Here is a 259,451-nt window from a genome sequence, read left to right as displayed (position 1 = left end):
AAGGGCACTGCTTCCCCTGACCTGCAGTCCTTTCAAAAGGATGCAGTTTTTTCTCTTATACTGTGTACCTCTGGGCTTGAAGATGAGAGATAAGGGCAATATCCTCCTTGCTTCCTATTCCAGCTTCATAAATTGTTCTCCTTCCTCTTCAAAACTTAGCTCTTTTGGAGTTCATGCTGTCAGCTATCAGCTATCATGCTATCACCAAACCCCAAATATTGCTATCCCATTGACCTCCAAGTCTCCCCTCATTCGTTAAAGATTTTAGCACCTGGCTGTCTATCTTCGTCTTCATCCCTACTCCTGTTGCCATTCTTGATGTCTGACCAAACCAATGATGAGGCCTCTTAGCTCCTTGTACTCCTCACCTCTGATGATTTTTTTTCCTTATCTCACTTCGGCTGCCAACTCCTGTGGTCAAATTCTTGCCCAACAATTACAATTACAAGCACCTCACTCTGACCATCATCTCTACCTTTCAAGTGTTCTCTTTATCAAATTTTTAAAATTCTCTTTATTCAATTTTTAAAAATTCATTATAATTTCCAATTCACTGAGTCTATCATTTTTTCATTATCCATCACCCCTGTAGACACACTTCCCATTTATCCCCTTAGGTTTAATGGTCCATCATCATAGTCGCTCACTGAGGTCCAAGGTAAGTTGTTTCCTCTTTAGGAAGATGCTCCATGAGTTGCACACATCACATCTCATGTCCATGACGTCAAACTTATTCACAGGGTGACACTTAGCTGCAAAGGAGGCTCAAAAATGTAATCCCTTGCTGGGCAAGACCAGCTAAAATTCAGGGCACTCTATTACTGAAAGGAAAGGTGAATCTGGATATTTGGAGACAGTTAGTGATCTTTGTCACATTAGTTAAGCCTACTGTCTATCTGTTCTGTGCCTTAACACAAGTAGCTGATGGAGACTAGAGAAAAGCACACAGCCATATTGATTCTCATCCTAAATCTCAAGAGAGCAACAGATTCTATATAACAACCTTATACACTTTTTTAACACATTGGATCTTCTGCCCACAAAATGACTATTTCATATCTTCTCCTCTTTTCTCAAACCTTGAACAATCTCTTCCCACTCTTTATCCTTGTATTTTATTGAAAAATTTAAAACAATCGCAAGAACTTCCTTTTTTTCCCACTACCAAATCTATCAACCTAGCTACATATTTCCACCTTCAATTCTAATTTTCTTTGCTCTCATCCCTCTCTCCTTTTACAGTATATGGAAGCTCCCTTTTCCTAGCAAAGGTGAACGCCTCCCCTGGTGCTCTGGAGCCTATCTTCTCTGACCTTTCTTAGGGACTGACACCTGCAATAATATGCAATTTCTCTTGTATCATTGTTTTCCTTTTCTGTTGGATATTCCCAGCATCTTGGAAATAGTCTCTAACAAATCCCATGTTCAAAAAATCATTTGAGGAGAGAATTCTGGGAAGTTGGTGTGTAGGAAGCACCAGGAATCTGTCTCCCCACCTAGACATCAACTGCATTGGCAGAATCTGTCTGATGTAACTATTTTGGAACTTTGGAGTCTACTGAAGGCTTGCAACTTCCAGGCAAAGGCTTGGACAGTAAATTGCGGTTAGTGGCAGTCAATACCAGCTCTTAGAACAGTAGCATCTACCCATCCCCCACCTCTCAGCCCTGTGGCAGAAAACCCCCTCTATGTTCCAGAAGCAGCTTGCATGCAGCTTGCAGGAGCCAAGACAGGCACAAAGGACCCTGTCCTTCAAATATCAGGGACCTATGCTCTGATCTTGATTGCTGCTTCTGATCACAGATGTACAAAGAAGCAAGCAGCCATTATGTACCTCTCCCCATTGTTGTAAGCCTCTCCCCCTCCTGCAGAAGTGACTTCCAGGGAATTTAAAGGATTGGCATCTTTTTGTTCTGCCTTTCATTTTTCTTCTTTTCCCCTTTTGGGAGCCAGACATTAAAGACTAGGACATTTGAAAGCAATTGCATACATGGGAGAAATTAGAAAGTCACCACACATGCTTAAGGGAAGGTTCAGAAAAGACCTGAGAAAACCTTAAGTTTATGCCTCAAGCTAATCCTTGGCACAGAGACAGCCTACAACAATAAAACACAAACACCAAAACAAAAAACAGCAAACCCTAGAGAAGAAAGAGAAATGGATTTCCAGAGTTACCGCATTTTTAGATTTTTAAGAGTCCAGTATTCAAGAAAAAAATCACAAAGCGTACAAAGAAAAGGGGAAAATATGGCCCATTCAAAGGAAAATAAATTAACCAATACAAACAGTCCCAGAAAAAGACCCGATAGTGGATTTACTAGTCAAAGACTTTAAAACACTCCTTAAAGATGCTCAAAGAACTAAAGGATGATGTGGAGAAAGTAAATAAAAGCATGTATGAACAAAATGGAAAGATCAATAAAGAGATAGAAAACTTAAAAATAAACCAAAAAGAAATCATGAAGCTGAAAAGTACAATAACTGAAAAATCCACTAGAGGGATTCAAAGGCAGATTTGAGCAGGCAGAAGAAAATCAGTGAACCTGAAGATAGACTAATGGAAATTACCAAGGATGAAGAACAGAGAGAAAAAATAGTGAAGAAAAGTGATTTAGAAGATGGAAGCAAATGATCAAAGATAAGGAACAGAGAGAAAAAAGATTGAAGACAAGAACCTAAGGGACCTGTGGGACTCCATCAAACAGACCCACCTAAGCACAGTGGGAGTCACAGAAGGAAAAGAGAGAGAAAAAGGGGCAGAGAGAAAATTTGAAAAAAATAATGCCTAAAATCTTCTCATATTTGATGAAAGATGTGAATATAAATATCCAAGAAGCTCAATGAATTCCAAGTAAGATGAATTCAAAGAGACCCACACTGAGACAGATTATACCGTCACTCATCACTTAACGACAGGGCTACATTCTGAGAAATGTGTCATTAGGCAATTTCATCATTGTACAAACATCATGGAGTGTACTTACACAAACCTAGATGGTATAGCCTACTACACACCTAGGCTATATGGTATAGCCTATTGCTACTAGGCTACAAACCTGTATAGCTTGTTACTGTACTGAATACTGTCAGCAATTGTAACACAATAGTAAGTATTTGTGTATCTAAACATAGAAAAGATACAGACAAAATACAGTATAAAAGATAAAAAATGCTATACCTTCATGGCACTTACCAGGAATGGAGCTTGCAGTACTGGAAGCTGCTCTGGGTGAGTCAGTGAGTAAGTGGTGAGTGAATGTGAAGGCCTAGGACATGACTGTACACTACTGTAGACTTTATACACAGCGTACACTTAGGCTACTTTAAATTTATAAAAAAATATTTTTCTTTCTTCAATAATAAACTAACCTTAGCTTACTGTAACTTTTTTACTTTATAAACTTTTTAATTTTTTAACTTTTTGGCTGTTTTGTAATAACATTTAGCTTAAAACACAAACACATAGTGCAACTCTACAAAAATATTTTCTTTCTTTATATCCTTATTCTATAAGCTTTTTTCTATTTTTAAAAATTTTTATTTTTTTTTACTTTTAAAATTTTTCTGTTAAAAATGAAGACACAATCACATATATTAGCCTAGGCCTACACAGGGTCAGAATCAGCAATATCACTGTCTTCCACCTCCACATCTTGTCCCACTGGAACGTCTTCAGGGGCAATAACATGCATGGAGCTGTCATCTCCTATGATAACAATGCCTTCTTCTGGAATATCTCCAGAAGGACCTTAGGCTCGTCTTGAGGAGGTGTCACTCTTTTCAGAAACAAGAATTTTTCAGCTCCGTTACAATTTTATGGGACCATCGTTGTACAGGAGGTCCACAGTTGACTGAAATGTCATTATGCAGTGCATGAATATAATCAAACTGTCAAAATACAAAGAGAGAATTGTGAAAGCAGCAAGAGAGAAGCAATTTATCACATACAAGGGATACCTAATAAGACCATCAGATTTCCCATCAGAAACTTTGGAGGCCAGAAAGCAGTGGGATGCCATATTCACAGTGCTGAAAGAAAAAACAAACCTGCCAGCCAAGAATCCTATATCCAGCAAAATTTCTTCAAATGTGGGGGAAAATTAAGACATTCCCAGTTAAACAAAGGCTGAGGGAGTTTGTTACCATTAGACTTGCCCTGCGAGAAATGCTAAAGGGAGTCTTGCCGATTGAAATGGAAGGACACAAGACAGTAATTGAAGCTGTATGAAGAAATAAAGATCTCAGTAAAGGTAAATACATGGGAAATTATAAAAGCTGGTATTATTGTGACAATGGTTTGTAACTCCACTTTTGCTTCTACGTGATTTAGGAGACTAATACATTTTAAAAAACAATTATTATCTAAAATCTAGTATTATTGTAACTTTGATTTGTAAATCCACATTTTGTTTTCTACATAATCTAAGAGACTAATGTATTACAAATAATTATTAGTTTATGTCTCTGGACACCAATGCATAAAGATATAATTTTGTGACATCAACAACTGAAAGAGGTAGGGACAGAGCTGTAAAGGAGCAGAGTTTTGTATGTTACTGAAGTTAAGCTGGTACAAATTCATATTAGAGTATTATAACTTAATATGTTAAAAGTAATCCCCGTGATAACCACAAAGAAAATAGCTATAGAATATACATAAAAGGAAATGAGAAAGGAATTTAAACATTTCACTCTTAAAAATCAACTAAACACAAAAGAAAACAGTAATGCAGGAAATGAGGGACAAAAAATGCTATAAGGTATGTAGAAAATAAATAGTAAAATGACAGAAGTAAATCTCTCCTTATCAGTAATTACTTTAAATGTAAATAGATTAAACTCTAATAAAACACAGAGATTGGCAGAATGGATAAAAAACATGATCCAACTATATGCTGTCTACAAGAGACTCACTTTAGATCCAAAGACATAAATAGGTTGAAAATAAAAGGATAGAAAAAGAAATTCCATGCAAATGGCAACCAATAGAGAATAGGGTGACTATAGTAATATCAGACAAAATAGACTTTATCATAAAGGGTTATAAGAGATAAAGAAGGATATTAAATAGTCATAAAAAGTTCAAAACAGAAAGAAGATATAACAAGTATAAACATTTACCACCTAATAATAAAACATCAAAATATATGAAGCAAAAACTGACAGAATTGAAGGAAGAAATAGACATTTCACAATAATAGTTGGAGACCTCAATATCCCTCTCTTAATAATGGACAGAACAGCCAGACAGAAGATAAAAAAGGAAATAGAGAACTTGAACAACACAGTAAACCAACTAGATCTAACAAATATATACAAAACACTCTACCAATAACAACAGAAGAAATATTCTTCTCAAGTGCACATGGGACATTTTCCAAGATAGATTATACATTAGGCAACAAATTAAGTCTCAATAGATTTAAAAAGATAGATATCATACAAAATATCTTTTCCAACTACAATGGGATGAAGTTAGAAATCAGTAACAGAAAGAAAACTGGAAAATTCACCAATTTGTGAAAATTAAACACACACTATTGAACAACCAATAGATCAAAGAAGAAATCAAAAGATAAATTAGAAAATATTTAAAGACAAATGAAAATGAAAATACAACATATCAAAACTTATGAGATATAGCAAAAGCAGAGCTAAGAGGGAAGTTTGTAGCTATAAACGCTTACATTAAAAAGAAAATAGATCTCAAATCAACAACCTAATTTTACAACTTATGGAACTAGAAAAAAAGAACAAACTAAACCCAAAGCTAGCAGAAGGAAGGGAAAATAAAGAATAGATCAGATATAAATAAAATAGAGAAGAGAAAAACAATAGAGAAAATCAACAAAACCGAAAGTAAGTTGTTGAAAAGATCAACAAAATTGGCAAACTTTTAGCTAGATGGACTAAGAAAAAAAAGGAGACAAGACTCAAATTACTAGAATCAGAAAGGAAAGTGGGGATATGGCTGCTGATTCTACAGAAATAAAAAGGATTATAAGGATTATAAGAAAGAATTATTATATGAATGCTTGTACACCAACAAACTGGATAACCTAGATGAAATGGACAAATTCCTAGAAACACAAAACCTACAAAGACTAAATCATGAAGAAATAGAAAATCTGAATAGAACTATAACTACTCAAAAGATTGAATCAGTACTCAAAAATCTCTCAACAAAGAAAAACCCTGGACCTGATGGCTCTACTGGTGAATTCTACCAAACATTTAAAGAAGAACTAACACCAATACTTCTCAAACTTTTCCAAAAAATTGAAGAGGGAGGGAACAATCCTAACTCATTCTATGATGCTATCATTACCCTCATACCAAAGCCAGAGAAAGACACTTCAAGAAAAGAAAACTACAGACCAATATCCTTTATGAACATTAATGCAAAAATCCTCCACAAAATACTAGAAAACAAAATTCAGCAGTATATTAAAAGGATTATATACCATGACCAAATGGGATTTATTCCTGGAATCCAAGGATGTTTCAACATAAGAAAATCAATGTAATACACTACATTAATGGAACGAAGAAAAAAAAAATGCCCATCTCGATGCATAAAAAGCATTTGACAAAATTCAACACCCTTCATGATAAAAACACTCAACAAACTAGGAATAGAAGGAAACTACCTCAATATAATAGAAGCCATATATGAAAAACCCACAATGAACATCACACTCAATGGCAAAATACTGTGAAAGCTTTTTCTCTAAGATCAGTAAGGGCAAGGATACTCACTTTTGCCACTTTGATTCAACATGGTTATGGAAGTTCTAGTCACAGAAATTAGGCAAGAAAAAGAAATAAAAAGCAATCAAGTTGGAAAGGAAGAAGTCAAATTACCTGTTTGCAGATGATATAATCCTATATGCATAAAACCCTAAAAATTCCACAAAAAAATTGTTAGAACTAACGCTTAAATTCAGCAAAGTAGCAGGATACAAAGTCAACACACAAAAATCATTTGCATTTCTATATACTAACAATGAACAATCTGAAAAGGAAGTTAAGAAAACAATTCCATTTACAATAGCATCAAAAAGAACAAAATATTTAGAAATTAACTTAGCTAAGGAGATGAAAGACTTGTACAATAAAAACTACAAAACATTGTTAAAAGAAATTAAAGAAGACATAAATAAATGGAAAGACATCCCATGTTCATGGATTGGAAGATTTAATATCGTTAAGATGTTAACACTACCCAAAGAGACCTACAGATTCAATTCAATCCCTATCAAAGTCCCAATGACGTTTTTTGCAGAAATAGAACAACCTATTCTAAAATTCATATGGAATCTCAAGGGATCCCAAATAGCCAAAACAATCTTGAAAAAGAAGAACAAAGCTGGAAGACTCATACTTCCACATTCAAAACTTACTATAAATCTACAGTAATAAGAAGTGTGGTACTGGCATAAAGACAGATATATAGACCAATGGAGTAGAATAGAGAGCCCAGAAATAAACCCTCACATATATGGTCAAATTATTTTTAACTAGGGTGCCAAGACCATTCGATGGGGGAAAGGACAGTCTCTTCAACAAACGGTGCTCAGAAAACTAGATATCCACATGCAAAAGAATGAAGTTAGACCCTAACTTAACACTATACACAAAAATTAACTTAAAATGGATCAAAGACCTAAGTGTAAGACCTAAAATTATAAAACTTAGAAGAAAACATAAGGCAAAAGCCTCATGACATTGGATTTGGCAATCATTTCTTGGATATGATATCCAAGGTACAGGCAATGAAAGAAAAAGACAAATTGGACTTCAATAAAATTTTAAAAATTGGTGCATCAAAAGACAATATCAACGGAGTAAAAAGGCAATCTGCAGAAAGGGAGAAAATATTTGGAAATGATATATCTGATAAAGATTAATATCCAGAATATAAAGAGAATTCCTAAAACTCAACAACAACAACAGAAACCTGACTCAGAAATTGGCAAAGAATCTGAATAGATATTTCTCCAAAGAAAATATACTAATGGCCAATAAGCACATGTCAACATCACTAATCATTAGGAAAATGCAAATCAAAACTATAATGAGATACTACCTCACACCCATTAGGATGCCTACTATCAAAAAAACAGAAAGTGTTGGCAAGGATGTGGAGAAATTGGAGCCCTTGTGTTGGTGGTTCCTCAAAAAAATTAAAAACAATTACCATATGATCCAGCAATTTCACTTCTGGATATGTACCCAAAAGAATTGGAAGCAGGGTCTTGAAGAGATATTTGTACACCCATGTTCATAGCTGCATTAGTCACAATAGCTAAAACATAGAAGCAACCCAACGGTCCACTGATGGATGAATGGATAAGCAAAATTTGGTATATACATACAATGGAATACATACAATGGAATATTATTCTGCTTTAAAAAGGAAGGAAATTCTAACACATACTGCAACACCATGAACCTTGAGGACATTATGCTAAGTGAAATGTCAGTCACAAAAGGGCAAATACTGTATGATTCCATTTATATGAGGTACTTAGTGTAGTCAAAATCACAGAGACAGAAATTTAAATGGTGGTTGCCAGGGGCAACCAGGGTTAGGGGGGAATGGGGATTTATTGTCTAATGTGCACAGTTTCAGTTTTGCCAAATGAAAAGAGTTCTGGTGATGGATGGTGGTGATAGTTGCACAACAATATGAATGTATTTAATACCACTGAACTGTACACTTAAAAATGGTTAATATGGTAAATTTTACATAATGTGTATTTTACCACAATAAAAATAATTGGAAAAAAATCATTTGACACTATTTCCCCCACCAAATACAATCCCATTACTATGCTCTCTTTCACAACAAAGCTCCTGAAAAAGTTGTCTGTATTTGCTCTCACCATTTTCTCACTTGTTATTTTCTTCTCAATCCACTCCAATTTATCTTCCATCTCCATCACTACACTATAACGGCTTTTGCCAATGTCCTGCAACTTGACAAATCCCAGATCTTTTCTATCATTATCTTATGTGCTTTTCAGCAGCATTTGACAGCATTAACCACTCTCTTCTTGAAACATTCTTTTCCCTTGGTGTCTGTACTGACTCCCCATTCTGACTCCCATTCTCCTGGTTTATAGGCTACCTCATTGCCTGCTCCTTCCCAGTCCTGTCTTTTGGTCTTTCTCCTTGGTCCATTCTCTAAATATCAGAATACTTCTACTTTCTCTCCTTATGCTGCTCACATGATCTCATACATTCCCGTGGCTATAAATACCTACATATGCTAAATGATTCCCAAGTCTTTATCTCCAGGTTGGCTTGCTGAGCTCTAAACTTGTATTCAACTGTTTATTGACATCTCTACTTGAATGTTCAACAGACATATAAACCTAACAAAAACAGAACTTTTCCCACCCAAACGTGTCTTTCCTTCAATTTTCCCCAACCTTAGTAAAGGGCGCCAACATCCTCCCAGTTACTTAACAGAAACCCATGAGGCACCTTTGATTGCTCATTTTTCTAAAACCTCATGTTCTATCCTAACCAAGCCTTATTGGAACTCTTTTCAAAACATATGATGAATCTTTCTTTCTATCGCCACTCTTCTCACCTGGACTTCTACAATTACCTAACATATTATATAATATTTTACTTATTTATCTTGTCTATTGTTTGTTTTACCAGCCTCAGGAGCTTCATAAGTGAAAGGAATTTTGTCTGTTTTGTTCTGTGCTGTACCCTTAGGGCCTAGAATAGGGCCTGATGTGCCATAAATATTTGTTGAACGAATGGAAGAAAAGTCTGGTGGGAATCAGACATGCAAAAAAATTATTATAATACATCTCTTGAATGGAAATGTGTGCAAAATTTAGAAAAGAGAATATTTCCAGCCCTTGGTAATTATGGACAGCTTTAGTTTTTTCTCTTTGTATGAAAGAAAAATAAGTACAAGAAAAAAGAAAATTGTGAAAATGTTTGTCCTAATTTTCCCTTTAAAATGTATGTTTAAACAAAATACACAAGTAATTATATCAAATATTATTACTTTCCAAATAATTAAAAAATAAAGAGAAATAATGTTGGGGGAAATGATGGAAGGAATTAAGGGTTTCAAGAGCTGGATTTCTCCAGAAAGCAAGAAACAATAAAGGTGAGTGGAGAAAGACATTATAAGTGTGTAGTGTGAATAAAGATACAGAAAAAAATTTTAAAAGACCAAGAATGCCTAGTTCTGGAGGAATGAGAAAGGAGGTTGGTCTCAACTTTATAGGACAGCTATGTGGGACCTTTATAAAGTCAGAGAGATAGCGGAGACAACCTATTGGGTGGGTAACTTGCAACTATTGATTAGTATTTAACATGTACAAATTCTAAGACCCATCAACTCCATTTCTAAGAATCTATCCTACAAACATAACAAAAGTATACAAAGGGGTATAAACAAGAATATTGTTGCAGAAATGTTTAAAATGGCAAAAAAGGAAACAGCCTAACTGCACCTACAGGGGAACAATTAAATAAATTATTGTATAGCCATACTATGAAATTCCATGCAGCCATTAAAAAGACCTGAGACAGCTTGAAATTTACTAGTCTAGAAAGAAGTCTGTGATATACTGGGTCTATGAAAAAAGCAAGTTGTGTATAAAATTTAAGGCATGATTCTATTTTTGTAAAAAACAAAACATACTTGTATTTACCTACATATGTATACCTAGAAATGTCTTGCAAGAATAGGAAGAACACAGGTGTGATTGAGAGGTGTGAGTGGAGAGACGGGAATACAGGTGTTTCATCTTTTATTTTATATAATTTTTATTTGATGGCTTTGGTAATTTAACTTTTCTTTTTTTGTTGTTTCCCACCCCAATAAAATATTTTTAAAATGTCATGATTGGTTAAGGATAAAATTAAGAGGGACAAATATGGAGACTAAGAACATACTGAGATTTTGAAAATGGTCTGTAATTGATAATCATGATCCATGCACATTTTTAAAAAATCAGACAGAAATTCTGATTTGATTTTTTAAGCCAATATTGGAAGAATGAAAATATATTAAAGTCATTGCAAAGAGGTTATGTTTGGTATTCTGTAACTATTGTATTAAAAAGGAAAAATAAAAGCAAAAGCAAAAGCAAAAGAAGAAAGGGCTACGATGAGAAGAAGAGGGAGGGAGAAAGAAAAGGAAGTTTAGGGAAAAGAGGACAGAGTTAGAAAGTAGGCGTTTGGACTTGTTTGTGTTGTCATTTGCTAAAATTGGAATTAAGAAGCAAACGTGATGAATTTATCCTAGAAAATAAAACCATTGTTAGTGATAAATATCATTAAGGAGGCTACAAAATATACGAAAAAGAAATGAAACACCACTGTAGGGCTTGTGGCTTCCTAGCCCTGTGTTCTATCTGAGCTCAGGTTTATTTTGCCATCCTGTGGCCAGATAATAGTATTGATTTTTATCACACACTACAATATATCTGAAGGGAAGGCTGAAAATGTATCATTTCAATTTAAGATTTATTGAGGAATGGTAATGCATTCTATACTTGACAAATGAGCAATTATATTTCTTGACTAGAGATTTATACAAAGACTTTAGTTTTAAACAATGAGTCATTTCAGGAAACTGATGATTTTCATCTGATATAGAAACAGAGAAATCAGTTATTCAAATGATTTAGCCTCAAAGAAACTGGTAAAAAATTTACTAATCTAGAGTGTAGTACGTGTTTTATCTCAAATTTGGAATTGCTTTCTTCTTTGATTCAAATTTTACAGATAGAAAAAACTTGCAAGTCCAAAAGATAGACATGGGTTTGCTTAATTGGTGAACTTAGTTCAGAAGTGTGTTCTGATTCTTAACGTTTGCTCCACTCAACCACACAACATGATTGAGACCAAGACAAAACAGAGCCCACTTAATTTTCTGTACCATCAATATTATTGTTGTTGTTTACTGAGGACCTACTTTGTGCCAGTCACTGTGCTAAGAGGCTTTACATGGATTATCTCTTAATTCTTAACGCAAATCTATAACGTAGGTAATATTACTAACTGCCATTTTACAGATGAGGTAACTTGCCCATGGTCTGAGCAAGGACAAGCATCTTGGTCTATTGACTCCAAAGCTCTCGCTCTTGGGTACTTGCTATACCACTATGCCTGTCAACATACACTGCCTCTTTTAATTTATTGTGCAATCACATTGGCACAGGCCCAATTTATTTTTCTATCTAAACAACGGGAGTGATACCACTGGCCCATTAGATAAAATAGAAAGAATTCCCCTTCCCGATGTTCTACCACTAAAAATGGTCACCTTCATTTTCTTCTTTTACAAAAGCGTTTAAAATCTAATTATAAAGCTAGACAGAAATGTTTTGATTAGAGAGAATCTTGCTAGAAAATAACCATTCTCGCCAAATTCAATAATTGAGTAAGTGCTATTTGGAATAGGAAATAGATGATTTTCAACTTATGTAGAAACAGAGAAATTAGTTATTTAAATGATTTAATAAATGCTTTTTGATGATACTTTTATGAGGGCAATTATATTTAACTGGGGCAAAGTCTGTTTCAAGTCTCAATTTTGTATAGAGTTTTTCTTCTTCTCCCAAATGAAGTTTAACACATTATATAATTAACATATATTTGAGAACTTAAGGAGCAACATAATCTGATTCAAAACTTTCACATTCTCCTAGATTGATAGCTTCTTCTTTCTAAGACAAGTGGAAAGAGCCTTGAACTTGTACCTCTAAAATCTCACAAGTAAATAGCAATATGACCTTGGGCAAGTCACTGCTTAATCTGAGTCTCAGTTTCCCATACATAATAAAGGGATAATATTACTTATCTCATTGGACTGTTACAAGCTTTCAAGGAGGCTCCAAAAAGTGTGACTAAAGCTTTTAAAGTAAATCCATTAATATTATTATTGCTTCTCAACTTGGCAGAGAACACAGTATGGCAAATTCCTCATCTTTTTTTTATCTCCATTTTTCCTCTTTAAACATCCATTGTTTTTGCCTACTGGCTATCTCATTACTTTGAAGAACCTCCTACAACATTAATCCAGAGCCTTATTCTCAAGAAGGTACTAAACTGCACCCCTTGATTTCTCACAGAAACCCATGTTAAAAGAAAGACCAGTCCTTGGTATTTATGCAGGTTCCTTACTTCCATTCTAGTTGGAAATCTATAATAATCTTTCTGCCACCTCCTCTTTTATAATCTCTACTACCTCTACTACTAGAGGATGGTAGTTTCTGGAGAACTGAAATTGGCCCATCTAGTTCCAGTGTCAGTAATAATTCTTTAAGATATAGTTTGTAGATTAATTACAGATTTAATTTACCTGCTATGATGTATTTTATTAGAAAGTTTCTGTGTAGAATTATATGTCATATCAGAAACCTCTATCAAGTTGAAGGTACATTAGTAAGAAGATAAAGTTGGTAGGCAAAGGTAATTTGGCCGCTAGAAGAATATTTTTATAAAATTATCTGAGCAAGCACCTTATTTTTCACCATTTTTAACTGTCCCACATCACAGCTGTTCAATTTGTGAATCAAAATAAGACACATGTAGCTGAGATCCAAGAATCAGAGAAAGAGGAAACCCATGTAATTAAACAGCATTTAATATTAATTACATTTATAACACAATACCAGGCATTCTGGGGCATACCAATTGTCTTTCGACTGGAAGACAAGCTGTGTGGATAAAGAACCATTACTGGTTATAAAATAAGGCTTTGATGAGCTTATTTTTAATGGAAAATTTCATTTAATTCAATAACGCTTTAATTGCGTCAAGTATCCATAAGAGTCCAAATTTCCAATTATCTTCCAATTATTAATTGTCATCTTTTACAGTTTATTTGAAATAGAATCAAAATGAGTTCCACACATTGTGATTGATATGTCTGTTAAGTGTCTTTTAGTCTGTAGGTTCCTCTCTCTCTCTCTCCATGAATTTATTTGTTGAAGAATTTGGATCATTTTTCGTATAGCTTCCCAGGGTCTGGATTTTGCTGATTGCATTACTGATATGTAGCTTAACGTGCGCCTGCAACCTCTGTATTTTTTGTAAGTTGTTGGTTGGATCTAGAAGTTTGATCACATTCTGGGTTTATAATTTTGGAGGGTGGGGGTGGGGTAAGATTATCTTATAGGTGGTAGCAGGTTCTTCATCGGGAAATCCATAATATCTGGTTGCTTGCCTTTTTGTGATGTTTGGCAGATAGTACTTAATGCCTCCATCTCTTAATTCATTAGAGGTTGCAAAATGGTGATATTCTAGCATTCCTTATTCACTTATTAGCTGCAATACTTCTTTAAAGAGAAACTTTTCCTCATCTGCTGTATTAGTTTCCTGAGGCTGTTGTAATAAATAACCACAAACTTGATTGCTTAAAAACAACAACAGAAATTTATTCTTTCACAATTCTGGAGGCCAAAAGTCCAAAATAAAGGTGTCAGCAGGGCAGCACTCCCTCCAGAGGCTCTAGAAGAGAATCTGTTCTTTGCCTCTTCCAACTTCTGGTGGCTACTGGCATTCCTTGTGGCTGCATTGCTCCAATTTCCACCACAGTGGTTACATTTCCTCTCCCTCTTCTGTTTGTTCACTTGTGTGTCCCTTATAAGGACACTTGTCATTGCATTTAGGGCCAACCAGGGTAATCCAGGATGATCTCACCACAAAACCCTTAATTTAATTATACCTGCAAAGACCCTTTTTCCAAATAAGGTAACATTCAGTTTCTGAGGATTAGGACATGGGCATATCATTTTGGGGGCCACCACTCAACCCACTACATCTGCTATTTCGTACTCGATGGTACAGTTCATGCAGGAAAGGCTGGATAAATGTTTATTTATCTTTATTTACCAATCTTCAAAATGATGAGTTGTCTTCCTAGCATTTTCCAATGGTGGCAAATTGGAATTTTCATATCTTGTTTTTTAGCAGCATTTTAAATTAATGGACTTAATATTTGATGTACTTCAACTTGCTGCGAGTATTATCCTATTGATACTCAAAGTGTCTCATCTTTGGCCAGTGGCGGCCTCTTCATTTTGGTTCCTAAATTCTTTTGACCTGACGCTAGTGGTCTTTGATATCTTCTGTTATGGGTTGAATTGTGTCCTCCCAAAAAGATATGTTGAAATCCTAACTCCAGTACATCAGAAAGAGACTTTATTTGGCAATAAGGTCTTTATAGAGGCAATCAAGTTAAAATGAGGTAATTAGGGTAAGTCTTAATCCAATACAACTGTTATCCTTATAAAAAGGGAAAATTTGGACACAGAGGCAGACATGCACAAATGGAATAACATAAAGACAAAGGGAGACTGTCATGTAAAGATGGAGGCAGAGATTGGAGTGAGGCAACTGCAAGCCAAGGATTGCTGGCCACCACCACAAGCTGGGAAGAGGCAAGGAAGGATTCTACCCAGAGTGTCAGAGCATGGCCCTGCTGACACCTTGATTTCAGATCTCTAGCTTCCAGAACTGTGAGACAAAAACTTTCTGTTGGTTTAAGTCACCAAGTTTGTGGTACTTCGTTACAATAGCCCTAGAAAACTAACATACTTTCCTTGCTATCCGTATGAAGAGATATTCTAGACTCATTTTGTATGAGGTTGGGCAATCGCTGGCAATGTCATTTGTTTTAAACTAATATTTTTCTTGGCCAAATCCTGGACTCAGCAATATCCCCAAAGAACCCTGATTCCTTTTAGTGGAAAATGGTATTTCAAGATTATAATCTGGGAGCTAGAGATGCTCATGGATACTGGGTTGGTCACTATGGTTAGGCTTTTTCACAGCTGTGTATATTTTATAAGCTAAAACATATTGAGTTTTTGTTGTTTTAAGAAAAAAGACATTTCCTGCTCTTGACCTGGAATCAGAATAAGACATTTCTCCAAGGAACATTGGCCTTGAAGTACCATAATTTAGGTACTACGTGTACTCATTGCTACTGGGTTGGTTATTGTTTCTAGGCCTTTTCAGAGCTGGGGGAAAAAAATTTAAAGCAAAATGCATCATGATACTTCTAATTGAAATTCAGGATTATAGAACTTTTACTTATCGTCTTCTACCTGATATCTTTATTTCCTTTCTCCTATGTTGTGATCATGCTTCTTAAGAACGATTGAGATGATATGCAGTCACACATCGGTTAACGACAGGGCTACATTCTCAACAATGCGTCATTAGGCAATTTGGTCATTGTGTGAACATCGTAGAGTTTACTTACATGAACCTAGATGGTATAGCCTACTACACACCTAGGCTATATGGTATAGCCTATTGCTACGAGGCTACAAACCTGTATAGTATGTTACTGTACTGAATAATGTAGGCAATTGTAACACAATGGTAAGTATTTGTGTATCTAAACATAGAAAAGGACAGTAAAAATACAGTATAAAAGACAAAAAATGTTACACCTGTATAGGGCACTTACGGTGAAAGGAGGTTGTAGGACTTGAAGTTGCTCTGGGTGAGTCAGTGAGTGAGTGGTGAGCGAGTGTGAAGGCCTAGGACATTACTACATACTACCGTAGCCTTTATAAACACTGTACACTTAGGCCAAACTAAATTTATATAAAGAATTTTTCTTTCTTCAATAATAAATTAACCTTAGTTTATTATAACTTTTTTACTTTATAAACTTTTTCATTTTTCAAAACTTTTTGACTTTTATAACATTTAGCTTAAAACACATTGTACAACTGTAGAAAAATATTTTATGTCCTTATTCTATGAGCTTTTCTCTATTTTTAAAATTTTTAATTTTCTTTAACTTTTTAAACCTTTTTGTTAAAAAGTAAGACACAAACACACACATTAGCCTAGGCCTACACGGGGTCAGGATCATCAATATCACTGTCATCCACCTCCACATCTTGTCCCACTGGAAGGTCTTCAGGGGCAATAACATGCATGGAGCTGTCATCTCCTGTGGTGACAATGCCTTCCTCTTGAATGCTTCTTAAAGGACCAGCCTGAGGCTCTTCTCAAGGAGGTGCTACTCTTTTCAGAAATATGTCCATGGTGGTTTGCTTGGTTTCTTTCTTTTTTCATCATAGATTTGCTTATAAGCAGATAATGCACCATGAACATTCCTATTAATGAAAAACTTTGGTGTTGGGGTCCATGTTTTCAAACTTTTTAAGGAGCTTCTTGAGGTTTGCAAAAGCTGCTAAACCCTTCACTGTGAATTTTCTTCTGGGTTCTTCTTTTTCTTATCTTGCAGTTTCCTTTTTCTTGTCTCTTTCTTCAGCTGTGTCTTCCTGTTCTACTTCCAACAACTCATTAGCCAATTCCTCAGGAACCACCTCTGGGAGCTCCTCAACATCATCCCCATCCACACCCAGGTTGAAGTTGTTTGCTATCTCAACCATAGCCTGTTGATTTTTGCAATTTCTCATCCTTGTCAAATCCTTTGAAGTCATAAACGAACCTCCTAAGTGTCTTCTTCCGGACGCCATTCATACACTCCTTGCTGACATCACCCCAAGCCTTAGCAAAGTTCTTGATGCAGTCATAGATGTTGTAATCTTTCTAGAATTGCATCAGTGTCTTCTTCAGTTGCAGCAATAGCCTGAGCAAGGGTCCTCCTAAGGTAGCAGGCCTTACAACTGCTATAACTCCTTGATCTGTTGATTGGATCAAAGAGGTGGTGTTTGGAGGGAGAAACAACACTTTGATATTGGAATGAAGATCACCAATAAAAGAAGGATGTCTGGAAACATTAGAAACAATAAGCAAAACCTCTAAAAGTATGTTATTCTCCAAATAGTACTTCTCCATTTCATATTAAAAACCCCAAATGCATATAAAATATTACCATCACTATAAATATTAACATTAAAAATTTTTTTTTGATATTTCCTTTTGTTCTTAGAGAATATCCCACTACAAATATATAATCAAATTACTGTGTTTTACAGGCACTTGAAAAAGTTCCTCTCTGTGTGTTATGGAATATACTGATAGGTAGATATGCTTCATTTTATTTTCAGTTTTGGGATTTCTTTTCAACAGTTAATTTTGTCTTTGGGTGGTGAACATGATGTCATCTATACAGAAAGTGAAATGTAATGATGTACACCTGAAATTTATATGTTATAAACAAATGTTACCGCAATAAAAAAGGGTTAATCTTGTTTTTAATTTAACAAAATTAAACTTTTAAATTTACTTAAATTTTATTAATTTATCTTCTATTTATTATTTATTTGTTATTTATTTAAATTATTTTTAGATTTGAATCTAAAAATCTAAGCTATAAATCTAAAAAGTAAAACTATGTTTAAATAAGTCTAGCTTCTATTCCCGTCTTCTTCACACTGTTTTCTCATTGTCCTTAAAAATAACCCTTTTGAAAAAAAAAATTGTTTTATTTTTCCTTTTTTTTTAATGGAAGCAAGTGTTTACACATTTTTATAGTTCCCATTTTCTTAAACAGTAGCATACAAAGAAAACTTTTCTCTACTTTGCTTTTGTCACGTAACACTACATTTTGAAGATCCTTCCATAGTGGTATATAGAGATAGTCCTCATTCCTTGTTACAGCTGCATTGTATTCCATGTACATAAGCACCATAATTTATCTAACCAATCTCCTTATACGCACATGTGGGGGTATTTCCATTCTTTTAGTGTTACAAGAAGTCCCATAATGAATAGTCCTGAGCATACATCTTTTCATATTTTTGCCACTACAGTCATGTGCCGCATAAGGTCGGTTTGATGAAAAATGGGCCGCATATATATGGTGGTCCCATAAGGTTAGTCCCATATAGCCTAGGTGTGTAGTAGGCTATGTCATCTAGGTGTGTGTAAGCACACCCTATGCTGTTTGCACAACAAAATTGCCCAACTAGGCATTTCTCAGAATGTATCCTCATTGTTAAGCAACACATGAGTGTTCTAGGCACAGAGTCCTAGAACTGGTATTGCTGGGTCAATGGCAAATTCATATGTAATTTTGCTAGATATAATCAGGCACATGTGTAACTAAGCAACTTGATGAACTGCAACCGATAAATCAGCATTCAGCTAAGGTGTCTGTATCTCATGATAGCATATAATTACTGTATTTACATACAAAAAGTGGTATACTCATCACTTGAGGTATCAAAATTTGGCCAAAGTTCTTATGGATAAACTAATCATCAATGATTAACAGCATTATTAAAATCTAATGGTAGTGTTCTACAAAGTGAGTTAAAAAGACCTTTCCCCCATTTTGATGTTGTTGATGTAGCTGTTATACACTTACCATAAATAATAAAAACATCCACCAAATACTTATTAAAGCATTTTCTAGTAGCTTTGATCTTCCCAACAATCATATGCAGTGGTTTTTATTCCATCTTATCAACACAGAGAGATTTAGTTACTGCAGAAGGTCACACAGTAAAGTAATGGCAGAGTCAAGCCTGATTCCACAAAGACTGCACTCTGTACACACTAAGTTAATTTGTTTTTGCTAACAAACTCGCTTTTATTTTGGTATACAGAAAATAATTGCAAGTTAGTTGCTGTTTTAAGACATGCAGTAGCAATTTCAAACTATAAGTTAGAAGAGAGGAAGAGAACATTAAAGATTTTTAAAAATCTCCTCCTCATATATATAGAGGTAATTTGTGTGATCAGCAATTTCTTCCTACATATTGCATCAAAAATTACTGCGTGTGGAAATCAACAGTTTTTTTGTAAAGGCCTAAAAATTAACTGAAATCTGAATAGAGCATAATTTTTTTGGTAGGACTGAAATACATCAGTGCTTTTATTATCTTGAATGAATGCTGTAATTATGCACCACTTTACAATAGAAACCTTCATTAGGATTAGTAAGCTTGAGATATAAGATCTTTCCTCTTTACTTTTGTATCCTCCTAAAGTGTCCAATACTATTGAGCATATAAGGGCTGCAAGATCCTTAAATATGCCAGATAATTTGCCTGATTTATTCATTTTACTATTTAAGAACATGGAGGCTGAAGGGAAGTCATATGAGAGTTTAGTTTAAGCTAATTTCCAGAGCAGTCAGTCTTTTTAGATTTTCTTTTTTCTTGGCATTGTTGCTTAAATAGTCATTTGGACAATAAAACATTTAAATGTTTGGACATATAAGGTTTGATGTCATTTTGTTTATGGTAATATTAAAATTTATCCATTGAATTTTTCCTTTTCTTCTTTTGCTTGGCAATTATCCAGTGTTTTGGCAGAATATTAATATTAAAAGAAAGAAGTAACTCTTATTCTCCAATATAAAACATTTTGAAGTAAAAAAAAAAAGATTCATCACAAAGAGAACACTATTATGTATCTGTCTAAGTATACGGCTGTTACAAAGTATGAGTTCACAAACTAAAATTCCAGTATAAACGTTTCCTATATGGTATAAAGAGCCGCTAAAATTAGAAAAGTTCTTTAAGCTTTAGGGCACAAAGAAGAAAAAGTTCAGATAAAAACAATTTAAATATGTTGCTAAATTCAGTCTTACATGGGAGGAGTTTTCTGTTCACAAATTTTCACTTTTGTGAACCAAAGAGCTGTAGCCTCCAAACTATTCAGACCCACTCTTCTGGTGCAAGATCAGAGAATATCTCTTTCTGAAACTAAACTGGTTGGCACACGTATATTGTGATTGACAGCATATTATAGCTAACTGAAGGTTGGAAAACAATAAATTGGAATGGAATCCATGATACTTAGATGCCAGGCATACGGGGGGGGGGGGGGGGGGGGATCTGGGTAAATATTAACCAAGTGTTTAGGCATTGTTGCAATTTAGTGTGTAAAGAGAGAAGTGGACTCAGAGGAGCCTCCTGGGAGTCCGAAGGTCTTAAGGAGCCAGGACTGGGTTTTCTGCCTTTTTAATGCAGTAACTATATCCTATTGTTTCAAAGGTCAGACCCAATCAGGGCATATCTGTCATCAACCCCCTTAGGAATAATTGTGTGGAGAACAAATCTCATAGATTCTTTGCCATGTCCTGTCTGCAGTAGTCTTAATTTTAACGGATAGCAAAACATTTGATCATTTAGTTAAGAATACCCAGTGGTAAGGAAGAAAATAAGGTGGAAGGTGAGGGATTCCACGTGCACACAGTACATACAGGAGGTAACAAGAAGTCTTCTTAAAATAACAAGCAGTGAAATTTACCAGGAATGGTATTGTTTAGTAAAATTTTTCAGGCTCATAGTCACCTGAATATTAAATGAATTACAAATGTGGATGGAATCATAATGTTATATATCAAGAACACTATGATTTCCTGCGAATTTTTTTTTTCTTAAGTGCCCCCAAACAGGCAGCTGTGCAGGGAACTAAGAAGCGAGTGTTAAGAGGATGTTGTTCGATCAGATGGTGTTAAAAGAAATCTCAAGATTAACAGATATTTTCTATACCCATTCACAAACTATCCACAACTTCCCATTTTCTGAGTATTAACGGCCTGCTTTCATTAATCTCTTCCTTCAAGTCCTGGCGGATTGCACCTTTTCCTCTCTCTGGTAGGACGCCTTTGATATTCTTCACATCTGGTTTCAGTGGCATAGAACTTTTGACGTTTTGTTTTGCTTTGCCTTTTAGGATAAACTCCCTCACTTGTCCAGACCACCCATTCCATGTCTCTTGAAATTCCTAGGGACAAGAAAATTAGGTACTGTGACTTCTGCCTTCTAAACAGAGCATTCTCTGTTCTGCGTGAAATGTTGATATAAAGGCGGGATTTGGTGGAGCAGAGCAGGTCAAACGCCTATAGAATTGCACTCCAAGACCTGGACAGTTTCTGCCCGCTCTCTGGCAGCGAGGAGCCGTGTGAGTTGGTTGGCCAAGGTCAAGTATTTCAGATGTTAGTCACTACATGCTGGCTATGTGGAGACACAGAATTTTGGCAGTAGGTTAAAAAAACAGGGAAGGTTATCATGCTGTCATAACCCTGTGGTCGGTGTTTCGTTTTGCTTTTTTTGGCATTTCCACTACTATCAGAAATCATTTAAGTACGTGGGCTGGTAGGGGCCGAACCTTTGGGGAACTTAAATCCAAAGACTTTGTAGCTGTACTTGAGACAAACAACTCAGCCGGTTTTAGGGGTTATTAATTCTGGAATGTGTTAACAGTAGGCCCAAATCAGCATTCATCCCCTTTAGGAACACGTACACAACTTTGCAAGCGAAAGGCCAACCCTCGGCGGAAGGCGCGAACGCCTCAAAGCTCTCAGTCTAAGCCGAGATCACGCTCTGACGTGACTCCGCGTTTAAAACTCTGCCCTGAGTCCAAGCGCGCCAGGGGCCGGAAGCTGGTCCACGTGACTGGTCCTCCTCCGCGGCCATTCCTAACGAGGCAGCCCCCACCGCCCCTTCCACATTTCCTAGCTCCTCCAGCGTGGGACGGCGCAACAACGCCTGAGAGGAGGCGGTCCCAGCAAGCTTTGGACTCGAGTATCACCAAAACTCACGCCTTTCCCGGCAGTGGTTTGCAAGCTCCTCACCCCAAACGAGCCGCCGAACTTCCGCCTGCGTGCCAACCACGTGATCACGCGAGACTTGGGGAGGCAGCGGTCCGACTTCAGTACACCAGACCCCGGGCTCCGCCTGCCCAGCACCCTCCACGGCGCGTGACGACGCGACTCGCGGCGGCCACCGCCCCGGCGCGCCTGCGCACGCGGCTCTCGCGGTGTCTCGCGCTGAGCCCCGCCCACCTGTGCCCCCGCCCTTTCCGCCCCTCCCTCCCCCTCCGCCCTGTCTCTCGGCGGCAGCGGCGGCGGCGGTGGCTCGCGCAGCTCGTTGGCTCGCTATATAAAGGGGAGAAGCGGGCGGACCGGACGGCTGGAGCTGCAGCCGGTGGCGGCAGCGGCGGCGCGGGGAGCGGCGACCGGTGGTGGTTCCCTCCTGGGCGCGGGGTGGGGAGCGGGCAACGCCCCCCGGACCCCCCAAAGGGTCGTGGTTTTTTTTTTTTAAGGGCGATTCTCGAGGTTTTTAGCTCCGGGAGGACTGCCCCCCTCCTCCACCTCCCCCTCTCCTCTCACCGCTCCCCTCTACTCCTTCAGGATCCGATTTTGTTGAAAAATTTTTCCCCCCCATCTTGCGGTGGCTTGGGTCACCCTCTGGGTGTTTCGGTTTTTTCTTTTTCTTTTTTTTGGTTTTGTTTTTCTCTTGTTTTCTCGGGGTTGCTCCCCTCTTGTTTGTGTTGTGTGTGGAAATGGCGAACTCGGCAAATACAAACACCGTGGTAAGGACGTGGTGCGGTGGCCGGCGGGGGCTTCGTCCAGGCGGCAGCAACGGCCGGACCGGGCGGGGGCGGGGACGGCGGCGACTCCCGGCCTCGACTCTCCTCAGCCGCCCGCGCGGCCACCGCCGCCGCCGCTTCCCGCCTCGGGCGGAGCGGGCCGGGGCGCCGGGCGGCGGGCGCGGGGGGGCGCCGAGGGCTCGCGGCGGCGGCGGCGGCGGCGGCGGGAGGGCGGGGGTGCCGGCGGGGCCTGGGGCCGCGGAGGCGGTTGGGCCGGGGCGAGTGCGCGGCCCCGGCCCCAGACCCCGGCCGCCGGGGGGGAGGGCGGGAGGGGAGCCGCCGCTGCCCCCGAAGTGGGCCCGGCCGCGCCGGCTCGAGAAGGGCTCCCCGAGCCGCCTCCAAACAAAAACCGGGTCTGGGGAATTGGGCGAATCCCCAAGACCCACCGCGATCCACTTTCCTGCAGTGGAACGTTGATGGCTACTTCGGGGGGGAACTTGGGGTGTTTCTGGCTGTTGTGCTTAGGGAGCCTTCGCTGGGGCCATTTTATGTTTTTTTTTTTTTTAAAAAAGGACGAAGGTTGAAAAGCACTTATCTCGGTTCCTTCCGAATCGGTAAAATGGCGAAGGGGAAGCAAAACCCCCATCGTATCTTCGACTAGCAAAAGCACCAAAACAAACAAAAAAAAGCCTACAGTGGTCAAAGTGCCCCCGCTTTCGCCTTGCAATTTGCCTACTTCTCCCCGTTCGTCCCTTTTTGGTTACTTGCGATCACGTAGGTTTGCAAAAAGCAGTCACATAAAGAACCTTTTCAGTCACCAACGCAATGTGATCACTCGTCCACCCCACTCTCTTATTTTTATTGTGACAATAAAACACGTTTTTGCCCGGTCCCAAATGCCGCAGACCTGCCCGCGGCCGCCCGACTCCGTACCGTTGGCGACTCGGGTCGATCCATCATGGCTGCGGCCGCTTACCCGGCTTTTCAGTCCCTGAGCCTTGTGGTCCTCCTCCCTTTGGCTGCCCTGTTTATATAGAGCCATTGCCGCTCTCTAATATAGACTCTGCCAGGATGGGAAGGTGCTTTTCAGGCCTACGTCACCGCCTCTCCATTTAAACACCAGATCCGGCTTTAAATAGTGAGAGCTGCTGAGAGCGGGGCTGGGAGGTGCGTGCTCCCGACGCGAGAGGCAGGCGCGTGCAGAGCTCGATTTATTTCTAGGTCCTTTCCTTAGCCTGTCATGTTCGCACCCAACGGGGGCTGCTTTCAGAGCCCCAAGTTTTTGTTGTGGTGCAGCCGCTGGGATTTGCCGTCTTTGTTAGGGGAAAAGAGAATTGCTTTCCTTTTTAGTTTTATTTTTGTTTTTAGAGATAATTTTAGGTCAGATGTCTAATCGTTCTTGTATTACAAGATGCCTACATTATTGTCGGGAATGGAAAAAAAGTGCTTTCTACGTTAACTGTTAGCTGCAAAGGACTTGACTTTGGTAGTATTGTGTTCATCAAGTATTCAGGAAATGTGTTAGAATCTAGCTCCTAATATTTCATTATGTTTTCTTATAATAAATAGCGGAGACACGAAGCTGTTCAAAGAAGTAGATAAGTGCCTGAAGCTTCAACGTAGCACCTATATCCACAGTACATTTCTGTGTAGGGGAATTGTGAGTAATGAAAGTGAGGAGGCTTTAACTGCAAACTGGATTTTAAAAAATTAAAATTCTGAGCAGACAAGGTTTTTATTGAATTGGATATTAGTGTGATATCCAATAGAGAAATTAATCCAGTTTGTTTTCCAGTATTGCATGGGGGACTAACACTTTTGAAAGGAACCTTCTAATGAATCATTAGATAATGCTACTAATGGCCCTTGAAATTACCAGTTTTTAGGTTTGAAATATGTGTTTTTTGAAAACCATGACAAACCTCTTAAATGACTTTTTATTTCGTAAAAGGTAAAAACTTTGGCTCAAGGCAAGTTTAGCATTTTAAATAATAATTTGGAAATTGCGTATTTCAAATAGTGCCTGTGTACCCACATACTTCTAAAAACATCAGGATTTTAAGGGCTTTTCAACTTATGAACAATTCTCTTAAATTATTCTTTTTTTTTTTTTTTTTTTTTTTTGTGAGGCGATCAGCCCTGAGCTAACATCCGCCAATCCTCCTCTTTTTTTGCTGAGGAAGACGGCCCTGGGCTAACATCGGTGCCTATCTTCCTCCACTTTATATGGGACGCCGCCACAGCATGGCTTACCAAGCAGTGCGTCGGTGCGCGCCCGGGATCCGAACCAGCGAACCCCGGGCCGCCGCAGCGGAGCGCGCGCACTTAACCGCTTGCGCCACCGGGCCAGCCCCTTAAATTATTCTTTATGTGTATACTTCATGAAGAATACACATTTCCCTTCTTTCAACTGTAGTGCTTATGAATCCATGAAGTGCTCAAGTTTTGGGTTAATTAAGGCACAAAAGCAAAATCTTATTAAAGCAAGGTTGATACATTAAATAGGGAGTGCCAGAAGGAAAGCACATTTGTTACCTATAAATGTCTAGACCTCCAAGCAGAAGATTTTTAGGGGTGACTAATTTCAGAAACCCAAAGCAACATCTAGTTTGCTGAAAAAATAATTTATATCATCAATTTAAGTTTTATACTACCAATTAAAAGTTACACTGCCTCTTTTTAATGTCATTATTGGTTTTAAACAAAGCACTTTATAAATGTGTTTTGTAATTCAGTAGTTAAATTGCCATAGATAAGGTGATACCCATAGGCAGACTTTCCTCTTATATAGAATCAGAATATTAAAATAGAGACACTGTAGAGATGCACGTTTTACACACGAATAATTTTAAAGTTCACAGAAGCTGATTTGGCAAACTAAAAAAGCAAGTTAGTGAGTGGAGCAGCAGAGGTGAGAACCTAGATACATGAATTGTTTTTCTGGTTGTAATGAAAAAGAGCAAATAGTTTTTAATGGTTGAGGTACATTTTATGGAAGAATTCATTATTTGTATTTTTAACTAGGCAAGGACACATTTTCTTAGAGGGTTCCCTTGTGATAACAGTTTTGCTGATAGAGATGCTAATGAAACATTTATTTCTGTTTGAGGTTTGCCTATGAGAGCAAACCCTTAGTTTTATTGGATAACCAGTAACTTTTACCTTAAACAAGATAGAACACAAATAGTGACAAAGCTTATTAAAAGAAAAAGGCTGTTAACCTTAACTCTGTGATAATGGATAGGATTTATAGTGAGGCAACTCTAGTTTTATTATTCTAACATGTAAACTTCCGTTTGTCTGATGTGTTAAAAATAGGATGTGGGGTTGGGCAAATTGTTCTCTATCCCACCTTTTGCTTTTTAAAAAATACTTTATACTTTTGAAAGTGCTTTCACATGTATTTTCATTTTATCCTTCTGGCAACCTTCTAGAAGCAAGCTTCCCCTCACCCCCAAGTAATACCAACAATAATAGTAATAATAATAATAATTTAAAAAATAAACATTGAGGGGCTGGCCCGGTGGTGCAAACGGTTAAGTGCGCGCGCTCTGCTGCGGCGGCCCGGGGTTCGCTGGTTCGGATCCTGGGCGCACACTGACGCCCCGCTTGGCGAGCCGTGCTGTGGTGGCGTCCCATATAAAGTGGAGGAAGATGGGCATGGATGTTAGCCCAGGGCCAGTCTTCCTCAGCAAAAAAAAGAGGATTGGCAGATGTTAGCTCAGGGCTGATCTTCCTCACACACACACACAAAAAACATCGAGGCTGCTCAAGATTCTATTCCATAGCATCATTTGGGCAGTGGTAGAAGGAGAGAAATCCTGAGAGAGACATCAGTATGCCTTGTTCCTCTGGGACTTGAGGATCTGTTATTGTGAATATATGAACAGTTTTGTGGTATAGCTTAAGGATACAGACTGAGTAACAAAAACAAAAATGAGGTGATTTTTAGATTTGGATACTCATTAGGTTGCAGATTATTACCAGGCAGATGACTGCAGGACATAAGGTTCTCTAAAGTCTGAGACTTAGTGACGAGGTTATGAGATAGAATAGGATCAGACTAAGCAAGGAGTAATAGGAACTAGGCATAGCAACCCATAAAGCTATTACTGGATCACATTACAACATAGGAAATTATAACTGGAAATTGTATGGGCCTTGTATGTGTAAGGACCTTCTGCATATGAACTGCATTAAATAGTCTTAAAACTTCTGTTAAAATAGTCATCCAATAATCCATTTTAACTAAGGCAAATGAGGTTTATTAGGATGGCCATATTTTTAAAGTTATGTCTTCTAGAATAAGATTTAGATAACTTGGAAAAATGACTATTGTATTACATTTAATTTCTTTTGAATTTGTGAAAATGTGTTTTTTAATATGTGAAAAATGATCATTTTCAACAGTCTTATTTTTCCTTTAAAGCCTAAATTATACAGATCTGTGATTGAAGATGTTATTAATGATGTAAGAGACATCTTTTTGGATGATGGAGTTGATGAACAAGTTCTGATGGAACTAAAAACTGTGAGTTTGCCTTTTTTTTTTCTTTTTGTCATATTTTTTTTTTTTTAAACATTCTCTTCAGCCAGAGACTAATTCATAACTTTTCCATAGTTTGAACATTTGACTTTGTGGCACGAGGCACTATAGTTAAGTGAAGGCTGCTGGTTTTAAATCCCACCTCTACCATCTGTTCTTCCTCTTACCTTAGACAAACTACTTAATATTTCAGTTTCCTTATATGTGAGATGGGAATTAGTAGTACTTACCTTATAGGTTTGTTTTGAGGATTACTGTAATAACTGTATAAAGTACTTAGTATAGTGCCTGGTAATAGCATTAGCTGTTGTTAATGGAGAGTTAACATTTTACATTTATGGTCAATTACTTGACATACCTGTACTTTTTTTTCCTTTTTCTTTTTTATGGTCTTAATGTAACTCTATTCTAAAAGGTGTTTATGTTGTGGAGATTGAATAAGTGCTTGATAAAAGAATTTCATGTTCTTGAATCCAGTTCTTTATGTGGGCCACTGTTGGGTTTATAATGTATTTTACTTTGGGAGCTGATTTTCTGTCTCTTGGATTGCTTTGGATTTGAGCAGAAATATTTAGCTATTTTTATTTAGCATTTATGTTTTCTTGGTGGTGTGATGACTCATGAAATCATGGAATATTTTTGCCTTATTGCTCAAAACAGTGGTTCTCAAAGTATGGTCCTTGGACTCCTGGGGTTTCCCTACAGCCGCTTTCAGGGGGTCCATGAGGTTGGCCAAATGCCCAAGTCTGAATAATCATGGTTTCAGTATGTCATATTTCCAGTAAAAGTTGTGTTTCATGGAAAAGCTGACCAGTTAAACTCGCAACTTAAATGCACAAGTGCTTTTCCTTGAGATAACTGTTCCATATGCCGCAGAAGTACTTTATGCATGCTTCCCGTTTTGATGCCCTTAATATTAAAAAAATGTTTACTTAAAGGTCAAGATGCGATCAGTGTTGATGTTAAGATATGCGATTGTTTGATATTCTGTAATGAAATGTGTTAACATTTGGAATATTTTCCAAATGACCAATACGTAATGTTGCAAAATTCCTTCAAAGTGAAAGATAAATTAATGGATTTTAATCTAAGAGTATGAAAAGTTCGTTGGAATAGGGTTTCAGATTCTATCTACATTGCAGCTTACTTTTAAGAAACTGTTACTTAAAATACTTTTTCCTTTCCCAACTACTTAGCTCCCAACTCTTCATATACTTCTTCCAAAACAACGAAGTGAATATAAAAGCAGATATGAGAATCCAGCTGTTTTCTTTTATGCCATTTCTCACTTAATTTTATTTGGAAAATAGGGTTATTTTCATTAAAGATTTTTATGTCAATATGTAATGGATATGTTGTTTTTTTGTAATGAATTAGTAAACATTTTTTAAAAATCTTAGTTAAAATTTCAAAAAAAGTCTCTGAGGTCATCAATAATTTCTGAAAGTGGCAAAGGATCCTAAGACCCAAAAGTTTTAGAACTGCTGGCTTAGCAATGGGGTATTGAGCTCCTTTAGAGCTATGTACAAATTAAGTAATCATAGTTAGCGAATGCTAAGGAACATTTGTTGTATTCTTATTTATCGATTCAGTGGAGGTGGGAGGCTGCCACTTAGCAACTTATTATTTTAAATAAAGCAAATCACACCTTTATTGTGGTGATAAAATATATCTTAGAGTGTTCAGGCATCTGTGGGCAACTTCTGTAGAGTTTTCATAAGAATCTGCCTTTGTGAAGAAGCAAAAATATATAGGTGTAAGTGAGATGAGGAAATATTTATTTACTTGAGAGACATATAATGGTTGCTAAAAGTAAAGAGTAAGTATCTAAAAATACAAGTGAAAGAATGCCAACTCTGAGACATGAGTTGGAAGAACAGCAATATAAAATGCTCAAACAGCATGAAGTATCTCAGGGATATGGGTAAGAAGAGAATAAGCTTCTTTTGATTCCTTAGTGTTACGTGAAGTGAATATTTTACAATTTATGTTACACTCTTATAATATCCTTGTAGTTCTGTGACCCTGTGTGAAATACCACATTTTTAGGTATAGAAAATTAGTCCCAAAGATTTTAATTTACCTTAGGTCAAACTAGTAGTCATTCCCGGTTGTTTGTTATCTACTCTTGTTTTTCACAAAAGTCTGGGGAATTGATTTTTCCTACTGGTCCCAGTGGAATCAAGGTGTTCTCTCCAAAGAGAATGAGCTGTCTTTGAGACCAAATAACTCCACCTGCATTTTTAGTACATTTGACTTTTTGAATATATATATTAGTATAATATATGTAATATAACATAAATTGTATATATGCTTTATAGGTTATGCACTAATTTTTTGTTTAATAGTTAATTTTTAATGACAAAAATTGTGACTTATTCAACTTTGAATCCCCAGCCCCTACCTCAATGCTTGGCATATGTGGTTGGCATTAAGTAAATATTTAAATAAAGTAGTTTAATAATAAATGTGGCTCCAGAATCTAACTGAACAAAGTAGTTTAATATTTTTGTTTTTTTAAATGGAGCATACTCTTCTATTTTGGGTTGGCTTTAAAAATAAAACCATTAGACTAAAATGAGTTTATGTTATTTTAATTCTCTGCACTAAATTTCTTCAGAATCTCCTTAGAATTTTCAGAATGTGCCCTAGTTTTAACAGTTTGACAGCAAGCCAGCACTATCCAACAGAACTTTTTGTGGTGATGAAAATGTTCTATATCTGTATTCTCCAGTATGGTAGTCACTAGCCACATTTGGCTACTAAGCATTTGAAATGTGGTTAGTGGAATTGAAGAACTGAATTTTTATTTATTTATTTATTTATTTATTTATTTATTTATTTTTTTAAGATTTTATTTATTTATTTTCCCCCCAAAGCCCCAGTAGATTGTTGTATGTCATAGCTGCACATCCTTCTAGTTGCTGTATGTGGGAGGCGGCCCCAGCATGGCCCGAGAAGCGGCGCGTCAGTGCATGCCCGGGATCCGAACCCGGGCCGCCAGCAGCGGAGCGCGCGCACTTAACCACTAAGCCATGGGGCCGGTCCTGAATTTTTATTTAAATATAATTAATTTCAATTTAAATCACCATGTGTGGTTAGTGGCTACTATATTGTATACCACAGGTTTAGACATTCTTGCTAATGAAAACTAACATTAACTTCATATTTTATGGTTTATAAAGGACTTTGCCATTAGCTCTTGCCCCTTCCTCCCCCTTTTTTGGCCATTTCACAAACTTTTATCAAAAGCTTCCATATGGCTGTGAAGGATACAATAGTAAATTAGATTATGAATTAAGATGACTAATGAGAGTACATGTAATTTGAAGTTTAACTAGATAATGCACGAAGGGAAGTGATTAAAAAAAAAATTCAACCTAATTCTCAAGGTTATCTCTTGAAATACAATGGGCCCATTTTAGTGTATGAACTACAGGAGATAGAAAAGACATATAAAACATAGTCTTGATTTTCATTAAATCTATATTTGAATGTAAATTGTGTTTTGAATTGGTGAGTAACTATGGGTGCGAATGCCAGTTTAGAAATCCTCTTCAAAATGAATGATAGAATTATCCTGATTTCTAAACTGTCAGAGCTACCCATATCCAAACAGCAAGAACTATGGAAGATATAAAACCTGGCCTCTCTTCTCAGTAAAACAAAGTGAGAAGAATTTCCTCATTTGGAGACAAATCTGAAACTCAGTTTATCTGCCTCTAGATGAGGTTTCTCAGTCTTGGCACTACTGACACTTTGGACCCATTAATTATTTATTTTAGAGGGCTGTCCTGTTCATTGTAGGATGTTAGCAGCATAACTGGCCTCTGCCCACTAGATGCCAGTAGCACCCCTCAGTTCTGACAATCAAAAATGTCTACAGACATTGTCAAATGTCCCTGGGGGGCAAAACCCATCCCCTGATTAAGAACCACTGTTTTAAATATACTCTAGTTTTATATAAGTACTCGGACCATAAATTGAACAGTAATCTCTTCTACTTCATTTGCCCTTTGGGAAAGTTCTACTCCTCAACATCAGTTCTAGGGAGCCCAGAAATGCAGTTGTCTTATGTTTTACCCAGGAGCTAGAGATTTTGTGAAAGTAGGAAAATCATTTAGAATTTCTAGTCCAGCATACTGCTAGGAAGCAGTAGATCTAATCACATTTTATAGGTTGGAAAATAGACTCAGAGGGAATATGCTTTGACAAGGTCATTTAGCAAGTGGTAGAGATTTGAATCTAAGCCTTTTGTCTCCAGATGATATGTATAATATTTACCGGTAAAAAGGAAAGTCCCAGAGTTGTGACTAGACCTGCTCTGATAGCAGCAGCACAGTTTAGAGATTAGAAATTTGGACCAGAGCTAGGCTTAGGGTGAGGCAAGAGAGGTGCCTAGGGTGTAAAATTTAAAGGACATTCACTCTTCACTCAGGGTCAAGCCCTCACTGGGAACCCTAGAGTCAGACTGCCTGGATTGTATCTGGGTTTTGCCTGCTATTAGTTAGTGACATTGGGTAAGTTACCCAGCTTCTTGTTCCTCGGGTTCTTTTTCTGTAAAAAGGAGATAATAATGTCTGTCTTATAGGATTTTTGTGCAAAACAAGTCTGTACATTTAAAGTACTTACAAAGTGCACAGTAAGAATTCATTATTAGTCTAGTAAACATGATGTTCAGATTTACATCTGAATCATTTGGGGAATAGAAAATGAGTTTTCTCCATGTCTAATTTCAGAGATTCAAAGATTGCTGAAGTAGGACTGCCAGAAATAATAGCTACTGTGTTGGGGGAAAAAGAGTGTACTATAAAAATGAGGAGGAAAAACAGTTCTTATTTTCTAAGCAAAATAAATAGATAACAATTCAGTATTCTTGGTTGTCTTCAGTAGTATTAATATGATTACTGTTGCCAAAACAGTATTACATTGTCTATTTTAAACAGTTGATATTTAAAAAATAGAATATTTTGATAAATAAAATTTTATAAAGAATGAAATTGGAGAAAAACAAAACACTCAACTAATATGAACTTGACGTTATTTGATATTAGAAGCTTAATGCTAAATATTTGTATGGTACTATTTTTGTATTTTTTATATTACCTAGAACAGTATTTGGTACTTAGTAAATATGGATTCTCAATGGACTACTACTCCAATACCCCCCTCCCACCCCCCCCACCCCCATAAAGCAATAGGAAATATATGGGCCATGTTTACCTGTCGTAATGACTAGCGGGCACCTTTAGCAATTAGTAGGCTAGAGCCAGGAATGTTGCATTTCCTGTACTCTTCCTATGGTACTACTGTACCATAAAGAATTGTCCTGCCCAAAATGTTGGTAGCGTCCTTATAGAGCGATACTACGCTAGAAAACAACAGTTTGTTTTCCCTTCTCTTCTTTGAAATTAATATTAAATGTCTGGTAAGTTCTTAGTCATTTTGTTAGCTCCTGAATAAGACATCATCTCTGTCCCAAAGGAGTTCATACTTTAACAGATAGGGTACACTTAGTGTGAAAAGTATAACAATAGAAATATCTCTTAAGATATGGAGGCAGTGAGTAATTTATTTGAGGCTATGTGACTTTGACATTTGCATTCTTCTGGAAATTGTAAGGCAAGCCTGCCATATAAGGAGTAGTTTACTAAGGTTCAGATAGGAGATATGTATGCTCTATTCAGGGAACTGCAGGTGGTTTGGCATCTTTAAAAAATAGAGTGCAAGTTATAGTAAAAGTTGAAGTAACACATACTGAGTTAAGGAGCTTGGTCTTTAGAGTGACGAAGATTTTCTGGGGTGCTAGTTAAAATGCAGAATTTTAGACTTCTGCTCCAGAGAGTCTGACTTGATAGGGATACAGTCTGACATTTTCTTTTTAATTCAGTTGCATTTACAAAAAAAAAATCCAAATTGGCTTTTAACAACCCACTAATGGGTTGTAGTCTGCAGTTTGAAAAGCGTTGGTTTAGACTTGAAAGCAGTGCTTCTCACTTTAGCGTGCTTCACAGTAACCTGGACAGGTTAGTAAAACAGATTCCTGGCTCCACCCCCAGAGTTGCTGATTCAGTATGTCTGGGGTAGGGCCTGAGAATTAATATGTCTAACAAGTTCCTATGAAATGCTGATGCTTTTCGCCCTGGGACCACATTTTGAGGACCACTGATTTATAGAAGATAGATTGGAAGGACAAGTCTCCACTAGAATGTAGGCTGTGTAAGGACGGGGATTTTTCGTCAGATTTCTTCACTATGTGTTCTCAATGCCTCTAACAATGTCTAGCATGTAGGAGATACTCAATAATTATTTGTGGGCTGTATGACTTGATGCAGGGAGCTCAATGAGCTCAGTCATTACACTTTGCAGTAGTACTAGTGGGAGGAAAGGATTTGTACTGGGGCCATAATAGTAGGAATAGATTGGTACAATGCTTCAGAAGGGAAATTGACAATAATGATGGGGTGTTGGGATGGATTCTGACTTATAGGTCATTGGCTTGGGATGCTAGGTGAGTAGTGGTAACCAGCACTTGGCAGCACATAATATATGTTCGTTAATATTTGCCATTACCGTGGAAGCTTCGTTGAAGTGGTGGGTCACATTGCAATGGGTAGACCAATTGGAGGTGATAAAACTAAAGCATTAAATGTAGGAAATTATGGTTTAAAGAACTTTTTTAAAGTATTTAATATTACTTTTTTTTGTTGATTTTTGGCTCACAGGAAGCTAGGTTTTACTTTTTTGGGACAGGAAAAAGAAGTTTAGAAAGTTCAGGTGATAGCAGACTGTTTGGGAGCCTTACTATATAATACAGTAGTCAGAATGTGTTTTATTCAACATGTAAGTGTTTATTTTGTACTGTGTGCTATGCTAGGTGCCCACTTTACAGAGATGAACCAGACACAACTTGGGCTCTGAAAAAGTAGTCCTTTGTTACCCTAGGAAGAACTCTAGCTGTTTTTAGTCTGGGATTTGCAGAGACTTAGATTTATTAGCTGGAAGTGAGTTTAGAAGTAATGTAATTCAACTTGTTCCCTTTTTAGTTGAGGAGAATGCCCAAGAAGGATAAATGATTTGTCCACAAAGCTGATTAGTGGCCAAACCAAGACTAACTGGGTTCCTGACTTCTGGTGTAAGGCTCTATTAAGCAGTTAATACCACCACCACCATAATAATAATAACTAACATTTATTGATCACTGACTTTATGTTAGACTCTGATAAATGTTTTACATGGATTTCTTGTTTAGTCCTCAGAACAACCCATGAGATGCATATTGTTACTCTGTCTGTAAGAACAGTCTTCAGGCAATTCTAAATACAGAAACTGCTAGGGCATTGGCTACTCTGGGAAATTGACCTTTAGTTTATTTTTACAGTAAGCCATTTGTTATGTGCTGGAATTGTTATTAGTATGGAGATATAGTACAAATCTAGAATTTCTGGAACAGTTGGAAGTGTCAGTAGGTTGTAAAAATCCCTGTGTTTATAGCAAAGGGAGCTTTTTGAAGGATCTGATAGAAACCCCAGGTGAGTTAGGTAGTGTCCCAAGAGTATATCCTAGGGGAGAAAACAAAGTATAGGTCCTTGGGTACAAAATGACTGAATTAAATTTCATTTGTATGTTTAAGGAACGGTTTGTTACTTTCCTGGGTATTTCTTATAAGGGTTGAGGCTCTCTAGATTGAACACTAAGCCTCGTGGAGAGGAAATTTGTTAGGAAGAAGGATGGAAGAGTTGTAAATGTTTTCTTTCCTTCTTCCTTTTGCCCACTTCTCATTTGTTTTCTCACTATCACAGAAGCTGTCCTAGGGTGAGATGAGAAAATAGAAGTGGCTAAGCAGAAAAGGGCTATCAATCTTTGTCATAATGGAAGAGGGAGGGGAATTTCAAGAAGTATAGAGAGTTGAGAATACCTCTAAAAGCATTGAGCATTGCTTTCTTTTTCCTTATGTAGGAGTAAACAGATGGAGTGTTGGGCTTTTCTAACTTGAGCACTGCCTCCTCTATAATGTTTCTCAGTGTTCAAATCAGGGAAAGATGAATTTATGTTTTTTATGTTATTTAAAAGTTAGAAAATATTGTATTAAGGAAAGATTTCCATAAAAATAGTTAATAATGGATTTGATATTAAATAGGATAACCTTTGATTACCAAAACATTTCTTGTATGAAACTCTGCCTGGTAACCAAGGAATTACTGTAGAAAGTTTGTTGAAGATATAAAAAAAAAAGAAATTCTTCATTACTCTTAAGGTAGCAACAGTGAGATTTGATATTTTAAAAATTAGTTGTCATTATTGCATACACTTGGGTAAGAATTAGAGATGGTTGATTTTTGTGGTTTTAACAGTTTTGAAAATGTAAGAATTTTATAAGCAGACTAATAAACAAAATACGTTTTGTCCATGTGTCCAGAGTTATCTGTCCTGACTTTCACTTAGAAATCTTTAATGTTCTTTGCCTTAGTTATGGGAGAATAAACTAATGCAATCTAGGGCAGTAGATGGATTTCATTCAGAAGAGCAGCAGCTTTTATTGCAAGTTCAACAGCAGCATCAACCCCAGCAGCAGCAGCACCACCACCACCACCACCAGCAAGCTCAACCGCAGCAGACAGTGCCTCAGCAAGCACAGACCCAGCAGGTCCTTATTCCTGCCTCACAGCAAGGTGAGACTGGAGGTTTTTTCCTACTTACGACTTGGAAATGAAATTTGTCATTTTCAAAGAAAAGAAATACCCTGGGTTTCTCCTTTCTGTTGGCTGAGGGGGGGTATGTGTGTGTGTATTTATATATAAATTTGTATAGTAGTGATAAATAAGTCACTAATTGAAAGTCTAAGATGATATTCAGATAAGTAGATTAATACTTTCTTTTGAGAAGGCTATATTATGGTGGATTTCCTAAAATAAGTCAAATCTATAAAGGTTTATTTACTAAGGGTTTCATTATTTTCTGTGATAAAATTATCTCATTTCTTTATGAAATTGATTTGTTCCTTCAAAGGCATATTTGAGTTTAGTTTTTATAAATATATCTTAAACGCTAGAGGATTTTTATAACTATACCTTGGCAATCTGAAATTTTAGTTCCCTAGTAATTTATTAAATTGACTGAATTAGATTTCTTTTAAGTGAAGAGTGGATATATAACATATCTTAATTTATATTACTGGCTTAAAGATAAGAAAAAACAAGCATTTGTATACTCTGTCCATAGTGCTTTGTGCTGTGCAAGTCCTTTTTTAATTTTGTTTCATTGAAACTTTACAAAGGCTTTGTGAAGTAGCTCTTAGAGCATTTCACAGCTGACGAAAATCTGGGCCCTGAAAAGGCTAAGATGCTTGATCTATTACATGTAGTTTTTTCTGTCGTGACAAACGTCTGTTCAGTTACAAATCTTCCTGGGCATTCAAGTTTTGTAAATCTTGTTATCGGAGAGGAGAATATAGGTAAATGAAAAGTTTATTTTAAGGTAACTGTTGACCCATTTGCCTCATCTGAGAGTATTATATAAGACTTGATAGTGATGCGCAGTAGAAATGTCTATTCAGGTTATTTTACTGTTTATATTCAATAAGACTTTTAATTGATTTTATTCTATACCTTGCATCAAATAATTTTATCCTTTTAGTCTGTTTTGATGACTGTTCCTCCTATTGCCTTCAGGCCTGGCACTAGGGTTTTAGGTCATCATAAATTAAAATTTGATTTTCTTCACTCAGAGAATATTAGGATAATGGGATTATCTGTTTATTCTCTGAAGTTTGCGGAATCAAACACCTAGTTCCTTTTACACTTAAGTAACATTGCTGTTATTTCTGTTGTGTATTTTTTAAAAAGTTGTTGGAAGTAACTTAAGATTCTGGCAGTTGTCAATTGAGAGCAAAGGGGTATGTAGGTTAAAAAAAACTATAACTCGTTTAGCTCACTCTTAATGGGTTAATAACTGGTTCCAACAGTAGTATCATTATATCAATAAAACAGTTAATGCTTAATTAGCAAGACAAGACTAAATTACATTTGAAATTTTCCAGTTTAAGAATGCACAGAAATGTATATGTTTAGGTGTTATGCATCTCACTGCTTTGTGTTCCCAAGTTCCCTTGTGTCCTTGTATTGTTACTCAAATCTTTTTTTTAATTTTAATTTTAATTTATTTATTTATTTATTTTGAGGAAGATTGGCCCTGAGCTAACATCTGTTGCCAGTCTTCCTCCTTTTTTCCCTTTTTCTCCCCAAAGCCCCAGTAGATAGTTGTGTGTTATATTTGTAGGTCCTTCCACTTGCTCTCTGGGGGATGCCGCCCCAGCATGGCTTCATGAGCCATGTGTAGGTCCACGCCCAGGATCCGAACTGGCGAACCCCAGGCTGCCGAAGCGGAGCATGGGAACTAAACCGCTACACCACTGGGCCAGCCTCAATCTTTTTTTTTTTAATTGATGTTTTCTGGTATAAGGTGGGTTATCATAGCTGTTACTTACCACAGAAGTGTATAACATTCTGAGATATCAAATGATTGAGTGCATTTGAATGCAGAAAATGTGGAAAATATGAAAAAGGTTTTGGCATTGTATAGTAGCCTTATGGTTATTAAATAGCCTTATGGTTCCTTGTTTGCATGTTTGCTTGTGTTTTTTTTATAGCTGCAGCACCTCAAGTTATTGTTCCTGATTCTAAGCTGATACAACATATGAATGCATCAAACATGGTGAGACTCAGAACATGGCACTTTGGCTCTACTTATTCTAACCTAAATTGTGATTATGCCTAGACATATTGTATATTAACAACTTGAAGTTTATTCAAGACTTGAGCAAATGGCTATTTTATTTGGTTTCCTAAATATTGGATTTAGCAGCAGATTTAAAGTTTAGCTTGATACTTAGACATTGAGCTTCATAAAATTATGCAATTTTATGTTGAAAATACCAAAAGAATGATACTTTGTGGGAGCTATGTTACCCCCTGCTATTTTTGGAAAACAGGTTTAGAGGACCTACCAAATATATTATGCCAAGTATAATTCTGTTTTGGAAGATCCATTAATTGCAAGAAGTCAGGAAGGCTAAGAATTATGAGCTTTTTAAAAATAAAAAATGAACTGTTTGGATAGTTCAAGATAACTGTTTTTAAGATCAAACATTTAAAAATTTTTGCTCTGATTTAACCATAGCATAGCCTAATAAGTTTTATTGCAGTATGTAAATTGCTACTTTAAAATGCATTTTAACGAGTTTTAATTCATTATATATTAGACTTTTGATAGCCACTGATGTCAAATAGATATGATATATATGATATGATATGACAGATATGATACCAAACTGATATGATACACTAAGGGATATCCACTGAACTTCCTAAGTCCTCAAATTTTCAAATTTCACTTAGGGCATATAATATTTCCCATCAAACATAGTGTAGTATAGCTGTAAAATTGAAAGAACCCCTTCAGACCCTTAGAAAATATTTACCTATATCCTTACAGTTTTTTTTTTTTTTATAAAACATTAAAACGAAGTCTGATTAGAATGGCTTTTCTTTGTTCTGTTTAAAATATGTAGACTGTTAGTGGTGTCTCAGCTGTGCCATTTCATTCTTAAATTCAGCTAAATCTTTTATTTAAAGGTAAGAATCATTATTTTTAAAATGATCTCTTAGCCTAAAGATCTCTTAGCAATCTCTCTTAGCAATGAGATTTTTTTTCAGATTTATATTTTTTCTTAATCAAAAAGCAATATTTTAAAAAATTACTTCTGTTTGGTGAGTAATGAGTAGTGAACCTCAAAGCTCATTTGTGATTTATAAGCGAGGTAGGAAGCAGGACTCACGTACTAGACAAATGACTTCTTTATATATACCAGCCTTACAAATTCATAACTTGACAAAATTGCAAATTTCTACGTGGTAGTAGAATTGGCACTTTTTAAATTCACAAAATATCAAGGATCTCTATTTGTACTTCCAGTTCAAGTTACTGGAATTGGTTCCTTTGTGTGAAAATCACAAAATTCCATGCCTATCATTTCTCATGAAGATTTTTGTTATTCAAAAAAATTCCATTTCAAGTTTAAGGCCCCAAATTTCTTTTTAACCTCCACCCTTAAAAATATAAAAGTCTCACTGTAGAATCCATATTGCAGTTGGTACTGTTGAGACTGTTTCCTAGGGAATAACTTGGTGTCATTTTAAAACAGAAAGTTTAGCAGAATAACTTGCAGTAGGCCCATCTAATTTCAAAGAATTTTAAGTATTGTGGGAGAGAATTTTGAATTAAAAATGTATTTAAAGATGGGCAAAATTGATGGCCCATTTGTTACTGATTTGGTACGTCTTCTTGAGTCTAAGGAACATGTATATTTAAACAGATCATAGGTCAGAAACTTCAATCAATAAAATGAAGTAGTATTTATGTGTATTTCAGCATTTTACTTGATGTTTTCACTCAGTGTTTGCTCCATGTATTTTATATGTTTTGAAACATAATCAGTATAGGCTCTTTACAAATAAAAGTTTTTTGGGTTTTTGTTTGCATTATCATTGCTCATTCAAAGATAACCATTAAAAACAGTTTTGATTTTTTTAGTAGCTCTGTATGCTTTGGAAATGAACATATTGAAAAATTGTGTGATTTCATAAGAATGTGGGATAGTGATAATATGTTAGGTAGAAGGCTATTTCAGGGCACTTATAAAACAGGACCTTATATCAAACCAGTTTTGCAGGTTCTCTTTACAATTGCTCTAGTGCATTATTCATGTTAGGGCTATTTCATAAAATACAAGAAGTAATTTTCAGTAGACATTAATAAAAGATGGTTTGTATGTGGTATATCACTTAACAAATATTTATTGATAGCAACTTGAATGTGCACAGGTGTGCAAGTGGTTGTTATGTCTTGTATGCTATATATATAGAAGCCACTATGTCAGTTTTCCAATAGAGGGAGATGTATTAATCTTATAAAATATGAATTATAGGCACTTAATAGTCCTAAATAATATAGTAAGTGGCTGTCAATATGTTCCTTAAACTTAGATTATCTTTCATTTGCCTATATAGACAAGATAAGATTTATTTTAAATTGGGTAGTTGAGGACCCAACTACCCAATTTAAAATAAAGAGAACCTGGTGGGCTGTAGCTGGATTCTGGGGACATATTGGAAATTTCAGGCTTAAGATGTAGAAATTTCTTAGGCCTGTTGAGTGGCAATAACAAATATCTTTTCTTGGAAAGCTATACCTAGAGCCTAGACTAGGTAGTAGTTGTATTTCATTAATCCACCTGAGTATAATTCTCCAAGTTTTGTTGACTTCTCTGGCATTAGCATCTGCAAAACATAGATATGTTTATCTCTCGATGCTTATTCAAATAGAGGTGTTTCTAAAAATGTATAGGTTAGATTGAGTATATGAAGGCTTGGTACCTTAAAAAAGATGGAAGGCGGGGGGCGGGAACTACCTATATATAGTTATAGTGAGATACAAGGAAATACTTGGAGCACAGGATTAAAAAACAGAATATGGTGTAATTCTTTTGGAGGAAAAGGAAGAAGTCTCCAGAAGCAGTAAATCAAGAATTTACCCTGGATTTAAAGAAATTCAGAGTATAATCTCATGTATATTTTTGCAACTAAAATGACAGACACTAACTCTATTTTAAAATCTAGAAGTTACAGTTTGTGACTTAAGATTTTGAGATTTTTTTTGTGTGTAAATAAAACTTTATTAATTGTGTTTCACCTAGATATAATGCCAGTATTATCACCTTATAGCATCTTAGAAGAAGTGCCAGCTATACTCCAAATACAATCTTCTGATAAAAGCTTTTCTACAGAGACCTTTTGATTCTAGTATAAATTTAAAATATTAAGATTTCTAAAATGGAGATACTTACACTTTTGCCTCAAGTATATTAATTGACAGCAAGGAATTGGGAGTAAGGAAACAGTGTATGAAAGGAAAGAATGGAATGGATATTTCATATATTGTACGGCATTGTTAATGTGGGTGAGATTTCATTAGAGCACATTCTCCAGGACAAAAAAACCTAACCTATTTAATTGCTTGAAATAATTAGGTAGGGCGATTAGCCTAGGTGATCTTAATTGTACCATTTTATAAAATGGGATTTAGTCTTCTTGTTAGAACTTTTCATTTTAGTATAGACTAAACGATAAACTTCAAATACTGTTAAAATATGCCAGAGATAAACTGAGGTGCTGTTATGCACATATGTGGTTTTGATTTTTTTCTTTGTTTTTTCAGAGTGCCGCTGCTACAGCTGCTACCTTGGCTCTCCCTGCAGGTGTGACTCCTGTTCAGCAGATATTAACAAATTCAGGTAGTTAGGAATAATAGAACCACTATTTATATAACTTCGAAAATTGTACCATCTAGCCTTTGTTATGTCTTCATTGAAAAATAGAAAATCTTCATATTTCTTTTACTGTTTGGCATAGGTTATTAAAATAAGATTATTTGAGGACTATAGCACGTTAAAATGTAATCATCATTGAGGATGCAGTAGAGAAGATGAGAATTTTACTTGAGCTTTTGATCTGTGAATGAGAATTCTCTTATTGAATTAAGTATGATTATATAGAAATGCTTATTTACTGAGTTTTTTCTAAATGCATTTAACCTGCCAAATAAACTGAATTTGCACTAATTTGTGATGTTGAACTAAACTCTATAGTATCTTAAGAGCAAGTTGATTGCATTCTATTTTACACAGTATCTCTGCATAGACTGACAAAATTTACTCATGATTTTGGCATATTAATGTTTGAAGAGTTTATTTACATGGATTTTAAGTATTTTTTCTGTAATCTTAATTATATAATTCCTTGTTATTTTGTTAATTTCTAAATTTGCAAAGAACAAACTAGGGGCTTATCTTGCTACATATTTTAATAAGATATAATTTTTTACTTTTTAAGTAATTGAAGATTCTGGGTCATTTAGAATAACATATTAGAGGAATTCAGTTCTGTGTGTATAAGCCAGTCATACAATTAGTGTTAAGTGGCAATGATGATTGGTTCAGCAAACTTTTATTATTTTTAAGCAGTTTTGAAGCCAAGTTCTGTGGTACTTTGGTTCAAGATATTAATGAACTACTGTACTTTCATTTCTTTAAAGCTTTAAAAACGAACAGTCCCTGAAACATTTGATTTTACTTATTGCTCTCTCATGACTCCTAACGTGTAAGCAATGATAATTTAAGCTTTTAATCAACTCTCATAATCTATTGTTAAAACTTTATTGAAAAACAGCTTTATAAGAATGGTAAATAAGGAAAATAAAACATTTTAGGCAATATGGTTGAACATGGAGGGAAGTCAGAGAAGGTAAGGATTACAGCTTACTGTGTATGGATGACATGCCTTAATAAAATTGTTAAACTTATTTGATAATTTGTAGGGCTTTCATTGGTTTGACATTCACTGTGAATTCATTTATTTTGAGATGGTCACTGCTAAAATGGTGACTTGGATTACATACATTTTGCTTTAGGCCAGCTTCTTCAAGTGGTCAGAGCAGCCAATGGTGCCCAGTATATCTTTCAGCCTCAGCAGTCAGTGGTTCTACAGCAACAGGTTATACCACAAATGCAGCCTGGTGGAGTACAAGCTCCTGTTATACAACAGGTAAAAGAATCATAAGTTGTGATCACTAGGGGGGTTCTTTTTTATTCTTCTATATGAATTCTCTGAGTGGTTCCCTTCTCTTTTCCCATGGCTTTATCTATGCAAATTCTTAGACTCTTCTCCAGTACGACACAACTTGTCATTCAAAATGCCTCGTGTAAACCTCACAGCGTAACTTACATTTAATATGTTTAAGACTAAATTGTTGTTATCCCTACTCATCCTTTATCATCCCCCTGGATGTGCTTTTCTATCCGTGGTACCACTCTCCATCCAGTCTCCTAAGCTAGTTATTTGGCATTCATTCAACAAGCATTTACTGTGTGACTGCAGATCAGGGTCTTTGCAGGGGACTGGAGATTTAGGAGGAGTGAACAACGCAGGCATGAACCTAGTTTCGTGATGCTTATGTATTTTCTGGAAGAGAGTGTGTGGAATCCTCCCCTTCCCTTCCCTTCAATATCCAAGGTATGAAGTCCTACCAGTTCTTCTTAATAGTTCCTTTTTTTCAGACTGCAATTTTAACATTTGCAGTCCCTTAATATGTTTGAAACTAGTTTTCGTTTCTCAGACTCTCGTCACTTCCTTAGTTCATGCTCTCATAATTTCTCACTTAAAATAGTGTTTTATCCTCTTAATCGATTTCCCTGCCTCCAGTCTTATGCCGTCCTAACCTGACTGCCACTGTAGTCATTTTTCTAAAAATCTTCAAATCTTTTGATGACTTCCCATTGCCTATTGGTAAAAGTCTAAACTCCTCAGCATGGTTTATAAGATCTTTTTTGGGATCTTGTTTTTTTGATCTCTCCAGGTTTATTTCTTGCCACACTTCCAGTTGTTATTTGCTTCAGCTGTTGTTTAGATCAAAGTTAACAAATATTTGCATCTTCTTGTGTGCCAGGTGTTAAACTGTTGTACTCTGAGGACAAAAATGAAAGAGAAATGGTTATTTTCTTGAGGAATTTAGGTACTTGAAAAAAGAGACGGACACATAAACACATAATATCAATATAGTAGTATGAATGTAGAGATAAGGTCAGAGGAAGAGCATTAATCTAGCCTACTTACGCCTTTCCAAATTTTGTCCTGCTGTTACTTCTAGGTTTTGCTTGATGTTATTCTTCTATTGAGGAATGCAGCCTTTGGCTTTCTTCTAGCAACTTTCTCCACTCTCCCCCAAACAAACCAAACAGAAAAGCTTGGCTAATCTCCTGAAGCACAAACAGGCTAATCTCGTGAAGCACAAACAGAAACTCAAGTATTACCTCCTAGGAAGGCCTCCCTGACCATGCCTTGTCCCCTAAGCTGAATTTACTGCTCTCTCCTGTGTTCTCATATCATGTCATACTTTACCTCTTCTATCTTTTTGAGTTGTTATTGCTTTGTGTATTGCACCATTAATCTGTAAACCTCCTAAGGGAAATACCGTCTTAGTATTTTTGCATTCCTTGAACCTAATGGCAAATAATTGCCATTCACTGTTTATTTATTTATCACAAGGCATTCTCTGCTTTTTATTTATTAATAACATTATAAATATGTTCATTATAACAGATATAATTAATGTTTGTTAATATGTCCTTTTTGAGTTGTGGTTCCCTTTAGAATCCTAGAATACAGAAGCTGGAAGGAACTTTAGAAATCATCTGATATGCTGGTTCTTAGCTGTGGTTGCATGATTAGAATCATCTGGGGAGCTTTAAATAAAAAGAATAGATTTCATCTCACACGAATTAAATCAGAATATTAGGAGTGGGGCCTAGGTATCAATAATTTTAAGCTACCGGGTGGTTGTAACTTGCAGCCAGAGTTGAGAACCATTGATCCTAGTCTAACAGTGAAGTGGCTAAAGCCAAGAGAGGTTAAACGACTTGCCCCTGCTACATCTGTATCTGAACTAGAACCCAGGGCTTCAGATTTTCAGTACAGTGGTCTTGATAGGGAGGCAGTGTAGCATCATAATAAGAGCAAAACCAGAAAGCCTAGGTTCAAATTTTGCCTCTTAGTGATAGCAAGCTTTGCAAGTTACTGAACCTCTCCATACCTCAAGCAAATAAACTAATAACATGTGTAACTCTTGGCCTGGAATCTGGCATATACATAGCAAGTGCTCAATAAATGAAACAAATACCTTCAGAAAATCTTTTTTCCTTCAGAAATTTGAGTGGTAAAGTGGAAATTTAGTGGTTTAGTACACTCATTAAGCATTCCTTTTGTGCTTTGGTAATTTTAACTGTGTATGCAATATGGCCATTTTTGGTGATTCTTCAGCATTTAGGCCTATTTCTGTGTACTAAAGTAATTAAACTGAGTTACTTGATCCTCTAACTAGTTCCTAATAAGTGGTTTTCTTTTGCCTTAGGTACTAGCCCCTCTTCCGGGAGGGATTTCACCACAGACAGGTGTCATCATCCAGCCTCAGCAAATCTTATTTACAGGAAATAAGACTCAAGTTATACCCACAACAGTGGCAGCTCCTACACCAGCACAAGCACAGATAACTGCAACGGGCCAACAGCAGCCGCAGCCCCAGCCTGCTCAACAACAAGCTCCATTGGTGTTACAAGTTGATGGAACTGGGGATACATCATCTGAAGAAGATGAAGATGAAGAGGAAGACTATGATGATGATGAGGAGGAAGACAAAGAGAAAGATGGAGCTGAAGATGGGCAGGTAGAAGAAGTAAGTTTCTAGTAAAAGATTTAAAATGAGAAGCTACTCAGTCATTTCTTTTACTTGGTACCAAACTGAAGAATTATATCCTATTTTTTCAGAGGTTGTTCGGGTGCTATACAACATAGGATTTTAAATATAAAGTTAGATTGTTCTAACTTAATAAGGTTTTTAGATTGTTATGGTTGTAGTTATCTTAATAAAACACTGTTTCGTATAGCTAGTAATAAAAAATGAATTTATGCCTAATTAAGTTGTATTTATAAAGATGACAGAGACAGTGAAAGTAATACTAATTCTTTGACCTATGCATTCATGATGTGGCTTAAACATAAGACATTAATAGAACAGATAGATGTGGTTAATCTTTTGCTTCATTAGTTGTTAAAAAGGTACAGCAGCATTTGGGAGGAGAGGAAACTTGAGAAAAAAGGTAAATGTGATTCATTCGGAACCTCCCTTTAGTGCATATTCCATACCAGTTTCTTAGATAACTTTATCTACTTTTGGTGTCTGTCTTCAGTTTAACAAACTATCCTTTCTTTTTTTTTTTTTTTTTTTTGTGAGGAAGATCAGCCCTGAGCTATCATCCGTGCTAATCCTCCTCTTTTTCCTGAGGAAGGCCGGCTCTGAGCTAACATCTATTGCCAATCCTCCTCCTTTTTTTCCCCCCAAAGCCCCAGTAGATAGTTGTATGTCACAGCTGCACATCCTTCTAGTTGCTGTATGTGGGACGCGGCCTCAGCATGGCCGGAGAAGCGGTGCGTCGGTGCGCGCCCGGGATCCGAACCCGGGCTGCCAGTAGCGGAGTGCGGGCACTTAACTGCTAAGCCACGGGGCCAGCCCACAAACTATCCTTTCTTATTCATCTTTAGTTATCTTTCCTAGACATATATAAATATATCTTTGTTTTCCAGCTTAGTTACTTGTATTCAAGATAATATTTGTCTTACCACAATTTTCGTTGTTAATTGCCTTTTGCAGCCTGAGATGTAATCTTTTTGTTTATCTTGGTACAAGGTTCTTTTAAATTATGTAAGTAATGTTTTTTTTAAAAAATACTGTTTTTATTAAATATTGAATAGATACAAATGAATAAAAAATATTTTAAGATATAAACACCCTAGTGTCCACATCTAGTTAAAAAAAATCCCATTACTTAATTGAAGTCCCCTGGGTGCCTGTCCCTGATCCTTGTCCTCTTTCTTCTGCCATCAGGGTAACTGTGCTCATGAATTTTGTGTTTATCATTAACTTGCCTTTATATTTTACCATATGTATTTATATTCCTAAAGAGCATATTTTTAGTTTTGCATGCCCATTTGTAATATAAATGGAATAATTATGTATTCTTCCGCAAGTTGGTTTTTTTTCTCAAGATGGTATTCTTGAGGTTCATCTAAGTTGTTGCATATACTTATAATTATTTTCACTGTTGAGTATACCATAATTTATTTATCCATTTTTCTAATGTGATAGGCATTAAGGTTGTTTCTACTTGTGTACTGTTATAGACAGTTATAAAGTATTCTGATGTGTGTCTTCTGGGGACACATATGCAAGAGTTTCTCTAAGTGTTATACTTAAACATTGAATTGCTGGATCCTAAGGCATGTACATCTTTACCAAAAAAATCCAAATTATTATACTAATTACATTTCTGCCATTCAGTATATAGTTGTGTAGATGTCTACATGTCTTCACTAATACTTGGTATTGTCAGGTTTCTTAATTTTTGCCAGCCTGTTAGGTAGAAAATGGTATTTCATTTTGGTTTTAATTTGCATTTCTTTGATTACTGACGAGGTGTAGCCTCTGATTCTTTCATGTTTTTTCTGTAGACAATCAAATCAAATATGAAAAATGGAATTTTTTCTTGCCTTGTTGGCTAAGCCCTCAAGAACAACATTGACTAGAAATGGTGATAGCAGGCACCCTTATCTTTGTCCTTAATCTTAAAAGGAATCCTTTCTCTGTGGTTTACTATTAAGTATACTGTTTACTCTAGGCTTTTATGGATACCCTTTATCTGGTTAAGGAAAGTTCCCTTCTATTCAAATTAACCAAGATCTTTGCTTTGTTTTTTTAAACTATAAACAAATATTGAATTTTATTAAACATTTTTTCTGCAGCTATTAGATAATCATATGATTTCTTATCCTTAATCTATTATTTATGATGAATTGTAATAATTGGTTTTCTCTTTGTAAACCAATTTCGTATTCCTACAAAGCACAACTTGATCATTATGTATTACCCTTTTTATGAATTGCTGAATTCACTTCGCTTAGGACTTTTGCATGTATATTCATGAAAGATATCGTGTGTGATATTCTGTTCTCATACTCTTAGCAGGTTCAGGTTTATGGTAGCCTTATAAAATGAATTGGGGAGAGTGTTCACTCTACCTTGGATTTTTTTTTTTTTAGATTATACTTAATTCTTCTGTGAAAATACTTCACACCATATGCAAAAATTAACTCAAAATGGATCAAAGACCTAAATGTAAGACCTAAAACTATAAAACTCTTAGAGGAAAACATAGGGCAAAACCTTCACGACATTGGATTTGGCAGTTGTTTCTTAGATATAACACCAAAAGCACAAGGAATCAAAGAAAAAATAAAGTGGAATTACTAAATTGAAGACTTTTTTGCATCAAAGGAAAATATCAAAAAAGTGAAAAGACAGCTTACAAAATAGGAGAAAATGTTTGCAGATAATATATCTAGTAAGGGGTTAATATCCAGACTATATAGAGAACTCATAAAACTCACCAACAAATAACAACTCGGTTCAACAATGGGCAAAGGACTTAAATAGATATTTCTCCAGAAAAGATACGCAAATGGCCACAAGCATGTGAAAAAATGCTCAATGTCATTAGTCGTTAGAGAAATGTGAATCAAAACCACAAAGATATACTACTTCACATCTACTAGGCTATAATCAAAGAAGAAATAAAGAGAAAAGATAACAAATGTCAGTGAGGATGTGGAGAAATTGGAACTTGTGCGTTGCTGGTGGGAATGTAGAATGGTGTAGCTGCTGTGGAAAATGGTTTGGTGGTTCCTCAAAAAGTTAACCATAAAATTAGTGTATGACCCAGCAGTTCTACTCCTAAGTATATGTACAAGAGAATTGAAAATAGGCATTCAAACAAAAGCTGGTATGTGAATGTTCGTAACAGCACTGTTCACAAAATCCAAAAGATGTAAACAACCCAAATGTCCATCAACTGATGGAGGGACAAATAAAATGTGGTATATCCATACAGTGAAATATTATTTAGCTGTGAAAAGGAACTAAGGATTGGTGTATGTTACAACGTGGATGAACCTCAAACATCATGCTAAGTTGAAGAAGCCAGACCACATATCATATGTGTATATTGTATGATTCCATTTATATGAAATATCCAGAATAGGTAAATCTAGAGACAGCAGATTAGTGGTGGCCAGGGGCCGAGGAGAGGTGGGAATGGGGAGTGACTGCTTAATGGTAAAGGTGATGAAATTGTTCTGGAATTAGATAGTGGTGGTTACACACATTATGAATGTATTAAGTGTGACTGAATTGTACACTTTAAAATGGTGACTTTTATGTTATGTGAATTTTACTTCAATAAGGTTTCTTTTTTACATTTAAATTGGTGATAATCTATTTTAAGTTAAAGAATATATGTACATACATGTGTGTGAATCGGTATAGGCCTAATATCATCTTGATTATTTTCCATTCCACTTTTATTTTATCCTTTCTTCTCTTTCTCTATTAATTAGAAATCTGAGTTATATCTTTTTTTTTTTTTTGGTGAGGAAGATCGGCCCTGAGCTAACATCTGCCAATCCTCCTCTTTTTGCTGAGGAATTAGCCCATTGGCCCTGGGCTAATATCCGTGCCCATCTTCCTCCACTTTATATGGGATGCCTGCCACAGCATGGCCTGACAAGCAGTGCGTCCGTGCGCGCCCCAGATCCAAACCGGCGAATCCCATGCTGCTACAGCAGAGCGCTCGCACTTAACCGCTTGCACCACCAGGCTGGCCCCCTAGAAATCTGAGTTATATCTTTAATCTTTTGCCACAACTGAGGTCAAGTTTAACATAGTTGATCATTTTATATTCTAGTTAGATCTTGGCCTTTAATTCTCTTTAGTACTGAGACTGAGATCTGCCCCCCTCCCACATACACCCTTTTAATCTGAATTCCTTAGTTAATTATGCTCTAAGCCTCCACCATCACCATCACAATGGTAGACATGCTGATTTGTATTCAGAGTCCTAGTCCTTAGTATAAAGACAAGCCAGACTGCTAGCCTCTTATAGCCCTTTTTTCCTCCTCCAGTTTCACCACTGTTTTTCCTTTTACACGGCTGCTTCTGGTGGTACATAGTGCCATTATCTCATTAAACCTTCATGTCTTCTTAGGTCAACTTCTAGGCATCTTAAACAGTTATTGGAGAGAATTATCTTGTGCTATTCTGAAAGAATGAAGGAAATAAAGCTAAACATCTTTTCAGACTGAGGAGTTATGTAGCTTAACTATTTTAATTGTTGTATTTATTTTCTTGCTGGAATTTTGGGAACATTGGCTAAGTCTTAGCACAGCCGATTAACAATATATTCATGGTATATATTTGCACATATCTTGCCCTTGGTTCTCAAAGAACATCAAGGTCATTGTGTTTCTTTTCATTGAATATTAGAAGGGCCTTTTTCTAGTAATACATGACGTATAAATAAATAAACTCTCCCTTTTTATTTGTAGGAGCCCCTCAATAGTGAAGATGATGTGAGTGATGAAGAAGGACAGGAACTCTTTGATACAGAAAATGTTGTTGTATGCCAGTATGATAAGGTAAGGATTTCATCATCAGATTACTGACATTTTTTCTGCTGTAATTTCTTCCCTAAACCATCCTTTCTGACTTGTTCCAACATTTGGGCAGCCAATTGATGCCTCTTATATTCAGTGTAAACTCTGAATGAAAACATTGTTAATGGTTTAGTAGATTATTTTAATAGAATGAGAAGTTAATTTGTGTAGCTTTATATTTGAAAATTAAGTTATGAATGAAATCCTGAGGAGAGGTATGCTTTTTTCGATTTAGACTATGTCTCCCAACTTGTTAACAAAGTAAGTAACGCCACACCTTGAACGTCAGTGGAAACTCAGTGGGATAACCCTGTTTTCCCCTTAGCCTCAACTACCTCAAAACTAAAAGGCTTTAATTGACTCTCTGTAACTTTTTTTATTACTAAGGAGAGAACTAGGGCAATAAATAGGACTGATAACTAACAAACAAATACATTTTTACAATAATCATTTAAAAAATTTTTTAGCTTTGCTGTATTTTGGTAACATTAGGAATTTTTAAACTTGGTTCTGTGAGAATTAGCTAATCACTCCTTGTTTTCTTAATTCTTAAAAATGGTGGTAATTTCCAAGAATCTTTGTTACAGTTACTGGTGTCGTTGTTTAGATTGCTGTTATTTATCAAAACATTTAATTTGGAATAAATTTGTTTTCTGATTAAAGGCATTAAATTTATAATAAATTCACAAATTATATTGGATTTATAATTTAATTTCAATAGAAGTCTTTACCAAATGCTAAAAACTCTAACAGAAGCAATGGGGTTTTGTTTGTAAGCACTATTCATTCACTAAACAAATAGTTATTAAGTGCCTAAATGTCTCAGGCATTGGAGCTATAGTCATGATCATGCAAAATTTGTGCTTTGCATGAATTTTTGTTGCATGATGTAAATCCTAAATTTGTGTGCTGTTATAGAAATGAACGTTATAAATAATAATAATAAGTAAGCCATACTTATTGCAAACAGACCTGTAGGGAAAATGTTGAGACAATGGATCTTATTTCCTAATGAAAAGGTAAAGTCAAGCCAGTTATATACCTGTGAAATTATAGGATAAAGTCAGTGAAGTCATTGAGTTATTAGAGCATCCACCTTTGTACGTTATGACTTCTGTGTGAGTGTTCTTAATAACCTACACCAGACACATTATAATAAATATAATTTCTTGTTCCATGTTCCATTCATGTAGAGGAAGAGTATTGAGGTTAAAACAGGAGATACCAATAAACCTTTATTGTCAGGAAGTTTCAAGGGAACCTCCTGCAACCAAATTATCTAGAACACAATTTCATGAAAGATGTCGGATTTATCAGGCAAGAGAGGACCTTTACCTTAGCTTAACTGAAGAATATGCTTCTAAGTATTTTCATATCATAAGAGAATAGTTGTATTCTCCTTCGGTACCAGTTGTACACATAATATTTTAAATGTTAAAATTGGTTTGCTTTGCTCCCAGAGACGTAATTTTAATGTTTTAAACTAAGAAATTAAAAATAGCTTTAAAAGTAGCTTTAAATAATGTGTTAAACAATAAACAATTTTAAAGTTTGCAGAGATCTAATATTTAGAATCAAATGAGTTCTGGAGATTAGAGGGTTGGGGGCTTGATGTTTTAGCCAGCAGTAAGGAATGGTGGTGTTGAGTCTATGACTGATTCAAATGGGGTTGAATATAGTTTGACTTAACTTGAATTTTAGGAGTTTATTTTTGAAGCTTAAAACTTTACAATTTTAACGAGTCAATTTAGAAGTGATCGTAGAAAGAATAATGAAGTTTGTATTGCCAGTCAAATCAGAATCTTAGTTAAACTTAATAATGAGGCAGAGTTCTCCCTTGAGATGGGTAGATAAGGATGGCGTTAGGTGTTTGAGGCTTTAGCCTTATTTATAGGTAATTTTATGTAATACGTTTGTCATTAGGGAATTTAAGAGGCCTTTCTCCTGGCATTCAGAACACTCCTTCATGAAGGGCTTAAGGCCAGTAATGAATTGTTTTTCAAGTTGTATTTTGTGATTTTATTCAAACAAAAGTATTTACCATTTATTATGCAATATGACTTCAACGCTGAGTATTGAGACTCTTTATTTGATCCATGAAACTTGTCTACATTTGCTTTTTGCAAGTTGTTTTGCAGCAGAATGCAGTCAGTTTCTTTTTCTGTGGAATTCCTTTTTCCTAGCTACTACTCATTCTTATTTATATAATCCCACTGTCTTTCAGGTTGCAGTCACTCAATTAATGCTGGAAAATTTGTATACCCATTTTTAGGGTAGTTAATACTTTATCTACAGGGTGTCAAAGAAAAGAGACAGAGGTCTTTTCATTCAACAAATACTTATTGAGTGTCTATGAGGTCGCAGGGCACTGTTCTAGAAGCTTGAGATACACTTGTGAATAAAACAAAACAATCCCTGCCATTGGGAAGCTTAGTCTAGTTGAGGGAGACAGATGCTAAAACATAAGAATAAATTAATTAACATGGTATGTTAGAAGCTGATAATTGGTATGGAAAAATACAGAGTAAGAAAGGGGACAGGTTACAGTTTTAAATAGGATAGTCATGTTATATCTTTTAAGATGAAATTTGAACAGACTTGAAGAGAGTTAGCCCTGTTGTTATCTGATGGCAGAGCTTGCCTATTGTGTGTGAGCAGCGGCAAGGAGGCCACTGTGGCTGGACCTGGCCGGGGGTGTGTGGGGTGGGGAGTATAGTGGTGTGGGACTTTTGTGAGGGCATAGGCTCTTATTCTGAGTGAATTGGAAGCTAATGGAAGGTTTCACATAGATGAATGTGATATCATTTACATTTTAAATTTAAAAAGATTACTTTGCCTTCTTGAGAACAGTGTGTGCAGGAAGCAAAGCTTGAAACAAAGAGACTAATAGAAGGATATTGTAGTAATCCATGTGAGAGATAATGGTAACTCAGGCTATGATAGTATTGAAGTGGTGAGAAGCAGCTGGATCTTAGATATATTTTGAAGGAAGAGTCAGCAGTATTTCCTGACTCTTCTTGGATGTGTGGTAGAAAAGAAAATGAGGAATCAAGAATGACTCCAAGATTTTTTTATGAGGAACCGGAACCAGAAAGAAGAATGGAGATACCATCAGTTCAGATGGGGAAGACTGCAGATGGAGTGGGTTTGGGAGAGGAGAGTGATTAGTTTTGGACATGTTAAGTTTGGTATATCTGTTAGACGTTGAAATCATCCCTCTTAAAATGTTAGGTTTAATACCTACATAGTGTACACATGGTCTCCGACTTAAAATGGTTCAACTTAATGATTTTTTGACTTTACAGTGGTGCGAAAGTGATACGTATTTAGTAGAAACTGTACTTCGAATTTTGAATTTTGATCTTTTCCCGGGCTAGCAATATATGCAGTATGATACTCTCTCATGATGCTGGGCAGTGGCAGCGAGCCGCAGCTCCCATTCAGCCAGATCGTGGGGATAAACAACCAGTACATTCACAACCATTCTGTACCCATACAGCCATTCTGTTTTTCACTCCCAGTATGGTATTCAATAAATTACATGAGATAGTCAACACTTTATTATGAAGTAGCCTTTGTGTTAGACGATTTTGCCCAACCGTAGGCTAATATAAGTGTTCTGAGCATGTTTAAGGTAGGCTAGGCTATGTTATGATGTTTAGTGGGTTAGGTGTATTAAATGCATTTTTGACTTAGGATATTTTCAACTTAGGATGGGTTTATTGGGATGTAACCCCATTGTATGTTGAGGAAGATCTGTGTTTAGACCAAAGATATAAGACCACTTAATGCAATAGTCTCTGCCTTGACTACTGTTTTAACTTTATTGTCCTCTATTTTGTTTTCATAAGTAAGAAAACAAGTGTCTATAGCTTAAGCCAGTGATCTAGAGGAAGAGCATGAGAATGGTTTTCAAATATATGAAGGATTGTTTGATTTGTTTTTTTAATTAAGTCACAAGAGGCAGAACTAGGATCAATAAGTGGAAATTTGGAGGAAGCAGATTTCAGTAAGGGATAAAGTATGAAAGACTTTTCAAAGAGCTGTCCCAGAAAGGAATAACTTAATGTGCAATTCTGTGCCCCCCCCCCCACTTCTAATCATACCCAAGCAGACATGGAACAATGATTTGCCAAGAATATACCATAAAGAATATTTGCAAGGGGGGGTTAGACTATAGAATTTTAGGAATGGGATCTCAGAAAACATCTGTACATAGTGAGCATTTCTGCATTATTATATGAAACAGCCTGAGTTAGGAAAAAGCATGTTAGACTTGGGACTAAATCATCTTTGTCACTTAATATGCCCTTGGTCTGGTAATTGAACCTCTCCAGGTTATAATTTCCTCTTTTGAAAATGAAAGCCTAAACTACTTGATTTTGAGGTCCGTTTCTATCAGAGAAGAGGGAGAACCGTGGGTTCTTCTCTGAAGAAGATGTGGAGCTGAACTGAACACTGAATAATGAGTGGGACTTACTGGGAAAGAGAAGAAGGGTCGTTTCAGTTGATTAAGTTTTACAACTCCTTTTTCCCCCTAAGTCCACGGAATTGCAAATAACTAAAAACTATAAATGAAGGCAGAGATGGGAGTGCCCAGAGCTTGGCCCAGGTTGAACTCTGCCCTTCCCCCTTTGGCTTAACTGTGGATGTACATAGTTTTTGAAATCTGCTGTGACTGGATGATCATCTTTCCTTCAGATATATTTGTTAAATGCTGCCATGTATAAGGTTCCATTTTAGGTCTTGAGAATACCATAGGGAGTTTTATTTTGGTAGGAAAAAATCAGTCTATAATTGTATATACTTAGAAATAATACTGGGAATGTCATTGGGAATTAATCAGTAGGAAAGAGTAGTTTTAGCTGATGAGATTAGGGAAGGCTTTGTGGAGGACGCAGTATTTTTGAGGCAGATCTTGAAATAGGAATTGAATTTGTAAAAATGGGAACAAGGAGGAGGATAAGTTCTTTTGATTGAAATATAGTCTTTGAGGAATGTACAGATAGGAAGCAAGCTTGGAAAGGTGAATTATTACTAGATCATTCAGAAATAGAAGTAGTCAAGCAGAGGTGATTGGTTAGAATTGTGTTTCTGGCAGTGATGTTTATAAGATGATTGGAAGGAAGGAAGAGTTGAAGGCCTGGAAATCAGTTAGAAGAAGTCAGATGACAAGAGGCTATTGATGTGATAAGTAGAAGATTATTGTTGGCCTTTGAGAAAACAGTTGCCAGGTGTCCTGAAGACAACTAAAGTAAAATTAGAGATAAAGTAATTAGAGGTTAGAAATACTAATATTGGTATGAATACTAATACTGTGAAGCCACAGTATTAGAAGGGTCAGCAATGGGAAAGTTGTTACTATATGTGAGGAAGAAGAAGAGAATGGTTATAAATGTGATACCAATGAAAAGATAGTGTCCTGAGGGTCAGTAGACAAGAGGAATGAAGAAAAGCCTGAGGTTAAGTAAATGGTATGGACATAAAACGAATTATAGAGAAAAGGCAAAACAGTGTCTAGAAGCATCAGGAAGAACAAGGAGTATTCTTGTTTTAAATGTTTACCAGTATAAAATTTCCTGTGAAAAAAGAACGTGTATATGCAGACCTGGTAGAGATAAGATATTTTGCAGAAAATATTAACTACTTCAATAAACCCACATACTAAGAGCTAAAATAATACTAATTACAGATAGATTTTTTTTAAAAACAAACCCAGCTAGAGAGTGAATGTGTTTCTTTCTTTCTTTTTTGGTCAAATTAAACTTTACTAAGAAACCAATTTGTCTGACCACAGTGGTATGAAACTAGAAATCAGTTACAAGAAGAAAACTGGAAAATTCACAAATATTTGGAGATTAGACAACATGCTACTGAACAAACAATGGGTCAAAGAAGAAATCAAAAAATACTTTGAGACAAATGAAAATGGAAATACAACATACCAAAACTTATGGGAATGCAGCAGAAGCATTTGTAAAAGGGAAGTTCGTAGAGATAAATGCCTACATGAAGAAATAAGAAAAATCTCAAATAAATAACCTAACTTGACACCTCAAGGAACTGGAAAAAGAAGAACAAATGAAGCCCAAAGTTAGTAGAAGGAAATAACAGTCAGACTGGAAACAAATGAAATAGAGACTAAAAAAAACAATAGTAAAGATCAGTGAAACTAAGAGCTGGTTCTTTGAAAACATAAACAAAATTGACACACTTTTAGCTAGCCTTACCAAGAAAAAAGAGAGAGGACTCAAATAAAATCAGAAATGAAAGAAATGTTACAACTGATACCACAGAAATATGAAAGATCATAAGAGACTACCATGAACAATTATATGCTAACAAATTGGACAACCTATAAAAAATGGATAAATTCCTAGAAATGTACAACCTGCCAAGACTGAATCATGGAGAAATAGAAAATCTGAACACACCCAATACTAGTAAGGAGATTGAATCAGTAATCAAAAATCTCCCAACAAACAAAAGTCTAGGACCAGATGGCTTCAGTGGTGAATTCTAACATTTAAAGAAGAATTAACACCAATCCTTCTGAGACTTTTCCAAAAAATAGAAGAGAAGGGAATACTTCCAAACTCATTTTACAAGGCAAGCATTACCATGATACCAAAACCAGACAAAGACATGACAAGAAAGGAATATTACAGGCTGGTATTTCTGATGAACATACATGCAAAAATGCTCAACAAAATATTAGCAAACTAAATTCAACAGTACATTAAAAGCATTATACACTATGACCAAGTGGGATTTATTCCAGGGATGCCAAGAAAAAGAAAAGCCATTCAAATCAGAAAGGAAGAAGTAAAACTGTCACTATTTGCAGATGACACGATATTATATATATAGAAAACCTTAAAGACTCCACTAAAAAACTGTTAGAACTAAAAACGAATTCAGTCCAGTTGCAGGGTACAAAATCAATATGCAAAAATCTGTTGTGTTTCTATGCACTAGTAACAAACTATCAGAAAGAGAAATTAAGAAAACAATCACATTTACAATTGCATCAAAAAGAATAAAATACTTGGGAGTAAATTTAACAAAGAAGGTAAAAGACCTGTACTCTGAAAACAAAAAGACATTAATGAAAGAAATTGGAGGCTGGCGCCTTGGCGTAGCGGTTAAGTTCACGTGCTCCACTTCAGCAGCCCGGGGTTTTGCAGGTTCGGATCCCGGGCACGGACCGGCGCACTGCTTGTCAAGCCATGCTGTGGTGGCTTCCCATATAAAGTAGAGGAAGATGGGCAAGGATGTTAGCCCAAGGCCAGTCTTCCTCAGCAAAAAGAGGAGGATTGGCAACAGATGTTAGCTCAGGGCTGATCTTCCTCACACACACAAAAAAAGAAATTGAAGAAGACACAATAAATGGAAAGATATTCCATCCTCATGGATTAACAATGTATATAGATTCAATGAAATCCCTAGGAAAATTCCAATGGTATTTTTTTACAGCAATAAAACAACCAATCCTAAAATTTGTATGAAACCACAAAAGACCCTGAATAGCCAAAGCAATATAGAGAAAGAAGAACAAAGCTGGAAGTATCATGCTCCTGATTTCAAACTATATTACAAAGCTATAGTAATCAAAACAGTATGGTATTGGCATAAAAACTGACACATAGATCAATGGAACAGAAACGAGAACCCAGAAATAAACCCATGCTTGTGTGGTCAGTTAATTTACAACAAAGAAGCTAAGAATATACAATGGGGAAAGGACAGTCTCTTCAATAAATGGTGTTTGGAAAACTGTAAAAGATGTAAAAGAGTATAAACTGGACCACTGTTTTAAACCATACACAATAATCAACTCAAAATGGATGAAAGACTTGAATGTAAGACCTGAAACCATAAAACTCTTAGAGGAAAACATAGGCGGTAAGCTCTTTGACATCGGTCTTGGCAGTGATTTTTTGGATTTGACACCAGAAGCAAAGACAACAAAAGCAAATATAAACAAGTGAAACTACATCATACTAAAAAGCTTCTACACAGCAAAGGAAACCATCGAGAAAATGAAAAGGCAACCTACTGAATAGGAGAAAATATCTGCAAATCATATGTCTGATAGGGGGTTAATATTCCAAAATGTATAAAGAACTCGTACAACTCAATAGCAAAATATCAAACAAGCCAATTAAATAATGCATAGAAGATCTGAATAGACATTTTACCAAAGAAGACATACAAATGGCCAACAGGTATATGAAAAGATGCTTATTGTCACTAATCATCAGGGAAATACAAATCAAAACTACAATGAGATATCACCTATTAGAGTGGTTATCATCAAAAAGACAAGAAATAACAAATGTTGGCAAGGATGTGGAGAAAAGGGAAATCTTGTGCACTGTTGATGGGAATGTAAATCAGTGTAGCCACTGTGGAAACCAGTATGGAGGTTCCTCAAAAAATTAAAAATAGAACTACCATATGATCCAGCAATTCCACTTCTGAGTATTTATCCGAAGGAAACGAAAACACTTAACTTGAAAAGATATATGCGCCTCCATGTTTATTACAGCATTATTTGTAATAGCCAAGACATGGAAACAATCTAAGTGTCAATTGATGGATGAATGGATAAAGAAAATACAGTGTGTATGTTTGTGTGTATATATGTGTGTGTATGCATGTATATAGATATATGTATGTATATGTATATACAATGGAATATTATTCAACCATAAAAAGGAGGGATTTTGCCATTTGTGACAACACGGATGGACCTTGTAAGTTAGAGAAAGACAAATACTATGTAATCTCATTTATATGTGGAATCTAAAACAGAAAAACTAAACTCATTGATACAGAGAACAAATTGGTGATCGATACAGAGAACAAACAAGGTGTTAGGGGGTGGGTAAAATGGGTTAAGCAGGTCAAAAGGTACAAACTTCCAGTTATAAAATAAGTCATGGGGATGTAATGTACAACATGGTGACTGTGGTTAATAATACTGTTTTGTATATTTGAAAGTTGCTGAGAGTAGATTTTACAAGTTGGCATCACAAGATAAAAGTTTGTAGATGTTAACTAGACTTACTGTGGTGATCATTTTGCAGTATATACAAATATAAAATCATAATGTTATACATCTGAAACAGATAAAATGTTATGTGTCAGTTACATCTCAATTTACAAAAAAAAACAAACCAGTTTGCAAATGCAGTAATGTACAAGACAGTTTTTTTTGGTGTGTGAATGGGTTTTTTGTTGTTGTTTATTTGTGTCCTCTATCTTTGGATTGTATCTCTTACATTGTTTATTTGTTTGTTTATTTAGATACACAGAAGTAAAAACAAATGGAAATTTCATCTCAAGGATGGCATTATGAATCTTAATGGAAGAGATTATATATTTTCCAAAGCCATTGGAGATGCAGAATGGTGAAGAGTTGGTTCTTTTCTTTTATAAATAAAACAAAAGAAACTTAAAAAAATTTTAAAGTGGACAGTTTGAAACTTGGGTCATACACCAACCAAAACTTAACTTCTGCATGTCAGAAAAGTGCAGTAGAAGCAAAGCTACTGGAACAAAAAAACCTTGACAACATAGACACTACTTCTAACTGGCAAGCCATGGAACTGTAGCACCTGGGGTTGTTGGGGTGGGGGGAGTTGGGGTTTTGTGTAGGAAAACCATAATTGTCGATTTTAAATACAGGTACCTGCCACCAGTAATTAGCATGTAAAGCTATGTCTATATTCCTTCCTCCAGCTTGGGTTCAGTCAGAAGATACTTGTTGGGATGAACTGAAGAAACTTCCTTTTTGATAGATTGAACTGAAACTGCTTATTGTATGTGGTTATATTTGGTAAAAATTGGGTGTGAGCTTTTTACAAAAGGGTAAGAATTATGGTGTTGAATTTTAATTCACTTGTATAAGGAAACAATTTAGAACTCTCATAATAGGTCTTAAATATTTTTACTTGCTATTCTCCCTCAGTAATATATACCTCTTCCTTCCCTGCTTTATGAAACATCTATTTAAGAGTTAAAGGAAATAATCAGTGATCACAGTTTGGAGATAAAATTTGACCCAGGAATCAATATATATTTTATTTAGGTTTTCATACTCATTAAATGTAGTTTAAAGACTTGGGTCTTGTCTGAGTTGAGCAGAATTAAAATGACAACTTCAGTTTCCTTACAGAAAAATTGTATTTGTTTCTTTTAGTCCCTCACCTTAAAAGGAAACCCCAAAGTGGCTCCTCAGGAATATGGTTTTATTTCACAAAGGTACCATCTAGCTGCAGTTATATACGTATAAATACAGATTTTTTTCCTTTTGAGCTCATGTATCCTTATATATGTGTTTAGTTTTTAAGCTAAACAAAATTCAGTTAACATTCTGTGCATTGATTAAAGCATTGGGCAGGTGGTGAGGACCTGGATTTTTATTAATCAATTTAGTAATTATAAAAGTTTCTTGTGTTTACTAGTAAAGAATTTAAAAACTATTATTCTAATTGAACAAATTTTTTAAAATGCAACTTTGTAATTTGAGGGGAAAATTTGGGGGTTAGAGGGGGATGGGCCACTAAGTACATATTTACCTCTCTTTCATTTGGTGGCCCTTCCAGGCCATTGATAATATAGACATGGGCTCCAGTTTGCACATCGGGAAGAAAGCATAGAAATTTGATTTGTATATTAAAAATAATAGAAATTTAATATGTATATTAAGATGCATAGCTCTGTATTCTGTAAGGGGCTCTAAAGAACAATGTGGCAATGCTGTGTTCAGTGTGAACTAGTTGCCTGGGAGAACTGTAGGAGCACTTCTCTTCATCTGTGTTCTTACAACTACTTGTTTTCATGGTTTATCTTGACAAAATTCACGTGTTTAACTTTTATATTGATTTTTTTTTAAGTCTTCCATTTTTGTCTTCCTTTTATTTGCTTTTGTTTGTGTTTCCAGAAGTAACATAGAAACACTTTAAATTACGTTGCAGAGAAAGACTGTGAGCTATTATATATTGTTTTTTAACACAAATCTTTAAATTTCTCGAAAAGGCTAATCAATTTTTTTTTTTTTTTTTTTTTGCCAACTTTCCACCCTGCATACCAGCTTGGTCCATTTAACTTATGTTCTGAACTTTGGTATGAATGGTGGTTTCTAGCATGCTTGTAGTTAGGTTTCATTTAGATGCCACAACTGGTAATACGGTTTTTATTTTTACTATATTTAGCTTTTTGCAAGGGAGGTTTATTTGTTTACCCCACTACTCTCTAAGCACAGACAGGTTTTTTTATTTTTGTGAATGAGACTGGGAGAAGAGAAGGGAGGGGGTGAAATCACACAAGTCTTGCTGTTCAGTTGTCCTTCAGTATAGTTGCTAGTAGGTTTATGTTTACTCAATGAAGAAGTCAACGACCTGAACTACCTATAAAAGTTTAGCAGTGCTGCAGTGTTGATTGAAACCCTTTGGCCATCTAGTAGTTCTTATGCTATTGACTGGATTACTGTGTGATATTCAGCTCATGTTTTGGGCCCTCTATGTAGACAAACATTTGTATTCATAGTAGAATTGTATACTGGCCTGTTTTTATAACATTATTTTGAACGTGAACAACCACTGCTTTCAGAGTGACTCACTAGGGTTATTTTGAAGCAGGAAATAACCATTTGTATTTGCACCTGTGTATTGCATATTAATTATGGCATACTTGGCAAATACTTTTACCTGTGAAAATTCTGAAAGCTGGTCCAAACAACACTGCATACCAAATTGTGCTTTTATGTATGACTGCATCCTGTTCCTTTTTAATCAAATAGCATGTTTTAGTTTTATTATAGTGGCTTGCTGTAAGAATGCCACTTGCTTATGTTTTATTGTACTTGAATTCTTAATCATGTTTTTAACATTGTATTTAGCACATCATTTCATTTGGTTCCATAAAAATGTCATTCCTTTGAAAAGGCAAGGATTCCCACTTTCAGAATTTTAAAATGAAAATAACATGTTTATTCAAAGAGGGAAAATAGTTCAGACTTGTGGTATTGTAAAAATAAGTAAAGGTTTCAGGAGAGGAGTTGTTGAGATTTGCACAGATGGTCATGGCACCTTTTATTAAAAAAAAGATTAACATTTATCAACGGTGCTAAGGAAAATTTACACAAAATTACTAATGTGTGGAAATGTGTGCCTTTCAGCATATGTACTCTTTTTTGGTGGTCATTCGGATAATCAGACCATTGGAATCCCTGAGAGCACATTTAATTTCTGTGGAGAGCCACATTTGGCTAAAACAACTCTTTATTGTGCAATTAGTTTCTAGAGTAAAATGTCTGTTATATGAGGGGGATCTTTATATTGGGCTTTTATATTTTTTTAAATATTCATATTTCTTTCTGTTAATTAAATGCCATCATAATATCACATTTATATTGTTGCCTCTCTTAAAATCAAAGCCACTTAATGTTATTCTTCTAGGAATACGTCAAGATTTGAGCAGTGTATATAGTGATTAAAATGTGTTCTTGAAGAGCATATTCTAATAGATTCTGGTTTTGGACAGCAAGAACATAAAAACAGCTTTTGTATAAAGATTTTCTTTTGCTATAGTGAAAATCAATGATTTGGTTTTCTTATTTTTTTCTGGCTTTTATGGAGGAATGAAAAGGGTTGTCTCTCTCGAAGAGTAATTTTTGATTATCTTATAGCAATAATATCACCATTCTTTTCAGAAGGTAAATATGCCTTGTACAGGAAAACAGACATAATTTCCTCTTGGGACTTCCCTTTGTATCTTAGCATTTTCTTCTGCTTGAGAAAATTCCTATATTTTCAGATTATTTCATCTTGAACTTTTTTGAGCTTTTGTGCAATGTAATATTTTATTGATCCATCTTTGTACATTTTCATTTGATTTCATATGTCTGTCTCCTATCTGTCTGAATCAGCTATTTCAGATTTTGAATTCATTGGTTAAAAAATAGTTGCTTTATATATTTCCTCATGGATTGATGTTAAATAGTTTTGCATTTTAATCTATTATGCTATGGAAATTATTCTGAAGTTTATATTACTGTTTTAAGCCTGCCTTAGTCTATCTTTTGTCATTTTTTATGGTTTAAGGAAGAACACATTGAACTTAATATTTTTGTTTATTTTGCGGAACAAGAGAAACTTTTTTTCTTCCCTTTTAAGGGAAGAACTACATTGAGTTAGTAACTACTATTTCAGTCAAGGTTCCTTAAATCAGTCCAGTATGCGTCAGGGCTATAATTCTGGGGGAGGGACTAATCCTTTTTGCTGTTCTGAGCTACTATTGTCAACTGCTGTTGTACATACTGTTATGTGTAAGGGCGTAAATATATTTATTATGTTTGTAAAATTCATTCTGTACAATTGCAGATCAAGGTTGCTCTTCTGTGATATACGGGATATTATGTTTTAAAGACCATCTTGGAATACAATTAGAGAACTTAGTATTTTGATGTACTAAGACCTATTTTAAGTTTAATATTTTACCTTTGCAAAAACTTTAATTAAAGATGTTATTTAAAAAAAATGTTTCTTGCTTTGCTTACTAGTGTATAACATTGTTATATAGGTAACTGAATAAAACTATACAGTTTAGCAAGGAAAATGCTTTACATTGTTAATGAGAATAAGTTCCATTTATCAAAAAAAGGTATCATTAAATTCACTACCTTTAAAATAAGTAGGATGGGATGTCAGTCTGAATTATTAAATTGTGTTACTACTAATAAGACAATAATCAGAAACCATTTTCCCCCCTATCAAATGACTAGGAAAAAACAATACCCCATCATGGTCAGGGTGTGGGTAAATGGGCCTTAGGATAGATTGCTTGTGGGAGTGGAAATTGGTACAAACTTTCTGGTGGACAGGAGAGAACAAGAAGCACAAATGCTTATGAGTCAGGAAAGGGGGAATGATATGTACAAGGTACAAAAGTTTACCCAAGGGGCTTGAAGGGTAGTGAGGATGGGAGAGGACAGATATTTTGGGGATGAAATAAGATCCATATTTTATATATTAAGTTTGTGGTGCCCATTAGACATCCAAGTTGAGGTATCAAGATGGCAAGATGGGTTTAAGCAGATGGAGCTTAGGAGGGATATCTGAGCTGAAGAATATCTTTGGGATTTATTATCATATGGAGAACATTTAAAGCCATCAAAATGACTCACCTAAGCGAGAAAGAGAAAGGGTCTATGACCGATCCTAAGGGCACTCCCAAGATGGAGTGTGGGAAAAGGAGTAGTTAACATAACTGGCTACATAATTTGCAGAACCTAGTGCAAAATGAAAATGTGGGGCCCATTGTTCAAAACTTAACAAATTCAAGATGGTGACAGCAGAGCATTAAACCAAGAGTGGGGCTCTCTTGTCACACACCCTTGAAGCTTGCCCTGGGAGTCAATAAGAGAGAATGAATTAGCGAGTCCAGTACAGTAGGAAGAAAGGGGAGAGGCTGTCAAAGAGGACAGTATTTGAATAGGGATTGGGCCCTAGTTGGCTTAAGCCATTCTTGCCTGGCCATGGTCGTTGATTCAGGGATAGGAGTGTGACCTAAGAAGTCTTATTCAGTGAATTTCAGGACTCTTGCTTGAAGTGCTCTGACAAAATATCTCTTTCTTGTCAGATTTGAATGAGGAAGCATGTAGCTCTAATTGCATTAGCAGCTATCCTATGACCTTGAGGAGAACTAAGCTTAAGATAAAGATGACAAAGGGAGGCAGAGCACAAGATGGAAAGAAAAAGAGGGTCCTTATGACATAACTAAGCCTTTTAGTAGGTAATTTATTCCATTTACAGTTATCATAGATGATGATTTTATATTTTCTGTTTCCCATTCTTTTTCTTTATTTCTTCCCCCGTCTCTGCCTTCTTTTACTTGGATACAATTTTCTGCATTTTCCCCTGCTGATTTGGTGGCTTGGTTTAGGCCTAGGTTGTGAGACTGTCTTTACTCTTTTGCTTCCCTAGAGCTGCAGGGGCCTTTAAGCGTAACCCCTAGACACATAGTGGAAAATACTATAGTGGAAAATACAATACACGCTTTGAAACCAGACTGATCTGGGGTCAAGTGCCAGGTGTACCTAGTCTCTGAGCCTCAGATCCCTCATTTGTAAAATGGACGTAATAATGCTTATCTTGCATCCTTGTGATAAATAAATGAAAAGCAATAGGATATATTGGAGTATATGAGGAAGCCATTTGGTTTAAAACTAATCGGCCTGACCTTGTTGTCCCAAAAGGGCGTGACATAGCCTGTTGAGCATGCATTGTACATCCACTTTAAATATTTATTATGTCCCAAAGACAAGAATGATGCCCCTAAAGATAGGCGTGTAGCCTCCCCCATATTGGTATTTCCTTTAGGATAAGCATCTCTCCCTAAACTAAGAATTAATTACTGACCTTCTGTGCTCACCTTGTGACTACTGACCTGCTGACCACTGATCTGCTGTGCCAGCAAAGCAATCTCATGACTATTGTAAAAGACACATTCCTATCATATGTGATGTATGCTCTTTGTTCCAAGGTGGTACATAACCTCTCTGTACATCCCACTTCTTTGGTACCCTTCCTTGGGGAAGGAAGGCCCTGGGCTAGTCATCAGATCTGGCTCATAATGAACTCACCCCAGTTTTTTTTTTTTTTTTTCTTGTGAGGAAGACTAGACCTGAGCTAACATCCGATGCCAATCCTCCCCTTTTTTCTTGAGGAAGATTGGCCCTGAGCTAACATCCATGCCCATCTTCCTCCACTTTATATGGGATGCTGCCACAGCATGGCTTGACAAGTGGTGCATCGGTGCGCGCCCGGGATCTGAACCTGCGAACCCCGGGCTGCCGAAGCACTTAACCGCTTGTGCCACTGGGCCGGCCCCCCCAGTTTTTGATTTATAGATTGATTATGGATTATTTGCATCAACATTTGTAAGCTATAGTGTGTGTAAAGTGTAGGGCACATATTAGACTCTGAAAATATTTTATGTTAGCAAAAAGGACCTTAGGGTTCTTCTGGTTTGATCTTCATATTCTACAGTTGAGGACTTTAAAACCCAAAGAAGTGATCCAAATTGACCGATGTTGTGCAACAAGTAAAAGTTCTCCTGATACCTAGGTAGGTACCCTTTTCATTTCTTGAGGCAGGCAGCCTACATGCAGTGATGTTCCATGCCATGTTTTGTTGAATTAGTTTTAATGGTATATATTGGTGGTTTTTTTATGCTTAGTTGCAACACAAGGATGACACTTCTCTTCCTACACTCAGCCTACTTTACGTATCGATGCTAACTGCATGTGCTCTTTGGCACTGGTTCTGTGATCCCCTGTGACAGCCTGTCAACCCCTCCTATTGGTTTTAAGAACACATGCAAAATGAGTTGAAACATTCCTTTTAATTCAAAGTCAATAGTTACCCTCCTAAACCTTTCTGTTTTCTCTAGGGCTTATCAGTGAGAAGATGCTGGAAGCCTTGTTGCCTTTTTGGAATAGAAACAGTTGTATTTTGCAACAAGGCAGGCTATGGGGGCAGGAGGGGATACCTGGGGACCACCAGAGTGTCTGTTTGCTCAGTCCCATAACGCCTTGTGTGAAAAACTCCTAATTGTAATTAGAGAAACAAGGCACACCTGGCTGCTTTGTTGTTTTAAATCTCAGGGAGCTTGGGTTAAAGGAATGATTTCCATTCCTTAATAATCATCTGTCTGTGAGAGCTCTAAAATGTGAAAAAGCTCAAAATCTGAAAACTTTACATATCCTATAGGATGAGGGAAACTTGAGGGGTCATCTGGGTCATTTTTGTTTTTTTAGGAATAGTCATTTGGAAGCCCTTACATTGATTAGAATTTAGGCAATTATTAAAAGCCTCAAGAGAACAATATTCCATAGGGTTCCTTAGGGGTAAAATTGGGTCACTTGACTATAAATTCCATTAGGGCTTTGACTGTCTTTCAAATTCACAGCTATATTCCCAGGACTGGACTCTGTGCTGGGCATATAGAAGTACATATGTGTTGAATGAATGAGTGAGTAAATAAAAGTGATGTGCTGGTTCATTTGAAGAAAGCCTAGGATTAGTCTCCTTCATTTTGAAAAGAGCCCACCGACTTTTCTAAAGAGCTGACAGAACTTCTGCACTAAGATGCCGTAGGTGAGGGTGGCAATGCAGGGCAGGGCAAGTAAGGCTAGGAAAACCGAGAATTCCACCCAGGGTAGTTTCAAGAGATGATGAGAATAAAGGCTTTTTATGGCTGTTTAATTTCAACACGATGAATGAGGGGTATTGTTTAGGCTTCCCAGAATACCCTTCCTGTTTTGCTTTATGCCAAACAGGATGGAGGACAGAGCTATACCTCTTTTTAGAGAAGTGGAATGGAGCGAGTGATTCCTCACCTGCCTCTGCATGCAGAATTGGGCCAAAATCTCAAGATAGCCAGTCTGATGCTTGCACTCAGGACTTTGAGTGTTTTTTTTTCCCCCCAATTTTTTTTATTGTGCTAAAAAACACAAACATAAAATTTAGCATCTTAACTATTTTTAAGTGTACAGTTCATGGTATTAAATACATTTATTATGTGCTAGCCTCACCGCCATCCATCTCCAGAACTCTTTTCATCTTGTAAAACTGAAACTCTATACCCATTAAACAATAACTCCCCGTTCCTCTTTTTCCCCAGCCCCTGCAACCACCATTCTACTTTCTGTCTCTTTGATTTTGACTAAGTACCTCATAAAGGTAGAATCATACAGTATTCATCTTTTTGTAACTGGATTATTTCACTTAGTATAATATCCTCAGGTTAATCCATGTTGTAGCATGTGTCAGAATTTCCGTCCTTTTTAAGGCTGAATAATATTCCATTGTATGTATACACCACATTTTGCTTAGCTATTGTGAATAATGCTGCTATGAAAATGGGTGTACAAATATATGTCTTTGACACGCTGCTTTCAATTCTTTTGCATGCATACCCAGAAGTGGAATTGCTGCATCATATGATAGTTCTATGTTTAATTTTTTGAGGAACCACTGTACTATTTCCACAGCAGCTGCACCATTTTACATTACTACCAACAGTGCACAAAGGTGCCAATTTTTCCACATCCTCACCAACATTTGTTATTTTCTGGGGTTTTTTTGATAGTAGGCATCCTAATGGGTGTGAGGTAGTACATCATTGTAGTTTTGATTTCATTTCCCTAATGGTTAGTGATGTTGAGCATCTTTTCATGTGCTTATTGGCCATTTGTATATCTTCTTTGGAGAAATGTCTATTTAAGTCCTTTGCCCATTTCTGATTCAGGTTTTTTTTGTTCAGTTTTAGGAGTTTTCTATATATTATGGATTAATCCCTTATCAGATATAGGATATGCAAATATTTTCTCCCATTTTGCGGGTTGCCTTTTTACTCTGTTGATATTTAATACACAAAATTTTCTAATTTTCATGAAGTCTAATTTGTCTATTTTTTCTTTTGTTGCCTATGCCTTTGGTGTCATATCCAAGAAATGATTACCAAGTCAAATGTCATGAAGCATTTGCCCTGTGTTATCTTCTAAGAGTTTTATAGTTTTAGGTCTTACATTTAAGTATTTGATTCATTTAGAGTTAATTTTTGTATATGGTGTTAGGTAAAGGTCTGATTTCATTCTTTTTCATGTGGATATCACATGCTGAGAAAACACCATTTGTTGAAAAAACTGTCCTTTCTTCCATGGACGGGTCTTGGCATCTTTGTCAAAAATCATTTGGCCATATATGTAAGGGTTTATTTCTGGGCTCTCTTTTCCATTGGTCTATATATTTGTCTTTATGCCGGTGGCACACTGTTTTAATTACTGAAGCTTTGTAGTAAGTTTTAAAATCAGAGGACTTTGAGTCTTGAGGGCATGAAACAAAGTTGTAGCATCATTCAGAGGTCATATATGTGTTCAGGTCCAGTGGTGTGACAGCGACTGACTGGGGCAAGGGTTCTAGTGACAGCCTCCTAAACAGACTTTTGCTGGGGCAAGGCTGTGGATTTGCCTCCCCTTGCTTGATTCTTGCTTCAACCTGGTTTTCCAGGCTTCCCACTGATTCTGCAAACTACTCTACCTTTCCAGTTCCTTTTCTGCTTAAATTAACTAGAGTCTGTTTCTATTGTTTGCAACCAAGAACCCTGATAGTATAGCTCAGTTCATCTGGGAAGGAGCCACCTTGAGCACTGAGTTGGCATGAAAAGTTTATTAATCATGCAAAGCAGTGTCTTGCATGGCTGAACAGCAAGGTTCATGCTCGGTTACACATCTATACAGTTTTCAAACGCTTCCACATTTATCTGTTGGTAGGCTGGGGGTAAATAAGGTTTCATTCAGCAAAACTGTGGAAACAATGAGGCATGTCTCACCTTCCTTCCTTTGCAGGGAGTCTTCTACCTTCATATTAATGCCTTCTTCCTGTTAGGCATTTAATGTCTTATACTCCTTATTGAATACACAAAACAGCAATATATTTACTTTACAATGATGATAATGATGACGATGATTTATTGTTTATCAGTATCAGTCACAATTGTGGTTGGTTGACTATCCTGAGTGTAAAAGAGTTTTAGTTATATTTTAGCCCTTTATTTATTGTTGTTTCATTCATTTATTGAGACCCACTATGTATACCATGACAGCTAGACCCAAAATCAACCGTCAGACCCTATCAGCAGTCTTGGTGGAGTGACTAGTTGGGAGGATTGGCAGAGTCAGGTCAGATGTCTCATCCCTAGCATAGCTGCTCTCTGGAGGCCAAGCTGGAACTTACCTAGCTAAGGCCACTGGAGGCTCATTTGTAGGAGATGAAGGAGCACGGAGGTTCCATAGTCACCAGCATCTCCCTGAACCTGTTCCAGCACAAGTCGGCCTGCGTTGGGCCCTTCACTCCAAAACTTTGCTCTCTTTTTGAGACAGGGAAAAGGCAGAACCAAAAACTGTCTCTTGAGCAGCAGACAGTGCAGCAGCAGGATGCGGCTGTCTCCCAGCATCTAGGATTAACCATCCACCGCAACTCACAAGTCCCAGGAACTCTACACTCCGCGAACATCCCCCTCCCCTTGCCTAAACATCCTCCTCCCCTTGCCTAGCCAATCAGCTGTCTGGTCACGGGCTTGGGTCCTGGCCTGTAGGAGATGGCTGCCTGGCCCAGAGATTGACCAGTCCCCAGCTGCCAACCCGACTCCCCGCTTCAAACTGACCAGTCCCCAGCGGCCACCCCGACTCCCTGCTTCAAACTGACTGTCAGTCCCCAGTGGCCAACTTCAACCACTATAAATCAGCACCCCAGACCTCCACTCGGGACTAGTCGGTCAGTTCCACCTGGTCAGCCCAGCCTGCTTTCCTTCCTCAGTTTCTTTCTAATCAGCCTGGCTTTTGCCTTTCAATAAACTTGCAGAATCTCTCCTGACCTGTTCTTGAATTCCTTCCTGTGTGAGGTCAAGAACCCACACTAAGGGCCGGGTCTTACCCAGGACCCCAGTCCCACCCGGTCTGGTATCATCTCCTTGGTGTGAACATATATCAGGACCCCATGCCCTATCCTAAGTTGGCAGTTAGTTTATATGTTCTACATTATAAGGAGTGTGTATTTAATGTTATTTTCATGTTCTTAAAACCATCTTTTTGACATGTTCCATATATTCTGGAGCCTCCTCATAGAATTCTACCTCCCACAATCAAAGGAAGTAGAGTGGGGATTTCTTGTTCTCAAATAAGGAAGGCATTAGAGGCTGGAAGGAGAAGGTCGCTGAAAGATTTTATAGACACAGATAAGATTTTATAGACACAGATAAGTACAGGTTTTGATGAAGGGAAAGAAGCCAGGAGTGAATATTTCTTGTGCCACATGATTTGCCCGCTCTTTTCATTCTTACAATTGCCCTGAGGGTGGTTATTTTTATCTTCATTTTACAAATGGTTGAGTGAGCTTAATGGAGGTCAAGTAATTTGCCTAAGATGACATAGCAAAACAATAGGGAATGTTGGGCCAGTTGGCAGAGTGAGGTCAAGATTGTAGTGACAAGATAGGTCTCGCCACCTCCTCAGTTTGCAAGAACAAATGGTTTCCACCTTAGCTAAACCTGTTGACAAGAGGCTGAGGCCCTTGCAGCAGCCTGGTTTCCTGTTTCTGTTCAGAGAAGATGTTCTGGGAACACTCCTTGACATTTCCCTATAGTCACCACTCTGAAAAGACAGGGAGACAAATAAATACACCACTCAGGACCACGATGGTGAAGGCACTCTGGAGAGTTGTTCTGTGCTGACTTGGGAATCAGCAAAGTGGTCAGTTTTGGCTTTTCTCTTCCACTAATAGTGGCAGGTTAAATGAGTTAAAGGAAAAGAGTATTTTCAGGAAAAAAAAAATCAATATTTTTGTTTACCTGAGGAATGGTTATCTATACTCAGCTCACAACACTTCTCTTCTGGTAAGTCTGAATGCGATGGAAGTTTATTCCCAAAAATCTTCCTCTTGCAAAGTGGCCCTGGCTTTTGAGGGTTTCATAGCAGGGTGCAGCAGGAATATAGAAACCCAGAGGCTGATGCCCTGTGGTCATTGAAAAGCCCTACTTTCATTTTTTAATTTAAGTATGTGAGCATTGGTAGCCCTCATTGCTCGGACTGCCTCTGGGTAAAGCTGTCGCATGTGGCCTTCCTTGGCATATTATGCAGCAGTGGTGTGCCCCGGGTGGGGAGTAGTCTGTCCAGGGAGCAGTGTGTCTCGGGAGCAGGCAAGAAGGTGAACTGTTGGCAGAGAATTTAAACACGATAATAAAGCTGATTAAATTTGGTGCGTTTTTTATTATTACCATGTACTAGCAATCCTAAACAATGTCAATGATAAAACACTCCCCATAAGAAATAATTTTTGGAATAAGTTCTCATTGGCCTAAATACCACAGTTAGTGTTTAGTTTCAGTAATAATATATTTGTTAGCTTCATTTGTATTACATATCTTTTTTAAAAACATTTTTACGTTTTCTGCATTTCACATGAGTGAAATAAGACAATCACAAAAATAGTCATACTGTATAATTCCACTGATAAGAGGTATCTAAAGTAGTCTAATTCATAGAAACAGAAAGTAGAATGGTGGTTGCCAGAGGCTGGAGGGCGGGAGAAATGGGGAGTTGTATAATGGGTAGAGTTTCATTTTTGCAAGATGAAAAAATTCTGGAGATTGGTTGTATAACAATGTGCATATACGCAACATTACTGAACTGTATGCTTAAAAATGACCAAGATGGTAAATTTTACCATAATTTAAAAAAGCATACATGTCTTTTAATAAACATTGTATTCAGTATGGAAGTTAATTTGGACAACTACCAGTTATATAGTCAGATGTCAACAAACAAACAACATTTGTTTGTTGCAAGAGTAAATTCCCATGGGTTCAGAATTGTTCCCACTCATTTAGGGCTCAGCTCATGTGTCCATCTCTTGTGGTAGTATATTGTTCTGTGTTTAAACAGTAGATTAGAAAGACACAGTTAGAGCAGAATATAAGGAAAGAAACAGAATTTAGTCATTTAATTATGTCCTTCGATGTGACCACTGGGAATTTTTATTTGAGCTTAAATGTGAAACAGTGCAAACTCTGATGTGCAATCATTTTGCTTGGTAAATGCAAATTTTAGTCCAAACGTGAAATACATTCATTCCATTTCATGACTATTATTGAAAATAATTGTGTCATATAAGGGAAAAGGAGGTGTTATGGAATGCTCTGCATATCAAATATGCTAGAAAGTGGGCAACAGGATCAGACCCTATTCTTTAATGATTTGAAAATACTTTATTAAATACAGAAATAGTGTCACAGTGGAAAGAGCATGGGCTTCAGAGTTGGATAGACCTGAATTTGATTCAGGCTCCACCTTTCCTCAGCAGACTTTGGGCAAGGCATTTAAGTCCTTTGTCTGTTTAAGGGGGATAACAATACCTCCCTTGTAAGGATGTTTTGCCATGAATAAAGGAGAAAATGAACGCAAAGTACCTCGCACGGGTACAGGCACACAGTAAGCATGATATGGGCTAGTATTAGTTTCCTAGGGCTGCCATAACAATTTACCACCAACTGGATGGCTTAAAATAACAGAAATTTATTCTCACAGTTCTGGAGGTCAGAAGTTTGAAGTCAAAGTGTCAGCAGAGCTGTGTTCCCTCTGAAGGCTCTAGGGGGAGGATCTTTTCTTGCCTCTTCCAGTTTCTGGTGGCCCAGGCGTTTCTTGACTTAGAGCTGTATAACTCTAATCTCTGCCTTGTTTTCACTTGGCTCTGTGTGCCTGATCTCTCTCTGCCTCACTCTTATAAAGACGCTTGTCACTGAATTTAGGGCCCACTTGGGTAACCTAGGAAATCTCATCTCGAGATCCTTAATTACATCTGCAAAGACCCTTTTTCCAAATAAGGTCACATTTACAGGTTCCAGGACATGGACATATCTTTTGGGGGGGCCATCATTCAACCTGCTACAGCTAGCCATTAGTGTTATTAATAGAAATACTGTACATACATTGGGCTCTGTGCAGAGCATGACCAAGCAACAGTACAGGCCTCCTCTCCCTGGTCATGTGCCAGGGCAAATTTGGTGCTTTATCGTCTCTTTTCACTGTGTGATTCAGAGAATTTCGTAGACCATAAAAGCTCCTTCATTTCAGTGTTTTCTTGCCCCTAGATCTCAGCAACTGAAAGTTCATAAGTAAGAATGTGAGGAGACCTTTGTTTCTGATGAACTCTTGATTGTAGCACTCGATTAAGGGAACAGATGGGGAGAGGGGAGAGCTCTGTGGAGGGAGACACCATTCTTAAGCTAGGAGATTTCAAGGAAAGGAAAAGATCCTTGCTGGGCTATAAATATATTCAAGAAAAGGGAGAATTAGATTGAGAAGTCAAGTGGCCCAGTCAAGTGCTAAGCATTGTGAGATCAGGGCCTTGCCTCTATTGTCTGATTTTTGCTGCCTTTTATCTTGGGTTTTCTGATGAGCTTTAAAGTACCCAGTGTGAATTGCACAGGCTTTTTTCTTGGCAGTGAAGATGTTATTTTGCAACCACCCAGGCAAAATCAACCTGACTGATGTCATTGCTTTTATCCTTTCATAGAGCAATAGAATAAATAAGTCAGTCACACCTCTGTGTTTAGGCATAAGATTTTGGTTTGCCTCTCATCTGGGCTCTGGCCATTGGGAAAGAGGCGTGGGGTTGAGGGAAGATGGAGAGAGGATCATAGCCATTGCCAATACTATTGATGGCCAGACCTGGGACAAAGGAGAGGGTAGGTCTGGGATGGAAGAAAAAAGTCACCTTCCATTGAGCATGAGCCTTGTTCCTTGTTGCTTACTGAGCAGTGAGAGGAAAGGAAAATTGGTGGGACCTCTCAAGCAACATACAGCTTCTCTGAAGTAGGGTAGTAGACTTGTAGCTGCCTTCTCTCCAGCTCAGGTTTTAAATAGCATCGAGGATGGAAGGTCCAAATGTCATGGTTGTTGCGTGGTGTTGTCGTACTTTATTGTTTCATTTGGAAAAGAGGAGCAGAGGGCTTCAGAGTTACCTGTGTAACCACCTACTCATAGTCAAGAGCAATGGAGGTAGAGAGTCTTTCAGTTGCATGGTACAGAAACCCAACTCAAACTGGCATAAGCAAAAATAAAAATTTAATGACTCACAGAATTGGGATACCAGGCTTCAAGCAAGACTGGAAGCAGAGGCTCAACTGGTGTTATCAAGTCACTCTCTCTACCTCCATTGCTCCGTCAAGTTTCACCTTAAATTTTAATCTCATTCTAGTCTACCACTGACAGACTCTCTTTATGTTAAAGCAAGATGGTGGCCACCCACAACCCTACATATAAATCCTTAAAGCTTGTGAGTCAAGAGGACAGGGATACCCCTCTTAACTTCCTATATTGAAAATTTTGGAGAAGTGCACCAATTGGTCTGCCTTAGACCCTGTGCCCAATCCTTGGATAATCACCATATCCAAAAGAATGCAAGTCCATAATTGACTCAAGCGGGGTCACATGTTCACCTCTACCCAGAGATGGCAGGGGACACACCATTATTGACAACTCAACAAGGACTACATGGAGCAGGGAAAATGTCCTCAAGCAAAACTAAATGCAGTTTCTTTCATTTATTCATTCATTCATCCATCTATTCATTCACTCATTCAGTGTATCCAATTTATTGAGTGCCTACAATGTGACAGGCACTGTCATAGATGCTAGAGACATAATGGGGAGCATAACAGACCAAGTCCCTGTTCCTATGGAGCTTACATTCGAATTGGGAAAGATAGATGACTAGTAAGTAAAACTTAAAAGTTAAGTGAATAGATAAATAAATGAACAAGATAATATTGGAAAATAATAAGTGCAATTGAGACCAATGAAGGATGATGAAATACATAGTGAACAAGGGAGTGGGTACTACTCCAGAAGATGTGATTGGAGAAGTCTTCTCCCAGGAGGGAGCATTTGAGCTGAGGCTTAAAGGATGAGGAGGAGCTGGACTTTGCTAAACTCTGGGGTAAACGTGTTCTAGGAAGAGGTAACAGCAGCTACAATGTCCTCTGGGTGAGAAAGCATTTTCTATTTTGTTCACTGATGTACCTTATGTGTCCAAAACATTAACTGGCACATAACTCCTGGTATGTAGTAGATGCTCAATACATATTTCTTGAATGAAAGCATTGAAGGAAGGCCAGTATGGCTGGAACGTCATAAGCAAGAGGGAGAGCAATAGGAGATGAGGTTGGAGAAGTAGGAGGAGACTAGAAAATAGGACCTGTAGGCGTTGGATTATATTCTGAGTGCACTGGGAGTCTATTAGAAAGTTTAAAGCAGAGGATAACACAAATTATTTCCATTTTCTTAAAAAAGATCACTATTTTTAAAAGGAGAGGGATGGGAATAATACCAGTCAAAAATCATAGCAACCACAATGCCCCTACACCTAGTACAGGCCTGGCAGTTTGCATGTGCTTATCCATGTGTTGTCCTCACCTCTACTGGGGAGCAAGTATTATTCCCCGCAGTGGGAAGGGAAACATTGCTATTTAAAACAAAAAATGGACTGTCTTGAAAGTCAATAAGGAAATAGTGGACTTAATGAAAAACTAGACCAGATAGACTTAATAGATATATAGAGAGCACTCCATCCAAAAAGAACAGATTACACATTCTTCTCAAGCACTCACGGAACATTCTCAAGGATAGACCATATGTTGGGAAACAAGGCAAACCTCTATAAATTTAAGAAGATTGAAATCATAACAAGCATCTTTTCCAACCGTAATGCTATGAAACTAGAAATCAACTACAAGAAAAAAGCTGGGAAAATGACAAAGATGTGGAGACTAAACAACATGCTACTGAACAACCAATGGATCATTTAAGAAATTAGAGGAGAAATCAAAGAATATCTGGCGACAAATGAAAATGAAAATACACCATACCGACTCGTTTGGGATGCAGCAAAAGCAGTCCTGAGAGGGAAATTCATAGCAATATGGGCCCACCTTAACAAACCAGAAAAGTCCCAAATAAGCAATCTAAAACTACACCTAACAGAATTAGAAAAAGAAGAACAAACAAAGCCCAAAGTCAGCAGAAGGAGGGAAATAATAAAAATTAGAGCAGAAATAAATGAAACTGAAACCAAAAAAACAGTAGAAAGCATTAAATGAAACAAAAAGCTGGTTCTTTGAGAAGATAAACAAAATTGACAAACACTTAGCCAGACTCACGAAGAAAAAAAGAGAGAAGTCTCAAATAAATAAAATTAGAAATGACAGAGGAGAAATCACAATGGCTACTACAGAAATACAAAGGATTATAAGAGAATACTATGAAAAACTATATGCCAACAAAATGGACAATCTAGAAGAAATGGATAAATTCTTAGACTCATACAACCTCCCTAAACTGAATCAAGAAGAAATAGAGAACCTGAATAGATCAATCACAAGTAAAGAGATTAAAACAGTAATCAGAAACCTCCCAAAAAATAAAAGTCTGGGACCGGATGGCTTCTCTGGAGAATTTTACCAAACATTCAAAGAAGACTTAATACCTATCCTTCTCAAACTATTCCAAAAAATAGAGGAAGATGGAACACTTCCTAACATATTCTATGAGGCCAACATCACCCTGATCCCAAAGCCAGACAAGGACAACACAAAGAAGGAAAATTACAGGCCAATATTGTTGATGAACAGAGATGCGAAAATCCTCAACAAAATATTGGCAAACCGAATACAACAATACACTAGAAAGATCATACACCACAATCAAGTGGGATTTATATCAGGGACACAGGGATGGTTAAACATCCGCAAATCAATCAATGTGATACACCACATTAACAAATCGAGGAAGAAAAACCATATGATCATCTCAATAGATGCAGAGAAAGCATTTGACAAGATCTAATATCCATTTATGATAAAAACTCTCAACAAAATGGGTATAGAAGGAAAGTACCTCAACATGATAAAGGCCATATATGACAAACCCACAGCCAACATCATACTCAATGGGAAAAAACTGAAAGCTATCCTTCTGAGAAAAGGAACAAGACAAGGGTACCCACTTTTGCCACTGTTATTCAACATAGTGTTGGAAGTTCTCACCAGAGCAATTAGGCAAGAAAAAGGAATAAAAGGAATCCAAATAGACAATGAAGAAGTGAAACACTCTCTGTTTGCAGACAACATGATTTTTTTTTTTTTTTTTTTTTTTTTTTGTGAGGAGATCAGCCCTGAGCTAACATCCGCCAATCCTCCTCTTTTTTTGCTGAGGAAGATGGCCCTGGGCTAACATCAGTGCCTATCTTCCTCCACTTTATATGGGACGCCGCCACAGCATGGCTTACCAAGCAGTACTTTGGTGCGCGCCCGGGATCCGAACCAGCGAACCCCGGGCCGCCGCAGCGGAGCGCGCGCACTTAACCGCTTGCGCCACCGGGCCGGCCCCAGACAACATGATTTTATACATAGAAAACCCTAAAGAATCCATCAAAAAACTATTAGCAATAATCAACAACTACAGCAAAGTTGCTGGGTACAAAATCAACTTACAAAAATCAATTGCATTTCTATACTCGAATGACGAACTAACAGAAAGAGAACTATAGAATACAATCCCATTTATAATCGCATCAAAAAGAATAAAATATCTAGGAATAAATTTAACCAAGGAAGTGAAAGACCTAAACAATGAAAACTATAAGACATTATTCAAAGAAATCGATGATGACATAAGGAAATGGAAAGATAACCCATGCATATGGATTGGAAGAATAAACATAGTTAAAATGTCCATACTACCTAAAGCAATCTACAGATTCAATGCAATCCCAATCAGAATACCAATGACATTTTTCATGGAAATAGAACAAAGAATCCTAAAATTCATACAGGGCAACAAAAGACCCCAAATAGCTAAAGCAATCCTAAGAAAAAAGAACAAAGCTGGAGGCATCACGATCCCTCACTTCAAAACACACTACAAAACGATAGTAATCAAAACAGCATTGTACTGGTACAAAAACAAACACACAGGTCAGTGGAACAGAATTGAAACCCCAGAAATAAAACCTCACATCTACGGGAAGCTAATCTTCGACAAAAGAGCAAGGAACATACAACGGAGAAAGGAAAGTCTCTTCAATAAATGGTACTGGGAAAACTGGACAGCCACATGCAAAAGAATGAAAGTAGACCATCTGCTTTCACCATACACAAAAATTAACTCAAAATGGATCAAAGACCTGAAGGTGAGACCTGAAACTATAAAACTCCTGGAAGAAAATGTAGGCAGTACAGTATTCGTCATTGGTCATAAATGGATCTTCTCGAATTCCATGTCTACTTGGACAAGGGAAACAAAAGAAAAAATAAACAAGTGGGACTTCATCAGACTAAAGAGCTTCTGCAAGGCAAACGAAACCAGGATCAAAATGAAAAGACAACCCAGCAGCTGGGAGAAAATAATTGCAAACTGTATATCCGACAAGGGGTTGATCTTCATAATATATAAAGAACTCACACATCTGAACAACAACAAAACAAATAACCTGATCAAAAAATGGGCAGAGGATATGAACAGACATTTTTCCAAGGAAGATATACAGATGACCAATAGGCATATGAAAAGATGTTCAACATCACTAATCATCAGGGAAATGCAAATCAAAACTACACTGAGATATCACCTTACACCCGTGAGAATGGCTATAATCACCAAGACAAAAAATAACAAATGTTGGAGAGGATGTGGAGAAAAGGGAACCCTCATTCACAGCTGGTGGGAATGCAAACTGGTGCAGCCTCTATGGAAAACAGTATGGAGATACCTCAAAAAATTAAAAATAGAAATATCCAGCTATCCCACTTCTGGGTATTTATCCAAAGAACTTGAAATCAACAATCCAAAGAGTCTTATGCACCCCTACATTCAGCGCAGCATTATTCACTATAGCCAAGACATGGAAGCAACCCAAGTGTCCATCAACAGATGACTGGATAAAGAAGATGTGGCATATATATACAATGGAATACTACTCAGCCGTAAAAAAAAGACAAAATCGTCCCATTTGCAACAACATGGATGGACCTGGAGGGTATTATGTAAGGGAAATAAGCCACACAGTGAAAGACAAACACTGTATGACCTCTCTCATACGTGGAATATAAACTAACACATGGACAGAGAGAATAGTTTGGGCGTTACTGGGGGCAGGGGATTGGGGGGTGGGCACAAGGGGTGAAGGGGTGCATTTATATGGTGACTGACAAATAATAATGTACAGCTGGAATCTCACAATGTTATAAACTATTATGACATCAATTAAAAAAATGGACTGTCTTTGGTTTTTCAAGGGAGATAGCAGGAGAAGGTGGCATAATTCATATAATGGGAAGGATACGTCCTTATACTGCTCCCTTCTCCTTAAAGACATTGATGAGAAAGGAAGCCACTTCAAGGAATGTGGTCCTATAAAAGACTGATGTCAGAGCTTCCGCTGTGTTTGGGGTTGGGGCTAGGAGATAGGGCAAAATAGATGGTCCTTTATTTTCAAAGCACCTTAATGAGTTTCAGATGTTTTTAAAAGGTAGCGTTCGGAAGGTCTAGGGTAAGGAGTGCAAAGAAGAACTGCTTTGTATGAAAAATGGCAAGAGATTGTGGGATCTTGAAGGCCGCTTGGAGAAGGAGGAGAAGTGAAGAGGGCTGGTGCTGATCTGCATGCAAGTTTCCGAGGAGAAAAACAGCCAGGGAGAAGTTTCTATAATCGAGGATGGTTAAGGGACTTTTGAGAACAACAGTGTCTAAAGCTCAAATTTAAGGCATATGTGAGTATGATTCTGTGATGGGGGGCATTCCCTCACCCCCAGCACCACAAATCCCTGTTACTCTTAAGCCTGCAAAAAATGGTTTGATACATTCAAAAGGCTTATCATCATGGTGGCTTTGGGGACTCAAAGGAACAAGGGGTTGCATTTTGTGTTGGGCTGATGAGGGTGAAGGGAAGACAAAACTGCAGAAGACAAGATGTGTGTGGGATTGAAGAGTCAGTGGATCAAGGAAATCTGAGCAGAAGGTCACCAGGAGAAACATAAATTCCTGGGTATCTCCAGAACTATTCAGGTGGAAGCTGGCATGCTGCATTCTCCTTTGTGTTTGAATGGGAACTTAAGCCATTTTAATTTAAATATGAAAGAAATGGTGACTTACAATACTGGAGAATTGGGGTATAATCAGGTTGCTGGCTGACACTTAGGTCATCCCTCATTTTACAAATGAGGGATGCAAGGTCCATTAGGGTTGAGTGACCTGCATGATGACATACAGAGAGTAAACAGCAGGCCCCAAGTTTGAGCCCTGATCTGGTTAGTGATTCTCAGTAGATAGCCTTTTGCAAATACAGAGACTCCATACCACCCTCCTGCTGCTGCCATGAACTTTTGTGACCAGGAGCTTGGGTAGGGAGAACATAAGGGAACCATGGACTAGTTTCACAGCTGCTCCTACTTCTGTGGTTTCACAGCTGCCAGAGAAACGGTTTAGAAAATCATAGCAGGTTTTATGACAATATTTAAATTCCACCAGTTTAAATACTAGATGGTTAAATTTTATTGAATTGTTTTTCTTCTCAACAATCTTTTTTATTTCTTCCTACACACAGTAGACAATAAAAGCTGGTTCTATCAGAAAAAACCTGCAGTTTGACTCATTTCTAAGCAAAATATTTTGGACAAATATATTGTAGTATTATCTCTCCCATTGTATAAAATGATTCTAGTGAATCTAGGAAGATTATTTTGTTTAATAATTAAGACAGGAAATTTTGGGGAAGAGGCTAGGAGTTTCAGAGGTGACTTTAGGTAACCTGTCCATTTTTGTCTGTTTTGCTCATGTCCTCCAGATTATAAGAGCTTTCACCTCAAAGGAGTGATGTACTGTGGAAATGGCCATGTGGTCTGCTGGTTTTGGAAAATTAAAGCAGATTCTCAAACAGAGTTAGGGAAGAACTTGAGGTGTTACAAAATGATCCTTTTCTAGCAATGGCTTTGAATGAAAAGAGCGTTCCAAATTCACTTGCAGACTTTGGATTCCGGCAACACAGCAGACTATGCTAGTGTGAGCTGCACCCCCACTCCTCATCCCTTACCCCAAACACTCCTCCAAGCCTCTTCTGGAACAAAAGAAGAAAAAAAAAATTATATACAGAACTTAGTGTGAAAGAAAGGAAAGGAAATCCACTGAACCCCAGGCATATTGTAAAAACAAACAAACAAACAAAAACCTCTCCAAGATCCAATTTTCCTTTCTGTAAAATGAAATTAATAATAATGCCTACTATGTAAGATTGCTGTAAGGATTAAATGAGTTAATATAGATAAAACATTTAGAATAGTGCAGGGCGCATCTTGTGTGCTATAAGCATTAGCTATTATTGCCATTTTTCTGTGCTGGTATGTGGAGTATTCTAACCCCCCTTCACTGAAGGACTCTAGATAGGGAAACTGAGTCACAGAGATTTTTTTTTTTACAATATGCCAGAGGTTCAGTGCTATTACAAATTCAAGTGAATATTGAAAGTACCGTCTTTAGAGATGGTACTTTTACTCTCCACTCTGTGTTGCCTGTCAAGGAAGCCTGCTTCTGCCTAGGGCTCTGGTGGGACAAAAAGCCTCCCATGAGAACCCAAAGTTCCAAGCATAGGTATAGAATCTAAATTTACATTAAGCATTGAGTCAAGAATCTCAAGCCAAAAAATGTTATATATAAACTGATCCCAGATGTATATGGAGTGCACAGCAGAAGCAATGCAAAATTTCTCCATACAATGCTGCCACCCCAAGGGTACATGCCACTCCCATAGAAAAAGCCAAACCTGGCTAAAAATTGCCAAAATTACAAATTACATGAGGAACTGATTCACCATGGGGGAAAATCAGAAGACACTACGAACAGGAAGATTAACACTCAAATTTAAGACACTAATAATCTCAAAAAGACTATCAGTATGTTTAAAATGATTAAATAGATAAATGAAGTTCTATACACACAAGGAAATAACTGAACACTATGAAAAAAGACCAGGCGTATATGAAAATTTATAGACCTGAAAATCTATATCTTTAAAAGTAACAAAAAAGTAATGGATAGGTTAAGCAGCAGATTAATGGTAACCGAAAGAGAAATAGTGAACTGAGAAAGTAATTCTAAGGAAATTACCTAAAACAAGGCACACAGAAGTAAAGATATTAAAAACAGGAGAGGTTGCTAAACATAGAGATGGTAATGAAAAAGCCTAGCACACGCTTATTAGGAATTTCCATAGAAAAGGATGGAAGAAAGGCAATATTTGAAGAGATATTGAACAAGAGTTTTCTAGAAACAATGTAAGATAACAATTCACAGATTCAAGAAGACATCTAGTTCTGAGCAAGATAAATAAAAATGATACCAACTGCTTTTTATGTTCCAGATACCGGTCATGTATGAATCCTTAAATAACCCAGTGCAGTATGCTTTAGATCCACCGCCTCCATATTACAGATAGGGAAACTGAGTCACAGGAAGATTGTGTACCTTACCCAAAGTTGCACAGCAAGTGAATGGTGGAGCCAAGGTTGGACCCAGGCTGATCTTAGAGACTGACTACTTACCCAGTAAAAGCAGATTCCTCATCAAAAACAAGAGCAATGACCTAGTTAGAATGCTCAAATTGCTAGAGGGGAATAATTTGACCTAGAAACCTTTACTCAGCTAAAACTATTATTTGAGTGAGGATAGAATAATTTTAGATAGAAACAAAAAGTGTTTACTATTTATAAGGCCCAAGCTAAAACAACTACTAAATAATGGATTTCAGGAAAAAAGATTATGGAAATTAGAAGGGGGATGAAAGAAGAAATGGAGAACAAATAAATTAGTAAGCATGGATAATCTAAATATTAACTATAAGAAAAAAATTAGCATGGGAAATTTTAAAAGAAAGTAAAACAAATGTAATCGTAACGAAATTCAATTACTCCATGAACTGTAGACAATGGAGGTCTTTTGTGTAAACGAGGGCAATTTTTAGCTTTTATCTCAGTTTAGTTGTCTCTCCTCAGAGGTAGTGGTCCAATAAACTTTTCTGATGTATAAATGCATGACACAAATTTAAAGATAACAAAATAGTGGTGTCAAAAATATTTTTTGTTGATGCCACTGTTATTACCCTCCTAGCCAAGGTGATTCTACTCATAAAATGCACATTTTGGTTATTCCATTTTTGATATTTTACCTTGGACTGGTGGAGATTTATGGGTGAAGACTGTGTTCCTCCCTCTTCAGCATTTTGACTTGTGTTCACTCTGGACAACACTGTTCCTTGATTTAGTCCAGTTAATTGACATGGTTTTATTGGTCATACAGCACTAATACAGGTGTCAAAAAATGTCAAAATTATTCCTTTTAAGACAAAAAGTTTTTTGAAAGTTCCTTTTCTATACATTGGGCAATAACAGTGATTTCCTGTGTAATTTGGGGGTGTTTGTTGACAGTAATGTACATAACATGGGAAAAAATTTACTTTTCCATGAAAGGGCCATTACGGGATTATTATTAAAAAAAGAATCTAACACTATTTTAAAATTTTCTCTCAACTATTTACATTTGGATTCTATGCATTTTTATTCTAAATTTAGCATCATGAGTTAGCATGATTACCTAAAGGACTGTATAAAAGATGATTGCACAATTCTATATTATTTATCTGTGCTGTCAAATTGTTTTGGCAGGGAAGGAATTCAAGTCACTGACAGAGTTCAAAATATATTCTAACTATGAAAAACACAAATATATGTTTTCAACAGTTGCTCAATTTCTGAAGTAAATGGATAACAATACAGCATAAGATTGTGAATTAGTCAGGGAAGGTGAACTTATGTATTGTTTCTTTAACTCCAAGATTTTAGTGGCTTAACTCAGTAAAGGTTTGTTTCTTCTGCATGTCACAGTACACTACAGGCTGGTAGGGATGGCTCTCCTCCATGCAGTAATTCAGGGACATAGCCTCCTTCCATCTAGTGGATTTACCTTTCTCTGGGATTTCAGACACTGTGTTCCTCTCCCTGGGATCCTTTACATCTATCTGGCAGAGAAGGAAGATAGAAAGCACAGGGGGATTGTGTGGGAGGTTCTATGGACCTGGATGTGACACTTCTCTCTTGCCCCTGTCTGTATTCCATTGACCAGATGTCAATCACTGAAAGGGAGGTTGGGAGATGTGCATGTAGGTGTGTGCCCAAGATGTAGGCAAAGTGGGTTTAGTGAGTATATGACTTGGTGTTTGCCGTAAGATAGCTAATTATGCCTTTGTTTTGCAAATATGAAAAAGATAAGGGTGATTAAATATGTGGTGATCACATTAATAATTTATCATTGATAATTTTCCAGGTTAATTATATTCTATTATTTCTTGATAGCCATCAGCATGAGCCCTATTGCCTAAACATGATTTCATTTATGTGTTTGAGCAACTCATTATTTTTTAAATATGCAGCTTCCTTCTTATTTATGTGATGGGTAGAGTGTAAATGTTTTTGTTATTGTTAGTGCCCTCAAGTCAATTGCGACTCCTAGCGACACTGTGAACAACAGAGCAGAACCCCCCCAGTCTTTTTGCACCATCCTATCACCTTCCAGTGCTATATCAGACAATGCTCCACTATTATTCATAGGGTTTTCATGGCCAATTTTTTTCAGAAGTGGGTGGCCCGTTCCTTCTTCCTAGTCTGTCTCAGTCTGGAAGCTCCTCTGAAACTTGTCCAGCATGGGTGACCCTGCTGGTATTTAAAATACTGGTGGCATAGCTTTCAGCATCACAGCAACATGAAGCTGCCATAGTGTGACAACCGACAGACAGGTGGTGTGGTTCCCTGACCAGGAAGCAAACCCAGGCTGCTGCGGTGAGAGCGTCGAATCTTAACCACTAGACCACCGTATAAATGTTGTGTTACTTTAATTGAAGAAGTTTGTCAACATTTTGTCTTATAAATTTAATTTACCTATAAGTATGTATCAGTTCTGTATTTAAAAACATAACCATCTTCAGTAGAGGCTTAATGATTGACAAACACTTTATGCTCTTCTGTGTGGCCAGGGGAGTGCTCTTTGATGCTGGGCAGCACTAAGCTCTTCTACTTATGAACTTTGAACTCTAACTTGGTGAACTTTCATAAAAGAGGAAAACTATACAGCAAAGCAGAAATAGAGCAACTTTTCAAGTCTACCTGCTCTCATTGATAGTGATAGCACTTGCTGGAATAGTGTTGCTTTGGATTTGACAATAGTTGGACAAAGGAGTTCATTATACAGATGGGGGAGAGAGGGGTGTGTCAAAGGGGGCTAAATCACTGGGTTTGGCTTAATCCAAAGAATACCCAAGAAACACAGTCTGATTCTTGTAGAAAATTTAGGGAGAGACAGTCCTGTGAAAGTCTAATGCTCAACATGCAAAATGTAAGTTATTAGACTGCAAGAAGCATTCTTATCTTGTGTGATTCTTTCCTTAGAACAATTCCTGCCCCTTGACTGGTCACAAAGTAACTCAGCATCAGATTGACTGGATTCCAATGCCTCACCTTTTTTGAAAGGAAGCTTATTTTCAAACCACCTGAGTAGTTTGCAACGCGGGGAGGCAAGGTAGAGTGATGCACTCTACCATTTCCCAGTTCAACTATCATTATAAATGGGACAGGAGATCTTGGAGAGTTTTAACTGAAAAAAGAAGGTGTTGAAGGGTCTCATAGAGTGGGAGAAAGCCCTTTAATTTGGTGTTTTCTGATACCATTGGGGCTGTGTTAACACGGATGTGCCTAACTTGTGACCTGTATTACAGACTAAGGCGAAAAGGTTTCAGGCCCACACATCGTCCAGCAGTGGTTTTGTCCTCCCTCATCTGTGAATCAGCAGCACAACAATTAGTTGTTATCATGATGTGCTGGCTGAGAGAATGAGGTCCAAGGGTGAGGGGCACAGGAGGCGTGTCAGTCACACTAGGGGCCATCTGAGCACATCTGTGCTCCAGCTGTGCAGCCTTCAGAGACAGAGTGCTCTCCGGGTGAGGATTTGCTGTGTGACACCAGTCAACTGTAAATACATTGAGATGCCCCTAATTCTCTGGAAAGAGGAAAGAGGAGAAAGTCATATTTTCAAGCAGCTCTAGTTAGGAGACTGCCTCATGTCTTAGCTCAAAACTACGTAACCTGCTTTCTCCCCTTTCTCCTTCTCTTTTTGTTCCATTGGTTGACAATGACCCTTCAGTTTGGCAAGTCCTTGACCTCATCCACTGACCTGATAGACTTGCTGAGTAAGTGTCTACAGTAAGCACACCAATGACGCAGGTATATTTCATTAAGGCTCTCTTTTTTAATCCCTCACAAAAAGGTCATTCATATCTGGCAAGGAACAGAGGAGATTTGGTTTTAGGTCACGTTAACCTTCCCCACGTTTGCAAAGAAGTTCGTCCACGTTTTGACTCCAAGGCTGAGTCTGCCAGATTCATTTTGTGTTACTATTGAAGAGCTCATCTGTCCAGCAACTGGACTTACCTAGGACACAGGCAAGAACTTAGACGTACACAAATACAGCATGGAACTAGTTAAAGGGCCCTTTGATCCCAGTGTGAAAGTCTGAGTATTTGATTCATGAGAGATACTCTTATGCTCACTTTACGCAAAGTAAAAACTAAAATTCTCTGTCAATTCCCTAATAAAATCAAGCCCAAATTCAAGTTGGCCAAGGAGTGAGACTTTCCACAAAGAGAGGGTACCTGAACTTTAAAGCTTTAACTTCTATTATTCCTCTGCTCGTCTCCTCTATTGCCAACGCTGGAAGACAGGGGATTGATTTTGATCAGGGAGTTGATATTATACATTATGGTTAGTAGATTATGCTGTTGGATTAATGAGATTAGCCTAGCTTCTGCGTGGCCCAGAAACTTGAGTGCTCCAAGAGGAAGAGACTGTTGTGCAGATGGAGTTGGAGTTCTAAAGCAGGACTTCACGACTAATATGTCTTGACTGTGTTGCAAGTGCACCTCGATATTGAACTACTTGACCCTTTCGGAAGCTGGACAACTTCTGGGGTGGCCAGGGCCTCTATATTGGCCATCTCTAGCCAAGAGCAGCCTCATCCACTTACCTAGTGTGCATGCAATATGATTGTATTCTCTGTGTGCCATGATGTGAACAAGTTTGGGGAGCACTGCTATAAGATATCACCTGTCAGAATACCTGGGTTTGATATCCTGAATGAAATGTCTAATCTTCCTTTTATTTGGTTTTCTGGTTCTCAGAACCACCACAGACTAAGATCAGAAAATGATGAAGTGGGAAAATGTCTGCTAAAGAACCTTGAGCTACAACTGGTTTCTAAGCCAGAAATCCTGGAGAGTCCTGCAGTGAATGGACACAGGTTGTTGCAAAGGATGAACTCTGGAACATTGGAGAGAATATGAGCTATTTAACTCAGACTTAAGTAGCTGTGACCATCTCTATTTAAAACTGACAAACCACTCTTCCTTTTCCCAGTGTTAGTTGTGTGTGCCTATGATAATCTGTGCTACTGATGACATTGTCATGTTGATTCTCTATTTGCAATGTCTCCCAGGCCAGCCTCCTCCTTTGTATTCTCCTTAATCAGATTACTCCCTTTCTTAAGAGGCAGGGCCTCCACATATAGTTGTGCAGTACATAACCCACATAACTCTACGCTACGAGCTGTGATGTTTTCCATTGTCTAATGAATACAGGTCAAACTTTACAGTCTGGCATGCAAGGCCCTCCAAGATCTGGCTTCAGTCTACCTGAGTCATTGAAGATTCTGGCAGGAAACAGATGGCCAACACAAAGAGTTTAACTGAGAAGAATTTAATGGACAGACTATTTACAGAGTGGTGGGCAGGGCTGAGGGAACCAATCAGGGATACTTATCCCAATCAGGGGTAACATAGTAAAGCTATTACCATGCCTGAGGCTGAATGGACTGGGAAGGCAGGGGTGGGTGATACTAGATGTTGGAGAGAACTTGGAGCCAAAGAAGAGAGATATCCCAGACAGGAGCTGTAACCGTAGAGCTACCACTGCTAGAACAGCTAAGAGACTGGGAGGGAACTGGAGATAAATACTCCAACTCTCTCTCCTCCTGTGTGCTGATCTCAGAGCAGTGCCTCCATTGCCAAATGAAGTGGAATCCAAAGGTCAACACAGTGTGGGCGGTGCAGTCCATAGGGGTCAGCCTTTGCAGGGCAAAAGGGTTGGAGAATGCCTCTGGGAGGATAACCAGCACATTCCTTCCCTCCTTCCAGTCCTTTAACCTGTGCATTAGGCATGCTGGTTCCTTTCTTAATGGTGCCATGGTGGTTCACACCTCTGTGACTTTGCTCATGCTTATGCCTCAGTCTGGAATGCCCTTTTCACCACCGTCTTGTATTTATACATTTGATATCCTACTCATCCTTTAAATCTGAGCTTAAAAGTGAACTTCTTCGACGTCAGCATCATGGCGGAGTGAACTTCCCCCATTGAACTCTCTCCCTCTAAGACACAACAAAAAGGACATTCATATTCCAACAGAAGCTATTCACACAACACAGGGGACATCTGAGGCACCCAGGCAGCTGTACACCCGAGGACGGAGGTGCTGGAATCCCCAGAGGAAGTGGAAGGAGGTAAGAGGAGCTCCTTTCCTTCCCCAAAGACTGTGACCCAGAGACTGAGACCACGCGGCTCTCAGAGGAGGGGAAGGGGAGGCTTGCTGCATGAAAGGCGGTGCTCTCCAAGACCCCTCACAGCCTGAGGGGATCTCCCTACGGAGGGAGCAGAACTGTTGCGAGGGTAGTTTCAACAAGCTAGCCCCTCAGGAGATCAGAGAGCAACATCGAGGCGAGAAACCTCTGAGACTGGGGAGGCGAAAGTAAGCACCCCTCCCCTACCTGGCCAGCCCAACTGGCACTTCAGCACAGTGGCGCTTCAGCTCAGCCCCATCCCCGGAGGCAGCGGCCCCCAGGCCCCCAGGTCCCACTAGCAGGGGCAGCGTGACCACCCCACCCCCACAGGCAGCGGCCCCCAGGTGCCCAGGCCCGACCAGCAGTGAGGCGAGCCTGTGCCCCTGCACCAGAGGCAGCAGCAGCTCAGGCCCTACCACGCCACAGCACCAGCTGCTCTGGCTGGACCAAGCCACGGCCCCAGCCTCCCCGACTTCCCCATGTCACAGCCCTAGCTCCTTTGGCTGGACTGTGCCCCGCCCCCAGCTCCTTTGGCTTGACCGTCCCCCCACCCCTGGCTCCAGTGGCTTCGGCTTGGCCTGTGCTTAGGTTCCAGCTGACTTGGTGCCAGCAACTTTGGCCCACTGCACTCCAGTTCCAGCTTCTTTGGCCCAGCAGCACCCCAGCTCCCCCTTCTTTGGCCCGGCACACTACAGCTCCTCCTTCTTCAGCCCAGCGCACTCCATTTCCAGATTCTTTGGCCCAGCGGCGCTCCAGCAGCTCTTCCTTCTTTGGCCCAGAGCACTCCAGTTCCAGCTTCTTTGGCCCAGAGGCACTCCAGCTCCTCCTTCTTTGGCCCAGTGCACTCCAGTTCCAGCTTCTTTGGCCCAGCTGTGCTCCAGCTCCTCCTTCTTCAGCTCAGCATGCTCCAGTTCCAGCTTCCTTGGCCCAGTGCACACCAGTTCCAGCTTCTTTGGCCCAGCAGCACTCTAGCTCTTCCTTCTTTGGCCCAGCGCACTCCAGTTCCAGCTTCTTTGGCCCAGCAGTGCTCCAGCCCCTTCTTCTGTGGCCCAGTGGCACTTTAGCTGCAGCTGCTTCAACCCACCTGCACCCGACCCCCAGCTGCTTCGGCCTAGCTGTGCTCCAGTCTCAACTGTTCCCCTGCTCCAGCTCCAGCTGTTCCCACACTTCACCCCCAGCAGCCTCCACTCAGCCATGCCCCAGATCAGCCAGGGGCTGATGAGAGTGCCTGCGGATTGAGGCAGGCCAGAATACACAGCCCTTGACCCCCACCCAGCAGCAGCAAGAGGAAATTGCGACCATATATTTTCACTATGAGGAAAAGTAAGCCAACACCAACTGACAGCACCATGCAAAAATATATTAAATCTCCAGACCAAAAGGAAAATGACAAGCACCCAGAAGTCAACCCAGAAAGCACAGAAATGTATAACCTTAATGACAGAGAATTCAAAATAGCCATCATAAAAAAGCTTAATGAAATACAAGAAAACACAGACAATTCAATGAAATTGGGAGTTTCTTCACAAAAGAGACTGAAACTGTAAAAAAAAAAATCAGAAATCTTAGAGATGAAAAACACAATAGAGGACATAAAGACAAATCTGGAAGCTTTAAGCATCAGAGCTGACAATATGGAGGAAAGAATTAGAAATATTGAGGACAGCAATGCAGAAATGCTCCAGATAGAGGAGGAAAGAGAACTAAGACTAAAAAGAAATGAAGAAACTCTCTGAGAAATATTCGATTCAATTAGGAAATCCAACATAAGGATTATAGGTATTCCAGAGGAAGAAGAGAGGGAAAAAGGAGCAGAGAACTTGTTCAAAGAAATAACATCTGACAACTTCCCAAACCTGGGGAAGGAGCTAGAAATACCAGTGAATGAAATAAATAGATCTCCTAAATATATCAACACGAAAAGACCCTCTCCAAGGCATATAGCAGTAAAGCTGGCAAAAGTCAATGACAAAGAAAAACTATTAAGGGCAGCAAGACAAAAAAAATAGATAAATAAATAACATACAAAGGATTTCCTACCAGGCTCTCAGCCGATTTCTCGACAGAAACTTTACAGGCCAGGAGAGAGTGGAACAATATATTCAAAATTCTGAAGGACAAAAACTTTCTGCCAAGAATACTCTATCCTTTGAAAATATCCTTCACATATGATGGAGAAATAATGACTATCCCAGACAAACAAAAGCTAAGGGAGTTCATTGCCACAAGACCCCCACTAAAAGAAGTGCTCAAGAAGGCCCTCATCTCTGAGGAAAAAAGAGAAAGGGGATTCAAAGTTTTGAACAAGGAGGAAAATAGGTCAACAAAACCAGAAAAATTGCAGTCTTCTCTCAAAATAGACCAGCAAACACTAAAATATAAAACCAAAGATCAAGGGAAGGTAAACACCAAGCAAAAATATAACCTCATCATGTTAAACACGAACTCACAACACAAGAAGGAATAAGATGTGACAACAATAACTTAGAAGAGGAAGAGGAAAGGGATCACATCGACTTAGTCTAAAGGAATAAGAGGCCATCAAACAATGGACTATCACATCCATGAGATTTTTTATACAAACCTCATGGTAACCACTAACCAATAATCAGAACAGAATCACACATGATAAAGAAAGAGAAAACTAAGAGAACCCCCATACAGAACTACCAAACTAAATTGGTAGTCCGAAACACATGGGACAAGAAACAAAAGAAATGCAAAAGAACTGGAAAAAGAGCAATAAAATAACAACAATAAGCCCCCACATATCAATAATTACCCTAAATGTAAATGGGCTGAACTCTCCAATCAAAAGACACAGAGTGGTAGGATGGATTAAAAAATAAGACCCAACAATATGCTGCCTCCAGGAAACACATCTCAGCTCTAAAGACAACACAGGCTCAGAGTGAAAGGATGGAAGACAATACTCCAAGCTAATGGCAAACAAAAGAAAGCAGGTGTTGCCATATTTATAGCAGACAAAGTTGACTTCAAGATAAAACAGGCAATGAGAGACAAAGAGGGGCAATATATAATGATAAAAGGGACACTCCACCAAGAAGACATACCACTTTTAAACATACATGCACCCAATACAGGAGCACCAAGGTACATAAAGCAACTATTAACAAACCTAAAAGGAGATATTAATAACAACACAATAGTAGTAGGGGATCTTAACACCCCACTCTCATCAACGGACAGATCATCCAGACAGAAAATAAATAAGGAAATAACGGACCTAAGCAAAAAACTACATGAGATGCACTTAATAGACGTATACAGAGCACTCCATTCAAACACAGCAGATTACACATTCTTAAGCACGCATGGAACATTCTCAAGAATAGACCATATGTTTGGAAACAAGGCATGCTTATATAAATTTAAGAAGATTGAAATCATAACAAGCATCTTTTCAGACCATAATGCCATGATGTTAGAAATCAACTACAAGGAAAAAAAACAGGAAAGTGACAAAGCTGTGGAGATTCAACATGCTACTAAACAACCAATGGATCATTGATGAAATTAAAGGAGAAATCAAAGCATATCTGGAGACAAATGAAAATGAAAATACACCATACCAACTCATTTGGGATGCAGCAAAAGTGGTCCTGAGAGGGAAACTCATAGCAATATGGGCCCACCTTAACGAACAAGAAAAAGCCCAAATAAGCAAACTATGCTTAACAGAATTAGAAAAAGAAGAACAAACAAAGCCTCAAGTCAGCAGAAGGAGGGAAATAATAAAAATTAGAGCAGAAATAAATGAAATTGAAATTAAAAACACAGTAGAAAGGGCCAATGAAACAAAGAGCTGGTTCTTTGAGAAGATAAACAAAATCGACAAACTCTTAGCCAGACTCACCAAGAAAAAAAGAGAGAAGGCTCAAATAAATAAAATTAGAAATGACAGAGGAGAAATCACAACGGCTACTACAGAAATACAAAGGATTATAAGAGAATAGTATGAAAAACTATATGCCAACAAATTGGACAATCTAGAAGAAATGGATAAATTCCTAGACTCATGCAACGTCCCTAAACTGAATCAAGAAGAAATAGAGAACCTGAATAGACCAATCACAAGTAAAGAGATTAAAACAGTAATCAAAAACCTCCCCAAAAATAAAAGTCTGGGACCAGATGGCTTCTCTGGAGAATTTTACCAAACATTCAAAGAAGACTTAATATGGGCCGGCCCCTTGGCTTAGCGGTTAAGTGCGCGCGCTCTGCTGCTGGGGGCCCGGGTTCGGATCCCGGGATCGCACCGACGCACCGCTTCTCCGGCCATGCTGAGGCCGCGTCCCACATACAGCAACTAGAAGGATGTGCAGCTATGACAGACAACTATCTACTGGGGCTTTGGGGGAAAAATAAATAAATAAAATCTTTAAAAAAAAAAACAAAGGAGACTTAATACCTATCCTTCTCAAACTATTCCAAGAAATAGAGGAAGATGGAACACTTCCCAACACATTCTATGAGGCCAACATCATCCTGATACCAAAGCCAGGCAAAGAAAGAAAACTACAGACTAATATCCCTGATGAACATAGATGAAAAAATCCTCAACAAAATATTGGCAAATCAAATACAGCAATACATTAAAAAGATCATATACCACGATCAAGTGGGATTTATACCAGGGACACAGGGATGGTTCAACATCTGGAAATCAATCAATGTGATACACCACATTAACAAAATGAGGAATAAAAACCATATGATCATCTCAATAGATGCAGAGAAGGCTTTTGACAAGATCCAACATCCATTTATGATAAAACTCTCAACAAAATGGGTATAGAAGGAAATTACCTTAACATAATAAAGGCCATATATGACAAACATGCAGCCAACGTCATACTCAATGGGGAAAAACGGAAAGCCATTCCTCTGAAAATAGGGACAAGACAAGGGTGCCCATTCTCGCCACTCTTATTCAACACAGTACTGGAGGTTCTGGCCAGAGCAATTAGGCAAGAAAAAGGAATAAAAGGAATCCAAATAGGCAACGAAGAAGTGAAACTCTCACTGTTTGCAGATGACATGATCTTATATATAGAAAACCCTAAAGAATCCATTGAAAAACTATTGGAAATAATCAACAACTACAGCCAAGTGGCAGGGTACAAAATCAACTTACAGAAATCAGTTGCATTTCTATATACCAACAATGAACGAACAGAAAGAGAACTCAAGAAGACAATCCCATTTACAATTGCAACAAAAAGAATAAAATATCTAGGAGTAAATTTAACCAAGGAAGTGAAAGACCTATACAATGAAAACTATAAGGCATTACTGAGTGAAATCAATGATGACATAAAGAAATGTTCATCACAGCATTATTCACCATAGTCAAGACATGGAAGCAACCCAAGTGTCCCTCGACTGATGATTGGGTAAAGAAGATGTGGTATATATATACCATGGAATACTACTCAGCCATAAAAAAAGACAAAATCGTCCCATTTGCAACAACATGGATGGACCTGGAGGGTATTATGTTAAGTGAAATAAGCCAGAAAGAGAAAGACAAACAATGCATGATTTCACTTATATGTGGAAGATAAACCAACACATGGACAGAGACAACTGTTTAGTGGTTACCAGGGGCTAGGGGGCTTGGGGGTGGGCACAAGGGGTGGAGGGATGCACTTATATGGTGACTGATAAACAATAATGTACAACAAAAATTTCACAATACAAAAAAAAAAAGTGACCTTCTTGAAGACTTCTCTGATCGCCCAAGTAGAATCCTCTAGGTCAGGGGTACACACGGTTTGCAAAGCCTAAAATATTTACTCTCTGGACCTTTACAGAAAAAGTTGGACAATCCCTGCTCTAAACCTGCACTGTCCAGTATGGTAGCCATTTGCCATATGTGGCTATTGCAAACTTGAAATATGGCTAGTGCAACTGAAAAATGGAATTTTTAATTTTAATTAATTAAACTTTAAGTTAAAAAGTCAATACTCAATTCAGTTATGGGAAACTTTTAGGTCTGTTTAGAACAACTTGGGTATGCCAATCTGTTTTTTCAACTCTAAATTTTATGAACTTTGAATATGGATCAAGTATTTCTGAAGAAAATTTAGTTCCAAATTGCAATGTGCCATAAGTACAGACTGACTTTTGAAGACTTAGTAAGAAGAAAAAAGAATGTAAACTATCTCAATAATTTTTATACTGATTACCTGTCAAAATGATAAAATTTTGTATGTATTGGGCTAAAACATTTTTTTTTTTTTCGTGAGGAGGACTAGCCCTGAGCTAACATCTGATGCCAATCCTCCCCCTTTTTCCTGAGGAAGATTGGCCCTGGGCTAACAGCCATGCCCATCCTCCTCTACTTTATATGGGAAGCCATCAGAGCATGGCTTAGCAAGCGGTGCGTCAGTGCATGCCTGGGGTCCAAACCTGCGAACCCCGGGCTGCTGTAGCGGAGCACACGCACCTAACCACTGTGCCACTGGGATGGCCCCAGGTTAAAACATTTTTAAAATTAATTTTACCGCTTTCTTTTTTTTTTGCTGGGAATGATTTACTCCGAGCTAACATCTGTTGCCAATCTTCCTCTCTTTTTTTTTCCTCCCTGAAGCCCCAGTACCTAGTTGTATATTCTAGTTGTAAGTCCTTCTAGTTCTTCTATGTGAGCCACCACCACAACATGGCAACTGACAGATGCGTTGGAGTGGTTCTGTGCCTGGGAACTGAACCTGGGCCACCGAAGTGGAGCGCACCAAACTTTAACCAGTAGGCCATCAGGGCTGGCTCTTTACCTCTTTTCTTTTTATCTTTTTTAAATGTGGCTACTAGAAAATTTACAATTAACATAGTGGTTTGCATTATATTTCTATTGGGCAGCATTGTTCTATACTAACATTCAGAAACTCTTTATAATAGTTTTTATACTGCTGTGAGCACATCTTTCTTCCTCTCTAGATTGTAAGTTTCTTGAAAACTGGGACATAGTTAAAAAAAAATCTCTGACTCACATGCTTGCATGTAATAGGTACTCAATAAATGTATAATGAGTTGAGCCAAAAAAAGGTTCCAGTCAAACACTTCTTCTTGGATGTGGATGGCCAGTTCTCTGGGTTTTTAAAAGGGAAGTTTAGACTGAATTTCAGTGAACTTCAGGGGTTTTGGGCTTGTCAGAAGTGCTTCCTTACTGTAACATTGATGCCTCACTAAATGGCTTCTTGCAGAGGAAAAGGTATGTAGTGGAATCTTTTCTCATGGTTTTTAAGAATTTATATGAGGCCATCTCTAATTTTTAACCACAGAGAATGCCTAACTTGATCATAAAGCAGAAAATTGCCAAATAATTATGCTGTAACAGAATATGCTGTTATATTTGAAGGATGCATTTTAAGAGCTCAATATCAATTCAGCATGTCATAGACATGAACAACCATATATCAGAAATTCAATTCAAATCCAGCAAATATTCATTGAGCACCTAGAATTGCTCAGGTATTGTTCTAGGCTCTTGGAATCTATCAGTGAATAGAAATCAACAAAAATATCTGTCCTTGTGGAGCTTATGTTCTGTTATGTTTATTATAACATGACAAATAAGTAAATTATACAGTAGGTTTGGAGATGATAAGTGCAATAGAAAAAAGAAAAAATAAAGCAAGATGAGGGGGACCACGACTGTAGCGTGTAACAAATTACAATTTTAAGTAGGGTGGTCAGGACAGGACTCACTAGAGGGGTACTCTTTGGGCAAAGGCTTGGTGGAGGTGAAGGATTTATCCACAGAGCTATCTGAGGCAAAAGCATTCTAGACAGTGATGAGTCAATGCAAAAGGCCTGGTTAGGGAGTCTGTGGGTGTGATCAAGCAATAACGGGAAGGCAGAGCAGCTGGAACCAAGTCAACAAGAAGAGTTATAGGAAATGAAAACAATGAGGGCCAGATCATATGGGCCTTGTCGGCTACTGTAAGGACTGGCTTTTGCTCTGAGAGAACTGGAGAGCCACTTACAGACTTCGTGCAGAGGAATGACCTGATCTAACTTAAGTTTTAAAGGACCGTTCTAGCTGATCTGTTGAGAATAAACCAGCAGTTGGCAAATTGTTCTGTAAAGAGCCAGAGAGTAAATATTTTAGGCTCTGTGGGCTGTACAATTTCTCTCACAACTATTCAACTCTGCTGTTGTAGCACAGAAGTAAGCCATAGACAACATGTAAATGAATGAGTGTGGCTATGTTCCATTAAAACTTTATTTATGGATACTAAAATTTGAATTTCATATAATTTTTATGTGCTTCAAAATATTCTTCCCTTTTTGATTTTTTTTTTAACCATTTAGCTCTCAGGAGGTGCAAAACCAGGCAGTGGGCCCAATGTGGCCAGTAGGTAGTTGTTTGTCAACCCCTTAATAGATTGTAGGGAGACAAGAGAAGAACAATGGAGACCATTTAATAATCCAGGGAAGAGAGATGATGGTGATCCAGACTAGGATGATAGCAGTGAAGGTGTAAGAAGTGGTCATATTCTAAATATATTTTGGAGGTTAAGCCAAAAGACTTGCTTTGGATGTGGGGTGTGAGAGAAAGAGAAGAATCAAGGAAGACTTCAAGATTTTGGTCTGAGTACCTTGAAGGATGTATTGCCATCAACTGAGATGGGGAAGGCTGTAGGTAAGTGAGTTTGGGGGTAGAAGATTAGGAGTTTAGTTTTGGACATGTTGACTTTGAGATGCCTATTAGACATCAAGTGGTGAGATGGTGAGATGGTGAGGAGGCAGATGGATATACAAGGTCTGGAGTTTGGAGAAAGGTCTGGTCTGGAGATATACTTTTGAGAGTCATCGCATGTAGATAATATTCAAAGCCTTGTGACTGCATGAGATCACCTAGGGAATAAGTGTTGATACAAAAGACAAAAGAACCAAGGACTGAACCCCAGGGTATCACAACATTACGAGGTTATACAAAAAGAGAAAGCAGCAAGTCCATTGAGCAAGTAAAGTCCATTGAGAAAGAACAGTCAGTGATACCAGTGATAGCCAGGATAGCGTGGTATCCTGGAAGAAAAGGGAAGAAATGGTGTCAATGAGGAGGAAGTGAACAGTTGTATGAAATACTGCTGATAGGTCAAGTAACACGAGGACTGAAAATTGACCATTGGATTTAGCAACATGGATTCACAAATGACCTTAACAAGATCGATTTCTGTGGAGCTGTGGGATTGAAAACATTGTTAGAGTGGGTTTAACAAAAAAAAATGGGAGGGAAACAATTTGCAACAGTGAGTAGAGCAATTCTTTTTTTCTAGTTTTGTGATAAAGGATCCAAAGAAATAATGGGGGAGAAGTGGAGTCAAGAAAATATTTTTTTAAACATTGGACAAACAATGGCATGTTTGCATGCTGATGGGGGTGCCAGTAGAGGGACAGAATCCAAAGTATGTTAACTTTATTATTTTACAATAACTCAAAGACAAAAATCTATACTCCATTTACTAAAAAGTGGGCATCCTTGTCTATAATAATTACACAAGGTGTATAATATACAGAGATAACGTAAAAGATACTCTAATTAATTAGACTAGCTAGCTGTAAAATTTTTTGATGTTTAATTGACAATTTTATTTGCCACCTTAGAATTGAGAAGGACTTTTTCTTTTGTTATAAATTGTATGATCCAATTCTGTTAACGAAGCTGAGCTGAGGCCTTAATTTTCCTCTTTATTAAATTTCCCTATAATAGAGGCATTTGATATCATTCCACTGACCTTGGAGCTATCATCATTAGCCTTATTTACCAGTAATTTTATTACCCAAACTCAATGATGATTCTTCCCTTAAAAAATATTTTTATATGTTAAGGCTAATACCAATTTCTCCACTTTGTCCTCCCCTTCCTTCTTAGTTAATTCAGAATTGGAGGAATCACAGGCTACTAGGAAACAAATCAGTGGTTGTCAACTTCCAAGTTCTCATTTAACACTTAGTTGACAGCTCTCAGAGGGCTTTGTAATTGGAAAGCCAAAGTCATAGAAACAGTTATCAGGTTCTTAGCAGAGATTTTTCAAAAGAAGTTTTCCCATATTTCTGTGGAATTAAAACATTAGATAGTCTACTGATTTTCTAGCCTGTGTCTCTCTATGCTCAGATTTTGAATAAATGAACAAATTGAGCTGTGTCTTTCAATTAATTATTGTTTAAATTAGGACATCTGTTAGTACAGAAGAGTACCTTGTATAAAACTGAGGTTGCCTCAGGTATGTTTGAGAAGATTCATTAAATAGAACTTTAAAGCAAATAGGTGGATTAGATTCTTCTGGACATTTCTTCCAACTATTTATTTTGTTGTGGTTGTTATCAACTTATGAAAAAGTAAAAGGATCTTTCTCTAGAAGTGGTGGGCATTACTAAGTAATTACTCTAAGAGGCAGCCATCTAAGTATGAAATTATTAGGCCCTGCATTTCCTTTTCAGCTAACTGAGACAGATGATAGGAAGCACCAGCCACCAAGAAAGAGGTTTCTTTCTCATTATATATAATTACTATCTTTAATCCTGAACCATTCAACCATTTCTACTAATATACTCTGCACCTTCTCACTGTCTCCATTGCCAGCCCATGATGATAATTCTTGAAGAGTTTCTGAATATAGCCTAGATGCAGCATCAACCACCACTGGCCCCTTTTCCGTTTTTAATGGTGGCCTGAGGGGCATAGAAGTGGTACTTTTAGGAGTTGGAGAGGGATAGAATAGAATGAATAGGTTGGAGAGAGAGTATTGAGACTAGGATAGGGTGGAGGGGTTAGTATAAGTTGAAGGTCTTCTATATGGAAGACAGGGTGTAGCTGCAGGATGAGTGGGTTTGGAGAGAACTCATAAGTACCATATAGGCTGGATAGTCAAACAGTTAAAGAAGCAGAAGGAAATGCTGTAATTTCCTCCGAGTATTGCTCCCACTAGTGGCTCAACTGCACTAATCAAAATGGAACCACGTAGCAGCTTGGATGTCTGGGAAGACCTATGCGTGCCAGAGGTGTGTGCTCACTTTTTCCCTTTATCCCCAGTTGGCCTACAGATGGTGAAAACAGGTATGATGTCAGGCATCTCCTCTTTCATCTGGACCGTGCCATCGATCAGTCAGGGTATCTCATTTCTCCAACATTTGTTGAAGCTATTAATACCTCCCCTAGTTCCTCTTCTGTCAGAGTGCTTAAGGAATCCTTCGAGAAATCAGAGAAATATCTGAGAGCAAATAGAGTGAAATGGTTCTAATTTGTTATTAATAACAAATCCTAGGAGTCCCATATTCCCACAGATTCACAAGTCATTTGCCAATATCTAGTTTGACAATACCTAGATTTGTCCACATCATTCCAGAAGCCTTTTCCACATGATGTCTGGGGAATTGAGGTGGAATGTAATAAAAATTTAAACCTGGGATTTGCTGAAAAGAAACAGGGGTGATACTAGTCTTGTTTTTCTCAAACTTTTACCTCATCTATTTAATATGGCCCTTGCTGAGAAACTTGAAAATCCTACTAGAGAACTGAGGCTCTTTTGGACTTTTTTGCAACTCCCTTTGGGGTTAGTCCTTAAATTGCAGTGCCTGTGGTAAAAAAAAAAAAAAAAACTGAGTCACAGGAATAAGTTATAAATAGGCTTTTGTCAAAATACTTCCTGTCTAATGGCAGATCTATAGTCTTGTTTCTGACTGTAAATTTCTTGATGACTAGAATCCTTTGTTTAAATTCCATTATGGTGAATTATTAATACATCATTACATGGCTTCCAGACGCCTGAGCTATTTCTATAGTGCTTTGGGACTCTCACCCCCCTAAAATGGCTACAAGGAACCACGTTATGGTTTTTAAAACTGGGAGGTACACGGCTGAGATACAATTAAACTGTTTATTGTGTGCCATCAAACAGCAATTGTCCATCATCTTCCTAATCCCTCTCCATCTAAAATAATTAAATGAAACAGAATATTCCAAAATATTCCCAAATTCCCAAAACAGATTCCAAATTTATATTGTGAGTGACGGAATTGAAGTTGTTTACACAATCTTGGTTTCCCTACTTTGTTCAAAGTTTTACTTTTTACTTACTAAATTCGTATGACAGATAACAATTAGTTGCTTAATTTTCCCTGTGCAACTTGTAGCAATGCATTTATGGGAAACCAAAATTCCGATTTAATATAATTAGACTGTCCAATAGAATAAATTATAAAGGGGTTTTATTTTCTTGGTGTTTAGCTTTGTAGATATTTCTACAAAGTAGGCACTTTGTCCCTGGTTTAGATTTATCACATCCTAAAAATCTAAATTTCATGATGGCTAGATTTTGTTCAAGTCACCTTCAATGTGATATCTGCCTCCCCTTCTTATAACTCTAAAGACATAATAACTCAAGTATCTGATAAAATTAGCCATTCTGCACCTTTCTTTAAATGCCACATTGTTAATTAACTATCTTAAGTATAATATTATTATAATAATTTCCATTCCAATATCTTAAAAAAGCATGCACATGATTAAAAAAATCAGCAGTGCAAAAGAGTACCATTGAAAAATTTCCATCTATATTAATCTGCTTGGACTGCCATAACAAATACCACACACTGGGTGCCTTAAAGAACAGAAATGTATTTTCTCACAATTCTGGAGGCTAGAAGTCCAAAATTGAAGTGCTGGCAGATTCGCTTTCTGGTGTGGCCTCTCTTTCTGGCTTGCAGATGGCTACCTTCTCGCTGTGTCCTCACATGACCTTTTCTCTGTGTGTGTATGAGAATGAGAGAGATCCCTGGTATCTCTTCCTCTTCTCATAAGGACACCAGTCCTATAGGATTAGGTTTCCACCCTTATGACCTCATTTAACCTTAATTAAAGGCCCTGTCTCCAAATACAGTCACATTGGGGGCGTTAGAGCTTCAACATCTGAATGTGGGGGGCACAATTCAGTCTATAACACCACTCAATCCCTAGCCCCAATCTCCAGAGAAAACCACTTTTAGCCATTTTCTGATCATAACTCTTCTGATGGTTATTATTGTAATTCTTCTATATACTTATGTACCTATATAGACAATATATCTTTTGGTTGCACATAATGAAAATTAGGAAATTAGTTGACTGAACATTATCTCCTAACTTCCAGCATTAAAAACATTTTGCCAGTATTAATTTTAAGTTTTTCAATTGGTTGATTTTATAATCTTACAAAACAAACTTCTTTTTCTTATTCTATTAACTATGAGCAGTCTTCCTTCCCTCCCCACTGTGTAAGATAGGAAATTAGCTCCATTACCATGTCCTGCACCTCTCGCCTCCCCTGCCCCTGCTTACTTTTGTCCACAGTACCATTACTTTGACTTGTCAAGGTTTATAATATTTATATTCTATTGGTAAGCATAAGTGAGTCGTATAATTTGATTTGAAAATTTTTACAGTATTATGGCATAAAAATATTATTAACGATAAAACCAGTAATGTGCTAAGATCCATTGAGAAGGAAATTACATTATATCTGAAGTACAACTTCAAGCAATTTTTCAAAAGGGGGATGTGGGCAATGTCTCCTGCAAATATAAAATAAACATTTTCCAAAGATTTCATTCAACTTTTAATTTAATAAAGACACCAGCAAAATGTTAAAACTGTTCCAAAAAGGCACTTAAAAAGCTAGGTATATATAAGCAATTTACAAGTGTTAGGATACAACTGCTGGGTCAGATACAAAACTGGTTAACGTTCAGTAGGGTCACAAACCATCCAGAAGTTATTTGAATCTCTATCAGATAGAAATCCTCTGGACAAGTTAACCTCTGTCCTTATAGAATTGTAAAACAGCCTAGACAATAGGAATAGACAAGCCCAGCACTCACTGAAAATACACCCAGTGTTTTCTTTGCTTATTTCCAAGTTTTGGATAATTTGTCTGACACAAGTAAACTTACCAACTACTTGCATATATAAACATGTCATTATTTTGCCCTTACACTTGAATGATAATTTGGCTAGGAATAGGATCCTGGATTTAAAATATTTTTCCCAAGGCATTCAAAGCGTTGCTCCGCTGACTTCTAGTATACGATGTTGCTAATGCGAAGTTAAAGGTCAATCTGATTGTTAATCCTTTCGAATTCCTGACTTTTGTCTCTCTTCTACTCTCTTGATTCTCTCTCAAACATTTAGATCTCCCCTTTACTTTTGGTGTTATGATATTTTATAAGGACTCTTCCACATGTGAGTCTTTTTCACTCATCCCCCTTAGAACTAAGGGGACACTATCAATCTTTATCAGCTCAAGAAGTTTTTCTCCTTGTGCTTCCCTGGTTATTGTGTTTTCTCTAGAACTCCAATTAGACGGATGTTGGACTTCGAGACGGATCCTCTGTATCTTTCAACTTTTGTCAAATATTTCACATCTTTGTTTATTTGTTCAACATTCTAGATTTCCTCTACTTTAACTCCCAGTCCTTTTTTTTTATCTTTTTTTAAAAATAGTAGCCTGCTATTGTTTTGGGGCTGAATATTTTCTCAAATTTCTCTGACGTTAACCAATTAGAAATTTAAAAATAACGCTCTGTTTCCGAACTATGTATTTTTTCTGAGGAAATGTTCTGTTTGTTCAATTTGGTCTTCTTTTTGTGTGCTATTGATATGCAGTTCATTTTTCTCAAATGTCTGGTAATTCTTGTGGTTCATGTATATTTTTGAATGAATGATGAGAATGGTTCATGTCAGCAGATGGCGTAGATCTTTTTCCCCCAAGACGCCTTTTCCTGACTGGGGTGCTGATGGTGATGCCTGGACTAGGCTTCACTTTATGATGTGAGGGCAGGAGGTGGGAAAATGGGCTGGAGTCCCTGGCCCCTGCCCCCTGCCCCCTGCCCCAGACCAGCAACTTAGCCCTATCTACACTGATCATTCACTTTCTTTAAGATCAGTTTCTTGATTTCAGTTTGGGGCAAACACTGAATGTATCAGTTGTTCTAACTGAATGAAGTGAGAGGGGATGGGAAGGGCCAAGTGAAATAGATTTGCAATTCATTACCCTAATTGGCTCCTTAGTCCTGTGACCTTCAGGCTTAGGTGTCTCTCTAGGACTCTGCAGGGAGGAACACATCCCTCCACAGCTTCAGCCTTATCCGTGAGTATGTTCTAGGCGACATCCTTCTCCACTCTAAGTTATCCATCAACTCAAGGCCATAGACTTTCCATCTTTCAGAAAGCCATCAAAGACTTTGGTCTGTTGTTGGTGCTATTCCTCCTGTTCACAGTACAGTTTTGGCTTGATCCCGTTTAATACTTTCTCTACTTGCCATTTCAGTGGAATTCGAAAAAGGAAGATTGGTAGATGCTGGGACTCAGTCCACCACTTGGAGCTGAAACTTTTGTATCTTTTAAAACAAAATGCATTGCTACCAACAAATTTTTCTTCTCCCTTTAGGTATTCAGAATGAATGAGAATCACTCTACTGTGTTATAATACAATTTTTTCCCCAAAGAGTTCAGGCGGATAGGAGTACTTGTTCTCAAACTGTTATTGTTTTTAATTCTTGTGAATATGGTTTCATCTTTTTCTGCCCTCGCTTTTACCTTACTGTCACTCTCCTGGTACTGCCTGTAATATGCTCTCTTCTTGTAATTGGCTGCTTCTGATATGCAGTAGATTGTCCAGAAAGCAAGAGTCAAACTTTGAGGGTGTTTTGAGAGACACTTCTTTGAGCAATATGTATAAGCTTTAGGGCATGAATTTTGTGAGATCTGTTGTGACTGGCCTGAGGCCGTTTGTCCTCACTGTTTTGAGTCTATCTTCAAATGATCAAAAGCTGCTAGATAAAGTGAACTCTGACTAGATCTTACAGAGTTATTATCTTCATTAGAGCACTATTTAAATTCCTAGTGTCAATAGTAATCATTTTTTTCTCTTAGCCATCATTGCCTGTCAATGAATCATAATTCAATTCACTATGAGTAAGTTTTTCATAAAGACCATTTATAATCAAGTTATACTTATATGCTATACATAGATTATTGATAGTTAATAATTTATTAATATAAAGTTATTAGCAAATGTGACAATTGTTTTTTTTCCTGTCTTTAGTTTTTAACACGTAAAATGATAACCCTAAAAGAAGCTCACAAATTACAAAAAGCAATACTGTAGGACTCAGAACAATCATTTCAGAGGAAGAAAATTTATTTCATGTTGCAAACGCAAGTTTTAGCAACAATTCTGTTGAAGTTACTTTTCTAGGACTGTTTCCAAAGCCTTATTTCAACTACTCAAGATAAAACACATTATTTATCAGGATGTGATATTTCAAAATGTCACAGGCAAGAAACACATGCTAAATGGTAACATGTTTGTTTAATTTCATTAGTTACAAGTGAACTGATGGATGAGTCACGATATTAGGTGTGTCTAATATTTCTATTAAGACATCTGAGTCTCAATGATAATCAGGAATGGGTATGGCTATGGAGAGATTCCAAGTGAGTCGGGGGGACCATCTTGGGAGGCCCATTGGGCCCACTAACTCCGCTTTGCAGACTTAAAACAACAAAAGCTTTTAATTCCTGGTGTGGTTCATGAGCACTGAGAAGCAAAGGCCACCTCTGCTTGGGATGAAATTAGGAGCTGTCTTGACAGATAACCTGGAGAGTACATCTACAGATAAAGATCCTGACCGTTTTAAGTAAGGGAGCACTGTTGGGAAATAGAGATTTTTATGTCCAGTGATCAATAAGGTTGGAAAGAGCTGGCAGTTTGAGAGAGAAGAAACCTCTCTTGATGGCTTTAGTGTTGTATCACAGATTGGAAACGGCTAAGTAAAGAAACCAATCCCTGAAAACAAGTGAAATGTTTTCAAGTGAATCTTCATAGAGAAGTAGTAACTCTAAATAACTAAAATTTGCAAAACCACATTTTATTCTATTATATGAATACCAATTTGTTTTCAGCCTGGTAATTATGGCTATGTAGATCTAGCAATTAGATGAATGATTCATATCCAGCCCAATATGGTCACTTTTGGTTTGGACATCATAACCAAAAATGAAACAAAGAAAAAATTTCCTGTGTCATATGTCTAAGCTGCAAAGAGAAGGAGATGGCAGCTCTACAAGATAGGAAAAACAGATTCTGCTTCCTTAATACTTTTCTTTCTGTTTGTCATGGAAACATATGTTTTGAGGGAAAGGGATATACACAGAGTTTTAAAACTGGAAGAGGCCATAAAGCTCCTTCATTTCTACAGAATTGAGAGGTCCAGTGATTTGCCCAAGGTCCAACAGTTAGCTGGTATCCAGCCTGCTTTTTTAATCAACAGGTGATGCAGTGTGCTCCACTCATAATTCCCACTTGTTGCTACTTAGAAATACTTTTTAGAGTTCACATCTTTTTTGCTATAAGACTAGCCAAGAGGAGCAATTCTTAGTTTGCTCAGCCACATAAGCTAAAATCTTGCCAGTTTTTCCAGGCAACACATAATAGTTGGGTCACATAAGGTAGATCCTTGTGAAGAGATGATTAAATTTCAGAGTCTGAAAAAACAACTCAAAGCTAAGCGTTTCCCCTCCTTCATGTCTCATAATAGCTGTTCCTTGCATGATGTCTTGTTTAACTTTTCAGTTTCAAGGAACGCAAACTCTCCTTGGTTGTATCAGGGAACATGATGTTGGACTGAGCCAACACAGGGCCAATTTTATCTTGTGGTCACCAACCAAGTTAATTGCATTTACGACTTGCTGAATCCTTAGTATGAAATGCTATATAAAAGTGAGAAGCTCAGTGATGACATGGCTCAGCTGACATTTGTCAAGCTGTCAACTGAGCTCGATATTTTACACAATGTCATCTCTGCACTTAGCATAAAGCAAATCTTCCAGAAAGTATAGATTATTTTGATATCACCTGGGATTCAGACATGCTGATAGCTTCTCTTCCTTCTTAGAGGTGATGATTAGGTTAATGCTAGTCCTTCTCCAGAGATGATCTCTTGCCCCATGAAACATCACCTCGAACAAGGATTAGGTCAGCTGCGTGTTGTATGTGTCATGGGGCTGGAATGCATGTTTAGGAAACCAGCCTTTTATAAGTCCCCGTACCCCTGTCAGCTTACAAAACTGTTTGCTTATACTCTTCTGAGATTTGACTCCGCTTATTTGGGGTTAGATGGGAGTTTTCAAGCAGTTCATAGTCATCCTGCACGTTGGGGAGATTTTGCCTCATGTCCTGGGTAAGCTTTTGGACCTGAATACCAGTGCTGTTCTTTGGAGAAACTCTCTGGCCCCGATATGCCTGAGCCCGGCGTTTACAGATGCCAAACTTGCTGAGCAGGATAAAGACATCTCTCTGGAAGGCGTTGGTGAAAATGGCATAGAGGAATGGATTGGCGCAAGAGTTAAGTGGATAGAACAGAACTAGCAAGATTTTGGAGTTGGTAACAGTGATAAGAGGCTTGTTCATAAGTGCTGACAGAGCATAGAATGAGATGGGGGCCATGCATATGAAGTCAGTGAAGATCAACACAGCCATCCTTTTGGCAATTTTGGTGTCTTTGTCCCCCGGGTTGTACTGGGGATTTCGGACTGTGATGTAGATCTTCACGTAACAGGAGCAGACGATGATAAAGGCGACTATGTTGAGCAACAGAACAAGAATAATATATGCCAGGGCAAGAGGAGTCTCGGTGTCCATGGGCAGGCAGATGCTGACCTTGGCATAGCTGCTTATTCCCACCAAAGGGAGCAGGGCAAGCAGGAAGCAGCAAACCCAGCCCCCAACCATGATGACATATGCATGCCTGAGGCGGATCTTCCGGTCCAGGCGCATGGCGAAGGTGATGGCATACCAGCGCTCCAGGGTGATGACTGTCAGTGTATACACTGACAACTCACTGGCAAAGACGGTGAAGAAACCAGCTGTGTTGCACCCAGGGCCTGTCTGCCAGTCAATGGCATGGTTGTAGTACTCAGAGTGAGTGTAGAGGTCTACGGAGGCAATAAGGAGCAGATACATCCCCATGCAGAAATCCGCAAAGGCCAGGTTGCACATGAGAAAGCGTGGGACAGTCAGTTTGTAGTGGCTGGTGAGGAGGATGACCAGGACAAAGACATTGCCCAGGAGAGCCAGCAGACTAACAAACCACACCACAATTCTCAGGAATTTGTAGCCCATTATGTCTTCACAGGGATTGAACTCATCTGACTTGGGGGTACACACCATGTCTTCATTGCCCCCACACACAGTATAGTCATAATGGCTATCAAAGGCCTGTAAGGTCTCTTCCTGGGGGTTTTTGAGCTCTTGGCCAAAACCAATGAGCTCATCTTCTTGTTCTTCAAAGAAGACATAATAATGAGAGTTGCTGTGGGTGTCCTGGAACTTGGAGTTTTCCTTGTACCCAGCACTGCTGTCACCCAGATCCTCTTCATATTCTTGGTAGAAGGGGCCGTTTAAAGCATTCACAGATTTTTTCTGACGCAGGTTGCGAATACTGCTCTCATTACACATTAAGGACTCAAGGATTCTGCAAAGCAAAGATATAAGTCATTGCTTGCTAAAAACTCACTAATGGTCCCTACAACACCTAGCAAAATATGCAAACAACTTAGTATGATCTACAAGATTCTACATAATCTGGTCAGGCCTGTGTCTCCTACATCATTTCCTATTACTCTGCCCTCCCCTACTGTGATCCAGTGACATTTGCCCTTATTTCTCTTCTGCAACCAGTTCAAGAACAGCAGTGACTAAAAAAACATGCATGCTGGAGCCAGTCTGCCTAGGTTAGGACACGGTTTTACTATTTACTAGCTGTTTCACCTTGGGAAGGTCTATGAACACTGGTTTACCCATTCGAAAAATGGGATAGTGAGAGTATCTATTTCCTATAGGGTTGTTAAAGGATTAGATGAGTTTATCCTTTTAAAGCTCTTACAACAGCACCTGGAACATTGTTAGTGCCGTGTATGTGTTGGTTATTGTTATTATTATTGTTCCTATTCAGAGCTTTAGAACTCCATGTTCTCTTTACCTGAAAAATTCATGGCTACCTCTACTCATTATTCAGTTTTAAACTCACATTTCCCCTCCTCAGAAAATCCTTCCCTCATCTCCTTAAATAAATTGTCCCACTCTTGTGTTTATTTCCTTCATAGCACTATCTGATATCTTATTCGTTTGCTTGTTTATTTTCTGACTTCCCCTACTAGAATGTAAACAAAATGCAAGGGGGCTCTTGCCTGTCCTATTCGTTGCTGTGGAGAGGACAGTGCCAGGCACACAGCAGGTGTCAGTAAATATTTATTGAGCAAAGGAATAACTGGACACTATCATGCAGGCATGGTCACTGAAGTAAGATTTAGTTTTTGCTAGCGTACCAGACTTACATCAAAAGAGATTCTTTAACTTGCTTTGGCTGCTGAGCAGATGTTGATTCATCTATTGGGCTCTGCTTAAAATGCCCAATGGACTGCCTATTCCAGGCTCTTTGGAGATTCACAAGAAATCTGGACCCTGCCAGTGATGTCCATTTTAGCCTCCCACCCATCCCTGGTCCCTTCCTACTCAGGGCCACATGGTGTCAATATAGAGCCCCCTATCACCCTCCCCATACCCCACTCCTAGTTTTCTGCAGGTGTTATGCCTGTATTGGCCTTCTTTTTGCACAGCTGTTCAACTTTCCTCTTTGCTTCTGCCCCCACAACTAGATCTCAACTTATTTCCAACTGCAAGTATGAGTGCAGAAAGTCAACCAGTAGATATTATATAGAAACTGAGAGGGAGAGAATAGAGGTAAATGAAGGTGGTGTTAGGAGAACAAGGGATTGCATGAGACATAAAGGGGGAAATAATGCAGAGTAAAAGTGTAGGTGAAGACAAGATTCAGAGAAAGCATGCAGAGAAAAAGAAGGCCATCCCTCCTTTGCAGCCTTGCAAGCAGCCTTATAATAAAGTAATACATATCATAACTAATATTTATTGAGAACTTATATTCCAGGTCACTGTGATAGGTGTTTTCTATTCAGTTTTTCATTTAATCTTCTCAAAATCTCCATAAATAATAGCGTTATGATCTGCTTTCACAAAGGCTCAGAGAGGCTAAGTAAGTAGGCTGGGATAACACAGCTAGGAAGTGGCAGAGCTGGGGCACAAACCCAGCTGACCCGTAGCCCACACACATGTAACCAGTGAGCTGTGACATTTGCAAGGCCTGAACTGACCAAGTAATCCAATTGCTTGTGTTGTTCCTAAGTTTGTCCTCATAGTTGTGGCATCTAATTTGTGTTGCAGTATCTAATATGCGTTGCATCTGGAGGCCAGAAATCATGTTGTGTAGTCTCTACACGATTCTACATGATCTGGTCATTTCTGTCTCTCCTTCGTCATTGCCTATAATCCTCCCCTCCTGGGCTGCAATCTAGTGACATTGGCCTTATTTCTCATCTGCAACCACTTTGAGTCTGCAGAGTCATTGTGTCCCATGGATTTCATGTTTCTTACGGATGCTTCCAAATTCTTCTCCACCTGGTTTTCAAACCACAAAGCCTCTACCCCAAACCCAGCAGTTAATCCAGCTTCCACCAAGACCTTTTGTCATGTATTCCAGACACCTGTCACTTACCCTCTGATTTTCTTCTGATTCTTAAAAGCACAGCAGTGGCTCGGATAAGAAAGGTCAGCCCGTGTGAGGTGAAGGAAACTCAAGGAAAGTGGAAGTTTCTTTAGAGTCCATGTGTTTCTTGCTATCAATTCCTTCAGGTGCTCCAGGCCTTTGGATGGCAGGGCAGTAACACTGGTATAAGAGACGTCCCTGGGAGGCAGAGAACAGAGTAATACGGAGAGATGCTGAGCAGCCAGAGCCTTCTAGTTCTTGGTCAGAATGTCAAACAGGCCTGAGATTAATGGAGAGGTGACATGTGCATTTCTGCTGTTGAATATGCACTCCGAGTTTTTTACACAAAGCCACGGGTCTAAGGGGGGACATTAGGCTTCTAAGTTGATATGTTACAAAGGACTCCCATTTTTATTGCTTGTAACTCTAATATCCATTAATACAAATAATAGTTCAGCAGACATTTTATTTTAACCTATTGTAGTACATGCAAACCCTTGGATGTCAATTTTACTCTGGAAAACTACACCATATGACCATTAAAGGGTCTCAAGATGCAAGAGAAATAAACTTGATCAGACTCAAAGGGGCCTAAATTGCTCTCAGTCTCTATGGGATTGGGACTGATGGAGGGGTTTTGGGATCGATGAACTGCTCATTGATGTGGGTCAATACCAGTATCATGAACATCTTCTCCTAATGACACAGAACTTGGGAGTCATAACCGGTTACGTGGAGAAGTCATGACTCAGAACTACCTCACCAGTTTCTTTAGAAGCCTGTAAATGTATTCCTGGAAAGAAAACTCCAGTATTTACATTAACAATCTGAAATGAGATTCAAGTCACTTCTGAAAACAGTGGGGAAGGTGGTGAGGCTGGGGACAATGTAGACATTAATGTTAGTTACTAAAGTAGAATTAATTCATGGCTTTCATGGTGACATGTCCTCTTTTTTTCTCGGTCCCATACAGTGCAGGTTATATATCTTGCTCCATCATTTTTTTTTTTCCCCAAAGCCCCAGTAGATAGTTGTATGTTATAGTTGCACATCCTCCTAGTTGCTGTATGTGGGACGCGGCCTCAGCGTGGCCAGAGAAGCGGTGCGTCGGTGCGCACCCGGGATCCGAACTCGGGCCGCCAGTAGCGGAGCGCGCGCACTTAACCGCTAAGCCACGGGGCCGGCCCTGCTCCATCATTTTTACTTGCATTGAATAATAGCTTGAATAAGACCACAAATATTGAACCTAACATCTCTCTTATTTTATATTTTATTAATTGATATAGTCACTAAATATTCCTTATTTTTTACGTGTTTACAATCACATTTTTAATATTTTAACATAACTAGTAGTGACTGATTAGCAAGTGAATTCCAGTATTTACAGCTCCTTCCTCCACATCATTGTAATTGAACTCAGCTGGGATTTACATTCTCAGGGTTCAAGGCTGCTAGACCTTGCTACTCATTTTTTATAAACACAAAGCTCGAGTATTAACCCCATTCACCGCAGAATTGTGATTCTCGGGAAAGCGTGCCACCTTTGCTATTTTGTTTTGTATTTAATTTAGCAATTCCATAATTTAGCATTTCCCAAACTTGCCTGGTGGTAAGAATTACCCTTGGCGCTTGTTACTATTTGATCCCAGGTGATTTTTAACAGTAAGCAAGTACGTTTGGGAAATTGGCATAAACAAACAACTTTGTAGTTAGTGAGAGAGTTGAGGGATTTTAGAACCAGTCTTAAGCACAATTGTGAAGTAAATGAAGCTGGACTTTCCTCTCCTGCCTCATCTGTCCTTTTGACGTGCCTCTTTTTCTTTTAGCCATGCTGTCTTCAAGGTGTGGCCATCTTTCTGCCTCCGTTTTTCTGGAACAGCCTATGCGTCTCTTTATTCAGTGATGCTTCCATGTAAGTGAAACGAGAGCATCTTTTGGCTCATTTTTTCTGCTTTGCCATCTGTTGGATGCACTGTTTGTGTGTGTTCATCTGAAAGAGTTTATCCTTCCAAGTAATGTGTTGGCATTTTAACAGATATTTCTTAAGAAAACACTTTAGTACCCATTCCAGTTACTGAAGGACAAAACACTCCAAACTAAGCAGCATCAATCAACAACCTTTTTTATTATAAGCATGGCTTTTGTGGGTCAGGAATCTGAACGGGGTATGGCAGGGATGGCTTGTCTCTGCTCTGTGATGTCTGGGGCTCAGCTGGGAAGACTTGAAGGCCGGGACGACTTTATCTGCAGCCTCCTTTGCTTGCATATCTGGTACCAGGACTGAGAAGACTCAAATCTGAACTCAACTAGGACTTGGATGCGGCCTCTCCATGTGGCTTGGGCTTCTTACACCATGACGGCCAAATTCTGAGAGGGAGCATCCTGAGAGGAGGTATCTGGAGCATTCCAAGAGAACTGGTACATTCAAGGGAAGGGGACATAGAGCCCACCTCTCTATCGGAGGAGTGTCAAAGAATTTGGCACCTTATTTTAAAACTGCCATAGTGATCTCAATGGTGGGGATATCATTGAGGCAGATATTTGGTGAAATCTGGCAGCTCACCACTCTGTAAATCAGTGTTTATGGTCCAGGCACCACCCTGGACCAGCATCAGGATCACCTGCAATACAGACTTCTAAGCAACACCCTAGACCAACTGAATTATAACCTCTGCTGGCAGGGCCCAGGAATCTGTATTATTCAAGATGCTCTCTAGGTCATTCAGAATCTCATCTCAATTCTCAGAGCATTTTTATGGAGCAGGTGGATACTAAAGTTAAGACAAAGAAACAAAGCCTGTTGTGTCCAAAGAGACTAAACAAACTAAGGGTGGAGCTGTAACCATAATTTGGGTCTAGAGTTCTTAGGTTCAGTGTCCTAGGAGCTTTTGTCTACCCCTTATCTTCAGGTCTCTGGAGTCTTTGAACACAGATTCAGGTGCAGCAACCCTCTAGGGACTCATTAGGAACTTGGGAGGGAGGAACTGATTCCGTGATTTGTCTCAGTCTCTGCAGCAAGCATATCCCTGGTGGCCTCTAGTTGGGTCCCAGTGGGGCTGAATTGGGAAGGTGCTTTAGCAGGCATGGAGAAGGCAGGGGTTGGAAAATGTGTATGAACCTTACTACAGAAACATCTGTAACATAATGGGTACTTGGCATATAGTAGGTCTTCGATGAATGTTAAAGCCCTTCTTGCCTCAATTTGGAGTTTATCTGAGCTCAAGTCAGAACTAAGGAACCTGGCAAATACAGCTCCAGCCCAGATCTTGACTTGTATATCCAGTTGGATATACAATCCCATTTGACATCTCCATCTGATGCCTCACAGGCATCTCTGACTTAACAGGTCCATCCCAAACTTAGCTTTTGATCCCCCACCCCAACCTGCTCCTCCTCCATTTAATCTAGCAAAATACCTGTGGATTTGAACTTTAAAAGACTGGAAACCATATATTTGCATCTCCAATGCAAGCTTTCTAGTTGAAGCTAACATAGCTTTCTTGTCCATCCTTACTCCCTTCCATCCACTCCTCACACAGCAGCCAGAATAGTCAGAACACATGCATTGAGTAATGTCACTCTCCTGCTCAAAACCTTCAGTTACTTCCCAATGTACCAAGAATCACATCTACTCTTCCTACTGCGCCCTTCAAGGTCCGCTGATCTGGCCCTTGCCTACCTCTCCAACCTCATCTCAGGGACCTAAGGCCACTTACAGCCCAAATTAGAATCTATCTGGAGCCATCTCACTTACTGCTGGCAAGAGCCACTCTATGTAGTTCTACATGTCCATTAAGCCTGCTGCTCCTAAAGGGCTCCTGAGGGGCTGCCCTTTCCTGATGCAGATGGATCCACTCATGCTACCTCGGCACTTACGGCGTCAAGCAAGGGGAACAGTTGCTTTTTTCCCTTTTTTTTTTTTTTGATTTAACCTCCCTTGCAGAGATCTGCAGTTTTAATCAGCTGATCTGGATGTTATCAGAAAAGAAGGTAGGAACTCCTTCATACTTCCCAATGGATGTAGCACTGCCTCTCCACTCAAAATACCCCAAATGGAATGAATCTTCCCTCCAAGCCTTCTGGTATTTCTTTCTTTCCTGTCTTCCGTCCACCGTCTTCCAGAGCTTGTGTCCCCTTGGAGTCTCTCTTGCCCTTGCCCGACATTCATGCCAGGAATATTTACAGTAAAATGCAGTTGGGCTAACCCCCCTGATCAGATGTCAGCTTCAGCTATTTAAACATCTACAGTCTCATGGTTCTTATTACTACCACCTTAGTTTAGGTCTGAATTACATTTCACTTGAGTTTTGCAAAAACTTCCTGACTGGTCTCCCAGAAATCTTCTACTAATTCCACTTCAGACTTAGGACAGAATGTTCTTTCTAAAATATGGATCTCATCATATTGCTTTCCAACTTGAAACCCATGGTTCTTCCAATGTCTACGGGAGAAAGTTCAAGCTCTTTAGAAGAGTATCCCCACCGTCTCTCCAATGGGAATCTCTTCCTAATCCTGGGTCTTCTTCTGTCTTGATTTTCTCCCTTGTTTCACTGGAGCACATTTTCAAGTAATTTTTAAGAATGGTGATATGAGGGAGATATTTTCTGAGTCCTTGCATGTCTGAAAATGACTTTTTTTTTTCCTACCTTTTACATTCAATTGATACTTTACTTGGCTATAAAATTTTAGGTTGAAAATCATTTTTCTTCAGAATTCTAAAGGCTTTACTCTATTGCATTCCAACACCCAGTGTTGCTTTTGGTAAGAATGATGTGATTCAGGTTCTTGTTCTTTGGTCATTGGCTTGTTTTTACTTTCTGGCAGCTTTTATGGCCTTCTGTTGCTCTTTTTTTTTTCCAGCTTTATTGAGATATAATTGACATATGAGGTATGCAAGTATAAGGTGTACAACACGATGATTTGCTATACAGATATATTATGAAATGATTATATGGCCCTCGCTTTGTCTCTGGTGTGAGATTTCATGAAGGTGTGCCTTGATATGGATCTTTTCCATTTATTATCCTGGCCACGGGAGTGGTGGTGCCCCTTCAATCTGGAGACCTGTACTCTTCAGCTCTAGGACAATTTTTGGTATTGTTTCCATGATAACATACTCATCTCATTTTCCTTGTTTCTTCTCTGGAATTCTTGGTAAGTGGAAAATGAATCTCTTGGATCCATTAGACATTTTTTCTTGTAATTTTCTCTCCTATTATTTTTATTGAATCTTCTGGAAGAATTCCTTGGCTGTATCATCCATCTCTTCTACTGAATTTTTTAAAAATTAATTTTTAACTTAAAAAATTTTAATTTTAAAAAATTAATTAATTAAAAAAATTGTTTCCAGCTTTGCTGAGGTATCATTGATGAATAAAAATTGTTTATAATTGCAGTGTACAACATCATGTTTTAATACATATATACATTGTGAAATGAGTACCACAACCTAGCTATTTAACCTATCCATCACCTCACATAGTTAGCATTTTTTTGGGTGCAGTAAGAACATTTAAGATCTGCTCTCCTGGCAAATTTCAAGTATACAATATAATATTATTACTCATAGTCACCATGCTGTACATTAGAGCCTCAGAACTTATTCATCCTACATAACTGAAATTTTGTAACCTTTGACCAACATCTCCCTATTTCCCCCATCCTCCAGCCCCTGGCCACCACCACTCTACTCTCTGTTACTGTGAGTTCAACGTTTTTAGATTCCACATATAAGTGGGATCATGCGGTATTTGTCTTTCTGTGCTTAGCTTTGAATTTTTAAATTTTAGCTTGATGAGAGCTGGGACTCTGCCTATTCCATTCATTGCTGTATTTTTGGCACCTAGACTGGTGCCTAGAAGACAGAAGGCTCTTAACATATATTTATCAAATGCATAAATATATTTTACAGAGTGATTTTTTTGTTTTCTCTTCCTTTTTATAGCATATTTGAGGAAGCACACATAGTGCTTAAGAACATTGGTTTTAAATTCAGACTATTTGGACTTGAATCCCAGCTTCCACATTTACTATAAGTCATTTAATCTCTTTGTACCTCAGTTTCCTCATTCAGCGTTTTTTGAATAGTAGCTGACAGTATGTTTTCTATAAATATTAGCTATTATTATCATTTTTGTCATTACTGTTATAGTTATAGGGATGAAACATCTTTTCAGATTGATTTCAGGTCACTAATAGTTGCTTTGTTCTTTTCTGTTCCCTGCAACATCTTTGGTTCCTCCAAGCCCCTTCTGTCCCATTTGTTTATCTTGGCTTGATCTTTCATGCTAGACACAGTGTTTGGCTGGTGATTCTTGGTTGCACATTCATGCTTAAGAGTGAGGCACTGAAAATCTGACTGGGAGCTTGTCCACTACTAGACTTTGCTTTAGGGCAACTGTGTAGGGAGCTGGCCATTATGTTTATGTCATTGGACCCCCTAACGGCAGAATGTGGAGGTCTTTTTCATTTTAAAGTTTTTCAACTTCTTCAGAAAAGACTTCAAATCTGCAGGGTACAGGGAGGTGCTTGGCTGCTGGCATTTTGCTTGAATGGGGCAGAGGGTTAACATTTCCAGATATAGACCTTCTATTAATCCTTCTGTTTTTAGATGCACATCTCACTCTCGCCACGTGCCACACCCATCACCTCTAAATCCATGCCCCTCAGAGCCTCTACAGGGCAAGGTGCTGCCTCTGTCTATATGCTCCCCGTGAGTACTCTAAGTTTCGCCTTCCTTCTCCTCTGCCTTTTTTTTTTTTCAGAATTCTGTAGTTCTCCAGACCATACACATGTTCTCACCTGCCCTCTTTGTCCTTGTGGATTTATGTATATTAAAAATTCCTTTCCCATCTTTTGAGGGGAATCTCAAGAGGGAGAGGAAATAAAAGCTTAAGTTCAATGCATCATCTTTAACTTTTAATCATTACACCACTTAGCACGTAGAACAATGCAAGAGCTTAGAACAAATACTTGTTGAGTGCTGAGCCACGTTAGACAGTCTCCCATCTCCGGAGATGATGGAGAAAGAGTTTGAGTCTCAAGAAATCCCCAAACTCAACAAGGGAGGGATCATTTTAAGTTATTTGAATCTGTGTCTTTTCTCATTCACCTAAATTTTTATTTGACCACTTTGAATCCAGAATTTCCTAACAGTGTACCTTCTTTTCTAAAATAAAAGCTTCAAAATATGGAAAAATATTAAAATTTTGTTTCAGAGTGAGAAGACTATGGAAAGTAGCTATCAGCAATTAAGGGATCCAAATTCATTTGTGAGTGTAGCCATATGGATGGAAACCTACAAGCTGGAGGGCCTCTCTCTCTCTTATTGACTGGCATTTTCCACAAAGAGCTCATCAAGTGATGGGCACTTAACTTCATGAGAATTTGTCTCTAGCAAGTATTTACTCACAAAATAGAATGCAGCTGAGCTGATCCTGGCAGGCAGTTTGAAGTCTAATTGCCTAGGTCATGGGAACCATCTCAAGTTAAGCGTCTAATGAAAGTAACAGGACCTGAATTTGGAGAGATTAAGTCCTGCAGGGTTATACACAAGGCAAGAATATCACCAAATTTTAATAATGCCAGGAAAAAAAATACGAGCCAACTGATATTTGATGTCATAGGAAGAACAAATTGCTCCTCAGAAGCAATTATGTACTCTAACATCCCAGACATTGGAACAACTTCCATTTTTTGTGAGATATTTTGTCGTTGATTGTTTTTTTAAGATTAACCTTTGATGAACTCAATTGCAAATTAAATAAGCACTAATTGGCTTGCCAATGCTTCAGCAGCAATTGCAAGTCTCTTCTATGTTCGCTTGTAATGCATGTGGGTTTTTCTAAAGGTCAATGTGTAGAAGCTGATCCATTAAAAATGTGTAGTCACATCTGTAAATTGGTAGATGAAATACATCTAAGGCAGAAAGAAGATTAATTTAGCACTTAAAAGGCAGTTTAATTAATTTATTAATACTGAACTAAAAATAACTTACAGGCTTACAAGTTCAATAAGTTCAAGAGAATGAGCTTGTCTAATTATTTGTTTAAAAGAATTTAAAAACATGACATGCATTTATTCAACAAGTATTTATCGATTGCTTTCCATGTCTGAGGTACAGTTCTAGGTGCTAGGGCTATAGCAGTAAACTATACATGCAAAAATTCCTACTCTTCTCATGCTTACATTCTAGTGGGGAGAGAGGGACAATTAAAAACATAAGTAAAACACATATATGTTAGATGATGACAATAAGTACCATGGAGAAAAGGAATACAGAGAAGGGGAAAGGAAGAGCCCAGAAGTGGGGTCACAATTAGAGATGGGGGAGAGTGTCAGGGAAGGCCTCATTGAGGAGATAGCTGAGCAAAGGTCTGAAAGAGGTGAGGAGACAGCCATGTCAATATCTGAGGAAGAGCATTCCAGGCAGAGAGACCAGTCAGTGCAAAGGCCTTGAGGTGAGCGTGTACCTGGTATGTTTGAGCAAGCAGGGAGGCCAGTGTGGCTGGAGCTGACACAGTAGGGGAGTGGAAGGGGTTAGGAAATGTGGGAGAAGAAGTTTGAGAGGTAATGGGGAGCCAGATCACGTGTGCCTTGTAGGCCATCAAAAGGACTTTGTCTTTTCATCAGAGTTACATCAAAAGCCTTCAGAGGAATGGTATAAACTCACTTATTTTAAAAGGATCGATCTGGCTACTGCTTTGAAAGTAAACCAGAGGGAGCAAAGAGCGGAAACAAGGAAACCAACAATAGAGAGGACGGTGTCTTAGACCAGAGTGGTAGCAGTGGAGATGCTGAGAATGGTTGGAGTTTGTAGAGATTTAAAAGGCAGAGCCAATGGGATTTTCTGGTGCATTGGATATGAGTATGAGAGAAAGAGAAATCAAGAATGACTCCATGATTTCTGGTCGGCAACTAGAAGAATGGAGTTGCCATTTCCTGAGATGGGGAAGGCTGCAGGTGAGGCAGGTTTGGAGGGAATGATCAGGGGTTCAGTTTTGGACAGGTCAGGTTTGAGATGCCTTTTAGACATCCGAGTGGCAATATCAAGTTGGCCATGTGTTATACGTCTAGAATATGGGAGAGTTGTCTGGATAGGAGATTTCTATTTGGCTATCATAGGCATTATGCAGAGCCATATGAGTAGATGAGATCACCAAGGAAGTGAATGAAGATAGAGATAAAAAGAAGACCAAAGATGGAGCCCTGGGGCATTTCAACATTAAGAGATCAGGAAGAAAGGGAAGAACTAGAAAATGAGACTGGGAAGGAACAATCAGAGGTGTGGAGAAAAACCAAGAGAGAGTGGTGTATTAGAAGCCAAAAGAAGAAGGTATTCCAAAGAGCATCAAGCCATCAAGTGAGTCAAATGCTTCTGAGATAAGAACTAAGAATTGGCCATTTGATTTAGCAACTCTGGAAGTCGCTGGTGATCTAAAAAAGAGCAGTTTCAGTAGCATGGTAGGAGGTGAAAACCTGATTGGAGTGAGCTTGACAGAGATTGGGAGAGAGGAATTAGAACTCTAGCCAACTCTTCTATGATGTCTTGCTGCAAAATGACACAAATAAATAGATAAGAAGTAGATATGGAGTTGAAGGGATATTTTTAAATTATCAATATTTCAATATATAGCCCTAAAAGATAAAGAATCTTTTTAAAATAAAAAAACCCTAAAAATAATATTAACTCTTTAAAGGCATCAAATATTCAGTCAGTGTTCCAAGAGAGGCAAAGTAGTTGTCTCATTGGAGTCAGGATCCAAATAGACGTAGATATTGCATCTGTCTGATAAGTATCTTAGGTGTCTTTTAATCTACAGGCTCAAGAAATATTATTTTAATATGAGAAAAACTATAAAACGTTTAAATGCTGATGGGGGATAATCCAGCAAAGAGGAAAACATAGATGCTATTATAGGACAGAAGGGAGAGAACTGCAAAAGTGATGCTTTTGAATTGCTGAGAGTGCATGGGATCCAGAACCTTGGTGAAGGGGCCAGACTTAAAAAGTGACTTACAATACAAGAGAGGAGTCAGAGAATGTGGACATAGATGCAGGAAGATGGAAGAATGAGGAATTCTCTTCTGATTGATTTTATTCTCAGTGAAATGGAAGTCAAGGTGATCAACTGGGCATGAGAAAGAGAAAGACTAGAGAACTGAGGAGAGAGGAAGAGGGATGACATGTTCATCCAGGAGAGGGGAAAAATGGGGTGTTATTGCTATGCATCACCTAGGGCCCACTTGGGGTGAATGATTTAAAGTGAAGTCACTTGCCATGCTTACCTGCAAAAGTCCAGACCCATAATAGGAGGAAAGTTGGATTTAACCAAGGTAGGGTTTTTCCAGGCAAGAATGATAAGAGAGAGGGGTAAGGTAGGTAGTTGGCTATGTGTACAAGTCAGTATTTATAATGACAGACCATGGAATTTAAACTGCATAAGGAAGAAGTAAGGATGTGAGAGATGTGAAAAATAGTAAAATGTTAGTAATGGATTGTAGACCCTAATGGGACCAAAGGAATTAATGTATCAGTAGGAAAGATATGGAAAGACAACACGATGTTTGAGATTGAGATCATGGAGAGTTTGTAGTTGTTGGTAATGATAGGTCTAGGATGTGACCATGGAATTGAAGTCTGGAGGTAGAAGGGTGGGCAAGTTTATTGGAGGAGTGGAGGTCACAGGCCAAAGTATAGGAAAGATGATCCTTTGGATATTGAAATCACCGAAATTTATGAGAGAAATAGTGTTAGAGAAGTCAGTAACAGTGAATCAGTAGCTGAAATCTTCAAGAAATGAGACAAAATGACTTTGGAGTTCATGGATAACAACAAAAAGATATTTGGGTGGTAATGTCTGACAGCATGAGAGTCAAAGTTGGGGAGGGGTTTTAAGGAGGAAGGAGGGATAATGGTCCTAAAGCAACATGAGGAGAAAGGGGGACATCCACTTCAACTCCATTTTATACAAACTCTTTATGCTTCTAGGATGTGAGTCAATATTCAGCACGTTTTAAAATTTGGTACTGTATTTTAAGATGCCTCAAAGCTGTCGATACCCACAAGTAAATGTCTTTATTTTCTCACTTGAGGATTGAACTGCAACATGAATTTGCAAGTTGTTCATATGTACCATTGAGCTACTGTGTTTGCTCATTTTCAGAGAACCCATAAAGAAAGAGGTGTTCTCATTGTAACTTTAATGCCAAGACAAACAACTGAGGAACAGAAAAGTAAAACTCCTCTTGCCCCGTCTATTGCTTTGGCTTGAAATTATTCATCATTCATCAAATAGTTAATGAGTTTCTGCTATGTGTGAGGCATTGTATGAGTGTATTTCCTCTTAGGTTACAATAGTGGGAAAAAGTAGACAAAAATCCCTACTCCCATTGTATTTACATACTAATGGAGGGGGACAGAGAATAAAAAAGTAAGTAAATGTCTAGAATGTCAGATGGTGATAAGCATCACGGAGAAAAATAAAGCAAATAAATAAAATAAAATAAAAATAAAGCATCTGGCAAATTTAAATAAAGCAGAGAAAATAAAATAAAGCACAGAAAATAAAATAAAATAAAAATAAAGCAGCCGGCAAATTTAAATAGGGTATTCAGGGAAGACCTCAATCAGAAGCTTACATTTAAGGAAAACCTTGGAGGAAGTAAAGGAGCAAGCCCCATGGATACCGGGGGAAAGAGCCTTCTAGGTAGAGAAAGCAGCTAGGGCACACCCCCTAAGGGGGGAACATGCCTGGGGGCACCTGTTCAGTGTGACTGGAGTGGAGTGATGAGGAAGAAGTAGGAGATGGGATCAGAGATATCGGGTTGTGGGTGGGGGCGGCAAACAGCATAGGTCTCTGAAGGCTATTTGTGAGGCTCTGGCTTTTTTCTGAGTAAGATGAAGAACTGAACAGTTTTAGGAAGAAATTTAAGAAAATGATCAAGCAAAGTTGGAGAATTACAATAGATGCAAGAATAATCATCTGTGAAAGAGGTTGACCCGGTGTGCCAGGAAGAGATGGGTTTCTGAGTTAGTGCTGGTTTTGCACCTTAACACCACCACTTACGGCCAGGTGACCGCGGGGACTTACCTGCTATCTCTGCACCTCAGTTTTCTCATTTGTTAAATAGGGACAATAACACCTACTGTTGAATAGTTAGAAAGACTCAAGGTGATATACTTATCTGTAAAGAACCAGCACATAGCTGATGCTCAAAAATGGCTGCTATTATTAATAAGAAAATGCTCATCTCAAGATTCAGATGATCATAAATTACCAATCTTTTCTCGAAGTCTTTGTGTACCAACAAAATTGCTTTATAACTCAGATATCACTGTTATCCTCTTTTTGTCCCTCTTAAGTTTGCATAATTAAATTTCTTTTAAGCCTATAGCTTCCATGACCTACGAAATCTCACGGAGTTGACTCTCTCAGCATAATGGATCCTGCAATGAAAAACCACCTGTGTACTGTAACTCAGTAAGGTCAGAGCTTCTATGCACAGTGGTGAGAGGAAATGAGGGCAATTTATTGTCAGTAGTCAGATACTAAACACAAACATATCCTTCTCCTCAATGTTGAATCCTCTCCCTTCTCCTCCCCCACTCCCAACACACATACAACATGACCATCGCCATAGTGGCAAAAGGATCAGCCTCAATGCTACCTGTGAGAAACGAAAAGTCCACTCTCGTTTAAAAGTGTTTATTTCTTTTAGACTCAGAAGCAGAACGTAATTAACAAAATGGATTTCAGAGATTGGCAGAGATAGTATGTCAGAATGAAAACCTTTAACTACCTTATATCCTTCCACCTGTTCCAAGAGTAAAGCTCCCACAAGAGGCAAAGAATTTAGTACTCACCCATATTTACTTGGGAAGAATTGAGTGCCTAATTGTACACACCATAAACTGCTTCTTTTGTTTATATTTGTGGGTTATTTATTGAAAACTTTAATCCCAGATTGATTTACCCCTCCTATCAGTTAGCCTATTGCCAGCATCTTCTAGTTAATTGTAAAATCATGAGTAAAACTTGCTACAGAACAGAGTCGACATGATTTTTGCCTCGTCTATTTGGTCCTGTGCAATCTCATGTCTCTCCTTTCATCCCACAAATAATTGAGACTTGATATGGGTGAAATCACCAAAAATTATGGGAGGAGTACTGTTGGAGAGGTCAGAATCCTTTAGGGTTTATAGGATGAAATAAAGTAATTTATGTAAAAATGTTTAGCAGAGTCTAGTATGCATTCACTAGAAGGTAGATTTATTTACTCTTCAAGTTGCAATGAAAAATTGTGCTCCTACTTGCTTTTTGTTCTGAAGATTCATCACTGTTGAGGGCTCCTTGCTAAAGAGCAATGATTAGTTAATTAAACTGTTCAGAATTTATATGGTTTAGAAAATTTTGCAAGTGTTGTTTTCCTAGGATCCAGACTCAGCAAGTATTCTTTTATGTTCTATCAGTTTTGATCAAGGTAAAAAGCCCTTACTTAAACAATTAACTTTAGCAAAAGCATCTTACAAGAAGCAGTTAATGGATTTGTGAATTGTTCTGTCTTAGAGATGAAAAGTCATTCTAGTTTACTTTTTGGCTAGGCATAGATATGAAAACATTTATTTAGACTGAATCCCCTGATGTAAAATGCATGATCATTTGAGGCCATTGCTCTCAGACAGTGGCTCTCAGTGCTTTGGAGAACTCCTTTATTTAAAGAAAGAAACTTTTAAGGACTGTAGTAGTTGCACTTTTAGTCAATTAAAGAAATACAAAGGTTTGTATGACTTTGAAGATCTTTGCAATAACTCCATCATCTCTCTCCCACCAAGATTCAGCCTCCTAGTTGGGGAAATGCTCTGCAAGTTTTTCAATAGTTATGAAAAGTAACTGTATCATTATAGAGTGCTGTGACTTCAAATATTAATCCTTTTTTCTCATATCAGTAGCTATGGTAGTAAGAGATGCTGCCGATCAATAAATTTGGATTTTGGGGGGAACCAAATATCCTGAGTTGTTGACACAACTCCTCTGGTCTGAAGATTCCTGGGGCTGAAGTAGACCATACTGTTGTTCTCAGCAAGAAGCCAGCATGCACACAATTCTGGAAAGGTAATTATCTACTCTTTCTGAATTCTTCTGTGACCATCATTGCAGCTCTCATAGACTCCACAAAATGGTCGCAGGCCGCCTCCTTTGCTGTGCCTCTGGAGACACGGATGTGTGACTTAGGAGGGAGGACCTGCTTCGGTTGCTTCCCCAACAACTTGGCTCCCTTTTCCTAGGTTTGACTTGGTGTCCGAGCTGGGCACTGCAAGGGGTCTGTTTGTCTTTGTGACTCATTTCACAGTCTGTGAGCAGAGCAGCCTAGCAGACAAACCTCTTCTGATTTTCCACCCCTAGGAGGTTCCCTTCCTCTCCAAGAGCCTGCTCCAAAGGCTCTGCTCAGCAAGCACAGAAAGGAAGACAGGGAACTCCAGGCTGATTAGGTCTTTGGGCTTGATTTCCCTCCCCTCTGAGGGACATCCAAATAGCCAGGAGGCAGAGATGAGCAGTCCTGGTGCAGCGGCTGGGACAGAGGTATTCAGGACTAATACAGTCAGGGCTGAGGGTGGGCAGAGGAAGGCGTGGGGGTGAATTGAAGAGGGCCACAAACTGTAATGGGTCATGCAACTATTACTAATATTTTCATGGTAACCCTTCATGAGTCACCCTTACTTGGAGAGTCAGGCCGTGTTCCCCACAATATGATTTCAACACAACACACTTTTCAGACACTATCCTTTGGCCTAAATTATATTTGTTTCTTGTTCTTTGAATGCATCTTATGTTTTCCTGTAGACTTGCCTTTCTTCTTTCTCTCATAACTCTATCTCTGTCGCAATTCTACCCCTCGTCTGAAGCCCATCTCAAATACCACTCCTTTAATGAGGCCTTTGCTAGTCACCCTAACCAGAAGTGGTATCTTGATTCTCTAAATACCTCTTATAGTTGTTTTTACACTAAACTTATAGTGTGGTTACTTATTCACATTTCTCCTGAATTTTCTTGTAACCTCTTTAAAAGCAGAGGCTATATCTTATCCTTATAACTTTCATGGTGTTCAGTAGGTGCTCAGTAAAATTCCTGTAGAATAAATGAGTAAATGAACACCTTGCACGAATTTGTTTCAGATTAGCCATTTCTCCTTAGAAAGGAAAGAGAAAAGGGAAAGAGAGGATAAACTAGGAATGGTGGAAAGCTGGTAGTTAGGACTAAAACTGATTTCATTTAAGCCAAAATTTTTACCAAGGACCACCACTCAATAATAAAAAGACAAACAATACAATTTAAAAAACAGGTAAGATATTTGAACAGACAATTGACAAAAGAAAACATACAAATGGTTAGTTAGTACATGAAAAGATGCTCAACATAGTTAATAATCAGGGAAACACGAAGTAAAACCACAGTGAGATACCAGTTTACACCTACTAGAATGGCTAGAATCAAAGAGATTGATGATACAACGGGTTGGCCAGTATGAGACGCTCATACCTCACTGGTGGGAAGAGAAAATGGGACAACCATTTTGGAAAACAGTTTGGCAGTATTTCCTATAAAGTTAAATATACATCTATCCTGTGACCTGACAATTTTATTCCTAGATTTTTACACTTGAAAAATAAAAAGATATGTGGTTGTCTGTGGGAGACTGGGGCATGAGGGAAATTTCTGGGTGATGGAAATTTTCTAAGCCTTGACTGAGGTAGGGTTATATAGTTTTGCCGGACTCATCAAACTGTACACTTGAAAACTGTGCATGTTATTGTATGTAAATTATACCTCAATAAAAAAATAATTTTGTCCAGGATCATCCTAGAAAATCGTGTATTCAATGAACTTTTAGGCATGCAACAATTTTTCAGCCATCTGATAGTATGCTCTTATGAAGGTCATTGAGAATCAAAAAGAAAAGAAGGGCTTATTTTTCTGTAAACCAAAATGGCAGTGCCATGACCTTTGGATTTTCAAATGATTATTTTAATCAGCTAATAGCAACAAAAGTTTATTTTTGAAGTTTATTTTTGTAGATACATGTAATGCAAACTCAAGGATGTTATCACAGAGATTTCCTCTTCTTAGGTAATACTTATAATAGTAACTGGGACTATTGTAGTCATTTTCAACAGTAAGTTAAATGCTTATTAGGGTGGGTTACATAATTTAGACCTTAGAAAACTCTGGTTATTATGGAAGGCATTGCATTTCAGTGTGTTCTTTCCTTTGGGATTATAGACACTGAGAGATTCTCTTTCAAAATAAGATTAAAAGAAAACAAGATAATCAAAAATGGAAAGTATAAAAATGGAAAATGAGATTGCATATCTTGATTAAAAGATCAATGAGTAGGGGGCCAGCCTGGCATAGTGGTTAAGTTTGTGCGCTCTGCTTTGCGGCCCGCGGTTTGCATGTTCAGATCCCGGGCATGGACCTGTGCACCGCTTATCAAGCCATGCTGCAGCAGGCGTTCCACATGTAAAGTAGGGGAAGATGGGCATAGACGTTAGCTCAGGGCCAATCTTCCTCACCAAAAAAAATAAATAAATAAATAAAATCAATACGTAAAAAATGTTACTAAACTCCCAAACTAAATTAGAAAAGCTTTTTTTTCTTTTAAAAAAAGTAAGCGAATATTGGAGAATAGATCTCACTTTAGATGTTTCACCTGCTTTGAATTAGATTCTTTTTTGAGAAATGACCTTGAAAAAAGATAGTAAACTAAGTGGGCAAGTTTGATTGTTTTTGTTGACTATTAGAGATGACTGTATTCTTTCACAAATACCTTTATGAGGCAGAAATATATATACCATCCAATTCTCTTCTCTTTAGATGGAGTTTAAGATTTCCAAGGTTAGTTTTTACACCAAATCACAACCAAGTCACGGCTATTTGATATTCAGTTACAATTTATCAAATATTTATTGAGTACTTGCTGTCTTCTCTTTTAAAGTGGGAGGATGACAAAAAGTATAAGACAGTCCATTTCCTCTAGGATCTTAAAATCTAATTATGGGGAGATGTGTGGGAAATAAAGTAATGAAGATTTTGACAAAAGTTCAAGACAAGCGTGAAAGTGATGTCACAAGGCCATGCATGATTAGTTAACATGCATTTTAAGAGAACAACTGTGCTTGGAATTTGAGGAATGAGACTGGACTTTTCTTTGTTTGTTTCTTAAAGAACTTTCTTCCTGCTGGCCTCTAAAATGCTGCCATCTCCATTGTCTTCTCTTCCAATGCTTTGTAGCTTTCTTAAATTTAGTTCTAATTTTTATTAAAATAATGCATAGACCTATTTTTAAAAAGAAATTACACTGGAAGCTTGATAATACACACAGCATGCCGCTGTACAGCCCCTCCCTGTAGTCTGCTTTCTGATGCCCCAGAAGCGACCACTTTCAACTTGTGGTATCCTTTCCATAATTGTAAATATTTCTTGATTTATTGGTTTTCAATTGACACACTGACTCCCTACTATGGAAGATAAGGGTTTATCTCTCTTCCATCACCCCAAACACACATCCTCGTGATACCCCCTCTACTCTCCTGAAATAGTTTTAGGACATATTTGGTTAAACTCATATTTAATATTTTGGTTATCATGATTCTGCATATTGTGATTTCATTTCCTTTCTTGTGTAACTTTTTTTGTTTCTTCATGAGATGCCTGTCTCTCTTTTTAATTTACATATCTTGGTTTGAATGGACCTCTTGCTAAGTCTTGCCACATGCTCTAAAGTTCGGTAAAACACCTCTCAAACCAGTTTTTCATACAGTCAATCCTGTCAGATAATCTATAAATCCCTTTTGATTTCTAGAACTTTCTCTTGGAGCCCTCCTTCAGCTCTGATGTAGATGTCTTAGTCTCGAGATGCCCAGGACTTTCCTTCTTGGTCACCCTGGGAATTCCATTTGCTTCTTTCCAATGTTGATCTTTGTTTCTGAATTCCTCGTTTTTCTCTTTCTTGGTCTATGATCCAAGAAAAGGTGAATGGGAAATCAAGTTTTTGAGACTTTGCATGTCTAGGAATGTCTTTATTTTACTTCATCCTTGATAGGTTGGAAATCACTTTGCCTCAGAATTTGAAGGGTGTACTTTATCGTCTTCTGTCTTTCAATGTTACAGCTAAGAGGACTGATGGCATTCACAGCCATCATACCAGCCTTCACAGGTAACGTGATTTTTCTCTCTAGAGGATTCTAAGATATTCTCTTTATCACAGAGTTTTCATATCTTATGATGTACTTCCATGAGCTTTTTTTCATTCGTGTGCGTTCTTTGTGGGAATTTTTATTCTGAAGACTCACTTCCTTCATTTATGGGAAATTTTCTCCAACAATTTTCTTTTTTGTTTTATTACCTCCTCCTAAATCTTTTATTAATTGGATGTTGGACCCCTAGTTTGAACTTCTAATTTTTTTTTTTTTTTATCTATTGTCTCCTCTATTCCATCTTTCTTTTTGTGTTCTCTTTTCTGGGAGATGTTTTCCACTCTATTTTTGAAAATTTCTTAATTTATTTTTGTTTTGGATATCATATTTTTAATTTCAAAGAGTTCTTTCTTTTTTCTCCAGCTTGATTGAGATACAATTGACATATAACATTGTGTAAGTTTAAGGTGTACAATGTGATGATTTGATATATGTATATATTGTGAAATGATTAACACAGTAAGGTTAGTTAACACATCCATCACCTCACATAGTTACCGCTTCTTTTTTTTTTTTTTTGTGATGAGAACATTTAAGATCTACTCTCTTAACAACTTGCAAATATACAATACAGTATTATTAACTATAGTCACCATGCTGTTCATTAGATCCCCAGAACTTATTCATCTTATAACTGGAAATTTTGTACTATCTGACCAACATTTCTCCATTTCCCTCATCCCTCAGCCCCTGGCAACCACCAATCTACTCTCTGTTTCTATGAGTTTGGCTTTTTAGGTTCCTCATATAAGTGAGACCATACAGCATTTGTCTTTCGCTAACTTATTTCACTTAGCATAATGTCTTTAAGGTTCATCCATGTTGTTGCAAATGGCAGGATTTCTCATGGATGAATAATATTTTCATTACCTCCCCTGTTGGAAGCTCCTAATGAAGAGTCTGGAGCTTACCAGTGCTCAGTATATGTTTACTGTACATTTCCAAAGGTTGATTGGGAAGAGTTTAATCAAACTGATGGGAATGGGTAGGAATGAGAGGGAGGAGTGGAATTCCAAGCAAGTGTGATGACTACATAAGAGCTAAGGTCTGAAACCTGAAATTTAGAAATCATTCATATTCTCATAATATTTGAAAGCAAATGATTTAACCAAAGGAAAAGATATAGAGAAGAAAGAGCCAGAGCCCAGGACGGAGCCCTGTTGAAATACTGGGGCAGTGAGCTCTAGAGAGAAATCGGGAAGGAGTGAGCAGAGGTTAAGAAAGATAAGAATAATGAAATGTCAAGAGTCGGGAAGAAGTGAAGGTAATCATAATATTTAACATTTATTAAGCATATACTCAGTGCTTTAGATTTATTTTCTTACTTAAGCTTCACTACTTCTAGTTATTGTGTTTTGAGAAATAAGAAAACTGAGACTTGGGTCTCACAATTAGTTAGTGATAGAACCAGGAGTCAAATTCAGGTCTAGCTCCTAATTTAGTTCACTTTTCATCACTGGACATACCTCTAGGAAGCAGGAAGGGCATTTTCAAGCAATTGTGCACCTGCTCTTAAGTTGGTCAGAGAGTCTTGAAAAAAAAATCTTACCAAAACTATCAAAACAATTTTTAAGCAGCATAAACAAATAGGTAGTTTAACTTACCACTTCCAAAGAAGTAGAAATGGACACTCTCCCTTGAGGACAACATACTAAAATATCTCTAAAATGTGACTGCTATTTAAATACTATAGCATTTACAGAAGTGTGATTCAAATATTTATTGTATACTGTATTAATTTTGCAAACATTTATTAAGCTGGTACTGTGTTTCAGTCATTGTAATATGAACTAGAACTATAGAAACTAAAACAGACACAGTCCCTGCCCTCTAGGAGCTCCTAGAGAGATAGACAGAAACATGTTACTGGTGCCATGAGACACATACATCGAAGAGGTGGAGTATAAAGGAAGAAATGGTCATCTTTCCTCAAGGAGAGGAGGGCCAAGAACGGCTTCAGAGAGGAGATCTTTACTGGAATGTCAAAATGGTAGTAGGTGCTCGTCAGACAGATAAGGCTGTGGTGGGGTTTCCAAGCAGTAGGAAAAGCAAGAGTCTAGCAAGCCATATAAGTAGGTTGGAGGAATAGGGGAGGTAAAAGGTTGAATATGGATGGGTCATTGGTCAGGGGTGTATAGTGGTGTAAGAGATAAAGCTGAATATTATAGCAGGGACTTGCATGCCACATCCAGGTCTTTATCCTGAGGGGAATGGGAGACCAGCAATGGGTTTTAAGATTCTATTTGCATTTGAACACACAGGGGTTTGGAGATGATGAGATTGAGAGGGACCAAGATGGAAGGCAAGGGGGGATTTGGAGACTCTTGTCATTTAGACTAGTGCTACTCAAAGTGTAGTGCCCATTGGCTAACTGTTTGTTACCAGTCCTTGATGAAGTAAGAAGTTGGTACTGAAATGTAAGCCAACTACTTCACTAAGCACTCTATTTAGTTTGGACAACTTTGCTCTCATGGGAAGGTTTTCTCCACAAAGGAATCTGTGCTTTGATGTACATTCTAAGACCAGCCATTCACCTTGTAGAGGACCCACACTTTGAGTGGTTCTTGTCTACACCATTGATCTTCAAATTCATTCAATTTCCCATATTTATAAGTAAAAATTGTTTGAGTATGCACTTCTAACATATGTGTATTTATGAGCTCTAGACACATATTACTGTAATACTATGTTATATACATTATAAAACATATTTTAAAAGGATAAGATGGAAATAAATAATATTTTAAAAAATATTTCATTAAAGTGAAAGCAATGTTATTAAATATACTTCACTAATTTTGAAAATCATTATTTAACTCTTTCTGATATAGCTATCCAGAGGGTTGCTTCTGGTTTAGTTTATTTTGGTTTTGGTTTAAATGACTATCAATTGAAAAAGTTACCTCACAAAGATAGATGGTTCCAAATGGAATAGGGCAGGCTTGGCTGTACTTATTAAATTAAGATTCTCATCTTTCAATCCAATTCAGTAATTAAATACATGTTTTTATTGAAATTCCTATTCTCAGATGTCAATCAGCTGTTTTTGCAAACTGATCTGAAGGTGTTTCATTTTCATATTTTATACACATGGATTTTAAACCCATTGCAACACTTAATTTGAAAGATTTTAAAACAGGTTAAAATTCAATTTCTTGTTTTAACAAGACAGAATTTTATAAGTGACATTCACCATTTTCATCAGGAAAATCACGTAACATGGAAATGTTTCCACATACCTGTTTCTAAAGGCTCTTTCCAAAGCACAGATTTCTTTAGAAAAGCAACAACTTTCCTTATTTGTTGGTGAAATATCACCTTTATCTTGAAGGAGAAGTTAAGGATATCTTTAAAAAATACCTTCCAGGTTAAAAAAAAATCAGAGAAAAGGTCAAAATAATTTTTTTATTTGTGTTTTTTAAAAAGAAAAAAGCAGAATACTTTTAAATACTTTGCCATGAGTTAACAGGAACCCCCTTGTGGTATAGTAGATTTTCGGGGTCACTTTGTCCTCTTATATGAAGCCTATGTGTTAAGAAAATAAGGCCGTAAACCCACGTAACTGGGTGCATTCAATATAAAAGTGAAGTACCTGTTAAAAGTGAGAGTGAGGGTGTTAAGTCATTGAGACTGGATTACCCACTGTTCTCTCGGGACGCATCCATTCCCTGACACCTGAGGGACAGTGGTCATCTGTATATAAAATATTAGCAAAACTTAATTTCTTCTAATTTTTTACAACATAAGTATAAATAGACCCTCTATTATTTCTTTTGGCCTTTACTAGATTGTCTTGTGCTTCTCCTGGGGAACAGTGTTCCACCTTGGCAAGGACTTGACTAGATGCTCATTGGTAAGATTCTAAACCAAGGCAAAACCAAGGGCATGGAGAAGACAGTGCTGATAAAAAGACTTGAGAGAGACAGAATTGACAGAACTTGATCACTGATTGGATGTGGAGGTGTAAATCAGAGGAAATGCACAAACAGGTACTTTTTTCTATGCTGTTTTTGAAAATGTCTACATCCCATCTTCCCCAATGATTATAAGTTCTTCAAGATATGAATCAAACTATCATTTATACTCTTCCTTCTTTGTGCAAGGCAATGCATATTCATATACATTTTTCTCTGCAAAGACTAGGGTTCCTTCCACTTATAATTTGTAGACCTCGTGTCTCAGAATTTTGCAAACAGCGGGTGCTCAAAAATGTCTGTTTTTTTCCACAAGACGACTTCCATGAACATCCACACCAAGGTGACTGCCTGATCAAGCATCAGGATGGCACGGTGGAGCATGGGGCCCTCTGAGTCTCAAAGAACAAGGACTGTCTTCCAAGCAGTAGCCTACACAACTTGGCAGAAAAGTACTAGCAGAAGCCTTTATCCAGGACAACAATATTCCCTACCCATGAGCATGAGCTGCTCCTCTTAATGCTCCCCTCCCTTCCAAAAGATAAAATTAAATTAAAAAAAGACTGAAATATTCTTTTGTAAGTCTTACTCACAGCAAGGTTGGTCCACTGTATACTCCTCCAAATGCATCTTTGTCAATAACTGTCAAGTATTTATTCTTGTTCAGGTAACTAGAGAGAGAGAGAGAGAGAGGGAGAGAGAATGGACTAGGTGAGGTTGAGCAAATTAATACAAATACCAATATAAAATGTGAGAATGGTCTCCCTAGCTATTAACTGTTTTTTAAGAATCTGGAAAACACCTTATCTTCTTCTGGCTTAAGCACTCAAAACGTTCTAGGTTAATTGTGCAAGGTTTATACACATTAAATACTGCAGAACTATTTGAAAGTGAGCATGTTTATGATCAAGTTTGCCTACCCAGGTTTTATAAAAGTTGCCTAATTCCCCATTTACCTGGCAAGGGAAATTGTATTTTTCAGTCCTCTTCAATATCAACTTTGTTTCTCAATATTGAACAATATTCCTATTTACTTTTGTAGACTAGGCTTAAATCAGGAATGGAATGAAGGTGGTGAGTGGTGATAGGGACTGTTAGAGATTCAGATCTTTTCTTTGGGGCAGAGTTGCCAGATTTAGCAAATAAAATACAGGATGCCCAGGTAAACAATGAATAACTTTTTAGTATAAGTATTCCCTATGCAATTTTTGAAACATTCTTATGCTAAAAAGTTATTTGTTGTTTATCTGAAATTCAAATTTAATTGGGTGGCCTGTATTTTCTCTGACAATCCTATTTTGGGGGCAAGTTACATAGATAAGATTACAGAGTATATCCTTCATGAAGGGTTTTGATGGGCACACTGATCTTTCCATTTTGAAAACACATTGGGCATTTGCGGGTAAAATATTTTTGAAGCAATTTAAGTCACAAAGTGATTCTGAAACATAAAATTACCTCCAAGTGGATAAAAGCTTCCAAGGATTTTGAAAGTGGCCTTTTCCCCCCTAACTGTTTTTAGAGAACCGAATTATCTAAAAAGAAACAAAGCACATATATATCCTTGTTATAAATGATCTCAGTTTGCACATATTTAGAATAACCCACCACATAGCCTAGTCAATTTAAGAGTTAGTGAATGGTCATTTGTTGATACAAAGTGAATACAACAGAGACCTTTAGGAGGTCTGCTTAGATACGGATAATGCTTCCATCATTCTATATATGGTATTTGCTCTTCATGATGGAAAATTCTCAAGGATAATGGCTAATAATAATAGTGTGACATGAGGACTTTTGGTCAGGATTCTTTCTCCAGAGGCCTCACAGAGAAATTTCTCCTTGGTTAATTGGATGTTCCTCTCTTTCTCTGAATCTGAGATGGGGAGAGGGGCGGTGGCTTCATTTGCAGCTGACCTCAGAGAAGGCAGCCACTATTCCTGTTCAGAAGGCAAAGGCAGGAACAATACCTTCAACCTCTCCTGGCCCAGCAGCTCTGCTCCTCTCCAGTCCTTTTTAGAGAATGGAACTACTTAGAATAAGAGAGGGTGGCGCTGGAGCCAGAGATGGGTCTTCATTGGAACAGTTGGAGGAAGTTTTACCAACCACCAATGAAGTCTCCCTCTCCTGGGCAGGATGAGGGATTAACCAAATGGCAAGTAAGTACTACAACGTCACACAATGAAGTCTCATAAATTGGTATAAATTTTGTGATTCTTTCCATTTTTTTCTCAAATTGAGGTTGAGAACTGCCTAATCTAAAGTAGCCACCACCAGTTTTCCTCATTGCACTCTTTATTTCCTTCACGGTATTATCACAATCTGTAATTACCTTTTTAATTTATTTGTTTACTTGTTCATCATCTGCTTCCCAATCAGAATAATAAGCTCTCTGTCTTATTCTGTATCACCAGTGCCAAGTTCAGTGCCTCCATAACTATTTGTTGAATGAATGTGTAAATGAGTGAATAAAAAATCAATGCACATTTCCACCAAAATAGTGAGGTGGGCGATGCTAAACTTTTAGGGTGACACATGTGATTGCCTTAAGGAAAAAATAGGAGAATGAAAGAATAGAAGACTCAGCATATGGTGTGGTGGCCAATTGACTTTCTTGATGAATGGCTATCATGTAAGGCTCTTAATCACAGGCTTCATTTGATCACTGTTTGACTCTCCTTGAACCTACCGTGTCCATAGATTTCCTTTGGTCAGTGATAGCTAGAATGGGCAAGAGCCACCTTGGAGAAACAACTGGAGAGAAGATCTTGAACAACAAGATTTTGTAAAAAGACAACTAAGCTTAGCATAAGTGCTGCACTGGCCTGCGTTTCTTTTTGTATTCTTTGGACCGTGCAACTTGCAGATCACATTCTGTTCCCAGACTGCTAAAAATCAAGCAAGGACTGGTGAGCTCATCTCAGTTTTTCCTCATCTCTGACTGCTGCAAGTGAAAATCGGCTTGCTCTGATCATTAGAAATTGTTATAAAACTAAATAATTGCTGGTCCAATTCTGCAGTGTTTTCATCTGATATTCAATACACCCCCAAGGATAAGGAGGCTGGTTGACAAGCGTTGCAGTTTACCAGAAAAGCTGCAGAGATTTGAAACTGGGAAAGCCAGCCAGAGTCCAGGAGGGGAGAAGGAGGATGGAGAGAGGGTGCAGCCAACTTGAACGGAGATGAACTGAGTCTTGAGGGAAGCCGTGTTCTCTAAAACCAACAGCGTTGTTTGGGCACTCTATCTCTTAGAGATAAGTTAGGTGCTTAAAAATGAAACCATCACTCTGCCTTTAGCAGTTTAGAGGGCTGCCTTATTATGACAGTTTGTGACAATGCATGAAGCTTTTATCCTTGAGTTCAGATTGACGATCCCACCTTCCCTCTGAAGCTAAGGGGATGGGTGGAGAAATACATCAGCAGAAGCCTTAGTATCCAGGAAGAAAGTACTTTCATCAGCCCCATTATTCATATAATGTTTGCTGGGAATGTCAATCTAATTAAACTGATTCCTTGACCATGACTTATCCTGGTTCTTCTGGAATCCACATTCTGTAGATAAGCTTCGGTAAATCAGTCACAAATCTTGGTAGGCTATATGGGTACCCTACTCCAGACAATGATTATTTTATAGAGGGTGTGTGACCATTTAAACTATCTCTTGCAAGGACAAGATGAACTTAAAAGAGAGTAGAAAGTCTTAGAGTCAGAGGTGAAAGGAAAGACTTCTTGAAGATCAAGATTTCTAAAATACAAATCATGGGAGGGGCTTATGAGAAAAGAACTGGTATCTCATCTAAAAATAATATAGACATTGCTACATGTGTATGTTCAACACCTTCTCACTGGAAGACTGATACACTTTTGAGAACTTCTTGGAAGAAATGAAGTTCTTCCTAGAAAAGATCTGCCAGATCTTTCATATGGGGGGAGGGGAGTTAAGAAGCCCTGCCTTGACTTAAGCGCTGTGTATCTCACAGTTAAGGAAGAATAATGTGGTCAGAAAAATGAAGATCTTCAGGAAAGAGTTGGGGAAGCAGATCCTATTGACGAACTCAGTATTATAGATACAATGTTATGTCTCACATCCTTCCCCACTGGACTCACTCTTGGCACATAGCAGCCATTCAGTAAAAACATGCTGGATGAACAAATGAAAGTCCAGTTGCTAGGCAACTCCTAGCTAGAGGCACCTCCTGTACTATGCTTAGATGAAGAAGTGACCTATGTCAGAGGGAGGACGATGACACTGTGGCAAGGAAAGTTGTGGTTGCTCCTGATCTTTGCTGTCCAGGGAGTTTTAGGATACATTTTGGCTCCAAGATAGAGCTGCATTTCCATCATCCCTGTAGGGGAAACTTGGGCTGGCACCTGTTTATGTTGTGAGACTCTCATGGGAACACTTCTGTGGGGAACCATGTTTCCTTCTCATAGCTTTGGCTATTTAAAAGATTAAGAGGAACCCCTGCCCAGGCCTCATTGCTCCACGGAAATCCTTTGGTAGCAGAAATCAGGACACCTGTCTGTAAACAGTAACAGGTGAGAAAATGCTCACGGTTTCAAGAGGCAGCAGTAAAAGCCAGCCTTGGAGCATATCCTACAAGCTGTTCAAATACTTACTCCATGAGAAATAATAGCCTGCTTACTCCTATAATCTCCTCCATCGTCATTTTCCCAGTGCTCCAAGCTGTGGTGTTTTGCTTCTAATCAGCTAATGTGTAATGCTAATTAGCACATGAATCGTGTTGACTTCTCTGTTCCTAATGATTAGTGTCTCTTAGCACATCAAAATGGTATGTTTTTCCCTGCCCAAATGTTTACTGTCAGATAGTAGCTAGTTACTAAAGTTTGACAGTAGAAAATACAATACAGAGAATTAGACATTCTGAAATAAGCAACATATCTCCACACCAGATGGTGTGGAAAGAGAGGATGGAAAAGAGGTTCCAGAGAATGAATGTGTGACTTAACTTGAGCCTGAGAGCAGTTCAACTTCGGTTGAGCAAGGGATGCTTGTATTATTATTAATTTCCCATCTGAGTGATGACAGTGTGCTTGGTTCCATATGAAATCACAGGACCATGTGCTTTACACATCTGCTATAATTTTCATGAACTTTTAACTAATTACCCAACTGCTGCTGAGGCATCAGTGCTTGTTCTCAATGTGGAATTTGTCCAACTTGGCTGCAATCATATTCTTCAGCTACACTAAAAAAATAGGTCTAAATGAGGTCAAATCTGCTAATTTCAGCAAATGAATGATGAGGCATAATTCTCTTTTGGATGACACATTGTTTAAATTAGGACCTAAAGATATTTGAACATACTTCTGGGGAATTTACCAAATTGCTAATATGCTATGTGAAATCTTTGAGCACTATTAGGATAATTATAAGATACCGATGTGTTTACATTAGTTTAAAATCACAATTAGCACTGAGACCAGAGGCAACAGTCCTACGTTAAAATCACAAAGTGTGAACACTATTTTATTATTACTATGGAAACTTGACCTCTGTTTTCTCCATCTACAGCTCAACTCCTGTCTTCCTCTAGTCCCAGGCCTCCTTATCATGATCATCATCTTGATTTTATCTTGGATTTACATATCTTTTACTGAAGTGCTCAAATCTAAGAAAAAGTAATTTTCCATCAATCAGGAATCAGAAACTTAGGATAGAATGATGAATAGATGGAACATTGTTTCATGACAGGAGCAGAGGTTCAAGTTGGATTCAAAATACTGATTGGAAAAAAAGATCTTTGTTTTCTATTACAATTGGATCTGAACTTTCAAACCCTAAAATATTTTTATCCATATACTTCTTATCTTTATCCCATGCTTGTCCTTTTTTTATTACTGATTTTTTAAATTCAGGTATAATTGACATATAACAGTCTATTAGTTTCAGGTGTACAACATAATGATCTGATATTTGTATATATTGCAAAATGATCACCACAATAAGTCTGGTTAACACCAAACACCATACATAGTTACAAGATTTTTTTGCATGTGACAAGCACCTGTAAGATTTACTCTCTTAGCAACTTTCAAACATGCAATACAGTATTATTAACTATAGTCACCATGCTGTACATTACATCTGCTTGATTTTTATTTATTTATTTATTTTTGGGTGTGAGGAAGATTAGCCCTGAGTTAACATCTGATGTCAATCCTCCTCTTTTTGCTAAGGAAGATTGGCCCTGGGCCAACATCCATGCCCATCTTCCTCTAGTTTATATGGGATGCCGCCACAGCATGGTTTGACAAGCGGTGCGTGGGTGGTTTGTGCCCGGGATCCGGGCCTGTGAACCCCAGGCTGCTGCAGCGGAGTGTGCGCACTTAACCGCTACACCACTGGGCCGGCCCCTGACTTATTTATTTTATAGCTGGAAGTTTGTACATTTTAACCTCCTTCACCCATTTTGCTCACCCTCATCCCCTGCCTCTGGCAACTGCCAATCTGTTCTCTGTATCTATGAGCTTGGTTTTTTTGTTTTGTTTCATTCTTTAAATTCCACAAATAAGTGAGATCATATGTATCTGTCTTTCTCTCTCTGACTTATTTCACTTAGCATAATGCCCTCCAGGTCCATCCATGTTATTGCAAATGGTAAGATTTCATTCTTTTTTTTGGCTGAATAGTATTCCATTGTGTGTGTGTGTGTGTGTGTGTGTGTGTGTGTGTATACACGACATTTTCTTTATCCATTCACCATTGATAAACACTTAGTTGTCACCATATCTTGGCTATTGTAAATAATGCTGCAATGAATATGGAAGTGTATATATATTTTCAAATTAATGTTTTCATTTTCTTTGAATAAATACCCAGAAGTGGAATTGCTGGATCACATAGTAGTTCTATTTTTAATTTGTTGAGGAACCTCCATACTGTTTTCCATGGCAGCTACACCAATTTACATTCCCACCAACAGTGCACAAGGGTACCCTTTTCTCCACATGCTCACCAACACTTGTTATTTCTTATCTTTTGGATAATAGCTATCCCAATGAGGTGATATCTCATTGTGGTTTTGATTTGCATTCCCCTGATGATTAGTGATGTTGAGCATCTTTTCATGTACCTGTGGCCATTTGTATGTCTTCTTTGGAAAAATGTTTATTCAGATCCTCTTCCCGTATTTTAATTGGATTGTTTGCTTTTTGGTATTGAGTTGTATGCATTCTTTTTATATTTTGGATATTAACTGCTTATCAGATATCATGTTTGCCTTTTACTAGGAATTATGAGAAATAGAATACATATTTCATCACACAATGGTCATCTTTGCTGAATACCTCCATCTAGACCAGAGATCCACATAGTATCACTGTTGGTCAAATCCTGCCTGCCACCTGTTTTAAAGTTTTATTGGAACACAGACATGCTCATTTGTTTATGCGTTGTCTGTGGCTGCTTTCACACTACAACGGCAGAGTTGAATAGCTGCAACTGAGATCCCATGGCCCACAAAGCCCAAAATATTTGCTATCTGGTCCTTTCCAGAAAAAGTTTGCTGATCTCTGATCTAGACTTTTAAAAATCAAGAAGCATATGATTCTCAATTAAGAAATATTTCCCACATTTGTTAAACTCTTCCAAAAAACTTTAATATTTTACATAAAAATATCAAGAAAGTATAGTGAAAATGGTGCACTGATTTGTTGCCTGTATTTCAAGGATAGTTACAGTGACTAGAATAGACTGTAATTCAGGGAACCAGTGAATTAAAATCCATTGTCTGCAATAGAATAACTCTGCCCTCAGCTAAGCCTCTCACAGAGTCCATGATATGGTCTCAGAAGAAGGTTGGTGAGAAGGTAGAGAGAGTCTCCTTATATAATCTTTTGGCAGCTTTAATTTCAGAAGACCACTAGATGATCTGAAATTCTCATTAGCTCTTAGATTCTCCACAGGCCACCTCTAGCATAAACCTTGTTAAATTTAACTGCCTCCCAACAAGGTGGTATATTAAAAAAATTCTTTTGACTAGCATTCCCCAAAAAGTGTTCTGTGGAACACCAGCCCAGAGAGATGCTTCTGGAACCAAGATCTCCCTGGGAAACACTGCATACTATATCCCCCTTTTGGAAACTAGTAATTCAGACTGTTCTATTAAAAGACCAGAGAAGTCCACCTGTATACTTTGTTTAACCTTCTAAGGTCATGAATAGCTTTTAAAAAGTCACAACCCCCAGGGCCAGCCCGATGGTGTAGTGGTTAAGTTCGCACACTTGGCTTCGGTAGCCCAGGGTTTGCTGATTCGGATCTTGGGTGCGGACTTAAGCGCCACTCATCAAGCCACGCTGAGGCGGTATCCCACATAGAGCAACTAGAAGGATGTACAACTATGACATACAATTATCTTTTGGGGCTTTGGGGAGAAAAAAGGAAAAAAAAGAGGAAGATGGGCAACAGATGTTAGCTCAGGGCCAATCTTCCTCAAAAAAAAAAAAGATTCTCAAAAAAAAAAAAGTAACACCCATTAACTTACCATGGAAGGAGAATTCAAGGAATATAATTTGAGAAATGCTTTCTCCCCCATCTCTTCTCTCACCACAAAAATTGGGGAGAAGCTGGGATAGAAATTATTATTCCCTTGTTAGTTTTTCCATCTTTTCAATCTAAAATGTCTCTCAACTCCTTTGATATTCTGTGGCTGAATTAATGACTAAAGCCGTAAAATAATAGGCTACTAGACACCCTGAGATCCACTTAGCATAGTAGGCTCCTGATTACAGAAGATTCACTTTGGAAATCTCTTGAAGACTTTGTGGAGTTCTCTAAACATGACCAAAAGGTCAATTATGAGCAGGTATGAGAGGTTTCGAAGCAAAATTGTCAACAAACATGGCCTAACTTCAACCCCAATTCTTTGAATTTAATAACATTTTACCATGCCAGCCTTTTCATCAAGGCATCCTCCGATCAGACCTCACTTAGAAGTTCACTTATTTGGTGACCTTGCTGCGTCAGTAAAGTCAGGTTCTCACTGACAAATAACACTGTTGCTTGGTGTGACTGTTCCCTGAAACTTCTACTGGTTGTGCCTTCAGTCTTGAATTCAGGCCTCCTTTCTCTCACATGAGTCCACACTTCTCAGCTACAAGATATTTTAGCTTCTGTATTTCATGCCTTTAATAGACTGAGCCAAGAAGTGTAAACATTCTCCTGGGCTAAGAAATAAGCACTAGTGGCCAGAGGAGTTGGGTGTCCATGCCTTGGTGGTGGCTGGTAAGTCAGCAACCACGCATACCAGCAGGGCACAGGGAAAAGAATCTTGAACCAGGGGATCCAGGTCCTAACTTTGGCTTGGTCACTAGACAGCTCTACCAAATTTAAAAAGCCACATTAAAAAAAAAAAAAAGCCACGAGTTCACTTTGGGCTTCATTACCTTCATATGTAAAATGTGACTATTGGACAAGAAGATTGATAACACACTCCACAGCAGTGGTTCTTGACTTTTCCTTTACGTCGGACTCACGTGGGGCAATTTTTAAATCCCCATGCCCTGGCTGTACTCAGACCAATTAAGCCAGAAGGTCTGGTGGTAAAACTTAGGCATCAATGCTTCCAAATCTCTTCAAGTGATTCCAACTTGCAGCCAATATTGAGAACCATAAAAGTCTGAATTTTATACCCTAAGTCTCTGTCCTTAAAAAATAACTGAGAGTAATTAAGGGCAATACATTCCAGTGATTAAATATGGCAGGATAAAGAAAGAAATAGTTTAAAGCATAGATCCTAATCTTGGGCTTTAAAATCCTTTGCTTGTGGAAAAATAAAAGTTTTAGAAATGAATTACCCTATATCCAAGGTTGGTTTCTGGTCCTTTTTCTCATCTAGCATTCTGGAAAGGTAGTTTTGATTCAGGCAAGAGTCAGCTGGACACACTGAATTCAGGAGCCATATTATCAGCTGTGGTTGAAGGTTTCTTCACTATCCCTACCCCTGCCCTTGTTAATGTGGTTCTCTGTTGTCTTAATGCTAACATCTTGATGCCCCTGATGTCTAGAACAGTGTGACCATCTTCTGAAATCTTTATACCCTAAGTATATACAAACTGCTTCAGTTATTTTAAGTCCCAATTCCTCACTTCATTCATAGAAAATTTGAGTTGGAAAGATCATTTCCCTAAGGGTCACAGCTTTCTAAGAATAGTTGAATCAAAGAGGAAAACATTTGGTTAGACTCATGTAATATTAAAATCAAATGCTAATCATTTAAAAAACATATGATAAATCTAGGGAAAATCAAGCTTATGTCTCCAAGCAAGGAGGCAAATATTATTGGATGTTTAGTGTTTTCAGTTATTTTCAATCTGAAATACATTTCAGATTGGATTGGTTACATTTCTCCCTAATGTACTTTGACCCTTAATATTGCTGCCCTCAAGTTGACTCCATTAGAATGTGGTTCAGTGTGGGCAGGAAGCACATCGCTCTTGTTCATCTTTGTATCACCAGTGAACAGCACAGTACCTGGCTCATTGTAGGTGATCAATAAATATGTTGAAAAATAAATGAAAGATTGTGTGAGATTTGTGTGATAAAGTTAAGATGGAAGTAGAGTCTCTGCAATACTATAAATAAATTTGGTGTTGAAGTATTCACATTACTGTATTGAGTCCTTTTAGATTTCCCCTATAATTATACATTTTAAAAAATGACTAGAGCCATCCCTGATGGCCTAGTGGTTAAAGTTCGGTGTGCTCCGCTTCGGCGGCCTGGGTTCAGTTCCCGGGTGTGGAACCACACCACTCATCTGTCAGTAGCCCCGTTGGGGTGGCAGCTCACATAGAAGAACTAGAAAGACCTACAACTAAAATATACAACTATGTACTGGGCCTTTGGGAGGGGAAAAAAAGGAGAGAGAAAGGAAGATTGGCAACAGATGTTAGCTCAGGGCAAATCTTTCCCAGCAAAAAAGAAAAGAAAAGAAAATGACTAACATCAGCCTGAATGAGCCCACAACTAGACAATCTAGAAAAAGGTACTCCAACTTTTCATTTGATAAAGACTACTAGGAACCCAAAGCCTGGCAAAGAGTGAGACCCCACCTCAAACAGAACTCAGAAAGCCATGCTTAGGTATAATGACTTCAAAACTTATTAGCATTTATTTTTTAAAAATAGAATCATATCAGAACCCACCACCTAATCCCCAAACCAGAACACCACTTAATCTACATATGTGTTTTTTGCATCCAGGGCCCCTGCAGGTGGTTGTGCAGGTCATTTACCTCACCCTGCTAAGGTGTGGTCAATGGACCAGCAGCATCTCCTGGGAGCTTGTTAGAGATGCAGAATCTGGGGCTCACCCCAGATGTACTTAATAAGATTCTGCATTTTAACAATAAAAAAATAAAGTTTGAGAAGCACTGTACCACACAACAGATCTAGAACCATGTGCCTTCAGATTTTGCAATGATCATTTCCAGACTATAAAATAACTATATGTATTAAATGTTTAAAGGAAAACAAAGATGGAATCACAAAAATGAGTAAGCAACAAGACTGTCAAAAATGAACAGGCAAATTTTTCAAAAAGCAAATAGAACTTTTGGAATTGAAAAAACATAATTGTTAAAAAATACTCCATGAAGTGTCATTAAACAAATAAAACACAAATCTGTGGTTTGTTGCTTCAGCTGACTCTTACTCACAGTGGTTTTTTTCTTCTCCTATGTGTGATTTTTGACTGTGAGCTCATATTTGATTGATATTAATCTTTAAAAAATCTGGGAGCCTGCATTGGGATTCTTTCCTCTTTAGATATTTGCATTTACTTCTGCCGGGAGTCAGGAGGTGCTACTAGTGTAGTACCACTCCAGCTCTTGTCCAGGTTCCCTGGCTTAATCCAGGAGTCTCAGGTTTACATCACTTCCCCTGCCTTCTCACTATACTAAAGCCTAGTCTCCCGGCACCACTGATGTTGGCAGCTGCCCCTACGGGAACTCCACCCTCTGTAAACACCCACCACTTTGGTTTCAGCTCTTTGTTTGTTAGTTTGTTTTATTTCCTTCTCTTGGAGCTATGACATAAAATGTATTTTTTAAAATGTATGATCTAGTTGTTTGTAGTAGGAGGGCCCTAAAAATTAACTAAGTCCACCATATTGTGAGAAGCAGACTCAACGAAAGCTATTTTTCATTTATTGGATATTAGGTTAAAACATACACCAGTATGGCTGAACCGGTGCACAAGCTCTCAGACACAAAGTATCCCCTGGTGTAGACACTGGGGACTACAAAGACGGATTGAAAAGCACAACAAAGACAGAGACCTGTGTCAATGGCTATCTTTTTGCCAACGTCTTGCTCCAGGCATTATCTATTTGAGGGGAAGGCAAAAGTTGGATATGGCTTTTCAGCTATTTCTGAGTGAGTCAGATATCAACTGACACTTTTCCTGAAAATGTGTTAGAAAAAACTAAAAGAAAAATCTTACTTTCTGAACAGCTTTGGACTTAAATAAAGATATCCCTTTACCTCATGTACATAGTAGACGAACATTTACACACACACACTCCTACAAGCTAACTGAAGGTGACATCATAGTTCTCCATTTTATCAAGGATAAAAGCTTTGAGATTTAGAATGGTTAATGAAGTGTTCACTAAAGCTGGCTCTTGCCAAGTTCCTTAACATCATCCTCAAGTCTTGGTCATACTAAATCTGGGGTTGAGGAATGTTCTGGTAGAACCTATCTCTAGCAGAATTCTGACTCATTGGATGGTCTTTCTTGGCAGTGAGAATATGGGAGAGGATAGAGGTTTCCATGGCTACCCCTGACTTACACAGCATCCAGCTTTGTCCCATTGAAAGCATGTCCTTGGACTGAAGTAAAGCCATTGTTGTATAGTTTCCTACAATCAACAGAGAGAGGAAAAATCAGTGACCTATAAGAGGTGGTGCTGGCCCTTTGCCGAGAGTTGAGCTTCATTTCTTCAGTGTCAGAAAAGGGCATGAAGGTTCTCAGGTCCCACACATGACTCCCACAAGAAAACTTTACAGTATGTATTGTTTGGGACATAGAATACTTCCCAGTTTGAAGACTTAGCTCCTAGTAACTTTAAGCTGTTTCTCAGAAGCAGATTCACTTTGAAGAACAAAGATTTACCACCATTAAGGACTTTTAAAAAATGTTCTGCATATACTCAAAAAACAGAGGTTTCAGGTAATAGTTAACCCAATGTCAATAATGGAGGGATAACTGTAGTTTCTTAAGATGAACACTTTTAAAGACATTATTCATATGAATGCATAGGTTTTATATTTTCTATTTAAAATGTTATTTCACATTTGTATTTTATCCATATTTTTATCCTCAAGGCTTATCATAGATTAAATCCTTAATGGTTCTGGGTTTAATTAAATTGAACTTCCAAGACAAATTTAAGAAAGTAGATAGACCATGCCCTTTTGTGGAAATTTTAATGTTTTAACTTGTTGCTATGTTTCTGCAACTAATTAATTCATACAATCATTCCAGGATGAAGTGTTATCTCCTTTATTTCCTAGTCAAGTTACTGAGACGTGGAAGTGACTTCCCAAAGCCACCTTGATGTAGAGCTGTCAGGAATCAGGATTTCTGACCTCAAAAGTGATTTTTCCCACCCACCAAAAGCACACACCCTTTCGGCAAGAGAAGAAGCCCCAGCCGTGGGAACTCTGTTCCACATGGGGATGCATGGGGGTTATTGGGGGCTTCGGCATGAGATAAGAGAAGGCAGCTACAGTCAGGCACAGCTAGTGGCAATTGTAGAGGAACTCTGAAAACTACCTAGTTCACCATCTGTGAACTCTGGTAACACATTAAGAAGCACACAAGAGACCTCAAATTTGGAATTAGACCTGGCTCTGCCACTTCATAGTAGGTGATCCTGAGACTACCTCCACTTCCATTATCCTCAGTTTCCTTATCTGTAAAAATATGATAATAATACCTAATCAAAAGATTGCTGGGAGGATCAACTAGCTATATATTTAACACAGTGAGGGACACTTATGAGACGACTATGTTAAAAAGAGTACCCCAAAAACTGAATCTATCCTATGTAGTTGTAGAAAACTAAGAGGTAATCTTTCTTTGTTTTTGTTTTTGTTTTGTTTTAAATAATTACACAATGAGTTTAATTCCAGCTACTAAGCTGTCCTGGGTGAGGATTGCAATGCACAGGGACGCTAGGTCCAGAGGCTGAGAAACTCTGATAGAAAAGTTAATTTTTCCTGAACTAGAGTTCTTTTATGAAGACATGAGAATTATACATTTGGTATTTCTATTTTTCCAAACTTTGTTGAGGGTCCTAGACAATAAAAATGTTCTTTATTGCAATTACATTTCAGAGATTAAATAAAACTCTTATTGGACAAGTAGGCCTCGACAAGAGAAAATAGTAAAGGAAGAAAAAAATAGTGAAGAAAGAAAGAAAAAGGATTGCAAACATTAATCAAAACTGTATCCTACCAGGAAATGGGTACAGATTCTGCTATTGGACACGTATCCTTTCATGTTCATAGTTTTTTGAGCATGAGCTTCAAAGAAGCAAGGACTTTTTCAGGAATGTAGAAATAATCATCTGAAAAGATGATGGACAAGCCACACCAACCCCACCCTACATTTCAGGAAATATGAGGTTCCCTCATTCAGATGTTTAACAAATGCCTACTGGGCCCCGTGCTGGGTGTGGGACAATGGGCAGCTTTCACTTGAGAGGGCTGTTTGGGATATGGGGTCCTTAGAAAAATATGCCAAAAGGTGAAGGTAACATTCTGTAAAGAAATTGAGAATGGAGTTTACATATGATGAGTGGTAAATGGCACAACGGAAACCTTTACAGAAGAGGTAAATGGCCTTGAGGTTTGGGACTGAGCAGGCTAAGACCCCAGGTCTTTGCTGTGCTGTCAAATGAAATGGTGGCTGAGAAGGAGTCTCTTGTCTTTTCAAGAGAGCTTCCCCCATGTTTCGAGGAGAAGGATGAACTGAAATGCTCCACTGTGAATAGAGTTCCAGAGATTGAGATAGCTTCATAGGGCCTAGATTGATAGACTTAGAATGGCTTGGAAACAGCCCATTAGAAGAGTTGCATGGAAGCTTGGATCAGTTTTGCTAGGGAATAAATCAGGTTTATATACAATAAAGAACCCCTGGGCTGCAGTGTGACCAGAGAATGGAAGGTAGGTGACAATCCAGGCAAAAAAACCCACCAGGCCTAAACTTAGCCAGTGGTACTGAAACTAGAGAGAAGGGATCCTTTGGATGCAGCCCCAACTCTACTTGGTGGCTAATTTGATGAGAGGGGAATTCCCTACCAGCTTGGAGAATTAACTTACCTTTTGTATCTCTATTAGAACTTCTCCATTAGAACATTTTGTGAATTTCCCTGATAAAGCATCTCCTTTTGAACATCTAAAGAGCAGAATTCATTCAAACTCTGGAAAAGTGATGATGTAGAGCAGCACCATGTTTTCTATTCACTGTCCCTTTATAGGAACTTAATAATAGCTTGTGATGACCAAGTTAAAGTGTGAGTGCAGAGAGTATGAGAAGCCCTTATCAGCACCATTGTCTAACTCAATGACCTTGGGAAAGTCACTTCAATTCGCTTTAACCCCGGGCTCTTTCTCTATATAATGGGGATACTAGAATACAAAATATTACATCATAATGCCTGCAGGCCAAATCTGGCCCACTGTCTGTTTTTTTAAATAAAATTTTATTGGAACATAGCCATGCTCATGAGCTGAGGTATTGTGTATGGCTGCTTTGCCCTACAATGGCAGAGCTGGGCAGTTGCCACAAAGGCCATGTGGTCTGCAAAACCTAAATGGCCCTTTACGGATAAAATGTGCTGACCGTTTTTATAAGGGAGTACTCTTGTCTTGTTACCGAAACCATTTTGTCATCTATAGAGTACCATACCATAAGGCAATACTCTTATTTAACTATATGAAACACTTGGTAGACTATAGAGCACATACTCTAAGGTGTTATGGTTCTTGGATGGCCTGTGAAAATATGACAATGGTCTAAACGAAAATTCAGTTGTTGGCAGGAGTGGAACTGGCAATACTCACACTGTCAAGGTTTCATTGCACAGTCCCTGAAAAGCATTCACAGGAACTGAAGTCATGTACGGGTTGTCTGTGATTTCACTGCAAGAGAAGGACAAAAACACTTGGTGAAAAAAATGCTTTCCTTCTGGAGCTGGGCTCTTGCTGCACATATGCATTTAAAAAATAACCTGACACAATTCAGTTTAATCTTATTTCTTTTTAAGTTTCATTGACCTCTCTTAGCCACTGGTGGCTCAGAGGTCTGGTGAGGTGGTAAGAGCTGTCCTAGGTGGACATGTACTCAGAGCCCCAAATGTGCAGTAAGTGGGTGAGCTTTGGGTGTGGGCTGAGGTTCCTGGCTTAATCCTCATCGGCAAGGGGAGCAGGTGAGTCTCAGAGACTTCTGAATCTGTGACAAACACTTTGTCTAGCAAATAGAGTTTTCTAAGTGTATGGAATCTCTAAGAAAGGTTGGGAGAATGGGATCAATGGATTTCATTTCATGAGTATTACTAAAATGTCCTCCATTTGCAAAACTCTGCCAGGAAGATGCTCCTGGAGAGCATTTCTAAGCCAGTCTAGTTCCCGCAAGACTGCATATATTTTGAACTGAAATCTACTGCAGCAAAGTGTGGTCAATTTTTTCCTAGCAAAACCCCAAGAGTTTGGATTCTATCACTACATATTTTTCTGACTCTGTAATGCAATCTCAACCTGTAACCCCGTCTGCGTACGTCCTTCCACTCTTGTACGACTAGGTAAGACAATTGACTGTGTCACGGGTTTGGAAAAGGGCACATGGACACAAATCAGAAGTCATGGGAAGTAGTTTGAGCACCATGAGTGACTGCTCCCTGGGACTCTGCTCAGACAAAATCACTTAGGTTTTCTATTCCTCAGTTTCCTCATTTATAAAGTGGAAAAATTATAACTTCCTTTTATGCCTTATAAGGTGGTTGAGAGGAGCTAATGTGACAATGCATGGGAAAGTGTTTGAAAAGCTATTAAAAACTATCATCATCATCAAATTTTCCTTCTATTCAATCATTCTTATAAGCAAACAAACATACCGTAATTTCTCCCATTTAAAACAAAACAAAACACAATAAATCTTTTCTCCTGATCCAATATCCTCCAACTACTGAGACATTTTCTGCTCCCTTTTAATAGTAAAACTTCTCAAAAGAGTGTGTTATGGTCACCCTCTCTAATTCTTCCTCTCCGATTCTCTCTTAAGCCCACTGCAACCAGACTTCTCCACCAACAGTGCTCCACTGGAACTGTTCTTGTCAGAATCACCAATGCTAAAAATCACTAATTGCTAAACTCAATGTCCATTCCTCAGTCCTTGCCTTACTTCATCCCTCAGTACATTTGTCACAGCTGGTCACTGCTTCCTTCTTGAAACAATCGCTTCACTTGGCTCCAACTAACCCCAATGGCTGCACTCTAGTTCTTGTCAGTGACAAATAAAATATTGCCAAACATTGCATGTGTGCATACTTACAGTATAAAGAATACATCAGTGGAGTAAACTTTGGTTAGGTCAGGGAATACTCTAAGTCCAGTGTTGAAAATGCCACTAAAGTAATGAAAAAGAAGAAAAAGGAACAGAAATTAGATAAGAAAATCAACACATAGGAAGTAAAATAATGTAATAGCTGAAAGCATGAGTTCTAAAGTCAGACAGGAGTCAAATCCTAACTCCTCCACTAAATATCTGAGTGATCGCGGGCAAGTTCTAACCTTTGGATGAGATTATGTTCCGTCAAGGTGCAAGGATCTAATCCAGTCCAGTGTGTCAAAACATCTTTCCTGTTTAGAAGAATCCGAGGGTTGTTTGAACCCAGTGGAATTCCCAGAAATAGGAATTCAGGTTTCTTTCCACGTGTATGTGTGTGTTTGTGTGTGTGAGTGTGATTTCCTTGTTCTAACTGGAAGGCATTGTGTATGTGTGGGGGGAGGAGGGTGGAAAAGGGGAGGAGGGGCAGGAAGACAACATAATTATTCAACTCCAAGCTAGGCTTCCTCTTTCAAACTCTATATCATATTGTGTTCATTATTTTGCCAAGAATGGTTTCCCCATGGCAGTCATCTGGGAGTACCATGGCAGCAGTTAAAAAAGATGACCAGACAAGGAAGGAAATCAGTCAAAGACAATGTCTCCACTTTCCAAAGTTTGTGTCATCAGAGCAAAAATGTCAAAATTAAAAGATGTGCATAAAACAGCATGAATACAAAAGCTCTCAGGCTCCTGGTGCCTCCCAGATTTAGTTGGTTTAATCTTTGTTGTGGCTACTAGAATGTAGATAGTGGAAGCAGAGATTTTTTTTTTAGAAGTTTGGCATGGAATGGGGTGAGACTTAGACATACCAATAAAGCTTTAAAGAAAGTCCTCCAGTAGAGAACATTCTAGTTCCATTGACACATCTTCTAAGGCAAATTCAGACTTGACTCATTCTAGAGGGGCAGGCATAGTATTTGAAGAGGAAGCAGGAGCCAGAGGTCTCAAAGAGAGCAAATGGGATATTCCAGATAAAGGAGAGAGGTGAGATCCCATAAGGTATATTCAAAGATCAGTAATTCACTTGCAATAGGGGTTCATGTGAAAGAGCAGGGTGACAAAAGGCCCAGGAGCTGAGTGGGGGCCATATACGAAAGGGGTGGCAATGCCAGATTAGGGACTTAGACCAGGACCTCTCTATTCTTCAAAACCCCAAACAAGTCCATCTCCTTTTTGATGTCTCCTCTAATTATCTGTACCTTCAAATACTGTATGTACCTCTCATTTGTCACTTATCATTATTCTCCTATAGGAGAAGAATTTTTCAATTTCATATACAATATCTCCTCAACTAAATTGTAAGCTCCTTGAAGGCAAGGACAATGTATTATAATCCTGTGTGTTGCCCACAGAGCTTTGCACATAGTAGAAGATCATCATGTCAAAGAGTTATTGATTGATTGAAACTCAGAGTTCATACAGGAGTGAACGCCTTGTCCCATGAGTTTTTATTGCTCCCAAATATCCCTTCAGCCACATATCCCATCCATATCCTCTTTTGTTCTCCTAGCATCTCCCACTCTCACCTCCTCAGTACTGAACTACTTTTACTTCCCCAAATAAGCCATATCGTTCTATACCTGTATTTGTGTCTTTATCATGCTATTCCATCCCTCTGTATTTCTCTTCTACCGCTCTCCCTTCTTTTCCTAGATAACTTCTATTCATCCTTAAAGACTTATTTCATAAAATATACATGGATATACACTTTTATTTAAAATCCATAGATGGAAATGAACTAATATGTTAATAGTGATTATTTCTGGGTATTGGGATTAAGGCTGATTTTTATTTTTTTTCCTCATAACGTTTTGTGTTCTAATCTTTTACAACGCGTGTGAGCAGGAAAGAAGAGAAGAAGGGAAGTGTTCTTCCAGCTGGTGCCGAGAGAACCTGAGGCCATACTTACACATCCACTCAACACGTTTTTCTTGAGCACCTACTCTGTGCTAGGCAGTAAAGATGCAACAGAGAACAAAAATGTTGTGGTCAATACTACTCAGCCATAAGAAACGATGAAATCCAGCCATTTGTAACAACATGGATGGACATTGAGGGTATTATGCAAAGTGAAATAAGTCAGAGGGAGAAGGTCAAATACCGTATGATCTCACTCATTAAGTAGTAGATAATAACAACAACAAACAAACATGTAGAGACAGAGATTGGATTGGTGATTGCCAGAGGGGAAGGTGGGAGGGAGGAGGGCGAAAGGGATAATTAGGCACATGTGTGTGGTGATGGATTGTAATTAGTATTTGGGTGGTGAACACGAGAACATGATGTAATCCATGCAGAAATAGAACTATAATGATATACACCTGAAATTTATACAATGTTATAAACCAATGTTACTGCAATAAACAAAAAATTAAAAAAAAAAAATGTTGTGGTCCCTGCTCTCATGGAGGTTACAGTTAGCTCATAAGGTGTCACCAAAGCAAAGCAGTCAGTGCTGTCCCTTCCGGTTTTTGTCCCTCCATTCTCCAAGAGATTGGATTTTACCCTTTGTGGCTTTTGTTTTTGTTTTTGTTTTGCTGCATAACTGTCACTCTAATATTGTTGTGATACCCATTTCCTAAAAAAATTGACCAATAGGTTCTCAGAGTTTTTTGTTTTGTTCTATAATACTCCGTTTAAAGACTGTATATACATGATGGCATTTTCTCCCTCATGTCTCTTGGAGCAGGTCTCTGGTCCCAGCACTATGTGCTGACTTTTGAAAAGGTTTTTAAAATATGGATTATTTCATCTGATACTTTGCCTGATGGGAAAGGATGAGGAGTAAGTCACAGGATGTAATTTGCCCCAGGCCATATACCACTAAAATGATCCGGGCCCACATCATCCTAGGGAGATTCTTCTCAGACAATAGCTTTATAATTCTCTTTAAAAATTTTTTTGAAAAGATAGAATGGGAGAGGAATTGATACTTACAGGAACTTCAGAAGGGGGAGCTCTTTTAGGGCCCCAGCATCTATATAAGTTAAGCTTCTGGTATTCCGAATCTCTCTGTAAAAGTTACAAGAAACATATTTACCACAATGCATCCATTTCTGGTCTTATCAAAGGTAAAACAAGATAAATCAGGTTTAACAAATGTTCATGAGAAGAATACACATTTACGTGGTGCCCCAGGGACTGTTTCTGCCAGGAGTCAGTCCTATCAACAACAAGCTCCTCGCAGCGGCACAACAGCTGTTCAGCCCTCTCTCATCATTGACTTAGTTTCAGTCTATTTGAATTTATGGGCCATCTTTCTCTTAAGTGTAGTCTCAGAGCCTTTTTTTCCCCCTTTCATGTTTAAACAGAAAAGAAAAACCCCTCCAGTGGTTTGTGGAGGACAGATATCTTTATTATGAAGAACAGCAAGTATCCCCGTCCTGGAGTGGGAGGTTGAGTGGATTACACGATGGATGACAGCAAGTCAACAAAGGCAGTGAGGTTCCTCTGCCAGTTCCTCTTTCAGAGGTAGCGGATGTAGTGAGTCTTAACAGCTCACTTGGGTTTATTTTTCTGTTAGTAATTTAAGACTCTTCAGCACACGTGGTGTGATAGCATGTATGTCTGTAACTTACCCACTTAGATTTATATACATGCTAATCAAAATGCACAGTAGCATTAGTAAAATTAGTGACTGTTAGAAATGCGCTCTCATTGGTAAAATTAAATGTATTCAACATTTGTAGATTGGTTAAAAGAGTTTAAAGGCATTCCCTACGCTTACACGAAGAGAACAGAAGAACCCAGTAAGACCTGTATCCTTTCCCCTAGGGATGGCACCTAAGGCTTGATTCCTAGAGGAAGCTGCATCCAGTCGTTGATGGTAACATCTAGAAGACTCAGAATCTGGCCTCTGGAATTTTTTTGACAGTTTTATCGAAGGAGAATTTCCATAAAATTCATGCATTGCAGGTATACAATTAGATGATTTTTAGTAAATTTATAGAGTTGTGCAACCATTGACACAATCCAGTTTTAGAACATTTTTATCAATGACAAAAGTAACCATATGCCCATTAGTAGTTAATTCCCACCCCCTTCCCCCTGCCTAGGAACCACTGATGTGCTTTCTATCTCTAAATTCGCCTTATCTGGACATTTCATATAAATGGAATCATAAATACGTAGCCTTCTGTGTTTGGCTTCTTTGATTTAGCATAATGTTTGTGAGGTTTATCCACGTTGTCGTATATATCCATAGCGTGCTCCTTTTTATTGCTGAACAGTCAGACAGAACTGAGATCAAATCTGGCTATGCGACCTTGGGCAAGTTCTTTGACCTCTTTGAACCACAGTTTCCTCATCTGTAAAATAGGGACCATAACAGCACCTGTTTCTTAGGACTCTGGTGAGGATTAAATAATGCCTATGAAGGGTTTGATGTGTGGCCTAGCATACAGTGAAGACTCTATAAACGATAGTTTTATTATTGTTATTGTCCTGAGTGGAATGAAAGAACAGATATAGACTCAGGATTGGAATGCTGCAATGTTTGTACAAAATTAAAACAAAACAAAACACTAGGTTTGGTATTTAACTAAGAACATTGAGTATAAAACACCCCTTGGAAAAGAGAAGATGGAATCAACTCTGAGAACAGAAACCATCTACCCCCTCCTCCACCTCAGTTTACTGTCTGTATTAATATAACATTACTGGTCCATTGTCTTTATTACTATAACGTTTGCCCAGGCAAAAATTGTTCATTAAGGGAACTTCTTGAAAGACTCATCAATGCTTCAACAGAAAGCATCAACAGTTTATATCCCAAGACTCTTAGAAGCCCTCACCTCAAAATCTTTGCCTTGCTGCGTCCACTATCATATCATGATCCTTATCCAACCAAGACCCTGCGTGTAAGGACCCACTTTAAACTAGATTTTAAATTTTGTCCTGGTTTGAAACTAAAAGCCCTATATCTCTGGAATTCCCTCTGTCCCAGGTGAACTGGGCCAGTTGGCTACCCTACCGCACAATCTCGTAGCTATCCCGCCTTTCCCTCCAACAGACTATCAGCTCTGCCCAGTCAGGTGCTCTCTCTCTGTGTGATGAGTAATAAACTCCTTGCCAGAGCTTTCCATTTGGGGAGGAGGGTTTGAACTACTGTCAATCAAATGTAAACCATCTAGAAGAGTTTGGAAACTGAGTGTGGTTCGCAGTCTGGAAAATTGCTCCGTGAGAGACTATTGTCTAACGGTCGGACTTGAGTGAGTAGCCCAAGAGAATGTCACAATGAAAGGGAGTGTAGCCCAACTGAATCAGCTTTAGAGATAGAGAAGAGGAATGAAACACTGCTGTTGATTACAGCTGATTAAATGAGGCTGGCAACTACTTGGCGGGTGTAAGAGGAGAAAGAGGCGGGAGAGGCTGCGAGAAGAGAGGGGGAGACACAAAAGAGGAGATAGGTTTCTAGGGGAAAATGAAAGAGTAAAAAAATGGAAAGATAGATAAGAGATACCACAAGAAAACACCAGGGAAAGAAGCCACTTTCTGAGGTAAGAAGACGGTCAGCTTAACATTTGCTGACAAGCGATTTTTAAAAAAAGCTCTGCTGAGAGAAAGAGAAATACTGTGTGATTATCACCTATATGTGGAATCTAAAAAAGCCGAACTCAGAGAAATAGAGAGTAGAGTGGTAGTTATCAGGGGCTGGGGGGGGTTGGGGAGATACGGGTCAAGGGTCCAAACTTACAGTTATAAGATTAACAAGGTCTGGCGATCAGCACAGTATGGTGATTACAGCTAATAATACTGTATTATATACTTGAAAGTTGCTAAGAGAGATCTTAAATGTTCTCACCACAAAAAAGAAATGGTAATTATATGATGGGATGGAAGTGTTAGCTAATGCTATGGTGGTAAGCATTTTGCAATACATGTGTATCAAATCAACACATTGTACACCTTAAACTTACACAATGTCAATTGTATCTCAATAAACCTAGAAAAATAAAATCTCTGCTGAAGCAAAGAAAGGGAGGGGGTATGGATTGCCAGTAGTTTAGCTAAATGGAGACAGGTGTTAGAAGTGAACGCAGCTGGTATAACCTTTTCAAAGATAGGAAGCAAGGAGGAGTAGAAGTCAGTACCAAAGAACCTCTGAGAAGAGAAGGGTGAAAGAGGCAAATGTGAATGAGTTCCAAGCATGCCTGGGAGGGTGAATTTGAATCACACAATTTTGAGTTAAGCAATTATGGCCCAAGTGTGCAAGAGGCTAGCTAGCTATGCTGCCAGGAAGCTGGGGCACCAAGAGAAGGAAAACCTGGAAGTAATTGCAGCACAGTGAGTTGGATGCAAAGATGTCCTCCACGGTGAGTCTGAACAATGGCAGTGCCTCTGGATCTGCAGCCTGGATCCCTGGGTGACTGCATGGAGGAGGGCTGCCCTGCCCACCTGTGCATCCACTCAGGACTGTCCCATGAACAAGAAATAACCTTCAATTGCCTTAGGGCTCTTACACATTTTTATTTTTGTCTATTTCTTATGGTAATTAGTCTACCTGAACTAATATAATAAGCATTGATAAAATTCTTAAAATACAGAGTGAACTGTTAATAGTGGTCCTCTCTGGTAGGTAGGTTTGGAGGCTACAAATGTGTGATTTTCACTTTTTATTTTATCTTGTTCCAAAGAAGAAAAAAAAAGTAACAAAAGGCATGCAAAAAAGCCCCCAAATTAAAAAGAAAAACCACAAAGCAAAGCAATATATATTCTATATCAAAAAAAAATTTTAAATAGGCTGCTTAAATCTTCAAGATTCAAGCCTGCTCTTCTACAGAGTGGGGTGATTTAGCTGTGCCAGTGAAATATTTGAGGATCTTGAAGCTTATTGATGAGAAAAGGTAAGATTTGGTAAGATTAAGGTAAAATTGCAAGATTAAGGTAAAAAGGGATTGAGCATACTTCTTATCACTCAGAACAGTTCTACCAGTGAAGGAATGAGAGAATTGACTTAAGTGAAGTAGGTAATATCCTCATGTGGCAGATAAAACAATGGAGACACGTTTAGCAAGGTTAAGTGACTGATCTCCTGTTACACAGTTAGAGGCAACTTTGGGCCTTAACCTAGGACTTTTAACTTCAAATACAGCTTTTTTTTTTTAAACAATTTTTAAAGGAGATCATCTGTCAGAACTAAAAAGAAATTTAAATATTCATTATTGCTTAATTTCCCTTCACTGGATTTCAAATAAAATGGACATTTAAATGAAAAGTATAACACTGACGCCAGTGTGCAGTGTTTGCACAAACCAGAAAATTAATAATTTAGCATACATTAGATTCATTTAATCATACGTCTAGATTCTGGGATGTTTTCTTCTTCTGAGAAAGATTTGCTAATTCTCAATAAGAGCCAAGAACAGAGAAATCGGCTTGCTCAAAACACCTGGCATTGAGGCAGGCTTTTAGTATCCCAGCCTAAACCCCGAAGAATATGGGAGATCAGCAAGGCAAGAGAAGGGAGTTCTCAGGTTGGGGAGAGAGGGGCAAAAAGAAGGGAAATGAAGGCTTAAATCCTTCTATTAAGGAACTCGACAACTACTGATTTCCTTCGATTGTCCTGTGCCCCCCCTCCCACCTCAATTATTCAACAGGCATTAGATCATGGCATTTGACTGTGATCCTCAGCCTTAGAGATATTTGCCTACACTCTAGACACCCCTAGTTCGTTAGTGAAAAGCACGCCAACCTGGGAAATGAATTGAGGGCAACAATGAAGCAGAGTTGGCATTTCACCTGCCAAGTTGGATGGGGCCAAGGGAGATGAGAAAGCTTCAGACTCACACAGGGCAAGTTAGAATGAGGTATCTGAAGAGAAGTGAAGCTGGCCTAGTCAGCATAGTTGGACTTTTAAGAAATACAAATGCAGTAATGTATAAGACGATATTCAAGACAAGAAATTAAACAAGAATATTAGCCCAAAACTTAGCTCTTAGCCAGTCCCCAACTCCTTTTCAACTCTTACTTCGATTTGATTTTAAATTGTTTTCTAGTCTGCTTTTAAGTGACAATGTAGTTCAAAAAAATGGGAGGCAAGCCTCTCTGACTTAAATTAGGTCAGCTCACTCTAGTGAGTGGAGTGGGGAGAGATTAATTAAAATTAAATGAATAATTATTGGACATCTATTATGCACAACTTAACCGAGTGTTCCTGGAGGTGTAGAGAAGTAGTTACTAATTATTTAACTACTTTGAAAACAAGATGTGTATATACTGACAAGGCCATAATTTTGTTACTTTAAATACTTCAAATGCTGACAGTGCCAAAGTGAAAACTGGGACTAAGAATTAGGTAAATTAATTGCAAAATGACATTTTATGACAGCTTTTATCACATAGTAAATCACCCAGGAATTTTAACATCAAGTATTAATTTCAAAATTAATGCATGTCGAAGGAACCCTTAATTTTAAAGAAGTTTATTTCATCTGACTATAAAGATAATACACATATGTTGTAAAAACTTTTAAACACATTCACATCAAAAAATATGAAATCTCTCACAACCCATGATCCAAAGAAAATAAATTTTTTTCTCTCTCTGCAGGTGCCTCTTGTTTTTTTCAAATAGCATTATGTCAAATGCATTTCCTCTGGGATTAAATAGTCCATGGCTACAGATTTCTAATGGTTCTACAGTATTTCATATTAAACCATTCTCCTAGCTAAGCATTTGAGTAGTTTCCAAATGTGTGCTATTATAAATTAACTCTGAGACAAATGGCTTTTTATGCTAACTTTTTCTGACTCCTCTGTTTATTTTCTTAGGGAAAATTTATAGAAGTGGAATTATTGGGTCAAAAAGTATCAAGTCTGTCAAAGCCCTTGGTATATATTAGATCTTTAGCTTCTAAAGTCCTGATTTTTAGACTTGGACTCACTTTGCAGTAATAATCTATAAGTTATTTTCTACATTATCAAGGCTTTTCAAAGGGAGAAGTCATAATTATTTTACTTTGATAATTATCAATGAAGTATCTTACTACTAACAGCCCATTTTGTAACCAGGAAAAAGAAATCTGTAACTGAAAGGTGATATTCACAATTTAAGGCATCTTTTAATTTATTGAGGAATTAAAAAATAATAGATGTTAATTCAAGGAGAGTTTATAAATGTTCAGATTTTTGAAGCAGGCCGAGGAAAATTTATCAGTAGATTTTCCATTAGAAATAGAACACTATAAAAGTGATTTTCTAAATTGCTTGGAAGATGCATATAGCTACTTTCATGATTTTGTTTAATGATGGGGCTAAGACTGGTGCTCTTGAAACCTCTAATTAATCCTGACTCAATTTAGTGAGTCAGCCAAAGTAGGTCTTATCACACTGTCTGCCAGACATCACACATTTGACCTACCCAGTTGTAGAATTTTTATTTTCTTGTGATTAAAAAAAAAATCCACATAAAAGTAAAAACATCCTTTTGAGGGTAGCATTTTCTTTAATATTTCTGCTTCTAATTAAAGAGGTATTATGGCTTTGCATTGGTTTGGAGGCAGACACTCTTGGTTTCAAATTCTGACTCTGAAATTTCTTAGCTGAGTAAACTTGGGCAAGAGCCTGGTGAGGTATGCATTACCATCTTCATTTTACATAGCGAAAACTGAGGCTTAGAGAAATTAAGCAGAACAGTGTATGTGAAGCACTATTGACAGAGTGGTTGCCCGTAAAAGACATTCAGTATTTGGGACCCATTATTAACAGGAGTAACAACAGCAACTATCTATCGCAGCAAACAGTTAACCAACCTAGAAATCTTTGTATTTTAATTGGAGTGTTTAGTCCTTCTACATTTAATGCATTTAATGTAAATACTGATTATTTGGGGTTAAATCTACCATTTGTTCCAGAAGTTCTTTATTTCTTCTAAATTCTTATGCTTTTATATTAATTCATTTTTATTATTCCACTCTTCACTACTATTAGCTTATTAGTTACCCATTCTTTTACAATTATTTTAGTTGTTACTCTATGGATTAAAACATTTATTCATGATTTATAAAAGTCTAATATAAGTTAGTACTTTTACCATTTCCCAGACTATTCAATGACCTTAAAACACTTTAACACCATTTGCAACCCTTCTATCCTTTGTTTATTTGCTACCATGTATTTTAACTCTATGTATATAGGCAAACCTTGCATTTCATGGTTCCAATATGCATGAAATTCAGTTACCATTATTTAGTTAAATTTAAATAATAACTGTTCCTGACAAAATAGTTCTTTTCAGTTATCACAAGATATTAACTGTAATTACATAAAATACAAACTTTGCTGCAGGCTGTTCAGTCCATGCACCACTATGTAAATAACAGATGCACGTCATGATAGGTGACCAATTATACCACTTCTTTCAAAGTCACTGGTGATTGGTCACTGAGCATGTTATTCAGTTCACGCAGAAACAATCAAGCATGCAGTTGTGTTGCTTCCAGGTCTCCCAGTGATAAACTTACATGACATTTTATAAAAGTGGATAATTGAAAGAGGGAATTGACCAACAGAGATGTAAATGCAACAAAGAAACAAAATGAGATAATGCTGGAAGTGAAATCTAAATCAAATGTAAATGAAGTCATAAAAGAAATAGCTGACCATGGCAACGTTAATATTGCCACCATTTGAGAGACTCTAGGTGTTCAAGCAGAGGAACTTAGTGAAGGTAAATTATTGACAAAAAGGAGAAAAGTGGTTGTGAATAAAAGGATGAGGCTGTCCGAAAAGAAATGATGTGGTAAAAAAATTCACATTAAAGGAACTCAGAAATATTTTACGACATTGAAAGAGCAAAGGATTAAATTTTAGAAGCTGATCCAGACCTAGAGAGAAGTAGGACAATTTGCCAAGTCATTGAAAAGATGTTCTCTTGTAAGCAACAACAAAGAGAAAAACATTGAAAAGATGCTCTCTTGTATGCAACAAAGAGAAAAAGGCAAGTACTACTCAAACTGCTCTTGATAAGTTTTTTATAAAGAAATAAAACATCTTATTTCTAAATGTTTCTAATGTTTAAAATTATAGTATGCTAAATAAATATTAGTTTTACTATTTTTTTCCATTTCCTATACACTTATAACTAACAGTAAGAGAGATTTTAATATTTTGACAAAAATTTTTAAAAGTCACAAAACAATTTTTTCCATTGATTATTCAGATCACTTTGCACAGTTTCAGCATGCACAGATTTATGATCCTGCACTATCACGCAGAGCAAGGATTGCCTGTATTTTAAACCCATAAGGCAGTTTTTTGTTTTGTTTTGTGCAGCAAAGTTCATTTGTATTTACCTTTTCTGTTGCTTTTCATTTCCTCCTCTACCTCTGCGCTACCATATGGGATCATTTTTCTTTTGCCTTAAAAATTCCCCTTAGCAGTTTCTTTAATATGAGCCCAATGGTGATAGATTCTCTCATTTTTTGTTTGCTTGAAATGTCTTTCTTTTGCCTACAATATTTTTTTTTTTGAGGAAGATTAGCCCTGAGCTAACATCTGTTGCCAATCCTCCTCTTTTTTGCTGAGGAAGATTGGCCCTGGGCTACCATCCGTGCCCATCTTCCTCTACTTTATATGAGACGCCGCCAAAGCATGGCTTGATAAGCGGTGCATTGGTCCGTGCCGGGGATCCGAACCTGCAAATCCCAGGCCACCAAAGCAGAGTGTATGAACTTAACCACTAGCCACCAGGCTGGCCCCTGCCTTCAATTTTGAAGAATCTTTTTGTTGGGATGGCAGATATTTGCTGTTGTTATTTTCACTGTTTTGCTCTTTGTAGACATCTTCCCATTGCTTTATGGGTTCTATCATTTCTGTTGAGAAGTATTATATTGAAAGTATTATGTACTTTTTTCCTCTGGCTGCTTTTTATGATTATCTCTTTGTATTTAATTTTTAGCACTTTTACTATGATGTGCCTTAATGTGGTTTTCTTTGCATTTATCCTGTTGGGGTTTGCAGTACTTTTTACATGTGTGACTTGATGTCTCATATGAGTTTTGTAAAATTCTCTTCAAATATTGCTTCTTCCATTCTTTTTCTCTTCTTTTTCTTGGGGTCCAATTATAGGTATGCTAGACTTTTTACTGTGCCATATATTTCTGATTTTCTTTTACTCTCCATGCTTCAGGCTGGATATATTCTTCTGACCTATCTTGTAGGTTACTAATTCTCATTTGAGCTGTGTGTCATCTGTTGTTGAACTCATACATTTAGATTTTACTTTATTTAATTTTTAGGTTCTAGAGTTTCCATTTGATCCTTTTAACAAATAGCTTCCAGTTCTATTCTGAAATTGTCTATCTTGCCATTTAAATTTTTGAATGTATTAATTATAGTCATTTTAAAGTCTGTGTCTGATAATTCCAATATGTGAATCTCCTGTGGATATTTTTTCTGTTGTCTGTTTTCTTGTCTTGATTTTTTTTCCGTAAATTCTTGTTGTTTTTATTTTGTATGCTTGGTTTTTTTTTTTTTTTTTTTTTTTTGTGAGGAGATCAGCCCTGAGCTAACATCCGCCAATCCTCCTCTTTTTTTGCTGAGGAAGACGGCCCTGGGCTAACATCTGTGCCTATCTTCCTCCACTTTATATGGGACGCCGCCACAGCATGGCTTACCAAGCAGTGTGTCGGTGCGCGCCCGGGATCCGAACCAGCGAACCCCGGGCCGCCGCAGCGGAGCGCGCGCACTCAACCGCTTGCGCCACCAGGCCGGCCCGCTTGGTTATTTTTTATTGATTCAAAGCTAGGGTTTAGTATTTGTGAGGGCTGATCTATTTCCCACTATCCCATTCTTCTAGGATGAAGCTCTTTGGGGATCCCAGCTAAAATCCCAGGGTGTTTACTAGAAGCCATCCTCCTTCAGAAACCCTGAACTCCAATTTTTATTTCCCTAGCCCTATGAGACTGCCTACACCTCTGAGCAGCCCCTGAGCCTCTCAGCTGTTGCTCACGATTCAGCAAATATCTCAAGGGGAAAACACCCAGATGTTGTTTTGGGATTTCTTCTTACCCCTCAAGTTCTTGATGCCTTCATAACACTCAAATACCTTCAAACAGATTTTTTTTTTTCATCAGCCTCCTCTGTTATTCTCAGACTGATGGTTGATCTGATAACGTAAGCTAGCCTACCATAGCTGGAAGCAAACTTCTGGGTGTCAGTATTCTTGAAGGCAGCATAATATAGTGCATAGGGAAAGAATATTTGAGTCAGACATTTATGGAGTAAAAATTCTGGCCCTATTCCTTAGTAACCGTGTGACCTAGGAAAACATATTTAGCCTCTCTGCATTTATGTTTTTCTTATATAAATAATAGAAATAATAATCTCTACTTCACAGCGTTGCTTTCTGAGAGCTCAATAAGGTTAAATAAATAAAGTACATAAAATGTTTAGCATAATGTCTAGAACAAACTAAGTATTTGTAGATGATAGGTATTTTTTGTTTTTGCTGAGGAAGATTAACCCTGAACTAACATCTGTTGCCAATCTTCCTCTTCTTTTTTTTTTTTTGCTTGAGGAAGACTCGCCCTGAGCTAACACCTGTGCCAGTCCTCTATTTTGTATGTGGGTTGCCACCACAGCATGGCTGATGAGGAGTGTAGGCCTGTGCCCAGGATCCACACTCACGAACCCAGGCAGCCAAAGTGGAGCATCCTGAACTTAACCACTACGCCATGGGGCCAGCCTCAATGCTAGGTATTTTTGTTTCTTCATCAAGAAATAATTAATATTTTGTAATACATGGCTGCTTAAAAAGTTGTAATATGATTATGTAAAACTTTTTATAGGTTGTAATGTACTAGAGAAATAAAAACAGAGTAATTATTTTGAAGTGAATTGACTGTTTTTTTGTGCTAGGCATTGTGCTAAGTGCTTACATGCATTATATCATTAATATTTATAATAACCATATGACGTTGGGACTCTTATTACCCTTATTTTACAAATGAGGAAACTGAGGCTAGGAAAGATTCCATGACTTGTCCGAGGTTAGCTAGTGTGTAGGCAGAGACACCAGGGTTCAAACCCAACTCTCACCAACTCCAAAGCGAGACCTCTTAACCCCATTCCTGATCTAATATCACAAAGCTACATTTATCTTTCCTAATTGAGGAAAAAATGTTAGCTTTGCAGAATCTTGCATGGGCCCTGGAATCAAGTAGATAGTCAGTAAATATTTATTGACTCATCAACATCCACACCAATAAAATCTGCTGTCACAGTAGTAAGAGAATGAAATGACAATTCACAGAGAGGACTTCTAATTTTGTCTTTAACTTCCAACCATGGAAGTGAAAATTAGGATGGATTAACATAAACTGAGAGTGAGAACAAGTTAAGAATTTAATCATAAACAGAATTTTGACCCATGATTTAGAAACCAGCTATTATTGCTATCTGGAGTCCCCGAATTATCAGTCAGAAGTGGTTGTGGGTGGGGTCTATGCTGCACTTTTCATTGTACTTACATGTGAGTCATTTTACTCAAATTGTAGAAGGAATGTGATTCCAGCCGCTGCAGCGTTGTGTCTATTGATAAGTAGCTGAACGTCACAAAAATATAAGACAAAGTAGAAAGTTAGTAGGGTTGCGAACTCCAAACTTACTATTAATTTTGATGTAACTTCTTTGTCAGGGGCTTCCCAGATCATGCAACATGCAAAACCCTCATGGTTTCTCTCTAATTAAGTTAAAATAGTTACTACTTTTTTCAGATCCTGTAATACCTGAAAATTTCCCAATACTTTAAGCCCTGTTCATCCTTCAGGTTTTATTCAGCTGATACTCCCTTCAGAAGCTTTCCCCAATTTCCAGATTATGTCAAATTTCTGATAGTATATCCGCATAGCACCATGAACTTCTGCTTTCGCTACTTATCACGACACAGCTTTCCAACTATTTGGATGATATTTGAGTTATGTTGTCTCATTTCACTACAAGTTCTCTGAAATGGAGAACTGTGTCTGTTTGTGGTGGCCATTGAATCTTGAGTGTCTTTCATAGCATGTGGCATGTAGTAGACTCAATAAATATGTGTTAAGTGAATGAATGAATAGGTGAGTTACTTAAAATGGCAAAAAATGAAAGACATTAGAAAAGAACACAAGAATGGAAAAGAGGCATTTTAAATGTAGTACCTAATACTATGGGATTAGAAATGTAGTTTCAAGGAAGATGAAGAGAAATCCACAATTCTCTAGTGGAACATTCCATAGGGAGGTGACTACACATCTTCTCAAGACTGCTCTTCTTGATTTTGATGAGGTTGAAAATTCAAGATTCGTCTTGAACTTTGTAAGCAAAAGACAACTCAAATAAAAGTTTTAAGTACTAAAGAGTAGAAAAGAGAAACTTCTAAATACAACTTGTCGAGAATACACAAGGAATGATGTTTCAAATAGCGTCCTCAAATTCCATCTTGTAATGAGAATGACTAATGCAGCCAAATTCAATGACTGCTTTTTATTGAGAGGCATTTCCATGACATTTGGGAAAATTAATGATTAGCAGATGGTGTCCACCTGTAGCCATAGCAAAGATTCTCAACCCTGACCATACAATTGAACTACGAGGGAGGCTTTTGAAACACACAGATGTCCAAGACCAGGTCCAGGATAATTAGACAGAGTTTTTGAGGGATGGGGCAAACACTTTTATTTTTAAAAAGCTTCCCAGATGACTCTAGTGTGCAGGCAGGGTTGAGAACCACTGGCCTATAGTTTGAACTGAATTTGCCAGTAAAATTCCAGTAATGCTAGTAAAATTTCAGTAATATGATAACTTATAAGAGGAGCTCTGACTGTTCCATTTGAATTTTTATCATGGTTATTGTGAGTATTCCAATGGTCCTGTGCTTCCTGTTTTGAATTATCTATTCTTTAAACAATTATCCTTTGATTTATCAGGTCTCCAAAGCCGTTGCCACTTGTGGATAACATTACACAACTTATTTTGATCCAAATATCATATTTCTAACGTAGAGGAAACAATGGCAGATGTTGAAAAGAATTAATTTATCGTGTAGAGATTGTGGAGATTTATAATGCATGAAGCTGAGCCATCTGAAGGGCAAGATTAATTTCGAAGGCTGCGAACTTGTGTTCCTAACTTTGCATCATATCCATTGCTCCAAATTTTCTCCTGAATTTCTTAGTTTAGAAGTGTGAAGCATTCTCAAGGTTTTAGTGGGACAGTCATTCAGTCCATGTCATAATAGCTGAAGTTCTAGTTTTTTCAACTGAATGATACCTCCTTAGAGGGGTCTCAGATAAGTTGTAAAGACAACATATAGGAACCATTTATTCAGTGGGATGAAAGGAGTGATTTCCTACTTGCTTATTTCATTTTTATAAACAGGAAAAATCAGATCCTACTTCTTCCTCAAATTTCTTCTTAACATGTAAGGCTTATATAATCAATAGAGTGACCATATCATTTATCATTCAAACTAGAACATTTTGTGAGTTAAAATAGGGTGCTATTAATAATTATGCCAGAATAATAGGTGGGAATTTGTACTGTCCCAGGCAAACCTACCTAGGGTCACCCTGGTGATGTCTCCCTTGTTCCCTAGATATACCAGCCCTTTAACTATTATTCATGTATGTGTGTGTGCTTTCATTCAACAAATTTCTATTGAACATTTACTGTATGTCAGAAATTGGGCATTGACAAAACAGACCTGTTCCCTAGCTTCAAGGAGCTCCCAGTAGTGGGAGATACACAAGGGTAAATGAAATTAACACATAGAGTGGTAAGTGCTCTGCTGTGGTTCAGATTAACCCAGACTGGAGAATCTAGCACAGTCTCCCTGGAGGAAGCCTCAAAGGGCCTTCAAATCTGCCTGGACATCCTGTATATTCTCAATCAATCCTCCTTCTTTTATTGCCCATCACTTTCATTTCAAACCTCAAGTTCCTAACTCTGCCAGCTCCACCCTCAATATTAGTAGATACTCTTTTAATAATTTGTAGAAAAGACTGAAACCTTGAGATGAGAATTCCTCAAATTCTCCTTCAATAAGTCTATTAGTTTTCCTGCGCCTGCCCCATATCTTACCGCTACTTTCTTTTTCCTCGTAAAAGGGGATCATGTTCCTGTAGAAAGTCAGTCGCTGTATTTGGGTCCCGTCCCCTCCTGCCTCCTCGGGGATCTTAGGCTCTTAAAATCGTTCTTTCCTCGCTTTCTGTAGCCTCTCCCTCTCTACTGATGCTTTTCCCTGGTCTCAGTTACATCTACCTGTTTATGACTTTCAAGTCTCCATCTCCACCCAAATCTCTCCTCTGAGTGCCCCCACGTAGCCGGCACTTCTGGTCCTCCTCACTCTACTTTCCCTTTTTCTTCTTACTATATCCATTATTCACTTCTAAATTAGGATATATTTACTTACTCTGTTTTTGGTTCATTGTCTATTTTCTTTCATTCAAATGTAAACTCCCTGGGGGTGTGGCTCTTTCTCTGTTTGCTCCCTGATGTATCCCCATCTCTTAGAACAATAATTGGCACATAATAGGGACTGAATAAATATTTATCAAATGAATGAATGAAAAACTTACGTCCTGATGTCTACTGGACATATCTGCTTGATGCCTCAAAGGGACCGCAAATGCCATATGCCCCAAATTGAATTCCTAATGTACCCCTTCCCCTCCACAGCAAATCCACAGCAAACTTCTCCTCTATCTCAGCGAATATGTTCATCAACAACACAGGTGTCCTAGGCTGAAACTTGGATGAAATTCTTCTCTCTCTCCCTCCGTCTTCAAATCAATCAATTTTCAAGTTTGTCAGTTCTCCCTTCTTTCTTTCTCAAACTGGCCACTTTTTCTTTATTCCCACTCAACCATCATCATTCAATTCTCCCTCCCCTCTCCCCTGGGGCATTGCACCAACCTCTTCACTAGCTTCCTGTCTCCAGCCTTGCTCCATTTTGACTCCCCTTCCACAGGGCAGTCAAGGGAATGTTTCTAAAATAATCTGATCATGTCACTTCCTTGCTTATAACCATTCGGTGGCTTCCTCCTTCAGGAAGATTTCAAATTCCTTCACATGATTCATGAGACTCTACAAATGCTTACCACCTCCCACCCCCAGTTTTATTTTTCTCTACTGCTCCTCTCCCAGCCTAAGCTCCAGCCTTGACAAACTTATTTTAAATTCTCAGACAGCCCAGCTTTTCCTTTCTGCTTGGAACTATCTTTCCACCTTTTTTCTTGGCCAGATAATGCAGATCGCAAGTTAGGTGCCGTTTCCTCCAGGAAGCCTTCCCTGTCCACACTTCCCATCCAGGTAATATGCCTCTCATATGAGTTCCCACAGCACCCTATAACTCACTGCATTATGGCACTTATCACTCTCTTAGGAAGGAAACTGGAGGCTCCATGAGTATTGTCAAGTGTTGTATGAGAAGCATCTAGCAAAATACCAAGCACAAAGTAGGGCTCAATATATATTTGTTGAATGAATGAATGAACATAGGCAAGTGGAGACACCAAAGAGGCAACTGTATGAGGCAATGAGGGAAAAGGAAGAGCTAATGGGGAATTTGAGGGTTGTAGCTTACTGTCCACTAAATGGTGGTGCTGTTAAAAGGAGAAAGAATAGAGAAGGAGAAGTTCAGGAGGAAGATGATGAGTTTATTTTGGATATGCTGTTTGTAGTGCCTGTAGGTGATGATAATTGGAAGGATATTTGTAACGCAGGCCTGAATTGTAAAAACAAGTCAGGGCTAGAGATTATCTAGGAATTATCTAGATTAATTCAGGGCTAGAGATAATTAGGAATTAGTTGCATTAGGAAATAGTGAAGCCAAAGGAATGGGGGTGTGCATTCAAGGAGAGGAGGGTTTAGAGGAATTAGGAGAAAATAAACAAAGGAAGAACCAGCATTTAAGGAATTGAATGAAATGAAATAGGAAGCCAGGAAAGGAGACTGAGGACGAATAGCCAGGATAAGATGATACAAAGAGGGATGAGAGAACAATATCAAGGAAAGCAAAGGAGGCAAGAATTTGAAGAAAGAAGGGCTGGTCAGGAATGTCAAACGCTGCAGAGACATTCAGTTAGAATGGTTTCTCAGCCTCAGCACTCCCGACATTTTGGACTAGATAATTCTTCATTGTGGCGGATATCCTATGCTTTGTAGGATTTTAGCAGATCCTTCACCTCCACCCTTTAGAGGTGAGTAGCATCCCATTCTCTAGTTGTGACAACCAAAAATGTCAAATGCCTCTCAAATGACACAATAGACAATAAATGGTCATGAAATGAATAAATTTAGCATGAAACTGTACAGGCTGCTCCTGGTTGTATTCTCATTTGGTGTGCCTGAATTACCTTCATCACTTGTCAGAATCAATTAAATGAAATACAGACCTGGTTTATTTCATATATAGCTACATTGTTTGTCAACTCAATGTGGAAGTCGTTTTTCTCCTGACTCTGAGTGCATAGCAATTCCGTTTTCTAAGGTTTGGAATTATTTTTAATTATTATTTTTTTAAGCGAGAGAAGTCTGAAATCATTGGCTACATTTATGACAAAATGTAAACATTTGTACTAGTGGTGAAAAGTGAATCAAGAATTGCTAACCGGGATAGATAGATTAGAGATAGATATACAAATTTGTTTATGGGAGAGATACTCAGTTATGATTTTGCCACATCCCAAGATATATTAAAATACATCAAGAATTATTAAATTTTCAATGCCAAATGAATTTAAATTTGCTTTAGGCTTAAAAAATCACTTAGGAATTAGGGAGTGAAGATGAAGCAAAATCAAATAAATATCTTATACATAAAATTTTCATATACATTAGAAATGTAGATGTCATAGACTTATGCAAGTACAGTATATAACAAGTATTTTTCTTAACAGAACACGTTTAGAAAATAACATGTCACAACTGCAAATTTTTCTTTATATTCCAAAAAATGACTTACATCCTGGAAATATTGGGCAGATTTGAAAATGCACGACTGGGAATGGTTTGCAGATGAGTCTCTATAAACTTCCTATGAAAATAAGTTACACAATTAGAGTTTTAATCATTGGACTTTTCTAATAACTCACCTTAACTATATAGAACACATTATTAGAAGCATGATGGTCCTTATGATATGTATTTCATCATACATAATCAATAAAATAATACTGGATGAAAAAACAAACATACAGTTATTCCCCCCAACAAAACAAGAATTGAGAGTGAGATTCAAATGCAGAAAATGAGTCTTCATATTTCATCTTTGAATCAGCAGTAAACTAGTATGCCTTGTCTAACAGCATATGCAATTTTTTAACTGAAGAGCAACATAATATGTTCATAAGTTTATTAGGACTGCTGAATTCATATCATGCACTTGTCAATGGAAATGTCTGGGAATACTGTCATAATATATATTAAGAGAAACTAAATGCATTTGATATATCTTATAGATTAAAAATAGTGGTGTGAGGGCTGGCCCAGTGGCATGGTGGTTAAGTTCATGTGCTCCGCTTTGGCAGCCTGGCGTTTGCAGGTTTGGATCTTGGGTGCAGACCTACACACTGCTCATCAAGCCATGCTGTGGCAGCATCCCATATACAAAATAGAGGAAGATGGGCACAGATGTTAGCTCCAGGCTAATCTTCCTCAGCAAAAAGAGGAAAATTGGCAACAGATGTTAGCTCAGGGCCAATCTTCTTCACCAAAAAAAAAAAATGTAGTGGTATGGTTATAGTCTTTTTGCCCAAGCAAAGTTCTCTTCACCCATTACCTTGATCTAATCATCTACTTGCTGCAGTTTGGAAATAACTGACTGATCCTTCTCAAGATCTGGTCATCTTTGTTCCATATGCAACTTAAAGGCTGTGGCTTTTCTTCCAGTTTGCTTTTTGGATACCTTTCAGAAGGCTGAGACTGTTTTCCTTCTAGATAATGAGACATCCTCATGAATCCCAGTACGTCTCTCCACCTAGGTGCTCCATTTTTGACTTCCTTACTTTGCTATAGCAACTGTTTGAATAGAATCCTGTTTGGAAAAAGATATACCTACTGTCCTAACTCACTTTACAAAAAGACAATGCAACACCAGGCTTATCTTCTCCATCATTCTGTTTTTGCCATTTTAATATTGGTAATCACACATCATCCATATACTATCTTATTTAAGATAATAGACTAAAATTGAGTAATCAAAACAGCATGGTACTGGCACAAAAACAGACACACAGATCAATGGAACAGAACTGAGAGCCCAGAAATAAACCCACACATCTATGGACAGCTAATTTTTGACAAGGAAGCCAAGAATATACAATGGAGAAAGGAAAGTCTCTTCAATAAATGGTGTTGGGAAAACTGGACAGCCACATGCAAAAGGATGAAAGTAGACCATTATCTTATACCTACACAAAAAATTAACTCAAAATAGATTACAGACTTGAATGTAAAACCTGAAACCATGAAACTTCTAGAAGAAAACATAGGCAGTAAGCTCTTCGACATTGGTCTTAGCAGCGTATTTTCATGGACCACGTCTGACCAGGCAAAGGAAACAATAGAAAAAATAAACAAATGGGACTACATCAAGCTAAAATCTTCTGCACAGCAAAGGAAACCATCAACAAAAAGAAAAGACAACCTAACAATTGGGAGAAGATATTTGCAAACCATATATCTGAGAAGGGGTTAATATCCAAAATATATAAAGAACACATACATCTCAACAACAAAAAAACTAACAACCGAAATAAAAAATTGGCAAAAGATTTGAACAGTCATTTTTCCAAAGAAGATATACAGATGGCCAACAGGCACATGCAAAGATGTTCAACATCACTAACTATCAGGGAAATGCAAATCAAAACTACAATGAGATATCACCTCACTCTTGTCAGAATGGCTATAATCAACAAGACAGGAAATAGCAAGTGTTGGAGAGGATGTAGAGAAAAGGGAACTCTCATACACTGCTGGTGGGAGTGTAAACTGGTGCAGCCATTATGGAAAACAGTATGGAGATTCCTCAAAAAATTAAGAATAGAATTACCATACGACCAGCTATTCTGCTGCTAGGTATTTATCCAAAGAATATGAAAACACAAATGCATAAAGATACATGCACCCCTATGTTCATTGCAGCATTATTCACAATAGCCAAGACTTGGAAGCAACCTAGGTGCCCATCAAGAGACAAATGGATAAAGAAGATGTGGTATATATACACAATGGAATACTATTCAGCCATAAAAAAACGATGAAATCTGGCCATTTGTGACAACGTAGATGGACCTTGAGCATATTATACTAAGCGAAATAAGTCAGAGGGAGAAAATCAAATACCGTATGATCTCACTCATAAGTAGAAGATAAAAACAACAACAAACACATAGAGACAGAGACTGGATTGGTGGTTACCAGAGGGAAAGGGAGGAGGGAGGAGGGTGAAAGGGGTGATTAAGCACATGTGTATGGTGATGGATTGTAATTAGTCTTTGGGTGGTGAATGTGATGTAATCTATACAGAAATCAAAATATAATGTACACCTGAAATTTATATAATGTTATAAACCAATGTTACCACAATAAAAATAAAAAGTACAGAAGCCCCCCCACACACACACACACAAAGAAAAGATATTAGACTAAAATTGTGTATTTTCCCTTCTAGGCTTCAGGGTTATTTCTCAACAGTCTATTTCCTTGATCTATGCATTCTTTGAACTACTAATTTTTGCAGTGATTGAAATATATTTTGAACTTCTGGTTTCTGGTTCCACATGTCAGGAGCCTGGAAGTCACCCGTCCATCCTAACAACAAGTAAAAAGCTGAAGAGACTGAAAAATTAAAAACTCTTCTTGGATCCGTAAGAGAGGGGAGGACACAGGGCAAGTTGCTGTCCCCAAGATTGGAGAGACAGGGGAATACAGGGAGTCCTGGCTTCCCAGAACAGAGACTCATGAGAAAACCACCCCGGGAACAAGTGCCAGGGTAGAAAAACCTGAGCTGTCATTGACAAATTGCTGGAGGCACAGTGTGGACAACTCTGAGAGTTGCAACTCTAGAGGAACCCAGTCATAGAGGGACCTCCACAGTTTTGTGAGATTTACCTCTGCGAGCTTAACCAGATTCCAACAGTAAATATCAGAGAAAACTCCCTTGTGCTTCCAGCAAAAAGAGGGGAAAAGGAACCATCTGGAAATACACGAGAGCACTCTGTTCTTCTTAACAAGGCCTCTCTTCAGGGGAAACTAGTTAACCAAAGCCTAACTGACCTGGGGAAGGGAAATACGAACTCCAGCCCACTCTAGCCATCCTGCCCTGCCTAAGGGGAGAGAAAAAAACTGAGAACCACTTGTGAAGTTCACAGTCCAGAGGCACAGGCTCACTAGAAGACTGAGACCTAATCATAGGATCAGAGAAGGCTTCCCCTCCCCCGACACCTCACCACCACGTTACTAAAGGCTATTTATAGCACTTCCTTTAAACTTGTTATGTCATGTTTGTCTATCAAGAAATATATCTGTAACTTGCCTAATCAAAGCATCAGCAAGGCCAAAGTAGTTTACAAAAGGACCTATTAACTTGGTAGGGAGATGTGGTGTGAATGACAGAAGGGGAGATTGTCAGCCTCTTGCAACTCTTGGTGTTTCAGCATGAAGCCCAAAGTCGCCTTATAATGATTTCAGAAATTCAGGTCCCATAAATTACCTGCCCTCCCTCACAGGTCTCCCACTTACATTCCCTTAATTGGATAGATTAAAAGCCTGTTGGTCCAGATCCAAGATTCTGAAGTTAAAAAGAGAAGAGAATAACAAGTCTTTTGACTAAAATCTCTGAGTAAAATTGGGCCACGCTAATGGAAAACAAAGGATAAGAAACACACCTATTGGGTATCACTCAAGGAGATTGAGTTTCCTAAGCTCAAAGATAATCTTACTTATAGAGCAGGCCCTAAGGCATGGATCTTGAGGGCATACTCATCATAAGATTGCACACACTGCTTGTAGGTAATATGGACCTAATTTATAACTTTCGTTGGCTAACAATTTTGGTGTTTATTCTGTGTTCACAAGTAAATAACATATATTTAATTAAAAAGAAAATTAGAGTAAGGTTACAATGATTTCTAAAAAGTTTGACTTGGAATGGAAATAGCATCTAAATGCAATTTATTAGACTTCAGGTTAAAGGGTCAAATAATGTTTATGTCCTTTCCCATGTAGGAATTTCTGAAATATATAATACATGTTTCTTGAATTCTCTCTTTCTCTTTCACACACATAAACACATACACACTTTAAGTTAGAACAAAGATCTTTCTCCTACTACTGAGTTAGTTGCAGGTGATGGGGTTCAGGACACACTCTCCCAAAATATGGCACCTTGGCATATTGAATACTTTAAGCTGGAGGACTTTGAGAAATGGCAGGTGCAGGATGGACTCTCTAACTCTCCTTCTCCCCTGAAGTAGATCATAACACCCTCATGTGGGAGGTGCTCTCCCTATACCAGGAGGAAAGGAGCATCCTTGTCTCTAAAGACACCAAGAGGAATCTAAACAAACAGATCTTGCTAAGTTTCCCCCAGTTTACTACCCTTAAACCTCATACCCCTTTGTCCTATTACATTTTTTAATAACTTTCCACTCTTCATCAAACTGGCATAAAAACACTCAGGTTTAATCAGTTCTTCAGGTCTTCATTTGCTTCTGAAGGCTTCCATGTCCTGTAAAACTTACATTAAATAAATGTGTATGCTTTTCTCTTGTAAATCTGTCTTTTGTTACAGGGTCCCACTTGAGAAACTAGAAGGATAGAAGGAAAATATATTTTTTCCTCCCCTACAGTTTCTGGTGATGGGATGGGATAGTAAAAGGCTGGAATACTCCACTTGCCTTGGAGATGACAGTTGAGGTCTGGGACAACTGACAAAAAGTCGGCAAAAGGTAAGAACTCTTACCATGTCAGTTTCCTGGATCTCTGCTTTAGTGCTCAGTCAAGAGAGGAAGGTAAAAATTTCTCCTTGCCCCTTCCTGTATAAATTCAGATTAGCATGAAAAAACATTTGTAAGAATTAGTTCTTTGGATTGTGACTCTTGTGACTTTTGTTTTGAATACCTATTGGTTATTGATCCTTTTCCTCCCAGGGACAGCTATTGCTTTCCTGTTTGTTTTGTTTTGTGTCCTGAGAGCTTGACTTGGTTTTTCACCTGCCAGAGTATGCAGGTTGTTGGTTACCTTTTAAGTAATTCACCTAGGAAACAAAGATTCTGTGTTTTATCAAAATAACTTCCTGGGCTTTATGTTGTCTTTCTCAGGCCTTCTGATTACTTATAATATTAAAAGAGCTAAGGGTTTCGTTCACAACTATGTAACCTTCTGCATTTGCCTTTAAAATCTTTTATTGTCACTTCTGTTAAATAGATGACCAAGATCTTTATCAAGTGTTTGAAGGTTTTGACATTTTTGACAAACTTCCCCAAATTAAATTCTAAATAAAATCTTTTTGATTTTGAACTAACTTTGAGATTTCCCAGAGGGACCTTGCAAAGCAGACTTATAGAAGAGCCTATATGATCAATCACTCTTCTCACTGTATGTATATTAATAATTAGGCTAAGTTTGATGAGACTAGACTTATTTTTGCAAAAAAAATTTGATTATCTGTGGTAGAAATGGAGGTGATTGTAGAGAAAAATTTTGTTTCAATGAAAAACTATAACCTACCTTTGTGAAAGTTCATTATCTTGGAGCTATTTTCATCTTTGTAAACCGGATCCTATCATTTCGTGCATTTTGTTAGTATTTAATGTTTCCAATTTTTCTCGACCTTCCTGACTTGGCATCCCTAAAAACTAAAACTGCCTATTTCTCAAAGCCCTGTAGGCTGAAGCTGGATGATGATGTAAACTTTTAGGAAATCACCATGACAGATCATGTATGGCTACTCTTTGTGCCTACTGCTGTGTGGCTTTTCAGAAAGTTCATTGGAACAACCAATGCCATCAAGAGAGACATTCAAACCACAAACCAGGAAATTCATTGGATTGTTACTGCCTGCCCTTACTCCACAACCCAAAGGTGCTTTGAGCCCAACATCTAGAAATCTTCTCGACTAATGACCCTCTGGACTCAAAAACTGAGTTTATAGTTTGTTCTAACCATTAACATTTGTTTTTCTTTATTTCCATAGAAATATCCCTCATTAAATGCCTGATTGCTAACACCATATAGAGGCCTAACTTATGTGGGGGATCAGAATTGACCACCCCAAAATGTGTTTCTTTGGCTTGATTATTTTTAAGGACAAAAGACTCTGAAAGAAAGTTTGACCTTCCCACTAACTGCTAAAGGAATTTAAGATAGAAGGCCTGTTCCAGGAAGAAGCTATCACCATAGATAACTAGAGTATAACATAAACCAGGTGTGATAGACAGGGAGGAACCTAACAAGGGCTTTTTTAATCCAAGTCCTCTCCATCTCTCATTGTTTTTACAAGGCATGGTCAACATTTGTTTATCAAACATTTGCTTTTCCATCTCCACATAAATTACCTTCCTCCTCATTGAAGTCCCAAACCATGGCCCCCAACTTCCTCCTGTGTCTTTAGCTGAAGATGATATTTAAGGTGGTGGCTTTGGCCACTTTGGCGAGTTACTGAGATTTCCTGGGTTTCTCCCATGTATACGTGTTATTAAATTTGTTTGATTTTCTCCTGTTATTCTGTCTCATGTCAATTTAATTCTTAGACCAGCCAGAAGGACCCAGAGGGTAGAGGAATAGTTCTTCCTCCCCTACACTTACATGGGTGTCCTACTCCCACCCATATCACCACCTCCTGCAATGAGACAACACTGTTTAGAACTGACCTATTCCTAGGACTAAGAGACTGGTTCAACGGGATATGGGACAATCTACCAACTAAGCTTCTGGACTATCGAACTTCTTGGGGAAAGTTTCAGACAGGGAATTGACAGGATTGAAGACATGCTACCCCAAAATACAGCACCTTGGCATACTGAATATTTTAAACTGGAAGAATTTGAGAAATGGCAGGTGCAGCAAGGACTCGCTGACTCCCTTTCTCCATTATGTGTACATAATCTGGAAAAATAAAACCATTATTGAGTTAAATTTTTTTTTTTCTTACTTCTGGTGCAAGTTGCCTCTCTAAAATTCACCACATATTAGCTTAAGCTTTCTTTCACTTTCTTCCCCAGTTTTTAAAATGTTATTAGCCTAATTAACATGAAAACACGTAAGAAGAGGTTTCTTCCAAGGCATGTATTTCTCTTCAAGTAAGGAACAAAAGTCATTGCCTAGGACATGGCATCTAGCTAATTAAATAATGAAGCTACCATATTCATTTACAGAGCCTTTGTTCCATTTTCCCCAATAGTTTTGCTATGAGAGTTGTGGAGAATAATTATTGTAATATGTGAATACCTTGCCTACCCCTTGCCAACCCCAGATGCATAAGCCTTAATCCTTATGGAAGCTTCCTGGTTGTTTTGTTGTGCAGTAATTCTGTAGCTAGAGCTAATTGATAGGAGTGTTTATCATTAACTTGTTTCTCTTTCTGTCCCCGCATCTAAGGGCAAGCATCTGGATGTTCTCTCCGTTGTCTACATTTCCAAAAGCAGAACTTTTATTCAAAGAATCTTGTGACATTGTAATTACTGCTTTAAAAGCAGATGAGAGAGAAAAAAAGCAAATGATTGTGATAATTTGGCCAAAATATTTTATTTTACTTTCAGAACACATTTTGAATATTTGTGGAAAAGGAAAAATACATATCTACGTCTATATTCTTTTGACAAAAACATTAGAAAAGCTTCCAGGTGTTACACTATTGTCCAGAGAATTAGCATCAAAACAATATTCGTTTCATACGAAAATACACGAAGTACTGAGGAGACTCTGTTTTCCATTTGGCTTTGATGGTTCAAAATAAGAAGGCAATGATTATTCTCTCTAAAATATAACGAAAAAACTCAGAAAACTTACCTCATACAAATAGTACCAGTGTTTACTATCAATGACTAAGGCATCACTTTGTAAGTCATTGGAAAAAAAGTTCACAGCTATAGTTTCATCTCCTAAGTGGAGTATGTACACTTAATAGTTAAACAAGCTGGCTTTGGGTTATGGAAATTCCAAGAAAGAATAAATATCTCAGGTGATGATGCAATTTAATTTATTTTTCTATGACTTATTTAACCAAGAATGATCAAGGAGGCTATGACTTAGAGTCAAATGTTTCCTTTGGGCCTTACTGAGGCAACATTTATATTTCTTAGATGTTTGCATTTGGAAGATATAATGCAGAAACAGAAATGCATGTGAAACATCACTGATTGACTTGCAGATTTTGCAGAATAGGATCCAGTTTGAAGTACTGTCTTTTTTGTTCTTGCGGTAGCCATGGGGAGGGAAATCTGGTTAATGCTAGTAAAGAGAGCAGACAGTTCTCGATGTTCCAACGAGAACAGCTTGTGCAATTAAATTTCTCACAGTAATCTTGCATGATAGCAGGCTCATTTCACTGAAATTTTATCAACATGTAAATCCAATCAACATTCCAAGATCTTGTTTCTACAAGGCTTCTGGAATCTTAAATACATAGTTTGTGTGTATGTGTGCCCATGTGGGTGTGGGTTTTAATTAATGCTGCATATTTCTCACTACAGCCCCTATTTGATAAAGAATGTCAAGTATGAGCACGTCTGAATTTTACTGAATTGAAAAGCCTGGTCGATCTTCTTTGCCATACCTAAGCTTGCGTGGTCCAGAAAGGCCAAACTTCCCATTTGTGTGCCACATTTTTGGCCTCTTGGCAATCAAGCTGAGAATATTTTGTGACTCTGCATCAGGCTTGTTTGTTTAATGTCGTCATCTGCATTTCAAGGGCTTTTTGTATTAAATACCTGTGTCAATCAATCAACTGATATTTCATTTCATTGAAATGTGCCAAGTATATGACGCTGAACTAGTCAAGATAACTACAGAAAGTACTGGAAGTAGAAAAAGAGAGAACTGGTGCAAATAATCCAGATACTTACATATTGTAAAGTTGTGGAATATAAACTGGACAATATTAATTTAATTTTAATGTGACATCATTTGCCCCAGTGTTTTTCCTTTGCTGAGAAGAAATTCTCACTGGTCAATTAATTTTACTATTGTGCAATTTTTTTAATACTTGTGGCGAGTTGTGAGAGAGCATAGCAAGCACAGGAATTAACATCAGGGAGGTAGATCCAGAAGGATCATGGAGTCAAATATCTGGACTCTTTACATATAGACTGTATTTTTAAGTATGAAAGAATTTTAAATCTGTACTATGTTGTGTTTTCTGGTTTTGGTGATAGAATGGGATTTTAGTCAGTGTTGCTACTGAATTATTTACACTTAATACAAAAGTAGCAGGTGGTGTCTACAATGCAAGGTGTGAAGCTGCAACTGGAATGTGTAACACACTGCCCAGATTCCAAGGGCAACTGTGAGTCATCATTTTGGGACAGACAATTTCCATCTGGGCTTTAATTTTTGTGACTTGAGCCTTAGAAACCCAGGCAATGGCTTGACAGGTTTGGCTTATGGAAATTGTCCAGCTTAGGCCATCTGGGAGAGTCTTCTATTTGCAACGCTTGGTTTAGGTCTCTAGATTTTAAAAATATTTAATTTGGTTTTATTTCATTATTTGCGATAATTTTTATGTTGAAACTTTTTTTCACAAGTTTGAAGTATAATTTACATCCAGTAAGATGCACAAATCTTAAATGTATACTAATATACACTTGTGTATACAAGTATATGAGTATACTTATACTATACATATATATGTACACATATATTCATATGACCAGGAACAAAATTTAGCATATCTCCATCACTCCAGAAAGTTCTCTTGTGCCCCTTTCCAATCAGTAACCCCACTCTTCTCAGAAGATAACCACTATTCTGACTTCTAGTACCACAGATTGCTTGTTTATTAACTTCACATAAATGTAATTATACATTAGCCCCCCTTTTCTCTGGCTTCTTTTGTTCAACATAATGTTTTTGAGATTCATCCATGTTGTTGGATGTATTAGTAGTTATTTTTTATTGCCAATTATGAATACACATAATTTGTTTATTCATTCTCCAGTTGATAGTTTTCTAGTTTGGGGTTATTATGAATAAAGGTTCTATGAACATCTACATACAAATCTTTTTTTTTTTTTGGTGAGGAAGATTAGCCGTGAGCTAACATCTGTTACCAATCCTTCTGCTTTTGCTGAGGAAGATTGGCCCTGGGCTAACATCTGTGCCCATCTTCCTTTACTTTATATGTGGGATGCCATCACAGCATGGCTTGACAAGCGGTGCGTAGGTCCGCACTCAGGATCTGAACCTGTGAACCCCAGGCCGCTGAAGCAGAGCATGAGAACTTAACCACTATGCCACTGGGCCGGCCCCACACATACAAGTCTTTTTATGGGCATATACAATCATTGTTTTGGGGTAAATACCTAGGAATGGGATTTATGGATCATTGGTAAATATACGCTTAACTACGACAGAAACTGCCAGTTTCCAAATTGATTATACCATGCTCACTCTTATCAGTGATGATGAGAGTTCAGTTAATGTCACATCCTCACCAACACCTGGTATAATCAGTCTTTTAAATTTTACCCATACTGGTAGGTGTGTATGTATAACTTTCTTAATTGGTATTTTTAATCACTAAAGTATTTGGAGAAATGCATAGTTGAGTAAAAATGTTTATTTGTGTACACAAGTATGAAGGTTAATTTTATGTGTTAACTTGACTGGGCCATGGAGTACCCAGATATTTGGTTAAACGCTATTCTGGGTGTGTCTGTGAGGGTGTTTCTGGATGTGATTAACGTTTGAATAGGTAGACAGAGTAAAGCAGACTTCTCTCCCCCATGTGGATGGGCCTTATCCAATCCATTGAAGGCCTGAGCAGAATAAAAGCCTGCATAAGAAAGATTCTTTCTCTCTGCCTGACTATCTTTAAGCTGGGACATTGGTTTTCTCCTGCCTTTGGACTCAGACTCAAACTGGAACTTATACCAGCAGCTCTCCCTGTGTCTCCACCTTTCTGAATGCAGATCTTAGACTTCTCAGCCTCCGTTATTGCATGAGCCAATTCCTTTTTTTTTTTTTTGTGAGCAAGATCAGCCCTGAGCTAACATCCATGCCAATCCTCCTCTTTTTCCTGAGGAAGACCGGCTCTGAGCTAACATCTATTGCCAGTCCTTCTCCTTTTGTTTTTTTCCCCCCAAAGCCCCAGTAGAAAGTTGTATGTCATAGTTGCACATCCTTCTAGTTGCTGTATGTGGGACACGGCCTCAGCATGGCTGGAGAAGTGGTGCGTCGGTGCGCGCCTGGGATCCGAACCCCAGCCACCAGTAGCAGAGCGTGCGCACTTAACCGCTAAGCCACGGGGCCGGCCCCATGAGCCAATTCCTTATAATAAAATCAATCTCTCTCTCTTTGTGTCTCTCTTTCTCTCTCTCTCTCTCTATATATATAGATAGATACAGATATATAGATATATATTCTCTTGATTTTGTTTATCTGGAGAACCCAGACTAATACAAGGGTCTAAATTAAAAATAATAATAAACACCTACATAGCGCTCACTGTGCCAAGCACTATAGCGCATTACAGTTATTATTACATCTACGTAACAGCACTGTGAGTTAGATAATACTATTATTTCCATTTTACAGATGAGGATCTGAGATACAGAAAGGTTAAATAACTTGCGAAGAGCCACACAGCTGTTAAGTAGGAGATCAGGATTTCAATCACAGGTGAAAAAAAAGTGACCAGATTCTTTAGTATACTCTACTGCTGTTCTGCAAAGTGTAAAATGTGGCTACTACTACTACCTACCTCATAGAGTTGCTATGAAGATTTAATAAATTATTATTAGAAGCACTTAAACAATGTTCAACACATAGTGAACACTAGATAAGTGTTTTTGTTAAATGAAAACATACAAATCAGTTTGCCAATTTACTATTTGATGATGAGAAATACAACTGTCATATAGACCATAATATTCATGTTGGCGTGTTCATTTTTTCTTGTGGGCAGACTATTGTAGAGAACTAAGACAGATTCAGAGGATTGCTTGAAGAGCATGAAATCAATCAAGACAAGGAGAGGAACACATTGATTAATGTTCTCAGGCTAAGAGAGCCTAACATCACCATTTCTTACAAGGAGTGACCTTGCTACGGTGTCTGAACACTTGACACTCAGTGATTTAACTTTCCTTTGTCCTGGACATGAACTAGATGGGAATTTCCACAACTCTCATTTGTGATTCCACTTTTTCTCTGCCTTCATGGCTGATCAATGTCAACTGGACATTTTCTTCAATCAGATTGCAGGGTGTCATTCTATTTCCTTTAAGGAATTTTATGTATCTCTGTTATGATCCATTGCATGTTACTATAAAAATTTACTCTATTTCATTTGTTTCTAATTTCCTAGGGAGCATTACAGTGCAGCCTCAATATTATTGGGAATATTTTATTCTAAACTAATCCTTGGATTGTTGTTTAAGTGGTGTAGTATTCTTACTGGTATGTAAATAAAAGAAAAAAAATGTCAATGGTACCCCTTAATACTATTCCTGAACTCTCGTGGAACCCTTTAGGCTTTGAGGAGCACTGTTTAAAACCTAAATATTTGCCCAAATCTTGTTATTTCATGGATTAATAATCTGAGGAAAAGTTGAGTGACTTAAATTCACATAATGAAGTAATAGCAGTCAGGTTTCCTGCAAGTTCTCCACTACAAAGTACATATAGATATGGTATTCTGAAACTATATAACCATAGACACATTCCTTCCTTTGCTATGAAGTTGTGACCCAGAGGCACTTTAGGAATCAACACATGTTTAGTACTACGCATGTGCTGAGTGCCTACCATGTTCCAGGCATTATGCTTGGTGGGGCGAATGCAGTGGTAAACAAGCCAGACGAAGGTTCTCCCTTCACAATGTTGAGACCAGTCGGGGAGCCAGACATTAAAAAAAACACACACTTAAATAACTATATTATTATCATTGTGTTAGTGCTATGAAGGAAGAGTACAGATCTATGTAAGTGTACAAGAAGTCCTCCCCAAAGAATTGATTTCAGCTGAGACCCAAAGGCTGCAGTTTATAACAGAATCTGAATGATTAAAAGTGTCAGTGAAGGGGCCGGCCCGGTGGCGCAAGCGGTTAAGTGCGCGCGCTCCACTGTGGCGGCCCAGGGTTCGCTGGTTCGGATCCCGGGCGCGCACCGACGCACTGCTTGGTAAGCCATGCTGTGGCGGCGTCCCATATAAAGTGGAGGAAGATAGGCACCGATGTTAGCCCAGGGCCGTCTTCCTCAGCAAAAAAAGAGGAGGATTGGCGGATGTTAGCTCAGGGCTGATCTCCTCACAAAAAAAAAAAAAAAAAAAGTGTCAGTGAAGGAAGCAGACTGACAGATTGAGAATCAGGGCTTTTTGAACCTCAACCAAAAAAGGATGATAATATTACCTCTTGGAATACTCTTCTTGGGGGCCCTGAACTATCACAAAAGAAGTCTGACTACCCTGAAATTATTCAGAGAGGCCACGTGTAGGAGCTCCAGTGAAAGTCCTACCTGAGACCGTCATTCAGGCCATCCTCACCAAGGCAGCAGGCACGTGAATGATGTCATCTTGGACTTTCCAGTCATGCCCATTTGTCATCTGAATACCACTGAGTGAATTCTTTTGACGCCATGAGAATGATTCAGCTATACCTTACCCCAATTTTTGATGTACAATATCATTAGATATAATAAAATGATTGTTTTAAACTTCTAAATTTTTATGCAACAATAAATAACCAAAATACCCACTACGTGTCAGATATTGTGCTATGAATTTTATATATATATTACATATTGCTAAGAACAGCAGAGTAGCCACATCTTAACATCGTGAACTTCCCCAAGCAGAGATAAAATTAATAGAATTGATATAATAAGCACCTACAGAATAAAAGAAGTTAAGTTTCAGGCCCACTGTTCTCTTTTCCTCTATTATTTCTATGCTGGTTGCAAAGTTAGCTGAAAACTTGGGTAATAATAGGGTTCAATAACTTATAAAGAGACAATCTAGGAATAATTCTTTTTCATGTAGCATTGTCAGTGTTTATTTTACCACCTCTGTTCCATCAGTACAATGGGGAAGAGACTTCAGCTGCCTTTTGACTGGGCTGGCCAGTCCCAATTCTGCTAACAACGGTCTATGACTTTAGGTAAATAATGAACTCTCTGAGCCTCAATTTCTTCTCATGTGTGGAGAATAATATCTTTTCTCATTAATCCACAGGGTTATAATGAGAATCAGGTAAAATAATCTAATTGAAAATATTATGATTGTGATTATAATAGTATTAATAATTATTATAATTAACAAAGATTTAACTTCTTATCTCAAAATATTTGCCCTCCCTATTATAGGGATAAAGAAGTGGTTTAGAGAGAACAGAGGTCTTTTGTTTATAAACTGAACTTGGTTCTGATTTAGGAAATAGTGAAACATAGAGGTTGAAATTAGTTCAAAAATAACTCGAGGCCCCATGTGACCTAGGCTCACTGGAATGTCATTTTCAAAGAAGTACCATTAAGTCAATAAAAGGAATTCCCATCTTTACTTGTGGGACTTAAGGAACATTAAAGAGAAACCATTCATAATTCTCACAACACATCTTAAAAAGTTCCTTCCTCCACTTTTCCATTCTTTCAAAGCCAGTCCTGCTAAACCTCCAAAATTCTTTGTCAAGTTTCTTCCACCCTTTCTCTTTCTGCCTCATTCTTCTTTAAAAGTGTTGGGTTCTACAGGGGCTGGCCCAGTGGCATAGTGGTTAAGTTTGGCTTGCTCTGCTGTGGTGGCCCAGGGTTTGCAGGCCCTGATCCCAGGCACAGACATACACCACTCATCAAACTGTGCTGTGGTGGTGACCCATGTACAAAATAGAGGAAGACGGACATGGATGTTAGCTCAGGGACAATCTTCCTCAAGCAAAAAGAGGTGGATTGGCAACAGATGTTAGCTCAGGGTGAATCTTCCTCACCAAAAAAAAAAAAAAAAAAAAAAGTGTTGGGTTATATAAACTGACCTAGCCTTACTGGTTATTTCTGCCTCCTTTTTAGATGCTATCTTACTCTTCTCATTTTCCTGATTTTGTACCACAAATCATACAAGAGAAATGACTGATAAAGAACCTTCCTTAGGGGGAAGGAGGGAGGCACCAGCTAATAAATATTGTCCCCACCCAACAATTTTATTTAAAAAATAACATTAAGATGCTTTCTTACAGTAGTTTAAAAATCAATTACTTTTTATAAGACTACAAGTACTCAGTTCTCTATACCATGAGACCACCTAAAGGTAAGGTTTTCTAATAGCCATTTTCTGAAATCATTTTCGCTGGAGGACAAAATGAGTAGTCTCAAAATGACCAAAAACTCATTTTTTCCCCATGAAATGATTTACAGGATTTCATTATTACTTCTTCCTTGTGGACAACCATTATTAATATTATTACTGGATTTGGCATCCAATTGAGTGAACTTGAATTTGTGTGTGCACAAGAGAAAGTGCTATTAACATGTCAAGACATCAACACACCTTGGATTAGATTTTCTTTGCTTTGAAAAGAATCACTGGATTTCCTTTTCGTAGTCCAGGCTGCCCAGAAGCAGAGGCTGAGGCCAGGATTCGTATGCAAGTGATTTATGAGGGAAGCGTTCCCAAGAGAAAGTGTAGAGGGGCAGAGGGAATCAGGGCAGGAAAGAGAAGGCAAGCGAGGGTGTGATTCAGGCAAAGTCCCAGCCTCAGTAGGGTTCCATAGAGGAGCTCCGGGATGTAAACCATGCCTTAGAGTTTGTCCTAACTCAGAGAAAGGGAGTGGGCTGTCCGAGTCCCACATCCATCCACTGTAAACTCCTCATACCAGCTCCAGGAGTTCCTCCAAAGAGAAGCCATGACCTCTAGAAGCTAAAGCACATAGACATTGGGGAAGAAGAAACAATAAAACATAGAGACAATAAAAGGGACCTAAGTTGATGTGGATGGAGCACGAGTGTCTGCTATCCCCCTCTTAGTTAGGCATAGGAAAATAATACAGGAACAAATATTGGCAGCTTACTAGGTGCCTGCTGCTGGGCTAAGTGCTTCACATTGATTATTTTATGTAAGCCTCACAACACACCTATGGTATAAATAGTATTAATTCCCATTTTACAAGTAGAGAAACTAATGCTCAGTAGGGTTAACTGACTTTCCCAAGGTCACACAGTAAACGAGTTGGCAAGGATTTGAACCCAGACCCTCTGAAGCCAGAGCTGAAGCTGTCCTGGGAAAAAGGTAAGAAAAGCTCTTTTATGGATTGATGAGGCTCTCTATTCCATTACTTTTTTTCTTGAATGGCCAGTTACCGAAGAGGACATGAGAAAGATCGTACAAGGATTAAGGTCTTTTGAGAAGGAAAGCTTTTACCCCTTCCTTCCTGAGCTGAGATGTTACTAGAACGTCTTTAAAGGACTGAGATGGTCCTCAGAGAGATCTATTGAAAGGAAAAGACACCCAGGGGCCCCCTTAATGGAACTCACCTGAGTGGTGGGGAATCTGGACTGCTGACCTAGACTCTGCATGAGTTTAACAGTTATGGAGCCAAGAGTAGCTCTGTGCAGGGTGGACCCCAGGCTGGGTCATCCCTCTTAACCTGATCATTATGGAAATAATTACTGGTTATGAGAATGTAAGCTAGAACATTCTAATTTGGGGCATTCAAACATGGACTTGACCGGCTCAAATGTAAGATCTTCCTTCTTTGAAGACTGTTCCGTGCAGGGACCCAGAAGAGCAGTAGCTTCATTGCAGCAGTTGCTGTTCCCACCTGCTCTTAGGGAGCAAAACTGACTTTGTGAAAGAAGCAAGCCTCTGTGGATTTTCAATAATTTGAGGGCAAGATGGAGAGAGGATTAAACAGTCTTTCCTCTTTCCAACTCCCTGGAAACAAGACACTTGAGCTAGATGTTTTGCTTTCATGAAATTATCCTTTAGATTTCTAGCTTCCTTAACTATTCAGAAAATGACATGAGTTTGGATTAATGTTTTCAGTGATACAGCAGTGATGATGGCTCAAAAAACAAATTATAATAGAAAAGAGATTGTTTACCTGTTTTCTTTTCTTTCAGCACATCTACTTGGAAAAAAGGAAAAGACTGTAATTGGATTGTTTTCTTTCATTAGCCTAAAAAGCATTTAAAACATATTCAAGTTTTAGACAGGTGTATGGTTTTTCTTATAGTTTCATGTGGATCCTTTATGCGTGCTAAACTGAACATTTCAAAGTATCCAGACAAACCAAAAAACGATTATTTAGTCGGCTGCAATTTGCAACTATCTCCCTATTCTTTGGATTACCTGTAAAATTGTTCCCTACTCGCTCATTGCAAACATGAGCAAAACAAACCTAAAGAATAGGCTCATTCATGATAGCAAAAAATATAGATAGATAGATAGATAGACAGATAGATAGACAGATAGACAGACAGACAGACAGACAGATAGATTAGATAGATAGATAGATAGATAGATAGATAGATAGATAGATAGATAGATAGATTAGATAGACAGATAGATAGACAGATAGACAGACAGACAGACAGACAGATAGATTAGATAGATAGATAGATAGATAGATAGATAGATAGATAGATAGATAGATAGATAGATTAGACAGACAGACAGACAGACAGATAGATAATTGCAATGTCCAAAGACAAGGAATTGGTTAAATAAATTATGGTACATCCACTCAATGAAATACTATTCTGCCATTAAAATTATCTAGAAGATGCATGAAAAGAACATAAGAAGATGTTTAAAATGTAATATTGGGTAAAAAAGAATCAGTTACTAAAGAGTACATACATTATAAAACTTTTACATAAATTGCACAAGAAAACTTCTAAATAGATGTACAACAAAATGTTAGACGTTCTCAGGGAGTGGGATTAGAAATATCTAAAATTTCTTTTTGTAATCTGCACTTTCCAATTTGTCTACAAAAAACATGTATTTCATTTGTAATGAAAGGAAAGTTATTAACCATTTAAAAGGCGTGGATAGGTGGAGCAGAGTTGGATCAATATTATTCATAACTATGAGCATGTTCAAGTTCTAGAAGATTCATTTTTTCATTAAAAGGTCAAAAGCATGGTGGTTGGGGGGCCGGCCCCGTGGCTTAGCAGTTAAGTGCACGCGCTGGGCTGCTGGTGGCCCGGGTTCAGATCCTGGGCACACACCGATGCACCGCTTCTCTGGCCATGCTGAGGCCGCGTCCCACATACAGCAACTAGAAGGATGTGCAACTATGACATACAACCATCTACTGGTGCTTTGGGAGGGAAAAAAAAAAGGAGGAGGATTGGCAATAGATGTTAGCTCAGAGTTAGTCTTCCTCAGCAAAAAGAGGAGGATTGGCATGGATGTTAGCTCAGGGCTGATCTTCCTCACACACACACACAAAAGCATGGTGGTTGGGGGTTGAGGATAGTGGAAAGAGGAAGTACCGGTTCTTTCTCCCCTGTCCGGCAGCCATAAGGTCCCTTTACAGAATAGAGCTGCACCGTCCACCATGTGTGGCTACTGAGCCCTTGAAATGTAACTAGTCTGAATTGAGATGTACTGTAAGTATAAAATATGCACTGGATTTTGAAGACTTAGGGAAAAAAGTAAAATATTTCATCAATATTTTAGTTACATGTTAAAATTATAATTTTTTGGATATATTAATTTAATTTAATATACTATTAAAATAGATTTCACCTGTTTCTTTTTACTTTATTGTGGCACTTGAGAATTTTTAGATTACATATGTGGCTTGCGTTGAATTTCTCTCGAACAGCACTGGAGTGAAGAGTAAGCTTAGCCTTAACGTTCTACGTCTCTTTCCGAACCACAAAGCATTTTTAGGAAGTTGTCCTAAATACATGAGATACTAAAATAGAATTGAAAGAGAATGAAGCAACTGCAGATTTAAAAAAATATATGTATTTAAAAAATCTGAAACAAGACACCCTATTGATGTTCTATGGTGGCAAAGTATAAATAAATAAGGAACAATGTAGAAAGAATTGTCCTTAAAATATATTTATTTCTCCAAATTGAAGTTTAACGTTTTTCCTACTGTATTTTTACCATGACTCAAATTATTATTCAACAAAAAATAAGGTTTTTTGATAAACATATTCATCACAATGTTGAAGATACACAGTGAGAGCCCATGCCCACTTTGCCTCCCATATGTGTAGTTCCTCCAAAGATATGACTCTATGTAGGAACACAAATTGGATGGTGATTTGATGCCAGGAATGTAGTGGCAAGGTGGAGGGAACTTATGCTCTTCCAAGTAGAATGCTCTGTATGTCACTGACAGGTCAGCTTTCCATCTCCCATCTCCCCAGTGGCAAGACTGAAGATGGGTTTGTAAGATCCAGGGCTTAAGCAGGGCATACCTGGATACTCAAATCTATGGGAGGAATACCTAGAGATTTCTTGCTTGTTTTACTCATCAAGGCAATGAGTCAGAGCTTCCTGGTTGCCAACACACTTCAGCTTTCACACACAGGTCTCAAGTTTAATAACGTTATAATTTTACATGAAAAGGGCAGCAAAACATGATGTGTACCCCTGAAAAACTCCAGTGTCATCATGGAAAAATGTCTTGACCAAAAAGCCACATTTGCTCTATGTGTATTGTATACAGAAATCACTTCTTATTGACAATCCTCTTAATTATAACAAAAAAGATAGTAAAGCCACATACATATTTCCTCCTGACAATCCTCTCAATTAAAAAAGCAATTAAATTGAAACCACATGATTTTCCATTTTGACTGAAATAGTCTAAGTGGATGGGAAATCCAAACGCATCTGGATCTGGGAGGTCATATTCAGATAGTTCCATTCAGAATGATTAGAAACACTTCTAAGTAAAGTCCTCTTTTGAGTGATGCCATTGGATATAGAAAAGCTGGTTTCACAAAACAAAAAAAATCATTGGTAAAAAGAATGTAATTTATCTCCCAGCATGATTTTTAAATAGTGCTTCTATGTCTCAATTCATTGAGAGAGAAAAGGATTAATACCAAAATATTTCATCCCATATCATAATTAAATAGAATTTACTATTTACTATTCTATGAGTACTATCTACTCATAGAATTTACTTTCAACAAAATTCAGAGCAAAAATTTCAGATTTTTAAAGAAAATGTGAAAATTTTTAGAAAAAAAGAAAAGAAAAATTTTAAAGAAATTTTTTTTGAAGAAAATTTATTTTGATGTGATAACCTGGACTCAATCTTTGAGATGAAAAATGAATTTAACCAAATGCAATACAATTTTTTTCTTGAAATTAAGTAAAGCAGCAGTTTTCTGTGGTCTTTTAGCTAAGAGACAAGGGGAAAAAAATGAACTTCATCTATTCTGTTTAGACATCAGAGAGCAGGCAATTGAAAGTTCCCTGTGAAAGTGACTTTTTTTCCTCAAGGGCTCTTGAGGGTTCACACTGGAACATCAATGACCTTGTTTTTTCAGAGTTTGTATCAGCCATTCTCAACTGCCCTCTTTGCTATGATAAATATGTTCCCGTAATTGTAGGTAATAAGTTTCTAGAACCTATCAACTCCATTCCTTAAACATCAAGGGGCTACTCTTTATGACAAAACAGGCTTTATGCAGGACTTTCACTGAACTCAACATAATTCCCAGCACATCCATCTTATACTATAGTCCAAAGTGCAGTATTAGGTAATTACACAATATAACATTATTTGGAGGCAGAACTAGTGAATTATTTTTATAGTGCTGAGGCTTGGAAATTCCAGACAATGTTGGGCAGTCTCAACAAACTATGTAACAGACAACTGGCAAGAACTCAGAGTTCCTGGTATATTTTTTTTAAGAAAGGCCAAGTTATTATTTCACCCTCTTTTCTTTAGAAAAATGTCAAATGTTTTGATCACTTCATAGGCCACCAGGTAGCCCAATTTAGGATAGTTTCCCAGAATGGCCATACTCATTTCTACCCCTTAATACAGAAAATTGTTTTACTTCCATGAAATAAGTATAAAATACTTTGATCGATTTGGGTTTTTCCTCATCGACACATTTTAAAATCTAAAATCTAGTCACATATATTTTTACTTATTTTCTCTCCATCATAATCATAAATAATAGCTACTATTCATAGAATTTTTCTATGTCCTAGGCTCTATGCTAATGCTGTTACATGTATTTTCTCATTTAATTTTTACAATGATATGTGAGGTGTACCATGATGATCTTTATCTTATAGATTAAGAAACTGAAAATTAGAGAGGTGAATTAATTTGTTCAAGGACCTTGCCTGAGGACTACAAGACTACACACACACACACACAGACACACACACACACACACACGCTCAAATCTTAACCACTTTGTCCTATTGCTTCTCTGAATATATTTTATGTTGACTAATATCTGTGATTATTCACGACTATTATATGTCAAGGCTATAAATAGACTGCAGAGGATGTGGATGCAGAACTGTAATAATCCAAAAATCAGAACAATTCTTTATTTCCTCCTTCCTTCTCTGTCCCCCTCCTACCTCCCTTTCTTTCTTCACTCTTATGCCGCATGGTCTGCCCTCCTAGGCTTTGAAATATAATTGAGACGCTAATACGTAGAATCCTCAGAAGTAAATCATAGAAGAGTTTGATAAAATTGAGTAAAAAAAGATGGAGAGGAAATAGATACGCATAATTTTTTTTAATTCTCCAAACATTTCTATAGCCAAAATAAGGAATCCTTTCTCAAAAATATAAAAATAAAGTTTTAAGTAGAAAACGTGAGTGGGAAAACTCTGGGGAAATCACAGTGTACCTTTGCTATGGTTTTCAATTCCTTTAAGTTTATCCGATAATTCAGATTTTCTGTTTCTTCTTGTGTCAGTTTTGGTAAGTTGTATTTTTTTTGAGAAATGTGTCCATGTAACTAAATTTTCAAATTTAAGAACATAAAGTTGTTAATAACATCTTTAAATGATATTATGATAATTTTTAAAATATCTGTAGGCTCTGTAGTAAAATATCCCCTTTCATTTCTGATTCTGTTTTCTTGATGAGCCTCACCAGGGGTTTATCAATTTTATTAGTCTTTTCAAAAAATCAACTTTGGGTTTTTGAAAAATCTTCTGTATTAAAAACTTTAAAGTTGTTGTCTGATAATTCATTATCTGACTCTCCTGTGCATCCATTTCTATTGCTCTTACTTCTCTTGTTTTTTTATTACATGATATTCTCTTCTCATTTGTCTGGTTATCTTTTATTGTGTGTAGGACATTGTATATGAAAAAAATGTCAAAATAATTTGAGGCCTAGAATTTTCTTCCTCCAGGGAGGATATACATTTTGCCTTTGGCAGGTGGTTATGGGCACCAGCAATCTTAGATCACCTTAATCCAATTATAGGGACTGACTGAGATGATTTGAAACTGTATTTCAGTCCCAACCTTTTTCTAGTTACTCCTTACTCTTTTTTTTTTTTTTTTTGTGAGGAAGATCAGCCCTGAGCTAACATCCATGCTAATCCTCCTCTTTTTGCTGAGGACGACCGGCTCTGAGCTAACATCTATTGCCAATCCTCCTCCTTCTTCCCCCCCCCCCACAAAGCCCCAGTAGATAGTTGTACGTCATAGTTGCACGTTCTTCTAGTTGCTGCATGTGGGACGCGGCCTCACCATGGCTGGAAAAGCGGTGTGTCGGTGCGCGCCCGGGATCCGAACCCGGGCCCCCAGTAGCGGAGCACGCGCACTTAACCACTAAGCCACGGGGCCGGCCCTAGTTACTCCTTACTCTTAAGTGGAGGCCTTTGGGATCCCAACTCAATGTGTGAGAGTTTACCAGAGATCCTTCCTTGACAGAACTTAGATTAGCAGTTTTTTTTTTTACCACTTAGCCCTGTGGGGCTGCCAAAACCTCTGCTCAACCTCTCCTTTAAGTACCTCTTCCAGAATCATCAGCCACTCCTAGATTCACCTCTGTGGGTTTCTTTTTCCTCCTCTTTGTTTCATAATTCTTTACTACCTTGATGGCTACAAGATTAAAAAGAAATTTTTTATCCTGCTTTGTTAATTTTTCTCAGCAGGAATGATTTATGTTATGTGCATGTTTTGTGCTTGTTATTGTGAATATTCCTGGAAGCAGAAGTCCTTTACACTTTGTTTTTAATATTTTATCATTGGTCTGTGATTTCTTAGGTTCATTTTGCATGTGTGCATATTTCTTTTTCATAATATAGAAAATTTATGGTCCAACTTTAATTCTTCTAGTAATTTTCTTGTCACTTTCTAAAATATAACTTTATATAATACTGTAAGTTCTGTCTTTCTTTAACCAATATCTATTAATTCCTCACTCTGAATAATATTTTTAGAACATTTTCAGTTTCTTTCACCTCCTTGCTTTTCTTTCCTGCTACACTTATTTTGTTTTGTAATGTACTTAGTCTTAGGTCAGCCTTAAACAACATACTTTGAACATGAGGAAATCAGTACACTTAAACTACCTCCCATCTTCTTTTCTCTCTTGATTCTGATTTTTGTTAGTTATATTATTTCTACAAAGTAATAATTTATTAGATTTATAATCTGTTTGGTAACCATAATTCCCTCAAGTTATTTTAACCTTAGTTCTACATATAAAATGACTCAATGTTCACAGCTGGTTCTTTTATTATAGGCAATACATTTATATCTTAGTTGGCTTAAGTTTGCTAATAACTTTTTAAAAACTCATGTAGTCTGTATTTCCCTAAGTTCTTGAACATTTGAAAAGGTTATTGCATACATGAACAGTGAGTGAAGGTGCCTAGTGTGTTTGGGTATACAATTTAGGGGTCATATATTATTTCCCTGAGAACTTTTCAGACATGACTTTATTCTTCCCAGCACTGAATGTGGAAAAGTGTGAAGTACCTTCATTCTTTTGCTTTTAAAATGAGATCTTTATGTCCCTTGTCCCTGGATACTCTTGGGTTCTTTCTTTTTCTTTGAAGTCCACTAACTTTACTAGATTGTGCATGAGTATTAGTAAATATTTATGTCGCTGGAATACTGTGCGCCCTTTAATTCTATAGATTCAAGTCTTCTTTTATTTCAAGAGTTTTTTGATATGTATTTGAATATTTTTATGCTTCATTTCATCCGTTGTTATCTTTTAAAACATGTGTTGGCACCTGTTGGATTTCCTTCTGTGTTCTTTATCTACCATTTTTTCTCTACTCTAGTCTTTCTTCTCTTCTATTTCATTTTGCTCAGTTTTCTCAAGATATCCTCAATGACTTGACTGTATTTTCAGCATTGGCAGCATTGCTGTTCCCATCAAGAACTTTATTTCTGTGACAACTTTATTTTTCTTTTACTTCTATCCCAAGATCTGCCAACTAATTTTTAAAGAAATGTATGTTGTTTTATTTACACAATGTTATAAACAAATGTGACCTCAATAAAATAATTTTTAAAAAGATTACGTTGTTTTATTCTTGAAAAGAAAAAAAGAAAAAAGAATTCTAAAAAAAATTCTTTGTTCCTTGAGACTTTGCATCTCAGCTTTCAAGTCCTGATTCAGAAATGCTATTTGATTCATTAGGTTCTGTGAACTCACAGATAACTCTTTGGCCACAATTTTTATTTGCTCTATAGCAATAAAAATATTTTGGTGGGTGTTCTTTTTATGATTTTTATTTGTTCTGTTCCTTTCTATATTTGAATAGTTTTTTTTTTTTTTTGCGTAAGTCTTATGCTAATTCTTTTTTGATAATGAGGGGTTTTTTCTGGGTATAGCAGAATAACGTATGACAGTATGTGAAGGGCCAGAGAGGTGCTCTGGGATAGTAGGCAGATTTTTCAGTTCACATCAAGGACCTAAACAATAGGAGGTTGTGTGTCTGTGTGTCTGTGTGTGTGCGCGCGCGCACATATGAGTATGTTAATGAGGGGACCCATCCATCCATCCTACAAATATTTATTATGTACCCACTCTATTTCAGGTACAGCGCTAGGTTTGGGGAATATAGCAATAAATAAAACAGAAAAAAATAATCCCTGCATTCGTGGAGTTTACATTCTGTGGAGGATAAAGACACACAGCCTTAGGCTACTTATTCACAGTTTCTCATCTGGTCTGCCAAACAGAAAGACAACTTTTGGAACAATTAGCTTGTCTGCAAACGCCCTCAGTGATCATCACATCCTCTGCCACTGCAGGGTATGTCTTGGGGTTTCAGGAGCTCCTGAGCCCACCCATCTTATTCTCTGCATCTTGCCCCTTGGTATGGGCCACCTACTTCAGGGAACTCTGCCCTCTCAGCCTACGGTCCCCAGGATCCCCCTTCTTTCAGGCAGGATCCCCCTTCTTTCAGTTTATTCCCTCCTTCTGGTCCAATTTTCACTGTGCTTGACAGCTGTTCTTCATATATATTATGGTTCAAATTAATGAGGATTTTCTAATAATTAAAAATAGGAGTGTCTGTTGCTAATTTTCCTTGTTGATTTTGGTTGGTTTTCAGAGAGGAGTACGGGATTCAGATGTCTTTACTATCCTGAAACTAAATATTCTATTGTTTCACTTTTAAAGTGAGGGAACTTGAGCCTAGAAAGGTTCAGTGATTTGTTCAAGGTCTCACATAAAATCTGCAATAAAAACCCAATCTTAGCACTCAAGCATCTCAACTCTCAGCTCAATGTCCTTTCCATTATATTTTATTTTATGTGACAGATATATAAGTATAAGTAAACAAATGTCTCTCTCTCTCGTCTCTCTCTCTATATATAGTAAGTAAACAAATCTCTCTCAGTCTCTCTCTCTATATATATAGTAAGTAAACAAATCTCTCTCTCTATATATATATGTATAGTAAGTAAACAAATCTAATATATATTAGAGAGAGAGAGATGAGAGATTTATTATAAGAAATTGACTTATGTGATTGTGGAGGCTGAGAAGTCCCAAGATCTGCAGCTGGCAAGCTAGAGACCCAGGAGAGCTGATGGTGTAAGTTCCAGCAGAAGTCTGAAGGCCTGAGAACAAGGAAAAGTGATGCTACAAGTTCCAGTCCAAAAGCCAGCCGGCTAGAGATCCAAGAAGAGCTGATGTTTCAGTTTGAGTCTGAAGACAGAAAAAGACCTACACCCCAGCCCAGCAGTCAGGCGGCAGGAGTTTCCTCTTACTCGCAAGAGGATCAGCCTTTTTGTTCTACTCAGGCCTTCAACTGATTGAATGACGCCCATCCACACCAGGGAGAGCAATCTGCTTTACTCAGTCTACCTATTCAAACGTTAATCTCATTGAAAAACACTCTCACAGACACCCCCAGAATAATGTTTGACCAAATATCTGGGCACTCCATGGCTCAGACAAGTTGACACATAACATTAAACATCACACTCATACTAATAGCTGCAATTTAGGGGTCCACTTTTAGATCAATGAACGCAATGTACCAGCTATTGAGTAGCATCTGTCATAGAGAAGTGAGGTTGTGAACTCGGAAAAGAATAAAAGTAGGTCATAATTGAAAGTGCAGCCAAATGTTTAGATATTTTTATCTAGGAAATTATTATATAGTAAAAGAAAGAATTGATCCAAAACATTATAAAATTACAGATTTCTTCCCAGAGTGGTAGAACAATTCATGTCATTCAACGATGTTTATTGTGCATAAGGTAGAATTGAGGTTTTAGTGACCTAACAACCAGGCTACCAGATCTTTCACGCACCATAATTTCCTTAGATGCAGGAGAACATGATTTATTTCACTTCTCTCTCCTCCTTCTCCCTCTTACTGTCCTCTCTTCTGTTCCTTACTCCTCTTCTTTCCTTTCTCCTTTCCCCTTCTACAGTCAATAGATTTGGAGAAAACAAAGAAGGAAAAAACACAGAATCATTTTGCTTTTATCCTAGTGAAGAAGACAAGCAGATAGAACAATTAACCCATAAGATGATAGGATGAGCTCTCAGTGCAATAGTGATTAATTATGCTGATAGTAGACTTAACAGAGGAGGAGACACATAAGCTGGGCCTTGAAGGTTGATCAGGGATTCATCAGCAAAGAGACCCACTCTAGAGGGAATTATTAATTAAATAATATGAGTAAGCTCATAGTGTTTTAGCACATTTTTTCTTAAGGCACCCAAGGTTGCCTTCTGCTGTTAGCAACCAAATTACTCAGACTTTGACACCCACCATTCCCTGCTCTTTGAATCATGGATTCAACTCCAGCTTCTAGTATCTTTCTCAACTCTTATTATTCTGAAAACTTGTTTGGATATCTCTTCTTAGGCTTCTTGTCCTCACTTTCATTTCTATTTACTTGACTCTCTGCACATTCTTGCTAAAGAAAAAAAATAGCAATCAAATTGAACATTTGTCGATATTCAGATTAGCACCTACATAATTTCATGTTTAATATTTTACAGTTTTTTGTGTGGGAATTATTAGCAAATAGGATCACATGAAAACTGTGACATTGCGATTACTGTTTGTAGAATTATTGGCAATGGAGAGATTGTGGATATTACTAGAAGAATTCTTTCTCACTCATCACCTCAGTTTCCGTAAACCAGCAGCTCCCAGTAAGAGCCAGTGTCCCCATCAGCTCTGGGTCTTCTGACATTACACCAGGTATGTGCCAAGGGTACACTTATATACCACAGGTATTACTGCAGTACTGCAGGTGGACTATGGTATATAGATTAGATACTGGCTTTTGGCACCAAACTGCCTGATTTTGAAACCCAGCTTTGTCACATATTAGCTATATGCCCTTGGGCAAGTTACCTGCCTCATATCTGTCTCATGGGAGTTAACATACATAAGGTACCTAGAACAGCGCTTGACACATATCAAGTTCTCAATGAATGTTAATTGCATCCCATATTTATTATTGATGAAACATTAAAGGTAGTAGGTTTTGTACAGACCTGTGATTCTCAAAGTGTGGTCCCTGGATTGGAAGCATCAGCATCATCTGGGAACGTGAAAGAAATGCAAATCCTTGGGCCCTTACTTTGGGATTGGGGGTCCAATTTGTATTTTAACAAGTCTTTTAGGTGATTCTGAGGCATGCTCAAGTTTGAGAACCACTAGTATAGAGAAAGAGCTGTAGGTTAGGGATCAAGGAACCTGGGTTCCCAACTTAGCCTTCTAACTTACAGGCTGTGTGACTTTGGGATACATTTCTTAACCTTTCTGAGCAGCAATCTGAGATCAAGAATGTTGAGTTGATGCAAATTCTGATCAACATGGTAAAGCATTATAAATTCTAGATGACTTTGTTCATTACATAGTCTCATTCAGTGGTTGCTCATACTTGTTCAGAAAGTTCCTGTTGTTGTCCATGGATTTGGGTTATTGCAGCTTCAGAGTGTTATGGAATCTTCTTCAAGAAGTTCTACCTTTCCTGTTCTTTTATATTACAGGATCTAAATCTCATGAGTGTACCTGTCTGATTTTGTCTTTGCAAGTACAAGCAGGTTCATCACCTGCGTTTGTCTGGTACAGAAATCTAGTTTGGCCTTGTGATCTCCAGGTAGGCCCATGCCTACCTTCAACTCCCATCTTTATCTTCATGAAATGGTAATCTGAGCTAGATTACTGATAATTGCAACCAAAGGAATCCTAATTTGATTCCTCTAATCCATAGTGTTGGGGTTGACGTCACCATATTCAATAACAAGGAATTGTGCAAAGTAGTGTAAAATGCAGGATTTTGAATGCAAATATGATGACTTCTTTTGTAAGTGCTCACTCTTCACCCCCTTTTTTTCTTTAGAAACTGATCATTTTAGTGGTTTTTAGTCCATTGCTTCAGACTTCATCTAAGTCATAGTCACAGTTCACAAACACACACACACACCACCACAACCACCACCACCATCACCATCACACACACACATCTCATTTTCCCCTTTGCCTCCCTAAAGTGAAGTGTGGTGGCTATGATTCTTATCCACCTAGCCTGCCTTTCCTTCATCCTTACTTTCTAGTAATAGAAACCCTTTCTTATAAATCCATTCCATGTGGTTCAAGTGGGGCTGACACCTTGAACTGTGAGTGACTCCACTCACCACCCACCACTCTCTGGGCAAAGGCAAAGTCTTCTCATTGGGATCATTAGCAGTGAGGACAATATAAGCTTAGAGCTACTAGTGTCCATCTTTGCCACCATATTGGCAAGGCTGTCTGAGAATAAAACCTACGCAGCGGTAAGAGAGGATGGGGCAGTGAGGAGAATGAGAATGTGTGGGTGACACAATTTTTTTAAGCTTCAAAATGAGGGGTTGGTCCACAGTAATGTCAATAGCTACCATATACTGAAATTTTACTGTATGCTAGGCACTTTGCTAAATACTTTCCATGTATGAATTTTATTTAATATTTGTCACAACTCTATGAGGCATATTTTTATCCTTCTCCCAGCCCCATAACTGAGAAAACTGAGTCCCACAAGAGCAATGCCATGTAAGCTAGTAAGAAGGAGTTCTAGTCACCACTTTAAGTTAGGCTTCTATCACTGTCTAGCTTAATGGTGATATCTCAAAAAGAATTTGTCAAGTAAATAGATAAACCAAGATCTCTTTGACCTAAAAGTCCATGCCAGTAACCACTATCAATAAATTGAAACATTTATAGACTTGACCAACCACCTAAACTCACTGAGTGGGTATCTGAGGTTATTTCTAGGTCTAACAGCCTATGTTTCTAAGAAACTATTTCTAGGTCTAACAGCCTATGTTTCTAAGAAACTTGAAATGATTAAAAATAGAAATAAATATATACTTCCCTCAGACTCAACAATTATCTTACAGTGAAATGAAAGGAAAATATCTGTTTATCCAGTCTGAATTGATCTTGAGTTTTTCCATGACATGACTATCAGTGATTTCCTTTTATTTTATCAGAGATACCAAGACACTGTTCCAGAACTTTAGGTCAAACCATATGAAACAACTGACATCCAACTATTTTTGACCAAAAAAAATTGCAATTCCATATATTTCAGCCTAAGGAAAAGATTGGGAAGGTGTGTAAGTGTGTGTACATCTGTAGAATGAAAGAAGTTGTTTTGACCCTAAGTAGATCTTCAAAATTTTAACTTACATAGTTAAAATTATCAGGTAAGTGTACTCAGCTGAATTATTATACAGCTTTCCTCTGAAACCTAATGACTATTTAATTTAAGTAATATACATACTGTTGAGTCCGTTTAGTTAGCGTAAAGTTGACAGGAAGAAAACAGCTCTGTTAGGCAATCAATTCTGTTTCAAAGAACAGATTTACTTTACTTCATAAATGGCTTTTAAAATAAATATTGCCCTGAATATTAAGACTTGCACTGTTAGTGCTGCATATTTTAAGCAGAACTCCAGCTTTGGTTTAAAGTTTTGGATTAAAGTTTTGGATTACAGGTAAGTTTTCTGTGTTTCAATATAACTTACTGAGTTCACAGGTGACCTGAGCTTAATTGGACCTCAGTAGTCTCTGAAGTCATGACGTCATCCCAGCCTACCCACCCCATCTCTAAACCTGCCTTTTCTTCAGTTTTCCTCATCTCAGTAAATACCCCCATGAGTTGTTCAAGCCAGAAACTTGGAAGACATGTCTGGCAGACTGACAATGCTTTTGAATGCCTAAAATAAAATGCATAGGATTATAAAGGAAACCAAATATACTGAAATCCATTTACCAAAATATTAAAACAAGTTTTTGATTTTTTAGTATGTGGGTTTCTTTATTAACATGTTAAAAACAACACCTAAGATGCGATGTGGTAAACCATATTTCCAGATATCTGCGACAACAATATGGGATATAAAAATATCTGTGATTCCTATTGGTGACAAAGTTTCAAATGCTCCTAACACAACTGTGATTTGCTGTCTCCATTCGTAATTGAAGCAAGTGCTGTATTACAGTTAGACATCTGTGAAAATACACAAGTCATTTTCTCCCAATACAAGTTCATGGATGCCAGTTATGAAACCCTAAAAAACTACTTAAAGAAATCTGGTGTCCCAAAGGGGAAGAGCATAGAGCATATTTTAAAGATAAGAAAGAATTTTTTCACACACTTAGGGTTTTTTTTAAATATTTCATACCCACTACACATACTTGACTCTTCTCTTTTTCTTAATCCCAAACCCAATCAACTGGCTCATCTTGGTGAATATACTTCATACGCTGGACTGTCTCTCCCATCACTGTGGTCCGGGCTCCCGTATCCCTCTGTCCAGCATTCACTCTTGCCACCCTCCAAAACATTCTCCACCTTTCAAACAGGGGTGCTTGTTTTCTTTTCAAAACACAAATCTCAAAATTGTAAATGGTTTCCTTTTCCCTAAGAGTAAAGTCCAAAATCCTTAACCTTCCTTCAACAGACCACTGTCTACTTCTTCCAGCCTCATCCTACTTGGTTTTTCCCTTGCCTCTCTAGACTGCAGTTCCTTGATTGCATTTGCTACAGTTCTCTGACATTCCAGGCCATTGCATATACTGTTCCATTCTAGTCTTTTCTCCAGGGCCAACTCATATGTGAATGGCACCCCACAGGGTTGTGCAGTGCACTACCTGTGCAGCCCTACACTGCAGCCCTGTCCCCTGCCTTCCCTCCCTCCCCCTCTTCCATAGAGAGATTTTACCTGTCCCTCTGGCTTAAATTAAACCCACTTGCTATGTGCTCCAATAGAAACTGATACTTCTTTTTCTACACATAACACTTTTAATTGTATATCCTCCCACTAGACTGTAATGTCCCTGAGAACAAATACCATGTGTGTCTTAGACAGGACTATTCCTCAGCAGTGTACAGCACCTGACACATAGTAGATGCTCATTCACTCAGTAATATTTATTAACACCTCTTATGTATATAAGTGTAACACCCACACACACACCCACACCCACACACCCTTAATAAATATTTGTACTGAGTTCTAGAATTGAGATTGGCTTGTAGTAAACCATCCACATTTTATTGCCTATTCAGTATTGCTTGTATTTTGACACAGCTTGAGTCACCCTCTTTATATATTGATCATGCCAACAACTCTTTGGAGCGGGCCAACTTATATGTTATATGACTTATAAAATCACATGTCTGCTTTGGGGTTCAGAAAATTTGGTCATTTTGGTACTATTTGTTTTTTTCGGGACTGTCTTTTGTTCTTTTAATTTCTCCTGCCCCTCACACAGCATTTAGTTTCCTCCTCATAAGATGTCTCCTGTTGTATCTCTAGAGTCCTGGCCTTTGTCTTCACAAATGTAATCTGCTTTCATTACTAAGTTGATTTGCAAGAGAAATTTAATCTAAGCCGTGTTCAATTTTTGAGTTGGTTAGATTCCAAAAGCTTGTTTGTAGATCTTTTTTCTCTGATTTTGAATGTCTTTTCCCACAGAGTGGTCAAATTCTCAGGCCAGGCCCCCAAAGCCCATTTCACCTCTTCACGTAGTAGAACAGGACCAGCTTGAGTTTTGCGTTTAGGAACTATGAGGAGGCCATGGCCATTACAGGAGGAGGAGAGCTTTCTCACTCCATTCTGCGTGCAGGGTTGTTTCTAGGTAAAATTTTGAAATAAGCAGTTTGCGTTCCACTCCCCTCACCCCCAACATACATCGTTTTACATCTCTCTGCGGCCTTCCCTCCAACTCCTTCATGCTCGGTGTCCTTACACAGCCCTCGCTCATTCATTGCATGGCTGCACTCAGAACTAATTTAACCCTAAAAATTCTGTGTCAACATTACCCATGTCACCTCTTTCTCATTCTCTGTGTGTGGTTCCTCTCCCAGCTTTGAAAAACCAAAGGTGAAATTAATTTACACTACTGGATAACTGACTGATTTCATTCATTAAGCTAAAATTCTCAGTCACTCCAAATGGAATCTTAGGTAAAGTGAAGTGAAAATATTCAGTCCCGCTGGGGAATATGTTTTGGGACATCAAGATATTAAGTCATTTATTAATTTAAAGAGCATTTAATGAGCAGCTTTCATAAACTAAACTCTATGTTAGGTAGAGGAGATAAATAAATGACCCCGAAAAATACACGGGCTAATGGAAAAGACAAGTAAGTAATTCAACAGAGTGTGTTAAGTACTATTATAGAGAATAGTACAATATGAAATTTGGGGTGCTCAGGCTTCCCAGAGGAAGTGACACTTGAACTAAGATGTCAATGACAGATAGAAATCTGCCGCCAGGAAAAAGACTTTCTAGGCACAGAGAGCAACGAGGGCAAAGGCATGGAGGCCGAGAAAAGTATGGTCCATCTGGGGAAACGCAGTCAGCTCAGTGTGGCTAGACTATAGGTTTCAAGAAGGGAGATGGAGAGACATGAAATGGCCCTGGCCATTCTATCCCAATAAGTGGCCTGTTATCCACTTATTCAGCATTTCGCAATTCCTTCCTTCTTTTACTTCCACACCAGAGATTCTTCAAAAATTCTACATTCGGAATTTTCCCAATGACTCTGAAGGCAATTGCGGAGGGGATCTTGACCTAAGGGCTGTGGAGGATTGAGTGGCAGCCATTTTTATGTATCACGTTTGCAGGTTCCTTTCCAACTTACACTTTCTTCCTCCCTCTTGACTTCCTCTTCCTATGAACTTTTTGGTGCAGAGGTCAAACATGAACATGCCTAAGAATTACGTAGGCTATTTGTTTGAAATGCATATTCTCAGGCCCCATTCCCAGTGTTCAAATTCTACTGATTTGGAGTGTCATCTGGGAACTTGGATTTCTAACAGGCCCACGGGTAATTTGGATGCAAGCTGTCCTGGGGCCACACTTTGAGAAATGACACTTTGGAGTGCCAGGCAAAGCTGACTTTAGCTTAAATTGTAAAGTGGGGCAGGTTTCCTTATGTGCACTCCCTCCCCTCCTTATATAGTCCTGATGCCCTCAAGCTGCCCTTGGGTTACTCGGAGCTCTACTGGGGTCCCTCTGCCATTACCCTGATGCCTCATCCCTTTCCTCCACCATCCAAATTTACCATCCTATGAAATCACAGAATGTTAGCAGAACATTAGAACTGGTTGAAACTTGTAATGTGGGTAAAAGTGAGGCATTGCCCAAATTCAATTCCCTTCTTTATTATCTCTGTAACCCCCAAGTGCCTTGACATTCCACTGACAGTCAAAGCCTATGCTCGTTTATTTCCTTATTCTCTTGCTGTTCACATCTCTTGTGCTATTAAAATTTAAGGAAGTGACATTCACATGTTGGATTTCTAACACACGTCTAACACTGCAACTAGGTTTGGATAAAACAAACTGAAATTTTTGCCAGCCTTGAAAACTGTACACTAGAAATTTAATACGAAATTTTAAATTGACAATAATTACTTTTCCCCCTCCTTTTGTTCCCTTTTTCCAAAAAACAGAATTTTCTATCATTTTCCTCTGCAACTATCCAACTTTTTTGCCAGACTCAGGTTTTCAGAGCTATTTTTTAAAGAGCTTTCTAGAGGCAGTGCAGAACTTTATGGCAAGAAAACTCAATGCTTATTTAAAGTTTCTCAAACAAAGGGATTTAGGTTGTTTGCAAAGTCCAATTTCTATGCTTCAAAAAATAACACGTGACTTAGAGAGGTTTTGAGTTTATATCAAAACACTGATCATGATCCTAATACTCAGAATCAGACCATTTCTGTACTCATACCACATAAACAGATTCTAAGAACTCTATCCCCAGCACTCAAAGAACCAGTCTATGGAATTGAAATGAAAATTAGGATCAGGTGAAGGTTTATTTTTAAGGAACATTTGATCCAAAACAAAGTTAAACTTAAAGTATAAATTCTGTTCTTCCTGACACTCTAGTTTCTCTGTCATTACAGTTAGACAAAACCATCTGTGTGATGAACCAGGTCTTTGGAAAGCATTTAGGAAATAACCTTTTGAGATTGTGTTCCATGAACACACCATGACTAATAACTGCAGGAACTAGGACCAGGTCTCCAAGTCATTTTATGCCTCCGACTTAGTGTGGGAATTCTACAACAAAGTCCGTTAGCCTCAGTTTGGTTGCCAATCTTGCTCCCATCCAGTGAAATTATGCCAATCAGAGTATGCTAAAGAGTCTAGCAGCATTAATTGTACAGTATCATTGTTCAGTCAAACCTTTACAGCTTGTACGGACAAACCTAGAGGGGTGTTAAGGATGAAATGAACAGGAGAAGGAGGAAGTGGAGAAGGAATCTATTGAAGGCTATTTTTCAGGAACTCTGGCTGGCTTTTCATATATATTATCTTATTTATTCTTCTTTATATCCCTTAGACACAAACTCCCCACCATTCTGGACTCTGATACCCAACAGAAAGATATGTTGTTATTTAGCATCATGTGAATCAGCCCGGAAACCTCTGAAGTCATGGATTGACTGTTTATATTCAGCCACTTTCTCTGATTTGACCCCTAAGCTCAGCTCATCTGCTTTCCTCCTGGGAAAACAAACACTTCCATAAAGGCAGACCCTCTAGGATCTGAGGAGGACCATCACTGACATTGTTTTCACTCTTTTTCAAGGCTGCAAGCAAATGAAACACAACTCCTTCTCATAAAAGGGCTGGGGAATCTTGATATAGAACAGATCTCCGATTGGCTTTTGGACTGAAATAACTGAACCAACAAGATATTTTAGAAATGTTTATTTATTGAATTTTCAAATTAAGATGAATTTTGTAGACCCATCTCTCATGGGTATATCCGTTTTAATCCTAAATTAAGGATTAGTACACATTTTTTCCACAAATCACTCTATGAGCGGAAATAATCCCACAAATACCATGACCCATAAGGTTAACGCATGAAAATCCTTTCATCAAGAACTAGGATTATGCTCTATCCCAAATGAAGCCAAGTAAATATAGATGATGCCAGACCACTAAACATATTTTCTCGGACTCTAAAAGGACAGAGTAGATATCACTCTTTGGGCCATATGTGTGGTCTGGTATGAAGAGTAAGCTTTGGAGGGTAGAATACAAGCTCACTGGCTGTGAGGTCCAGGCCAGTCACTCATTCTTCCAGGAAACCAGTGCTCAGTGTCATGAGAACTTAGTTAACAAAACTCTTGACACATAACAGAACATAGTGGATGATAAAGAGTGGCTATAAATTTTCCCTGGCTTGAAAACTTCTAGAGGACAAGGTGTGTATATTCATCTTTGTAGCAACAATGTTTATCACAATGGCGCTTATCTAATAAATCCTATATAAACATACATTCATCAGAAAAAAAAACACCTAAATGTCTTCCAAATCACGTACATCTATTAAGATTCTCCTTGCAAGAACTACACAGGAAAAAAAATCTTAATTTGTATTTTCCTGGGGACTTTTGAGTGTTATTGAAACAAAGAAATAAACTTTTTCCTAGAAATTACTATATATGACTAAAAATTCTAATTACTCTTCCTTTTAGGCCATAATTTAATTCCTTTTAGTACGAAAAATTTTTAAACTTGATAAACTAATGTAAAATCTGGTTCTTTGAAAAAAACTAATAAAATAGACAAACATCTAGCAAGATTGATTAGGAAAAAGAAGGAAGAAAGCACAACATGTAATCATATTAGGAATGAAAGAGAGACTACAAACTACAAATTCTGTACAAATTTATAAAAATAAATTAGAAGAATACTATCAATAGCTTTACCCTTACAAATTTTAAAAATTAAATGAAATTAATCTCTAGAAAAAAAATGACCAAAAATAGAAAAACCTGAATAGACAAATAATAATTAAATTGTATCTGTCTATCCATCTATCCCCATCCCCCAAAAGGCACCAGCCTGAATGGATGTACTAAACCTTCAAAAAACTGATACTCTCCTTCTCATATAAATCATTCCAGGAAAAAAGAAAGAAGGAAAGGAAAAAAATGGAAGGAAAGGAGAGAGGAAGGGAGGGAAGAAGGGAAAGGAAGGGAAGCGTGGGGTGGGAAGGAGGGAGGAAAGGAGGCATCCCAACTCATTTTATGAAGCTTGTACAATCTTGACACTAAAACTGGACTTGGGTAGTACAAGAAAGGAAAAACCTAACTCAATCACACTTAGTTCATATAGCTTTAGCTAACTGGATGCTCTCATCCGGGCCTCTGAATCTTGAGAGAATGACAATAAGACATAAGGACAGTTGAGAAGTTTTTCTGGTAGCCGTGGCAGTGAGAACATGATAGAACCAGTACTCAGTGCCAAGAGGCAGCAATGCCTGTAGTGGTGTCCTTGGCAACATTCTGAGGAAATACCTTTGTCTAATTTCAGTTTAAATTAGTCTGGGTGAGCTTCTGTTACCTCTAACCCTAAATCCTGACTTATATGCCTTATATTGTGCATCTACTGGAAAATATAGCAAATTTTATATTTAGTGGGGAAACTTTAGGAGCATTGTCTTTAAGGTCAAGAAGACAAGATGCTACTAGTCAACATTGTATTAAAATTCCTAATCAACGACATGAAAAAAATAGAAATTAATATGAGAAAGAAAGAAACAAAATTATGATATTTATATATTTTTCTCTAGAGAAAATCAAGGGAGTTCAGCGAAGTTGGTGCAAACAAGATCAGTATATGATCATCAACAGCATTTTTACACACCAGCAAAAATCATTTAGAAAACGTACTTAGACAAATCTCATAGAAAAATAAAAACAAAACTACAAGATAGTTAAAAATAAATGGAAGACCTGCAAGACCTCAATGGAGATAATTATTAGATTTGATTGAAAGGAAATTAGAGATACATATGGCTACACCAAAATTTAAATTATCTCTATAATAAAAGATTGCATAAATAAAGTTAAATGACTAGAATATAACTTCCTAATCAATACATATTTTTAAAATTAAATCAAAAGGCAAATGATGGACTGGGAAAAGATATTTACTAATTATATACCAAAGCTTTAATATCCGGGATTTATAAAGCACTTCTTGAAGCAATAAAAAGACAAGGCAATAAAAAATAATTTACAGAAGTTAAAAGGATGAATAAACATGAAAAATGTTCAACCTCAGTAGTCACCAGGAAAACAAGAACAAGAAGAATATTCATCAGATTGATAAATATTTAATGTCTGAAGATGTGACAAGATATTTGGAAATAGGAATTTTCATGCACTACTCTTAGGAGTGAATTTTACTACAATCATTCCAAAAGTAATTTGGCAATGTCTGGTAAAATTGAAGTATCTTACAATCCAATAAATCCTCTTTTCTATGTATAAACCCCAAAGAAAGTGGCACAAGGTGACATATACAAGAACATACAAGGATGTTCACCACAGCATTCCACGCAAGAGTCAACTTTTGGAAACAACTTAAAGCCCATCAATAGGGAAACGGATAAATAAATTTTGATTTAGTTACATGATGAAATACTATATAGCCATTAAAAGAAACTAGATTACATGTACCAATGTTAAGTTCTCTTGAACTCACCTATGGAGTCAAGAAAGTAAGCTATAGAATTACACACAAAATATGATACTATTTAAATAAAATGTTAAAATACAAAACACAATCCTATGGTACTTACAGATGTGGCATATGTGATAAAACTAAAAAACAAAGAAGAAGATGCACCTTAACCGCAACAAAGTGATAACTTCTGGGGAAGGAAGGGAATGGAAATGGAACAAAGTGGAACTCAACTGTAACATTTTAACTTTTAAAACACAATTGTTAATAATTTTCTTGGAGGTGGGTGTCTGTTATAGCACACCGTGTATCTTTATGCATTTTAAATATTCCATAATAAAGAACCCACTATTAACATGTAGAGTTTAGCCAGTATATGAATAAATGTGGCCTACAAACCAAATGATGCTATTGAAAAACATTTTGCCAACTTGAAAACCCCAGAAACGTCACTGAAAAAATCTTCCTATATTCAAGACAAGATCATTTGTTTCCTCTCCCATAAATTATAACAGATAAAAGTATGATTACATCGATACTGTTTAAAAAATCTGAGAATATGGAAGCTTTTAATTATAATCACTCAATTATAATTGAGTAATATAACTACAATTAACAATGTGGAGCTCTCCTTTAAAAATGTGGTTATTTTGCCCATGTAATTATGTTTAATGAGGCTTAAACTTGATTTTAACTAGTTTGTAAATAACAAAAGTATGTGTCCTCTGAGGACTGTTTGTGGGTAAAATACAATTCCACATTGCACGGGTACATTGCTGCATATCATGGACAGATGTGCTTTTATAATCATTAAAAAAGGAAATCCTCTTAAAGAACAACTAATTGGTGTTCTGATATTTAAAGAGAAAAATGTCCATTATTCCTAGAATAATTGGAGCTTTGAAGAATCTCCTAATGCAGGTACCTTTAAAGCTGACGCAGGGAATAGGAAGTTGATATGAAACAACTAGCAATTCTTCACATTTTAAAAATAGTTCCTCTCTGATAAAGATTAAAGACAATTTCCATTCAACATTCATTTGTTTTGCCTTCTTTTACATGTTCATGTTGGTAGAATTTCAATACATGTGTCATACACTGAAATAAAAAAACAGAAACTACATAGAGTTTGTTTTGAGGGTAAAATTTCTACTAAATTTCACCCTTTAGTTATAGAGAATGGTACTAAGATTTTCTTGTGTTTGTCAGATGCAACTAATCAGCAGTCAACGTAATTATTGAGTACTGATTATCGAAAACAGTGAGTTGCATCCAATTCTCTGTCATTGGTGTGAAGAATAGACCCCCACAAGCTTTCAGAATTGAATCTGAACACAGGGCTTGAGCGATCTGCCCAAGTCTGATCAATATTATTAGGCCAACTTGCAAGGAGGTAACCATTACATCACCCTACATTCACAATGGTTTTTTGTAGTCTCTCAGTTTGGAGAGCTACGGAGGTTAAAATTACAGGTTGAACCCAAGTGATCCTGCGTTTTCACCCTGTTCTGTGAATACAGACAATTTTTAATCAGAACAATACTTCTCATTAATTATGAGGAAAAAACTAGAGCTGATTTAGAAATTGACTAGTGCAGCCCTACTGGTTTACAGATAAAAAATGTAAAGCTCCATAACTCCCCAATCCTTACACGTGGGCTGCACATAGTGACTTCCCCACAAAGAGCACAGTTTTGAAGGGGGAAAGAGTAACTTTACAGTAGAGAAGCCTGAAAACCTTACCTCAACCGGGTGATCGCAGTTAACATCAGTAATGATAAATCATGTTGATAGTATGTACTCTTGATATGATTTGATGAAAATGGCATTTTGCCTCTGTGGTCTTCCCCCCAAACACCCATAACCCTGGTCTAATCAAGAGAAAAACATCACACAAATCCCAATTGAGGGACATTCTATGAAATACCTGACCAGTACTCTTCAAAACTGTCAGGGTCATCAAAAACAAGGAAACTTGGAGAATGTCAGAGTCAAGAGGAGCCTAGGGAGACAGAATGACTATCTTTATCTGCTCGTGCTGCCATAACAAAATATCATAGACTAGGTGGCTTAAACAGACATTTATTTCTCACAGTTCTGGAGGCTGGGAAGTCCAAGATGAGGGTACTGGCAGATTTGGTTCCTGGTGAGGACTCTCTTTCTGGCTTGCACGTGGCAGCCTTCTTGCTTTATCCTCACATGGTGAAGAGAGAGAGCTCTGGTCTCTCTTCCTCTTCTTGTAAGGGCACTAATCCCATCATGGGGGCCCCACCTTTATGACCTCATCTAAACCTAATTACCTTGCAAAGACTCCATCTCCAAATAGCATCACATTAGGGGTCAGGGCTTCAATTTAAGAATTTGGGTGGGAAGAGACACGATTCAGTCCATTATAGGGACAAAATATAATGTGGTGACCTAAATGGCATCCTGGAACAGAAAAAGGTCATTAGGCAAAAATTAAGGAAATATGAATAAAAGTATGGACTTCAGTTAATAATAATGTATCAATACTGGTTTAATGATCATGACAAATGTGCCATACTAATATCAGATGTTAATAATAGGGTGTTGAGGACTGAGTTGTGCCTCTCCAAAATTTATACATTGAAGTTCTAATCCCTACTCCCTCAGAATACGACTGTATTAGGAGAAAGGGCCTTTAAAACGGTGATTCAGTTAAAATGAGGTCATTAGGGTAGGCCCTAATCCAATTAACTAGTGTCCTTATAAGAAGAGGAGATTAGGACACAGACAACAGGCAGAACAAGAGACAACCCGAGAGGATACAGCAAGAAGGAAGCCATCTATAAGCCAAGGAGAGAGGCCACAGAAGAAACCAACCCTGTCTGCGCTTTGATCTCGAACTTCTAGCCTCCAGGACTGTGAGAAAATAAATTTCTGTTGTTTAAGCCACCCAGCCTCTGGTCCTTTGTTATGGCAGCCCTAGCAAACTAAAACAGAGGAAATTGGATGTAGAATATATAGGAACTACCTGTGCTATCTTCACAATTTTTCTGTTAAATCTAAAACTGTTCTAAAAACAGATATTTTGTTTTTAAGAAGTGAAGTCCAAAAAGGGCAAGGCAGTACATGAATCAAAGTGCCATGGTGAAGCCCGGTTATACCTCATACTGTGTGGGCAGGTCATTTACCCTCTTAAAGCCTTTGCTCATTTGTAAAATGAAGATGGTAGTGTCTGCCCTATTTATTTAACAGGGTTATTATGAAATTAGTGGAATTAATACATGCAAAAGCAATTTAATCAAAGGACTTATTATTAAATGTTTTGCCCAAGACCCATAGCTGTGTTAGGCAGAGGTCAAATTATTTAGAATTCTTGTCTGCTGTTAATCCAGTCCTCCTCCTCTCTCCCCTAAATGACCCCATCCTCAAAAATGTCTGCAGCCCAGCAGTTCCAAGGGCACGTTAGTCAGATTATAATCTGTGCTATAGTCTACTGTCCTAATCAGGGTTAGCTATCTCAAAGCTGCAAATGCTTGTTTTTCATCATGCCCTGGGGCATGTGACATCTCGATCAACACCATACCTTGAAAAGTGACTCTGTGGACAAATATTGATTGTGGATCAAGATTATTTCTGTATATGAAAGAAAACATGTTTTTCTATTAAGAATGATACATTACAGCTGGTCTCCAAGTGTCCAAGGCAATACTTTAGGGTACAGAAAAAAACTTAGAACTTTTACTTATAATTTAAAAATTTATACTGTTTGGATTTCTGTTTTTGTGTCTTTGCTTTATAATTTACATGGTATATTAATACAATAGCATGTGTTTATAAAACATGCATACATACACATATATGTTAGAGCACTGATTGGGAGTGTGCACAAAAAAGGGTTTAGAGACCATATTCTTAGTAGGCAGGAAAAACTGAGCCATTGGGTACACAAGTATCAACTAGATTCTTAGTCTTTTTTTCCCTTAATACAATAGCAGAGACAAGTAGCACATTTTCATCTCTAAAGGCATTTTGAAACTATAGGCTCTGCCCCTTATTGGTTATGTGTCTTGCACAAATTACTTAATCTCTCCATGACCCGGCTCCCTCATCCTTAAAGTGAGGATCATAATAGTTACCCGCCTCATGTTGTATTTCCGCCTAGGAGAGGGATGAAGAGGAAACCCTGAATTCACCAGGATGGAAACTCTCTTAATCAGAAGGCCATGTGGTTGTAAAACCTGCAGGCCACGCTGCTCAGATTTATCTTTCTCCTTGTTTGTCAACAAACTTGAACCTGGCTTCCAGTACCTCTGAGTCAGAACAAATCAGAGAAAAGCACCAGAGCTTTATGAAGTCAGGTGGCAGGAGCTGCAGGAGATGTTGCTGGGACCACTCTCACCAGGAAACAGAGTAACTGGAGAGGCACATAACCTGGGCTTAGCACCCCTATTACCGTGTTGTCTTTTGTAAAGAAATAGATTTTTATATACGTTGCTAAAGGTAGACATCCAGCTGATGAAAGGGAGATGGAAGGCATTCCAAACAAGAAGAATAATATGTGAAAATGCTTGGAGTGTTAAAGGACCTGTGAGGACTCCCGGTAAATGTAAATATAAAAGCCAAATAAGTAAATCATGCTTATTTGGACCACTGCCATATGCTTTATGTATACAGTTTAATAAATAGATGCATAATAAATATTCGTTATTGTTCTTACAACTGAGTAGAACATATAGGAGATACCAGAATCACCTGTTGGGGGGGCATTTTCTTTTTCAAATTGCACCCCCCACCCTTGGAAGTTCTGGTACACACCCCCTGAAGTGTTATGTATTGAACCACTGTTACAGATAGGAGAGAGGGAAGGGATAAAGTGCCATTACTCCAGGTTAGTGTTTTTCAAAGTACAGGTTGTAACCGATTGGTAGATTGTGAAATCAATTTAGGATAACATGACCATCAGTTTAGGGCAATGAAATAAAATAAAATAGAACAGGGCCAGCCCTGGTGGCCTAGTGGTTAAGTTTGGCTCACTCCGCTTCGGCTGCTTGGGTTCGGTTCCTAGGTGCAGACCCACACCACTAGTCTGTCAGCGGACAAGCTGTCGCAGTGGCTTACATACAAAAAGAGAAAGACTTTTTCTTTCAGTGGATGTTAGGGCGAACTTTCCTCAGCAAAAATAAATAAATAAATAAATAAAATAAAATAAAACATACATGGACATAAATATGTCTGTATCCTGTGGCACAACGTAAAATATATTTTTTGCCATGGGTCATGGTCAAAAGTGTCAAGCCACTGGTCTACATGATACTTGATGGAAGGCCTGACTAAAGCAGTAGGTGGATGCTGGTGATGATACCGAAAAAGAATTGGTGGGATTTAGTGACTAATTGAATGTGGAAGGTAAAGAAAGGTGGTGATTTGGCATTTCCAGCTCAAGCTAGTAGGTAAAGTACAATGTCGTTAAAACTGAGATTAAGAATGAGGTAGTACAAATGGTGTAGGCTTCTTTGGGCGTTGGGAGTGGGGATTATGGGCAGGATGTCAGTGAGAAGGTAATGAGTTTGGTTGCGATGAGCTGAGTTTGAGATTCCTGCAGGTCATCCGTGTGGAGATGACCAGGAGGCAATAGGAAACATAGTCTGAAGCATAAGGAAGAGTTCGGGGTTAATGATCGAGCCGGGCAGTCATTATTATCCAGGTGATAGCTGACTGTTACATTGGATGAGATTTTCATTTTTCTTTTTCTTTTTGGTTTATCCAAATTTTATTCCTATAAGGAGGTTTACATCACAAAGTTCCACTTCACTTACATTTGGGTACTAAAATACTTTGTTATGACTCTGTAAAGGAATGATTAGTTTAGCACGTGAATAAAGGATAACATTTTAAAATGGCTTTTAAATGTGATTCATTGGTGATATGATTAACAGTAAATAGAACTAAAATCAATCAATCAATATAGGTACATTTTATAATCAGACTTTTAAATTTTTACAAAATGCAATAATTCACTGAAGAACATTGTGAAACAAGTGGGCAACTTTATAAGGTGGCAAGATAAATAATTGTCTAATTGTCTATATTACTTTGCTGTGATTGCACCAGAAGTGACTTTTAAAAGTTTAACCCTATTATGTGTTCATTTTGTTTCTGAACTGCATAATAATTTGTTTTAATATTGTTCAAAAGAAAATAAATGTCTTTCACATAAGCCACAGTATGCTGTTTCCTTTTCTTTTTCTTTTTTCTTTTGGTGAGGAAGATTAGCCGAGCTAACATCTGTTGTCAGTCGTCCTCTTTTTGCTGAGGAAGATTGGCCCTGGGCTAACATCCGTGCCCATCTTCCTCCACTTTATATGTGGGACACCTGCCACAGCATGGTTTGATAAGCAGTGCATAAGTCCGTGCCCAGGATCAGAACCTGTGAACCCTGGGCCAAAGAAGCGGGAGTGCGTGAACTTAACCACTACGCCACTGGGCCGGCCCCTTCCTTTTCATTTTTAAATATATTAGGCATTCTTTTTCAAAAACTGCTTTTCCTTACAGAAAAATTTAAGAAAAACTTACCACAGCTAGTTGTCCATTACACGAATGCAGTTTTTTTTCTTTTTTTTTTTTAAGTATTAGGTGTTATTTCATTTTTATTTTTTAAAATTTTATTTTATTTTGGTAAGAATACCAGAGATCTCCCCTCTTAAATTTTTAAGTGCATAATACATTAAGTGCACAATACATTAGTGTTGACTATAGGTACACTTTTGTAGAGCAGATCTCTAGAGCTTATTTATTTTGCTTAACAAATGTTATGACAATGATTAGTAACTCCCCATTTCCCCTTAACCCTAGCCCCCGGCAACCACCATTCCACTCTTTGGTTCTATGAATTTGACTATTTTAGATACCTCATATAAGTGGGATCACGCAGAACATTGAGGCCATTGTGCCGAGTGAAATAAACCAGTCACAGAAAGACAAACACCGGATGAGATTTTCTCAGGAGCCTGGGCAGTGTGCAAAAGGACAAAGGATGGAATTCTGGGGATGGCTGCCCTTTAATGAGCAAGTCTCAGGAGAGGCAGAATGGAGCCGAGGAAGGAGGAGAGTCTATTTGTTACAGAAATATCAAGCAGAATAAAAACTAAACTGCAACCTTTTAAATTGCCAGCTAAGAGTCATTAGGGATCTTCAAGAGAGCAGTTATCATAGAGTGCAGTAATGGGATAACAAACCAGATTTTAGCAGGTTGAAGAGAAAATGGGAACTGAGAAGGTATGATCTCTTCAAGGCAGAGAATGGAAGGGAAGTGGGAGAAGGTTAACTACAAGGAGACAGGGTCAAGGGTAGGGTTTTTATAATGGGTACATTAGACTATATTTGTCAGTAGAGGTGAAGGACAAAGGATGATGGAAATAGTAAACTTAAAGTGCTTACTATGGGCCAAGAATTATTCTCAGCACTTTACACAGATTAACTCATTTTAATCTTCACACAACACTGAGGTAGGCACTATTGTCCTCATTTTGCAAATGAGGAAACTGAGGCACAGAGTGGTTAAGTAAACTGAGGAAGGTCACACACAACTGGTGTCAGAGACACGATTTGAATCCAGCCCGGGGCACCAGAATCTGTGCTCTTCTACACTTTGCTGGAAAGAGGAAGATACAGGAAAATACGGGATGAAGGGCCATAATCTCTTACCCAGGAACTTTTGGAGCCAGACATATGTCAGAACTCAGAAATTTTCAGATTTTAGAAAGGGAATATACATATGTTATATTACACCCAAGTAGGATCTGGGGTTGTACCTTAAACATAGTCGCACTGGTAACTGATATCTTTGTAGTGAATGTCTGAGAAAATAAAGACTATAAATAACCTCACATCAGTTTGTACCATGTTCTGTTGCTGTGAGTTACCAAAAAACTGTCAATGTTCAGAGCTATCTGGATTTTGAACTCGTGAGTAAAGAACTGTGCTCTCGCAATAGCCAAACATGTCTCAGAAGGAAAGGAAGAGGAGCAGGTGATGGTGGGGGTATGGCCTTGGAAAGGGTTTGGAACACCTGCTCCTTTGTGAAAACAGAAGACGGACAAAAGGAAGATCAACAAGGTTAGGTCCCTGCTCCTCACTCCCAACTCCCACAAGAAACTCTGTTCTGCTTTCTTACCAAAGGTCGGACACCAGGCGGACATCACCTTCTTTCCTTTAAGGTCTAGAATGGCCTGTCCTTGCTTTTTCTGGATTTCACTTGTCCCACCAATAGCATCTGCAGGTGGTTCTGCCTCTCCCTTCCAGGTGTAAGTGAGACAGAGAATGGGAAGAGAGATTGGGGGCCAGAGGATGCTACTAGAGAGATTTTTTATAATTCCCGTTACCCTTTTGCGACTTGCAATGTTCATTCATTTCTTCGTTCCTTTTGCTACCCACTAGGGAGAAAACCCTCAGAAAACTGTTAAAAGCTTGGAGAGTGCTTAAGGGGCAAGTGAAGCCAAACTGAAAGACTTCATTGTGATCCCCCAGGAAGGGAGAGAGGGAAGGAGAGAGAGAATGAATATGAGACTATGAAACAGGCTGACATGGAAGAAAAGAACGGGAGTCTGAGTGGAACCAATGAAGACTGAGAAGTATACCTGAACAGTATGCTTTTTTCCAGAAGGTCTATAGCATCTATCAGTGCACCTTCCCAGCCCCCACCAGGTTCACATCACAAGGAGGCTCAGATTTCTTTGTTCAGCCGAGTGGGGCAGGGAGTCCTTAGCCAACTCACCTAGGCAGGAGAGGAGAAGCATGAAATTGTTCCTGGTGTTCCCAGTAGTCACTTGGACATATTAATCCAGAAAGACACTGTTAAACATAATGTTGGATGCTAGAATATTTCTGGTGGTGCTTAAAGTACATGTTAAACAAAAACCCTGAGATTGCATTCTGGTGTGTAGCTGATTTCTGGCATGGTATTACAATGTCAGGCATCTTAGGGGTTAAAAAGTCTTTAGTAGGCTAGCCGTAAAATTGAATACGCATGTAAAACACATTCCAAACAACTGACTTCTGGAATACAACCCTATAAGTGGGGACTGCCTATTTTTATATTCCCTTTGCCAAAGTTACTAAAAAACTCACAATAGAGATAAAAAATAATATATTCTTGTGACTCAACAGCATGGCAGCATCTTCAAACCCAGAGCTTAATTTTCATGTCAATATTATTTTATTGGGCATTTTCTAGAACCAAAGGGAATGCGTTGGCAAGCCACCCCATCCGGCAATATTAATGGAGAAATTCTGCTTGTATCTTTACAACTAAAGTAGCTCCATGAAGTTTAATTATCAGTGTAAATAGAAGCACAGGTGGTGTGCTGATCAAACCTGCTGATGTTACAAAACTGAGAGAAATAGCAAATATGTTAGGTAAGAGACACAAACATTTTGCTCCTCTCCCATCTCCTCAATCTCTAACCATCCAAAATGGTAGCAGTTTCGTGGATCATGTTGTATACAGAATAGAGGAAAAAACTAGAGTGTTTAGCCTAGAAAAGACTAATTAGTAGTGGGGAGGAAGATAGTCATTAAATGGAAGGGAGATTCTTTCTGATTTGGTCTATATGGGGCTCGAGTGGACACATCTAAGCCTAATGGTGGTAGATTTCGTCCAGTGTAGAAAAAGATAACAGAATTCTTCAAAAATGAGATAGTAAGTTCCCTTTCCCATATCTATTCAAAGGATGAATATCACAAATCAAATACAGGAGATTCTTACATTGGGTAGAAGGTTAAAGTAGATGGTCTCCAAGTCTCTCTTCCAATACTAAAACTCTGTAAGTCCACGAAAATTATAATAACTACTCCCTCTTTATTCTCCAAGCAACATGATATTCTCAAAATTGGATGCCAATGAGAAAATTCAAGTTGATGCTAAGACCCTAGTTGGTCATACAATTGTGCAATCAAGTTTTAAGTGTTCTTGATGGAGCCAGCCAACCTGGGACTGCCCATTTCCTTAGTCATAGAGATGTTCTTTTGGAAACCAAAATCTGTAGTAGGCAAAACTCAGTCCAAGCCATGTGGCTTTCCAACAGGGTATGATTACAAAGGAAGCCAAAATTATTATAGCGCAGAAGGGGAAAAGTCAGCAGAATTCATTATCCTTATAAAACACATTCTTTGATCCTTCCTTCTACCATATTGCATGCACTGTTTCTTGGGCTATCTAGTGGTCAGTGAGGTCAAGCTAATGTTGTATATCTCTCATTTCCTTTATACTGGCTTTAGAGAGACTGAGAGCCAAGATTAGCCATTCTAGTTTCTTTTTAGAATAGTTATTATTTAAGAAATTCAAGTTTATCATTGTTGGAAATCATTTGGAGCTCTCTAGTAAGTGGCAGTAGCTTCTGCTTGCTTCTTATAAGTAACAATTTCAAGGTGTTGCAGTGTGCTCACAAATAAAGTCGTAATGGAAATCTGTTTTTCTTCTTTATAACACCCACCAAACTTGAAATTATTTGATCGATGTTGGCCATCGTTCTGGAATGCAAATTCCATGAGAGTGTGGACAACTTATCTGTCTGGTTCAGCATTCCATTTTCAGTACCTAGCATAGTGTTAGCACTCAAAAATATTGAGCTGAATGAACAAATCTAGCAAGGAAATGATTACCTGCTCCCTCCAATGCTCTTCATATCTTCCACATTGCAACACACACACACACACACACACACACACACATACTTTTTGAAGTTTCTTAAAAGAACAGAAACAGCCTACCTTTTTGTTTTGCAAATTGCAGAAAGAAAGCAGTACCTTTTTGCCCCCTTGTCCTGGATCAGATTCTATTTCTTCCTTTTAAACTACTTCATTAATCTTTGTTATCAACTGTATCAAATGGGCACTGGGACAGTTCATAGTAGTGTAAGGACAGCTCATCTGGCTTTCAAGCTTTCCCTCTCAAGTACAAAATTGCTCTCAAGTCCCATATAGTGGTGAATGAGCTATGGATGGCTTCCCAAGTAGGTAAATACCACATCATAGGACAGTGGAGGCAAGCAGCCTCATCATAAAATGTAAGTAAATATGGAAGATCTTAAATCTCCATAATCTCTTCTTAAATACCTCCTAATGCCTTTTCAGGTAACATTTCTTTCTGAGTGGCAGAAAGGAGAGCGTGTACTACCTGGGAATCAGGAGATGGCCAGACGAATAGTGTTAAATGCTAATATGCCCTGTCTTGCAATTTTGCCAGAAGCCAGACAATATAGTTTCTAACCTAGGATAATCCTAACAATAAAGTTATCTTGATTTGTATATTGTCTCCTTGTTCTATAAACACTTACATATATGATTTCATTTGATCTTTGTAATAACACTGTGAGATAGTTAACACAGGCATTAATTATTATTATTATTATTCCTATCTATTTTGCATATGCAAAAATTGCAGGGTTTAAATGACCATTTTATGGTTAAAGTGCTAGTTAGAAGCAAAGCTTGGTCTCTTTATCTCTAGGTGACAAAGCAGCATAATACAGTAACCACAGGACTAAAGGGCACTTAATCCCAACTCTATTTATTATCTATGTGACCTTAGAAAAATCTTTTACATTTCCTGAACTTTAGTTTCCTTAAAAAAAAATTTTAATAGGGACTATAGAGTTAAAGAGAGATAGAGAGAGGCCGTTGTTAATATCTGTCCTGTTTACCTTGTGGAATTATTCTGAGGTGGGGACAATAAAGACTAAAGTGCTTTGTAAGGTACAACTGTGAGATAGAGTTACTCTTCTTATTCCCAACAGAGGTCAGAGCATGAGGCTTTAGAGTCAGAGAGGCTTCATTCAAGTCCCAGGGCCGACCACCCCTTTCTAGCCGTGTGACGCTGACTAAGTTCCTGAACTTCACTAAGCCTCAGTTTCCTCATCTGTAAAGTAGGAACAGTAAAATCTGCCTCATAGGGGTGTCATGAGGCTTAAATGAGATTAAGTGCAGAAAACAGAAGTTACTAATTGGATGGTATTGGTAGTAGCAGGATAATAATAATAATAATAATAGTAATAATAAATGTGTCATCTTTACAGCTGACGAAACTGAAATTCAGCAGCTCACTGATTTAGTCTCAGGGTACCCAGAGAGCAGTAAGAGACTCAACGAGCCACTGTTAACTCTTATGTTTGCTCTGGGAGAAAGCTGGAAGTAGAAGCTGGATGAGAAGGAACTTTTTCTTTTTCTCTCCATCCCACCACCCCCACCTACCTCAGTCCACAGGGTCTATTTCTTAATGATTTGGGAAAACGGGAGCCACTGGAGGCCCAACAAGGAACTAGTACAAAAGAGATTTCCCCTCCTCTATTGCTACAGGAATATCAAGAAATCTTAGGCAAGAGATTGGGTTCCTAGTGGTACCACTGGTTAAAGCCCAGGATTTCCCGATTACTAGAACAACCTTCTTCCCGGTGAGGACCAGATCTGGATTTGTGGGAGTTTTCTGGTCCCTCTTAGGTAACTGGACCTAAACTTCTGGGATGAAAACTGTCTGTCTTTTGGTGCTCCCTCTGCTGGTTGGCTGAAAGCTTACTACGACAGAGGGAAGTGATTCAGAAAATTTTGCAATAAACAAATCGTAGTCACTTACGAGGCCATAGAAGAAAGTTTCCCAAAATAAAGAAGACTCATGGGAATATGTGGCATCATGTTGCATAATAATTCATTCAAAAGTAGTTCAAATCTTTCAGGAAAGGGAGAAGATATTGGGGAAGCAAAGAGAATCTAAATATTCAAACAAGGCTGCTGGGTTTATGTTGGGACTTTGAGATTTAATTGAAAGTTTGACAGAAGGGAGTAAGAATTATTGATTCTGTTCCTGCTGATGCATTTATTTAAATTCCTCATTTCAATAGAACACCATGCAGTTGCAATTTTGTAAAATTTGTTATATTTATAAGGGAATACACCTGTTTTTGAGACACGAGATAGAAAAACTAGATCAAATCAGGCAGGGTCTACAGGAAACTGACTTTTAAAATTATTTTTTTAAAGGCTCACAAAAAACATATACAGAAATTTCAGAAAATCACTTAACCTTCTTTAAAAAAACATCTTAACTAGTTTCGTCTATATAGGAAAAGGGAAATGGAAAAATTTAAGATTGGTGTGTAGATAAGTCAGACCAAGAAGGGTCTGAAATATCCGCATATTTGAGGCAGAAGTATGTTAAACTCCTTAATCGTCTGAGGGTGCTCTGCAAAGTGGGGTGGCCATGATGATTCATTGGTGTGAAGAAAGAAAACACATTAACATTTCTTTTTCTTTGCTTCACATCTTTCGCCTTTACATTATTTGTCTGTTTTATAAACATGTATAAGATGTATAGTAGTATAGTATAGCATTTGTAAATAAATGTGTATTTTAGGAGTACATGTTCAAAAATTTTACTGATAGGAGTACACAATGAATTAAATCTGGAGATTACTACTTTAGATGACTGGCTCAATTCTAAACTTTCCTGGGCAGAGTAGGCATATACTTATAGTTAAACATGATTATTCTCCTTGGCATCAACCTGTGAAAAATATTTAGAGAATATGGATTGTGTGCTCAGCACTACGGTAGGCACAGATAGGTCTAAAGAAACGTCTAGACCACAGGCATGCAGCCTGTGCCTGAATGCTTCCCATGATACAGTCTCTCCATCGTCTAGAGGAGTCCGTTCCATTGTTGAACAGCCGCTATCTTTAGAACAATCCTTCCTATATTGAATCTAAATCTGACACGTGACAGTCCAATTTGGAAGTATTTTTTAAAATTTTTTATTTTACTGAGGCCATAATAGTTTATAACATTGTGAAATTTCAATTGTACATTATTATTTCTCACTCACTAAGTATATGTGCCCCTTTAGCCCTTATGCCCACTCCGCAACCTCCTTCCCCTCTGATAACCACTAATCTGTTCTCTTTGTCCATGTATTTGTTTATCTTCCACATATGAGTGAAATTATTTGGTGTTTGTCTTTCTCTGGCTTATTTTGCTTAACGTAGTACCTGCAAGGTCCATCCATGTTGTTGCAAATGGGATGATTTTGTCTTTTTTATGGCTGAGTAGTATTCCATTGTATATATATATACCACATCTTCTTTATCCATTCATCAGTCGATGGGCAGGAAGTACAATTCTTATTGGTCTAAGTTTTACCTACAGATGCAACTCCTGACAGCTTTTAAATATCTGAGGATAGCTCAAGTCTACCTTTTATTTTTCTCTTTTCTAGGGCCCTATCTGGGCTCTTTCAACTCTTTAAAATATAGCATGGGGTGCTGTCTATTCTCCTGGATGTCAGTCACCTAAATTTACTCTAGTTTGTCAATTCTCTTTTAAAATGTGATTCATCTTGCATTGAATGCAAGTTTATTTCTCTTGATCAGATGCCCATGTACTATTAACTAAATTAATATTAATATTTTTAGAAATCTCATCTGTCTCTTGGCTCTTTTTATAGTTAACTACAGCTCCCAGAGGTTTTTACCATGAACTTTGTGCTAGGATTTTACCATCCTGTAACTACACAATTGATTATTTAGAGCTGAATGATAATTATATGTATCTTAGTTAAAGATCATCCTACACATTTTGATTTTATAGCCCAGCCTACTGAAATTATTTTTTAACCTTGCCTCACTCAGCAAATATTGGTTAAGCACTCATTAAATTCTAATGAAGCTTTTGGCTTGTGGGGTCATATGAAAAAATAAGTCACAGTCTCTCGTCTCGAGTATCTCACATTCCAGTCAGGAAACTGGACATAAACTTCTCCATCACACAACATGTTGAGGTCTGTATCCAAGGTACGTGTAAAGTGCAATGAACAAGCAAAGAAGAAAGAGATTTAAATAATCACTAACATTTTTATATTGATTTAGAATGTATGACTAGCTTGAATACCTTATTTTATCTAATTCTCAAAACAATTCTGATGCCCAATAGGGCTAGTAAATAATTCTCAATTTACAGAAGAAGCAGAGGCTAAGAGCAGTTAAGTGACACAGCAAATACGAAGTATCTTTTCCTCTTTTTTAGAAAACCAGGACAAAATGATCCTATTTTTCTCTCCAACACCTATTTTCCAAGATTCCCCATAAATTCCACACAGTGCCCTCAGAAATTTATGACGGATCACTTTAACATCCAGGGATGTAATCCCTTGGGCTTGTTGGTGTGAATTCATTTAAAGCAACTTCTCCACAAATATGTCAGCTGATCGTGGTCTGTAACACTCCTTTCAAAGTTTGAAGTCTATGAATAGACCTTCCTTTGGCTTCCATTTGTCATCTGTTGTTATCTGCTAACTTCATTGTGTCCTCTGGAAGTCTGCTTGTCCTTTTATTACTCTTCCTCAACTCTGAACACGGCTTTTAAACCTCCCCTTTACGTTGAATTTTATCTTCAATTCCCAGACTTTTTTTCCCTCTCTTCTCCAATATCTGACAACAAATCTGGAAAGATCGGGAGGGTTAATAACAAAACGAAGCAAAATCTTTGGACCTGTCATTGTTAATTACTTTCAAATTTTGGCCTGTCTTTATGAAATTTGTTTCTTTATTTTCTCTTTGAAAACAAACCTGGGTTATTGAACGTCTGGGCTGGAATTTCTGCTGAAGAAAAATATTCAGAGGCTCTTGAAGTGTGTCCAAGTTCTCAAGTCTTTTTTGTAAGTAGGTAAAACCACTTGGTTGAAAAAAAGAATTCTCCCCACTAAAGTATTTTTTGTCATGTGTACTGGCAAGCAACCTTCGTGAAAGGTAGGAGTTACATATGAGGACAGAGAATGACAGGTTAAAAGGATGGACTCTTTTGCACTATATTGAGTAATTTAATGGGAAGAGGAATTTATAGGTCTTTTAATTTAGAATTATAACATCATATGAGAAAATACTGATTCTTAAAAGCTGTGTATGGATTTGCAAATCATTCTTGATTAAGAGCGAGGAAAATCAGGACTTGTTCAATCTGCATTTTAATCTTCCTATTCATGAATGTCATTGTTTACTTGTATACACCATTTTAAAATTATTCCTGTTTAAGGCCTCTCTCTTAAAGAAAACTGCCACCAGTTTTATGTTTCTAGTATCAATGTACTTCAAAATCTAATGCAGTTATAATCATAACAGGCTTAGGTTCAGGGATGTTTTATTGGAACCACCTTGTGTGCATCCTCTTCTATTCTGGACTCAAATGAGAAGACTTCCAAAAGGACACAGAATCTAGCTTTCCAAGGAGCCATCAAAAGGGCCTGTGGAGAGAAGGGAACTCTCATACACTGCTGGTGGGAGTGCAAACTGGTGCAGCCACTATGGAAAACAGTATGGACATTCCTCAAAAAATCAAGGATAGAACTACCATATGATCCAGCTATTCCATTGCTGGGTATTTATCCAAAGAACTTGAAAACACTAATTTGTAAAGGTACATGCACCCCTGTGTTCATTGCAGCGTTATTCACAATAGCCAAGACTTGGAAGCAACCTAAGTGCCCATCAAGGGACGAATGGATAAAGAAGATGTGGCATATATACACAATGGAATACTACTCAGCCATAAGAAACGATGAAATCCAGCCATTTGTGACAACATGGATGGACTTTGAGGGTATAATGCAAAGTGAAATAAGTCAGAGGGAGAAGGTCAAATACCGTATGATTTCCTTCATTAAGTAGTAGATAATAACAACAATAAACAAACACATAGAGACAGAGATTGGATTGGTGGATACCAGAGGGGAAGCGGGGAGGGAGAAGGGTGAAAGGGATAATTCGGTACATGTGAGTGGTGATGGGTTGTAATTAGTATTTGGGTGGTGAACATGATGTAATCTATGCAGAAATAGAAGTATAATGATGTACACCTGAAATTTTTATAATGTCATAAACCAATGTTACTGCAATAAACAAAAAATTAAAAAAAAAAAAAAGGGCCTGATGACACAACGGGAAGTGCAGGGGAGTAACTTTGATCGATAGGAAACAGGAGGTGGAAGCGAGCAGGTAAGTTCCTTGTTATGAACTGCCCTAAAGCATAGTTTTCCCATAGAGCCTGTCCACAGGTACCCTGCATGGCTGTGCAAATGCACTTGCCACGTTACCTGTGGGGTTTCTCATGGCTCATTGGGAAGGAGGCAGCAGCCAGTGCATTGCTTCCCAGCCTTTCCTGCCTACTTCACTTTTTCCTCACTCTCCCATCAGCAAGTAACTTCTGCCTCAGACTGTTTTCCAGGGAACCCAGGATAAGATGGCTATTAGTTAAAAATATCTATCCAGCACATTAAAGGTTCACTTCAATCCAGGATAATTTTGTGAACCTGCTATATGCAAGGCACCAGATTAGGTATTATAAGGGAAGCAAAGCTGAATAAAATTCAATCCCTGACCTTAGGTGCTAACATTCTAGAAGAGGAGATAAAATAATTGCATAGGCAGCATAGCTCTGCAAAGGGGATTTGGGAGAGTTGCATTCTAGGTCTGGCTCTATGGGTCACTGGCTGATATTTGATCTTGAGAGAGACATTTATTCTCACTGGCCTCAGTTTTCCTAGCTGTAAAACACAGGGTTGCCTCAGATAACCTCAGAAGTCCCTTCCAAAAATCCTGTTATTTTATAAATTTGGTCTAAGAGAAAGAAGATTGTACAGCCAGTTCTATAAGACAGGTGCATTCTCTGAATCCAAATGCTGTGGGAACCCAGGGCTTTAGAGATTTGGGAAGTTTTGGTGAAGAATGAGCGATCTGAGCTGAACCTTGAAGGATCTGTAGGGTTTTGCTAGGCAGCTATGGAGCAGATGGACATTTCAAGCAGAAGGAAAAGCATACACAAAGAAATACAGAAGAAAAAGTATAACGTACATGCAGGAGAGTAGTGACTAGCTCAGTTTGGTTGAAGCAAGGTGTAAAAGGGTACCTAAATTGTACAGATTGGTAAAGTAGAAAATGGAAGATCTCAACTGCCACGTAAAGTTTGAGTTTTATCCTGTATTCATTGACCCAACATATCTTTAGAACACTCACTATGTGCCAGAGAGTGAGTGAGGTGCTGAGAACAGAGAAATAAAGAAGATACATTTCCTGCCCTCAAGAGGCTGATGAGCAGTGGCCAGGATAGTGGGAAACACAAATGAAACCAGTGTCAAAATTCTGTAACATAAATAAAACTGGAGTGCAGAGAATGAAAGTGTGGGATTGCAGAGGTACAATAACATTGAAGAGGCAGAAGAGGAGTCAAGGATAATGGGAGACTGGAAGGATGGTGGGAAAGAGAGAAGGATAAGCAATTTTGTTGATAGGAAAATGAGTTTGTTTTGAATGTTGAATTTGAGGGCCTTCCAGACAACCAGGCAGAAATGTCTAACAAATAGAAGAAATATTGGTCTGTGACTAGGTTGGAATGTTGGAGCAAGAGATTGAGTATGAAAATATTCTCTAAGTAACTCATAGGTCTAGAGGGATTGTAAGGAAGAAAATATAGACAGAAAAGACGACCAAGGGGAATATCTTAAGGAATGCCTTCATTTAGGTGCCAGAAGAAGTAACAGCCATGAGCCAAGAAGACAGAGTTAAGACTCTCAGAGACATTGGACAATTAGCATAAAGAATGTCCAGGGAAGAAAGAATTTCAAGAAAGCTGAGGAGCTGTACAAGATCAAAGGCTCCCCAAGCTTGGTGGACCAGTCGCATCAAAATCAGTTGAAACATCTGTTAAAAATATGGACTTCGCTCTGGATGGATCCTCAAGAAACAGTGGTTGCCTTGGAGGAAATTTAGGGAACCTAAGAGGAAGGGTGGAGAATGACTTACATTTTAGCATTTACCATTAGCATTGTTTAAATTTTTACTATGTGCATGTTTTACCTAACTGAACAAATCAATTAAAATGCAGATTTCCAACCTCTACCTCAGACATAGTAGGTAAGAATTTTCAGGAATGGGGCCCAGGAGCCATTATTTTTAATAAGCTCTCCTGGCAATCTTAATCTCCAGTTAGATTTGAAAACCCCTAAAGTCAATAACTTTTAACGAAACTTCCAGTTCTTAGATTAAATGTGCTATGGGTACATAGGAAAAGGAAGGGTAATATTTTCAAAAACCAGAAATCATTCAGAAGATAAAGACTGAAAAGACGCGCTTATATCCATGGGATAGCAAGTTTTGGTAGAAGGATGGGGGCAGAAGTCAGTCTGAAAAGGGATGAGGAATGAACAGAGCATGAACAAACAGTGGCAATGAGGAATATGAAAGTGAAAGGAAAATTCTAGAACCTGAGGAGTAACTACATCAAGCAAAAAGCTTAGCATTCGCAATGTAATCTAACCGAAGTACTAGTCTGCCAGCTACCAGAAGGAGACAATAGAGAGCTTCCAGAGCTGAGCAACCCGGTACAGTAATCTCAGGTGAACTGCACTGTCAATTAAAAAGTGTGGGATGCTAGTTTTTATTTTTTAATTTTTTAAAGTGTGGGATGCAGCATGAGACTTGAGATAGAGTTAAAACATAATTAACATAAGATGATTGAACCTGGGGTGAAGTACCCACATAGAAATGAGCAAGCCAAGGCTTCAGGGAGTCACCACGACGTAAGGGAATCAGCCAGAAGTCACAAATGCAGGCATCAGGTGCCAGGGTGCTACAGCAGGTTGCCTCATAGGGGACCAGTATTACTTTGGAAATGGCATGTAGGAAGCACCACGGCTGCTTTGCCTGACTTACAGATGCAGGAATGGTGAATTGAGTAATACTTGACAGAAGAAGAGACAGAATGCTATCTAGAGAGGGTACCAGGACTAGGAGAAGTATTACTGTTTTGCTTAGCTTTGTTTTTAAGGATAGAGGAGGCTTGAGCAAATTTATATGCAGAGAAGAAAGAACTTGAGAAAAAGAAAAGGTTGATAATGCAAGAATAATGAAGAAAACAAAAGGCTGATAATGGAATTTTCATAAAGATGCTGAAAATTTTCCAAAACTTTTGGGGGCTGGCCTGGTGGCATAGTGGTTGAGTTTGCACGTTCCGCTTTGGCAGCCCGAGGTTCTCAGGTTCGGATCCCAGGCACAGACCTATGCACCGCTTATCAAGTCATGCTGCGGCAGGCATCCCACATAAAAAGTGGAGGAAGATGGGTATAGATGTTAGCTCAGGGCCAGTCTTCTTCAGGAAAAAGAGGAGGATTGGCAACGGAGGTTAGCTCAGGGCTAATCTTCTTCACACACAAAAAAAAAATTTCAAAAACTTTCAAAAATAAATTGTGTTTGAGAATTACATTTTAGTTCCCACAACCTGCTGGGCTTTGGGCAAGGTACTATGGAATCATTAATGGAGAGGACATTCTTTACCATCTCAGAGTTGATAGTCTAATCTAGATGATGATACAGAGGAGTAAACATGCAATTAAAATAGGGTGATTGAATGAGGAAATACACGGTGCTGGATTAGGTCTATATAATCTAGATTGGAAAAAAGTCAGGGAAATCTTCCTGAAGAAACTGATATCAATTTATATTGTAAAGTTGATAGCAAAGGTTCTGTATCCGTTTTTCTTAACACATTGTCTTCAACACCCAATACAGCCCCTGAGACAATAAATATCTGTAGAATCAAGAATATAGAAACTTAAAGATGAAGATTTCCTGGAAGTCTACATAATTCAAAAGCCTCCCCACTATGACCACCTATAAATGCTGGATAAAACATAACAATTCTTTCAAATGATCTCCCTAGAAAGAAGAGAATTCCCCAGGTACCAAGAGAGAACTGCAAACAGTGGCAAGCCTCATGAGTGCTCTAGGAGTAGGAAGGTGATCATGGGGAAGGAATTGCAGACTCAGTAACCTGGGAGATTGGCTTTTAATGCTGACATGGGGTCTGAAGAACAGGGGACAGAGTTGGAATTAAAATAATGCTATAAAACTGGGAATGTTGGGGCCAGCCCAGCGGCATAGAGATTAAGTTCATGAGCTCTGCTTCAGCAACCTGGGGTTCATGGGTTCAGATCCCAGGCGTGGACCTACACATTGCTCATCAAGCCATGCTGTGGTCATGTCCCTACACAAAATAGAGGAAGACTGGCACAGAGGTTAGCTCAGCGAAAATCTTCCTCAAGCAAAAAGAGGAAGATTGGCAACAGATTTTAGCTCAGGGAAAATCTTCCCCACCAAAAAAAAAAAAAAGACCCAGGAATCTCAAAAGGCTACATACTTAGTGACAATGTAAGTCAGAAAAGATCTGCCCACTAACCAAAGTTTGTATATCCCTTGTATATGTTCTGTATTAAAAATACATATTCTTGAGAATCTGGAATCATGCTCCTACCCATGGATTTGGGTGTTTGAGTTGGCATTTAAATTACTGCCTGGTTGAGGCACCTCCCAAGCTGAGAGAGTAACATTAAATACAGCTTGGAGTGGTGAAATCCCTGATGTTGCTGATAGAAACAAAAGCAGAACTCTTGAGGAGATATACTGTCAGCCCAGGCTGCACAAGATTCTCAAAGATATAGCTCTGCTAAAGATGAGTTTTAGGGGCTGGCCCTGTAGCCTAGTGGTTAAGTTCAGTGCACTCTGCTTCAGCGGCCCGGATTCGGTTCCCAGGCACAGACCTACACCACTGTGCATGGCCATGTAGTGGCAGCGACCCACACGCAAAATAGAGGAAGACTGGCATGGATGTTAGCTCAGGGTGAATCTTCCTCCAGCAAAAAGAGGAAGATTGACAACAGGCATTAGCTCAGGGCAAATCTTCCTCAGGAAAAAAAAAGCTGAGTTTATAATCCAAAATTATAAAATAAAAATGAAACAATTTATAATGAAAGAGCTAGTAGGCCCAACCATTAGCAAACTGAGACCCCAAGAATTTCAGAAAATAAAACAATTTCATAGTGAATATAAAGTAAGTTTAAAATAATTCAAGACATAAAAGATATAACCAAAACCAAAAAAAGAATAGAACAATATGAAAAAGAACAGACAACTAAAATATAACAGAAATGAAAAATACATGCAGTCATACTGGATGGATTAAACAGAAGAGTAGTCAGCTCTAGAACAGTGAACTGGAAAATAAAGCTACAGAAATTAGACAAAGTGTAGCACAGAGAGACATCATATTAGAAAACATAAAATAGAAGTTAAGAAGCAAGAATAAAAGATGGATGATCCAACACACATCAAATCAGATTTACAGAAGAAAAGAGTAGAGAAAATGAGGAGAGACAATACTAAAGAGATAATGATTAAGAACTTATTTAAAATACAAGCTCAAAGCAGGATAAATGAAAATTAACTTATACCTATATACATGATAGTAACACTGTTGAACATCAAAGATAAAGAGATCTTAAGAGCAAACAGAAGTCAAAGACAAAAGAATTATCCTCAAAAGAATGACAATAGACCGACAGCAGATTTTTTAACAGCAAGAATAGACGGCAAAAGACAATAGAATTATACCTTGACCTACGGGCGGAGAAGGAAGGAAAAGATAGGATAGTGGTAGGGCTTTAGCTGCTTCTATAACAATTTTATTTATTTAAAATATAAAAGAGAGAGCTGAAGCAAGGCAAAATGTTAACTTCTGATTAATCTTGATGGTAATATATAGCTATCTGCATTGGTATTTTTTGTACTTTTATATATGAAAATTATATTACAATTTTAAAAGTAAAGGATGACTAAGAGTTAACCAGATAAAAAAGCAGTGGAGATAAAGAATGTCCCAGTAAGAAGGAATAGCCTGTGCAAACGCGTAAGAGCAGCAGAGTGCATGACACATACTAGAATATAAAAATAAGGCAGAGTGGCTGAAATAATAGAAGTGATTGAAGTAGAGGGAAACTGGTAAGAGATCTGCCTGAAAAGAGAAGCAGGGCCAAATCATGCAGGCTTCATAAGCCATATGAAGAGTTTGAAATTTCTCCTGAGAGCAATGGAAGCCAATAATGTATTTTAAATAGGGAACAGAGACCCCCTCAGTAGTACATTTTAGACTTATCACTCTGACTGCTGTGTTTAATAAGGACAGAAGAAACTCCATTTATAGTGGTTCAGGTTAAAAACAATAATAGTAGTACGAACTTGGATGGCAGTAACATGAATGGAATGCAAACAGATTCTAGATTGGTAATGATTATCGATTTGATGTTAGGAATAACTGAGAAGACAGTATCAAGGATAACTATGCTGTCTGTTTTGACGATCTGGGAAATGGTGATCCATTTGCTGAGATGAGTATACAGAAAGATAGTTTTGGCTAAGAAGATAATGAGGTCACTTTTGGAAATGCTAAATGTTAGGAGTCTATGGGATATCTAAATAGGCAGTTGGATGATATAGATCTAATGCTCAGAAAAGAGACCTGAAATTGAAATTCATTACAATTTCATTAGATGGATGAATGGGAGTGGACAAGATAGCTGATGGAAGTGTGGCATGAGAAGATAACCTAAGAAACAACATCATTTAAGTGATACGTAGAGAAAGAAAAGCTTGTAAAGAAAGCCAAGTATGTGCAAACAGAAAAGATGAAAAAGAAAAATGGATATGGCAGCCATGAAGATGTGCCACTCTGATCACCCTCTGAGAAGCAGCCTTGTTTTGCTGTCAAGAGGCAGTTAGCTGCCAGTCTCCATCTGCAGAATGTTCAGAATTTGTCACAGTGTTTGAACCAAGGTTCTTCCTGGGAACCCACAGCTAATGACTGAACATGGCAGGGGCACTAGAGCCTGGCCTTTATGCCCAATGTGGGGTTCCTCTAACAGGCAATCTTCACTCAAGAGCTCCTCATTGGTTTGGCCAAGATTTTGTCAGATGTGCAGCAAAGTTAGGGGCTCTTCCTGTGAAATCCTGCTTCCTCTCCTGTTATCTTTCAAAGATGTTACCCCCCTCCCCCGACAAACCACTTGTACTCTTAACTCTGTCTCAGCATCTGTCCCACAATAAATGAACTGATACAGTTGGTACCAGAAGAGGTCTGAGAAAGCAGGAGGTAAAATGGAGTTTTGGGAATGGATCACTTTCTGTTAGTTAGTAATGAGGATCCCATACTGAGTGGTATGGGGGGCACAGATAATCCCCGGCACAAGGTGGCAGCTTAATTACTAAAACTTTCATCACCAGTGATGGCTTGGAAGAATGTTCTGTAGAGGGAACTGCTCTGGCCTGTGCAATGATTCATCCTTTAGGAAAGTATCTAGGGATGGCAGAGATGAGTTAGGGTAGGAGTGAGAGAAGTGAAGGAAAGCAATGCATCCAAGGAATTAATTGGCTTTGATTAAGTTCCACTGAAGCTACTACAGACAGATAACGAAAAGCTGACAGCAATTAACAAACAATTGAAAACTAAATAGGAAGGCCCTTTCTAGTCAAATGGGAAATCAGAAAAGGCGAAGACCAAACTCAAGACTTATATTTAAGAGGTATGTTTTTATTTATCCCTCAGTAGGAGAATGGACCAATAAACTCTGGCTTATTCATTCAGTGGAATACTGTACAAGGATTGCTCTGCCCATATATCAGTTGACATGAAAATCTGCCAGTGTGGAGTAGGGACTGGCAGGACTCTGAACACCAGGTTGTGGTATAAATACTTGGGCCATATGATCCGGTAGACTCCGTTGTGTTGGAAGTGTCAATAGTGGGAAAAGAGGTAGCATAGTGTGAAGTTTAAGGTAAGCCCTCACAGGAGAATCATAATGCAGCCCCCTGGAACTCTGGAGCAAGGCCACACCATTTGCAGTGCAAAAAAACACAGCTCCTGCTATGCTACTGGGCCCTCAGTCAAATGGACTGAACATTGGACCATGGAAATGAAGTGACCATGCATCCTAAATTGCCCATCATAAGCTGAGTTCTGTAGAACCCACTAAGTCATAATACCAGGCAGACTTAGCAGCAGTTAATCAGATGGAAAGTGGTACATCAAGGAACAAATCTGAGTAGGACTACAAAGCATGAGTAAACTGTATGAGAAGACAACCCAGACCCCAAGTCACCTACTGAAATTGCAGCACTGTATGAGAAGACAACCCAGACCCCAAGTCACCTACTGAAATTGCAGCACTGTGCCTTCCTTAGCTCATATCTATGGCTGTATGAGGTGTCTGATATGAGCAGCTGAAAGAAAAAGAAAAAGCCAGAGCTTGGTTAATAGATCATTTGGTTTGGTATGTAGATGTTGGTTCACCCAAAATGGACATCAGCTGCATGTGGAAGGGGCCTTGAAAGGTAGCAGCAAGATAAAATCTTCCCAATGGGTGGATTTCCTGGAAAAGTAGCCTGGGATAAAAATATACATGAATAGTGAGCAAATAGATTGACCAGCTGGCCAGGGGCCTGGAAAGAAAAAGACTAGAAGATTGAAGACAAAAACATCTGGGCTAGAAGCATGAGGATGAATATAGGGGAGTGGGCATGAAATGTGAAGATATTTGTATCATATGTTAATGACCACCAGAAAGTGGCCACCATAGAAGAAGCATCGAATAACCAAGATAAAATGGCTTAATCAGTTGACAGTAGCCACCCTTTGCCATTGGCCACCCCAAAACTAGAATAATTGGCAGATTAACAGAGTGGAGACTACATGCCAGTAGCGTGGACCCCACTTATCAAGGCTGATTTGGCTACTACCACCATTGGAAGTCCAACCATAGCAACAGAGATCAATGTGGCACTTTTACTGGAAGGGACCACCATTGGAAGTCCAACCATAGCAACAGAGATCAATGTGGCACTTTTACTGGAAGGGACCACATGGCCACTTAGTGGCAAATTGATCACATTAAGCCCTTTCTTCCTGTAAGGGCCAGTGGTTTATTGTCATTAATAGTAGACTCTTATTCTTGGCAACTGTTTACCTTTTCCTGCCTCTAGCCTCAGCTACCACTACTATCTGGAAGATTTCCAAGTGTCTGATCCACAGGCATAGAATCTCATACAACGTAGCATCTGACCATGAGACCCACTTTACAGAGAAGGAGATAGGGAGGTGAGCCCAGTGTCACGGGACCCACTGGTCACATCAAGTGCCACATAATACAGAAACAATTGGTTTTACAGAGCAATAGACTAGCCTGCCAAAGGCACAACTGAAGTGCCAACTTGTAGGCAATACTCTGCCAGGATGGGGTGCCATCATGCAGGTTGCACATTGAATCACAAACCTCCATTTGGATGTTGTATCCCATTAGGAAGACTATATGGGTCTGGGAACCAAGGAGCAGAAGCAGGACTAGCCCCAGGTGCCATTATATCCAATGACCTACCAAGAGACTTTGTGCTTCCCATCCCTACAATTCTAGGTTCTGCAGGGAACTATAAGCTCTGACCACCACCTGGGCACTTTGTACTCTGTCCAGCCACCAAAAAACTAAAGGAGGAGTTAAAATCTTGGTAGGAGTAACTGATCCTGATTAGCAGGAAGAGGTAGTGCTGTTTTTCCACAACGAGGGCAGGGAGGAATATGTGTGGAATTCAAGTGATCCATTTGGGCATGTCATAGTATTCACTCAATTATGAATAAAATGGACAAGTACAGCAACTCCAGCTTGAGGAGAGTATGGTTATTACGGGTTCAGACCCCTCAAGAATGGGAGCTTGGATCATACCACCACAAAAGTCATCAAGACCAGTAAGGTGGAAGCTGAGTGTGAGAGGAATTTAGAATGGACAGTGGAGGAGAGAGACGATAAGTACCAATTGTGGTCCTGAGACCAACTGTAGCAACAGGGGCTGGAGTTCATCCCCCTAACCTCTCTCTTCCAATTTTCCCCTCAGGAAGACAGACCCACTGGAATCCTGGACGATCTGTTCTCCAAATGTGTATGGAGAAGTAGATCCACACAGCACAAGGGGTGGGCTGCAGCATCGTCACTAACAAAAGCTTCCAAAGGTTCAATTCAGGAAAGGATCTAAAAATGTCCACTGGATTTTGCAACAAAGGTTGTCAGTTAGCTCTTTGGCAAGAGCTTTTTCAATTGAGTAATGGGAGCAGAAGCCAGATTGCACCAAGCTAAAGAGTGAATGGGAAGTAAAAACATCAAGAGAGCAACTTGAGAAAACTCTTTACGAATGTTTAGCTGTGAAGGGAGACAGGTGGAGAAGTAGGAGTGGTATAGGGACTAAGATATGAGATCTATGGAGGGATTTTTTTTTTTTTTTTGAAGAAAGAGACTTGAATGTGTTTAGATAGCAATGGGAAGAATCTGGGAGAGAAGAAAAGAGAGGGAAAAAGTCAAAGTAGGGTGAGGAGACCAGGGAGCATGGATACAGGTGGAGGGACTCCTCTCCTATTGTTATAAGAGTAGAGGAGGAAAGGATGGGTGTAAACGCTTTTAAATTCAGTGTTTAGTTATTGTTGCTTTGTTTGTTTTTACAGTCTAATTCTCTCAAGATCCCTGTATGATAAATCCTTGTTCCCCAAAATATTTGATAAAGCGTAACCCCCCATATTCTTACTCTGCTGAATGAGAAAGATTGTCCCTAAATAATGAACAATGCCTTGTACACTTGAACAATTACTCCCTTGGTCTTGCCAACAATTCCCTGAAGTAGGACAGAGCCATCCAATGGTTTTCATTTAACAGATACAAAAGGTGAGGTGCAGAAAGACTAAGCATCTTGCTAAAATGTTGATGACTTATTGAAGGTGTCCTGACTTACAGCCTCCATTTCTATTTACCACCCTTACTATATAAATAGTCCTTTCACATAGTCATACAATAATTTCTTTATTATGTGGGAAATTTCCATCCTCTTCTCTTCACCATGACTTTTAGCGGACATAGCTTTATCCAAGATATTTCCCCACCCTAATCTGCTGCTATTGAAAATGAAGATAGTGGATATAATATAAAAAGAAAGAATAGCCCCTCCAAGCCTCCCTATTTTTTTTTGATCATGAGATATACACCTTCTGTAAAGTGCCAAGTTTCTTATGAGTAAAAGGAATTCTTCATAAGTACATTAGAACTTCTATTACCACACAGAACTGAATCAGACAGAACCTTAATAGATTCTTTCATGCTTCATAGAGCACATTTCAGAGCTTCTGGCTTTGTTGTTTTAGATTCCAGGGATTGAGGATGGTTGTGAAATGGCAACTTGGTTATGCTACATAAGAAGGCCAGCCAAGCATTAAATAGGGGCATCTGGAGAGTCTGGAAATACTAACAGGCTTTTCGGCCAAACTCTGACACAGAACAGACAAATCTGTCTTACAGATTTATGGACCCTGTTGGGACAGAGACCCCCCAGTTAGAAATTTGGTCACTTTACCCTACTAACTGTAACTCCCCGGGGATGAATATCTCTGGAAGAAGATAAGAAATCTTGCAAATCTTTAAAAGATTTCTTTTGTACAGTGAACAAGTGTTTGCTCTTCTTAGTAAAGCTGTACAGCCCTCAAGCCAAACAGCTGCCGAATGGTCCCTGCATGGAAGATTGCCCTCTGCAAATTGATATAATGCCCACCCGGAGGGTTAAATCAGGCCAGCTCTCCCAGGCTCTCAGACCCACAACTGCTTTAGTGATAATAGTTAACCTATGATTGGGTTTTATTCTGGTTTAGGTATTTCACGTACCCGCTACTAGCGTTACCTCACGTGATCTTTGTAACCACTCCACAATGTGGCTACAGCAGATCTTACTAGTTTGCTCATTCTGTGGGTTGAGCAAATAGAGTCTCTTACACAGCGAGTTAGTGGAGAGCTAGAATTTGACCACATATCTTCTGCCTCCAAGTCCAGAGCAGGTTGGGAAGAAATAGCTGAGAAGTAAGCTCCGATAAACATAAGGGGAAAAATAATCCACTTTTATCACTTAACTTTTTTTTTTAATTCTTAGGAAATTTTCTTTCTTGGCATATTGGTTAAATTTTTTAATAGAGATATAAAATCAGATACAGAAGCCAATATTATTACAAGAAACACCATTACAAATGGAATATTGTTTGAGTTGTTCTGCAGCTTCCCTATAACAGAGAAAAGCCCTTTGTATGAGTTTTGGCTCTTAAAAGGGTAAAAAAGTTATGGATAATGGCTCATGCATTGCTATTAAGTCACCTCTTTTGAGAAATGTTAAGTAAGATTGCCATGGGATCCAGAAGGGATAAGTGCGTGGTGTTGCTCAGCCAACTGGCTAGAAACACTCTCCTTCGCAAGACGAGTATTCTTAAAACCTTATAACATACAAAAGTAGTTTTGTACCTCTAAGCCTCTGAGAATAAGTACGGCCATTTTTGGTGTTTAGATTATTATATCTAAGCTGTAAGGCGTTTAGACATAGAGTGGGGCTGCTCACTACACTGCTGTGTTAGAAATGAACCTGCTTAAAAAATCCTGAGAGTACACAAAGCTTGGCCTGTTTACATCTGTTTTCCCATTGGGCCACTTGTCTGATTGCCTACACTCTTTCTATCCCTACAACGTGGATGAAACGTGAACACAATATGCTAAGCGAAAGAAGCCAGGCACAAAGGTCACATGTCGTATGAGTCCATTTATACAAAACGTCCTGAATAGGTAAGTCCATAGAGACAGAAAGCATATTAGTGGTTGCCAGGGGCTATGGGGAAAGGGGGAATGGGAAATGATTGCTTAATTAGTACAGGATTTCCTTTAGGGCTGACCAAAATAGTTTGGAACTAGATAGAGGTGTTGGTTGTACAACATTATGAATGTACTAAATACCAGGGAAGGTACATTGTGTGAATTTCACATCAATTAAGAGAGAGAAAGGGAGGGAGGGAGAGGAGAGGAGAGGAACAACAGGAGGGGAGGGGAGGGCAGGGGAAGGGAGAAAAGACCAGGTTTAGGAAGACAGCTACAGAATAGTAGAGAAAGCCTTGTATTTTGAGTTAGGAGACCCGAATTTGAATGTTCTTTCACTTACTGGCTGTGACATAATAGATAAGAGAGATGACATTTCTGGGTCTCAGATTCCTCATCTAAAGTAGAGTCAAACACCTCCCTCAGTTGTGAGTCCTAAGTGAGACACTATATGTGAAAACATATAGCATAGGGTGGACATAGAGTTGACACAAACAAAAGAAAACAACATAATAGTGATAGTTTTTTTTTGTGTGAGAAAGATCAGCCCTGAGCTAACATCCATGCCAATCCTCCTCTTTTTGCTGAGGAAGACTGGCCCTGAGCTAACATCTTCCTCCACTTTATATGGGACGCCACCAGAGCATGGCCTGACAAGCGGTGCATCAGTGCGCACCCGGGATCCGCACTTAACTGCTACGCCACGGGGCCGGCCCCAATAGTGATAGATTTTTTAAGGCAGCACACAAAACCCATTTAATTTATACTGTAGCTCAAACTGTTATGATGTAATAAAAGTTAAGTTGGATTAACAGTTCATGATAGACAAAAATCATGACAATTTTCAGAAATCCAAACACTCTGAAGAACTAGATGTTTTTGTAGTTATAGTTTATACATAATTTTTCTAGCATCAAGACATTAATTTAAACCTAAAATTTAATGTTATGGCAAATTTTTCACTCTAGTACTATGTTTTAACTACATTGAGTTAACTATATTTCATCAATTTTAGATACATATTTTTGAAAAGAAACTTTAATATCTCTGAAACCAGGAGTCCATTGATTGAAAGGGTGGCTGGACCCCCCAAGGAGGTTTTTACAATGCCACCACAAAAATATATGGAAAATGTTCCCCTGGTTATTCTTAAAAGGAACCTGTGGCCATTTGCCAGAGTAACTGTCAACTGGTAAAAGGAAATCCCAGACTTTCTGAGGATGATGGGATTCAAGGTTTGAACTGATACTGATATTATTGCATCCCAGGATGAAGTGCAGATATTAGTGCCAACGTCAAAGACTTGAAAGATGCAGGATGGTGGCCCCTTTATAACCTCATTCAGTTCACCTGTCTGCCCCCTCAAAAATGAAACAAACAAATAAAAAACTCAAATAGATGGAGTGTAGTGGATGACAATGGACTACAGTAAACTTAACTAGTAGGTAGGTCCCATCATTGCTGCTGTGCCAGATATGATATCTTTACTGGAACACATCAACACAGCTTCTAGCACTTTACATGTGATTCTTGATCTGGTGAATGTGTTCTCTTCTTGATCCCTATCAATAGAGAGGATCAAAAGTAGTTCACCCTTACATAGGAGGAATAGCAGTACAAAATCATTGTTTTGACCCAGGGCAAAACTTGCCAGCTCTATTTCATAATAGATTCAATAGCGATATTCAGAGTCTTGGCATCACATACATCATCATAGTAGTACCACATGATGACATGCTACTTGAACCTCATGGGCAAAAAGTAGAAAACTCTAGATATCCTAGTAAGAAACCTGAGTGCCAAGAGATAGAAGATAAATGCCAGAAAGGTTCAGGGTCTTCTCCCATTGGTGAAGTGTTTAGTCTGGGGCATTCCAGCATATATTCCTCTAAGGTAAAGAATAACTTGTTGTATCTTACCCTTCCTATCTCCTACAAAGAAGTACAGCACTTTCTGGGGCTCTTCTGTCTTTGGAGGCAGTATATATCACACTTAGGAATATGCTCCAACCCCTTTGCCCATTTATCAGATGACTCAGATAAGGCTGCCAGTTTCAGGTAGGACCTAGAACAAGAGAAGAGTCTATAGCAGATTCAGGCTGAAATACCAGCTACCCTGCCACACAGGCCACACCACCCAGCAGATCTGATGATACTAGAGATATCCATGGTGGATAAGGATATTCTGTGGATTCTCTAGCAAATCCCAATAAATAATTGAAGCTCAATCCCTCAGGTTTTTGAACAAGGCTTTGCCTCCCAAAGGGTAGCGCTACTCTTCATATGAACAAGAGTTCCTGGCATTCTACTCTGCCCTAATAGCGACTGAGCCCTCATTTTTTTTTTCCCCACCCATGCAGCCTGAGCTAATATCTGTGCCAATGTTCCTCCACTTTATATGTGGCTAACAAGTGGTGTAGGTCCACACCTGGGATCCGAACCCCTGAACCCGGGCTGCCAAAGTGGAGTGCGCCAAACTTAACCACTACACCACGAGGCCAGCCCCAAGACTGAGCCCTCTTCATGGGACACCAAGTGACTCTATGAGTGCAGCTGCCCATTGTGAACTGGTCATTGTCAGTCCCACTGAGTCATAAAATAGGGTGAGCATAGCAGCAACTGATTTTATGATGGAAATTTTACATTCTGTATCAAGTCTAGAAGGGGAAGGTAAATTAGATTAACAGGTGGCTTAGACTTCCACTTCACTTGTCTCTGTTGCACCCTCACGTCAGATCTATGGCTTCTTGGAGGGCTCTGTAGGATTAATTGATGGAAGTCATAGATTGTGCCTGCACTACAGATTGGTGCAATAAGTTAACACTAGCCAAAAAATTAACTAGTGCTTCAGTACAGCCCCACTCAAGGGTGGCCCTACAGGACAGTGGTGAAGGGAAATCCTCCCAGTGGGTAGAGCTATGAGCATTACAAGTAATCATTCATTTTGTGAGAAGGGACTGAGATAAGGATATACATGGAATATTGAGAAGTGGTAAGTAACTTGGCTGGTTGATCACTGGCCTGGAAGTAATACAACTGAAAGATAGGGAACAGGAAAGTCTGGAAAAGAGGCATATGAATGGACCCATGGCAGTGGGCACAAATTGTGTGGATCTTTGTTTCTCATGTTAATGCCCATCAGAGAGTATCCATCATAGAGGTGACTCTCAACAACCAAGTGGACAGGATGACTAATTTTATGGATGTCAACCAGTGCTGGTGCAATGGACATGAATGAAATGGCCATGGTGAAAGAGATGGAAGCCAAGCATGGGCCCAACAGCATGGGCTCCTTTTCATCAAAACTAATTGAGATACTGCCTCTATGAATGCTCAACTTGCCAGCAGTAGAAACCAATGCTGCACCCTTGATAAGGCAAATTTCCTCAAAGAAAACAGCCAGCCATTTGCTGGCAATTTGATTACATTGGACGCTTTCCACCCTGTAGAAAGTGGTGATTCATTTTTGAAAGAATTGTTACTTTAGATTTGGATTTGCCTCCCCTGCCCTCAATGCCTTCACCAGAGCCACTACTCAAGAGCTTAAAGAACGCCTGATCTACCAGTATGAAATCCTACATAATACTGCAACAACCAGCTTGTTGCATCACATTGCAACAACACAATACTCAACCAAAACACACAGTTCATGGCAGAGAAGGTGCAAAAAAGGGCACGCGACCACCATATCCACTAGTCTTACCATGTACTCCATCATGCATAAGCAGACATCCTAATATAATGGTAGAATGACCCATTAAAGGCTCAGCTAAGGTGCCAACTTGGGGACAAAGTCCTTCAGGGTTGGGGATCTGACTTAACGAAGTATACACACTGAACCAAAAACCAATATATACTATTGTGTTCTATATAGCAGGAATACATGGGTATAAGGACCTAGGAGTGTTGATAGGATTGGCCCTTCTCACTATCACCACAGTGACCTACTTTCAGAATGTGAACTTCCCTTCTCTATTCCTGCCCGATTAGAGGTCCTAGTTCCTGGATGGAAAGATTACTTCCATTAAATAAACCACAGGGGGCCTGATGCTATAATGAGCACCTGGTCATTTGGGCTCCTCATACCAGTGGATGAATAGGCAAATAAAGGAGTTTCTCTACTGATAGGAATAACAGAACCATGAGAAGCTAGGTTAGCTGCTACACATTAGCAGCAGTGAGGAGTATGTCTAGAACCAGGGATTTCACTGGGACATGTCTTGGTTCCTCTGTGGCCAGTAATAATGGTGAATAGGAAAATAGGGCAACTAGAGCTGATACGGACAAGGCAACTAAGGGTGTAGAACCTCAGAGTTGAAAGTCTGGATCCTTCCAGCAGGCAATCACCCTGGCCAGTCAAAATGCTAGCCAAGGTGAAAGAGATCTAGAATTGGAGTTGAAGAGAGATGATGACTATCAATTACAACCTTGGGATCAGCTGCAACAGAGGAGACTAGCATATTTCACATACCCTCTTGCATTAAGTCTTTGCAAAGACTGCATCTTAAAGGGAGCTCTTTGGCAGATTGGACTTGTATTCCCTTCCATCTCAGGAAAGAATGTAAGGGTATCTTACAAAATTGAAGTTCCCATATTTTAGTATGAAAGCCAGATATAATGGAAAGCTTGGGCAAATCTGAGTGGTGCAAAGGGCGAACCACATTGGACACCTCTTATATATCACTTGAGATCCTCTTGGCCTTACCTGTCTCTTATTCTAGCCATGCTGCAGCCACCAGTTCTGTGCGAGTGCTGACTAGCTTCACCCAGGTGCAACCTGACATATTGCACCCAGCCGTGCACCACGCTCCTCTCACCTTCCACCCTGGGGCTTTTCTGTTAATATCTGGGGGATCTCTCATCACCCATGCACAGGAAACCTGGAAGATTGGTGGAGTCAACACCCTGACCTATGGAGGATAAGAACTGATGGATAAAAGTTTCTCTTTCCTTCCTCCTAGAGCAGGGATCCTGAGATACATACCAGCTGAATTCTCAGGTGAGCCCGTGGGATCAGCAACCATTTACTTCCAGCAGCAGTAAACTCTCCTTCCCTATCTGCTTCACTTCCCCATCCTATCATTCTGTTCCCTGGAATCTCACTCCCCAATAAGAATCTCACACAGGCTCTGCTTCCTGGAGAATCCAGGCTAAAACATCACCGACTCCTTTCTTTCACTCAGACCCCACACAATCTGTTAGGGAATCCTGTTGGTTTTGCCTTCGACACAAATCCAGGATTTAACCATTTCTCACCCTCTTCCCTGCTATTAAGCTGGTTCAAGCCATCGTCATCTCTCACCTGATTAACAAACACAGTAGCCAGGGTGAGCCTAGTAAAATGAAAATCAGTTCACGCATTTTTTTTTTTTTTTTGGTTCAAAATCCTTAATAGCTTCTTATCTCATTTAGAAAATAAGTATATATATAAATGCCTCATAACGATCTACAAAGTACAACGTGATCTGTACCCCTGTAACTGCTCTGATCTCATTTCCTACAACCCTCTCTGATTCAGCCACATTTCTATCCTTGTTACTTGTTAAAGATTCCATGAGTGTTCCTTCCATGTCACCCATGACTCTGGTCTTTGCACTTATTCAGAATTTTCTCCCCCCAGATATCAGCCTGGCTTAGTTTTTTTAGCTCCCTCAGGTATTTATTCAAATGTCACCTTCTCAAGGAGGCTTCTCCGACCATTTAAAATGCAACTTCAGGCATTCCTTCTCCTTCTCCCTTCCTTGGTTTTTCTCCATTATACTGATCACCAGCTGACACTCAATGCATTTTACTTATTTATTTATTTATTTTTGGCTATTTCCCCTTGCTAGAACCTAAGATCAAGGAGGTCATTTGTTATATATTTCCAATGATTAGAATAGTATTAGCATGTAATAGGTGATCAATAAATATTTATTGAAAAAAGAAGGAAGAAAGGAAGGAAAGAAGAAAAACTACAATAAAATGTCACCTACCCACAGGTAGGATTTCTGGTCATCTCAAATCTTTGGACCACAGCCATGAACACAGAAATAACTGAAAAGGGTGTTGAGCAGTCACAAAGCCCACAAAAGACTTGGTCACAGAAGAGCCCCTTTATGCCCTCCCTTTAGATCCTATTTATTCTCATGTTCAGATCCTTTCCCCAAAGTTAGCCTTCTAGCTTCCCAGCTCATGAAAAGATTGAAATAACAAAATATAAAGTGACAGTACCTGGCAATAAGAAGAGACAATTTCAATCCCCTCTCTTGAGCTGAGTAATCACCATAACACTTGGGTGTGGGTAAGCCTAAGCTAATGCCTGCAAAATGTAAGCCAAAAGCTTCATGTGTTGTATAAATACAGAGATCGTGTTTTTGAAAGAAAAATTGGGACACAGGGAGCTCTTTCCAGGTGCAAAAGGGGTGTGGGAAGTTTATTTAAGATTATGATGAAATATTTGAATTTCTGGAATATTCTGAGGGTAAAATATTTTAAATAGGGCTGTACCAGAAAAATCAAGGGCATATTTACATGTCACTACATGTAAGAGAACAACATTTATAAGATGCTTTAAAAAGCACAGTTAGGGCCTGCCCCGTGGCTTAGCGGTTAAGTGCACACACTCCGCTACTGGCAGTTCAGATCCTGGGCGTGCACCGATGCACCGCTTCTCCGGCCCTGCTGAGGCCGTGTCCCACATACAGCAACTAGAAGGATGTGCAACTATGACATACAACTATCTACTGAGGCTTTGGGGGAGAAAAAGGGAGGAGGATTGGCATGGATGTTAGCTCAGGGCTGATCTTCCTCACAAAAAAAAAAAAAAAGCACAGATACCTGCTATGTGATTTTAAAAAAAGAATTTGTTTTGAAAATTGCTGGAACACCTTAAAGGTTCTTAAGGATTCATACAGAAATGAAGCAAAGTAGAGTCTCACATCTAAATGGAACCTTTTAAAATCTAACCTGTATCTTTGAACAAATGGGACTGTTTTGACCATACGTAAAATTTCCTTCAACTGTGTTTAATTGCAGTAACGAAAGGCAAAAGAGTGAGTGCACTGCCCAGCTGCAGTGGAAACGGAAACAAGGTGGGTGTGAAGGATTTAACGTCAGATATGAGGCGTTAGACACTTGTAACATCTGTTTTTAAACTATTGACTTGAAGAATAGCCATATTTAGTGAACTTGTGTGTGAAGAGCCTGTTCAAGGGACAGACTAACTGTGAGGCATAAAATAGTAATCATAATAATGTATTCAGGTAACAAATTATCACATTCAAAGGTTAGGAAGTTTTTGTTTATTTTTTAAATATATGTTGTAGTGTTCTCTGTAATAAAATAAAAGGACTGAGTCATAGTAATACCAAATGTACACTTCTCACACAAAAATGCCAAATTATTCCAAAACAGAATTTCTTAACTTTTTGGGGAGGGGTCAAGGAGACTTTTGAACACCTGAGGAAAATTATAGATTCTCTCAGCAGTGCACTGATGTACTTTACTTGTATACAAACTTTCACTTTATTACAGATTCCCAGGAGGACAACCATGGACCCCTAGGAAGCCTATGAACCTCTGGTTAATAAATCTTAATCCAAAGGATAATGAACATACTTTGTATAATAATGATATCTTAAAGTAATCAAATAGATCAATTTTTGCTAACAATTTCTCAGCTGGAGGGAAAAAAATCTCAATTAATTGATAAATCTAGATAAAATTCACTCATGTAACAACACATTTTAAGTATTGTGAATTTGTTTTCTATGTCTACTACTGTATCAGAGCTGATATAAGAAAACAGACCCCAGGATAGCCAGGGTTTGTTCACACAGGTGAAACAGCTAGACATTCTGGATCCAGGTGTCTGAGAATAGGACTGAATGGGCTTAGCCTCTGCAGAGCCGGTCTAATGATTGGGCCTGGGCTGTGAAGCACACACAGAACTGCCTTGTAAACTACTTCTTCACTGGCCTCCTTCAGTGCCCACTATTCTATGCATTGAGTCACTTCCTTGGATCAAGTTACTGGGATATTCAACAACAGAGTTGCATTATCCTGAAGGTACAAGGAAATAACTCTGGAAGGTATACATGAAGCCACAGGAAAACCAATTACAAGATGGAAAAGAATTCAAAATTTTCAGTAATTTTTTGAAAGTTAAATTTAAAAAAATAAAACCAAAGACTTCAAAGAAATGTCTTGCTTGCTCTGGATTGCTTCTGAGTGTCCCAGATATCCAGGAGAAACCTCTTCTACTTTCCTCTTGCTTAGGAGTCCTACATTTGGAAAGTTTAGGAAGCAGTGGTGGAGTTCATTTCTTGGAGGTGGCTGTTCAAAGAAGTGTCTTTAACATGGTTTTAGTAATGTGAATATAGGGTCAGACAAGTGGTGAGAGATGCGAAACTCCATCATATGTTATTTCGTATCTAAAAAACTAGTGTCTCAGATAGATAGGAAAAATAGGCAACAAAAGTAGAATTTCATCTGCCTTAACAGGGCAAGACAACTCAAGGACTTTGAAAAAGAATTATAAAATGGAATGAAGAACCCAATGGAATGACTTAAAGTGCCTCTGGAGACATTCATTCATGCATTCATTTATTAAACAAATATTTATTGACTACAGATTAGATGCCAGGCCCTTTCTGTGCACCAGGGATACATAACTGAACAAATCAGATAAACAACAATAACAAAACAAAACAAAAACCTTGCCCTTGTGGAGATTATATTCTTGTGGTGGAAAACATAAATAAGAAACAGAAAAGCAAGCAAATTACGTAGTGTATTAGAAGGTGACAAGTGCTATGGATTAATTCTGTTTTTTTTAAAGCAGGAGTGTTAAATTTTAAATAGAGTGATTAGGAAAGCCTTATTGAGAAGGTAACATTTGAACAGAAACTTGAAGAAGGTAAGAGGATTAACCACGGGGATGTCTGGGCAAATAATATTCGAGACACAGGGAAGAACCTAATGGGTGAAGCCTCACAAGTGTGAGGAACAGCAAGGAGGCCAATGGAGTGAAGGCTGAGTTATGAATGAGAGTAATAAGAAACAGAATTGGAAAAATAAAGAAGGTCTGAATCATGTAGAGCCTTTTGGGCCACTGTAAGGCCTTTGGTTTTTATCTTGAGACAACTAGGAAGCTTGTGGAAGGTTCTGGGCAGAGAAGGGACATAACCTGACCTACATTTTGAAAGCTCTCTCTGGCTGCTGTGTGAAGAATAGACTGTGGAGTGTAAGGGTGGAGACAGGAGACTGGTGAGGAGGCTCCTGAAATAAGCCAGAAGGGAAGACACTTTAAGTATCTTAAGAGAGGCACAGAAACACGAAACTCAACTGAAGCAGTGAAGGAATTCTCTACCATCTATGCAGGGGTTGCAGATTTTGAGGCTGTGGGGGATCAGAATTTGCCACCCCAAAATGTGTCTCTTTGGCTTGATTATTTTTAGGAACAAAAGACTCTGAAAGAAACTTTGTCCTTCCCTCTAACTGCCTAAAAGAATTTAAGGTAGAAGGCCTATCCCAGGAAGGAGCTATCACCATAGACAACTCTAGGTGTGGTAGACAGGAAGGCACCTAGCAAGGCTCATTTTTATCAAAGTTCTCTCTCAAGTCCCATCGTCTATAAATGGCCCAGCAAACATTTGTGTACCAAACATTTGCTTTTCCATCTCCATGTGCATCCCTCCCCTTTGAAGTCCCAAACCACTACCCCCAACATCCTCCTGTGTCTTTAACTGAAGATGGTATTTAAGGTGGTGGCTTCAGCCATTTTGGCAAGTTACTCAGTTTTCCTGGGTTTCTCCCATGTATACATGTTATTAAATTTGTTTGATTTTCTCCTGTTATTCAGTCTCATATCAATTTAACTCTCAGACCAGCCAGAAGAACCTAGAGGGTGGAGGAATAGTTCTTCCTCCCCTACAAGGCAGTACTGAGAGATCAACCCCTTTTTAAGTTATTGTCTCCCAATTATGGTGACAATAAACAAGGCTCAGAATGTTCCAGCATGTCCCACAGGCCTCTGGACTTTATGGTCTGTTAGTAAGATGTATTAGTAATTTATCCTCCAAATTGGGACACCTTTGAGAGTGAAAGGAATGCTATTAATTACATCTGGACAACAGGTGTAAGAGAAAGTTCCATTTAGATAGGGCAACCCTAACTATGAGGAATCTAGGAAGACATAAGGAACCTCATAAGGAACCTGAGTTCATTATGGGGGGAAGACCAGCTTGCTTAGTGAATAAACGTCTTTTACCTTGTGAAAATTTAGAATTAAGAATAGAAATGAGAATCTAAATCAGACCCATAGTATTACCTTGTTTGTGTTGAGTTTAAGAATAGTCAATACATATTTGGTATTTTGAGTGTTTGTATATGTCCATTAGTATATTCACTTCAATATTCCTGGTCTATAAATGTATCTACTTTTGTGGATTCTCCTTTAAATTGATTGCAACATTTTACCAATTTCCTTGTTGTAGTGGGTTGAATAGTGTCCCCCCATAACTCACCTCTATCTGGACCTCAGAATGTGACCTTACTTGGAAAGAGGGTCTTTGTAGATGTAATCAGTTAAGTAGAGGTCATCCTGGATTAGAGTGAGTCCTAAACCCAATGACTGGTGTCCTTACAAGAAGAGAGGAGAACACACAAAGACACAGACACACAGAGAAGACGACCACGTGAATAAAGAGATAGAGACCGGACTAATGCAGCTGTAAGCCAAGGAACATCACGGGTTGCCAGCAGCCACCAGAAGCTGGGAAGCAGAAAAGAAAGATTCTTCCCTAGAGCCTGCAGAGGGAGCATGGCTTTGTCAATATCTTGATTTTGGACTCTTAGCTTCCAAAACTGTGAGAGAACGAATTTCCGTTGTTTTAAGGCACCCAGTTTGTGGTACTCGGTATGGCAGTTTTAGGAAACTAGTACACTCAGAGTTAAATAAAATCTTTAATGCGTTCAATCAATAGCTGTAGGAGAGTCATGATTTTACCTTTCTTTGAAAAATTTCCTTTAACAGCATTAACTCATTCTCACCTCCCAGGAATCCAATGAGGCAGGTACTAATACTATCCTTATTTTATAGATGAAGAAACTGAGGCATAGAGCAATTAGGCAATGTACCTGACAAGGTTAAGGATAAGCTACCTGCAAATATGGCACCTTGGCACATTGAATATTTTGAGCTAAGGAAACTTGAGAAATGGCATGTGTAGGGAGGACTCTCTGACCTTCCCCTGAAGCAGGTCATAACACCTCATGTGAGAGGGTCCTTCCCTACACCTGGAGAAAGGAGCATCCTTATCTCTGAAGACAAAGGGAAGACAAGAGGAATCTGAACCCCAGACAGAACCCCATTCCCTACACTTAGTTCATACCCTTTTTTGTCCTATCACACTGTTCCACGACTTTCCACTCTTCAAACCTAGTATATAAACATTCAGGTTAATCGCTTCTTTGGGTCTTCATTCCTTATTTATTTATTTATTATTAAATAAATTTGTACGCTTTCCCTTGTTAATCCATCTTTTGCTATAGGGGCCTCAGGCAAGAACTTAGAAGGGTAGAGGGAAAAATATTTTTTCTTTCTCTTCATTCCCAAAAGCATTCCTAGGAAATGGAAGGACAAGGCATTCAACCCAGATGATCTCACTCCAGAAAGTGTGGTCCTAACTGCTTTACTCTTCTGCCTCTGTAAAGAACATCAGGATGTCCAAAAATTTAGGATTCTCAGTACTTATAAAATTTAATTTAATAGATTTTCTAGAATTTTCTAAGTATTTGGAAAGTTCTGCCAAATATTCAAGTGCTTTAAAAGAAAATATATTAAATTTGTGTTCAGACTATTTCATTAAATTATTTATTAAAATATTACTAAATTATAAAATATTCCTTAAAGTAATTGTAACAATTAATTCGATTTACAAGTAAAATAAATATATGGAAAACAAAAAAGAACTAGGTTTTACATTTACGATTTTAATGAATCAAATATTCGTTTTTAAAATCAGTTACCCCCAATAAGTCTTTTTTGTGCACAAAAGCTGCCCCCATGGACATCAAAATTCACCTTGACCTGTATTGTATTACAAAGAAGGTAATAACATATTTTGTTGTCCATCAATATCTTTGTCTCAAGTGAATAAATCAAACCCCTTCATGGTTCAGGTTAGAATTCTTCCAAGCTCTTCAGATGAACATTCCATCCCCTGGATCACGGCTTCCCCACCCTCCACCTCCACCCAGCAACTCCTTATGCCCAACTCCTACTGGTTCAGGATGTAGCTCGAGCCTTCCCTGAACCCCAGTTTAAGTCAGACCCCTCCATCCCCACCAAGTACACTCTCAGCACATTTACACAGTCATATGTTCAAAAGATCATTTGATTAATATTCAGCCTTCACACTAGACAATAAGATCCCTGAAGACAGGGACATGTTAGTGTTGTTCTCCACCAAATCCAGAGCTGAGCACAGCATCTGGAATACAGCCGGTGCCTAATAAACATTGGCCGAATGAAGGAAGTGATGAGCAATGTCGAGGGCATACAGCCCCTCTTTGGGGGAAAATTCCCCATTGTGTGTCATATTAGAAGGACCCAGTTCTGCATCTCCCATTACAGACACCAAAAGTGGGAGGGGGGGATCTCCTCTTTCCCACTACCCCCAGCAGCTAGCACACAGCAGGTAACCTATGCCAGACAATCAGATGCTCCCATATAGGATATCTCTTTCTGGCTGGTAATTCAAAGAGGCAGGAACAGTAGAGAAATTAGTGATGGCAGCACATAGACAGTCCAGCAGCTACAGAACTGGGTGCCCAGCACCACAGATGTCCAGTGGCTGTGGTTGCGGTGTTGTCCATGGAGTTGTTCCAACCAGATGGTTGGCTGTGGCTCCAACTCCCTGCCTACGCTGGGGCCTTGGCTTATTCTCTAAAGCCTGGTTCTACAAGGATTCTGTAAATTACATGTTATTCTTTCAGAATATTTCTTTCCTCCTTAAGCTAGACAGAGTGGGTTTTCTGTTACTTACCATCAAAAATCTTGACAGATACACACACACACATAAACGCACACACACAGAATAAAAGAAAATAAATCATAGAGGCTGGAAGCATGAAGTAAAGCCACCGTTATAAGACACAAAGTATTGGGCTGTGTTTAGCAGCATGTGGATGCTAAAGCAGAGAGCTTCTCTTTAGGTTGGGAACCAAATGTTATTCAGTTTATGACCACTGATTGTGACTAAAACAATTGTGAAATGTGGAATAAGCCCACATTTCCCTAAGTGTGGAAAACAGGTATGATTTGGAGATAGATGAGATTATTTTAGGTTGAATGCCCACATGGCATTAAATAATATTGAATCACACAGTAAGAAAGTTGATTCTCTTTTCCATTGTCTTTCTATCCTTCTGATGCCACTAAGGACACTGTGTTGGACTGGTATCTCTTTAATATTTCTTGAACACTTATTACTCTTCCTTTTTTCGGGGGATCAGGAAGATTAGCCCTGAGCTAACATCTGTTGCCAATCCTCCTCTTTTTACTAAGGAAGACTGGCCCTGGGCTAACATCTGTGCCCCTCTTCCTCTACTTTGTATAGGACACCTGCCACAGCATGGATTGATAAGCAGTGCGTATGTCCGCACCCGGGATCCAAACCTGCGAACCCTGGGCTGCAAAAGCAGAGTGTGCGACCTTAACCACTAGGCCACTGGGCCCACCCCTACTCTTCCTTTTTAACAAACAGAAGGCAGCCTCAGGCTCAGAGCATTCGCAGACAACAGTCTTGAGCAGAATATAATTACATTCATGTTTTCACTGTATTTAGTTTTTTGGTTACTCCCTTATTTATAGCAAGTCATGCTAATTTTCCATTTACAGTCGCCATACAAGGCTTCTAAATAAATTTCTTTCAGTTAAAGAAGTGAGTCACCTTAAAGATTCTGAGTGAATAATAGCACAGGTGGAACACAGATAAGGCAAAAATCATGAAGATGGTGAATGATTGTGTCTTCAGTTTGGAAAACACTGGGATAGCCCAATAAGAGCCACAGATGCAGAATGCAAATAACTAAAACCTGAAGGAAAATCCAGAACCCAAAACTGACAAAAACTGCAACAACTCCTTTAGAAACATTTCTGAAGACACACAAGTGTGTGACAGACAAACCATTACTCCAATGAAACACTAGACCCCAGACGGCAGGAATTGGAAAGGGTGGAGGCAGTGATTGTCACCATCCTGAAACTAACAGCAGGTAGGTCAAAAGGATAAGGCAAGGTAAGGCAGCACTTTCTTGAGGAAGAATCCACACAAATCCAGAACGGCTGTCAAACCCAATCCACCTCCTCATTCAGAGAAGGGATGGTTCTCTCATGCATGGAGGTAGCAAATGGCAATTTTCTGAATAAGAGTGATGGGTCAATCTTGCTAGCCTTGGTTTTGAGGTAATATGATCTATAATTATAGCCAAAATTTAAAGTTTTAATTTTATTCTGCTTGCTTCATTTAATTTCTCTTAGATCAGTAATTCTCAACTGGGAGGAGCAATTTTTTTCGAACTACTTGTATATCAAAGATTCTAGAATGTTCCACTAGGGAATAGGGATACCAGCTATCCCTCACTTCCCACCTAGTTAGAACCACTGTTATAATGAGAGTGTATCAGACCCCTTTGAAGGGGGGGAAGTGGAGAAAAAGATTCAGAATCACTGCTTCAGTGAGAGCCACAGACAGTATAATTCTCACATCCATCCACCAGATCACGTGGCAGGTGTATGGGTAGTGAAGAAAGAGGCGATCTGTTTACCTTTCAGCACCATAACATACGGATAGAAGATAATGCTTAGGAAAAATTGCTCTCAGCACCATAATAATTTGTGAAATGTCTAGGCAGTGGTTACACAGATCTAGATGCAGGAAAGGGGTTACCACCCAGAATAGGTTTTTAATGACAAGGATCTGGTTTGTTTCAGCAGGGAATGTCTTCTATAACTTAGATATAGTCTTTCTTTTCCTCCCTCCCTCTCATCCTCTCTTGCTTCCTTCCTTCCTTCTTTCTGCCCTTCTTTCCTTTTCTCCCTAGCCTCCTATTTTCTGAGTTCTTGCATATTTCTTGGGCCAATAGTCCCCAAGGTTATCTATGGCTTATTGGACACTACTAGTTTCGAAACTTCTTTCTCCAAAGCCTCATGACCATACAGCGGAAAAGCTGACAGGGTGAGACCCACTTTCATCTGAGAGTAGCTCTGTGGTATTTCAATTCCTGGCACCACCACTTACAAGCTGTGTGACATTGAGCAAATTGCTTCCTTTTTTTTTTGTGTGTGCCTCAGTTTCCTCATTTATAAAATGAGAATAATAAAATCCTGTACTCAGTTGGATTTTGTGAGGATTCAATGGGTTGAGTTCATGTAAAGAACTGAGAACAGGAATAACCACAATACAATTGTTAGCTTTACATATTTGACTTCTCTTATAAGCTTTCCTTTGATAAAAGAGTTCTACTGCTCCCCGTCATGGTTTTCAAGGTCAGATTCTCTTTGCCACTGTCTTTATCCAGTTCTTACTCTTTGTGATCCAGGGGATTCCCTCAGACAATTCTCATTAGCAACATAGACATCAGAAAGCACCTAACTGAACCCTCTCGTTTACCAAGAAGGAAACTTAGGTCTTTCCAAATAAATTATCTCTCAGTTAATGAGAGAAGAGAATGCAGGTTCCCTCCATTGCTCTTTCTCCAACATTCCCCTTTTTCCTCAACATTTGGTGGAATTATAAACAGTATGACTCCAAGTTCTCTCCACTGTCAGAGCCACATTTCTCTTCATTGACTTGAAATTCTGCCACCTTTAAAGAAGTATCTAAAGAAGTGATGTCTCTGGTCTTCTTTGTCCCCACTACACAGTGGACAGTCTGAGACTAGCATATTCGTTTGTTCATTCATTCACTTAACAAGCTTCTTTTTTTGAGCACCAAAGTGCTTCCAGACCCTGTCCTGGGTGAGAGGAATTCAAGGTTGAATGACAGGGTCCCTGTGTTAGAGAAGCTCATGTCCTGCTTGGGTAGGCATATAAGGAAATAACAAGTTACAGAAAAGCATACAGTGTGTAGGGACTAGAATAGGGTTCATGTACAGAATGTTGGGGTGGAGGTAGCTCATCCAGTCTAGGGGTCATGGGTCAAGAGAGGCTTCTCGAAGGAAGTGACCCCTAATCTGGATCTTGGAGTAGGCATTAGCCAGATGAAAAAAGGGGAAAAGTTGCTTTAGGCAGAGGGGATAGAATGTGGGAGGGAAGGCAAAGGCAGTTGTGAGAGTAAAGAACTTTGGGGAAAGTGCCAGAAATTCTGTTCAGCAGGAGTGGAAAATCAGATTAGGAGCCATGAGGTTTGACAGAAAGACTGAGCTAGGTCTTAAAGGATCTTGTAGGTTATACAAAAGAGTTTTATCCTGGAGGCCACACAGAGTCAATGTAGGGGTTTAATCAAGAGGATAGGAGCATATTTTATTCTTTGGTGGCAGCATGGAGAATGAAGCAGTACTTGGAGGTTAGTGCACTAATTCATCCAGGTGAGATAAGAAACAGGTGTCTTAGAGTAAAGAAACACACACCTGTGCTGAATGAAACGTTCATCACCTACTATCATGTCCCTATGAGCTAAATTCTGAGAAAATCTTGAAGTACAACTTCACCGCTGATTTTCATTTGTCTACGTTCTCCTTAATAACCTGCACTTTCTTACCTTAACTGGGTTTAACCAGCCTAGATTGCTTTACTCTTCTTTCTTTCTGTTCTATTTTTAACCACTCAAGAAAGCCTTTTCCTCTTGGTCTTGTCTACAATTATCCTTTCAGTGGTCATTGATTTAAATGTCTGTTAAGGAACAGACATACATAAAACTTATTTAACATCAAGTTTCTAATTCGGTAACATTTAACATGCAAATAGAAAATGTTATGAAATTTCATCATAAATTTCACTTTATCAAATTTCATTTCTTTATACCTCGAACATGCCTATCCAAAGGAAATTTCTGGATTCACTATGTCAGTGTGCAGTTTATATTTGAGAAAGTAACTCAAGTACTTCATATAAAGTTACCTTCATACAACGAAGCGTATATTTTTAAAAAGAGACCCTGATTAAATTTTTGTCAACTATTTGTTGAATCAGCAGACCAGCGAAGATAAATTCCCATCTAGAAAGACTGAAAGGAGAAATAAAGTTTTTGCAATTTCTCATTACCCAAGATAAGATCAGAAAAAGATCAGAAAGGTCAGTTCTTGAGTTGCTATTAGTCTTATTAATCTCTGAAGTGAAACTAAGATTTGGCCAGGGCTAGGAGTAGGCAAAGTGCTCTTTAGAAAGAACAACTCTCACTTTCATCTTGTACCAAAGCTTTGTTACCTATTCCTGTGTTATGAATAACTAGAGTGTCAGCAATCCCAGGTTTGGGCAATTGAGGCTTTACTCATTACACACACACACACACACACACACTCCTTTGGCCCATTCTCAAGCTCTTTTTGCACACTTCCCTCCACCTTTCCAGCTGCCCTTGGCTTCTGGGTTCTACCCTCTCCTCTCCCTGGTACTCACAGAGTCTGTGTACTGGGAGGTAGGCTGGGGATGTAGTGGATATCCTTGCAGGTGACTCTGAAGTCGTCCTCCTGGTGGCACTCACAGGGCGGAGAGGGACACCCTTTTCCCTCCAGGCTCCTGCGCAAGGCGAGAAGCAGCACCAGCTGCAGCAGGGGTGTCGGCCTCATTTTCCACGGGTCCCCAAGGCTATTTCTTCATCCTCCACGATGGTCTCATTCTCAGCCCTCTGCGCCTTGGCTTCCCCCTGGCTTTAGGAGAGAGGGAGGGGTGTGAGGAGGAAGGACTTGATGGGTTGTGACTTCAGCACCAGAGAGGAGGCTGGAGAGGGAAAAGAGGAGGCTCTTAAGTGTTCCGTTTCCTAGGCAACCCTCCACCCAAACAAGCCTACTTGCTTCCCTTTTCTTCCCGCGAGCCACTCAGCCCGCTCCGTCTGTTCCCTGACACCTAACACCAGTCCGGGCTGTCCCCTCTGCTTTCCAATCTGCCCCACGCATTCCTCCCAGTAGTTCTCTCCAAAGCCTAGTTGAGACGCCCTCTCCTTCCTTGTCTCTAAACCCAATGGGCCACCTTTTCCCGTGGGTAGCCTCCTAAAAGCGCTGCCCGTCGGGATCCACCCACACGCACTCTGTCCGGATCAAGTCCCCGCGGAATGGACCGGCCGGGGGCGGACGGGGGTCCAGCAGAACTTCAGCTCCTCCTGGCCCAAGACGCCTCTGCCGCGAGTCGGAGGCGGGCACACGTCGCTGGCCAGCCCAAGGTGCGGCTGAAGCCGGGGCGCGACACCCCTGGCGGATGCTCGCTGCTCCCCAACTTCAGCGCAAAGCAGGACCGCTCGGCGCTAGCGGCCACACTCGCGCAGAAATCGCCGCAAGGAATCGCCTGGCGGCGTCCGGCTCACCCTGCAGCGGGCGGACTCGGCAGCTCAGGGACTGGGCTCTGGGGCCATCTGCTGTGCAGAACCGGGAACGGCAGAAGCAGTTCTGGTGCCCGGAATGGAACTTGGTGAACACAGCCTTGCAATATGGGTTTGAAGCCGGCCTGTAAATTCTGGTCTGCCCAGGAATTTTATTGAGCCATATGCACCCCTCGTTACCCGCTCCCAGAAGATGGAAAGAGAAAGAATACCTAAATGGCGCACTATTATCGTCTCATTATTTTTCACATAGTAGCCAAAAAGATAATTTTATATATGAAGCAGATTGTGCCAATTTCCCTTTTAAAAGCCTTCAATTGCTTACTAATTCTTCTTGGGGTAAAAGGAATATCAACTCCTCACATATTGTGTGATATGTATTTATATGAACTTCTGGGACGGGGAAAAAGCTATGATGATGGAAATCAGAATAATGATTAGAGGAGATTGAGTATGTCGGGGGAAGAGGGAGAATCTCCCTCTGCCCTTTTCCTTAAGGTTCTTATGGCTGGCCAAATAATCAACGAGACAGGTTAGCAGGAGAAAATAATACCAAGTTTAATAACGTGTATACATGGGAGAAAGCAGGGACACTGCGTTTCTCAACACAATAGCAGAAATTCTCGTCTTAAATACCATGTTGAGCCAATGACAAAGGAGGATTTTGGGGGTTGGGGGAGTCAGTTACAGGAGATTACCACTAAAGCACAGTAAACAAGAGTAAGGTTTATTATGCAGCCCCAAGGCCTCACCTTCCACATTGATAAGTCTCTAGAAATGAGCTCATCTCCCCTCTTCCCAATACAGAGAGGGAGATACCTTTACAAATGGAGACTTCCCTTGTAAATGTAAATGATTGTCTGGCAACTCCTCGCAGGGTCATCCAGAGAATGTGGCCAGAGAGACAGAACTTCCGATAAGAGGGGCTTGTTGGTGCCTTTCCTATTGTAACATTTACCCTACGTTATCTTTACAGCCATCATGATAGATCTGTTCCTGGAAGGAGCCACCATGTCAAATTCTTTAGGCAGTTAGTGGGGGAGGTCAAATG

The 259,451-nt window shown here is 38.3% G+C and overlaps 2 protein-coding genes and 1 non-coding gene across 3 annotated transcripts; 2 read left to right on the top strand and 1 right to left on the bottom strand.

The window, feature by feature from the left end:
• Nucleotides 1-22,803: 22,803 nt before the first annotated feature.
• Nucleotides 22,804-63,419, top strand: GTF2A1 (general transcription factor IIA subunit 1). The gene is made up of 9 exons (XM_058567483.1): nucleotides 22,804-23,253; nucleotides 27,680-27,781; nucleotides 36,267-36,468; nucleotides 38,445-38,509; nucleotides 42,071-42,146; nucleotides 43,322-43,455; nucleotides 45,818-46,138; nucleotides 50,899-50,988; nucleotides 60,319-63,419. The coding sequence occupies exons 1-9, from the start codon at nucleotides 23,224-23,226 to the stop codon at nucleotides 60,424-60,426; spliced, it is 1,128 nt and encodes a 375-aa protein (XP_058423466.1). The 5' UTR covers nucleotides 22,804-23,223; the 3' UTR covers nucleotides 60,427-63,419.
• Nucleotides 37,440-37,583, top strand: LOC131421341 (small nucleolar RNA SNORA79). The gene has a single exon (XR_009223814.1). It is a non-coding gene; the product is annotated as a small nucleolar RNA SNORA79 (small nucleolar RNA).
• Nucleotides 63,420-106,419: 43,000 nt separating the features above from the next.
• Nucleotides 106,420-257,654, bottom strand: TSHR (thyroid stimulating hormone receptor). The gene is made up of 8 exons (XM_058566878.1): nucleotides 257,485-257,654; nucleotides 154,701-154,775; nucleotides 151,707-151,781; nucleotides 150,221-150,298; nucleotides 146,941-147,009; nucleotides 134,723-134,800; nucleotides 111,969-112,157; nucleotides 106,420-109,871 (listed from the first exon to the last, which is right to left on the bottom strand). Exons 1-8 carry the CDS (start codon nucleotides 257,652-257,654, stop codon nucleotides 108,458-108,460), a joined length of 2,148 nt encoding a protein of 715 aa, XP_058422861.1. The 3' UTR covers nucleotides 106,420-108,457.
• Nucleotides 257,655-259,451: the final 1,797 nt, after the last annotated feature.

This window comes from Diceros bicornis, chromosome 24 (assembly GCF_020826845.1).
Source record: "Diceros bicornis minor isolate mBicDic1 chromosome 24, mDicBic1.mat.cur, whole genome shotgun sequence".
In the NCBI taxonomy this organism is placed as follows: domain Eukaryota; kingdom Metazoa; phylum Chordata; class Mammalia; order Perissodactyla; family Rhinocerotidae; genus Diceros; species Diceros bicornis.
The sequence above is the reverse complement of the archived record's forward strand: the minus strand, read 5'-3'. Positions and strand labels throughout refer to the sequence as shown.

Coding starts and splice junctions, on each gene's coding strand:
- GTF2A1 (XM_058567483.1), top strand. CDS start 23,224: ATGGCGAACTCGGCAAATACAAACACCGTG. Junction 42,147..43,321: donor GCAGATATTAACAAATTCAG/GTAGTTAGGAAT, acceptor ATTTTGCTTTAG/GCCAGCTTCTTCAAGTGGTC. Junction 50,989..60,318: donor TTGTATGCCAGTATGATAAG/GTAAGGATTTCA, acceptor TTGTTTATTTAG/ATACACAGAAGTAAAAACAA.
- TSHR (XM_058566878.1), bottom strand. CDS start 257,654: ATGAGGCCGACACCCCTGCTGCAGCTGGTGCTGCTTCTCGCCTTGCGC. Junction 150,299..151,706: donor ACTGATGTATTCTTTATACT/GTAAGTATGCAC, acceptor CTTCTCTTGCAG/TGAAATCACAGACAACCCGT. Junction 134,801..146,940: donor GGGACAAAGCTGGATGCTGT/GTAAGTCAGGGG, acceptor CTCTCTCTCTAG/TTACCTGAACAAGAATAAAT.